Consider the following 288358-nt stretch of genomic DNA (forward strand, 5'->3'; position numbering starts at 1 on the left):
CTGTTGGGTGACAGGAGGTACCTTGAGCTCAGACAGCACAGGCCGCGGCGGGGAACCCCATCAACCGCCTCCTGCCGCAATCTCGCACCCCACCACCCTCCTCCCAGCCTGTGCCCCACCCCTCGCACCTCCTCTCTCTCACACACACGACCCATAACCCGCCCGTCATCCCTCACACCACTGCATGTACCCTACCCCCACGCCTCTACATCACAGCCCCATTCACCCCACCACCACAACCCATATCCCAACCCCCACCCCTGCCGTCTCACACACCATGATCTGTACCAAGGATTCCTCTACCTCACAACAAGGTGACCAGACAGCAAGTGTGAAAAATCAGGACGGGGGGAGGGGGAGATAGGAGCCTACATATGAAAAAGACCTAAAAATCAGGACTCTCCCTATAAAATCAGGACATCTGGTCACCCTACCTCACAACCTCCTTTCCCCCAACACACCCCACCACCACAACCCATATACCACTCCTGCCGTCCCTCACACCATGATCTGTACCATGTATTCCTCCACCTCACAAACTCCTTTCCCCCTACACACCCCGCCACCACAACCCCTGCCCTGGTCCCCAAACCCCAGCACAATCCCTCCCTGTCACAACCCACACCCTATCCCACCCCATGCTGTACCCTCCCCTTCTCCCACAACCCTCATCCTTCACACACACCCCACCCCAATCTGTATTCCCCCTTTCACACGCACACCCCACAATCTGTACCATACAGACCCGCTCCATCCCCCACCAAAATTTCTATCCTATCCTCTACTCACACACCTCATGCCCCCATGCACCCACCCCACCACGCTGCTCCCTCCTCAATATACCCATTATCACCCCAACCCATATCCTACCCTGAACAGAAACATCTTTTGTCTGATTCCATACCCTCCCCCCTACACACACTGACCTCTTGCTACATCCTGTATCCTTCTCTACACAAAAACACATCCCTACACACACTCACCACAACTCATCCTCTTCTATAGACACACACACACACACACACACATCTATGTACAAAAGCCAAACCCTACTCTTCCTACACCCAGACACCCATGACCTATATTTTTCCCTACAAACACACATACTCTTGCCACAACCCATGCCCATAGCCAATCCCTCATCACAACCTAAATCCCCTACAATCTCCACTGTGGTATCTTACTGATGAGCTGATCAGTTTCAAGATAAAGTCTATGTACAGAAGTGAGGTATCTAAACTTTCTGCTATTCTATTGAGCTGCAGATTGTGATAATCTTGTCCTGCTCTAGCATTGCGACACTGGAAACCAAGGACTGCATCTAGAGTGCACAGGAGGTGAGATGTGTATACACTTCCTGGAGGACTTATTTTGCATCCCATCTTCCTGTATTTAACTAAAACATTATTAAATTAAACAGACTATAAATGATAAATACAATACCTGACAACAATCCTTCAAGTTGCTTAAACACAACCATGTCTTGATCAGTCATTAGGGCATTTCAGCAGTCTTCCCGAGATGCTGTATTGCAAACCATCTTTAGAAAAGTCCTTGTTTGTAAGAAACTCTTCAACCTCATGAAATAATAGGGGCAGTTTGTGAAATATTTTCACCTTATGCATCTGCTCTCACTTCTCTTATCTTGGCTAAGGAGTCAGGTATCTCAAGCATATTCCTGTGTAAGATTTTGCTTTCATCTATGATCAGTGAGTATGAGTGAGGTGACTCCTCTTTGCTCTCTTTTGGGGGGAGAGATAGCTCAGTGGTTTGAGCATTGGCCTGCTAAACCCAGGGCTGTGAGCTCAATCCTTGAGGAGGCCACTTAGGGATCTGGGGCAAAAAACAGTACTTGGTCCTGCTAGTGAAGGCAGGCGGCTAGACTTGATGACCTTTCAAGGTCCCTTCCAGTTCTAGGAGATAAGGATATCTCCAATTTTTTTTTTCACTATAGCTTTGACTGGCAAGTACTCATCTTGCCAAATTCTCACAGAGACTTTCTTTTTTAACTGTGGAAGATGTCTTACTCTTTTATTGTAATATTTTATCTGATTGTACTTTTCCAGTCTTTTTCTCACTATCACAGTCTCCTTAGTCAGACTTTGTTTTTGTCCCATATCTGGTAATCAATATTTATACTTCTGTTGTAGAGGAGTTCCATATTGCCACAGTGTAGCTCTATAGTTGAGTAGTGCCACAAATGGATCTTCTTTACATCCATTGCTTTTTTGAGCAAGTTCCACCCTGGCACTGCAAATAGCAGTGTGGGGGCTGACTGTGCTGTAGTGGTTAGTGCCAAAGTAACTGGTGTTGAATGAGTCATTGGTACTGCAGACTTGGTACCAGAGGCAATAAGTTTTGCTCCATGAGACATGCCAAGAGTCTGGTACCATGCTTTCTTTGGGCTACAGCAGTACCCTAGTCGGGCTGTGAAATCCCCTTAGACTGTGAGTGAAGAAGCGATTTCATTCTCTGTATGCTTGGGTCAACTAATTGGGATATGCCCCAATGCTTTCTAAAGGAGTGATGCTCCTTTCTTACCTCTATCAGAAGTTTTAGCTGATGATTCCATAGCCCTGTGAGAGTCTATAGTCAGGGCCACTCTAGAGAATAAGGCTTAGCTAGTTATTGATCGGGAGTTTACTGGGGCACTTCTGGAATCAAACTGAGTTAGTTCAGGGGGGGTCTTGCTTGCCTGGGGCTGAGGAAGGTCAAAGCCTGGTCCAAGAGAAGAAGTTTGAAGTGAGCCTCTCTTACCTTCTGGATTCTTTGTGAAAGGAACCTAGAAATGGTTCATTTATCAAGGGTGTGTCTGTCCTTGAGGCAAAAAAGACATATTTTATGACCATCATTAAGCAGTACAGGAGGGACAGTTTTGGGACCTGAGAGACTTAGGTTCAGTCATGACTAAGTCCCAGTACCAGGAGAAATAACTTCTCTCCAAAAATATCAATTATGTTAATGGGCCAAAACTACACTGACTACACATTAAAAACTCCTAATCTTAGCACTATTTACAAATATCTACAATAAGCGGTTTAGAAAGTGTGCTGAGATGCAGACACTGTTGGGGTTCTCTCTCTTAGCCATGGCAGTAAGAAGGAACTGGGGGGCAGTTGGGCCCACTCCATCCTTTATTCCCTTGGCATGAGGACATTCAGGGTGCATCCATGTCTACAACAGAAACTGCTGGCCAAAAGATTCCAATCCTGAGCACACAGGATACATGTGCACCAGGTGTGGAATATATATGGACAGGCACTCAAAGAATCTTAACTTATAAGACATTTACAGTAAGTTCAAATTGTCTAATATTCTAATTCTCATTTTCTTTCAACTTACATATTAATTCCCCCTGCCCCGGCCACCCCCCAGGACCCCTTTAGTAGGTATATTCAGTCGGGGTTATAAATAGCACTAAGATGAAAACACCTTTAACAGCTGGTACCCTGCCTAAGTGCCATCAGACTCTTCATCCTTCCTATCAGGCAACATTTGTTATAACTGACACTGCCTGTTGGAAAGCAAGGTAACACTTGGGTGTGAGGTCATGAGATGGTTATAACTCTCAATTGTGACATCAGAGTTGTGTAATACCTCTTTTTAAACACTTCTTTTGCAAAGGACCCACAGAAATTTCTGCACAACTTAAGATTCATGCGTGATGAGGGTGGAAGTAGGTATGGCTGGAGCAGTGATGGAGAGGGATAATTTTTTTAATTAGATCTGTAAAAGTCCTTATTGAATTTATTTAAAATAGACCAGATTCTAGTTGTCAAAGACTTAATTCTGAAATTTGAAAGCACGCAATTAAAAATACCCTACATGGGTGTATTCAAATCATCCTTTATAAATGGGCCCTTTTAGTAACTTTAGGGCCTGATTCTGTAACCAGTGGAGTAAATGGCAATGGTCCCATTGATTTCAGTGATGCAAAATCAGACACTCACTAGACATCATGGTGCTTACCATTGTGAATAGCCTCATTTATTTCAATGGTATACACCATGATGACTTAGCACTGGGGTGGTGGGCAGAAATATCTACAAATATTTGAAGTGAACACTGAGAAGAAAACTATTTATACAACAGAGTGCAACTAGCAGTTTTATTAATAGTATATTAAAATAGTGAAATTAGTGTTATAATAGTGAGATATAATTAAGAAAGGAAATACTTAAGATTAACATTAGCAGAAACTTTCTGATCTATAAGGTTGTAAAATAGTCTCCCGTGAGAAGTGGTGGAGGTACATTATTCGGCATTAGACTTGACAAAAGACAAATGTACACAATGAACAAAAAATGGTTACTAACCCTCTATAACTGTTCTTCTTTGAGATGTGTTACAGGGGTCCATTCCAATATAGGCATGTGCACGTCCAGAGCACAGTGGATGGAAATTTTCCCCTCAGTGGTATCCGTTGGGTCAGCTCTGGCTCCCTCTGGTGCTGCACACTCATAGCACCAGTATAAAGGGCCCACCTGACCCGGTGCTCCCTCGGTTCCTTCTTTCCGGCCAACTCTGACAGAGGGGTAGAAGGGTTGGTCTGGAATAGAGATCTGCAACACATCTCAAATAACAACATTCTCCTCGTGGAATTCTGTGCCAAAAAATAAAAATTCTACACACAATAATTTTAATATTCTCCATATTTTAATTTGCCAAAATAACACAATATAATCACACCAGTTTCAATTATTTTTGGTAATTTATTTCAAAATATCTGTCAGCAAGTATGTCTAACAATAGAGATAACAAAAAAGATTCAGAACTTTTTTTTTTTGACAAATAGATTCCTTACTAGGCATATTAATACAGAGCTCTGAGTAATAATTCATTTATACTACAAACAGTATCGTATTTTCCGCATCCCTCAGAAGCATGCAAAGGCTTGGAGGGGTAACGGAGGAGCTCAGGTGAGGGAAGTAATTGCTGGGAAGGAGCCTGGGTGTGAACTTCGAGGGTTGTTGGGTATGGGTGGGAAAAATATGGAACAGGGTTGTTTTTTTGGGGGGCGGGGGAGGTTGTTAGGGAGCTTCCCCCATGCAGACCCTGGCTGATCCCTAGCCTCTCCCATTCAGTGAGGCACATCTGCCCCTGTCCCCATGTGTCTCTGTGCCCTCACTCAAGCACCTCCCTTTCCCTATGTGGCCCTGCAATCCCTTCCCCATCCCTTGTGTCTCCACTCCCATTCAGTCCCTGCGCCAGTCTGTCCTCTCCCACTTGCCCTTACGAGCTCCTGTTTGACTCCCCAACAGCCCCATGCTGTCTGTCTCCTCATATCCCCGGTCGCCTGACCTGGCCCGAATGGCACTGTGAAGAAGACATTATAGGCTCTTTCTCTTCCCTAGTGGGCCAGGAGTGTCTGCTCTGTTCTAGTGCCACAGCGCCCTCTAGTGGGCAAAAAGAGGAACTGCAGCAACTTTCTGGCGCAAGTTATTTTCTGCAAAAAAATTAAAAATATATGCAGCACATAAATTTTGTGCACACGCAGTGGCACAGAATTTACCCAGGGGTAACAACAGTTACTGAAGGCTAGTAACTGTTTTTTTCTTCTTCAAGTGCTTGCACAAGGTGACTCACAAGCAATTTCTAGGAGGTGGGCTCGGAGTCTATGGACATGCTGACTGCAAGACCACTCGGCCAAAGCTGGTGTTGTTCCTGGCCTGTTGGGTGATGGTGTAGTATGCTGAGAATGTGTGCAACAATGACCAAATTGCTACTTTGCAGATGTCCTGAATAGGGACATGCACTAGGAGCAGCCTTGGCAGCCTGTGATCTCATGGAATGAGTGGTCAGGTTAGCTAGAAGCATAACACCCGCCTGATCATAACACGTGCAAATGCATGATGTGATCCAGGATGAAATTTTCTGAGCAGAACTAGGAAGGCACTTTATCCTATCAACTACTGCTATAAATAGCTGGGTAGATCTACAAAACAGCTTGGTCCTTTCTTTGTAGAAGGGTAGGGACCATCTGACATCTAAAGAATGAAGACATTGCTCCTCTCTATTCACATGTGGTTTCAGGTAGATAACAAGTATGAAGGTTGCTTGACTGCAAAGGAACTGCGAAACCACCTTCAGGAGGAAAGCAGGGTGCGGATGCAACTGCACCTTATCCTTAAAAAAAGTCAAGGTACAGAGGCTCTGATGTGAGAGCACAGATCTCTGACATCCTTATGGCTGAAATGATGACCATTAAGAAGGCCACCTTCCAGGAAAGTTATGTTAATGAGCACATCATTAGCAGTTCAAATAGGAAACTCATAAGTTTTGATAAGATGAGCTTTATGTTCTAGGGAGTAATGGGTTCTTAACCTGGGGGTATAACTTCTAACCTCTAGGCTCTTCAGAAAACAGATAGCCATCTCATGGAAGAAGACCGGAGCTGTTGTTGACTGGGGAATGGAAGGCCAATATTGCTGCAAGGTGAACCCTGACAAAAGAGATAGCTAAGCCCTGCTGCCTCAGGTGCAAGAGGTACTCCAAAATATCTTGCAGTGAAGAATGCAACGGTGAAACTCGGCACTGAGAAGACCAGATGGAACATTGCTTCCATTTTGCAAGGTAAGTAGACCCGGTGGAGGGCTTTCTACTACCTAACAGGACCTGACAAACCTGTTCTGACCAAGCCTGATCTCCAGGATTCAGCAATGGAGCTTCCAGGCCATCAGATGAAGAGAGCTAAGATTCGGATGGGGCAACTGACTGTGAGCCTGGGGAGATCGGGTCTGGATGTAAAGGAAGCAGGGGCGAGGCCTGCCACCAAGAGAGCAGTGAATTAGTGTTGCCTTGGCTATGAAAATGACTCAGTCCCGGTCCCACTTGATCTTCATCAGAACCTTGTGCACTAGCGGGATAGGGGGGAAAGCATAATACAGATGATCTATCCATAGTAGCAGGAAAGTGTCCATGAGATACCCTGGGCTATGGCCTTGCAGGGAGCAGAACTGGTGGTACTTCCTGTTGATCCAGGCAGCAAAAATGTTGATTTGGGGAGTCCCCCACTGATGGGAAATGTCCCTTGTGATGTCTGGCTGAAGGGATCACTCATGGTGACTGGAGAAAGACCTGCTGAGGCAATCCACCAGCTGGTTCTGCACTCCCAGGAGATGCACTATGCAGAACTCCCACAGCTGAGTGGGGGAAGAGCATGCCTCTCTGTGCCTGTTGATGTAAAACATAGCTGTAGTGTTGTCCATGAGAACCAACACATCCTTGCCCATAATGTGAAGTAGGAATGCCTGATAGGTTAGGTGAACCGAACTGAGCTCTCTGACACTGATGTGGAGAGAGAGCTGTTCTGGAGGCCTTGAGTCCTGAGGAGCCCCACGTGGTCTCCCCAGCCCAGTACCAATGTGTCCAAGATAAGGGACATTGAAGGTCGGGGCTGCGAAAAGGAAACTCCCGCCCAAACTGTGTGCTGGTCTTGCCACCAATCCAGGGACACAAGGACTTAGGGAGGTATAGCGTGAACTGAGTCTAGATGGTGATGGCTTGGCAAGTACACTGTGGCCAGCCATGCCTGAAGTGGTCTGAGATGCAGTCTCACGTGTTGCACCATGTAAGTGCATGATGCCATGCGGCCCAGGAATCTCAGACAGCTCCACACTATTGTAATCAGGTGGACCTTCAGGGACCTTATCAAGACCATGATTGCCTGAAACCAGCCTTCCAGGAGGAAGGCTCTGGCCTGAGTGGAGTCAAGTACCACTCTGATGAACTCTATCCTCTGTACCAGGATGAGGGTAAAGATTTTTGCAAATTTATTAGTAGGCCTGTATGGGGAGATCTTTGCGGACCAACAAAATGACTGAATCACTACCAATAATTGGAATATTGGTTATCATGCTTATTGCCCAAAGCAGCCAAGTCAGTAGGCCTGTCATGGGCTTGTACAGCAGCCTTAGCAAGAAGCCAGGAAAGGAGGAGGGAGCAACCCTATGTCCTTCCTGATAAAATCTCTATTGAAATTGCTGAGGTATGCATTTTAGAAAAACTGGAAGTTTATCTATTACTGTCCTTTCGGATGTGTTTGTCAGGGCTCTCAAGAAATGTGGACTCTGCTGTAACACATCTGTCTAATTAATGGTTTGAGGAAACCTTGCTTAAACTGTGAAATTGTTTGCTTAACAAGTTCTTCATTGACATGTTATTGTTACATTAACCCAAATAAATAAGGAGAGAAAGTATGGGCTAGGTGCAGGGCTATCCCTAGAGGGGTGCGGGGCCTGGGGCAAATCAGCCTGTATGGGGCCCCTCCTTAAAATTTTTTGTACAGGTGAAATCTGGTTACAGTGAACTTCAAGGGCAGCTGCTGGTCACAGGTTAAATACTGATAGCACCTAGCTGTATAAGTGTAATGTTGTTATATTATATTGTAGGTATTTTATAATTATAATGAAGTTCATATAATTAAAAAAAATCTCACTGATCACAATCAGTGTCGTGCCGCTTACTTTCTGAAATCCACCTTCCTGGACTTCTTTGCAGCAAACTCATTTCCCAGGTGCATATGGTCTCGCTACCCTCAGTGGATTTTTAAAAATGTAATTACACATTCACAACATTGAGAGCCCATGTCTTGGGAACTGGGCGGTTCTTGGAGGGTCTATGTGTGCCCTGATGTTGGGAGACCCCAGGACCCTCAGCCTGGAGAAGGGGCTCTAAGATCTGTTTTCTCTGGGGGCTGGGATCGGGAGGGGCGGCGGAAAAGCAGATGGATGGAGGAATCCAGTCCTAGTAGGTGGTGGAGAGAGCAGAGTTGTGGGACGCCAGGTCCTGGTACTGCAGGGAGGGGGATCCCAAGGCTGGAGAGATGAAAGGCAAGGAGGACCCTGAGTCAGGAGGGTGATAAGAGCTGGCCCTGGCCTGGAGATGGCATTAGAGGGGACCCCACCTAGTGCTGGGAGAGGGGAGAAAGGGCAGTGGAAGGGGGAGGTGTGGGGCACTGGGGGAACACTAATGCTGAACAACGGATGAGAGACTATGGAGAATACTGGCTGGCACTCACCTGTGCTAGCAGCAAGGGGGCCCCCTGTGCTGATGGAGGGTCCCGCTGGAAAAGGAAATGGTCCGTCAGAGGCGGAAGGGCATGGTCAGGGTCAGCCTGCCCTGGCACTAGTGGTTGGGGAGTGCTAGGACCCTGCGGTAGCAGGCGACCCCGGGAGCTGGCAAAGCGGAGCGGAGCGGGCTGGGGCCGGGTCGCTGGCTGCTGCTGCCACAGAGACTGAGCCCAAGCCCGGGGGACTGCGGGCAAGAAAAAGAAATAAACGCCCGGGCCAGTGAGTGAAGGCCTGACCTCTGCTGCTAGTGCCAGGCCCCCTGCTAGGCCCCCCGGGCTGCCCCCCCATCTCCCTGAAGCACGGGGGCCCCCCAAAGCACAGGGTCCAGGGTGCTTGCTCCAATCTGCCCAATGGACAGGATGACTCTGGCTAGGTGGATTCTTCAGGAACATTTCGTGGACACATCTTAGGGTCCCGTATGGCAGATAAAAGACTGGCCAATTGGACAGCTATCGTACCATTCAGAAACCACTCCAGACTTAGATAATTATTGATTTTTGGAGTGTTTTCCTGACCAGTTGTGAAAGTGTTTGAGACTAAAATAAAGTGCAGCTTTAAATGAAAGGACTCATACTGTTTGTGTAGCCACCTGTTGGTTGGACAGCCCTGTCTCCACTGATTTATTTCCTGCCACTGCCTCAACAAGAATAATAGTTACCAAGAGCTTTCGGTTTTAAGAATCACGGTAACTGGTGTAGGCCTGGAAAGTCAACTGTATGAGGTGGATGCTGGACTCCACCCTGCCTTTGACTAGCCAGTTGTTGAAACATGGGAAGACCTCTACTCCTTGTCTCCTCAGGAGGGTCACCACTACCACCATGCATTTGGTGAAGACCTATGGAGCAGCTGATAGGCTGAACGGGAGTACCCTGAACTAGTAGTGTGTGTGGTTCACAACGAATCTGAGGAATCTTCTGTGGCCTCAGAAAATGTATATGTGGAAATAGATGTCCTTTAAATCAAGGGCTGCATATCAATCCCCAGGATCTAGAGAGGAAATGATGGAAGCCACAGAGACCATAAGGAATTTCAGGAGGGAACCTTGAGTTAGCTATTGAGGTGATACAGGTCTAGAATAGGCCTGAGACCGCCCTGGGTTTCAGAATTAGGAAATAATTGGAGTAGAACCCCTTTCCTCTCAGGTTTTGTGGAACCTCTTCCATTGGACCTCCAAGGACCAAAAATTGCTTGTGAAGAGGGATGGGGAGGAAGGGTGGGAAGGAGGAACAGAAATTTGTGCATGGGCATCCCACACATTAAAGTCATAGCGACCCAGCAGAGCCTACTGATTTGCTATCCTAAGCTGCAACCCTCCTCCTCGTCTCCCCCCAGGTATCTTTGCCAAGTCATAGCATGCCCCAATACAGGCTGTGGTCCAAGAAGAGATCCTTTGGGACAAGACTGGGTGCTCCTTCATATGCTTTGCAATTGTAATGAAGAGTTGTGTTGATTTTCAAAATGGCTTCCTTCGTTCAATCTAAAAGGCTAATGCTTGTCTGACAGCCAGGGAGTGAAGCATTCATTTCCTGTTGCTAGCATGCAGCTTAGGAAAGAACACAGGAATAAAAATATCCTGGTTTGCGTGGAATTGCGAAACTACCTTAGAGAGAAAGGCGAGGTGCGGTCGCTACTGTGCCTTATCCTTATAGAAGACCATGTGTGGCTCAGAGGTCAAGGTCTTAAGCTTAGACACCTTCCTGGCTGCAGTTAGAGCTACCAAGAATGCTACTTTCCAGGAAGGGTAGAGGCAGGAGCATGTTGCTAAGAGCTCAAAAGGAGGTCCCAGCAGTCTAGCGAGCACAAGGGTGAGATCTCAAGGGGGAATTGGCTGTTTTATTTGAGGCAGTGGCCCAGCATGGGTTTTGTGAAAACTCAGCAACCCACTGAACTGGCGCGGAAAGCTGAGATAGCGGCCAGGTGCACTGTGGCAGGGCCGGGGTAAAACCCCTTGAATGCCCTGCTAAAATGCTGGCTAAGCCCTGCTTTCGGGCAGAGAGGCCGGGGCACAGGCTCAAAGCAGCCAGCAGGGAGTCCAGCTGTGGGCCCTAGTGAGGGCTGGCTCACTGCAATAGACTGAGTTAAGCAGTGACAGCTGGGCTGAAGGCTGGGAGGGCTATAAAAGCCCTGAACCAAACTCAGTCAAGAGGCTAGCCTGGGAGGGGACAGGAGGCTACAGCTCTCTCCTCACCACAGGAAGGGAGCCTCAAGGGCCAAGAGACCCTGGAACAGGTTAGAAAGGGGATAAAGGGGACTACACGGTGGCACTGTAAAATAAAGCACAAGGGTGAAACACTGGAAGAAGGCATGAGAACTCTTATTTTATCAGCCTGGGCACAGGGTGAGGAGGAGGAAATCTGTGCGGACCCTGTGACATGCACTTTTATTGATGATACCAACAGACCTTACTGTTTTAGATGCAGCAAATAGTCCAGGATAAAGGGAATCAATGACTGTAAGGGCGGGAGTGTGTTTTTGTAATGCCCAAATGGAGAATCTTTTCCACTTGGCCAGATAGGTGGCCCTAGTGGATGGCTTCCTGTTGCTAAGGAGGACCTCTCTAATAGGGTCTGAGCACATGTGCTCTGAGGGGTTTAGCCACCGAGTTTCCCTGCCATGAGATGAAGAGACTGCAGATTGGGATGTTGGAGATGGCTGTGGTCCTGGATGATCAAGTCTGGGACCAGGGGCAGGGTTATTGGTGTGTCCACCAACAGGCCTAAAAGCATGGTGACCAGCATAACTAGTGCTATTAAGATCATTGATGCTTCCTCCCTTCTGACCTCCAGCAGGGCCTTGTATACAAGCAGCAAGGGCAGGAAAGCATATAGTACATGGTCCTTCCAAGGGAGGAGAAAAAGTGTCTGTGAGTGAGCCCAGGCTGTGATTCATGAAGGAGCAAAACTGGTCACACTTTCTGTTGTACTTTGTTGCAAACAAATCTATTTGAGGAAATACCCACCGTTGGAAGATGTTGATCACATCATCCGGGCAGAGGGACTACTTGTGATGGTGAAATGACCTGCTGAGATGATCAGCCAGTTTGTCCTGGAATCTGGAAGGTACAATGCCTCTAGATGTATTGCAATGCAGAACTCCCACATTTTGGGGGGCTTTCTAGCACAGGGGAGAGGGGTGAGCATCACCCTGTCTGTTTATGTAAAACATCACTGTCATGTTGTCAGTCAATACTATACTATCTGCCCCCCAGATAGGCCTGGAATGTCTGGCAAGCAAGGCACACCACTCTTATCTCCCTTACATTGATGTGCAGCGAAAGTTCTGCCTGGGACAAGAGGCCTTGAGTCCTGAGTCTGCCTAAGTGCTTCACCCAATCCCTCACTGAAGCATCTGTTACTAGAGACAGCGAGAATTGGGACCCTGTGAAAGGCACTCCCACACACACCACTTGCGGGTTGAGTCACCACCTGAAGATTGAAGGTTTTTCCTGGGTGGTGCCACTGCACCTGGCACCAGCTGGGAACTGAGAGACGACAGATCTCTTCTGCTGGACAGTAGGGGTGGTGCTGATCCCTACACTGCCAGGGATACAGGCACCAGCAATGAGAGCAGATCCCTGGCTGCAGTGAATGCCTCTGGAATTGATAGTACCATAAACACTGGTACTGCGTTGTCTGCCAAAGATGGCACCTCCAGTGCCAGAGACAGCAGGGCCGATGTAGGCACTGGGGTTGCTGGTAACAGCTGTTGTGGTGCCGAGGTAGAGGAATGGTCTGACCCAGGTCTCACTCTGTCCAAGTCTCAATGCCTGGCCATCTTTGGTGCCGGGGATCGACTGCTCTCAGCCGGCTGCCTTTTGTGCTTCTTCTAGGCACCGGGAATGCAAACAGTGCCGAGACTCTTGCACAGTGGAAGGGGCACTCTGCACCGATGCTGAGGTACTTGGTGCTGAGTCCAAGTGACTCAGTTCCAAATCAGGCTTCAATGCTGTCTTCCACGCACTTGAGACAACTGGAGTGCAGGTCATTCAAGGGCATCTACTGCAGGAGGCACAGGTCTTGAAGCCCAGTGGCTGAGGCATACTCCGGCACTGGGAAACAAACTCTGCTAACTGATGGAAAAAACTCCAAGCACTTACTAAATAAAACAGAATAACTATTTACAACTAAATCAGCTATGTACACTACACTACAAAGAACAGCGAAAACCACTGGGAATGTTTGCCAAAGCAAAGACAGCAATTCCAGCAAGCGTCACAGGTGGTAAGAAGGAACTGAGAGGGCACAGCATTGGCTGGGCCCTTTATAATGGTGTAACAAGCACGTGGCACCAGAGGGTGCCGGAGCTGACCTGATGGATACCACTGAGGGAAAAAATTCTGGTGACGTGCACACGCACACACACGGAATGGACATGAGCAATCACTCAAAAAAGGACTCGGTATTAGCAGAGAAATGGACTAGATGACCTAACAGGTCTTTTCCATCTGTAATGTTCTATGGCTCACCAGCTTTTACTAGCATATGGAAGGAATTTTGTGCCAGTGATGCTGCCTAATAGTTTTTTGCATGAGCAGTGAAGAATTATTTTTCCATATGAAACTATGTGGGAAATACGTTAATTAGGGAAAACATGGACTTAAAAAGCAGTCTGGGAAGAGAGCTGGAAAATAAAATCTTCTCGGTCCTTAGTCCATCAGCTGAAGTCAAGAAATAGAATGTTTTCTACATCTTTCTTCATCCCTTCTTAATCTGTATATTGTGAGGTAACTTTTTTTTCAGAAAAACATTTTCATTTTGGGCCTGTATAAGGCAAATCCGACTATCCATTTTGTGTGGATCTCCTTAATTGTATGTACTGTGTTCCTGACTGAGACTGATACAATAATGTGTCAAAGAGATATAGTTTAGATTTTGTTTAAGTGATGGAGTCACAGGTGTGGTCTGTTGAGGAAAATATTACAGAAATGCATTTTGCTTCACTTAAAGTATTAAATATCTGCTCCCCTCTCCCCCGATATACAATGTCAAACTTGTACTAACTGCTGAAATAAAAACAAGTAACTGATATGGTATGTGATTAAAGAATGTGGGGAGACTTTTCCCAGGAGACTCATAGACTTTAAGGAATATTGCAATCACCTATTCTGACCTCCTGACATGGCAGGCCACAGAACCTCACCTACCCACTACTTTAATAGACCCTTAACCTCTGGATGAGTTACTCAAGTCCTCAAATCATGATTTAAAGATTTAAGTTACAGAGAATCCACTATTTACTCTAGTTTAAGCCAGCAAGGGACTACTGCCCCATGCTGCAGAGGAAGGTAAAAAAATTCCAGGGTCTCTGCCAATCTGACCTGGGGGAAAATTCCTTCCTAACCCCAAATATGGTGATTAGTTGGACCCTGAACATGTGGATCTGGGAAAGAATTCTCTGTAGTAACTCAGACCTCCCCATCTAGTGCCCCATTTGTGTTTATTGGAGATATTTGCTACTAGCACTCATAGATAGGCCACATGCCATTTTAGCAGTCTCATCTTACCATCCCCTTCATAAACTTCTCAGACTCAATCTTGAAGCCATATAAGTTTTGCCCCCACTGCTCCCCTTGGAAGGCTGTTTCAGAACTTCACTCCTTTGATGGCTAGAAACCTTTGTCTAATTTCAAGCTTAAATTTGATGGCCAGCTTACATCCATTTGTTCAACATTGTCGCTTAACTTAAATAACTCCTCTCCCTCCCTGGTATTTATCCCTTTGGTTTATTCACAGAGAGCAATCATATCTCCCCTCAGCCTGATTTAGTTGAGCTAAACAAGCCAAGTCCCTTGCACCTCTCCTCATAAAGTAGGTTTTCCATTCATCTGATCATACTTGTAGCCCTTCTCTAAACCTGTTCCAGTTTGAATTCATCCTTCTTAAACACGGGAGACCAAAATCGCACAGAGTATTCCAAATGAGGTATCATTAGTGCCTTGTATCATGCCAAAATACTTCTGTCTTGCCTGATTCATCCTAGGATGGTGTTAGCCTTTTTCGTGGTTGTGTCACATTAGCAGCTCATAGTCACCCTGTGATCAGCCAATTCACCCAGGTTTTTCTCCCCATCACTTCCAACTGATAAGTCTTCAGCTTATATCAAAAATTATTTTGTGTCCCTAAGTACATGGATTTGTGCTATTAAATTTCATCCCATTTCTATTACTCCAGTTTTCAATGGTCCCCCCCCCATCTTATATGACATTCTGGTCCTCCTCCACATTGGCAATACCTCCCATCCACGAAAGAGGTTTCCAACTGGAGAGACTACAGGGACAGAGGTTTTCAAGATCCTTGCAGGTATCCTCTAGGAGCCAAGTTCACTATAAAGCTTTGATGCTCTACCACTGAAAGTTCTCTAGCACATTCTTAATGAAATTGCACCCACAAAACCTCATACAAGACCAAATGCTGTGACTATTAAGAGCTACATAGACCATAAGATTTTCTACAACACTATTTTCACCAGTGGTTTTTGTTCAAGACTAGCTTTCCTGTTTTCTCCATTTCCATTTAGTTCCTCACATTTTAACACAATAATGCAAATGAAGAATATTGGTTTATCACTTCAGCAAACTATAGGTGACTGCCCAGTGACTCCCACAAATTGAATGGTTCAACTTCTAATACTGATTTGCAGATGCCCATTGAAATAGCAGCATGCAACTCTTTAGTATTTATGCATCTACCCTGATAGTCTGGGTCTTTCAGATGAAACATAAAACTGAATCCTTGACTGCTTAGAGTTATTAAAGATTAAAAGAATAAAGGGCTGTTTGGTTTAAAGAGCTGGTAATGGGATCTGGATTCATTTCTAATTCACTGGTTTAAATCCAGCCCATTATCTTGTGGCAATGTCACAGCCAGTGTCAAGTGTACAGGTATACACATCACAATTGTATCCTTGTGCTAGCATTGATTTTCTTTAATGGCGGGTGTTACAGAAAAGATTGTATTTTTTGATAGGTGGTTGATCTCTGTATATGCAGGCTGTAAATTGCTCAGGGAATCTTCTGAGTGAAAGATTCTGTACATACAAATTTATTTTAAAATTAAGTAGACAATCATTGTAGCTAATCTGGACACCACCCTTTAGGAAAGATGTGGACAAATTGGAGAATCCAAAGGAGAGCTACAAAAATGATAAAGGGTTTAGAAAACCAGTCCTATGAGCAGGGCCGGCGCAATCCATTAGGCGACCTAGGCAGTCACCTAGGGCACTAACATTTGGGGGGCGGTGACTGCAGCAGCCGGACCTTTCACTGCCTCTGTTGAGGATGGGACCTTCCACCGCCTAGGGCGGCAAAAAAGCTGGCGGTGCTCCTGCCTATGAGGAAAGGTTAAAAACACTAGCCATCTTCATGAGAAAAGATGACTGAAAGGGGATCTGGTTAGTCTTCAAATACATTAAGAGCTGTTATAAAGAGGATGGTAAACAATTGTTCTCCAAGTCCATTGGAGGTACAACAAGAAGTAATGGGCTTAATCTGTGGCAAGGGAGATTTAGGTTAGATATTGGGAAAGACTTTCCAATTATAAGGATAATTATCCTAATTATAATAGGCTTCCACGAGAGGTTTTTAAGAACAGGTTAGACAAGCACCTGTCAGGGATGGTCTAGGCTCACTTGGTCCTCTCTCAGCATAGCGGGCTGGACTTGATGACATCCTTTCCCGCCCTACATTTCTATAACTCTCTGTTCAATTTTACATGAAAATAAAGTTTAGTTCTTTCCATATATTTACATTTTTACAGCACTAATGAATTCTTGAACAATACATCCATTAGGATTAGAAAGCCACTGGATGAGTACTACTATATGTATCAAGATACATGGCAAGTGTTTTAGAACACTTCATAGAGGACTGTCATGGAAATTAATGATATTACTGACATGTAAAGTTTCTAATGTGCATATGAGTTTGCAGCATTAGGGCCATAGTTAGTACTTGATTAATAGTGTTTCATATTTTAATGTAATTAAATCAAAGGCAAGTATACGTTAAATATGGCTGTAAACTATTTTACTTGATCCTCTAAGCTCTGCCAGGGTACAGTGCTTACTATCATTAATAATGTTATTTATTTGAATGGGACTACTCAAACAGTAAGTATTATACCTGGTTATGTCTGCAGGAATGTGCACCATGTGAGCACTTTAGCTCCTGTGATAAAGGTTTTTCCTTTTATGAACTGTTCATAACAACATCTATGTTATTCTGTTTACAAGTTAATTGATAGAAAATGACTAGCAATGTAATAAATTAGCCAAATTTAAAAGCAGGTTTATCCAAAATTGAACAAATCAAATTAGTGCTACTGCATGTTCTTCTTCCCCAAAAAAGAAAGGCACCAACTTTTATACACTGGCTAATGTTCTGTACACACAGTGTTCAATCAGAGGATATATGAAACAACTAACTTTCTGAAAACAGATGAGATGGTGAATGTGTAACGAATGTTTTGACTTCACCACAAAAGGGAGAGGACATTGTTCTCTCTTTCTGTAATCAAAAATGACTATTGAAGCTTTGTGGAGAGTCAGGTATGCCACATATCTTAAAGTTAGACAATTCAGTAAGTTCTACAAAAGTTCAGATATTTTATTCATATATTTAAGTACACAGCATATACTGCAGATGCAAAAAACAAGATGGGTATGAAACAAGTGGTATCTTTATTCTGTTAAAAAAAAATTACATTTTGAAGGTACTTAAGATATTGCCAGGTGATCTAAAAACAGAGAGAAGAGAAAAAAGTGAATGTAAAAACGGATTTTTAACGTCCAGCCTGAAGTTAAGTCCTTATTTTCTTTAGGAATAAGATTTGGTACCATCAGTCTACAAACAAAACTGTAAAAGAAAGAAGCATTTTAACATTGCAATATTAATTTTAGATTTACCCTTTTGATCATAGAAATATTTGACAGATGCAAGAGTAAGAGTACTGGTAATTGAGCCAAAATGGGTGAAGAGAAGAGAAGGAATAACAATCAGTATTTAAATATATATTTGATTTATTTCCTGTTTATTGCAAATAATTAAAGAATTAGTATATCACAGGTTTTTGATTGCTTAGATCCATGATCCTGCAAGCACTTACAGGGATGAGTAATTTGAATGTAATTGGGCTGTTCCCATGCATAAGTGTTTGTAGGATTGGACCTTCCTTTGCAGAATAGTTAATGAGGGAATTAATGTCCCAATGCTGTAATGAGCTCTGCATAGGTATAGGGTCTGACTGCACATTACTCCTGAGGGCATTCTGCGCCAAAAAATAAAAAATTCTGCACACAATATTTTAAAAATTCTGAAAATTTTACTTGCCAAATAAATGTGGAGGCTCCAGCATGCCATTGGGGAGCACAGGCCACATAGGTGGGAGATCACTGTGCAGCTCCCCCCCCCCCCCGGGACACGGACTCAGCAGTGAGGCTGCACTCAACACTGACACACCGCAAGGAGTGGGCCTGTCCCAGAAACACCTCAGGGCCCCACGCCCCCATGCCAGGTGCACCAGATGTGGGCAGGCAGGCCCAGCAAGGCAGGATCCAAGTGTGGAGAGGATCCAGGTGTAGGTTGAGAAGGTTCTGTGTGGGGCAATCTGGGTGCAGGCAACTCAGTGAGGAATCTGAGTGCAGGGGGGATCTGAATGCACAGATGTGGGAGCAGCTCCCTGCACAGTAATCCCTTCTCCCACAGCTGAGGAGCTATGGGGGGGGGAGTTTGCAGAGTCAGGGGAGAAATCTGGGGGTGGGTCTGACACAGATGCTGTGCAGGGGGAAGAGGAAGTCCCATCCTCTCCAGCCCAGTCAGGACTAGCAGTCAAGCACAGCGCAGGGTAGGAGCCACCAGCCAGGTCTTCCCCAGTCCCATCCCATCCCACAGTGATTTACCTCTCTGACAGCTGCCCTGGGCACCCAAAATATACTGCTGGGGAAGGTCGCATTACCGCTCTTATGCCTTCCCTTTGCTTCCCCCATCACAAAGTCGTTTTTCTGCAGGGAAGTAAAGAAATCTGTGGGGGTACACAAATTCTGCGCATGCACAGTGGCAGAGAATTCTCCCCAGAGTAGCACATAGAGCTCATTGCAATTTCAGGTTACACAATTCAGAAACCAGAGTTTAATACAACTGTAAACAATGGGGTTATAAATATGCACTATGATTTCATGTAGGAATCTCCAAAAATATATATCAAAATAAATGCTTTTATAAGTGGGATGTGCAGTAATTTCTTAACAAAACGAACAAAAACAAACAAAAACAACCAACCAATATTACTGCAGAAAATTTTGTATTACAAACATAATGGAATAAAAATATGAAGTTGCAATAATGGAAGAAACATTCTTAATTAGAATATATTATTGTATTTCTGTTCTATTATCAATACTTATATTTCCATTGACAATTTATATACAAGTCATCCCAAGTGTAAAAATACAGTTATAATTAGGCTCATTTACTGCATGTACAAAGTAAATTCTGCTTAGTTTTTGGGGTTTTTTCCAACAAAATATTGTGCAAAGAAAATAATTGCTCTTACAGGGACACCATCAATTAAAAATTACACTACTTTCTGAACATGGTCCTACCTACTATTGTTAACAACTGCCACCTAAAATTACTATAACTGAAAAAAAGTAGAGGGTTTTTTTGTTTGTTTACTTTGTCCACTTAACAGCACTTTCAGCTTCCCATTGTTTGTCTGAGTCTTTTACACAGCAACAGGGGAAATAAATTCTTTTTTTAAATATGTGGAAATGTCATTGCAAAACCACAACATAGACAGGGAGATTCAGATGCAGTAACAAACTACTTAACCACATCTTAAAAACTGTTTAGATTGCAACTTGATGTTGTCCCTTTTGTATAGATTTATAAAACTATGTGCAAACTTAGATATGGCAAGAAGCTTGTCTAGAAATCAACTACCAGCTGGTGAAAAATGTATTTCACAGCTACTGCCATATCAACAAAAAGCTGTTTCATGAGACGAAACCATGTTTACCGCACAACTGTGTGGTAAATTGTTAAATATCCAAACACCTGTTTTCTAATCTTTACATTTGCTGTAGGTCTCCTCCATCTGCCCTCCCCATCCTCTACACATCATTCCAGCTGGGAGTTCCTTTTCAGAAATAAGTTTTTATAGTTTCAAGAGCTTAGTTTCTGTTGTTAAAATCTTATTTGAGCAGTTAATTTTTTTCTCTCTAGTAGACATAGGCACATTAACCTCTTCAGCATTTAAAATGTCAATCTGTAGTATTATTTGAATATAAAGTCCATAGGAGAAGAGAATGGTGACAAAGATATACAAGACATCTCAAACTTCTGATGACTTTATAAACCATGGTTATACTTGCCAACATTTGAAATCCACAAACAGGGACATTTGGGAAGAAAAAATAGGTTTACTTTATTGAAAAAAAAAACAGGATTAAAAATTCTGGAGGTAGCCAGTGGTAACCAATTTTTGCAAAATATAGGGACTCTACCTTCTAAACAGGGATAGTGACCATGCACACACTATCACACCTGCCAACAGTCCCATTTTGGGCAGAACTTTTTGTCTGTCCCACATACTGGGAATCCTCCACACCATCAAGTTCCTGCAGCTGGCCAGCAGAGGAGTTGCTCAGCGGCCATTACTTGCTTCTCATCTTCTCAGGCCTTTCTGCAACCCATACTGCATTCCACAGAAAAGCAGTATGAGTAGCAGGTATGTAAGTTGAGCACCCTACCAAAGGCTCCAGTAGATCAGGAAATTTGGATGGTAGTGAGAAGAGATAAAAGAGGGGTGACTGACAGACAAATTCTAGAGGCTGGGAGAACAGCAAGGATAACAAAAAGTAGGGTAAGAGGTAAGGAAGGGAAACATTGGTGTCAAAGTGAGAGGAGGAGACATCACAAGGAGGGATGGGAAAGGGTAAGATGGGACTGATAGAAGAGGACTGTTCCCCTACAAAGATTGCAGAGGAATCCAGCCTGACAACTCCAGGTGCAGTAGGAGGCTATACTACCTCTTGTATCTGCAAGAATATAACAGTAAGGCATAGTTATGATCTATCCTTGAAAGTTTGGTTACATAGAGGACCATAGGCCCTGAAGGGAGACTCCATTATTTTGGAAAAGTACATAGGTGCTGGAAGTAGGGGTGCAGCACCCCTTGGCTTGAAGTAGTAATAACAACCCAAATACATGGTTTCTTCCTTCCTTACCTCTACCCCTACTTTTAGTTATCCCTACTATAAAAATTGTTCTAGCATCACTGGAAAAGCATCTCTATTTTAGGATGCTTAGCCAAATGCTGAATCTTTGGGGGCTTTGAAAATGCATCAGTTGCAACCTCATGATACAGCACAAAGGGTGGCGGTAGGTAGGAAAGGGCAGGAGCAGTTTTATACTAGTCTAACATGCAACAGAATGCACACAGAATCCTGAGGCAGCTGGAGGAATCTAGTAGCTTCCAGATTGTCCAGTTTATCCAAAAAATGTCCTTAGAAAAATGTTTCAAATCTTAGCAAGTATGGGATACTATGTCACTAGAACCTTTGGAAGTCTGTGTCATCTTCTCTCTCAATTCCTGATGCAGAATGTGTGGAGCTATTACCAGATTTTTGTTTGTTTGGAGTAAGAAAGAGTAAGGTTTACTGTGGGAAAACTATTGCCTTAAGTAGTTAAAAGTTATTGAAGGAGACATAAGGCTTGAAGTCTGTGGTTTCAGGCATCGCTGTCTCATTTTACCAAAATAATTCTCCATATAAAGCTATAAATCCATTGCAGAGGATGTATTTTGAAGTTTCAAATTAATTTTTGCTCCATATTTGCTGTAGCTTCCGCCACACACTGTTAGGTTTTTTTGTGTTTTAGCTCATGTCGCTTTTACTGCCAATACCAGAACTCCAGCAGAGAGAGTAATAAGCATCTTGGATAGATGTACTTCTTATAATATTAGGATTGGATTCTGTTTTCACATCATTTCACTTTACTTTTTTGCATCTTTCTTGCTGACAAGCCTATAAAGCAGCATAAAAGTAAGGAAATGTGTGCCTGAGCCCTAATGGACAAGTTGTCCCTTTTCTTCCACAGCTGCAGCAGGATCCCTGGCAGCAGAACCCAGGCATTTCTATTGCCTTGGGGGCAGAATTTAGACAGGCCACACAGTGAGTGCAAACATTGGAGAGGAGCAGAGGCCAGCTCTGTGAGGACTCTATTACCTCATGCAAAGTGCTATCCTTGGGGCTGACTGGGGCCAAGAAAATCTCTGCTGTTGGATCCTTCAGTCTTGCATCCCACTGAGTAGTGCTAGGCTGAACATCTGGCCAGTTAGAGATTTATGTATGTAAATTCAGTGGTTCTAATACAGGACCATTGATGTTCTGTAGAGTGGATTCTGTCACCATGGTGAAACTTCTCTGTCAGCTTTCCAGTGACTTGTTTTGTTTGCTGGGAGTCCCATCCACATTAATATTATGAGTTTCAACTAACTATGTAGAAACAGAAGAAGAAGGAAAAAAAAAAGGAGAGAGAGAGAAAAGAATACCTCTCTGCACCCTGTGTGGCTTTATCTAGATTAGAAAAAGAGGTCAAGGTAACTAATCTGTTAGTTAACTCCAATCTCCCCATGACCTTTTCCCTAGTGTAGACTAAGGTCAAGACTTTTTACCTCACTTAGGTGGTTGCGGTTGAACCTTAGGCTCCCACAAGGGTTGACCAAGACCAGCTAAACGGAGGTCAGAGACATTAATTTGAATTTATTCTGGGGGACATTCAAAGTAACGTGTCTGGGTTAGCCAACATATATTAGCTAACCCTGCTGTAACTTCAACTTCTTCTAAACAAAGGCATGACCAACTAGCTGCAACTAGCCCTTAGTTCCCCATATCTGCTATACAGCCCACAGTCTCTAAGACATTTATGCCAGTTTACCTCCTGCCCTCCCACATTGGAGTTTTGCCAGGTGGATCTACATGGCAGTGTGTGCTGCCATGGAACACTGTGCTGCAACATGTGGAATATGGAGTGCCCCTGTGCAGCCTCTGCTCCTTACCTCTGAGCTAGGTAACTATGGTAGCTCCTGCTGCTTTTCACACCTTGAATCCCTCGGGTGAGAGGTGGGATTTGGCTATCTGTAAGCTGCAGGCTGCTTTAATTGCAGCACTGGAAGTTTAGAGTTCTGCAGTAGAGAATGCTGTGGTGAGGAGGACTGGCACTTAATTTTCATCATTAAACTAAATATTTCTACTGTTGAAACAGTAAACAGAAACAAACACAAAGCTTTTTATTTACCAAATAAATCGGCAGTTGTGACAGATGGATTGCAAGCTAAACAGAAATTAGTTATGAGTTAACTAACTTCAATAAATTATCAGATTACCTACAAATTCAAATAACCAGTTTAATTATAAGGCCGAAGACTGACAGAAATGATTGTATTACATTTGGGACAGAAATAATGGGGCTGCCAAGAAACTAAAGTGCTGACATTATGGCAGACACAATACCCTGTGCAACTAGAGTATTAGGGACAAATTCTGCCAGTGGATCTCCTCACCTTCACTGACGTCAACGGTTATTGCTTGTACCTATTTGAGGGCAGAATTTGTCATCACTGTCCGACTCTCACACACTGCAAAAATAATTTGTCATTTATTACTTCTGTGAGAAAAGTAATCAGCAACAGACGAACAAATTTGTTTTTAGAACCCATAATTAGTAATAGAATTACCCAGTTGTGCTTGAATAACTCCTCTCTCTCTCTCTCTATATATATATAAACACACACGAGCTCACTATATACTGTACATGTGTAATCACAACCAATGTATAGCAGTTTGAGTTTTACTAAAATACAGAACTATTTGAATAAATACGATGGCTATATATTAAATCAGTGGACTTACAAATGACAGACATACAGCAAGATTATTCCACAGGTACGAAGAGGGTAGAAAATTCATATAATAATGCCATTTAGAGATGGCTCAGAGCAAGTGTATCAAACCTAATTGGGTTTTTGAGAGAATCCAAACCCTAAATATTTTATTTGCCATCAGGAAGCATGAACCGGTAGATGATACATTTTTAAGTTTTCCCAGTAATACATCAGGAAATTACACTGCAGCATTAGCCAATATTGTCCAATGTCATCATTCCATTCTGGAAGCACTGCTTTCCAGATAAGAAGTCTGGAAATATACCATGATGCAAATTTGTCTGTAGAAATCTTAAGACAAAATATCTAACCCAGCAATTTGTATGATCTGAACTAAATCCCACAGAAGATGAGTAATTTTGCATTATTACTGTCCGCTGGGATTCCAGGCACTTAACATTACCAATGTCATTTTCATTCTTAACTGGTTTAAAAATCATGGGTGAGATCCTGGCTCCACTGAATTCAATGGCAAAACTCCCATTGACTTCAACAGGGCCAGGATTTCATCCTGTGTTTCACTTTCTCTCTCTCGCTGATACAGGGAGTTCAGGAATTTTAATGTTTGGCAAAATGTACATTTTTAAACTAGTGTTGGGGTGTTGATAATCAGCTTGATTGAAGTTCAGAATCAAACTATGGTACGTTTTCTATTAAAGGGCAGATTAAGGCACAATATTTACAGGTACTGCAACCACTGCAGTATTTAAGAAAGATAGACCAAATAACCATTATCATTTTTCAAATTAAACTGGTACACTCTTACAATATTCTTTCATAAAACAGCAGATAAGCTTGTGAATTTAGTACTCTTGATTCTGGAACCATCTGTACATGGACATCACTAACATACACCCACTGTCCTGCTGATGCTCCCACAGCTTCCTTTAAACCTGAAATGCAAATGCAAAGAGTTACTATTCACTGGTTTATACCTTTACTATCAAATGACACACTGGTGCTTCACAGAAGAGGTGGGAAAATACTTTTGAACATATCAGTTATTCATGATTTAGAAACATATGTAATAATTTGTTTATATCTTAAGTTTACACTGAATAAGTTTGTTTTGTTTTGTTTTTTAAAATTTGTAGCCAAACAAATGTGTATTGGAAAAATGTCATAATGGGAGGAGCAGGTGAAAGGATATAGAATATGACCATTGTTTTATGCCAATCATAAAAATTGTATTTACACTGGATAACTGTCATATCTTGTTTTTGCCATGTCTTTTCTCAAAAAGCAGCTTGTCCTCCTTTGAGGTTTTTTGAATTACATTGATAATGTATAGTACACAGGATCAATTCTGAGACAGAAAAAGGAATATTTCAGCAGTTATTTAACAGCAATTTAAAAACACTACAAGGATCCACTTGGCTCCCATGAACTTTCAAAGAGAACCAAGTGATTAGTGGAGATAAGTTTTCTTTTAAGAAGTCAATACATCTCTAGTTCTTTTCCTTGTAGAGGGATGGGCTTCTAATATAAAATGATTGCTAGCAAGGACTGGCAGTTTTTTTTCTAAAATGAAAAAAAGTTGCAGACTGACCTCCGCCATCAGCCCAATTCTCCTGCCCAATAATCACCCAGCCATTATTTGGCAGAGCTCCTGGCATCTTCTCCTTTATTTCATAGGATGCCACTTCAAACTTCTGTGCCAGCAGAGTCACCAGGAGAAATTTTCAATCCTCCATGAAATAGTATTTCTTACTTCTCACACTAACCAGAATATTTGGTATTTTTTGCATACTGACACTGTGCCTAGCGTAGTATAAGACTCAAAATGGAACAGCTTCTGTTTCAAATAACTTTCAATCTAAGAGACACAGAAGAGATAAGATCCCCAGAGAAGGAAATAACTTGTTTTAAAAACTGTTACTGACTCACTTCTTGCAGGCACTGGGAAAGAAGTGAGCCTTTAAGAAGGACTTCAGTGAAGACAGGAAGATGACTTGGTACTCCACAGGTAGAGTGTAGGTGGCATAGAAATTAGTGTTTATATATTGGGTTTACTAAAACAAAAATTAACAACTTGTGTGGCACTGCAAATTATGAGACGATTCAAGGCCGAAGTGTTTACTCAATATAAGCACAGCGACTGGATGAGTTATACCAGTGATCAATTTTGTTTCCTTACAAAGGGAGAAGGGTTTGTTGGACATACCTGGAACATTTTTATTGCTAGCAATATGCTCCAATAATTTCTTGGAAGGTGTTCTGACTTTCACATATGCTGCATAGTGACCGCCTCGCATTGAGCCACTGTGCTCCACTATTCCATAAAGAGTGTACAGAACTCTTGCTCCATCTGTAACATTCTTATTCACAAAATCACAGAAAATAAAGATCAATTGTATCATTTCAGAGTGGATTTTTTCAACAATATATACATTAACACATTTCAAATATTACAACAATAAAGGGAGTAAATAGTTGGTAAGTACTGTAGTTTGTTAAGTATGTTTTGCAATGCTGAAGTAACTTGAGAAAGAAGTGAAGACTGTTATTCAGAGTTCAATAACTAAATTCAGTTTTGTTTGAAGCACTGATCAATAGCTGTAATGCTACTGTGTTCATTTTAAAACATTAAGTGGGACAGATTCTCCTCAACTGATTTCAGTGGAGCTATGCCAATTTACACTAGTTGAAGAACTGATTCTAGATTACTGCTTGAACACATTCATTTGTAATTTCTTTGGGGTGAAAAATCAGAGTTTAACTTGTATTCATAGCTACAAAAGTTACACTAGAATAAATTAATGCTTTAAAATAAAGACTCTAAAATGGATTCTTAATATACCATACCTTGCAGGCAGCGGAACAAAATGGTGCTAAGTCTAAAATCAGTGGGAAATCCACATGTCTATTTACTTTCCGTAGACTCAAACCAGCCTTCAAGAGAAAATAAGAGTATGAAAGAAAAATTTGTACATAGCTGTCTTTTAAATCTAAGTGTATTGCTTCAGTATTAAAATAACCCGATAAGACAAAACAGAATACAAAGTCTGTAACGAATGTGGATAAAACACATTTTCTATAATTTTGTTTTTCATCTCTTCAACATTATATACAAAAAAACCCCCACCTATGGTACAGAAACATTATTTTGGTTTCCTGTGCAACCTTAATTCTGCTCCTTTGTGTGATCATTCTGTGCAATGGAGACAGGGTGCCATGGAAAAAGTAGAATGTGAATAAAAGATGTTTAAGAATAAATATCATCATACTGCATATACACAAGGGGACAGAATTAAGGTTACACAGGCAACCATAAATCTGGAATTTCCCAACTTTTAACTGTTAATTTGGTTGCGGGTCTAACATTTCCGAAATAAAATTTTAAGGGATTTGCAAGAGATTTTGATAAAATTTGGGTTTGTTCCGATTTGTACTGAAACCAAATTCCAAAATATCGATACTTCTCAAGAACTGAGAATCCTGAATTTTGGCCAGCTCTGCCTCCCCTTAACCCAGTTTCCATCTTTCACACATGGGGCTCCCCCAACATCTCCAACCTGGCTCTTCCTGTGGTCTATTGAGGGAAGTGAGGCATCTCCCAAAACTGTGTCCCCCATTCATTGAATGAACCAACAATATACCCGAAGTGGGGTCTGAATTAATAGATGCAGTATTAGCACATTAGTATTGTGCTCAAACCCACAGCCCTATGCTGCAGACTGCTGTCTCTTTTCAGTAGTCATCTAGCATGGCCAGAATAACATGGCAGTAGCCAGGAGGTTGCTACCACTATACTTTCTTAGAAAAGAGGGGGAAAAAAGCAGTCCTATGAAAAACCCTTAGCACACCCTCATATGAAAGACACTTCTGTATATCTCTACTAGGTACAGACAGTCTGTTACAAGTTCTTTCAATGAGTGAATTTTAAAAGAACAGATTTTTTTACTTTTACCTGGTGGAATCTTTTCAGATGGAGAACAAGAATGGCAGGAACCGCAGAAATCAGCAGTTGCTTCCGGGCATTAGTGTATAAGCCTTCGGTTTTCTTTTCTGTGCAGCACATAGTATAAGAATTATAAAACAATCCAATAATTTATAAATATCGAAGCAATTGAAAGGCACAGAGAGAATGTTCTAATGTTCTTTTTTTAATCAGTTCAACATGTTTCACTGTTTACAGCCAGCAAAAATACTTTCTGTATGTGATACTCACTTGGTGAATTTAGGAACATAAAAGATGGTTACTCACCTTTGTAACTGTTGTTCTTCGAGATGTGTTGCTCATATCCATTCCAGTTAGGTTTGCGCGCACGTTCGTTTGAAGATTTTTACCCTAGCAACACTTGGTGGGTTGGCTGGGTGCCCCCTGGAGTGGTGCCGCCATGGCGCCGGATATATACCCCTACCAACCCAACCGCCCCTCAGTTCCTTCTTGCCGGCTACTCCGACAGTGGGGAAGGAGGGCAGGTTTGGAATGGATATAAGCAACACATCTCGAAGAACAACACTTACAAAGGTGAGTAACCGTCTTTTCCTCTTCGAGTGCTTGCTCATATCCATTCCAGTTAGGTGATTCCCAAGCCTCACCTAGGCGGTGGGGTCGGAGTGAGATGTGGCAGAATGCAAAACTGCTGAGCCAAAGGCTGCATCATCTCTTGACTGCTGAACCACAGCATAATGTGAAGCAATGGTGTGGACCGAGGACCAGGTAACTGCGCGACATATCTCCTGGATAGGTACACGAGCCAGGAAGGCGGCAGATGAAGCCTGAGCCCTGGTAGAATGCACGATGATGTGGCTTGGGGAAATATGAGCCAAAATCATAACGTGTGGATGCACATCGTCACCCAAGAGGAGATCCTCTGAGAGGAAACAGGTAGGCCTTTCATTTGGTCTCCTACCGCGACCAAGAGCTGGGGTGTTTTACAAAACGGTTTTGTCCGCTCAATATAAAATGCGAGCGCTCTACGGATGTCCAGGGAGTGCAATTGTTGCTCCTGTCACGTTAAGTGTGGCTTCGAGAAGAAGACCGGGAGAAAGATGTCCTGGTTAACATGAAAGGCTGAAACCACCTTAGGGAGGAAAGCCAGGTGTGGTCGCAACTGCACCTTATCCTTGTGGAACACAGTGTACGGCGGATCCACTGTAAGAGCCCTAAGCTCAGAGACTCATCTGGCCAATGTAATGGCTACGAGGAAAACTGTCTTCCAAGACAAGGTATAGTAGCAAGCAGGTTGCTAACGGCTCGAATGGGGAGGACATAAGTCTGGTTAAAACCAGGCTGAGGTCCCAGGTCGGGGCTGCGCGGCGTACTTGAGGGTATAAGTGCTCCAAGCCCTTGAGGAACCTCGAAACCATAGGGTGTGAGGACACGGAATGACCACCTTTCCCTGGGTGGAAGGTAGAGATGGCTGCCAAGTGTACCCTCAGTGATGATACTGCGAGGCCCTGCTGTTTGAGAGACCAGCGGTAGTCCAAAATAGAGGAGATCGAGACCTCAGTGGGAGTAAGATTAAGCGTTTTGCACCAGCAGGAGAAATGCTTCCACTTGGCCAGGTACGTTGACCGGGTGGAAGGCTTCCTGCTACCCAGGAGAACTTGTCGTATTGATTCAGAGCAACGTAACTGACTGGTTTAGCCACACACCAGCCACGCTGTGAGGTGAAGAGCCTGCAGGTCCGGGTGGCGAAGCCTGCCGTGGTCCTGAGTTATGAGGTCTGGGTGGATTGGCAGGGTAATTGGGTTGGCTATCAACAGGTCGAGCAACGTGGTGTACCAGTGCTGCCTGGGCCACGCTGGAGTGATCATGATGATGCACGCTCTGTCCCTGCGGAGTTTCAGCAGGACCTTGTGAACCAGCGGGAACGGTGGGAAGGCATAAAGGAGCTGGCTCTTCCACAGCATCAGGAAAGCGTTCAAGATCGATCCTGGGGAGAGACCTTGGAAGGAGCAGAACATCTGGCTTTTCCTGTTCTTGCAGGAAGCGAACAGGTCTATGTGGGGAAATCTCCACTTATGGAAAACAGAATGCATAATGTCTGGGCGGATCGACCACTCGTGAGACAGGAAAGACCTGCTGAGTCGATCCGCCAGGGTGTTCCGAAAGCCTGGGAGAAAGGACGCGACCAGATCTATCAAGTGGGCTATGCAAAAGTCCCAGAGTTGGATGGTCTCCTGACAAAGGGGGGAGGACTGTGTCCCTCCCTGTTTATGTAGTACATGGCTGTTGTGTTGTCTGTAAACACTGAGACACAACGGCCTCGCAACTGTTGCTGGAACGCCTGGCACGTCAGGCGGACTGCTCTCAGTTCTTGGACATTTATGTGTAATACCAGCTCCTGAGAAAACCAAAGACCTTGCATACGAAGGTGACCGAGGTGAGCACCCCAGCCGAGAGATGACGCGTCCGTCATCAGGGACATTGAGGGTTGGGGCGGATGGAACGGCATCCATGCACACACCGGGGAGGGAGTTAGCCACCATTCTAGGGAGCCTAGGGTGCTCGGGGGAATGGTGACTATCGTGTCTATTGGGTCCCTGCCTGGGCAGTATACCAAGTTGAGCCAAACTTGGAGAGGATGGAGGTGGAGCCTTGCGTGTTTGGTTACAAACGTGCAGGCAGCCATGTGACCCAGGAAACTGAGACAAGTGCGAGCCGAGGTTGTCGGGAAATTCTGTAGACCTCGGATGATTGTTGCCATTGCCTGAAACCGCAGCTGTGGTAAGCAGGCTCTGGCTAGATTGGAGTCCAGGATAGCTCCAATGAAGTCTAACCTCTGCGTGGGAACCAGAGTGGATTTTTCTATATTGATCATCAGGCCTAGACATGTCAATAGGTCCTTGACGATGCCCACATGCTGAGTGACTTGTGTCTCGGAGGCCCCTCGGATGAGCCAATTGTCCAATTTAACTGGAATGGATATGAGCAAGCACTCGAAGAACACCAAGAAACAACAAGTGGAATTTTTGGTGGGAATGGCAGTGAAAGGAAGAACATTTTCTGTTTTGTATTCTTTTAACACATGACCCTACCCACTCTTGGCCACTATTATGATCTCTCATCACACAAGTTAGCAAAGAAACACCATTCACCTCTGTTCTATAGATCAGCAATCAATGGCTCAGACAGTTGCTCAGAAGAGACACTGACATGTGAGTGGTAAAAGCTGAGCATTTTAATACTGGTCTTGAATTTAGTTCTTGTATTCATAAATACTGGTGTTGACAAGACTAAGGTTCTGATTCTACAGAGGGATCAAAATGGTTGGACTCTTATGCGCCTATTCAGCAGGATGCTGGGAGGGACAAAGGTCCACATGTGCAAGTCTAAGTTTATAATCTGAGATACTGCTGCACAGAACTGCAGATAAAAAAGAATTGAATCCTTTTTGCATCAATATCCATTTCTGTAAAGCTTGTTTACCATTACAAGGTATTATTACTGAAGATGTAATTACTGTAATAGTACAGTAAAATACATCAAGTTGTATCTGTATTTCACTGTATTGCAGTAAAAGATTGCATTATAATGGAGTAAATTGCTGTATTGTTCAGAAGTTTCCTGCTATGTACAGTAAACACAGGAGCAAGAATATTTGTTTGAGAGGTCACATCATCTAGCCCCCTGCACTGAGGCAGGAGTAAACCAACACCATTCCTGACAGGGGTTGGTCTAACCCATTCTTAAAAACTTTCCAACAATAGGGATGCCACAATTTCTCTTGGAAACCTATTCCACTGCCTACAAACCTTATAGGTAAAAAGTTCTTTCTAGTATCTAACCTAAATCTCCCTTGCTGCCAACTGAGCCCATTAATTCTTGTCCTACCTACAGCTGACATGGAGAACAATTGACCACAGTTCTCTTTATAACAGCCGTTAACATATTTGAAGACTTATCAGGTTCCTTCCCAGTCTTCTTTGCTCAAGACTAAATATGCCCAGTTCTGGGGGGGGGGTTTTTAATACTTTTCCCGATAGGTCAGTTTTTCTAAACCTTTTATCACTTTTGTTGTTCTCTGAACTCTCTCCAATTTGTTTACATCTTGAAGCACAGTGCCCAGACCTTGACACAGTATTCTAGTTGAGACCTCTCCAGTGCCAACCAGAACACGTCTTTGTAACACGCTGTTGGTTTCCTGCCTCCCTGCTCTGCCTCTAATTTTTGGTGCTCATGTTCTCTCTTGCTCTCTCTGTTTGGCTTCCAATTTTTGATGTTTCTATGCTGTTTTTCAGCCTCCTGTTTTAGGCCTTTTTGCTCTTTTTCAGCTCTAACTTTGTGGTTGCTTCATTGCTCCTCAATTTAAACTTCCTTTGTCCTATTTCCTCACCCAAAAACCAAACAAACAGAAAATAAACTGTAACCTTCCCTTGACTGATCCCAATCTTCTCACTTGAAAATTACTATTTTACCAGTTCTGAAAGTGTAAATCACACTTAAAATAACAAGCTGTGCGAAGATCCTGTTTGATTACACCAATATAAAATTCTGAGGTGCAATCCAAAAACAGTGAGAGGTTGTGTAACTGCCTGCCCAGTAACCCACAGTGCCTTAAATGTCCTGCAGCTGTGGTTCACTGCCCCACGGGGTGCTGGAACCATTTGTATAGTGGGTGCTGTGAGCCACTGAACCAAACTGTAAACCCTGTATATGATGGAAACTACTTCAAGCAAGAGGTGCAGCAAGATCCCTAGCAACTATGCTGCCCGGACAAAAAAAGCCAGTATACAAGTCAGCACTGAGTGTCTGTGCACTCTGCAGCTCTGGTTCAGTGCTCTGACCCCAGCAGCCTACATACAGCACAACAGTTTCACCCTGAGCTCCAACACAGCGAGCAGATAGTAACCAAGGCTGGTGGAGACCAGGTAAAACTGTTGTGCTGTAGGCAGGCTGCTGGGGTCAGAGCACTGAACCAGAACTCCATAGCACACAGACACAGGGCAGACTTGTACACTGGCTGTTGATATCTGGGCAGCGAACCACAGCAGCAGACCATTTAAGGCACTCAGGGTTACCAGGCAGGCTGTGACATAACTTCTCTCTGGTCTGGGTTGCACTTCGAAATGTCACAGTCTTACACAGAACAGTCCTGTTAACATACCCAGAATATTAGCCTTTTCCTTAACCCCTAGATCCTTTTCAGTAGCACTACTGCTGAGCCAGTTATTCCCCATTTGGTCATTGCACATTTGTTTTTTTCCCTTCCTAAGTGAAGCATTTTACACTTTTTATTGAATTTTATCTTGTTGATTTCAGACTTAATTCTACAATTTTCAAGGTTGTTTTGAATTCTAATCCTGACCAAAGTGCAAGCAACCCGTCCCAAATTCGTATCATCCACAATTTTATAAGCATATTCTCCACTCAGTTATGCAAGTAATTACTGAAATTATTGCATAGTACCGGACCCAGGGCAGACGCCCTGAGTGTGTTAAAGAGAGTTGTTAAATGAATAACACATTAGCACATTACCTGCGGTGTGAGTTTTCTTTTGATACTTCTGTTTCCTTTCTGTACAATTCTCACATAAAAGCTTGTTGTTCCCCATTAACAGCTCCACAGATGTAAACTGGTAGAGGCAGGACTGAACAGAACATTCTTTAGAGCTAGTTATATAACTTTGAGAAAGAGTCTGAAAAGCATTTTGAGGGCTTTGGGACAAAGGGGACTTTTCCACTGAAAACATGGAATTGTTTGACAAACTTAATGATGGATCCCGACTGATGGGTTCTTCACTTTCATTTATAATACTGTTGAAACTGAGCTTGGACATGGCACTGGTGATCATCTCATTATTACTGTCACTTGGTTTGTTGTGTGGCAGTCTAATGTTTACCAAGTGGTTAAGCCCGTCAATGTGCAAACCAGATCTACCAGTAACTGCTCGCTTAACAGCACTTTCACCTTCTGAGGCTTCGCTGTCTGCATCAACGCTACTTTCTGAATGGCTGACTTCTTTTTCACTGCCTTCAGTCTGACTTCCATTTGCTGTGGATACAGTAGCAGTATTTATGGTCTCAGAATACAAAACTCCAGAACCACCTTCTACTTCAAGCTTTCTTTTTTCATGCATGATAACTGGACTTCTCTCCTCCTCCCCAGAGGAGGATTTCCTGGCAAGACTTCTTTCATGATTTAACTGATTCTGGAAATTGCCACATTATTATTTCAAAGGGGCATGGGAGAGAAACAGAAAAAATATACTAGTGAATCTAAAGACAGTCAGATATCATTAAGTAGCAGTAAATATAAAACTTATGACACTTTCAAAACAAAATACAACCCAATATTTTAATTTATCTAGCTATACAATTATTAATTTATTTGTTTGTATTGTGTTAGCACCTAGGAGCCCCATTCATGGATCAGGACCCCCACTGTGCTAGGCACTGTACAAACACAAAACAACAGTCCCCTGCCTCGAAGAACTTATAATATATAGACTTGATCTCCTAAATTCTTTAGATCATCTGGTGCTTAAATGTAGATCCGTACACTGCGCAGAGATTTTACACAAATTAGTGAGATCAATGCTTCTTGAGACAAATCATATCAAATTTGTGACACTGTAGCTTCCACTGTGGATAGTAAAGATTCTACATTCTGCTTGTAAACTCAGACTGTTAGTTTAGTTGGACTGATTATACATTTTGCTGCTAACAAAGAAATAGCACTCCCAGATCTATAACAAAATTTCTAATCATTGCAATTTTCATGGGATCTAGGCTGCCTTGTTCATACAAGAATTCTGATTTAAGATTTTGAAATATATTGATTTTTTTATAACTGAGAAATACTATTATATTAAAAAATCCTTAATAAAAATGAACAAGAAGAAGGTATCAAAAAAGGTCTTTTCAACAAACTTTTTATTACTTCAGAATCAGTAAAAGGATTCACAAACTTTCTCCAGCCAGCACTACTGCGCGTGCTTCTTCCCTTACTATTGCAACCACACAGACAACTGTTTCCAGCCAAACAACAGAAGTGTGGACTATGCCCTCTGTCAGGCGCTTCATATTAATGTAGAGTGAATGGCAATGCCAAAGTTCTTCTATTATTTTTAATACTCTCTTGCCCTGGAACACCCAGTATAATAATAATAAATCATTGTGGTAGCTTAATTTGAATTATTGTCATTACTCTCACAGTCTTTTGTGGCTGCCAAGGAACGCATGATAGTGGTCACAGGAAGAAATCATGGCTGATTTTGGTTGAGAAGTTCCAGTGCTGGGTGTTGCTTGTGCAGGCCTGGGAACTGCTGGAAGTAAGCTGAACTATGTTTTCTAGATGGTGATTTAGGCAATTACAGGGATGGGTGCTGTGGATGGGAGTTCAAGGAGTGGCACTGCAATTCTTCCATTCCCACCTGCACCAGGCTCAGCATGTTTTGAGTACCGAAGGTTGAAAATTTTGCCATCCATTAGATTCACCTTTTCTGTACTGACTACTCTACTACTGCAGCACCATAAATGAATGTAAAGGATGGTCTATGTATCTTTATTACATATTTTTATACCAATTCTACTTTTATATTGATCTTGTATGTACAGTTATATTATCTGTAGTTGCATTATTTGAAATTTAAGAAGAGGAAACCTTGCAATCACAGAAAAATACCATCATAGATAATCTAATCAAAACTGGCATATAGTTTTTAAGAAATGTCTATTTACATTCTCATCTCTTTTTTTTCCATTCTGTCTACCTTCTTGTAGGTAAGTTTCAATGACAAATTCTAGTCCATCTATTTTTATCTTTATACTTAATTTCATTTTCCTTTATATATTCAGGGTGTGTCCAAAGTCCAGCTAAGTCAATGGAAATCCTTTCATAACTTCAATGGGTTATTGATCAGACTCTAATTTTCCCATTACTATGGCTGTCTGTGCTTTTATCTTTCTATCTTTTTGCCTTGTTTTCACTATACCTAGGGCCCTACCACATTCACGGTCCATTTTGGTCAATTTCACAGTCATAGGATTTTTTTAAATTGTAAATTTCATGACTTCAACTATTTAAATATGAAATGTCACTGTTGCAATTGTAGTGGTCCTGAGCTAAAAAGGAGTTGTGGGGGATTGCAAGGTTATTGCAGAAGGGGTTGCGGTACTGCTACCCTTATTTCTGCACTGCTCGGCATTGCCTTCAGAGCTTGGCAGCTGGAGAGCAGCAGCTGGTGGCTGGGAGCCCAGCTTTGAAGGCCAGGAGCAGCGCAGAAGTAAGGATAGCATGCTATGGTTTTGCCACCCTTACTTCTGAAGGCAGTGCCTTACTTCTGCACTGCTCCCTGCAGAGCTGGGCCCTCAGTCAGCAGCCACCACTCTCCAGCTACCCAGCTCTGAAGGCAGCACAGAAGTAAGTAAGGGTGGCAATGCCGCAACTCACTTTTGGGTCAGGTCCCTCAATTTGAGAAACACTGGTCTCCCCCGTGAAATCTGTATAGTATAGGGTAAATGCACACACAAGACCACATTTCATGTGGGCAGATCATATTGCATGGTCTATGATGCATTTTTTATGGCCGTGAGTTTGGTAGGGCCCTAACTATACCATCTTCTCACTAGTTTTGTCTCATGTGTCTTCTTTGGTCCTTCTCCACTGCTATTCTTTTTGTTTTAAAATGTTCATTTTCTGTGTTTATACCCTGATTTACCAGAACATTTTCGCATGTGCTGAAGGCTCCAATTCAGGAAAACATTCCTGCTCCAGAAGGGTGCTTGTGCACATGTTCAATTTTAAGCACATGCTTAAGTCCCATTGACGTCAATGAAACTCAAACATGTTCCTAAATGTTTTACTTCTTAGGGATGGACTTGCGTTTTCATAATTTAGGGCCTCAGACTCAAAAGTCATGGTGCAATTTGGCAAAGAAGAAAATTACAAAGACAAAACAACCACTAGTGAGAAAAGTGTCTTGCCCCACTGAGGTTTGTTTAATTTCTACAAGTTGTTAAAAGGAACTAATTCATTATTATTACTACTTCCTACTAGAATTCAGAATACAGTATTATGCAAACAGAGCTCATTAAGTCCTTAACATTAGGAAGTCTAGTTTGCTGAATAAAAGCATTAGGACTGGCAACTAGTGCTTAGATGTCTTCCTGCTGAAAGTGGATTTTTTCCAAGTGCCCTTGGAGCTCCAGATATAGGCTTCTCAAATCCTGAGCTAGAGAGACAGAATACAAACAGACTTGGAATTGGCAATTGCCTGTTTCAGATAGACAGATTCAGTGCGGAGAAAGGATATTTAAGATCTCTTAATCAAGTTATTCAGAAAGACAAAGTGTGGTCCAAAAGGAAAAAAGGCATAAAGATTTCTGAATCACAGAACCACACAAAAGTTAGAGATAGGACAGATTTATTCGGTTATTTTGTTACCTGGGAAAACAAAGTTGTTTCCTAAAATCTATGAGACGGTTTTGTCTGGCCTAGACTTGGAATATTAATTTGAAATGAATCCTGTATTTTAAAAAGGTTTTAAAAATCAGATTTATAGTTTGATTCATAATTCACTGACAAACTACCTGCAGAGATTTATGCTTCTGTCAATTGTGACAAAGTTCCTCCTCTACATTGGTGGGTCCTGCGCTTATTGGCAGATTTGCACACCTCAGTGATCTTCCACTCTGGTGGAACCCACAGTCTGGATCAACTCCTCCTGTATCTGATCAGGAGTTGGGAGGTTTGGGGGGAACCTGGGCCCGCCCTCTACTACGGGTTCCAGCCCAGGGCCCTGTGGATTGCAGCTGTCTATAGTGCCTCCTGTAACAGCTGCATGACAGCTACAACTCCCTGGGCTACTTCCCCATGGCCTCCTCCAAACACCTTCTTTATCCTCAACACAGGACCTTCCTCCTGGTGTCTGATAACGCTTGTACTCCTTAGTCCTCCAGCAGCACACATACTCACTCTCAGCTCTTTGCGCCTCTTGCTCCTAGCTCCTCACACGCCCCCAACAAACTGAAGTGAGCCCCTTTTTAAACCCAAGTGCCCTGATTAGCCTGCCTTGATTGGCTGCAGGTGTTCTAATCAGCCTGTGTGCTCAATTGGTTCTAGCAGGTTCCTGTTTACTCTAATGCAGCCCCTGCTCTGGTTACTCAGGAAACAGAAAACTACTCATCCAATGACCAGTATATTTGCCCTCTACCAGACTCCTGTACCCCATTGGTCTGGGTCTGTCACATAATATTATTAGTAGTTTCATATACATTCAGGAATTGTTTAAGTCATGTCAGCATTGGTATTCTGACATACTCTAATATTCCGCTGGATGCTACATACAATAAGGAGGCTTACAAAAAGGATATTCTAAATAGAGAAATGAATACCAAACCAAAGCCTCTGTCACAATAGCAATAATGCATATACACAACATGGATTACAGATTTCCTTTCCTCTACAGAGCTCTGAAATTTTTAAAAAGAAAATGTATTTCACAAGAAAGGTATAGAACAGAGCAGGGGTCGGCAACCTTTCAGAAGCGGTGTGCCGAGTCTTCATTTATTCACTCTCATTTAAGGTTTCATGTGCCAGTAATACATTTTAACGTTTTTAGAAGGTCTCTTTCTATACGTCTATAATATATAACTAAACTACTGTTGTATGTAAAGTAAATAAGTTTTTTAAAATGTTTAAGAAGCTTCATTTAAAATTAAATTAAAATGCAGAGCCCCCCAGGACCGGTGGCCAGAACCCAGGCAGTGTGAGTGCCACTGAAAATCAGCTCGTGTGCCGCCTTCGGCGCACGTGCCATAGGTTGCCTACCCCTGGAACAGAGCATGACACAGGAAGGAGCTTCAGTGTTAATGAACATTTTCGTTAGTTTGGCAGGTCTTCAGAACGTTGTGCCACCATCAAGAAGGACCATGTTAAGGGACTGAACTGTGATTCCCAAGCCTTTGGGCAACTGGAGGCTGAGTGCATCATGGAAGCCATATTCTCAGTCTCCAGGGGGACTGTGTTGGCTGTACTACTTTTGTAGCACATCCTGCCAACTGATCCACCAATCACTAATGCTGACTTGCCTGCTCTTTGCCAGCATTACCATGCCTGCGATTTCAGCCAGAAGCAAATCTGGAGGATAGCACAAGGCAGGAGGCCAACAAAACAAAGTCACATGAATTAAAAACTGATCTAGAAAAAAGATTTCACATTTACAAATGAAGCCATATTTTCAAACCACATGGCATCCCAGTCACTGATTTTTCATGCATATAATTATCTATATATTTTTATAAATCTGTAATTTAGCTATTTAAAAATATGAACTTTAAAAATTCCAACATCTATAAATCTAGAAGTAAATATGCAGCAGATCAATTTGAAGTTGATTTTTTTAAGCCTCCCATTCGCTGCATACTAGAATTCTATTTTGTTACCTGAAACATTCTAATAGGGTTTGAATATAAAGTTGGTCAGCAATGCTGTTACATTCTAACCTTATCTTTTGTTAAAGAGTGTCTCCTGGTGATTTTTGGTTGTTGATTATTTGGTACAGTAATAGAAGAGCAGTTGAACTGATCAAGATCTGCTTCTTGTATGTTTTTACATTTACTTGTCCTTCCCAAAGGCATGGGTTTTGAGACCTGAGAAATAAAATATTGTGATTTAGGAAAGAAATGATATAAAATCCCATTTTCCTTGTACCCATAAAATAACTAAATGCAAGTTTCTCAGTTGTTTGCAGTGTGTAGCCATGTTGGTCTCATGAAACTGAGAGAGCTCTCATATCTTATTTGCAGTACTAGTCTAACTAAAGCAACATTCTCTGGTTAACTGGCCTCTGACTTGTGATACACAACTGTTTTCTAAGTTTATAGAACATAACCCACTATACCTGAGAAAAATGCATTGACACCCAAGCATTTGGAGATATAAAAATGGGAACTTCCATTCCCAGGAAAACAATATGATCAAAGAGGCACCAATTCCACTCATTCTCAGTAAGCCTCAAACACAAGTTAAAACTGCCTTTCCCTAACAGAACCACTGGGGAAGAGTGGTGGTGAAAAAACTGCCTGTCTTCTCCGCAGAGAGAATTCTCTTGGAAGACCACTGACTCCACAGATGCAGAAGGGTGAAATTTGCAACAACAGGGATCAAATAAATAAATAATTGTGTTCTAGCCTCCACCCATCAGTTCCTTTTTTACTTAAGTTATTAAATGCTCTCCTCAGCATACATATGAATCTACAGTGGAGGAGCTTAGAAGGATACTTAAAACAAAAACAAAAACCCAAGACTTTCTTCCAATTAATGAAGAGAGTCTACAAAACTCTATGCTAATCATTACATTCAAAATAATGTTCTAAAATAAACTGGAACAATGATACTCACAGTGAACCAATTTTTACGTTACCTCATCACTTTGTTAGCCTTCAGTGAGAGTTGCAGGTAAATCTCTGAGTATTTAAAAACTACTTTAAGTCATTTCTTTAGATATAGAAAGCAACAGATTGGGAATTGACTTTTCAAAAGCTTCTAAGTACCCTATAATTGGTTTACATTTAGGCTAATTTAACAATAAATCTGTTTGAACGTGTGTGGGTATATGTACACAAAGTATTATAAAACTAAACATATGACTGACTATTAATTGTTCTACATTTAGGCTAATTTAATATACAGATACTGTACATTTTTTTCTATACACATATACAATTTACATAGTAGTATATTACATACATACACACTCTAAGGTTATAAAGCAAAACAATGTATCTATACACACATTTTTATACAGATGTGTAAAAACATACTCCAGCAGAAGCTGAGACTATTTATTAAAAATGTGATTTGTTTCTTACCCTCTCCTCTATTATAGGGAGTGAAAGATCAATGAAAGGTTCCTTTACTGTGGAAATCTTGGAGGAAAAGACAATTAAATACAAAGAACTGTATTAGAGTCTCCATGTTTCTATTATAGTAGAAAAACAACTATACAAAAGCTAATTGTCAGGTGCAAGATCTTTTTAATTAGAATGAAGAACTTTCTATAATCCTTGTACTAAATATTTACTTAAAGCTAACTGTGATTTTATTTTGGGTAAGTAAGTACTGGAGAATGTGATGTCAAATTTCAGTGGACAAGGTCACTGGACAAGGTCATATATATCCCTGTGATCCATACACAGAAGAGACCTTCCCTTCCCACTCAAAGAGTGTCATAAGAACGGCCCTACTGTGTCAGCCTAATGATTCATCCAACCCAAGCCACTACCTTCTGACAGTGGCTGGTGCCAGATGCTCCAGAGGGAATGAACAGAACAGGGCAATTATCAAGTGATCCATCTTGTCATCTGGTTCTATAGGCTTAGGGATACCCAGAGCATGGGGCTGCATCCTTGACCATCCTGGCTAATAGCCATTGATGGACCTATCCTCCATGTCAGTTGCCACTAAGTATTCCCTTACCTGCACAGGCTCTCTAAGGGTGTAGCAAAACATGAGTGGGCAGGAGGTAAGTGGGAGAGATGCATATTGTCCCTATCCCAGAACCTAGAGCAAACTGAAAAGACAGGGAAACCCTTTGAAAGGGAAGTCCCAGAGACAGATGCTGGATGGGAAGTCACTGGCAGCATGGCTTGAACAGCAACATGGCACAAGGGAACAGGCAGTGAGCCACAGGAATCACGTGATAGCTGGTGGATCTCAGATCTATGCAGATGTTGGAGGACATGTGGTGTTTGTGGTTGGATTACCAATTTCTTCTGCAGGCAGAAGGTGCAAACCCAATGGAAAACTGCAGAGTAAACTCTCTGAAGGGAAACTTGGAATCTTTTGACCCTATGCAGAAATGTTTGAGCTTTTGCATTGTTCATTAATGCAATTATTGATATAATTGTCATTTACTCAACAAGTGGGCAAAATGACAGGATTTTGCCTAGTCATATCTGAAGTGATGTACCCCAAAATGAGTTAAATCATGTAACTGGTTCATTTACTAAAGCTAAAAAGCTATTATATGAATTTCTTGGGTCAAACATCAACACTTAGAGTGGTACTAATAGTTAAATTAAAGCCAATCTATGGAAAAAAGTTTATAGGGTGTTTAAAAATACCCTCATTTATTCGAAAATTATGTTTTGCTTTCTGAAAACCATAATAAAAAAGTATGGTAGAATTGATAGAGTTGGACTTTATCTACATATGCAGTGTAGTTGTAGCTGTATCAGTCCCAGGATATTAGAGAGACAAGGTAGTTTAGGTAATATCTTTTACTGGACCAACTTCTGTTGGTGAGAGAGACAAGCCTTCAAGCTACACAGAGCTCTTATTCAGGCTCTGTGTAGTTCAAAAGCTTGTCTCTCTCACCAACAGAAGTTGATCCAATAAAAGATATTACGTCACCCACCTTTATCTACATTTTCTCTCACATTTTCTCTTCGTGCCCTCTTCCATGCTGACCTTACACCTGAAATATCCTGCCAAAACCTGTTTATACTAAGCTCCCTTTCTCACCACATTCAAATCCCTTCTAAAAATTTTTTTGCCACCTTGCTTATGAGAAGTTAGTGGAAGGTAAACAAACAAAAAATACCAAGATGTATATACAACCCAGTGACTAACCATGTTCTATTACTGTCATCCTTGTCATTCCTTTCCCCTTGTATGTTTATGACCCTCACTTGTGGGTGTTATGTTAAATTTAGCCAGGAAAACATTTTTACTTGTTTTGTGATGCACCCAACATATCATTGGATGCTAGAAAAATAATCAATCAGGATTAGAACTGTCCTAGCACTCCATGTATAAATTTAAGTGATGTTTGTTTATGTGTTTATTTTTTGGGGTCAGCAGGATTTCAGCAAGGCTTCTGTGGAGAGGGATTTTTCAAGAACCAGTGCTATACAAAACAAAGTCCCTACCAACGCTGATAAAGTAAACTGAGCTGGAACCTTGTTTTAATGTGGTTGTAGCCAGCAAATTCCTGATTCCTGTGCAGACTAAGCAACAGTAATATGGAATATATAACTTCTAACCTTCCTAAATTGTATGCAGATGAAGTTCTTCATTGATACCAGTGACATATTAAAATTATATTCTGCACTTTACACAAGGGGAAGATTACCAGGCACTGAAGAACTGTGATTAATTATTCAGACTGAAAGGGTTTATTATATGTCTATAATATGAAATATAATATTGTAAACCAAATATAAATGCAACATTCAATCATTCATGAAAATTTATCAGAATAATAAAATTTTCATGCTTTTGACTCTAAAGGAAATTCTAACCATTATGGAAATTACTTATTTTTGATAAAATGTTGATCAATACTAAGTTATTAAAGTTATATATTGTTTAATAAAAACATCAAGTTAACTATTGAAAGTATTTAAAGAAGAGACCATTTAGATCAATATCAATTCCATAATCTGATTACATATATTTTTCCCACTCCCATTAATCAAACCAAAATTTCCCAAGTGTGGTCCATGTCCCAAAGAACTACCCATGGGGGAAAGAAAAATGGATACATTAAGATGGGTAGGACTTTAACAATACATGACAGAGTTGCAGGGGGCAGGGAGGTGGACTGGTTTCATTCTCCTGAAGAGGGGCTCAGTTTTCAAAAATCTTGAAAATGCCGCCTTCAATACATGATCAGTAGTTCCCAAACTATTGTAGAATTTGGAACCTCCATCCCAAGATTAACTAGACACAAAGCATTTAAATCTTTTCCGAATCACATGACTCCTTTGTATGAGTGGAAAGGACAAATATTAATATTAATATTTTAAGGACAAAATAGTCCTTTTTAATAATCAGCCTTCAATAAAATCTTTTTACAAATAAATAGTATAAAATTGACAATACATTTCTATTCCACATCGAGCTGAATTCCAAAATACCTACATTTTCACATTCCTCACACATGACAGTGCTAGTCAATTCACCAACAAAGATCCTATCTATGAAGTTCATCTTCACACCCTCTCTTCCATATGCTGAAAAAACATTACCTTTTTTAATGTGAAAAAACAGATCCAATGCTACTGTATAAGTACAACGTAATTCTTTCTATGGTTTATTCTGAACACAGGTAGTACAATGTAGGAATATGTTCAAAATATTTCCTACCACTAAAGAAATTAATTCAATAAAATATATCATTTACTTTAATATTTGTCAATACTTAGTAATATAGAATTCAGTTTCTCCCTCCCCCTCCTCCTTCAGTAACAGAATAATGCTGCATCTCCTTTTAAGAAAGGTTTTTCATTTTAATACACAGTGCAAGCCATAAGTCCTATTGATATAATATTCTATTGCACTGTAGCAGGCATTTAGGCAGGAGACCCGCTGGTTGATTTTCTAAAGGACAAATAGCTTCTAAAAAACTCTACAACTCAAAACCAAAACCTGTTCAATAGATTTGTAATACATTACCACGATCAAATTACAACAGATTTGGCAAGGATTAACTTAATTTTTCAGAACAATTACAATACCATTGGAATTTTAATGAAGCTAATTGCTTGCTGTACACAGAAAGTTAAAGTATTATGTAAATAAAAGGCTGAGGTTTAGAAAATACTGCCCTGATTCAAATAATAAATTATCTCATTTTTGTGTTGTTATTAATGTGGTCTCTTTAAGGTCACAACAATTGCATCACTCATAATGAAAGATCTGAAGATGCAGCAGAATATCTAAGTAAAAGTAAAACTAGTTTTACATGCCTATATGACAGTGATTAACAAAAGAAATCTGTTTCCAGTATCTAGAATAAAGGCTTAGTACATAACACTTCGATACTTTACATGTGCACTAGATGGCACCAGAATAACATGTAATAAAAGCCTTATACAACCATCTACAATACTTTAGGGCAGTCAATTCTGAAAATTATATTTTAAAACTTGTACATTTATTTTTTTTTAAATAGTGATTTATTTGCTAAGAAGAACTTAAAAATAAATCACTATAAATAACAAGACAATATTGCATTAAAGAATAACATACCTTTAACTTTTCTTTTAGTTTCCTCATCTGCAGTTTTAGTTGTTGGATTGTTGAATGCTTTTAAGATACCAGCTTGTATACGCTATAATTATAAACACAAATATTTAATAAGTATTTTCAGTGAGTGACAGGCACTCTAAAAACACTGGCAGACTGTTAGAAACAACAATTATTGGTTATTTCCAGAAAACTACACAAGTTTATATAACTCTAGCTTTAACTACATCAAGCATTTTTCCCCTCACAAAAAAGGGCAAATTTCAGATAGGTAGTGAATTTATCAAGAAATTGCAGATTATGAAGTGAACATTGCTAGGAAAGAAAATAATGTGATAATGGATAAATTACTCTGTAGTGTGGTGATTGACTGGAATATAAAATGTGTAAAATTTGCTAAATATCTTTAACCATGCTTCAATTACTCCATTTAGAGAATACTAGGTTTAAATTTTATTTGCTAGTCAATACAACCTTTTAAAAACAATTATAATAACCAATCTAGTCACACATCAGTGTGTGTACAGAAAACTCTCATTAACCTATATAAGGATTATCTGAACGTACAGAAGAGAATGTAGAACTCTGAAAATATATTTTTGGAGGAGGCTAACTGCACCTAAATAGCATCCAACAGAATGATATTACCCGTACCTACAGCTTGCACATAAAAACAACAAGCTTTGCCCACTTCTCAACAAAAAATTAACAGCAGTTACCATAGCGAGGTCTCATATTATTAAGGCTTCAATATTTCTACAGAATATATAACTAACTTTTCCCCAGTATGCTGTGGAATAGCATAAATAATTAAACTAAACAATACTCTCAAATACAGGACCAGAGTAAATGTCTGCTTTTATTTTCCTCTCTTTTTAAAAGTACTGTACTTATTCACAGTCTTCAGTAATGTGTAATGGGTTTCCATTTCAGTAGTGAAAAGTAGCTAAATTCTACAGTATTACTATATTTGTTAAATTGCACATGGAAGTCACAAACAGAACAAAGTACAGTACCATTCCAGAAACAAGCTGTGATGCTACAAAAGTTTTGTATGTAGTCCATAGCAGACCTACTAACAAATAATCATCACTTTAACAACATAGTTCTAAAGTATAAAAATATATTAAAATTAGAGATGGTTATAAGTTATCATGTCATGTTATGTTCCACTCAAACCATTATGTCCTGGGAAATGCTATGATGAAGGATAGCTTTCGAGGTTCGATTTTCAGTTCATCTATCTACTCACAGACTAGTCATACTTCTACCTTATGAGTATGTGACCTGGCTTGTGAATTAAGTTCGGATGCCCCAAGCTCCGCTTTGTTCATCTTAAAGCCAACAATATACTAAAAGGTCTAATCAATACGTAATTCACCAAGTTGAATACCATAAATGGGTTTAGGGCCATAAGCAACCCCTTTTGTTGGGATTAGTGCGTTGAACCATTTATTTAGGTCAAAGAAAGACACAGTCTTTGAATGGTCAGGGTGCTACTAACAATGGCAGCAGACATTAATCAATTAGCAGCAGGGTTCAGCTACTTCAAACCCTGGTGTGAAACAATCTCCAGCACACATTGCTGGAAACAGCAGACAGTGTGTAATTTGGATTGTGGTATTGACAGACTTATTTTAAAGGTCCACTTTTACAGATTAATGTATTTTCAGAAGGATGCAGAAATAAATAAAAACAGTATTCCAAATGATGCAGTATTGTTTCAGAAAGCCCAGAAATTGGAGACAAAACCTCAAGCTGCTGTCAAAGAAATGTTTTATATGATATAAAAACAAATTAAAAGCATAGTGAAAAGGTAATTTATGTAGCACTATAAACGCATTTTGAGATTGCACTCACCTATGTGAATATAGTATATATATTTTAAAAGACCAAATAGCTTTCATTGAAAAAATTAATCAGAATTTGTAAGAGAAGCAATTAGACTGCTCAGCTAAACAGAGGGTCTATCACAGGTACACTGAAGTGGTTAGCTGCTATTTTATCAGGGCTGTTACTGAAACTTTACACTCAAAAGCAAACATTTAAAAGCAGCATGAAAAAGGAAGGTTAGTGGCTATAATCATTTCTAAAGGATTCTGGTGGCAGACATATTGCTGTAGGCTTTCTTCAATCAAAAAACACATGGTAGTGACACTCCATAACAATAGCACGATTAACAGCTGTGCAGTTCCCATGACAGACAATGCTGCTACTGCTTGTATCTGACTGGCACAACTGTCATTGCTCACAAGATTGAATAGATCCACAGATCTGACATTCTCAGTTTGTCAGACCATTTACAGACCCAAAAAAGAAAGAGGGAGGAAAAAAAAAAAAAAAAAAGAGCTTTTACTAGTAATGTCCCTTACTGCACAGCCTGAGGTGATAAAGTCACCATTAATAGTAATGCACCACTATGGCAAAACAGGGGTTTAATTGCTGTAAAAGGTGGGACCAACCTTCACTTTCCCAATGACAGAGATGGCAGAAATACTGTACAACCTAATGTATAAAGAAAATATTTCTCAACATGTTCTATAATGGTGATAACAGCAGCCACCATTAATAGGACAAATAAAAAATACACAAAGACCTAATGATGCTGCCACGTTCCCTGATGGCACTGGAGTTTATGCTGTCATTTTTGTTAGTCTGTTCATTACGGGGGAAGTGTCAGAATATTAGTTTAAGTAAGCATTCCCTTGCTTTTACTGTCAAACCTATATTCTTATAGTTTGTACATCAAATAGGATTTAAACCTCTCTATTCCATTAAAGTCAATAGGAACGGCACAGTAATGCCATCACAACAACATTCTGAAAACTCTTTTTTTCCCCCTTAAAGAAATAAAAAACAGCTGTCCTTATAGTTTTGCTCAGTGGGTTATATTATGACATTACAATGTCAGGACTGAGAAAAGCTTCTCCGTAGTTCACTATTTTATGATGCAGCCTATTGTTTACATGAACTAAGTTTTCAGGTTTGCAACAAGGAGCATGTTGATATTAAACTGGGTTTGAGTTGCACATTAGCAATGCATTTCCACAATTCATGCTAATCACTTGTGCAACTTATTTATAGCATACTGTCCCTGCATAATCTTCTTGTACATTATAAGCTATAATAGTAATGTCTATAGACTTTATTCAGTCAATGAAAATATGGACTGACTGATGACCAGATGTGCCATTTGTCAAAAAAAATAGTTCCATGAAGTCCAAAATACATAAAAATACTGCACCACAGAGTTGTTATGTGGCAATGGCTCAATGGCTCTATTGTGCCAGAGACCCGGGTACAGGAGTGGCTTCAGATCTCATGTCCATGATATTTCAGTATAGGTACATTACAGATACTAGATAAGTAAACTTTGCTCGGGATGGAAGAAGGGCTATATTGAATGATCACTACTATAGTAAAGTGCCTCCTTTGGGAAAAGGTTATTTTCTATTACACCTGAAGAAAGACCTTTTCCTCTGAGTCAGAAAGAGGCAAAACACTGATGAACCTGAGATGTCAAACAAATCAGATCAGATGTATTATGGTTCAAGACTGCACTTCTGGAAACAGGGAAGTAAGGGGAAGAAATGAAGAAAGTAAATACTAAATCTGTATAGATATCTTTTTTATATAAAAAGCTTTCTTCATGTGTATATATATGTGTATACACACACACACACACACACACACACACACACACACACACCCTCTACCCCGATATAACGCTGTCCTCGGGAGCCAAAAAATCTTACTGCGTTATAGGTGAAAATGTGTTATATCGAACTTGCTTTGATCCGCCAGAATACGCAGCCCCCCTGAGCACAGCTTTACCACGTTATAACCGAATTCATGTTATATCAGGGTATGTCTACTTCTGCAATTTTGCAGCGCTGGTTGTTACAACTGTGTTAGTACAGCTGTATAGGGCCAGCGCTGCAGAGTGGCCACACTTACAGCAACCAGCGCTGCAAGTGATGTTAGATGTGGCCACGCTGCAGTGCTGTTGGGAGTGGTGCATTGTGGGCGGCTATCCCACAGAGCACCTCGTCCCATATCGGCGCTGTGGCTTGTGGGAAGGGGAAGGAAGTGTGAGTGTCTTTCCGCTTCCTGTTCCTGTTCCAACGCCCAGCGGTGCTTTGTTACACATGCGGAGCAGTGTGGCAGCATTGTGACTGTACAGCGCTTTTTCTGCGAATTTTTTTAAAAATGGATCCTCAGCAACTGATGACCTTATTGATGAATGTTGCCAGCACATTGCGCTTGGCAGTGGAGCTATTCCTTCACCTGCAAAAAGTGAGTGATAGTGAGAGTGACAGTGAGTCAGACGATGATATTGAATTGCCTCACTATGAAGACAGTACATTGCTTGTGGCAGTAACAGACGTGCTCAGCTCCCTGGACCAGCGCGTTTGGGCTCAGGAAACCAGCACTCAGTGGTGGGATCAAATCGTCCTGCAATCCTGGGATGACGAGCAGTGGCTGCAGAACTTTCGGATGAGAAAAGCCACTTTCATGGCACTGTGTGCTGAGCTCGCCCCTACCCTGCGGCGCAGGGACACGAGATTTAGAGCTGCCCTGCCTGTGGAGAAATGGGTGGCTATTGCAATCTGGAAGCTGGCAACTCCAGACTGCTTCAGATCGGTGGCGAACCAGTTTGGAGTGGGGAAGTCTACCGTTGGAATGGTGCTGATGCAAGTTTGCAGGGCCATTAATCGCACCCTGCTAAGAAGAACCGTGTGTCTTGGGAACGTGCAGGACATTGTAGATGGCTTTGCGGAAATGGGGTTCCCTAACTGTGGAGGGGCAACAGATGGGACTCGTATTCCTATTCTGTCACCACCCCACCTGGCATCAGAGTATGTTAATCGCAAGGGGTATTTCTCCGTGGTTCTGCAAGCGCTTGTGGATCACCATGGGCGTTTCACTGACATTTACTCTGGATGGCCTGGAAAGGTGCACGATGCACGCATATTTTAGAACAGTGCCCTGTTCAGGAGGCTGAGGGCCGGGATTTTTTTCCCAGACCGCAAGATCACAGTAGGGGACGTGGAAATGCCCACTGTGATCCTTGGAGACCCCGCTTACCCCTTAATGCCATGGCTCATGAAACCATATACAGGGAAGCTTGACAGGAGCAAGGACCGGTTCAACTACAGGCTGAGCTGGTGCCGAATGACTGTGGAGTGTGCTTTTGGCCGTTTGAAAGCTCGCTGGAGGTGTCTTTATGGGAAGCTAGATTTGATGGAAAGCAGCATCACCGCTGTTATATCCGCGTGCTGCACCCTCCATAATATTTGTGAAGGGAAGGGTGAAAGATTCAGTGAGGAATGGACCTCCGAGGTTAGACGCCTGGAGAATGAGTTTGCTCAGCCAGAGAGCAGGGCTAATAGGGAGGCCCAGGAAAGGGCTTCAAGGATTAGGGATGCTTTAAGGGAGCAATTTGATGCTGAGAGCCAGCAGTAATGTTTGATGCATTTGATGTCCTTTGCTCTACCTCATTGTGTATTATTTACCACTTCCAGCAGCAATAAAACGTAGTGAAAGAAATAGAAAAAAAAAAAAACTTTATTCAACATACAGTACAAAACATGCAAGGGGGTAGGGGTGGTTGACAGTACATTTACAGGTTTTACTATGTCCTATTTTGATCAATATTCACTGTCTGTTGCACTTCAGCATTACTATGCTGCAGAATGATGGGGGTGGAGTGAACAGGGTAAGAATTATAGTTATCAGGGCTAGTAGGTGATCTTATAGGTGTTGGGGGCAGCTGGGGATAATAAGGAACTGGCTGCTGGAGAAAGTTGTTTTGTGAATATACAGGGTGACAAGGAAGAGGGCTTTGGGAGGGCTGTGGGTTAGCACGGTACATATTTGTCTGCATGGCTACAAGAGACTCGAAAGACTCAGTTTGGCGAGACAGGAGGCTTATCATCTGCTTTGTTGTTTTTTTGGCAGATAATTCCTTTCTCCTGCTTTCTGTTTGCCTCCATTCATGTACAGTCTTTCTCCACTCCTGTACACTGCTTCTCCATTCCTCTGTCTTCCTACTTTCCCTGTTGTAGTGGCTCAGAACAGACTTGATCAATTCCTCTTTTGATTTCCTAGGATTGCGTCTCAAGTTCTGCAACCTACGTGAGGGCGGTGATACAGCTGCAGTAGTCAAGGTCCCTAGAAAACAGAGAGATAGAAACATGTAATACACAGAGGCATCATTGTTTATTATCAAATTTTGAAGGACTTTTGAGACTTTAGGTAGCATCCTTCTCACATACCTCACATAACACAGAGAGGGCAAGCAAGCTAAGTCATGGCGAGCAATGGGGTGAGTGTTTTTAGCAAAAATTACCCCTTGGGAGTGGGAATTGACCACTGGGTCGCTGGGGTTTATCAGCAGTGGGTACAGGGGGTAGCTGGTGTCCTGAAGAAGGGACAGTAGTGAACAGGAAGGTGGTGAGCTAGGTGCTTGGGGGGTTGGGGTTTTTTTTGATCTGCTTTCAACCCGTCCTGATACTGAGAGGGGGTGGAAACGCGGTGCTGGATGCCTGCACACCGCGTGGCTGCCTCCGTGCTGGGAGGGTGGCTGGGGAACACGGCAGCACACCACGGGGCTGGATGCCTGCTTGGGGGTGGGGTGGGGAACACCAGAGCAAACCGCGGGGAAGGACACCTGCTTGGAGAGGGGGTTCGGGGAACACCGGAGCACACCGCGGGGAAGGATACCTGCTTGGAGGGCGGTTCGGGGGACACCAGAGCAAACCGCGGGGCTGGATGCCTGCCTGGAGGGTGGCTGGGGAACACGGCAGCACACCGCGGGGCTGGATGCCTGCTTGGGGGGGGGGGGAAACCAGAGCAAACCACGGGGAAGGATACCTGCTTGGAGAGGGTGTTCGGGGGACACCAGAGCAAACAGCGGGGAAGAATACCTGCTTGGAGGGGGGGTTGAGAACACGGCAGCACACCGCGGGGCTGGATGCCTGCTTGGAGGGGGGGTGGGGAACACGGCAGCACACCGCGGGGCTGGATGCCTGCTTGGAGGGGGGGTGGGGAACACCAGAGCAAACCGCAGGGAAGGATACCTGCTTGGAGAGAGGGTTCGGGGGACACCAGAGCAAACCGCGGGGAAGGATAGATCAAATCAATGGGCTATTTGACGTTTAGGCATGCATGCAGGCAGCCATAACCAAAATCCTCCTCTCCCAAAACACTGAAATCTACTTACCACGAGCACGATCCTCAGCTTCCTCCTCACCGTCAGCTTCCAGCTGCTGCGACTGGCTAGCCTCCTCCGGGCTGGAGAAGAGATCCTGGCTGCATGTGTCCTGGGACTCCGGGGTGTCTCCCTCCACGCCAGTAGCCTCACTGTCTCCGTCCTCTACACCATCCCCCACTTCTCCCTGCTCTGAACTCTCCATCGTGCTCCTAGGATTCGCGGTGGGGTCACACCCAAGTATGGCATCCAGCTCCTTGTAAAACCTGCAGGTTGTGGGGGCAGCTCCTGAGCGGTGATTTCCCTCATGGGCTTTGCAGTACGCACTCCTCAGCTCCTTAATTTTTACTCTGCACTGCAAGGCGTCCCGTTCATGGCCCCTTCTCATTAAGGACTGCGATATCTGACCATACGTATCATAATTTCTCCTTCTGGAGCGCAGCTGTGTTTGCACAGCCTCTTCTCCCCACACACTAATGAGGTCCTGCAGCTCTGCATTGGTCCATGCTGGGGCTCGTTTGGTGCGTGGAGGCATGGTTGCTGAGTGATTGATAGTTTAATTGCACTCCACACCTGGCTGAGCAAACAGGAAGGGGATTTTTAAATTTCCTGGGCCATTTAAAGGAGGGGTCAGGTGAGCACAGGGCAGTGGAGTTTGCTTGATTACCAGAGAGGCTTCCTCAGGTATGCTGGGATACCTGCTTATTCCACGGAGGTCAACAAAAACGCTGGTGAGTGTCTACACCTGATGACCAGTGCTGGTGATCCAGCGCTGGATCCTCTACACCCGAGGTTCGACCGGGTGTACGGCCAGCGCTGCAAACAGGGAGTTGCAGCGCTGGTAATGCCCTGCAGGTGTGTACACCTCCTAAGTTGCAGCGCTGTAACCCCCTCACCAGCGCTGCAACTTTGTGGTGTAGACAAGGCCTCAGGGTAGAGGGGTGTGTGTGTGTGTGTATTTTTATTTATTTATTTATTTTAGTACTGGATCTAGATTTGTTAAGTAATGGGAAGTATACTTTCATTTATAAAAACAAGCCATTTTTCTTCACTTAGAACACTGCTAAAAAGACATTAGAAACTTGGATAATATTTTTGCTTTTGTTTTTTTCCGATCAAATTTGTTTCAGTGAAGTTTTATAACATAAACTAATTGCTCCCTGGATGTGGGGCAGTATATGAAGTTTTATCCTGAAGTAGATTTTACCAAATGAGCTAGGGACATGACTTTTACCCTACCACTTAAAAAGTATATTTTTAAAAAAACTATAGATGAATCAGTCTCCTAAAATGGTGCTTCCAAAAAGTCACTGTAAAATTATAACCACCATTTATGATATCCCCTTCAACAAATCAACTGAAATCTGTATCCAGATCAACAAATTTAAACTATCAAAATGAAAATGTAGTAATCAAGTTGCTTTTTTGAAAAATAGTAGAAACAAGCCTTAGTAGTCATTTCATATGTAGATTTTAAACAGAGAAAACAAAGTGTGCGAAAAGGTGACATCTGACCTACAGTCAATTCAAGATAGTTCACTGAAAATATACAAAGATTTTACCTTTGTTTCTTCTATTCTCATTGCATCCAACAAATAGTGGAGAAGCTCTTGGCTATCCTGCTGTTGAAACCCTTTAAACCGAGGGGCCCTATAAAAGAAGCGAGAATGAAGTTCAAAATGACTCTGATGGCTTCCACTTAGGATCTCTGGGGAAGCATTTTCAAAACACTCTGCCCACTTCCCCTACCATGCCCCTCCTCTACCCTCCCAAAATAATAAATAATAAAAAATCATCATCATCATAAAAAAGACAAAAACCTCAGGCTGACGTATAGAATACAAAACTCAGTGTTATAATACGTACAATATTTGGAAAAAATGTATTTAGACACTGAAGGAACATCTTGAGTCTCGGACCAAATGGTAACTGACTCCAGGTCAGAAATTACACAAGTACAGTTACTTAGACAGTAACAGTAAGATAAGAGCTCATCCTCCTCATTTATATTTCAATAATCTACCTATGACAGCTTCAAACCTACTTGCTCAACCAACCTTTTGGTTAGTAACTTACTGAATGTAGTGAAAGGCACCTGAATGGGTAAGATGGTGAATATATTAAAAAAAAAAATGCCATGCACCTTATGAATTTTAGTTTGTACTGGGGTAGGGGTTCCCAAACTTTGTTCGCAGCTTGTTCAGGGTAAGCCCCCGGCGGGCTGCGAGATGCTTTGTTTACCTGAGTGTCTGCAGGTACGGCCGCTCAGATAAACAAATTGTCTCACAGCCCGCCAGGGGCATACCCTGAACAAGTCACGAACCAAGTTTGGGAACCCCTGCACTGGGGGTGGAGGGGGTGGAGAGAAACGAAGTCTCATGGTTTGCTGAGGTACATAATTTCTACTAAACCCCAGTAATCTTCTATTTATGCTAAATTTCTTTAAATGATGCTGTTACTAATAGAGATGGATGTTCTTAAATAAACATTCCCATTCTGGAAAACCAGGTAATCTTCTTAATCACTAATATGAGCCAAATAATTTTTGGTTATATAATCAGTTATTCAATGTTATATAATGAATAATGGTGGTTACTTGCAGTTAACTCATGAAATTAAATTTTAAAAAAATTGTAATTAAAAACATTAATCGCATAAATCACAGTTTTAGTCATGCTGTTAAACAACAGAATACCAATTGAAATTTTAAAAAATATTTTTGGATGTTTTTCTACATTTTCAAATATATTGATTTCAATTACAACACAGAATACAAAGTGTATAGTGCTCATTTTATATTTCTTTTGATTACAAATATTTGCATTGTAAAAATGACAAACGAAAGAAATAGTTCCCCTCCCCTGCAGCCACGCCGGCAGCACTCAGGGCGGCAGGGTTGTGTGCTCCCACTGAGCAGCGTGGCAGCGTGTCTGGCTCCGGCTAGGCAGCACAGTGGCTGGAAATGCTGCTCTGAGCAGCATGGTAAGCGGGCCACGGGGGTTGGATAAGGGGCGGAGGGTCCCGGGGGACAGTCAGGGAACAGGGAGCAGTTCGATGGGGCAGAGATTCTGGGGGGCAGTCAAGGGACGGTGGATGGGGTTGGATAAGCACGGGAGTCCCGGGGGGGAGGCCTGTCAGGCGTGTGGATAGGGGGTGGGGTTCCAGGTTATATTGTAAACAAGCAGGCAGCAGTATCTCCTGCAAATGTAAACAAACTTGTTTGTCTGAGCAACTGGCTAAACAAGAAGTAGGACTGAGTGGACTTGCAGGCTCTAAAGTTTTACACTGTTTTATTTTTCAATGCAGGTTTTTTTTTGTAAATAATTCTACATTTGTAAGTTCAACTTTCATGATAAAAATATTGCACTACAGTATTTGTATTAAGTGAACTGAAAAATACTATCTTTTGTTTATTGTGCAAATATTTGTAATCAAAAATAAATATGAAGTGAGCACTGTACACATTGAAATTAATATATTTGAAAATGTAGAAAACATCCAAAAATATTTTTAAATGGTGTTCTATTAACAGTGTTATTAATCGCGAATAATTTTTTAATTGCGCAATTAATCATGAGTAATTTTTTTTATCACTTGACAGCCCTAATAATCATACAATATTAACTCTTGTTATCACTTTAATAGGCAGCAGGTTTAAAAAAAAAAGTATATCTTCACACGGCCTGCAGTCAATCTGTGGAACCCAAGACTATAACAGTGTTCAAAAAAGAACTAGATAAGTTCATGAAGGATAAGCCCATCAATTGCTATTAGCCAGGATGGACAGGGATGCAAAACCATGCTCTGAAGTGTCCCTAGCCTTTGTTTCCCAGAAGCTGTGAATGGGACACAGGGGATGGATCACTTGATGATTATCTGTTCTGCTCATTCCCTCTGAAGCACCTGGCATTGGCCACTGCTGAAAGACAGGAAACTAGACCACTGGTCTGACCCAGCATGGCCGTTCTTACGTCCTCTTTGTATACAGTTCTACAAGGACATGTGCAGCACCATGAATCCTCAACTCACAGCACACCCATGTCTGACTTTGTTCTTAAATTTAGCAAACTATAATACCTTATTCCACTTCTGAAAAATATTAATGCTAGATTACTCCAACCCAAAAGGATACTTTTATTTCTAGAATACATAAAACGCCTCAGACTGACAACAAAATATTTTAAGCATCTTTTTGACCTAGCCAATCCAATTCATAAAGCTAGGTCTGGAACAGCAGGGTAATAAGTTGGTGTACATGACTGCTGACATTTTTCAAAGTGCCCATGGGGATTTGGATGCCCAAATGTAGTTTTGAAAAATCACAGCTGAAGGAGCCAGCTCATGTCTCACTGTAGTGTGACAAAGTTACTCTTCTACCTTGGTGGGTCCTGCGCTTATTGGTGGATTTGCTTGCCTCACAGATTCACCCTGTGGGGCGGGACACAGCCCAGAGACCTTCCCCTCTGGTAGAAGCCACAGTCCAGGTCAATTCCTCCTGTGTTTGATCAGGAGTTGGGAGGTCTGGAGGGAACCCGGGCCCACCCTCTACCCCGGGTTCCAGCCTAGGGCCCTGTGGACTGCAGCTGTCTAGAGTGGCTCCTGGTACAGTTGTGTGACAGCTACAACTCCCTGGGCTACTTCCCCATGGCCTCCTCCCAACACCTTCTTTGTCTTCACCACCAGAACTTCTGATGTCTGATAACGCTTGTACTTCTCAGTCCTCCAGCAGTATGCCTACTCACTCTCAGCTTCTTGCATGCTTCTTGCTCCCAGTTCCCCGCACACACTTCCTCTCCTCTGGCTCCCTTTGGCCTGACTGGAGTGAGCCCTTTTGTAGCATCAGAGGGGCCTTAATTAGAGTCAGGTGCTTAACAGCCTCACCTGACTCTTATCAGGTTAATTGGAGTTCTCATTAGCCTGGAGCAGCCCCTGCTCTGGTCACTCAGGGAACAGAAAACTGCTTATCCAGTGGCCAGTATATCTCCCTTTTACTACTCTCCTGTGCCCAACTGGCCTGGGTCTATCACAGTAGTAATTCAAGCAACTCCATCCTAAGTTATATAAAATATTATGATCCCACAGCATGGCTAAATACCAAAAGTTACACATTCCATCTTGTGTGCGATTACTGAATATAGCAATAAGTTATCTATATATGTCATCAAAACCCAAGGAAGATCACATAAAATTATTCATTCATAACAAAGGCGATTTTGATCTTGCTGTATTCTACAGCATGTTCGGCTCATCTGACTAAATCACCTAGGTTGTATCAAAAAGGGTCTTAATATAAATGGCATCTTTTCTAATTCTGATCATATTATCAATAAATTGGGGAGGGGGAAGGGAGGAGGGAGACTACGATGGGGACACAGAATTCCAAGAGTCAGACACTTCTATACCCAGAAAAGCATTAGTGTTAGTCCTATTAAGCATAGCTAATGCTGTGCTTAGTACAGCAGACCCAGTCTCTTCAGAAATTTTTACCCACTACATGGCCCAAGGTACACAAAGCATTGTATAAATACTTGGTAACATTCTTTGCTGTTACTTGCTAGCAAGAGACTACAAAGAAACCTCAGTAGTAATTGACAATTCTTGAAGATATAGTTTAACACTCAAAAGTTATTCACCACAGATTTTTATCTGCTATCATAACTTGCAAATCATTTTGGAAATCTTTCCCAATTCCACTAGTAACTCCTGACATGTAATAGTATTTGAAGAGTTCTCAAACAAAAACAAAAAAAAAGTCATCTAACTATTGGAGGAATGATTTTGCCAGTCCTCTGCTTCAACAACCATTCCAGAATGTATTGAATTGAAAAACAACAAACATGAAACTGCACAAGCTCTCGGTATACTCTGATCAAGAAAAATGTTGTCTTCCAAATATAGAAAGAGAATTTGTGTGTTTAAGCAACACGCAACATGCGGATTCTAGGTCAGTTTCTGCCATGAGTTGAGCTGTTATTGCAAGTCCTAATTATCTGTATCACTTGATCAAAAGCAGCATATAATACTGACCACAGCAAAGGGTCTATATAATCATTAACTGATTGTTGTATCCAGAAAGCAAACTATGTACAAGTCTAAAGTTGCCAAGAGCTTTCTTCAAGACCACTGCCAGAAGGAAAATCTGTATATGCCTGAATAGCATATTCTTAAATGGCTCTGCCATCCTTCCTCATGCTAATTCTTTTGACCACTCATTACACCCTCTAGCATTAAAACTATAACTACAGAATATGTCCGAAGCGTAGAGACTATCTAATTGTTTTTCAGAAAAAAATTGCAGCTGTGTATTTTGCTCCTTGCCTCCTGCACGCTCATGGCTACACAGGAAGTTACTCTGCCACACACAAACAACTGTTCTACTGCAAACATTTACCTCTATGGGCATTGTAACCATGATCTGAGAACAGTGTGTAGAAGGAGCAGGAGTTCAGTTCCAGGACGCTTTCCCCAAGCAAAGCTCCAACCAACATCTCTTTAGAATTATCTCCCACCCAAAAAAAACAAACAAACTATAAAACAAAAAACACAATGAGAAAAATCAGGCAGAAACTAAAGTAGTTAAATATAAGGAGAAAAAAGAAAAGTCATCAGTTAATTCCAGGATTTCACTGGACCTATTCTGCATGGCTCACTGTACCTCATGTCTGTGCCTAGAATCAGTCTCTAAAGCCCTCAGTTTGCCTGGTCACTCCATCTATCGAGAAACTTTCTGCAATGAATCCTGATACCTAAACCAACACAAATTTCTTTTTAGTGCCCTTTAGCCTGTTACCCAAAATTCTTCAAACTGGCAACCATCTTTGCTTTATTTTTATATTTTTTATATTTTTATATATGACTGACCCATACAAGACACAAAACTCCATCCCTAAGAATTTACAGTGTAAGGGCCAGATTCTAATATCCTTACCCAGGCTCAATGGTACGAGCATAAAGATATCAGAATCTGGTCCTTCTAGATTAAGACAGAATGACCTGAGAAGCCCTGAAAACAATTATAACTCAAAGTTAATCTTCTCTGTTCCCTTCTTGTATGTATACACCATATGCAAATGCTTTCCATGGGGGAGAAAGCTGCATTGTGCTTGTCATCCTAGTTCCCTTTAATAACCTTCCATCTCCACAACTGGCAAGGAGGAAGGAAGATTTGGTCTCATCAATGCAGACTTATGGTGTGTGGAAAGACCAATTTTTAATGGGCAGCTGGACTTCCCCTGCAGCCGCCCTGAGCTCGGCAAATGATAAGACAAAATGCAACTGGAAATTATGCCACCTCCAGTTAGAACTCAGATCAGGATTGGCTTCTACAGAAAAAGTAAGATCAAAATCTTCCTTTCTGTGAGAGAACCTCCTACTTATCTTGACACCTAGCAGGCTACCTATGGAGGAAAGCAAGGAATACGATCTAAGATACCGGCTCCCAGAATTCCAAAGACTGCACATGCAGACATTCTTACAGTCACTCTGTAATGATGAGTAAAGGGACGAATCAAGCTTAACACTGATACTGTGCTGATCTCCTCCACCGAAGCAGACTCCCTTTTCAGCCCAAGAGGAAGCCATCCTCTAAGAAGAGTGGGTCTTATTGCAAGTGGCTACAGCAAGCCTTATGCTAGTAATGGTCCCTTAATACACATTAATGACCATTTAACTATGATTTATGTAGAGTATTTTCATACTTTTGAGCCCTCTGCATCCATTTACAAAGCACTTTTGTTCTATAGAGACACACTGCCATAGCCCTGACAATATCCAGAGTCTGCCTAAAGGCCTCCCTTGGACAGACAGAAAAAAGGTTAATGATCTGATTCCTGTGAATTAGATGTGGGAACAAAACAGGGTACTGTAATGTTCTATACTTTATGATAAACTGAAAAAAAAAAAGGTATTTACAGGAAAAGGCAGCAATTTACCAATGTTTTCAGCAGACGTAAATACCTTTAAACAGGCTACTTCCATGGACAGTCAGAAGGGAGGGAAAAGACCGTGGCTGAAAGTTTACACAGAGGAAAGTGGCATCTGAGGAGTTCTAATCTGGAACTTGGTAGAGCTTTAATCACCCTTAATAAACCTTAACACTAGAGGATGAGAACCTATCAGGGACCCTTAAAAGGCTTCCTGATTGCTCCCAATAATGAAGCTTGATCATTTAGAGTGTGAAAGGCTTCTGTACTTGTACAATGGAATGGAATGATGTACCAAAAAAATATATGTAAACAATCTTACAAGACCTAGAAACAAAAAACAAACCACACAAAATGACAGTATGATTAACAGACAAACAGATCGATCCAGAATGGTCTTTGAATTCCTAAATGCTTCATGGAAGCGGTGTTATTTTTATCTAGAAAGACAGAAGTAGCCAAATAGTGTTTGAAAGGAGAAGTTAATAATAGTGGTGATTGGTACGATAACAGCCTCCTGTGAATGTAGTTGGCATTATGGTAAAAAAGAACGGTAGAGACCCAGGATTCTAAAAAAATATATAGATGCTGAATTAAAAATTGTTAGATTATCTACACTTTAAGATATGGAAGTACACAGTTAAGACACCCAAACAACCTTAACTCTGCCCTGTAATGATATCTTGAGAGGTGTGAAAAAAATTCATGAGTCCTTAAAAGCCAATCTATTCTGGGACCAAAAACAGTAAAATGCCTTCTTTATAATCATCCAGTTATTGCATGTTGCCACTGCAGAGCACAGTTAAAGTTGTTTGTGCATTCCATATCTTAACATGTTTGGATTTCTTTTAAGTTTAACCTTAACTCTGAATTTCCTAGGTTTGTAATTATATCAAAAGCAAGCATTACAATATTCCTGCAATCATTAATGTATTACTGATATGTATTATCTACCGTAACTCCATCTTAGTTTTTGTTTGCAAATTTTAAAAAAATCCCTAAAAATTTCATACATGAACACTAAAAAGAAGCCCAAAGAGAATGCTACCCTATGATATATTTATTGGTTGTACAGAAATGTTGATAAAATGATTTAAGATTGATATTACTTAACTTTTAAGGCCAGTTTCACCAGTCTTCTCTGGTAGCTTTATGACACACTGGAAGAGCGTTGCATCACCAGAGCAGCACAAAGAAGTCAGAGTGTATTATCCTATTTTTCCTTTCCTGCCTGTCCCCCACATTCCCTTATACATATAGGCCCCAAGTTCCCCATTTCTCTGGTCTTCTGTCCTTTGCATTTTACCATGCACACACAAAAGTTTCCCTTCCCTCCAGCCCTCCACCTCTACATCCTCCTACACCACTCCATTTAGTAGATCTGGTGCAAAGTACAGAAATGCATTTCTAAAAATAAATTTAGAGTTAATGGTAGGGATGGGGGTTTTACTTTTATTTTTCATAACTAGAAGTTTCTCCTTCTGCAGAGGCTGAAGAACAAAAAAAGCTTCCTCAGAGAAACTCACTGAGAATTGCCTTCTTTTGAAACTGTTACCACCTTCCTTGGTTCCCAATAGGAGTGAAGCCAAGCTGCCCTCAGAGAAAATAATAGCCCCCTATGGTGTCAGAAGATAGAGAGGAACACAACGAGGAGCAGGAGAATGGAAGCAGTGGTCAGATTAACTGAAGGAAGTTTGTGGTCTCAGTCCCAATGAGAACAATAAAAGATGGCAGCAATTTTGAATCAGTTCTTTAAGGAATTTGCTACAGCAACATTTTTCTTCAGCCTCTACAAAGCAAAGACAGAATTTCACTATCGAGAAAACAGGGGTTTTCTCAGTGCTCCAAATAACATCTACTCTTATTTACAGCTATTTTTGGTAGATTATTTCACTTACCTTCTTACTATCAAGTGATATGGAGTATGCATCCATGGATAGGCAAAAAGCCAAAAATGAGTAAGGAAGGAAAATGTTACTCAAACCATGTACATGGATTCCCCAAGTCAACAAAATAACTGTTACATGGTCTGTTGTATCCAATACCATCTTCTGCAATTAATATCAGCCAGGAGAACTCAGAATTACTGGAATATATGCACTCAGACAAACACATATCCTGTCACGCTGTCAGAGGGAAAGCTGGGGAATATGAATTCCAAATGTCTCAATGAATATAAATAACTGAATGCTATTTGGCGAGCACTGAATCTACAATTAAATTCTTTGAAAGCACCGCAAAAGGAAAGAGATTATCTAACTGCATGCTGAACATTTTCAAGTGTATGGGAGAGAAAACAGGAAGTTGTTGAAATAAATAAATGGGGGAGTTTTAATCAGCCAAAATTCACTATTCTTGCTCCTATGAGGCTCGTCGTCCACAGGGAAAGTTAATTTATTTTGTGCATCCATGATACTAGATACAAGAACGGGGCTAGGGGATTAACAAGAGGTAAATGAGTAAAAAAAAGAACAACCCTCAGTGTGTCACATTTTCAATGAGGTACACATACACATGCACATACACACACTCTCATTTTGTATGCTTCATTTGGCAACAAAAAACAGGAGACTATGCCAAAAAAATTCAGTATCTTTTAGATGCGCAATATCAAATGCTTGCTTACAATTCCTAGTATACACTTCCCTTCCTACCACTACCAGACTTAAATACTTCCCACCTTAAACAGTGATCTAAACTACCACAGGTTTCAGAAACACCACAATTATTGCAGTCTATTCCTACAAGTTTCTGGTTCCTATGAATTAGAAATCTGTCAAACAAGCAATCCAAACATACGTCTGGTGTTGTCCTTGTCCTGTCACAGTGCGTCCTTCGAGCTGTCCTCTTTTATGGTGTCTGGCATCAGCAGCAAAAGAAACGAGCCAGCTTGGGAGTCAGGGCAAGGACACAACAGGAACATTGGCAGTTGCTGATTTTACAGTTATTACCCAAGACAAATGAAAAAAAACTGAAACGACCACTAGCAAAATTATTATTTTAAGAGAGTCAGAGGCATCACCGTCCACCTCTCAAACCCAAAGGAAGCAAAATTATTGCAGGCTGGGCCAACAGTTTCTACAAATGACATGTTTGTAAGCTACATGGGTAGCTAGCTATTTATAAAACAAACACCGTATCACATGGTAGACAGATGATAGCCTAAATCATGGCTCCCATCAAAACCCTGCGAGTCCCCTTTATACTAACAGTCCAATATAACATATAATCCATACTTCAACAATATTCATCAAGCAAAAATTAATTTCTAATGCAAAGTTAAGTAAAGACCTCTAGGAATATTTTCATACATACTTTGGTGCCAGGACTGTAGAATCCTTGCTAGACAACTTTTCAAAGTACTACACAGATCTATAGTTTTGGTGTCTCCAAACTTCTTATAATCTAAATGAGACTATGTTTAGGTATTTATTCTTAACATAATTTTACTGCACATTAAAGCTGCGTATAGACAGATACCATCCCCTCTGTCACAATACTGCATGCCTTGTTTTCCAGAACAAGCTGCTGATCTGACTTCAATCAAAATCCCGGGCCAATGCATCTAACCTGAGATTTAGACGGAAGTCTCCTTGTAAATGTCACCAAATGGTAGGTATCACTCCTACTGCACTTTGGGATCAGCAGATGCATTGTTAGCCACCTGCACTCTCCCCAAAATGCAGTATGGGGCAAAACTGGTTGAGCAGAGCCCAAGCAGGAATTTCATCAAACTAGCAAACTTGTCAGAAAAAAAGATTATTTCTTCCACTGCTCAATTATATTTAAAATTAAATCAACGTAAGAGGGAGAGTTTTCATTTTTAGGCCTAGGTTGTACATTCTGGCTAGTCAGTGCATTTACTTTTAAATGCATGTCATCCCCTTGTCCAATACACAGTAATTCACTTGTCCACCTAAGGTATTGAGCTATAAGACAATATGATTTTTTCTAGTCTTGCAACAGAACTGGTCAGCTTTGCTTTGGAAATATCATACCAATAGCCTGTGAGAGGAACACTGAAGGGATGTGAAACACGGGGGTCCTAGATGCTAAAACAGAAATAACAACGAGCATTAATAATTACATAAATGCACAGTATATGTGCAGATCAAACACTCATATTTGTAAATATAGTACCTTATAATTTGCATTCTGTGCCTGTTTGTCATACACTACGAAGGTCTTCTAGGTTAACATAGGGCAAGAGAAGTGACATCTATAAAGTCATTCTTCACTCTGAAATTTATTTAAGTAACAAGCTGTAAAATCAACTCACTTTTGGAAAAACATGTTAGCCGGAGAACTGCTGGGTTTCGCTACATATATGTGACTTTCAGTATTACTGTATATACCTTGCTGTTGTTTTAAAACACTCAAAACTTGTCAATATATTCAACAGATATCTTCCCATATCTGTACACACATAACTCCCACACATGAGAGAGAAATGCGGGGAAAAACTGATGAAGACGAAATCTGACATTTTCCAGAGTCAAAACAATGAGCAAGGATAAAAAGTCCTTTTTCATATAGGATAAGTACAACTCACTTAAACCAGAGACAAATTAGTAATGCAATTCAAGGAAATTACATACATCTTTCATTATCATTAATGGATGTACAGTATAGTTTCCCATTAATTACCAACATATACTATTAATCAGAATTAATTTAGTAAACAATTACAAGGGAGAACATTTTCATTTGATATTCTACATATTAAATTTATTGTCTTAAATGGGAAAGGACATGTATGACCAACAAGATGTGGTAGTTCTGATGAAACAGAAATCATTAAGACACCTTTTGTTTTAGAGTTGTATTGTATTGTGAGGGGCATTTAACAGGGTTAGAAATGGTTGCTTTTAAAAAATTTTAGACTTTGCTGTATTTTTAAGACCTTCACTATACCTAAAATGGATTAACTGAAATAACTAACAAATATCACATGCTATTATATGGAACGAAATGACGATTGGAGTATAACAGTTAACATTTTAAAGGTGAAGTGACAGGAAAATGTTTTTTAAAAGATGGTAAGTAAGGTCTGGCTGGTTCACTCTGACTAACAAGTGATGTCATTGTTAACACGCTGATTAATAGATGAACAATTGGGCACCCACGCCTGTAACGTGCTATATAATGCCACAGTTAATTCTAAATCTCTACAATGCTGTGGAAAAATGCTCAGGATTAGTGGGTCTGCTTTTTGTTTATGTTGGGAGGATGTGGGGGGAGAAGAATATAAAAAAGTGAACCAGTACAATGCAGGGTATTTACAGGAAGATTCCTATCCTTATTAACAAAAATTTGGGAGTAAAAGAATTAATCAACACTGATTCATAGAAATCTGACAACTAAAAGATGTGCTCTGGTCTCCTTGAAAATATGCTTCAAGCAAGATCCTTGGCAAAAGTGGAGGACTCTAAGATGGTTGGTTGAGTTGACTGCTCACAGATGTGCCAACATATGGAAGCCAGTGCCAATGCGCTACAACCTGTTGTACAGTGTCAGCAGTATAACGACAGAACAGGTTGAACTCCTGTTAATGGTCATAAGAAGTGAAGGACAACTGTGACAGCCATGTACTTATTACTTAAGCCTATCATTTCATTGCTGATCTTGGGGTCAAACATTTATATCTTGTACATCAGCTAAAAAGATGTTTCTAATCATTATCTATCAGTTAGAATGTAGCTATTTTTTTACAATGAAAATTATGCAGTATTAGTTAAATATGCGCACCACAAATACATTTTTTGTTAAAGTAACCCAGTTCTTTTAAAGTATTATACTCTTCATATGTATTCAACATTTAGTCACCCTTTATTTTTCAGAATTAAGCCACACACTAAAAAAAAATCCACAATTGTAATAAAGTAGACCAATCACATTATACAAAGGCAATACATTATCTTGATTTGTAAAATAATTTAAAAAAGCTCTTCTCTTCTGTGCTTTCTTCACAAGTCATGGGAAAGTTAATGACAAAATACTTAAAGATCCTCTCCTCATATGGAAGTATGTCTGTGCCTCTAAATATTTGTTGTTGCCTCTCTCTGGATCCTCTTTTTTTTTTTTTTAAATGTATGCAGTGTTGTTGTGGCTCTGTCAGTCCCAGGATACTAGAGAGGCAAGTGGGTGAGGTAATCTCTCATATACAGAGTTCTTCTTCAGGTCTGGGAAATGTACTCTGAGTGTCACAGTTAAACACAAGGTGGAACAGATTAAATTACTGGTAATAACTTTGCTAGACGCTAAAAATCACTGACTGAATAAAGACACTGGATTTACAGTTTATTACAAAAATGGGTAACTCACTGATAAACCTCACCCAGGTGCCTTTCTCCCTCACCATCTGCTTCCTTTCCCCCCTATGACTGGAAGGGTGTTAACAGGCCACTTCACCTTGAATGGTTCCTTGAAATATGTATTAAATTACTTACACTAAACAATCTGTTCCACCTTTTATTTAGCTGTGACATTCTGAATAAGTTTCCCAGACCTGAAGAATATCTCCGTGCAGCTTCAAAGCTTGTCTCTCTCACCCACAGAAGTTGGTCCAATAAAAGACATTATCTCACCCATCTTGCCTCTCCAGTTCTGGACAGTCTGTCTCAAAAAAAAACCAACAAAGAGTCCTGTGGCACTTTTTAGACTAACAGACGTATTGGAGCATGAGCTTTCGTGGGTGAATACCCACTTCATCGGGTACATACATCCAGCAAAGTGGGTATTCACCCACGAAAGCTCATGCTTCAATACGTCTGTTAGTCTATAAGGTGCCACAGGACTCTTTGCTGCTTTTACAGAACCAGACTAACACGGCTACCCCTCCGATACTCAAAAAAGATACTAAACAGTATTCCAGGTTAGAGCATACCAAAGATTTATATTATGGCATTAAAATATTTTCAGTATTGTTTTCTATCCTGTTCTTTATACATCTGAATAAAAACATTTTGTTTGCTTTGTTTAACCACCTCTATAGACAAAGCAGATATTTTCACTGAGCTGTTCAAAATGATGTACAGGTCTTCTCCTGAGTGGTTATAGTTAATTTAGAATCCAGGAACATATATGAGCAGTACAAATTATTCCTGGCATCGTGCAACACCTTGCACTTGCCAGCAATTAATTTCATCCAAGTTTGTGCCACCCATTCATCTAGCTTTGTTAGGTTTTTCTGAAGTTCCTTACAGTGTTCTTTAGTCTAATTTAAAGAATGGTGTGTAACCTACTTATTTTTGCAGTGATGGAAGGGGGTCCACAACACCAACATATGTCATTTTATGTCAGCAGCACAAGAGGGAAAGGTCAGCCTGATAGGTCCCCTTTTCTCTGCTACAGAGCTACCGAAGTGGTGCAAGTACATTTATGCGGGTCAAAGAGACTCTCGTAAAAATTCTCTGTGGTTACTCAAAGAAGCATCCCTTATGGTCTGATGCTGGGGGAGGGGTTTTGTTTGTTTTAATGAAGTAAGGTGTGCAGTGAAACCTGGGAACTTTTTCAATTAAAAACAAAGAAAACTGTGGAAAATCCTCAATCGTCCTTCTAAAAAATAGTGTACTAAAACTGACAAAGAAAGAAAAATGGTTTCTCTTGCCTTCATTCCATGAATCACCTGTAGCATTATCTCAACTTTCCATAAACATTATTTCTCTCAGCAGCCATGATGATGGTGGAATGTTCCAAGCATTTTGTACGGTGTGTCTCCAGAAAACTCAGTACACATAAATGCTTGTAATCTCAATTCACCATGTCCCCGGGGATTCCCTCCCTATGCTTTACAATACATCAGGAGAGAGAGAGAGAGAGAGAGAGAGAGAGAGAGAGAGAGAGAGAGAGAGAGAGAGAGAGAGAGATCTCCTCTTCACCAGAAATAACTTGTTCCTTGTCATCCTGGAGACCAGCAATAAAATCTTATTTAGCAACATTCATGCAGCAAAACAATTAGTTGTATTATGGGGGAAGCACACAGAAGTTTTTCTGATACCTGAAAATACACTCATTGACACTAATCACTCAAGTCCTGCAATATTAACCTGGTGCACAAATCTAAATAAAGTAACTGAAGTTTCTTCCACTGATAAAATTATTCAGCCATAACAAACATAGGAAATACTTAGGTCCTCTTAATACATAAATGTGGTGTCAGTCACTAAGTCTCTAGATAAGTCAAAAGTCTGCAGCTCTAATATTCAGAATAGTGGAAAACAAACAGAAGGGCCCTGTAGCTATGCACACAATCTGTCCTAGCAAAACGTCTGACAGCTGCAACACTAACAAAATTAACAGTGGATGAATTAGTACCAGACGCTAAACAGTTGCTATGGAAAGAATCATTCATTTCTTTTTTTTCCCCCCTTCTTCAACTGATCGACCCACCACCACCATTCCCCCCAAATTAACACTATTGTTTTATATTGTTTTATTATAAATGATCACAAATGACCCCTTTATATACTTAATATACATAAAAGGGTAAAGGTGTTCAATTGCTCATCTAGAACTTTAAGACAGGGCTCACAATTTTGAAGGGGTCATGCCCCAATCATTTTTTTTTTAAACATTTATTTAATCAGCCAATTTGCACCTCCCCTTCAGGTTCCTTTCACTCCTGCTTCCTGGATGACATTTAGCTTTATTTTTACAGTCAGGGCTTTTTGTCATGGACTGGTAAATGGTACCAGCTCTTTGTCTCATCTCTCTACATGCCCTATTTCCATCCTCACCTTTGCATTGCTGACTCTTCTCCCCCTCAACTCCTCCCTTATTGTTTTTCTTTTCCCCTTAGCCTCTTGAATTCTCTTTCACTAAACACTTCTAGCCTTAGATGGCAGCAAGAGTTCTGAAGTGTTATTTTCAAACAGCGAAGGTATCTAGCTCTGTACTTGGGTAATTAAAGTGGCACTTGACATCTAAGCAAGTATTTGGGTGCCTCACATCCTACAGGAACATCAATAAAACAAAACTGAGCATTCACGTTTGAAAACTTAGTCTCTAGTACCAAACTCTAGAAGGACTGCTAGCATCAGATGTTTAATTATAGCAATGCCGCTCACATCTTACACTAATAGTGTTATTAATTCTCCCATATAAAAGAGTATCACAGTCTTCTACAGTACAAAAATTACATTAATGCCAATTTTATCCAGATCTACACTTCCCATATGACCTATATCAACACTAGGGAAGAATATGTATTTTTGAGGAACCAGCCTTAGATCACACATGAAAACAATATTATTAGAGTACAGCATGTTTTCTAGTCAAAAAAGTAGTAGACTTGTATTATTCCTGCCAAGCAAGTACTGTAGTTTGTAAACATGAAGAATAAGGAAAATGTATCATGAGTTGCGGAAAGCTTCAGTATTTCACCTACTTAGACTTAAAAATTGCCACTTCACTGTACATTCATAGATTCCAAGGCTAGCAGGGAGCAATGTGATCATCTAATCTGACCTCCTCTATAACACAGACCAAAATAATTCCTGGAGCACATCTTTTAGAAAAATATCCTGTCTTGTTTTAAAAAGTTACCAGTGATAAAGAATCCACTACAACCTTTGGTAAATTGTTCCAGTGATTTGTAAGTGACCATTATGTAAAGTATATTTACATTCTGGAGGGTCAGGACAAACAGATCACAACTCCCCACCTTCACAATCATCATGCAACTCAGAAGCAGCTAGTCAAGTGAAATCCAGTTAGTGTCAGTATACTTCTCTTGCTGAAGAAAAATCCCTTACTAGACCAACAAATTGTGGACTGAGATACTGACCTCCAGTGCAGGGAGACGGAGATCACATTTAAAAATCTTTGCTGAAGCACTCCAAGTCCTCATACTCCTATATATGGACCCATATAAGAACTAACAGGTAATCTCATCCCACACAGCTACAAGACTATACCTCCTGTGGCTGATAATTCTTCTCTCACTTCCTGAGTGGAGAATGTGCTGGGTTCACCAGACCACAAACCCAGAGTATTTTTTCAGTGTAGTGTTACTACTTCTTCTCCACCCCTGCCCTCCAGTAGAACTTATTTGGACTTTACCTTCTTGAAACCATTCACGTTTCAGCTACTTCAAATTCAACAAACTTTCTTTTCCCAAATTAAAAGATGAATAGATCTATTCTTCTTTCTAATTTGCAGTTACTGACCGGGGGTGGGGGGGAGGATTTCAAAATAATGCCGGGGTTGGGGGGGTGCGGGGAGGAAGAGAGACATGAAAATAATGCAGGATCGTTTACCTGAAATGGTCAATCCTGCTTCAGTTTAAAAGCTACGTGTGGCTGTACAGGATACTAGAAGTTTAGGGCAAAGTCACCATGGTCAACTGTATGTCACTACCCAAAAGAGTTTTTTTTTTTTTAGCTCACAACTATTTCATACCAGTGCTGGTTTCTGATCAAAATAAAAAGCTTTGGGGTATTGGAGGATTTCACAGAGTTCTTTTTTTGTGCACGGGTGCAAGCAAGAATTGTAGAGGGTTCATTACAACTTGTTACTATAATAATAGGTGTTCCCACACAAAGGCATTGAGTGGTGTACAGCAATTTCACACATTGTAACACTTCATACTTTTTTAAAACATGAATTGCAACTGTATTGCACTACATAGCTCTATCATAACCTACAGATTATTTTACTTACAGTGTAGTCCTTTAAACATTTAACTTTCAAATATTTGATCCAGTTATAGCACTTCTACAGCTGTTTTAAAAAATAAACTTGTATGTGCCACTATTAAACCCACCCATAAAGCAACACTGAGAACATTTTCCACCCTAAGAAACATGCATTTCTTCAGGGCTTGCAAGTTCTTCTCAATCTGGAGCCATATGCCATCTCAATAGTGCTTCAAGTCCTTCCTTGCTAGGCCCTTTTAGTTTTGGATCAAAGCCAAAGCAAAACATCATAGCACAGATTCACATTTAAAAGCTTAAACACTTTTAAAAAAACACATACATACATTTGACACAGAGTAGCCACTATCCATGTATTTTATTCCTATTATATTATCTTCCCAGAAGCCTGAAAATTAAATATTTTTAACGACTTTTTCCTTAGCTTCTACCCATCACCTGTTCTTTAAAAAGCCTGTTGCAGTTAATTGGAGTTCAAGTCAAAATACTGAATGTATAAGGATAAATGCCAACTAAATTTGTTTAAGTTATGCACAAATATTTTAAGTGTTTTCACATCCAGGAAGGAAAGTAGTTGTTTAGAGTGGTCAAAAGAGGTTTTACTAGACTGAATGGGATTAAATTTAACACAGACAAATTGTAATGAATACTAGAAAAATGTCCAAAGTGTGAAATCTATTAGATTGTAAGGGGCAAAGTCAGACAGACAGATGAAACTCCCACTGGCTTCAATATGAGTGATACACCTGAATAAGGGATACCACCATCCAAGTGTCTCCGAAGTAGCAACAGTTCCATCACTTGAGTTATTTAAAAATGAGTGTATAATATACTACTGCACTGAAAGCAAGGAGTAGTGACTTAATATATCTTGAGATATTATTAATAATGCCAGATTATGGGCTTATATTTTAGCCTGACTCACATTAATCAATACATTAATATTTTTTAACTAGAGATTGCACCCTTTGTAACTTTCTGTTAAAAACAAAACTACTGATTACACTTACTTTTGACAGAGCTGGCTGAACAAAACTTTGGGAGAAAGAGGGCCTTTGCCAGCTTCCCTCATACTGTGAAGGAACAAGAACATGGCTGAAGTCAATGGTCCAGGGCTTGAGAGGTTCACCACCAAAGGATCCTTTGGAACAAAAGTTGAATTATGTATCAGTAACATGGATGCCACTAGCCGATATAACTGATGCACAAGACTTGTTTTGTAATTAATACATTTACATTAAAGATCAATGTAACTGATAGTAAGGCTTAAAAAGTTTAACTCAATGGTTAGTAATTTATACATCAATTTCAGTTTAGTTTATCCTGACTGAATTAGTCAAAGAAAAATCCCATATACACCTTTGTTTCTTAAAAGAATAGCTTCAGAATCAAGCAACTTTTCATACTGACATATAAATTGTTGGTTAGTATTAATTCAGGTGGTGAGGGGGGGAAGTGGCTACTAACTGAAGATTGAAGTGAAGTTTAATATAACTTAGTGGAACATATAGTAATAAATTTATTAGCATTGTTTTCACATATAGATATATTCCTCATTAAATGGTCAGAAGGTCTAGATCTGTCCCATTTTATTTTTTCTCTTTTTTAAGTCAATTGCCATTTACAGCGTGGGTTTGTGATGTTGGAATAATCCTGTCAGGGTATGGCTACACTTACAGTTTTGCAGCGCTGGTAGTTACAGCTGTGTTAGTACAGCTGTGTAGGGCCAGCGCTGCAGAGTGGCCACACTTACAGCAACCAGCGCTGCAGTGTGGCCACATTTACAGCACTTGCAGCGCTGTTGGGAGTGGTGCATTGTGGGCAGCTATCCCACAGAGCACCTCGTCCCATTTTGGCGCTGTGGCTTGTGGGAAGGGGAAGGAAGTGTGTGGGTCTTTCCGCTTCCTGTTCCAGCGCCCCGTGGTGCTTTGCTACACATTCCGAGCAGTTTGGCGGCATTGTGATTCTGCAGCGCGATTTCTGCGGTTTTTGTTATAAATGGAGCCTGAGCTGCTGAGGACCTTGCTGATGAATGTTGCCAGCACATCACGCATGGCAGTGGAGCTATTCCTTCAGCTGCAAAGTGAGAGTGACAGTGACAGTGAGGAGTCAGACGATGATATTGAATCGCCTGACGGTGAAGACACTAAATTGCTTGTGGCAGCAACAGACGTGCTCAGCACCGTGGAACGGCGCCTTTTATAACAACCCCTAACCCAGGACCGAGTTATTGAAATCCTCAAAATTGGTTTGAAGACCTCAAGCTGCAGAGAATCCACCAGCAAGCGACCCATGCCCCACGCTGCAGGGGAAGGCGAAAAACCTCCAGGGCCCCTGCCAATCCGCCCTGGAGGAAAATTCCTTCCCGACCCCAAATATGGCAATCAGCTAAACCCTGAGCATGTGGGCAAGACTCACCAGCCAGCACCCAAGAAGGAATTCTCTGCAGTAACTCAGTTCCCATCCCATCCAACATCTCCCCACAGACCATTGAGCAGACCTATCTGGTGGTAATCCAAGATCAATTGCCCAAATTAACAATCCTATCATAACATCGCTCCATATACTTATCAAGCTTTGGGATGACGAGCAGTGGCTGCAGAACTTTCGGATGAGAAAAGCCACTTTCATGGCACTGTGTGCTGAGCTCGCCCCTACCCTGCGGCGCAGGGATACGAGATTGAGAGCTGCCCTGCCAGTGGAGAAGCGGGTGGCTATTGCAATCTGGAAACTGGCAACTCCAGACTGCTTCCGATCGGTGGCGAACCAGTTTGGAGTGGGAAAGTCTACCGTTGGAATGGTGCTGATGCAAGTTTGCAGGGCCATTAATCGCACCCTGCTAAGAAGAACTGTGACTCTTGGGAACATGCAGGACATTGTGGATGGCTTTGCAGAAATGGGTTTCCCTAACTGTGGAGGGGCAATAGATGGGACGCATATTCCTATTCTGTCACCACCCCACCTGCCATCAGAGTACGTTAATCGCAAGGGGTATTTCTCCGTGGTTCTGCAAGCGCTTGTGGATCACCGTGGGCGTTTCACTGACATTTACTCAGGATGGCCTGGAAAGGTGCACGATGCACGCATATTTCGGAACAGTGCCGTTCAGGAGGTTGAGGGCTGGGACTTTTTTCCCAGACCGCAAGATCACAGTAGGGGACATCGAAATGCCCACTGTGATCCTTGGAGACCCCGCTTACCCCTTAATGCCATGGCTCATGAAACCGTATACAGGGAAGCTTGACAGGAGCAAGGACCGGTTCAACTACAGGCTGAGCCGGTGCAGAATGATTGTGGAGTGTGCTTTTGGCCGTTTGAAAGCTCGCTGGAGGTGTCTTTATGGGAAGCTAGATTTGGGGGAAAGCAGCATCTCCGCTGTTACATCCGCGTGCTGTACCCTCCATAATATTTGTGAAGGGAAGGGTGAAAGATTCAGTGAGGAATGGACCTCCGAGGTTCGACGCCTAGAGGATGAGTTTGCTCAGCCAGAGAGCAGGGCTAATAGGGAGGCCCAGGAAAGGGCTTCAAGGATTAGGGATGCTTTAAGGGAGCAATTTGATGCTGAGAGCCAACAGTAATGTTTGGTGCATTTGATGTGCTTTGCTGTACCTTGGGGTACAATATTTACCACTTCCAGCAATAATATAACGTAGTGAAAAAGAAAAAAATCCTTTATTCAACATACAGTACATAAAAGGCAAGGGGGTTGGGGTGGTGGACTGTACATTCACAGGTTTGAATATGTCCTATTTTGATCACTATTCAATGTCTGCTGCACTTCAGGATTACTATGCTGCAGGGTAATGGGGGTGGAGTGAACAGGTAAGAATTATAGTTATCAGGGCTGGTAGGTGATCGTACAGGTGTTGGGGGCAGCTGGGTGTAATAAGAAACTGGCTGCTGGAGATAGTTGTTTTATGGAAATATTGGGGAACAAGAAAGAGGGCTTTGGGAGGGCTGTGGGTTACAACGGTACATATTTGTCTGCATGGCTACGAGAGACTCGAAAGACTCAGTTTGGCGAGCCAGGAGGCTTATCATCTGCTTTGTGGTTTTTTTGGCAGACAATGCCTTTCTCCTGCTTTCTGTTTGCCTCCATTCATGTACACTCTGTCTCCATTCATACATTTTCTCTCTCCATTCCTGTGTCTTCCTACTTTCTCTATTGTAGTGACTCATAACTGATTTGATCAATTCCTCTTTTGATTTTCTGGGATTTCGTCTCAAGTTCTGCAATCTACGTGAGGCTGGTGATCTGGCTGCATTAGTCAAGGTCACTAGAAAAAAAGAGAGATAGAACCATGTAATACACAGAGGCTACATTGTTTATTATCACACAGTGAAGGACTTTTTAGACTTTTGGTGGCATCCTTCTCACATACCTCACATAACACAGAGAGGGCAGGGAAGCTAAAGTCATGGCGAGCAATGGGGTGAGTGGTTTTCCCCCGAGTTCCCCTTGGGAGTGGGAATTGACCGATGGGTCACTGGGGTTTATCTGCAATGGCTACAGGAGGTAGCTGGTGTCCTGAACAGGAGACAGTAGTGAACAGGAAGGTGGTGGAGCTGCGGGGGGGGGGGTTGGGCTTTGGTACGCGTTCACGCCGTCCTGCTGGGGGGGGGGGTGGGGGGGAAACGCACCGCGGTGCTGGATGCCTGCTTGGAGGGGGGTGCATAACACCGGAGCACACCGCGTGGCTGGCTACGTGCTTGGAGGGGGGGTTAAACAACAGAGCACAATGGGCTGGGGAAACGCGAACCTGGCGCCCTGCACTCAAGTATCCCTAAATTCTCAACAGGGTTTCCTACTGCCAGACATATCACTGCTGCGTGTTACCTGGGAAGAGAGGGAGGGTCTTCTACAGCAATGTGGATACCGCCCCAGCCCCTATGCAGCTTGCCTGTGTGCAGCCATGGTCCCCCCACCCCTCGCTGCACAGTGGATCGGACGAGTTAGCCTGACCAGGACAAGGACCACGGTGGCTCTCCCGATCAACTTGAGAAAGCAAATTGCAAACGCTCTGGCTGCAACTTTTCAAGAGATTACCGAGGCAGATTACAGAGACGTGATAGAGCAAATCAATGGGCTATTCCACGTTTAGGCATGCATGCAGGCAGCCATAACCCAAACCCTCCTCTCCCAAAACATAAAAATCTGCTTACCCCGAGCACGATCCTGTTTCTTCCTCACCATCAACTTCCTCCTGCTGCGACTGGCTAGCCTCCTCCTGGCTTGAGAAGAGCTCCTGGCTGCATGTGTACTGGGACTCCGGGGTGTCTCCCTCCACGCCAGTACCCTCACTGTCGCCTTCCTCTACACCCTCCCCCACTTCTCCCTGCTCTGAACTCTCCATCGTGGTCCTCGGATTGGCAGTGAGGTCACACCCAAGTATGGCATCCAGCTCCTTGTAAAACCTGCAGGTTGTGGGGGCAGCTCCTGAGCGGCGATTTCCCTCACGAGTTTTGCAGTAAGCACTCCTCAGCTCTTTTAATTTTGACCCTGCACTGCAACGCGTCCCGTTCATGGCCCCTTCTCATCAAGAACTGCGATATCTGACCATAGGTATCATAATTTCTCCTTCTGGAGAGCAGCTGTGCTTGCACAGCCTCCTCTCCCCAAACACTTATGAAGTCCTGCAGCTCTGCATTGGTCCATGCTGGGGCTCGTTTGGTGCGTGGAGGCATGGTCGCTGATTGATTGATTGACTAATTGCACTCCACACCTGGCTGACCAAACAGGAAGGGGATTTTTAAAATTCCCGGGGCATTTAAAGGAGGGGTCAGGTGAGCCCAGGACAGTGGAGTTTGCATGATTACCAGAGAGGCTTCTAAGGTATGCTGGGATACCTACTTATGCCACGGAGGTCAATAAAAACGCTGGTGGGTGTCTACACTTGCTGACCAGAGCTGGATCACCAGCACTGGATCCTCTACACCCGAGGCTCGACCGGGTGTACAGCCAGCTCTGCAACCAGGGAGTTGCAGCGCTGGCCGTGCTGTGCAAGTGTGTACACATCCTAAGTTGCAGCGCTGTAACCCCCTCACCAGCGCTGCAACTCTGTAGTGTAGCCAAGGCCTCAGATACTTTAGAATCTCAAGTGTTGTCAGCACAGCATCTATGCGTATTTCTCACTTCTTTCATCTAAGACTGGCTTCCCAAATTCAAGGCTTGAGTAAGAAACCACACCAAGATGAAGTCAAAGGAACCAAACAATATAGCTCAGCTCTTACTTCTCTTCCCTGTGTTCTGTACATTCTTGTGCTATAGTATTTTAGTAGACATCAGATTTTGTAATTTGTAATTTTTCCTCACCTTCTATCTCCTATTTGCAAAGCAATAGCAATTAAGAAGGAAGGGAAGTAATCTAAAATTATATGACCACCCACCAAACACACTACTGTAACAGACAGATGAATTATTTGGTAGCAATACAATTAACTATATCTTTCCTATAAAATTAATGATTTCATTTTAGACTTCTGGGACATCGTAGTTGGCTATTACAGGCCCCTCTCCATTTTCACCAAAACTAGCTGTCAAGCATATACGAGTCTTCTTCTAGCCTTAGTCCCATCTTTATTGGGTCAGCTCTTGGAGTCCTCCTTCTTCATTCCAGTTTGTCTGGAAACAGTTCCTCAGAAACTCCACAGCTAATCAGATCCTTTTGTATGACATTCATCCATCTAGTTGGGGGTCTTCCAACCCTTCTTTGACCCTTCACTTAGAAGTTTAACACCCGGTTTCCAATGCATTCTTCCAGTCTTCTTTTCACATGAGAAGCCATCTAGGACTGGATTCCGTCCACTTTCCTATAATAGGTATCATTTTTATACTTTCCCTAATTTGTTTGTTCCAAGTATGGTTTATCCTTGTAACTCCAAGGATCCATCTTAACATTTTCATTTCCACTGTATTCAAGATATGTACCTGTCTCTTCCTCAGTGCCTAGCGGTCAGACCCATACAAAAAAGTACAGGCATGATTACCATCTTGTAGATCAGGGGTCAGCAAACTCTGGCACACGGATCACCAGGGTAAGCACCCTGATGGGCCGGGCCAGTTTGTTTACCGCTGTGTCAGCAAGTTCAGCCGACTGCAGCTCCCACTGGCCATGGTTCACTGTCCCAGGCCAATGGGGGCGGCGGGAAGCAGTGCAGGATGTGCTGGGACAGTGAACCACAACCAGTGGGAGCCACGAGACATAAAGGGTAACAAGAAAACATTCTACAATTACATTAGAAGCAAGAGAAAGACCAAGGTCAGGGTAGGCCCGTTACTTAATGAGGGGGAAAAAAACAACAACAGAAAATGTGGAAATCACAGAGGTACTTAATGAATTCTGTGTTTCGGTTTTCACCAAGAAGTTTGGTGGTGATTCGACGTCTAACATAGTGAATGCCAGTGAAAATGAGGTAGGATCAGAGGCTAACATAGGAAAAGAACAAGTTAAAAATTACTTAGACAAGTTATGTCTTCAAGGCACCAGTGCCTACTGAAATACATCCTAGAATACTCAAGGAGTTGACTGAGGAGATATATGAGCCATTAGCGATTATCTTTGAAAAGTCATGGAAGATGGGACAGAGTCCAGAAGACTGGAAAGGGGCAAATATAGTGACAATCTATAAATAAGGAAATGAGGACAACCCAGAGAATTATAGACCAGTGACCTTAATTTCTGTACCCAGAAAGACAATGGAGCAATTAATTAAGCAATCAATTTACAAACATCTAGACAATAATTAGGTGATAAGTAATAGCATGGATTTGTCAAGAGCAAATCATGTAAAACCAGACTGATGGCTTTCTTTGACAGGATAACAAGCCTTGTGAATAGGGTGGAAGTGGTAGATGTGGTATATCTTGACTTTAGCAAAGCTTTGAATACTGTCTCACATGACCTTCTCATTAAAAAATAAAACATAGGGAAACGCAACCTAGATGGAGCTACTATAAGGTGGGTGCATAATTGGTTGGAAAATCGTTACCAGAGAATAGTTATCAGTGGTTCACAGTCATGCTGGAAGGGCATAACGAATAGGGTCCCGCAGGGATCATTTTTGAGTCTGGTTCTGTTCAGTATCTTCATCAATGATTTAGATAATGGCATAGAAAGTACACATAAAATCTGTGGACAATACCAAACTGGGAGGGGTTGCAAATGCTTTGGAGGATAGGATAATAACTCAAAATGATCTGGACAAAACAGGAGAAATGGTCTGACATAAATAGGATGAAATTCAATAAAGACAAATGCAAAGTACTCCACTTAGAAAGGACCAATCAGTTGCACGCATACAAAATGGGAAATGTAAAAGCAGCAAAGAATCCTGTGGCACCTTACAGACTAACAGACATTTTGGAGCATGAGCTTTCGTGAGTGAATACCCACTTCGTCGGATGCATGTCCGACAAAGTGGGTATTCACCCATGAAAGCTCATGCTCCAAAACGTCTGTTAGTCTATAAGGCGCCACAGGATTCTTTGCTGTTTTTCACAGATCCAGACTAACACGGCTACCTCTCTGATACTTGAAAAATGGGAAATGACTGCCTAGGAAGGAGTATTGCGGAAAGAGATCTGGGGGTCACAGTGGACAACAAGCAAAATGAGAGTCAACAGTGTAACTCTGTTGCCACAAAAAAGCAAATATGTTCTGGGATGTATTAGCAGGAGTGTTGTAAGCAAGACACCAGAAGTAATTCTTCCTCTACACTCTGCACTGATTAGGCCTCAAGTGGAGTGTTCTGTCCAGTTTTGGGTGCCACATTTCAGGAAAGATGTGGACAAATTGTAGAAAGTCCAGAGAAGAGCAACAAAAATGATTAAAAGTCTAGAAAACATGACTTATGAGGGAAGATTGAAAAAACTGGCTTTGTTTAGTCTGAAAAACAGAAGACTGAGAGGGGATATGATAAAAGTTTTCAAGTACATAAGAAGTTGTTAAAAGAAGGTGGGAGAAAAAAATTCTTCTTAACCGCTGAAGATAGGACAAGAAGCAATTGGCATAAATTGCAGCAAGTCAGATTTAGGTTGGACTTTAGGACAAACTTCCTAACTGTCAGGGTGTTTAAGTAGTGGAACAAATTGCCTAGGGAGGCTGTGGAATCTCTATCATTGGATATTTTTAAGAGCAGGTTATACAAATACCTATCAGGGATGGTCTAGATAATACTTAATTCTGCCATGAGTGGAGGGGACTAGACGATCTCTCAAAGTCCCTTCCAGTTCTACAATTCTATGATTTTGTATTTACCGATTCTGATTCCATTTCCTCAAGGATGCACCTCCATCTTTCTAAATCTTCCACTCTGCTCTCCCCCAAGCGTACTACATCATCTGCAAAAAGCACGCACCAAGGTGCCACTCTCTTGATGCTTTCTGTAAGTGCACTGAGCACCAATGTCAACAAGGGGCTTAGTGAAAACACTTGATGATTCTGACTCTTATTAGAAACTATTCCATTTCTCTACATGGCCTCACAGCACCCTCATACATATCCTGAATGAGTCTGATATAGCCTTCAGATATCTGTTTCATTCTCATATACTACCTGATGAATTCTCTCAGAATGTGGTCATAAAAGTCTTCTCAAGATCGATAAATACCATCTGCAGGGTTTTCCTCTTCTTATTTTCCACAAGCAATCAATGCAATGATTGTATTGATGTCAAGCATATATGATAAAAGGCCTATTTCTTGCATCAACTACTTAGTATATGAAACTCAAGTGAAAGTTTACATCACACTCTTGTGCTCTTAGATCTGCTTTACTCTTATTCCCAAACTACCACCATCTGCACCTTAAATCAGTGGGTAGGAGAGATACATAGCTTCCTCTGCAGCCTGTTTCAAAACAGTACTAGCCAGCATTATGTTTCCTTAGCCCTTGGAGTTCATAGATGTTAAGGCTAAAAGGGACCATTACAGTCTGCAACATACAGACTGAAACCTCTCGAACTACTAGAGAGGACGTCTCTCTAAAAGATAAGCTTTATGATGCATAAATGCATATGGTATTCTTATTTTTATAACAATAACAAATAAATAATAATAAATAAATAATAACAATAAAGGGAACTTGAAATGCAAGTAGAAAGCCATCAGCTTCAATATTATTATTGTTTATACAACTGTAGTGCTCCAAGGCATAAACAGATCAGAAGACAGTCTCTGCTCCACAGATCTTGCAATCTTGAGAATATAAGCTTTCATTAAAAATAAGTTACATTTCTAACCCTTACGGTTGCATAGGTATCATGTGAAGCATGAACCGAGTTTAAATCAGTACAATGCTGTCTTCCTAAACCTGCTGGCAGAAAGCTTTAGAGACTCTGTTGGTGCTCAGAGCTAAGTTATCGATATTCACTGCTGCTGATCAGAATCCTGTGAGCAGCAGTGAAACTGACAAGAATCCTGTTAATGTCACACTGTATTTCAAAAAGCTATGAGGAGCAGCAGAGGCAGGCAATGGAGCAGAAGTGTTCCAAAGCAGAGAAACAATGTGTATGGTAGAACAGAGTCTCACCACCAATCCCACCCTTCTCCCACCAACCAGAAGGCTGCCAGGGTGGCATAGGGAACAGGAGAGAATGTTTCCACTTTGTTCCATGGCCAGATAATGCATGCAGTAGATGGATGGAGAGAAAGGGGTGTCAAGTTTATTAGATATTCACTAACCAGGGTCTACAAAAGAGAGGAGACCCTAAAAAAAGTCCAGGAATAGCAGCCCAATAAAAACCTAAGCAACTTGAGGAACAGGAGTTTGATTTCTGACTTGGGGGCTGCCCTGAGTAGTGGAGCCTCTTATACTGCTTTAGTACTCTGGCTATTCAGTGTTTGGTAAATTTCACAAATTTTACACAAAGGGCTGGGGATAAATTGGAATGAAATTTTTTAAAAAGTTAATGAAGCACAAACATACCATTTCTTGTATTGTGCATTTAATGAACTGAAAAAAATCTACTACATAACTCTCCTTTCTTTCACTACTACTTCAGGTCAGGCATTATTTGCATTCAGTTATGCTCCTGCTTTAGTTTAGCAGAATATCAAATGGTGATAATTCTTCCTCTTTTAATGTTGATTTTACAATATTAACTCTACAAAATAAGTGAGGTTGTATGTATTGTAGACTAACTGAGAACTAAAAGACAAAAGAAATTGTAGATCAAGGGTGTGATCATCATCAACTACTCTCAGCCTACTTTACCTTTTATAGACATTACTCTGATCTGGGTTTCTCCCATTGCACATTTCACACAAACTGGACCTCTTACTACACACCTACCAATTGCGCATCTTCAGCTTGACTGATTTTTAACTTTATTCCCTTTTCCTTCATCTCATACATTAGTTCATTTAACATGTGAGTCTGTGCCAGATTCTTAAAGAGAAAAACAAAAGAAAAAGTTAGACACATAACTAGAACATAACTTCTTCAGTCACAAATTCTAACTGCTGGCATGTACAAAATTATATTTAACGGAAAGACTTCAGAGGGTATTGAATCAGGCCCCAGGAAAAAAGTATCTCCTACAGGAAATAGGTCTCACTGTTATAAAAGGTGAAGTCATCGTTGGTAGGTCTCTAAACAAAAACAACAGAAGTAGTTGGAACAGCAATAACACTGTCTCTATACTGGTTTGTTTATTGTTTTCATTTATTATTTTTAACGATGAGTTTTCCTGTTTGGCTAAGGCCTGGTCTACACTTAAAAGTTAGGTCAACACAGAAAAATCAGTCAAGGGAGTGGAAAATCCATCCACTGACCAACATAACTATGCCAACCTAACCCCCAGCGTAGACACAGCTATGCTGATGGAAGAATGCTTCTGTTGATGTAGCTACTGTTGTTCAGAGGTGGTGTTCTTATATTGATGGGAAAACCCCTTCCATAGGTATAGCAACATAGCTATGCCAGTATAGTCTCTGTAGTGTTGACATATGCTTCAGAGGGCACTGTGACTTAGCGTAACAGCTTTTGGTCACATCCCTGAATATATAATATAAAACAAATGAGAAAAAGTCAATAATTCAACATACCTGACCTTTACTAAAAATACAGACAGAGAAACAATGTTGGCTTAATGTGACTTGGGCTATTCTACACATAGATTTCGTACTGGTATAACTATTTCCACTAGAGGTGTACTGTTTTTCAAAATGAATTAGGCCTGGTCTACATATAAATGTTAGGTAAACATAGCTATATCAGTGAGGGGTGTGGGGGAAAAACAAACACCACACCTTTGATCAACATAGCTATGCTGATTTAACACCCCATGGAGACACAGCTGTGTTGACAGAAGTATGTGTCTGTCAACATAGCTACCATCATTCAGGGAGGTGGTGTTCCCACACTGATGGAAAAACCCCTTCCACTGGTATAGGCTGCATTTATGCTATATTTATGTCACAATAGCTATGCCAGCATAATCTCCGTAGTGTAGCCAAACCCTTAGTTATTCCAGTACAACCCTAGTGTGGATGCAATTATATTGGTATAAAAGTGCTTATGCCAGTATAGCTCATGCAGTGTAGCTCTTCCCATTAGGGAAGAAACTATAAATACTTTTATACCGGAATACGTGTATTCATGCTGGGAAGGGGGAGCTTATAATAAAAGCAATACAATTCTTATGTGTAGACAATGCCTAGGTGCTCAACATCCTAACTCATGAGTAAAACACCCTTTTCACTCCTGCAGGTAGGACAAGTTCAGTGCATTACTCATGGCTACTTAATATGGAATTGCAAAGATCACACATTGAATTGTAACTGAATACAGCTACAACCCACACACAAACACGATGTGTAACACCTCACATTTTCTTCTGTCTCATTCATTTGTAAAGCACTGCTGACACAGTGTTTGTTATTGAAGAAAATATTTTTTGGGGAAAGGGGAGGCAAGGAAGAAGGAAAGGGTTGGGAAAAAGTTGTTAGAATGAAATGTCAAAAAGCAATAACTGAAGTGATAACATACAAATATCCTTTACAAAATTCACATTTGTAATGATTAAATGAAATATTTCTAAAATGCTAACAATAAGGAAAGCTGGTGTCATTTTTGCATCTTACCTGCATGACAGCATTAAAAAAACATGTATTTCCTAAATTATTTATTCCCTTAACTGGAATTGACACGCCATTTGCGGAACTTCTTCCTTTCAATGTTTCACTTCCTTCATTATTTTCTTCACGAAGTCGTATAATTTTTGATGATGAACCTATAAATAAAGCTATACATTAACATTAAGTGACCCAAAGATAAGCTATTTATGATTTGGATATTTAGCATGAAATATTGATTCCCATTACCTAAAAGTGACAAGTTTGCTTGATTGAACAGTTGGATTTAAAGTTATTAGGAAAAAAAAAAAGGAAAGGTTGCAAACAAGCTAGCTTTTATGTAAAAGCTATTTCCAGTACTCAATATGAGATTGTTAAATATGTCTGATATGGAATATTATATTCAATTGCTGAGATGTCTACTTACCAAAAATAATAGCTTAACACTGTATAGATTGTGAGCTCTTTAGGGCAGGATCTGTCTTTTTACTATACAAATGCACCATGACTACCACAATGAGGCCCTACACCCACCCAAAAAGTACTGATACAAGCCCTAATCCTGAAAACTTTTACAGACATGGTTTACTTAATGCAGAAGAAGTAATTCCATCGACTTTAGCGCTTAACTAAAGCTAGCATGTGCATTTAAGTGTTTCCAGAAATGGGATCTTACTTATACCCTGTTTCCTAGTTCACTCTTTCTACTGATTTATTTATTTATTGCAATGTATAACATACAACCTTTGCTACTGTGGGTACTTTTGACTTTCTTTAAAATAACAACACAACAAAAACAAAATCAGCAGTAAATCTCCCAGACAAACTCTACCACCAGCACAACCAATGGGTGATACTTTTCCCACCTAACTTCTATCCACCATAAAAAGACAAAGAAAAAAAAACACCCCATGCATCCGCAGCCTCCACCCTCTTTTACCAGCCACACAGAGAGATGGGTCTTGCAGCATGCCCTTTTAGTCACTGAGAACAGTAAAGACTTCAGATTTATGTGCATTATACACATACTAGAAAACCCAGGCAGTAGTTATTACTTTGCTTTTAGGTGCTGTTGAAGAGAGGAGTGCAAAAGCTCCCACCTGAGTACAGTGAATCTCTCTCAATTACTGTACTTTGTTCAATTTGGCTTGTATAACCCATTCAACAGCTGGATACGAACTGTCATCTGTTTTCCCAGATGACACATTTACTTCTCCTGCCCCTTGTCACTGGCACAGGATCTGTTAAGCTACACCCAGCTGCATAAGATGCTATTTGTTTAAAATTTAACAAAACAGATTTAATAAGCCATAATAGAACATGCTACCAGTAGTTTCCTTGTATTTTCCCATTTGCCTTATTACTTAAATAGACAAGGGGCAGTGAAGTTAGGCAGTCATTAACTTGTAGCCTAGAGGTAATGTAAAGGCTTGAGATACACTATTTAGCCTAGAATTCTACTAGCAACTTTCATATTGTCATGATTGCTCTACTACATATGAACATTACTGACATCTACAGCATTTTAAGTATTGATTAACAATGCATGTCAATGTAAACGAGTTATGGACTTAATGGATGCCAAGCACTGTGATGCTGCAATCTACATCATGACATATGAATTCATATATTTGTTCTAATGAGTTACACAGTGAAGTCTCATTAAAGTGTTCTTGAGAAATAACTAACAGATCTATTTACATTAATGAAATGCTCATGCCAGAAGGGTATTTTATGTATACTCCTAGGTACTTACTTCCTTAGAATGTGGAAAAATATAACTAAATGCAGAAAAAAGTAGATGAAATTTTAAAATATTTATTGTGGCTGACCATAAACCTTTGATGCAATTTGCATGCACTCCTTAAGGATAGCAAGGCATAATTATTTTTCAAGTTTGTCAAAATGCAGTTAGAGGCGCTTGCCATTTAATTTTTCTTTTTTAAATGCTCTCAATGACACAGTCTACGCAGCTTACAAATATCTATTCCACTGATGTGGAAACTGAAGACAGTATAAGGACACAGCAAGAGAATAAATTCTCTTTGAAAAAGTAGACAGAATACTTTTGAACACAACAAATGATACACAGCTTGGGAACCCTTCATAATTTAAATAGGCTCCCACAAACTAGGATACATGCAGTAATACCCTTTCACTGACATGCTTACAAGCTGCATGCTACAGTGTCTTGCAACAGCGCCATCACATAAAACTCCTAAGGCAAGAAAAGTGAAAGAGCTTGGGGGGGGGGGGGAAAGAAAAATCTCTAAATATCTGCCACCAGAAGGTAATGTTCAACACTGGAAAATAAATAAAAGTCACTCCCCTTCCCCCATCACACACACTAAAACAGTTCTGTACGTGGAGAAAATCGATGGTTAAACAAAAAAAGGCAAAATTGTGTAAATAATTTGTGTATTGGTATACCACAGTTGTTGCATTTATCCATCGGCATCCAAAAACATCTGGGACAGCATCTTAAAGTAAACAATGTTCACAAGGCCATCTGGACAAAACTGCGGGCAAAAATTAAAGCATAAGCATATGGAAAAGCAGATTTTTCTCTTCCCTTTAGCAGTACAGGATGACAAATGTCAAACCTAGATCTGTCTACGCTTCACTGTGCTATGCTTTGCAGCACCACCTGGCTCTCCTTGCACAGCCACCAAATATGGACAGCACTGCCATAGCAGACCATGTCTGCAGGGCAAACTCAATAAAAGCATTTCACTTCATGGTTAAATGGCAGCTTCACACAAGTAGCAAGGTTCCATTTGCTAAGTCTCACATGTAAATAATTTAAGAAAAAAACAAAATCAAAACAACGATGACGAATTTTGTTATTAGACCTGAATGCTTGTGTAATTACAAAATACAGTAAACCAGAATTATAGATCTGTCACGTTAGCTAGATAAAACTTATGAAGATAAAAAATAGAACTAACTAAACAAAAGCTGTATACATTTTATCAGTGATTCCTAGGAACTTTCTATCCTCCACAGAGATTATAAATATTGCTCCCGCCCCACCCCCCAATCTTTAATAGATTTTCCCAAATGACATTTTCTAAGAATAGGTATTTTTGTCTGGAAAAAGTCTAAACAGACACAGCTGTAAACTGGTCCCAGTTCAGACATTATTGCTTACCTAGCTCATTTGGTACAGTGACTTGTAAGCACATTTATACATCTACAGAATCTCTAATTCAAAAGGTACAGCATCTATTGATTCCATACAGGAAAGCCCTAAATTCAGTGATAAATGGCAGTTGGGGCTTGGGCTGGTAAGGCTGAATACGTTTGGTGGGCAGGTATTGAGCTGGTCAGCCAGCCTCCAGCCAACTTAATAAGTGATAGTGGTAATAACTGCAATTACTGATTGTTAACAGTTCTAAAGACTTAAATTTCAGGGCTCTACTCAAAAAAATAACCCAAGGCTAAAAGCATGCTAGAGCCTAACCTTTAAAAAAAAAAAAAGACAGTGCTTGTATACAAAAACATTTTTATAGACTCTTTTTGATCCAATGTGGTGCATATTCAAAATATTTAATCATTCCTCTTTTAGTAACAGAATGTGACTTTTCAAGCCAATACAGACACAACAAAGGCTCTATAAAAAAAAGTTGCACTCTTCTATCAAAGCAGCTGTATGCTACTACAAACACATACAAGTATAGATTCACAGGTTCAAGGATTAAAAGAAAAAAACATCTTCCTTCCATCAAACCAAACCAACTCCCAAGAAGCAAAATTACAAAGGAGTTATGATAAAGAGAAGCTGTATGTAAAACTATTCATACTGACTTTCAAACTACGGGAAACAGTCTAAAAATTAGTAATGGTGTAAATAGAGATTTTAAACAGAACAAAGTAATACATGTACATGTGACTCAAAACACTTCACAAAAATGTTTCTTACATAAAAAAATTGCAGTGGGCACCAAGTAACAATAATAGTTCGGCCAAAAGGTTTTTTTGTTTTTGTTTTTTTAAACTGACTGGGACTATCAAATACTACTGCAATACAAAAAAAGTTCCAATTCCCAGCTAACCAAATGAGAAATAATGCATTTCCCAGAGTGCAAAATAAATATAAATAGAATAGTTAAAATATATGTTCCTAATTCTGTTATGCAACACTTTATTTAGAATTAATTATCTTGTGAACCTACACATCCATTCTGTTAGATTTGTACGTGGGGGAAGATATTTCAAAAACTCACAAACGCACTGTAAACTAATCCTCCGCCTCTGTGAGCATAAACTGCTTACAAACAGAGATCTTTTTGAAGACAGGTATCTAGCAGAGTTATTCCCATCTTGCTTCCAGTTCCTTGGCTTTAGTCCCCATGATCAATAATAACGTGCTTCATACAGTGCAATCCATTTGAATAGAATGAGCTTAATTCGGAGATTGTCTATGGAACTGATTCAGGCAAACAATACTGAACTGTAATGACTGCTACTTAATCTGGGCAAAATTATTACCATATATATTTGGCATAATAGGAACACATTTAGCCAATGTCAATTAAACTGTATTTAGCCAGGTGCTAAAATATGTATGAAATTCTAAATTCAGATCTTTAAAGGCAAAAGTTACTAAGTACAAATTCATATTAAGAAAAAAAATTAAAATAAAAGTGAAGTACACTGAATTTTTTTTTCATTTATACAGAATATTATGTGCATCATATAAAGTATTTTCAGACCTTAAAAAAAAAAATCTCTTCTCTGAATTGGGACAATAGTCTTGTGCTATGTTACTTTGGCACTGGGAGAGTTACTTAAGGATGTAGTATGTTAAGAAAAATGTTTCAGCATTAAAGGTGATTTGCAAATGGGGATAAAAAGTGTTTGATGAACAAAGGAGAATGTAGAATGTGAGGTGGGTTTTCTTGTATTTTGTTTTTTATATCAGAAATATCAAGCCTCATCTACTGCAGGTCTGAGACCTGATTTTGCCACCTCTTTGTACAGGGTTCAATATTCCACACCCATTAGGGTTGCATTGTTTGTGGGAGTTCATAGAGTCTTAGAACTTTTGGCCCTGCAAGGGGCTGAGCACTGCTATCAGTGAGAGCTATGAGTGTGCAGCACCTTGAAGAAACTGACTCTTAGGAAGGGTAAGAGAAAAAAGTAGAGAAAGTTGTCTAGCTAATTTGGTAGTGCTTACAAATAAAGGGCCTGATCCTGAAATTCCTCCACTTGCAGAACACTCACTGAAGTCAATAGGAGTTGGGAAGGTGAAGGGCTTAAGGACTGAACCCGAAGTAACTAAAACCACATAATTCATAAAAACTGAAGATTTTTTGTTTCTCTTTACAATTCAGTGGTACATTTAACAGACATAATAAATCTTATTAGCAAAAACTCCTCAATTCAGATTATGCACTGGGTTAAAACTTACCAGTCCAAAGTTTAAACAATGCAACGCCGAACTATGTAACTCTGACTTGCACAAGAAACTCTAAAGACTTATTGTAGGTTTTGTATCAATTTATTTTGATAGTATTTCAAATATGTGCAGTGTGTGCATGCCTCAGAAATATTTTTGCTGAAACAGAAGTGTATCTGGGGATACAGATGGTATGCAAACAAAAACATAAATGACAATCAATTTTTCCTTCAATTGGGGGATTAAACATCTTTATTTTTTCAATGCAACTTTTTAAAAAAAATTTAAAAAATGAGAGTTCCAGGAATATGCACCCTTATTCCAAGGTCAAGCCTTTTCTATTGAGTGTATCTCTGGCACTTGAGCTGAAGGCCTTCATGGAAAAAGGAAGGTTAATAGATTTCCTTTCTTTTTAAGTAAATTCTCATCATGCTGCATTATGAAATGCTATTAAATCACCTAGCGCTCCTTTTTTATTTAAAAAAGGAACTAAAACTAGTTTTCTCAATATTGTACAATCATGAAAACCTAACCCTTAGAAAAAAGAAATATTCTCTTCTTAAATGGCTGCCAATTTTTTGTTTTAAAAGCCTAATTTTTTCTTTCAGTGCTAAAATAATGCCAGGATTAGAGAAAGCAAACTAGAGTTTTATTTCTATGCATCTGCCAGAATATAATAAACTGAAAATTATGTCTGGTTCTTTCATAATTGTGCAGCTATTCAATCACTAATTTTGAGTTTCTACTATCAGACTTATTTGTACTTTTGTTCACTACTAAATAGATGAAGGGGAAAGATTTGGGTGGGGGAGAGAGAGCGAGAGAATCAAAATAATTCTTCAGTGAGGCAAATTATTTTGTTATAGCAGCACTAAGAAAGAACAAATTTGTCACTGAGTTGTCATCTCACTTTTCCCCAAAAAGTAATCTGTTTTCTTAACTAACAGAATCTCCCAAAGAAAGGTCTGTATTTGTCAAACTGAATTTCAGGCCAACAACAGAGGAACTTTTTTTTTGGGAATTGTACCCTCTCTTATTTTGGTATGGGGCACATTTAGTATTATCATTTTGCTTGTTAATTTTGTTTCTAAACATAAGGGCTTGTCTATACAGCTTCAACAAAATACACTAGGAAGATGGGATTTGTAAAGCACTCTGACTGCCTGGTGTAGATCCTGCTGGCATTCTCTAAAGCATACCTGGTTTGTATTAGCTCTTAGATACCTTTTACAGTGTGCCAGCAAGATCTAAACAAGACAAATATAGGTTAGACAAGTTTACAAATCAGCCCTCTCTAGCATGCTCTGCCAGAGCAGTGTAGGTAACCCCTAAATCATGGGTGGCCAAACTTACTGACTCTCCGAGCTGCATACAATAATCTTCAGAAGTTCGAGAGCTACAAGACACTCACAACCTGGCCTGTGGGGCGGCGCCTGTCATGGCACGCACCTGGCTGAAGCCCCGAGGCCTGCCGTCCCCCCCGTGTGGGGTTAAAGCCCTGAGATTCCACTCCTTGCAGAGAAGAAGCCCCTAGCCCACCACCCTGCCGCAGGGCAGAAGCCCAAGCTCCCTCCCTCCGTCTGGTAGGCGGAGAATGGGGGGGGGAATGGGGGGGGCTTTGTGAACAGCACTTTAACTGTAAAAGAGCTGCATGTGGCTTGCAAGCCACAGTTTGGCCATGCCTGCCCTAAATCAATATAACTGGTTAATCTGGCTCCTTAAATTTTGAACTATCTGTACAACAAATTAGTTAAGAAAAAGCTACCATTTTTAATTCAGTGTAAAACACGGTCAACTCAAATATCCACCCACAAATGTGGAATAGGGATAATTATTCAGAATACTTATTTTTCCCTGATACGTTTCTAAGACTGGTAATTTGTGTGAAATTGTATTGCTTTTCTAGCTATTACAGAAACTGTAGTATATCAATTATATCTATGAAAATACAAATCAATTTCCCAGTTTTCACCTATTGTCAGCTTCTTCAGCAGAGCAGCACAGCACAGCAGAACTTAAAACAGCAAAAATCCATTCCACGACTTGGCCTCCCCAGCAGGGGTTGTGACTGCAAAGCCTAAGAGCTAATACTAGCTCTTCTCCTTTCTCTTCAAAAACCATACTGGGAACAATCATCTGTGACAGATTTAACAAACTTTTTTTAAACTCAGTCTTCAAACATATATATTTCTGCACTTCTATTGGAGCAAATATACATAATTTTCAAGACTGCAAAATAATTTCTTCTTCCCCAGAAAACAGTCAATCAGACACTCAAACAGTAGTATCTCAGCATGGTTCCGGTGTAGTACACGTGCATTATATTCCTGCGAAGTTCACAAGTGTGCCATCCTGACAATACTGCACCTGCCTTCCTGGGAAAACCATCATGGCCTGCTAACCTTTTCTACAAAACAAATTTCTGTGTGGTACTCCCTAGAAAAGAGTCTTGCTTTATTCTTCCATCTTGTGCCCAACATGACCCCTTAACCAAACAGACTTAAAAAAAATAAATAAAGACATTGCTGGGTACAGCAAACCATAGGATCAGATGCAAAAACCACACAGCTGCAAGCATTCTTTTGGGAACCCAGCATTGGAGTTCATCTCAATCGCTTAATGTAATTACAAAAATCAGTCATGTAGTAGTAATGTAATTTGCACATTTCTGCAGCTGAAGTGAAGTTCAATCTTTATGAGAGACTGAGTAAAAGGCAGGGGTCCTGCTGCCACACTATTCCACCACATTAGTACCAAATGACAAGCATTTTGCTTTTGTTTATCCTCCAAGATGCATTAATTAGGAAATCTATACAACCCACCCTCTCTTTCCAGTTTTAAAATGTTTTACTTTATCTTTATATGGATTCTTGATTATCAAGAACTTGACAAGTATAATAGCTAATATCTAATATTCATGTACATACTGTATTTGTATAGAGGCTTGTACATATTTGTATGCTATGAAGTGCCATGCTAATCAGTTGTCAGAGAACAAAACACAGATATTAGACTGTACATTTTATTATAGATGTCACAATTTCTGCAATGAAAAATAAGTAGCAATTTTCCCACTTCAGATGCTTATTCATAGATCAGAAGAAATTGGGGAGAAAGGGGAGAAAATATAACAAAGCCAAGATTTATTTTAAAATATTTAATAGCAGGTTGTTGGAAGCAAGAATTGCAAGTTGGTAGTCAATACTTTCAGATTTATCTATTTAAAAAAAAAAATCACATTTACTAGTATTTTTCTTAACCTCATTACCTGACCATTACAAAAATCAAAATCTTCTATATTGTATTAAAAAATCAGAAGGGAAAAATAAAATCAACTAAACTATGAAATAAGCATTTAAATGAAATTAAGAATTATGGTGAAAATTACAATTTAAACAAGAAATAAAGGCCTCAGATCTATCCACAAAAGGCTAGAAGATTCAAAACTCATATATTTAATTCAGACCATTATATTTTATCCCCTTTTCTGTTTGTACACTAATGTGAGTTAAGTTTGGGTCTCAGTCAAGATTTTCAGTATATTGTCTGTTTTTTCTACCCTCCAAGATCTAATAAGGGCCCAAGTTAAATTCTTTTAATGGAAAAACAATTTTTTTAAACTTTGAATTTAATAATCATTTAGCGAAGAGCAATCGCTGTAACTAAATTTATCGAATTGGAACAAGACAGTCAACCTTGTTCAGAAGTGTCCCCTCTCACCAGTGATTTATCAATAGATTAACAATTCCCAGATTCTTCTGGCAGCTGCATCAATTCACCAAACTAAGACCTCAGCTCTACCAGTCAGAATCCTCTTCTCTTCCTCTGTAGCCTGTGACCTCTTTTCCTTGCTTCTTTAGTGATAAAGATACAACCTTTGAGTTCAGTCTAAGTGTTGCAGGCACTGGCCCTGATCTGAACCACTTACGCATGGGATTGAATGCTTTGTTGAACAAGGGTCAGAAAGCTGGTCACTGTACAGGATCCAATCTTCTGCATTAAGCTTTCTGGTTCTTCAAGCTCCAAATCCTGCAAACACTTAAATACATTTGACTTTAAGCATGTGAATAATTGCACTGAAGTCAATGCAACTACTCACATACTCAAAAATTGTGCATAAGTGTTTGTGGGATTAGGTCTAATTTTGCACTCACAATTACATCGACATAGACAACTGGGGACTTCTGGGAGAAGGGGGGGAGGGAGCTTTAGCTCACAAGCCTCTCCCCAGAAAAATTTTAGGAACTCCGTTGATAAAGGAAACACGGAGTTTGGAACAGAAGCCAGTTTATCTCACTTTATTTATAGTGGGAAAATTTAGTTCTGGTACTAAACTACTCACTGAAGTGATAGTCAACTGCTATTATTTTATTATGTTTTAACTTCAGCCCGCACTCCAAAATAAAAAAAGTAAAAATCTATGGCCCTGAATTAAACTAGAGAAAGTCAAAAATCCAGCAACACATCAGATAGTGCAGAGATGTTATTAGTGCAGCACCAGTTGCACTGTACATAAGCTAGAATGAATGAGACGGCAGCAGCAACATACTGAAGCTCACCAAACAAGCTGAGCTTAGTACATCACTGATTTTAAATTTCATTCTCTATAATTCAATATTTTATGACATTACTCCTTCATTCAGAAAATGTCTTCACAAACATGTTCATCTGAGTAAAATCTTCAAGAATTTTCTGTCTTTTTGGTATCTCACTTTTAACACTTTCATTCTCAGGCAGTGTTAATAAAATTTGATTTTCTAACTCTTGGTTTAAATAAATAGGGCATACTCAATGTGCTTCTAACAAACAAAAAACACCCACATATAAAATGCTGTTCCTTTGCATGAGCATCGGGCCCAACATGACTTGACAATGATTAAGATTTAAGATTAATCTGGCTGGTAATTTTGGATGTCCCATTTTCAGAGAGTGATGAGCAAAAATCAAGACACCTTAAAAGCATCTCAAATTGACACCTAAAATTTGAGGCATCCAAAATCATTATGCACTTCTGAAAATCTTAGCTAGAATCTTTTTATTTTTTGTAAAAACAAGCTTTTATTAATCAAATTTAAATATTTTACATTCAATTATTTGAAACAATTACCACAGTATTTAAGTACTGTAGTTGCAAATGGAAATATCACAGCCTTTTACTTGTGCATGAGAACCAGACATTAAAAATAGGACTATAAAGGAAAATGAAATTGAATATTGTATTTTCATTGTCCAAAATGAGAGAAACACGTACAGTAAAAACAACATAATGAAGAAATATTTTTAAAACACAATATGCCATTATTTGTAACTGAAGTGAGAAAATCAGATTTTTTTAAATATTACAACTTGAAAGGGTCTCATTGTGAGATGATCACCTGGAAAACAATTTCCATTAAAACTAACAAGAGTTATGCACATGCACTGAGGAGCATATAAAGACCTACCCATAAGGCTATATAACTCTGATCCTATCCCTAACCAGCTGATGCAACTATTCTCTTCTGAGAATGTGCAATCAAAAGTCTTTTCCAAGTCCATCCCCCTTTCCCCCAGTTACGTCTAAATAACGTGAAATCTGCCCAGTCCCAGTAAAGCTTTAGGTCTGAAATGCTGCAGCAAGACTTATGTCAACGCTTATATCATCCATCTCAATCTTCAAAAGTGCAAAGGTGAGCAGAAAGTATACCTAATTATCTCCAATATATAGGTACAAGACGAAAGACACATTAGTTGATGCTTTACAAGCCTGATACCGCTAAAACATACTATTACACCTAGTATTAACTTGTGCAATTAATTTCATAAAGTGATTGAAAGCACTACGTCCAGCAATAAGCTTTAAAGAACTGCTGTGCAAACGTCATCAATAAAAAAGTAAGCATTGTGCAGTTTAAAGAGGTGACTGTTACAAAAACTCAACCAATTATTATTTTTTAAAATGCAGTTTGTATGTGTGAATATAAATGAAATAATGAATGCTTTATCATCAAGTACTTGCCTTTACCTCTTGGGACTTAAGGAAGGTTTTATCATCTACCATAAACTGATGTAATAAAATACAGATGCAGAAAGTGAAATTCTAGGAGAATTATGTTACAGTGCCCAATATAGCTAGTCAGTCAGGCATCTGTGAAAACCACACCCTCTTAGTGACAAGGTTGTGCTGACAACCCCTCACCCCATGTAGATGCAGCTTTGCCAATGGCGTAGCTAATGTTATTTGGGGAGGCTGTGTTCTGACACACACAAAAACTCTGTTAGCGTCTGCTGCATCAACACTAAGGGGCTATCCCAGCATAGATTCTGCAATGTAGACATTGCCTATATTAAATTGAATTTTTATTACAGATTTCATGCTACGATTTAACACATATACTTATGACTTATTTAAGCTTAGTACCAATGTGGACACAAGAACAAATAGATATAAACTGGACACTAGGAAGTTTAGACTTGAAATTAGACAAGGTTTCTAACCATTAGAGGAGTGAAGTTTTGCAACAGCCTTCCAAGGGGAGTAGTGGGGGCAAAAGACATATCTGGCTTCAAGACTAAGCTTGATAAGTTTATAGAGGGGATGGGATGATGGGATAGCCTAATTTTGGCAATTAATTGATCTTTGATTATTAGCAGGTAAATAGGCCCAATGATCTGTGATGGGATGTTAGATGAGATGGGATCTGAGTTACTACAGAGAATTCTTTCCTGGGGGCTGGCTGGTGAGTCTTGCCCACAAGCTCAGGGTTTAATTGATTGCCATATTTGAGGTCAGGAAGGAATTTTCCTCCAGGGAAGATTGGCAGGGGCCCTGGAGGTTTCTTGCCTTCCTCTGCTGCATGGGGCCTGGGTCACTTGCTGGAGGATTCTCTGCACTTTGGGGTCTTTAAACCAGGATTTGAGGACTTCAATAACTCAGACATCGGTTAGGGGTTTGTTACAGGAATGGGTGGGTGGGTGAGATTCTATGGTCTGTGTTATGCAGGAGGTCAGACTAGATGATCTTAATGGTCCCTTCTGACCTTAAGTATATGAATCTATATTTGTTCTAGCACCACAATAGAAGGCAGTGTTTCTGGAAACAACTGTGATAAACATTTGTATCAATACCATCCATAGTTTTTGGAAACAGAGAGATATGTAATTAGGTGCATTAAATAAAATTATTACTGTAACTTACTTGGTTCAGTCCTAGAAACATGTTTCTGAAGAAAGTCAACTATCTGAGCCAAAACCTTCTTGTTGCAGTGTGTTGACAGCTCTTCATCACATTCATAACACCTAAACAATACACAAAATTTAAACAAAAAGAGAAATAGACTGGAATTCAGGAGATCCAGGTTCACTTCCCAGATCTGACAGACTTCCTGTGTGCTTGGGAAAGTCAGTTAGGGCCACATCCACAAAGGGATGTAAGCACCTAATTTTCAGCTTTAGGAACCACTGATATCCACAAAACCCCTGTATGGCTGCCACCAAACCATGTAGGTGTCTAAACTCACTTGGTACCTAAATTTTCTCTGTAAAAAGTACCTTAGGTGCCTAAGTTTCTGCACCTGCGCATACTCAATGCCCTTTTGCTGTAGGCATCCACACGCCTAAGTTCCATCACTATCCATAAACCAGGAAAAGATAAGCATTCCTTTGCCTATCTTGTCTATGTGGAATGATCCATTAGGTGTCTCAGGCAAATGCCCTACCCACTGGACTATAGTTCTGATATGGCTCTCTCAAAATTTCTTCTATTTAATTCAAGTAGAACAGAATCAACAAATGAGTAATTAAATATTGATTGGGCATAAATAATTAAAATAAATCATGCAAATAAATACTAAGGGTTTTACATTTTTACATACAATACATACGTTACACATACAGTATACAAAAAAAGGTAGTTTTGCAAAAGAAGGATTAGCAAATCAAAAAAAACTCAGTCCAGACTGCCATTTACCTTGCTTTTCTATCCAAACATAAAAAATGAAGGAAAAAAAAATAATTTTGGGTTCGTTTACCTTCTTTAAATTCTACCACAGCGAACGGCTCATGCAAAACTCCGTTACTAGTAGCTTTATATTTAAACTTAAAAAAATCAAGAACACTTTTTTTCCTTAATTTGAAAAGGCTGTATCCATAAATCTTAGGTCAGAGGTTTTCATTTTTTCCATTATGTGAATCGCACTGTCGTGGCAAAATAGTCTAATGCACTATTTTCCTCTCCCTCTCATTTGTGACCACATAACATACATGGGACAGCCAAAGCAATTACTTATGTAGACAATTTATATTATGAAATTAATTTATTTTTGTTTCTTTTAATTTTATCTTTTTTTACAGTGCAAATATTTTAATCAAAAATTATAAAGTGATCATTCTACACTTTGTATTCTACATTGTAATTGAAATCAATATATTTGAAAATGTAGAAAATTATCCAAAATATTTATAATAAATTTAAATTGGTATTCGATTCTTGTTTAATAGTGCAATTAAAACTGCGATTAATCATGATTAACTCTTTTAATCGACTTAATTTGTTTTGAGTTAATTGCTTGAGTTAATTGTGATTCATTGACAGCCCCAGTAGAAACATTATTGGAACTAAGCTTGAGCCATTCTGTGCTGAAGATGTGAGCAGAGAACAGACAGAAAAGGGACACTAAGGCTTACTGCCTACTGGGAAGAGGTCCTTTTTTCAGTAGTTTGTGGGAAGCCATAGAGGAGACAAAGGAAGTGGGACAGGTCTCACTCATGTGAGCAGCGAGACTGGAGTGGACTTTATTGAGCTTTTGACAAAGACAGCACTTCATTTAAGTTAAATGTAGGGCTGTCAAGCGATTAAAAAAATTAATCGCACTGCTAAACAATACTAGAATACCATTTATTTAAATATTTTTGGGTCTTTTCTACATTTTTAAATATATTGATTTCAGTTACAACACAGAATACACAGTGGACAGTGCTCACTTTATATTTATTTTTGATTACAAGTATTTGCACTGTAAAAAAACAAAATAGTATTTTTCAATCCACCTAATACAAGTACTGTAGTGCAATCTCTTTATCATGAAAGTTGAACTTACAAATGTAGACTTACGCACAAAAAACCTGCCTTCAAGCATTAAAACAATGTAAAATTTTAGAGCCTGCAAGTCCACTCAGTCCTACTTCTTGTTCAGCCAATTGCTCAGACAAACAAGTTTGTTTACAGTTGCAAGAGATAATGCTGTCTGCCTCTTGTTTACAATGTCATTTGAAAGTGAGAACAGGTGTTCGCATGGCACTCTTGTAGCCAGCGTCATAAGATAATTTACATGCCAGATGCGCTAAAGATTCATTTGTCTCTTCATGCTTCAACCATTATTCTAGGGGACATTCATCCATGCTGAAGACGGGTTCTGCTCAATAACAATCCAAAGCAGTGTGGATTGACGCATGTTCATTTTCATCATCTGAGTCAGATGCCACCAGCAGAAGGTGGATTTTCTTTTTTGGTGCTTTGTGTTCTGCAGTTTCTGCATCGAAGTGTTGCTCTTTTAAGTCTTCTGAAAGTATCCTACACACCTCGTCCCTCTCAGATTTTTGGAAGGCACTTCAGATTCTTAAATCTTGGGCCGAGTGCTGTAAATATCTTTAGAAAACTCACATTGAGACCTTCTTTGTGTTTTGTGAAATCTGCAGTGAAAGTGTTCTTAAAATGAACAACGTGCTGGGTCATCATCCAAGACTGCTATAACATGAAATATATGGCAGAATGTGGGTAAAACAGACAGGGGACATACAATTCTCCCACAAGGAGTTCAGTCACAAATTTAATTAACACTTTTTTAACGAGCGTCATCAGCATGGAAGCATGTCCTCTGGAATGGTGGCCGAAGCATGAAGGGGCATATGAATATTCAGCGTATCTCGCACATCTGTTCTCACTTTCTGGTGACATTGTAAATAAGAAGAGGGCAGCATTATCTCCTGTAAAGGTAAACAAACTTGTTTGTTTTAGTGATTGCCTTAACAAAAAGTAGGACTGACTGGACTTGTAGGCTCTGAAGTTTTAAATTGTTTCATTTTTGAGTGTAGTTATGTAACAATAAAAATTTACATTTGCAAGTTGCACTTTCACGACAAAGAGATTGCACTGCAATACTTATATGAGGTGAACTGAAAAATACTATTTCTTGTGTTTATCATTTTCACAGTGCAAATGTGTAATAAAAAATATGCACTTTGATTTCAATTACAACACAGAATATAATATCTATGAAAATGTAGAAAAACATCCAAAATATTTAATATATTTAAATTGGTCTTCTATTATTTAACACTGCAATTAAAACTGTGATTAATTGCAATTAATTTTTTTAACTGCGATTGATTTTTTTTTGAGTTATCACATGGGTTAACTGCGATTAACTGACTGCCCTACTTTTAAAAAGTCTTTTTAATATTGTGTGTGAGTGTATATAATATGTGCGCTACACAAATACTCCTATACACAATCTTACCATATGATCCATGTGCTGAGATTGATTACAATGCAATGAGGTTCTGTGCGAGCAGTTTGGAAATGTTTCAGAGAATGCTGGCCTTCGGAGTTTTGACTACAACCCTGAAAATATGAGATCATTAAGAAAAGGTTATATATATTATGCATATATTTCAACAAATCACTACAATATTTTACTTTACAAAACAGAACTAAAGATCATTTTCTTGAAAAAGAGGTAAAATCATCTAGAACTCCAAAAAGCAGGATTTTTACTGATTTACTTTACTGGTGCTTGCACTGATTTTAAGGCCAGAAAGGATCTTAGTGGTCACATAGTCCCACCTCCAGTATAACACAAGCAACAGGACTTCCCTGAATTAATTCCAGTTTAAACCAGAGCATATCTTTCAGAAAAACATTCAATCTTGATTTAAACATTTTCATTGATGGAGAATCCACCACAGCCAATGGTGAGGTGTTCCAGTAGTTAATTGCCCTCACTGTTAAAAACATATGCCTTATTGCGAGTCTGAATTTATCTACTTTCCCTGCTTCAAGCTCTCTCTCTGAATCAGGTAAAGCAGGGACTTGACCTGGGATATGGGAGAGACAGGTTAAGTCCCCTAATTGCCAGGCTATTGGCTTTTCTGGTGTGGGTCTTGCTCTAGTTTTTCCACAATAAACGTCAAAAGGTCTCAGTTTCACCCCAATACAGAGTAGGAAAAAGTTGTGAAATCTTTAAAATTTACAAGGGACAAAACATTTTTTTTCTGCCCAACTGTATTCACTGTGACAAGCACTCCAAAGTTTAGTTCTCACTTTTCAGAAAGAAACATTACTCACCTATGGCTAGAATTCATTGAGTAGATTGTCAGTACAGAGCAACGCTCTTGGGAAGCCCCAGAGCAGTTCAGTAAAGGACAAAACTCTCTGGAAAGCTTTGATCATAGGGTGCCAAGTAGACTTCTCCTGTAGCCGTGGAATGCTCAATGAGAAGTTATACAAGGATGGATGGCCCCCAATATACCCTCAATTCCTTCCATTTCCCAAGAATTCAGCGTAGACTCTGGAAAGTGAGGATAAGATTGGGAGAACATGCATCTGTACTGACAAACTACTCCATTACAGTGGAATAACTTCTCCTTTAGTACAGTCATTCAGTACAGATCTCCACTTTTGGGAGAGTAATAAGCAGTAATAACCATCTAAAGTGTTAGGATTAAGGAGATTAAATCGAACAGTGACTGTTTTCTTTTCTGAACTGCGATATCAGATTTAGAGGCCAGATCAAGAGTAATGTTATATAAACATAGGGATTGGGCTTCTGATAACAGTTCTACATATTTTAACAATAGGAATGTTATGGATATAAGCCATGGAGCTCTCCTTAGACCTTGTCAATTGTATCTCAATATTTGCTAACTAATAGTATGTTTTATAACTAAGGATACAATTTAGTCAAGCAGGTTACTTTACCAGACCTCTAGGACTTCGGCTTCAGCTGTCAGAGGCAAGGACTAAGCCAGGACTGTGCGCCTCCCTGCCCTCCCATGGTTGCGGCAGGACCCAGGGCTGTGCGCTCCCCTGCCCTTTGCAGCTTCAGCTGGAGCTAGGGCCGGAGCCGCTGCTGTGAAAGACAGCCCCTGTGCCCCGAGCAACACAAGCTACAGTGACCTAAGTGCTATTCATAGTGTCGCTATGCTGGCAGGAGACGCTCTCCCGTCAGCATAGAGTGTCTTCACCAGATGCACTTCAGCTGCACCAGCGTAGTCTTCACCAGATGCACTTCAGCTGCACCTGCCCATAGTCTGCCTGGAAAACACTAATGGCTTCTTCCATAAGCAAGGATGAGGCGTGAGACAAACATTTGTTAAATCTAAGTTTTGGGTTAGATCTGTCATCCTTCAGGAAGGGCAGTTCCTGCCACTGAACAGTCAACACAAGAGGGAGCTAGGGGGGCCAAAAATATACACAGCAAGTTCATAAATTCCAAGGTCAGAAGGAACCACTGTGATCATCTAGTCTGACCGCCTGACTAACACAGGACATAGAATTTCGCCAAAATAATTGAGAGAGCATATATTTTAGAAAAACATCCAATCCTGATTTTAACATTCTCCATGATGGAGAATCCACAACAACCCTTGGTGAATGGTTCCAATGGTTAATAACTCTCACTGTTAAAAATTACTTCTAGTCTCAAAGTCAAGAGACCAGAAGGAGTTCTGAACTGCTGTTCCGATGTCTAGAAAGAACAGTGGGTGTACCATGGGTAGGGTAGCATGCACACCTCCTTGCACAGACTTGTATGGAAAGTTTGTATAGCTCGAAGAGAAATCAACACCGTCCCCAGGAGTCTGAAACCTCTGGAAAACTCTAACTCTAGTGCAGTGCAGAGGCTTATCCCAAAAGCAGGTATCTGTGGTGATAACACTTTCCCTTTGGGCAGAATCCAATTGCTCCTGCCCAGAGTTCCACTGAAGCCAGTGAGACTCCATGCAGAAATAAGAATCTCCACTTGCAACTCTTTTCAGAGGATCAGGGTCTATATTTGTCTGTAAATTTACAATGCAAGTTTCTTTACCTGAGAGCCACATTTGAGGCACAGCCATATATCAGAAGGAATCACTGGATCACCATCATTTATTCGCCTTTCTTTTAAACATTCTGAACATATTGACCAAACATTCTGAGCTACTGCCCTCTTCACATGATGCACATCCACTGCTTGGCTTACATGCTGGCAGGTTAAACCTACAGAATAAGAGATACTCAGTCATTAGCCACAAAACTAAATATGAAACAGGAAATGTTCACTTCTTTCACAAAAGCCAGATTCAAGTTCATTTACAAGGATTCAAGCCTTCTTTAAAAAAAAAAAAAAAAAGCGCTGTAATAACACACCACATTTCATTTTACGCTAATCAGGTGGCACTCATTACTGTAAAAATGTGTTTAATACTGTGGAGGTTTAGCAAGCTTGCACACCATGCTTATTCAAGTTACAACTTAAGGGCTTTCAGACACAGCACTTCCTTCCAGAACCCTGCTCCAGCACAAAAGCTGATTATAGAGATTACTTTGAAGGTAACTATCAAAACTGACAGATCTAAATTGTAGCCTACCCTCAAGTTAACAAAATTTTGTAACTGTAAAACGTATTAGTTGTCTACTATTTACATAAATTACACCTTACAAAGACACTATCTAGCCATATCTATATAGTTTTTAAAGGCAAGACATAGCTCCAAGGACACGATAGTGTCCATTTTCTGATGCATCTGAAGAATTTTATTTCCATCTTTTTTAAAAGTACTATTTTTCCTACCAAAGAAAACACCAAAAAGCTACAAGCTGGTGACATAACCCAACAAATCTAAGATAAACCAAAGGACAAAATTACTAAACATTCATTTTCCTAACTTTTGGCAACACTGTTAACATTACTGAAGTGTGTGTGTGTGTGTGTGTGTGTGTGTGTGTGTGTGTGTGTGTGTGTGTGTGTGTGTGTGTGTGTGTGTGAGAGAGAGAGAGAGAGAGAGAAAGAGAAAGAGAAAGAGAAAGAGAATACAGGTAGTTTGGACAAGGAAGGACTTCCCTGTGTTTCAACTACATCACTGCACCACTGTCCTTACACCTGCCTCCTTAAAATGTTAATATAGCCAAACTATCCTCCTGTTCATTATTTTTTGCACCAATTCCCTGAGTGCAATGTAATGACAATTCATCACGCCAAGGATGTTTGATTGTAAGCATCTCTGTTGCTGCATTCAACCAACACGCAGTTCACGGTTCCCACATGTGTCTTCTGCTTTGTTGACTAATGAAAACCATATGGACACTGTTTTCCCTCCCTCACTCTGATTGCCAAATGTCACATAATTTATTTACCTGCAATGTCATCTGAAGAGTCTTCATCCTGAGGCCTGTTAGGCCTTTTGTTTCTCTTGTTTTTTTCAGGGTTAGCCCTCGATGGATCTTTTACCCGCATCTGTTACTTACTGGGAAAGGAAGGGAAAAAACACACATTACTTCACCTTCTATATAAATCCTTAGATTTGATTAAATATATTCTCAAAGCATGCAAGTAGCAAATCAAGTACTGAGAAAAACCGCAGTCCACAAAATACATACTTTATATAATAGATAAGCTTTCATTCAACTTCAGCTATTTTGTAGTGAGGAATACACACCGAGCAGTGTTGTCAGATAAGCTATTGAAACATGCAGAAACAAGAGGTAGCTGATTTCACAAATTGGAAAATAGTGTTACATATTGTTAGTCATAAAAAGACAATACGCTATAGTGCATCCATCATAGTTTAAAATAGTCGTTTTGTTAAAACGAGAAATATCTCCTTTTTCAAACACCAAATTGTCCATTTTGCACTTTTCATAAAAATGGTACAATATTTATTATCCATCTCTTCTTCTGATTTTAAGATAAGCAATAATAAATGTATTGATATAGAAATTTATCACATAAATAGCCAGTTTTCACAGGCTGCCCTTTTAATATTGGTTACATTTTATATCAGACAGGATAAACTTCCCATGAAGCACAATGGTAGTACAAGCTAACTAAGAATATAAGAATAGCTATAATTCATCAGACCAATGGCCTATCTAGCACTGTATCCTGTCTCTGACACAGCCATTGACAGATGCTTCAGAAGAAATTAACAAAACAGTGAATGATCCATCCCTTGTAGCCCAGTCCCAGCTTCTGGCAGCTGGAGGTTTAGGGACACTCGGAGCATGAGGCTGCATCAATAGCCATTGATGGATCTATCCTCCATGAATTTATCTAGTTCTTTTTTAATCCAGTTATACTTTTGGCCATCACAATGTCCCATGGCAATGAATTCTACAGGTTAACTCAGAATTCCACAAGCATAAATTCTATTTAGAAAAAGATGACATACTGTGGCACCATACAGTATTTACTCACATCACCACAATAATTCGCTAATACAGAAGCAAGTTAAACGGTACCAAATACAGGTGTACAAACCTAAAAATCTGTTTAAAAACACATTTAAGTCTTGGCAATACGTACAGATATTTTCCTTTCTCTCTTTCATTACACCAGTATTTCTCAAACTCTTGAAAGCTGAACCCCCTTTAGGAAAATGAAACCAGTCACTCCTCCTTCCTCAGTCCCCATTTAAGAATGGTCCCCATCCTATCCCCCACATTTACAGAACAAGGGCATTGTTTTTTGATTGCTCACTTCACTTGTAAAATGTTGAAAAATAAAGTCAAAAAAATTAGTACAGCAGTCTGAATTACACAGTCTTTGGCCTGGTCTACACTTAAAAATTAGATCGACCTAACTATGTCACTCAGGGCTGATCATTACAATTAGTTCAACCTCAAACCCAACAAAGACTTGGCTATGTCAATGGAATAATTCTTCCATCGACCTAGCTACTGCCACTCTGAAAAGTGGATCAACTACATAGACAGAAAAAAACCCTTCCATCTATGTAGGAAGCATCTGCACTACAATGTTCCAGCAGCACAGCTGCATCACCGTAACTGTGCTGCTGCAGAGTAGACATGCTCTACAGCAGGAGTTCTCAAACTGGCGGTCAGGACCCCTCGGGGGTCGCGAGGTTATTACATGGGGGGTCATGAGCTGTCAACCTCCACCCCAAACCCTGCTTTGCCTCTAGCATTTATAAAGGTGTTAAATATATTAAAAAGTGTTTTCAATTTATAAGGGGGGGGCACACTCAGAGGCTTGCTATGTGAAAGGGGTCATCAGTAAAAAAGTTTGAGAACCACTACTCTACAGCAAGTCAGCATCATGCGCTTCAATAGAGCCAACATCGACATTTCCATTATTTGGTTTGTTCAGCTAGGCAGGGAAGACCACAATTCACCCCATGTGGGGCACTTGTTTAACTAAACAAGGATGTCCCTTTTATGCTCATGAGCAGTCTCAATGAAAATTTCATGGAGATACTCTGCAATCCCTTCCCGAATATTTCTGGGGATGGTGGCTTGTTTCTTCTCCCACACCACATTGCAATGAGTTCTGCTGGCATCATCACAATAAACAGGCTAGCAAAACACGGCCCAAGCAAGCAGCTTCAGATTCTCTGTGTAGCAGCTAGATTCTCCAGTAGCAGTTAGATTCTCTGTGCCTTTGTCACACTCAGGAGTGAGAGGTATCACCAAAATCATCACTACCTGAGAAAATATTGGCAATATTTTAACTACACTTACCCCTATACTCATAACTATCTATGGATGCCCAGTGTCTAAACCTTCCATGTAGTAAACTACCTCCCTCTCTGTTAGGCCTTGCTCACCATGGCTTGAGCTGCACAGCAGTCCTGTAATGTATACCTTCAAGTCAGCAGCACTGCTATAGGTACTCACATGGCCCCATAGTATGCCAACATTTTTATGGCTGACTTAGAACAATGCTTCTTCAGCTCTCGTCCCCTAACACTCCTACTCTACTTGTGCTACACTGATGACATCTTCATCATCTGGATCCATGGAAAAGAAGCCCTTGAGGAATTCCACCATGATTTCAACAATTTCCATCCCACCATCAACTTCAGCATGGACCAGTCCACACAAGAGATCCACTTTCTGGACACTACAGTGCTAATAAGCGATGGTCACATAAACACCATCCTATACCAGAAACCTATACTTACCTACATGCCTCCAGATTTCATCCAGACCACACTACACTCATAGACTCATAGACTCTAGGACTGGAAGGGACCTCGAGAGGTCATCGAGTCCAGTCCCCTGCCCTCATGGCAGGACCAAATACTGTCTAGACCATCCCTGATAGACATTTATCTAACCTACTCTTAAATATCTCCAGCGATGGAGATTCCACAACTTCCCTAGGCAATCTATTCCAGTGTTTAACTACCCTGACAGTTAGGAACTTTTTCCTAATGTCCAACCTAAATCTCCCTTGCTGCAGTTTAAGCCCATTGCTTCTTGTTCTATCATTGGAGGCTAAGGTGAACAAGTTTTCTCCCTCCTCCTGATGACACCCTTTTAGATACCTGAAAACTGATATCAGGTCCCCTCTCAGTCTTCTCTTTTCCAAACTAAACAAACCCAATTCCTTCAGCCTTCCTTCATAGGTCATGTTCTCAAGACCTTTAATCATTCTTGTTGCTCTTCTCTGGACCCTCTCCAATTTCTCCACATCTTTCTTGAAATGCGGTGCCCAGAACTGGACACAATACTCCAGTTGAGGCCTAACCAGCGCAGAGTAAAGCGGAAGAATGACTTCTCGTGTCTTGTTTACAACACACCTGTTTATGCATCCCAGAATCACGTTTGCTTTTTTTGCAACAGTATCACACTGTTGACTCATATTAAGCTTGTGGTCCACTATGACCCCTAGATCTCTTTCTGCCATACTTCTTCCTAGACAGTCTCTTCCCACGATCCATTGTCTACAGTCAAGATCTACACATGATCTGAGCCAGAGGCCCGAGAAGCGATCGCATTTGCTCCAACCCCTCAGATAGAGACAAACACCTACAAGATCTCTATCAAGCGTTCTTACAACTACAGTACCCACCTGCTGAAGTGAAGAAACAAACTAACAGAGCCAGAAGAGTACCCAGAAGTCACTTACTATAGGACAGGCCCAACAAAGAAAGTAACAGAACACCACTAGCCATCACCTTCAGCCCCCAACTAAAACCTCTCCAGTGCATCATCAAGGATCTACAACTTATCCTGAAGAACGATCCCTCACTCTCACAGATCTTGGGGGACAGGACAGGCCTCGCTTAAAGACAGCCCCCCAACCTGAAGGAAATACTCACCAGCAACCACACAACACAAACACTAACCCAGGAACCTAGCCTTGCAACAAAGCCCATTGCTAACTCCGTCCATACATCTATTCAGGGGATACAATCATAGGACCTAATCACATCAGCCACGCTATTAGAGGCTCGTTCACCTGCACATCTACCAATGTGATATATGACATCATGTGCCAGCAATGCCCCTCTGCCATGTACACTGGCAAGAACAGACAGTCTCTATGCACAAGAACAAATGGACACAAGCCAGATATCAAGTATTATAACATTCAAAAACTAGTTGGAAAACACTTCAACGTCCCTGGTCACTTGATTACAGACCTAAAAGTAGCAGTTACTCAACAACAAAAAAACTTCAAAAACAGACTCCAACGAGAAACTGCAGAACTAGAGTTAATTTGCAAACTGGACACCATTAAATTAGGCTTAAATAAAGACTGGGAATGGATGAGTCATTACACAAACTAAAAACTATATCCCCATGTTAATTTTCCCCCTAATGTTACTCACACCTTCTTGTCAACTGTTGGAATGGGCCATCCTGATTATCACTACAAAAAAGTTTTTTTTCTCCCTCCTGCTGATAATAGCCCACTTTAAACAAATTAGTCTAATTAGAGTTGGTAGGGTAACACTCATTTTTTCATGTTCTCTGTATATATATCCTCCTACTGTATTTTCCACTGCATGCATCTGATAAAGTGGGCTTTAGCCCACGAAAGCTTATGCCCAAATAAATTTGTTAGTCAGGTGCCACAAGTACTCCTCATACTTTTCACAAACCAATCACTCTATCTCTGACCTATCTGTCCTCATCCTCAAATGAACCTGCACAACACTTTCAAAGGATGAGCCCAGGATCTTAGATTCTTAACTGTGCTAGACACTAAAAATTATGGACTGACCACACACTCGATTTATGGATTATTACAACAATCCCTAACCCCTTCTTTTTGTCCTATGACTGCAGGTGTTAATTGGCCACTCTACCTTGAATGATACTACTAAACAATGGCAACTACTAAACAATCTCTTCCACCTTCAATTTAGCTGTGATGCTCAGAGTACCTTTCCCAGATCTGAAGAAGAGCTCTGTGTGGCTCGAAAGCCCTCATCAACAGAAGTAGGTCCAATAAAAGATATTACGTCATCCACCTTATCTCTTTAATATCCTTGGACTCACATGGCCACAATTACACTGCATATTTCACTACTGTGCATTTTAGATTGTGTGTTTATCCCAAATTGATTTCTCTCCCCCGCACAGGCACCACAAGCACTAACTGCTCCCTATCCAGCTGCCAAAAAGCTCAACAATTATGATGCAGTTTTATATTGCCAATACTGTAAAGAAATCATTGCAATACACTGAAAATGTGGAGACAGCATTGTGAAGAGAAATTGAATATAAAAACAAGTAACACAGGGCTACTGTACTGATTAAATGAAGCTGCTGCAGAACTTCCAGCACCAGGTTGCCACAGAAACCATAGGTCCTTGCACAGAATTTAGGTACAGCTTGGCTCAGAGCACATGGAGCCTTTATCATATAGCATCCAGAGACCAAAATGTTCTGTAGCTGTATTTGGAGGAAAGGTCCTAATGCATTTCCTCAAATCTGCCAAAGTACAAAAGGAATATATTCCTGTGGGCTGGTGGTGCCAAATCAACACATCTTCTGCAAGTATTGCAGAACTGTAGCACATTCTGATGTACGCAGCAAGTAGAAATGTTTGGGTGACTTTTCATAGCTACCTGTGGCATTTTGGCTGGTTCATTGCTGGATGAAATGTTATCCAATCAGAGCAAGAACGGCATTCATCATTGCTAGCAACTGGGCAAGTCATCAATCAGTAGTTTAGGACTTTCACTGCCGTGACAGCCATGAAAGCCTTTTGAGCAAACAAATACCCACTGCCTGCTAGAGCAATAAAAGGAACAGAACTACTGACTGGTAGTGGCAGGAACATTTCTTTCATTGGAGCCTGTCATTTGAAATTCTAGTAGTGTCAAATCCATGATCTTCTGGCCCAAAGACACATCACACACCATGACTGGAGCTCATAGTCCACTACTGACATTACATTACAGTCCTAGAAGGGTGACTGTATTTTGGACGAGACGTTAAACAGACATGGCTGCCTCTCTCTCACAGCTTTCCACATAACAGTTAAAGATTCGATAGCACTTTTGACTTTCATCTACCACTATTTACCCATTCTCATGGTTTAAAACCTATGTGATTCTCCTCAGATTCCTCATCCTGTTCTTTATTTTGTGATTTCTTATGTTTCACAGAAATCGGATTTGCCAGTGACAGTATTCATGAGCTATTTTTTGACTGAAATATACTATGCCAAAAGTTGCCAAAATCTTGTTACTGAGTGTAGATAAGTATTTTTAGACTAATGGCTAGGGTATTTTATGTCAGACTGACACCACTGTCAACATACAGTTTCATGAAGCCAAAGTAAATTAACCTACCTCCCACCCACCCACCCATAAAAAGAAAAGGAAAATGCTAAGATAACAGAGGGTGAAACTAGTTCACTGGATGTGTATTGTGGTCTAATTTGGATTTTGCTAGAATAGTCATAGAACATAAATACTCCTGAGATAACAGGGCAAGGGCATATCTTCACTAGCAATGGTAAAGCACTTAAACATGGCTGTGTAGTCACAGCTATTAAAAAAACAAACAAACAAAAAAAACAACAAACACTTCCACAAGGGAAATAGCTCTGGTGCACTGTCTACACTAGCACTTTACAGCGCTGAAACTTTCTCGCTCAAGGGTGTGAAAAACACACCCCTGAGCGCTGCAAGTTTCAGTGCTGTAAAGTGCCAGTGTAGACAAATCCTTAGAATTGTGGTTGTGGAATTACAATTCTGTGACTCACAAGAGGCTGCACATCAAGCTGAAGGACTGACAGCCAGAAAATCACGAATGCCAACATCTGCTATGACACTTGAACTCACTGTGTGGCCCTGAGCAAGTCATCTAACTAACCACTGTTTTCCTATTTGTAGAGAGAATATTTACCTACCTGACAAAAATCAGTTAATGACAGTAATGGAATCAGAAATGTCAAGTGCTATGAAAAGCATATGTATTAGTGCTATTTCTCAGAAAGTCAAAGACTAGTTGCCGAGAGCATAAGATTACATCCAATTTTCTGTTTTACATACCGGAATGCCTCAATTTGTTTTTATGACACATGTCAATCCCAGATCAAGGAAAACTTGTTCTGCTTTAGACATTACCAGCAAAACCCAAAAGACAGATGCCGTACAGATGCCACAGAACTCAAGGGGAAACAAATCTACAGAATACCAGTTTTACAGTATTTCCTGAAGAAATCTGACAAAAATATTTACAAATGGAGTAAATTACAGAGTAACTTCATAAGGCATATTGTGCAACTGGCCTAGCATATAGGTGCCTCCACTTCAAGAGCTAAAAAGAGCTTTTTTTGAAGGACTGCATTTCAGCACCTCATGTGAAATTATATGATACTTGTAGAAAAGCTGAGCAATGCAATAGATACAGTTTAAACTGCTCATCCTTGCTAGTCAAATTATTTTGCACAAAATTAATTTTAAGAAGTTGCTTATTTGTGTCTATAGGACACATGAATCATGTTCATCAATTTGATGTAGTTAACTGCAAGATAAAGTGGATGCTGCTCTAAAACCTGGAACCAAAATTAAAACAATTTTTGCTGAAATACAGCATTTAGAGCTGCACTGGTGATTCTAATGTACTAAATATCAAACTAATTAACAGTCTCTTCTTTGGATTTTCCTCCAATCACCACCATCAGCTCTCAAACTTCAAATAAGATAAAAAATTTATGTACTTCAGGAATTTGTGTTAAGGGGTTTTAACAGGTTACAAGAGGCATGCTGAACACTATTACTTAATCCTTCCCTCTCTCCCTCCCTCCCAGAAGAATGGCTCCAGAGCAATTCCATGGAGGCTGTGGGATCGGATCGCAAGCATGGCAAATGCTAGGATGTCAGAGAAGTATGTGAATCAGCTCTGACAGCAATGGGCATCATGAACCATGAAAGAAAATCAAATTTTAAATAAGTGCATTGACTTTCTGTTAACTTGACTAACATAAAGTGAATGTAATTTTCTTAATTAAATCTGTAGTCCACATTTTAATCCAACAAATCGTGACACTAATGTTCCATTATTATTAGACAATTAACTGAGAAATTACTTCAAAGTCAAGTGCATTTTCCCATTTTGCTATTTTTGTTGTACTCTATTTCTTAAATAACTAAACCTCAATTAAGTCATCTTAGGCAATTAGAAGAAAAAACCCACAAAACACAAAAGTTACACTCTTCCAAATATTATTACAAATAAAAAGTGTTAAGACAGGAAACTGAGTTTCATACGGCCTTTCTTAAAACACATCTACGGAATTTTTTTCTCCATAGGGGACTGCAAAGAGTCCAAAGTCTTACACTATGAAACCTACTTCTTCATCCTTCTCCCCACCCTAGCAGTGCCTGTGTGGCAATGAGACAATACACAACAGCAGAATGATCAGTTAAAAGTAACATGCACTTTGGTTTCCTGTAACTTCATTCCTGGGATTTGACGTTTTTGAAGATGGGACGCTCCTTGGGACACAAGACATGTGAAAAACCCACACCCTGAAAGACACATAGCTGTACTATCTAGAGAACAGAGCAGACAACGTCAGGTGGAGGGAAGCAGTCTCCCACCCACCTAGCTACCAGCTCTTGGCGAGGTGGATTAACTACACCCGAATGTCTGCGCCGCAGTGCAAATGTGCTGCTGTAGCGCTTCTAGAGCAGCCATGTCACTGGTACAAACCCAGCCCAGTTTGGTAGCCAGACAAGTCACCATCTGATGGCGGCTCAGGTGAAATACTATGAACTACGTCTGACGGGCCCCAAGCACCCAGTGTGGCCAAGTGCCCAGCCTGCAAAAGGCACTCCTGGGTCAGGCCCCAGCCCGGCCCCCAAGGGCTGAATAATCCGCCCTATTGCTCTAGCGCGGCAGGGTCGAGCGGGCCCCCGAAGCCAGCCAGCACCTGGGCCCCAGCCCACGTGTGTGGAGGGGCAGGAGCGGGTCATGGTGCCTGCGGGCCAGCAGGAGCAGCGGCCTGGCCGAGCCCCTGGCCCGGAGAGGGGCAGGCCGCTGCTGGCCCCAGGGAAAATGCAGCCCGAGAGCCGGGCCCCGAGGCGGCCACCTCCCCCTCGGGGCTTCCCCCGAGCAGGCGGGTCGCAGCTACCCCCGCCCGGCCCCCGCGTCGCTCGGCCGCGGCCCCTCACTCACGGGCTTCTCCCCGACACGCAGGCGGCGGCAGCAGAAAGCGGCGGAAGAAGCTGGGCCTTGGCCAGGGCCGCGCCTTCCCGTCCCGCCCCCGGCCGCGCCGCTCAGACCCACCTTCCGGATCCCCGGCCCCTGCGCCGCAGTGCGGGAGAGAAGGCGGGCGCTGCTGCTACCGGCCCAGGAGCAAGCCCAGTGCAGCTGCGGCACAGAGCCCTTGGGCTCTTCTGACCTGGGCACAAGTGAGTGCAGGGCCCCCTCCAGCCAGGCGGCAGCGAGGCCCAGCCACATATAAAGCTATCCCGGGTCACGGTAAAGTCCCCCCATACAATTAGACTTAGCCACCTATTAGTAACATATCATAAAATCCCTCTGTTCAATCAGACCAAGGCAGTTTCCTTCAGTCATGAAAAAATCCCCATGCAATGAGATTGATGAATATATAAACCTATTCCCGAATCAGGATACCCCCCCCCCACACACACACACACCTCAGGCTAGATATTAACCTATCCCTGAATCAAGATCTCCCCTGGCCCCCAGCAGTGAGACCAAGCCAGGTATTAACCCATCACTGAGCCACACCAAAGCCCCCATGCTGCAAGGGGAACTCCTGAACCACACAGCAAAGCAGCACTGCTGCTGCAAGAGCACTTTTTTAGGCATTTCTCTCTGCTCCCAAATCCCTAAAGAGCAGCTGCAGTTCCCTGTGAACTTCTCCTGGCCTGGGTCTCCACAAGGCACTGCTACTCCTCATGGTTCGCCTCCATTTAACCAGGCTTCAGTCCTTCGTGGCTGCGCAGAGGGGTATTGCAAGAACCCAAGACCAAGGCCTTGTCTACACTGGGGGGAGGGCGGAGTGTCGATGTAAGAGATGCAACTTCAGCTAGGAGAATAGCATAGCTGAAGTCAATGTATCTTATTCTGACTTACCTTCCATCCTCATGGTGCAGGATTGATGGCCGTGGTTCCCCCGTCAACTCCGCTTCCGCCTCTCACCCCGGTGGAGTTTCAGAATCCACAGGGAGCGCGTTTGGGGATTGATTTATCGTGTCTAGACAAGACACGATAAATCAATCCCCAATAGATCGAACGCTACCTGCCAATCTGGCGGGTAGTGTGGACACACCCCAACTCTTCTTAAAAACTCTTGAGTTCTCATCCTGCTTTTTACCACTGACTTGCTGGGGGGGGCTTGGGTAAACCCCCCTTATCACAAGTGCCAAGTCAACCCTGGCATAACTCTATTAATTAAAGTCAATGGCATTACAGCAGGGTTAGCCTCATGTCTTAGTTATGTCCGTCCTCTGGAAAATGGGGATAATACATAAGTAACTACTTCACATCAGTATTAAAAGGACCACGCTTTTGAAGTAGGGTGAAGTCTGCTTATGCCTGTGTTGAATTTGGCTGGGAAAGGACGATACTGTAAGGCCCTAATTTTGTAAGCCATTATGTTTGGCTAAGTCTACACTAAGGACCGTACAGCGGCACAGTTGGTCTCCTGTGTAGTCTAATTATGCCGGCCGGAGAGAGCTCTCCCACCGGCATAATTAAACTACCCCCAATGAATGGCAGTAGCTATGCCAGCAGGAGATGTTTTCCAGCAGACATAGTGCTGTTCACACGGGCACTTTTGTCAGTTAAACTTATCAGTCAGGAGTGTGTTTTTTCACACCTCTGACAAAAAAAAGTTTTGCCAACAAAAGTAATAGTGTAGACAAAGCCTTCGTGAAGACTCCTAAGTGGAACAAATTGCAGGATCTGGGGCTTAGAATGTAAGCTTTTGTCCTTGTATGTGTTTGTTCAGGGTTTACCACAACCTGGCTCAAATTCTGATTGGGGCCTTTAAGTGCTACTGTATCATAAATGTTAAATAATGGTAACTGTAAGTGCTATGGGCAGGAGGACTGCTCCCCTCTCCCACTGAGGAGACTAGCTGTGGCTTCATCTCCTCTGACTCTCTACCCTGAGCACTTTGGAAAAGCTGCTAGTTCCATCAGTCCTATTTCTGCCAGTATTTTGTTTATATATGGTCCTGTCGTTATCTGTAAAATGAAGACAATAAATGAATCAGTCAGAATATATCATACGCATATGCATTCCATATAATAAATACTCTCTCATATTTTATTATTTTAAAGTCTGAATTTTATCAGTATAGAATTGTACATTGTTTGGGTTGTTTTACTAAAGGTATTTTAAATGAGGAATTATAGAAGTATTTTATTCTTACTCATACCATGTTAAAGCCAAAAAACATCGAAAACTGCAACCGATCTTTATATTTTTAATCCTTGCCTCTAAAAGACAAATTTGCAAATGTCTGTCAAAAAGAACGCCATATGGAAAGGCTAGCAGAAGGGCAACTAGTGAACCAGCTATATGTGCCAGTTTCAATTTGTCATACTTTTCATTTCTGGAAAATGCTTTATCCTTGTTTTGAGCATAAAAACTCTCATAAAGGAACAAGTTAACAATAAATTTCTCAAAATACTTCCTTTGTGAACAGAAAAGAAACAATATGCCTCTATACGCGTAACTCCATGTATGGAGGGGAAAAGGCAAACACCCATAAAGTTATATTAAATTATTTTAAAGGATTGGTAATTTTAGCAATAATCCAACACTAAAGAATCCCCAATAACAACATCATTGGTTACAAAAAACATACTGAAATATCTTGAAGCTACAGATGCATCAAAATAATCTTTTCCTTAATACAAGTAATTATAGAAAATGTTGGTTATATAAGCCTCAGTCCTGAAAAGATTTACACACACACTTAACTTTACACACCAGGACTCACATGCATAAAGTTAAGCATATGCATACAGGCTTGCCATTAGAGAATTTGGGCCTTAGGTATGAAATACTGGTTTAAAACAGACATTGTGTAGATTGCCACTCCCTCCCTCACTCCAAATGGCAGCCTGATCTTTAAAGTGAATCCCTATAATACAAGGCAGATAATAGACTTAAAATACTAGAGCACAAGTGGTAGACACATAAATGACATTATTTCTACCTCAGGAACATACAATCAAATTAAAATGTACACAGTCTTCAGACATAAATAGTAATATAGATATTGACTGTGAAATAAACTCCAGAAGCCAGATACTGCCCTCAGTTACACCATACAATCCCACTTACATATATAGTTGTAAATTTTCAGGGATAGCTTTTCTGAGTGCTAGGTTTGGTCCCTAAGTTATGTTTACTTTTGTATTTATCAGATTTTTTAAAAATTACTATTTAAAGTCTTTGATGCTTTTGGAGTATTTGAGACATCTATGGAAGCTTCCTTTACTTAATTATGTAGCAAAAACTGTACAGTATATGCTGACTCGCTTGAGACTGAAGACTGGCTGAGTTCACAAATTTCATATATAAACTTGATGGTGCTACATATGCAGTGATAAATCTTTTGTGTAATTCATGTACCTCGGCTGCTGAACTCAGATATCTGGGGTGAAAAATGTCCATTGATATCCATGAGTCTAGGATTTCACCCCTGATTTTCATAAGATCCTGCTTTTTACCTAATTTTACAAATAGATTTCCTGGCAATAGGAGGTCAAGTGAAATTTGCCCAAGATCACACACAGAATGAGTAACTTAGACCTGTTATGCTTGTGTTTAACCACACGAGTAGTCTCATTAATGTTAATACACTACTCACATGTGTAAAGTTAAGCACATGTGCAAGTCTTTGTAGGATTAGTTTTAACAGATTTTGATCCTGAGAGCTTTGTAAAGATTTACCATGTTTAACTTTGCAGGATCAAGATCAAGGCCAGTCAGAAAATTCTGCAATTTGGAGCATAGCTGGTAATAAGGGACTTTGATAATATTCTGTGATGGTCATTTATCAGTATGACTATTTTGATTTTCCTTGTTAATTTTCAGGTCTTTTCACTCAAAATAAGAGCTTTATGGAACTTATCTGGGTTAGAAGATATTAGAACTCTCCATAACAGCAAACACTGTAGCAGTTTACAGCAAGGACCATACTTTTGTTGTATGTTTCTGCACAATGATGCTGCAGCTTCTGAGCACTACCACACTACAAATACATAATAATTCTTAACAATTATTCCATGTGAGCTATAAAGAGGGTGGTATAGCTCCCTCTAAAGAGAAAACTAGAAAGTTGACTGGGTACCTTACCGAAACATATATATGTCCCCTGCCCCAAAAACCTTACAATTGAATGCCCCAATCATATAAGTGGATCTGTGTTGGTGGACCCCTGTGTCCACGCAGAGCCCTATTTAAATCAGTGGGACTTCCTGCAGGCACAAGACTTCTGTGCAGAGCCAATCATAGGATCAGGTACTAAGTTCAAATATGATACAAGTGGGAATCCTAGATAGCTGAAAGGGAGATTGGTAGAAGAAAGACAAAGGTATGATAACATTGTTATTTAGCCATAAGTAATAATCACTATTAAGAAAAAATAGATGTAAAATATATATTAAATGTAGGAGGTAGAGTGCTTTGTTAACCCAGTCTCTAATAAGTAGCATGTGACAGAATTACATCAATGAGAAAGGAAAAAAAAACCAGATGGTTCTAAACTTTTTAGATATGACTTTCTGGAACCATCCTAAATTGTGCCTGGCATTACTGGTAGTAATGGTAATTACTGTGATAGAAGTGAAACTGCTTTGTAATAATTTATGAACATTGTATATTGACCAGATTATAGGGATGTTTACTGTATGAATACATTGGTTTAATTTAATGGGGGGTTATCAGGAAAAACAAGCAGGAAGGAAAACAGTGGCTCAGGATAAGCCACTTCTCAGCAAACACTTGAGGGTGGATGGGAGACTGGAAAAGAGTGGATGAGAACTGGAAAAGGCCTGGAAACCAGAGGAACAAAAACAAAACAAAACCTGTGGCAGGGTAGATCCTGTCAAAGAAGGGGTATATGTTGGGGAGTTGTTTGGGGTAACTATACAGATACACAGAACCATCAGGGGTGTCTGGAGAAACTAGGCTCACGCATCCGACGAAGTGGGTATTCACCCATGAAAGCTCATGTTCCAATACGTCAGTTAGTCTATAAGGTGTCACAGGACTCTTTGCTGCTTTTACAGATCCAGACTAACACAGCTACCCCTCTGATTCTAGACTTGCCTAGGTCACCAGTACTAGATGGTAGGACTTTAGATAAAATAGAAGTGTGTAGACTGTCCTAAAATCCTTTTTCTCTAAGTGCTTTGTTCCCACTATTAAACAATACTCTGGTTTTAAGACGGCTGTCTGGCCTCAGAATCCTGAACAGAACTACAGGTTCCAAACCCAACTGGAACTGCTTGGTAAACATAATTGACTGCAGTGTACTGTAGCTCAAAGTCTGGTCCAAGAGTGGAATTCTACCTCAGGAGAAGTAAGACACAAGACCTGACACTGGAGGAGGTGCACTCTGTGAGACCGGAAAAGGGACAGAGATACAGTTACGCTGTATTCATGAAAAACCTATTCACCTAATTGTAGATTGCTTAAAAATGTAATGATGTAGTATACTTCTGGTTTCAAGCAAATTCAATTACATTTTGATTTATTTTTTCTTTAGTGTGATTAGAAATCATACTGTTTATGTAAATTACATGTTTAAAATTATACAAGACTTTAGTCACAGAACTACAATGCAACCCTGCTTTTTCAACAGCTGCTGCTGATGGGCCAGATTCCGATCTCAGTTGCAGCAGTGCAAATCTGGAGTAATCCCACTGAACTAAAAAACTAATTGGGATTTACACAGGTGTAAATGAAATCAGAATATGGCCATTTTTTGTACTCATGCTAAATGCAGAACTTAAAATCTCCATGGAGATGGTGGTGGCTTTGTTTTCAGACATGGCACTAGGTTTAAGCCATTTTAACACTGAAAAGAAGAAACTGAATATAGAGTTACTATTAGCAAGCAAAACAATGTTGAGTCACAGTTAAGGTTACTGCAGGACACATCCCATCCCACCCAAAACCTTAAATGTATGGAAATAAGAAATTAGGGGGGAAAATTTGTGCCTTCTCTTCCACTTTTATATTAACACACTCCAGTGCTCCATAATGCTTTGACTTCCATCTCCAACAGATACCCAAAAACAATACATCCCCCAACTTCATCAGATTTACACTGTAAGGCAAAACCTTAACAGTTATTTCATATGCTCAGCGCTTTTATATCAAGAGATCAGCACATCTGCCTGTCGCATTCCATCCATCCGGGAAATTTATTTGCCTTAATTTTGCCAAGGTTGCTGTTGCTGGTGTTGATACGTGGGCAGAGTTGGCATCGAGGTTTGTTGCATAGATTGGTTCCTGAGTTAGAGTTGTTATGGTGTGATGTGTGGTGACTGGTGAGAATATGCTTAAGGTTGGTGGGTTTTCACAATATATTCTCACCAGCAACCACACACCACACCATAACAATTCTAACTCTAACTCAGGAACCAATCCATGCAACAAACCTCAATGCCAACTCTGCCCACATATCAACACCAGCAACACCATCACAGGACCAAACCAGATCAGCTACAAGATCACTGGTTCATTCACCTGCACGTCCACCAATGCTATGTATATTGGCCAAACTGGACAGTCACTATGTAAAAGGATAAATGGACACAAGTCAGATATCAGGAATGGCAATATACAAAAACCTGTAGGAGAACACTTCAACCTTCCTGGACACACAATAGCAGATGTAAAGGTAGCCATCTTACAGCAAAAAAACTTCAGGACCAGACTCCAAAGAGAAACTGCTGAGCTTCAGTTCATTTGCAAATTTGACACCATCTGATCAGGATTAAACAAAGACTGTGAATGGCTTGCCAACTACAAAAGCAGTTTCTCCTCCCTTGGTGTTCACACCTCAGCTGATAGCAGAGAACCTCACCCTCCCTGACTGAACTAACCTCCTTATCTCTAGACTGATTCTTGCCTGAATATTTATACCTGTCTCTGGAAATTTCCATTGCATGCGTCTGATGAAGTGGGTATTCACCCAGGAAAGCTCATGCTCTAATACATCTGTTAGTCTTAAAGGTGCCACAGGACTCTCTGTTGCTTTTTACAGATCCAGGCTAACACGGCTACCCCTCTGATAGTGAGAGTCTGTCTACCTAGGCCACGTCCAGACTAGGAATTAAAATTGATTTTAGATACGCAACTTCAGCTACGAGAATAATGTAGCTGAAGTCGAATTTCTAAAATCGAGGTACTCACCAGTCTGGACGGCGCTGCATCGATGTCCGCGGCTCTCCGTGTCGATTCCGGAACTCCGTTCGGATTGATGGAGTTCCGGAATCGATGTAAGCGCGCTCGGGGATCGATACACCGCGTCCAGACTAGACGCAATATATCGATCCCCGAGCAATCGATTTTAACCCGCCGATGCCGCGGGTTAGTCTGGACGAGGGCCTAGGCTGGAAATTGGGAGGTACTCTCCCAGCTGCAGTGTAGACATACCCAAAATGGATGACCTGCATGCTCAAGGAAATTGCTCTTTTTCCCCTCAGTCTTGGAATCAGATTTGTGCAGATTTGATTGTAGTACTGGTGACTTAAATTTGAGTTGTCTTAAATAAGTTGTTTTATTCTTTTGGGGAGGGGAGCTGTGTACATTTTCCTTGAGAAAACTGATGTACTTCTGAATTAGCATACAGGCATCCAGATAAAATGATAATGAGATTTTTAGAAATACTGTTATGTTATTATTTTGGTACATGTATTTATAAGGCCTGTAGTCAAGGGGAAGGCTTGCATTTTTGTGTGGACATTTAAAGTTGAATTTTGACCCTGTGAGGATTACACACAAACTGATTGTGAGCAGCTTCCCAAAAAGTGTAAAAAATAATAAGGCAGGTGGAAAAATATTATTTTAAAAAGCTTCACTATTTTAAGCCAATTTCATGAATGGGGGCAGGGGGAGGGTCTGACTAGGGTGACTAGATGTCCCGATTTTATAGGGACAGTCCTGATATTTGGGGCTTTTTCTTATATAGATGTCTGTTACCCTCCACCCCCATCCTGATTTTTCATGCTTGCTGTCTGGTCACTCTAGGTCTGACTCATGGCTTTTGAACCTTTTGAGATCCCTTGGGTCAATGCATTGATCACTGTAGGGTCGAGGGCCTAGTTTTTTGACTCCTAGTCCCTACTTGCACCTCTAAACTATGCTACCTCCTTTTTCAGGCTGAAGGTTGGAAAACAGTTTATTATATGACATGACTGGTTTGCACCAGTGACAGGTCTTGCATGTGGAAATGTACAGCCACCATATGCCACTAGGCTGGCTGCTAGAGTCTTTTCAGAAGCATTATGAAATACTCATCTTTTCAGTAACCCGCATTATCTTATATATGTATAGAAAGCCACTTTTTAAGATCATACACTCGATTGCTTGCCAGAAAAACCACCCCTGATCAATGTCTAATGTGAGTTTCTCAACCTGTACACCAAACCCTTTTCTTTTCTTTTTTTGAAGAGACATGGTTGTAAGATTGCTAGATGGGAGCTATGCCCATAATGCTAGGGGCTGAATCACCAGCCTGTAGCCTCAGCTGGTAGCACTACCCTGCCATGTGGGAGTCCCAAGTTTGGAGCAATCTTTGCTCCCCGGGCTAGCTGAAGGGTAAACACAAAAGCTTGCACTTGTTAGCTTAAGTCTGTTAAATTCCACATTAATTTTCAAACGTTGGGACTCCACAACAAAGATTTTTTTCCTAAGTACAAAAATCAAATACTTCCGCGAGCCTCCACTTGTCCATTTCACGGGACACCCCGGCTACGAGCTCTCACCTTTCAGGCTCCACCACCCCGCCTCACGCCCTGAATGGGAGGCAGCCTAGCCCGGCTGTCACGCGCGCACGCCCTTGAAAAGGCCGGGCAAGAGCGAGCCCCGCCTGCCGTGCGCTGCCTAGCGGGGCGGCCCCGAGGTCAAGCAGAGACGCACGCAGCCGCCGCCGCTGCTTGGGGTCCGGTCATGTGGGGCTGCCGCGGGCTGAGCTGCGCAGCCCGGGTTCTGCTTGGTGTCCCGCGGGCGGCCGGGGGCTGGACCAGCGGCCGCCGCCCGCTGCAGCCCGGTGAGTGGCGCCGTGCAGCCGGCTGTCCCGCTGGGAAGCGAGCCGGGCTTGGGTCGGAGAATGTGCCTAGCCCTGTTTGGAGGCGCGCCGGCAGGAGGCCGAGGCCATGGTGTGCGGCAGGGGAAGCTCTATACTTAGCGCGCAAGGCTTGGCGCACTGCTGCGCGTGAAAGTGGCAGTGCTGGGGGGCTTGCGTCTGGAAGCTGCGGTGTGATATTAAAAAACAAAAAAAAATGACATGGCTGGGACTGAGCAGGCTCATGCGAAGTGAGGCTACTCCGTAGCATCTGCTGAAGCTGCTGCCCTGCCCCTTACTCTGGTCTGGTATTACAAGTTCATAGATTTTGTTTGCACTGCAGTTGTAGTCCTAGGTCCCAGGATATTAGCGAGCCATGGTAGGTGCGGTGATACCGTGGAAGTTATGCACTGACTGATCAACCAGGCACCTCATTTGGAACCGAAAGTATGTGATCAGGCTGCAACAGAGACACAAAAGGCAAATGCAGTACTATGTTAAATGTAAACTACTTAAAATTTCACAGATTATCAGGGTTGAAAGGATCCTCAGGAGATCATCTAGTCCAACCCCCTGCTCAAAGCAGGATCAATCCCCAAATGGCCCCCTCAAGGATTGAACTCACAATCCTGGGTTTAGCAGGCTAATGCTCAAACCACTGAGCTATCCCTCCCCAAGTTTATTTTTATTAGGTAAGGAAGCTGCTTCTGTCCTTGTTTCATTTAAATTAAGATGGTTTAAAAGCAGCATTTTTCTTCTGCATAAAATTCTAAAGCTGTACTAACTCAAGGTTCAGTTGTAAACTTTTGAAAGAACAACCATAATGTTTGCTCAGAATTATGGACATTCCCTTATCTGTAATCACTAAGGAAGGTCTGAGAAATGTGTGTATATCTGTATAATCAGATACACAAGGCCTGAAGACTCTAGGACAGAGGTAGTGAATAGGCAGACCATGAGCCAAATCTAGACCAGCAGATGATTTTGAGTGGACTCTGAAATGTTTTTATTTAACATTATTATTAATTATTTTATTTATTATTAGCATCATTATTGTTGGGTGTGTGTGTTTTTGTTTTTTCCTCTCTCTTTCTGGAGTCTGGACCTTGACTATACCAGGTTCAAGAAACTTGGACCTTGACCAAAAAAAATTGACTACCCTGGCTCTAGGATGACTGTAAAGGTAGACAAGTGGTATCTGGAAAGTCAAGAGAATTTTAGCAATTAAAAAGGAAAGTGACTCTTAATCACTGTTAAATTTTATGTGAATACCTCTCTAATTTAAAATGACTATTGCCCAGATTTTTAAAGGTGTTTAGGTGTTGCTGAACTCAGTCCAATTGAGTGTCAATGGGATTTTGGCTCCTAAGTGATTAGCCTGCTTTTGAAATGACAGGCTCTTAAATCAGTTAGGTGTTGGACTGCTGAGCACAGCAATGCCAAAATACTTAGACTCAGATTTTTAAGGTATCAGTCCTTTATCCAAAGTGTTAATTTCAGAAAATTTGTTCCTTCAGTTATTAACGCTCCCAGTCAATATGCATCATACCTTCAAGATGTCTTCCAGCAAAAACAAACACACACAACCAAAATAAGTGTCTTTTCAGGCCTTTTTCTTATCAAATTGCTTTTTAAAAAAGATTTGTTTTTATTAACCTGATGGTAGCAATAAAAATAACTATGTAAGCGGAATGGGTCTATGACCAGCCAGTAGGAAACCAAGGATTTAAAATACATTGTAAATAAAAATCCATTTTATAGTGCTGAAAAGTGTATTTTACCCTTTCCTGCTAGGACTTTTATTAAAGTGCAAATGAACCTGAGGGACAAGCACAATCCTTAACATAAATATTAGCAGAAAATACAGCCTACATTTTTGTGATTAAGGCCTGCACCTATGTTGAGAATTAAGAGGGAAACCTACTATCAAGTTGCAAAAAGAAACAATTTCATCGTCAGTATTGATCAAAGATAGGAAGCAAATCCCACTTCTTTGAGCCATCTCACAATACCTTTTAAAATCCACTTTAGAACCTCATAGAGCAGTGGTCCCCAAGCTTTTCGTCTGGCAGGCACCAGATGAAGGACTGTGGCGGCAGTGGAGCACCCGCCGAAATGCTGCCGAATTTCTGCGGCAATGCCTCTCGCTGACATCACTTGGCGACAAGCGGCGTCATCGAGGTGTCGCCGCCGGCCAGGATGTGGGCGCATTTAGATGCGGGCACTGCGTTGGGGACCCCTGTCATAGAGAATAAACAGACCACTCCTTCCTGACTCTTGGGAAAAGAGAGAAATGTGTATATACTTTATTTCTAATTTTGGGAGGCACTAGGATAACCATGGTGAAAGATAGTGGAATAACTCTGGCTCACCTTCACGTCTGTAAATTTGCCATTTAGTGAATTTTCAGTGGGAAATTCCCTCAGATTGGAGCATCTTAATTTTTTAGCATGATTACTGGTAACCACCTTTTCCAAGATTGCTTTTTTCCCCCCCGACCTCTGCTTCTTGTGGGATAACAGTCCTTTTTCTTTTCTTAGTAAATGTGATCTTTCGAAATCTTGACACTGCTGTTGATTGTAGTCTTTCGTATAAAGAACTCAAAGGCTTGCTAAAATCCCAAACAACTCTTATTGATGTTCGAGAGAAGTGGGAAATTGGACAGTTTGGAAAAATTCCTGGATCCGTCAACATACCATGTAAGTTATATGTATCACTGCATAGCAACAAGATCAGAAACCTTTAAGCCTAAACTTGCAAGCAAACTCTGGTGACTTGACAAAAACAAGTTGCAATACATATGGCAACCTCTTCTGGGAAACTAACTAGTGTAAATCTTCACCAACAAAACTCCTTCATTAATTACACATAAGAGGCTTTGCATCTATTCTTGCAGTGGGTGAGGTTGTGGAAGCTCTGCAGATGAACCCAAAAGACTTTAAAGAACGGTACAATCAAGATATGCCTGCTAAATCTGACCATCTAGTCTTTTCCTGCATGGCAGGAGTGCGAAGCAAGAAGGCATTGGATATTGCTATGTCTTTGGGCTTCAGCAGGTAAGCAATTGAGGTGCTGGCTGGGTAAGCTCTCGTATGGAGAACAGGATGAATGGGAAAAGTCACTTTCTGAAAAGTAGACTCCTTCCCTGGTGGGCTCAGATTAGAGAGGCTGCAAAGACAGATCCCCCATTATTATTGACTGGATACATATCCCCTCAGGAAGGAATGCAAATAAAACTTCTAGAACCCATAAATGATGGCTTTTTGGAGCAACTTGTCCTGGCACCCACAAGGGAAGAGACAATTTTTTTTTTTTTTTTTTTTTTTTTATTTCAGGGGTGGGCAAACGTTTTGGCCCAAGAGCCACATCGGGGTTGCACAACTGTATGGAGGGCGACGGTTGTGCCTCCCCAAACAGCCTGGCCTCTGCCCCCTATCTGTCCCGTCCCACTTCCTGGCCCCTGACTGCCCCCCTCAGAACTCCCCCCCACTCCTTGTCCCCTGACCACTCCCTCCTGGGACCCCTGCCCCCTCTCCACACCCCTACCCCAATAGCCCCCCTGGAACTCCCATCCCCTATCCAAGGGCCCTCTGCTCCTTGTCCCCTGACCACCCCCTCCTAGGACCCTGTCCCTAACTCTCCCCTGGGATTGCACCCCCTTAGCCAACCCTCCCTTTCCCCGACTGCCCTCCTGACCCCTAGCCACATCCGTGCCCCCGACAGGCCCCCTCGGGACTCCCACTCCCAACTATCCTTGTTCCTCATCACCTGACTGTCTTCCAGGACCCTTCACTCCCTTACCAACAGCAGGAGCTTGCAGCCATGACACCCAGCCAGAGCCAGCTGCACTCCCCACGCTACCCAGCAGGAGTGGCGGGCAAGAGCGTGCCGCTGTGGGGGAGGGGAAACAGCAGGGGAGGGCCTGGGCACTACACTCCCCAGCTGGGCAGAACGGTCCTGTGGGCCGTAGTTTCCCTACATCTGTTTTATTTAGTCCTAAGTGGAGCACAGGCTCTGGTCCAGGAGGGAAATATAGCTGAACCATTTGGTAATAGCGAGCATAAGTTTAATTACATTAACATCCTTGTAGGAGGGCAAATACCAAAGAAATGCTACTGGGGTAGGTTTAACTTCAAAAGGGGGAATTACACAAAAATGAGGAATCTAGTTAAACAGAAGTTACAAGGAACAGTCACAAGGGTGAAATTTAAAAACACCATAATATAGGTGCAAACTAAATGTATACCCCAAATCAAAAACAAACAGTAAAGGAACAAACATAAGCTAAACAGCAGTGTAAAAGGAAATTACAGGCAAAAAGTCATCTTCTGAAAATTGGAAGTCAGAGCCTAGTGAGGAAAATAGAAAGGAGCATAAACTCCGGCACATCAAGTGTAAAAGTATAATTAGACAGGCCAAGAAGAAAACTGGATGATCAACTTGCAAAAGACACAAAAACTAACACTAAGAAAAATTAAGTACATCAGAAGAAGGATGTGCCAAAGGATGATCAAGGTGCTAAAGGATCATCCAAGGCAGACCGCTGTTGCAGAGAAGCTAAATTAATTCTTGTCATCAATTTTCACTGCAGAGAATGTAATGTGATGCAGCCCCATATGCAAGGTGTCCCCTACTCCTCCAACTGCCAGAAGAATTTGGCAGTAGCCACTGTTAGAGACCAGATATTGGGCTAGATGGACCATAGGTCTGGCCTAGTCTGGCCATTATCTTAAGGGTACAGGTGAAAACAAATACAACTTAGGTACTAGTTATTTTCATTTTTTTTTTGTCTTAAAGATGGGCTATATGAAAATGGTACTTTGCAGATATGCTCCCAGAATCTATTCAGAGACATCTCTGGTCAATCAGTAACAAGACTTTTTTTCCCCCCACTGCTGTCAGCTCTGCAAAACCAGAACAGCTCTGGGAGACTGAACTGAATTCTCTTGTTGCATATCAACAAAACTGTTGGCTCACTTGGCAATTGCAGTGCCATCTGTGCAATGCTATTGTCTTCAAATAAAGCCCTCAATTATATAATCCTTTGCTAGATTGCTCAGGTATATGGTAATTAAGGGCATAACATGATTGCACAGGTGTAAGATGAAAGCAGCACTTAACTGCAGAATTCTTATTACTCAGGTTCCTCTTATCTAGCCATCAATCTGACTTTCAGGCCGCAGGCTGAGTTTGGACTGTTGGCAGTCTTTGTTCTTGTAAACTGAGCAAATATTGAAGTGGAAATAGTTCAAACCAAAATGGAATCTCTCAATTCCAATCTTGTACTCTACTCTTCTGAGAAGAACCAGACTAAACCATCTATGACCCCACATTTGTTGTGTGTGTGGTTTTTTTTTTTCACCCCTCCCCCCTGCGTGGAGTTTCAACATTTGTTTTCATATTGCTTCATAGAGAAGGCTATTGTGTTATTTCCTCTTTTAAATTTGGTTACTTTGTAGATTGGAAAAACCTCCTTAATTAATGTCAGCACACAGTTTTTTAAACTGTCATTCTGGCCCTAAATGCTCCACTACCCACCTACCTGCCTCTTTATGGTATTTTCTAGATCAGTGGTTCTCAAAGCCGGTCCGCCACTTGTTCAGGGTAAGCCCCTGGCGGGCTGGGCCGGTTTTGTTTACCTGCCGCGTCTGCAGGTTCGGCTGCTCGCGGCTCTCACTGGCCGCGGTTTGCTGCTTCAGGCCAATAGAAACTGTGGGAAGGGCGGCCAGCACATCCCTCAGCCCGCGCGCTTCCTGCAGCCCCCATTGACCTGGAGCGGCGAACCACAGCCAGTGGGATCTGTGATTGGCCAAACCTGTGGATGCGGCAGGTAAACAAACCGGCCCCGGGCTGCCAGGGGCTTTCCCTGAACAACCAGCGGACCAGCTTTGAGAACCACTGTTCTAGATACTATAGCATCTGGGAAGGTGTCGGGTATCAGTCAGATATTGAACCTTCTCTCCCTCACCTACATCAATACAGAGAATCTCAACAGTCTGAAATTCATATTGCAAACATAACAGGTTTTTCATTAGTTAACTTATCTAACAGCTATGCACAGAAAATGTGAGTGGTGGATTTAAAACAAATTCCAACTCTCTTAAACTAGTGCAAACGTGAGGCCAAAATGGTCTTCACTGTAGTGGTTTGAAATGTTTCCACTCTATTACCAATACATTCAAGATGTTTATACACATCTCCTTAGAGAATGTATAGCTCAGATATGAATCTAGGATAGCTCAGTGGTTTGAGCATTGGCCCCCTAAACCTAGGGTTGTCAGCTCAATCCTTGAGGGGGGCCATTTAGGGATCTGGGGCACAAATCTGGGGATTAGCCTCACTTTGAGCAGCGGGTTGGCCTAGATGACCTCCTGAGAGCCCTTCCAACCCTGGTATTCTATGAATCTGGTTTCTGAAAGTGAGGTTTGAACAGATGAAATATTAAGTACTAAATTGATACCACTTAAATCTCCCAAAGTAAAGTGAATGTACTATTGTTTCACAGCTACTTGTTCAAACTTCATTTAAACATGGCCATTGCTTTCATTTTTTTTCCCCTCTGAATGCAATATGCATTGACAGATGCCACCACTTGCTTGATATTTAATCAGTTATTCCTTTTCTCTAATTGAAATAAGATCACTAAGTGAAAGTAGGCCATAAAGACTACTGCCAAATACTTGCATTTTGCTCTGTGAAACCAGGAGCAATTACATTGTTTGCAATAGTGAACACTGCCACTATTATGCAATGTCTCAAACTAATCTTTTTAATATAAAAGCAACTAGGCTTTAATCTTTTTTTCACAAGATTACCAGCAGTAGTATATCCATAACACTGACAATCTTCTGTATACTTTCAGAGTTCAGCACTATGCTGGTGGCTTGGAGGAGTGGGCAAAATATGAATCGCCAGAGAAAACACAATGAAGATAAATTTTGGAATATAAGCCTTGTTATATAGTACTAGCCTTGTGTAAATTTCAGGACACTATCTTGTATGAAATAAGATTGAGAATGTAGTCTGAAGGAGAATGATTGTTTATATGTGTAAAGTTAATACACTGTTAAATATACTGGTTATCTTGAATTTAAATTGATTGAGAGTCGAAGATTACATGAGTAGACTGTTCATTCTCCTTTGGTCATATGTTAAAATTACTGTGGAATTACTCCATGAAGAAAACTTAACGTAAAGCTAAGGACTTCAATGTAAAAACTGAACATGCTGTACTAATATATATACATCACAGTAATGTGTATAACAGGGGATCATGATTAAACTTACAGTGATGAGTAAGACTTTATACAAGTCATTTTGTTATATATTCCTCTTGGCACAGTTATCTAGAAACATGTCAGATTGCAGTTATGTTAATTGGGTTAGAATGATACTTTGCAGATAAGTACCAATTTATTCTGAGTATAGCAGCTGTTCTTAACCTGTCTGTCTTGTCAGGAGGGTAAAGAGGAAGGGAGGAACAGATCCTGCAAACACAAGAGGTGACACTCTCAAATTTGACTGAAAAATGTAATGAGTCTGGCTATAGGGAGCTATGCCTGGGTACTTCAAGAAAGGTTAGTAACGTTTGTTTAAAAGCAAATGTAGAGTTTTGGACAGAAAACGACAGACAATACATATACCTCCCTTATGAGCCTAATGTGAAATAAGAATTTAGGCACAGATGTGATGTGATTGATTTTTAGGTTAGGATTCTTCAGAGCCCAAGGGAGTTAGACACTGACTAGGTCTACAGTGAGAACTACAAATCAGTTAGCAACCCTGCTCAAATAAAGTACACTTGCTATTGTATTACAGTAGAATCCCCATTTTATAAACTAATTTGGCATTGAGTTCATAAAATTGAACATTATAAAGTTATAGTACGATGCATTGCATCATTTTCTTGTCCTTCATACTACTGCAAAGTGACTTCCAATGCACTGAAGGAATCAGAATATGAAGAGATGTCTACTTGCTGCTCTCACATTTTTATTGTGTAACACTTTTCCCATCAGGAAAAATAGTTTGTATAAGTTGTGGCTTATAAAACTTAAGTTCTATTGTGCTTAGACTTGCAATTTGTTGCAGATTAGATCACAGGCTACTCTGAACAGCTTTGCCCCATAACTTTCCATCTGCATATGGGAAGAAATGTGGATTTTTCTTTTAGATATGGGTCTTACTGGTTACTTGTGCCTGACTAGACAACTGTAATGCTCTCTAATGGGGCAACAACTATTGAGCAGTGGGTTCAGTATGGGGTATAAACCTGTTCGTTGTATATTGCTAAATGAGGGAGGGGAGAACTACCAGGACAGATTCTTGCCAAATAGGAATAGGGGGGGTGTCATAACCTAGTCCAGATTTGGACCTTAGCGTCCAAAATATAGGGGTTAACATGAAAACCTCCAAGCTTAGTTACCAGCTTGGACCTGGTAAAGCTGCCACCACCCAAAAAATTAGTGTTTTGGGGCACTCTGGTCCCCCCAAACCTTCCCTGGGGACCCCAAGACCCAAATCCCTTGAGTCTCACAACAAAGGGAAATAAACCTTTTCCCTTTCCCCCCTCCAGGTGTTCCTGGAGAGATACACAGAAACAAGCTCTGTGAATCTAAACAGAGGGATTCCACCCTCCCCGTTTCCAGCCTTGGAAAACAGAAGTACCGAGAGCTAATCTCTCTTCCCCCCTCACCCAGAGGGAATGCAAAGTCAGGCTAGTAAATCTAACACACACAGATTTCCCCCTGACTTCTTCCTTCCACCAATTCCCTGGTGAGCACAGACTCAATTCCCTGGAGTTCCCCACTAAAGAAAACTCCAACAGGTCTTAAAAAGAAAGAAAAATACATAAAAAATGGTCTCTCTGTATTAAGGTGACAAATACAGGGTCAATTGCTTAAAAGAAATATGAATAAACAGCCTTATTCAAAAGAATACAATTTAACACATTCCAGCAACTATACCATGTAAATACAAAAAAACCAAACAATAACCCTTATTGTTTTATGATCTCTGTACTCACAACTTGGAAACAGAAGATTAGGACAGGTGAGCAAAGCCCACAGGTAAGTGGGGAACAAGACCTGGGAGATGGGTTGGAAACAAGAGGGAGCACGGGCTATAATGGCAGAGAGGAAGGAGGGTCAGGGCAAAGCTGGGAGGCAAGATCAAACCAGTATCTTAGATGCCTATATACAAATGCAAGAAGTATGGGTAATAAGCAGGAGGAACTGGAAGTGCTAATAAATAAATACAACTATGACATTATTGGCATTACTGAAACTTGGTGGGATAATACACACGACTGGAATGTTGGTGTGGATGGGTATAGTTTGCTCAGGAAGGATAGACAGGGGAAAAAGGGAGGAGGTGTTGCCTTTATATATTAAAAATGTACACACTTGGACTGAGGTGGAGATGGACATAGGAGACAGAAGGGTGGAGAGTCTCTGGGTTAGGCTAAAAGGGGTAAAAAACACAGGTGATGTCGTGCTGGGAGTCTACTACAGGCCACCTAATCAGGTGGAAGAGGTGGATGAGGCTTTTTTCAAACAACTAACAAAATCATCCAAAGCCCAAGATTTGGTGGTGATGGGGGACTTCAACTATCCAGATATATGTTGGGAAAATAACACCGCGGGGCACAGACTATCCAATAAGTTCCTGGACTGCATATCAGACAACTTTTTATTTCAGAAAGTTGAAAAAGCTACTAGGGGGGGAAGCTGTTCTAGACTTGATTTTAACAAATAGGGAGGAACTTGTTGAGAATTTGAAAGTAGATGGAAGCTTGGGTGAAAGTGATCATGAAATCATAGAATTTGCAATTCTAAGGAAGGGTAGAAGGGAGTACAGCAGAATAGAGACAATGGATTTCAGGAAGGCGGATTTTGGTAAGCTCAGAGAGCTGATAGGTAAGGTCCCATGGGAATTAAGACTGAGGGGAAAAACAACTGAGGAAAGTTGGCAGTTTTTCAAAGGGACACTATTAAGGGCCCAAAAGCAAGTTATTCCGATGGTTAGGAAAGATAGAAAATGTGGCAAAAGACCACCTTGGCTTACCCTTGAGATCTTGCGTGACCTTCAAAATAAAAAGGCGTCATATAAAAAATGGAAACTAGGTCAGATCACGAAGGATGAATATAGGCAAATAACACAGGAATGCAGAGGCAAGATTAGAAAAGCAAAGGCACAGAATGAGCTCAAACTAGCTATGGGAATAAAGGGAAACAAGAAGACTTTATCAACACATTAGAAGCAAGAGGAAGACTAAGGACAGGGTAGGCCCACTGCTCAATGAGGAGGGGGAAACAGTAACGGGAGACTTGGAAATGGCAGAGATGCTTAATGACTTCTTTGTTTCGGTCTTCACTGAGAAGTCTGAAGGAATGTCTAGTATAGTGAATGCTTACGGGAGGAGAGTAGGTTTAGAAGATAAAATAAAAAAAGAGCAAGTAAAAAATCACTTAGAAAAGTTAGATGCCTGCAAGTCACCAGGGCCTGATGAAATGCATCCTAGAATACTCAAGGAGTTAATAGAAGAGGTATCTGAGCCTCTAGCTATTATCTTTGGGAAATCCTGGGAGATGGGGGAGATTCCAGAAGACTGGAAGGGGGCAAATATAGTGCCCATCTATAAAAAGGGAAATAAAAACAACCCAGGAAACTACAGACCAGTTAGTTTAACTTCTGTGCCAGGGAAGATAATGGAGCAGGTAATCAAAGAAATCATCTGCAAACACTTGGAAGGTGGTAAGGTGATAGGGAATAGCCAGCATGGATTTGTAAAGAACAAATCGTGTCAAACTAATCTGATAGCGTTCTTTGATAGGATAACGAGCCTTGTGGATAAGGGAGAAGCGGGAGATGTGATATACCTAGACTTTAGTAAGGCATTTGATACGGTCTCACATGATATTCTTATAGATAAACTAGGAAAGTACAATTTAGATGGGGCTACTATAAGGTGGGTGCATAACTGGCTGGATAACCGTACTCAGAGAGTAGTTGTTAATGGCTCCCAATCCTGCTGGAAAGGTATAACAAGTGGGGTTCCGCAGGGGTCTGTTTTGGGACCGGTTCTGTTCAATATCTTCATCAACGATTTAGATGTTGGCATAGAAAGTACGCTTATTAAGTCTGCGGACGATACCAAACTGGGAGGGATTGCTTTGGAGGACAGGGTCAAAATTCAAAATGATCTGGACAAATTGGAGAAATGGTCTGAGGTAAACAGGATGAAGTTCAATAAAGATAAATGCAAAGTGCTCCACCTAGGAAGGAACATTCAGTTTCACACATACAGAATGGGAAGAGACTGTCTAGGAAGGAGTATGGCAGAAAGAGATCTAGGGGTCATAGTGGACCACAAGCTTAATATGAGTGAACAGTGTGATACTGTTGCAAAAAAAGCAAACATGATTCTGGGATGCATTAACAGGTGTGTTGTAAACAAGACACGAGAAGTCATTCTTCCGCTTTACTCTGCGCTGGTTAGGCCTCAACTGGAGTATTGTGTCCAGTTCTGGGCACCGGATTTCAAGAAAGATGTGGAGAAATTGGAGAGGGTCCAGAGAAGAGCAACAAGAATGATTAAAGGTCTAGAGAACATGACCTATGAAGGAAGGCTGAAGGAATTGGGTTTGTTTAGTTTGGAAAAGAGAAGACTGAGAGGGGACATGATAGCAGTTTTCAGGTATCTAAAAGGGTGTCATCAGGAGGAGGGAGAAAACTTATTCACCTTAGCCTCCAATGATAGAACAAGAAGCAATGGGCTTAAACTGCAGCAAGGGAGATTTAGGTTGGACATTAAGAAAAAGTTCCTAACTGTCAGGTTGGTTAAACACTGGAATAGATTGCCTAGGGAAGTTGTGGAATCTCCATCTCTGGAGATATTTAAGAGTAGGTTAGATAAATGTCTATTAGGGGTGGTCTAGACAGTATTTGGTCCTGCCATGAGGGCAGGGGACTGGACTCTATGATCTCTCAAGGTCCCTTCCAGTCCTTGAGTCTATGAGAAAGCAGGAAACAGAAATCCTCTCATAGCCGAGAGAGAGACAGGCAGAAACCCAAAGAACCAAGGACTCAGACACAAACTTCCCTCCACCCAGATTTGAAAAGTCTTGTTTCCTGATTGGTCCTCTGGTCCGGTGTTTCAGGTTTCTTCGTTCCAGGTGTAAGAGACATTAACCCTTAGCTAACTGTTTATGACAGGGGGTTACTGTGTAGGGAAATGTTGTGAACCATTGATTAAGTCCATTTGCAAGTTATTGGAACATGATTTAGCAGTGCTTCATATGATAAGTGAATTGCACATGTCCTCTAATCTGCACAAATAGCTTCCCTGTGGGGTTGGAGTTTTGACTTAGCCCTGGTCTACACTGGGAGGGGTGGGGGGAAATCAATCTGTTATGCAACTTCAGCTACGTAAATAACATAGCTGAAGTCGATGTACTTAGATCGACTCACTGTGGTGTCTTCCCTGTGGTGAGTCAACTCTGCTTGCGCCTTTCATGGCGCTGAAGTACAGGAGTCTATGAGAATGCGCTCAGGAGTCGACGTATTGCGTCTAGAGTAGACGCAATAAATTGATCTCTGCTGGATTGATCGCTACCCGCCAATCTGGTAGGTAGTGAAGACATACCCTTAGCCAAGTAGTATGCCAAATAAGGCTGACAGACCACCTCTTTATATGCAACCCCAAAAGGTGGGATTTACAGAAGCACTAAGCGAGCTATCCCCTCCTCTTAAAGGAAGAGGGTGCTTTGGAAGGGCACTTTCCAACAATAGAACTCTACCTCTCCACCCAAGTTGTTTTGACAGAATCTTTATTTGTTGGTGAAAAGGGTACACTTAAAGGTTCTCTCTCTTGCAGGCTTTTATTAAGGGTGTTAACACAGATTTGCCTTAGAGGGACAGTTGGGGTGTTTTGTGTGTATCTTAGGCCATGTCTACATCTAAAATTTTGCAGCGCTGGTTGTTACAGCTGTATTAGTACAGCTGTATAGGGCCAGCGCTGCAGAGTGGCCACACTTACAGCAACCAGCGCTGCAAGTGGTGTTAGATGTGGCCACACTGCAGCGCTGTTGGGCGGCTTCAAGGGGGGTTCCGGGAACGCGAGAGCAAACCGGGAAAGGAGACCAGCTTTGCCGCGGTTTGCTCTCGCGTTCCCGGAGCCACCCAGCAAACCGCAGGGAAGGAGACCTGCTTGCTCGGGGTTCCGGGAACTAGAGAGCAAACCGGGAAAGGAGACCAGCTTCGCCGCGGTTTGCTCTCGCGTTCCCGGAGCCACCCAGCAAACCGCAGGGAAGGAGACCTGCTTGCTCGGGGCTCCGGGAACTAGAGAGCAAACCGGGAAAGGAGACCCGCTTCGCCGCGGTTTGCTCTCGCGTTCCCGGAGCCACCCTGCAAACCGCAGGGAAGGAGACCTGCTTGCTCGGGGCTCCAGGAACTGGAGAGCAAACCGGGAAAGGAGACCCGCTTCGCCGCGGTTTGCTCTCGCGTTCCCGGAGCCACCCAGCAAACCGCAGGGAAGGAGACCAGCTTGATTACCAGAGGCTTCCTCCTTCCACGGAGGTCAAGAAAAGCGCTGGTAAGTGTTTACATTGGATTACCAGCGCTGGATCACCAGCGCTGGATCCTCTACACCCGAGACAAAACGGGAGTACGGCCAGCGCTGCAAACAGGGAGTTGCAGCGCTGGTGATGCCCTGCAGATGTGTACACCTTCAAAGTTGCAGCGCTGTAACTCCCTCACCAGCGCTGCAACTTTCTGATGTAGACAAGCCCTTAAATGTTTGTACACATGAGGGGAGACAAGTACTTAAAAAAAAAAAAAAATCTAATTAAAAGGTGTAGACATCCTACTAAAAGGTACCAGAAACCAGCTCATCTATTTGCCTTTAGCAAGGCTTTCAGTTTATGCTGTTTACTTCATGTAGTGTGTGTGTAGACACAGTTCTTTTTGGAGGTCAGTCTACGGTATCTTAACAGTCAGAGCTATTTTAGGTCTATAACCTGTTTCTCCTCCTGCCCCCCCGCCTCCCCTGCATTATCACCTTCAGGTGGGGATTCTCTGGTCACCATTTTCTTGTATCTGCTGCAACAGTGTAATGACATTTTAGCTCTGAGGACTAGCAGAGAAGTGATACTTGTCTAATGCAATCAATGAACTCTTTAGAACTACATTTGAAAAAATACTTTCACCACTATAATCATGAAAACAATTTACATGCAGAAGCAAGAAGTTTTGAAAACAAATGGTTAACTTTCTAGTCTAAAACCTTGTATTAAAACTGTAGATTGCAAAATACTTATTTTGCTAGTATAGCTACTACTGAGGAATACTGCTTCAATAAAGCTTTAGTTCAGGAATAATCAGTGTTAAGAACTACACGCAATCATTGTTAGTTTACATTGATTTATTCCTACTCATTGTATCCATGTTATAAACAATACACTGTTTAAGTTTCAAGGGATAAAACCAACAAGCCAGTTTTCAAGAGTAGAAGGACCAAGTGTCTTTACCAACAAAAGTAATGAAATATAAGGCTAAAATACCTGTTGTCTTACTATAAAGCAGGTTTTAATTTGCATCAGATTTTTATAAAAATAACTAGAATAAGTGCAAGTAGCCTCACTGATTGCATACAAAACCACATTGTGATTGCACTTCATTGAATGAGGAGTCCAGTAGAGGACTACAAAAAATAAGGGGGGGGTTTAAATGGTCAAGTTTTAGAATTAACAAGGTCTATCAGGCCAGGTTTTTCAAGCACTTATTGTCTATATTTTAGACCTGTGTAATGTGTTAGTATGCTTTAGAAAAAAATTAGATTGGATAAAAAAGCTATTGGACTTCAGTTTTTATCATTTGGCTTTTATTTGTGGGCAAATCAGCATTTTCTGTTGAGAATTAAATAGTATAGAAGTTGTTGGGCAAGAGGGACAAAACATTAACATTTTTAGGGCCTAATCGTGCCTTATGTGGGAGGTTCTGCATGACTCAGGAATGTAGGCTACAAACTGTGGTTTGAAGGAAACTCATTTTGTCCAGCAAGTAGGTAACAAAAGAATCCCATTGCAGTAATTCTTAAGAGCTACTCTTAGTCACATTTTAAAACAGCCATGATGAAGCTTGTTCCTTTCAATAAACTTCTACAAAATCTCAAATTCATGACATGAAGGCAGACTAACAGTGTACACCTTTTTGTACCAAAAAAACCCACAATAAAAAAAATCATCTGGATAATATTGCTAGGTGCTTCTAGAACACTTGAGTATTGCACAGTATAATACTTGCAAATAATTTATAAACTTTAAAATTCCTAATATTTGAAATAGTGAAGAAAACTGAGGTTCATTTCAAATGTCCACTATACATATTGCACTTTTCTGGTAGGCTGGGCTACTAAGTTTTGTGGAAAAATATCCAAGCTAGATGTACTGAGTAAAACAGTATCACTTCAGTCCAGAAGAGGAACTTACTTTCCTGCACTGTTTTCAGGTTTTTGTAGCTTTTGTTGCTGAAAGATTAGTTTTTGTTTTTTTTATAATATGCTAGGTAAATGACAAGATTTATACACTGTCCTCCTTCAGTAACAAACTGAATGATAAAAGACACAGGATCATTAATATGGTTACAATCAACAGGCTTCATTACTGTAGTTTAAAAAATAATCTTCACTTTAATGGCAATCTACATTTTTCTGAAAGCAAACAAACAAAACAGTATTCAGCTATTAATACTGAAGTGGATGTGTGAATCGTTTGAAGCTCTGTTCAAAACTTTTGAATGCCTTACATTGAGAAATCTTGCTAATATGTTGTTCCAGTGTTAAAGGGGTTCATTGCAGTTTTAAAGAAAAAGCTTTCAACATGCTTGATAGAAACAAGCCATTTATTCTTCAAGTTCTTTGTCAAAGATATTATTAAAACCTTCTGTCCATTTCATGAACACAATTAAGATCCTAGTATGTCTTGATCCAAAGTGGTCCATAATAAAGTTCTTTGGAATGTCTTAAGACTGGTTATAGCTGGAGTTCTGACTTCCATTTGGACCCTGTTCTCCTTCACTGTTTGGAGGGAGGAATACATATTTCAGATACAAAATGTATATTCATTACATTGCTAGCCTTTAAGAAAGGAAGAACTATTGTTGTGCAATAGCACACGAAGCACTAAAAGCCTCTTGAAATGAAGAATCTTTAGACACAAAATTCAGAGCATTTTTTTTTGCTTCTCCCAACTCTATGCAATTAAAAACTCACTGTTTTGATAACTAGGTCTACATAAATTAATTCCACTAGAAAACATGCAAAACAACCAGCACTTGAAGGACCTGATTTTCCAAACTGCACATGCAAAAACATTATGTCCAATTGCGAACCGAATTTACCTCTGCAGTTACCATAATTAAGCTCACGTATTTGCATGTGCAGATTGTCAATTTACACAACAGCCAATCACCATACCTACACAAGCAAATTTTGCATAAAACTGTACATGCATAGTTCTGAGCAGTCAGACCTTCCTAGTTATGGTGAACTCATGTAAATGAAGTTCCTTATGTTTGCTGAACTGAATCGAAGATGTTCTCATTAAATGAATTTAATCAGAAAAGCTAACATTAAAAAAAATGTTTAAAACTACTCTCCTATCAACAAGAAGCAACTCTTCTTCATGGCTCCCAAACTAGTAAATAGGAGTAAGTCTATCATGGAAAGATCTGCACTGTAAACATATTTACTATGCCCCAATGAAATATTCACTTGTGTTTTAATAAGAGGAAGTGTCTAATTTAAGACATTTGTACAATATTATGAAGTGGTATGAAAAAAGAAAATTAAAGACATTATTGTACCTGTTTGGAGGTGGTTTCGGTTTAGGCATCTTATTAAGAATAGTAGCCATTTCTTTCCTCTCATCAAAGTTCTTCCACTGTTCATACAGTTTTAGAATGACCCTGATTATTTCTAAAATCTAATTAGAAAGATATTTGAGATCAGATACTGTAATGGTTCTGTGTTCATCACTACCCATACAAATGTGTAGCCACTAACCAACCAAAATGTAAGTATGATGCTTTCTCTATATCAGAGTGGCTTTCACATCAGTCTCAACAATTTAGCAATCTTAACTATTTCCACAGATAGCTGAGAGCATCTTTTCATCCAGAAAGATTTGCTGTGTGTAAAGCACTGTGGAAACTACAGAACAGTTATATTAAAAATAAGAATGGCAAATAAGCAACCAGTACTGCAGGAAGAATTAGGCAGAGTTGTCCACACTGGAGTTTGGCCAGAATGCTTGGGCTAACACCTTTATTTTGTGAAAAATGCCATAGACTATTTAATGACCACAACTAAACAAGAGCTCAATTTTATGTTTCAACTGAAAGATGACAACTCCAGAAGCACTCTGTGTTTGAGCATTGGCTCAGAGGACAGAGTGCTTTGCACTGAATCACCAAGTCCTCTTCCTGAAATACCTGGGTTTTTCGAGATGTCTCCCATCCACTCCTGCCTAGCTTTAACAGTTCATAGTATGCATCATTTAACGAGAGTATAAATCTAAATCAGGGATTGGCAACCTTTGGCACCTAGCCTACCAGGATAAGCCCCCTGGCGGGCTGGGCCAGTTTGTTTACCTGCCGTGTCCACAGGTTCGGCCAATCGTGGCTCCCACTGGCCACGGTTCGCCGCTCCAGGCCAATGGGGGCTGCGGAAAGCGGCATGGGCAGAGGGATGTGCTGGCCGCCGCTTCCCGTGGCCAATGGGAGCCACGATCGGCTGAACCTGCGGACGCAACAGGTAAACAAACCAGTCCAGCCCGCCAGGAGGCTTACCCCGGCAGGCTGCATGCCAAAGGTTGCCGATCCCTGCTCTAAAATGATACAGATGCAAAATATCAATTCATAACATTAATGACATATCTTTCTGGTCAGTATGTATCAAGTAAGAAAAAAAAATACCTTCTCCATATCAACAGACAACTCAGCAAACCACTGCCTTGCATCCTTCTGCTGGACAACACAGGCCACATGTAGGCAAGCTGCAAAGCAAAATGTGTGTGGGGACATGTCTACTGAACAAAGATTAGTTTGTTTATTGTAACAAGAACAGATGTTTGTAAATGAAAATAATTTTCAGAATACATTTTCTACTATTATTTACTACTTTATAATTCTGAGGGTTTCTGCCTCCCTTTACCACTGTCTATTCTACAACACTTCCAAGTTATAGTTTTCAAGGATTAAGCTCAGAATCAAGCTTTCCCGTTTCTTGCTACAGTTTCAAGCCATATGATTGCATGGTCAATAACATCTGATGTGCTAATTGAAGGAGATGGTGGGGATAACAAATCAACATTTTTTAATACAGTGGATTTGCTAAGAAATGCCCATTCATGGAACACTATGCAAGATGAAACCATTCAGATACAGAGAAGTAGTTTAACTTGTTACCTACCTAGGGCTATCATGAAGGGAGGGTACAGTAGACAAAGATCAGTTCTATATGTATCATTCACTATCCTCCTGTGCAAACAAAAGTGGTAGATAAAATGAGAATAAAGGTGAACAACAGGGTGTTTACTTTAGAAGTTACCATCCATTTTTATTTTAAAAGTTAGGAGCAATTTTTTTTATTTTTTTTTACATTAAGGCAGTCAGAAATAAAGGTGGGGAAAATCATGAATATCTGTATCCAGGTACACACACTTCTCATCCTGAATCTTTTGACTCATTCCCAAGTGACCATAGTAATGGTTTGCTTCTAAGCACTCTACTTAGAAGTATATTGTGCTTCCTAATAAAATGTTGCTTTGCAAAGTATTTTGAAGATTCATCATAAAATTGTCAACATCAAGAATCCTCACAGCTCTCCTGTGAAGTATTATAATCATTTTATGGAGGAGGAAACAAGGGCAAAAAGAGTAAGTAGCTTGTTCAAAGCTACAGAGGGAGTCATGTCTGAGTTTAAGTTATAATTCAAGAGCTCTTGGCTTCTACTAGACAGTCCAGAGTGGCATAGGCTAAATTTTTATTGCATTTTTTTTATTTTAAAAACAAAGCTTTGTTAATCTAAACAGTGGTTTTCAAACTAGAGTACGCATATCTCTAGGGGTACACAAGCTCTCATCGGGGGTACGTGAGAAAAATCCTGTAATGGTGGACAATGCATTTTATTTAGTACGGAAGTTTTCAAACTATGGGGATCGTACCCCTGATGGGGGGCACTGAGGAAAGTTCTCACGGAGGGCGAGTGGCAACACCAGGCGACTTGGGCCAGCGCCTCATGGATGGTCTTGAGGAGGGAGTGCCACCTCCACTGGCCACCCAGCCTGTCTGGGTCAGGGCCAGGGGAGGTTGCAAGGCATTGAGCCCCGCCTTTGACTTACCATTTTTAGTTGCACCTCCCTGCCAACCCAGACAGGTGGGTGGCCTGCTGAGGTGAGTCAGGGGTGGAGGTGGCATTCCCTCCCCAAGCTCCACTGCGCAGGGCAGGTCCAAGCCACCTGGAATCCTTACTCACCCCCTTGAATGTTCCTCCAGGCCTCCGCTGAAAATCCTCAGTTTGAAATCCTCAGTTGAAAATCCTCTAGAAGCTATTGCTAAATGGAGTGCCATTCCAGATTTCTGCCCGTGACCCACCCGCCCACACATAGAATCTGCCTATCTCAGATGGGGGCACTTTGTGTAGATGACATTATTTGGAAAGTGGTACACAGCCTAAAAAGTTTGAAAATCACTGATCTAAAAGAACAGATCAACTGTATACTACTTCTGACATTCTACTATGACAAGGTACAACAAAAAGCTCTCACATTAGCAGGGAAAGAGCATCTCTATTCAATGTTCATTATTTAGCAGGGCAGGCACTATGCTACTAGTTCTGGTCTACACACAAGTTTAAAATCAGTTTAAAAACAGAATAGTTACCCCACTGTGAATCTCTGTGTAGACACATTTACATCAATAAATTGCTGCCACTTTGTGTTTAGACCTGGCCAAACCAACTTGTAATTGACCATCTCTGAATTTTTTTATTTTTTCAAGTTAGCTTTCCTACTGAAAGGATGCACTAGTATTAACCTTTGTCTTCATTACCATGCGAGGGGTAGCAGCATGTCTTCTTGGCCCATATCCTGCACATATTGGAGCAAAGGTCTATAAGGATGATACACTATCAAACAGCAATCCTAGAAATAAGTTTAAAAAAATCAAATTATAACTATAATAGAAAATAACTGTCATCAGTTTGCATTACAAATGTTGATTTAACAAATCAGTTTTTTTTCTTTATTTTCCCTTTCAGTTTCATACATTTTAGCATCATGACACCCTAAGTCTCGGATAATGAGGGAAGCACTCTCCTAAAATACCATTAAATAGACTGATTGCCAGTCTGTCCATGTCCTTTTCTTTTCCCTTAGAAAGGCAAAGTGCCACATCTGCAGCACACTGAAACCTTATTTGCCTACAAACCCATAATTCTCAACTGAAAATTCAAAACGCTGCCAGAAAACAGTCTGTCACTAAATAATACTATACATGAGAAACTTGCCAGAATCACTGACACTGGTCTACACAGCTCTGAATTTTCTTCCTTACTCTTACGGTTGGAGTGTACAGTAACTCCTCACTTAAAGTCGTCCCGCTTAATGCTGTTTTGTTGTTATGCTGCTGATCAATTAGGGAGCATACTCAGGCTACGTCTACACTACAGCATAAAATCGAAATTACTAAAACCAGTTTTATAAAACCAATATTATAAAATCGATTTTATGTGTCCACACTAGGGCACATTAATTTGGTGGTGTGCGTCCAGGGTCCTAGGCTACCATCGATTTCCGGAGCGGTGCACGCTGGGTAGCTACATTAAAGGAATGAGACCAATAACTTCGATTTCCATCCACACTAACTCTAAATCGATATAGTAATATCGATTTTAGGGTTACTCCTCTCGTTGGGGAGGAGTACAGAAATCGATTTTAAGAGCCCTTAAAATCGATTTAAAGTGCCTTGTAGTGTGGACGGGTACAGAGTTAAATCGATTTAACTGTGTAGTGTGGACCAGGCCTCATTTGAAGTTGTGCAATGCTCCACTCTTACGCTGTTTGGCTGCCTGCTTTCTCCACAGCTCGCAGCCTCCCTACGGCCCCCTCCCCCCTCAGTGCCTCCCACCCACTGGCAGACCCTGCTGATCACCGCCTTGCCCTTCTCCCCCCGCCTCCTGCCAGCGGCAATCAGCTGGCTTGCGGCATTTTGGAGGCAGGAGGGAGGAGCGAGGACTTGGCAGGCAGGCTCCCACCCGCCTCCCGAGCATGGCAAGCCAGCTGATTGCCCCAGGCAGAAGGGGGGGGAGCGAGGACTCGGGGTGCCTCCCCCCTCCCTCCCCTACTCGGCAATCAGCTGGCTTGTGGCATTTAGAAGGGAGGGGTGGGAGCAGGGAGGAGCCAGGACGCAGCAAGTGAAGTAAAAGTGGGGAGAAGAGGCGGGTCAAGGGTGGGGGCTTGGGGGAAGGAGTGGAGTGGATGGGCTAAAGGTTGGTGCTTGCAGAGTAGGGGAAGCTGCCTTGGAAACTAACCCACCATTTACATTAATTCTTATGGGGAAATTGGATTCACTTAACATCGTTTCACTTAAAGTCGCATTTTTCAGGAACATAACTACAACATTAAGTAAGGAGTTACTGTACAAGGAAGAACAAAGACCCGCCCCCCTCGCCTCCCAACAATAGCTAGTTATAGGTATGCAACACTGGAGGGCTGTCTCAGTGAATATATGCTACATATAATGCTGAAATTAAATATTACCTGTACATTGTTTCAGGGGGGAAATGTTAATTGTCACAAAAAGTAACTTTCTGTAAATAAAGTCAGTTACAATTGATGTCTGATTAATTATCAAGATCAGAGACTGTTCCTAAGCACAGCATAGGATGCCGATATTCAAAACACCTCTTTCTCAACAAAAGAAATATTACTCTTTTTACAAAAACATCTAAAGTCAAATACAGGGAATTTGGGACATTTCATTGCTGCAGTACCTTCAACTATTTGTTCTTCCATATTTACAAAAATTAACCTATGTATTATATCCTTATCATGCATTTAAAAAGGCTTTTCTTTCTGGTACTAGTTATGTGAAGTGTAGTCTAGTTATCTGAGCTGACTCCCTCTGCAGCCTGGGACAAGTCGCTTAATCTCCCTGCCTTTGCTTCACTTCCTCCACTATAAAAATTAAAATAATCCCAACAACAACCCTAACAAAGAGTCAAGTTAGCTAAATACTGGTGTGATGCTCTGAAGATGTAGACACTAAATAAATTATTTAGTATTTGGGCAATTCCAAGAACTGCACACCTGTATTTGGTACATTTAAGTGCTTTATAGTACTGGATACAGGTAGTGGCGAAATTACAAATGTATACAATTACATATTTAAAAACCTATGTTAAAATAACGTTATTTAGGTTGTAGAATTAGGCATTCAAATTTAGTAAATGTCAGATTTTAGGTGCCCTCTAAAACCTTAATTCGGCCACCTGCACTGCATCATACTACAGTCTCTAGTTACATGATCACATACTATTTGATCAAAAATATTTAACTACGATTGTACTGTTCCACAGGACCTCTGCCTCATTCAGTGCACAAGATGGACAATGTTCAGGGAATGAGGCAGATGTTCAATATTTATTTTTATCTTAATTATCAATGTGTGACTCTGTCTTAACAGGACACATCCAACCCCTGCAATGAATTCAGAATTATTAATTTCCTTGTGGTATTTTCTAGAGCACTAATCATTCTAATATCTGAATGCTTCACAAATATTAATGAATTTATCCTCAGATTTGCACTGTAAGAATTTGAATGTTCACATTCGGTTATTATTTTGGCATGCTGCCAAAGTTTAGCTGAAAGGAAAATAGTGACTTTCAAAAGTTTCTCTCTGCCAAACCTGAACAGAATTTCTTGGTACAAAAGAAACATCCCTATCTCTGATCCTATGGTCTTCAGCCTGTTAAATTTCAGAGTCCTTCTGCACATACTGGAAGTACTGTATTAAAGTTTTTCAAAAATCTTTACAGTGCAAAATGGCAGGCAACCTAAATACAGGAGGTCGCTGACCTCCACATATTCGAAAACACAAGTTAATTGAGAAAAGGGGACAATAAGAACCTCAACAATGAAACTCAGGTTGAAAAAACAAATGGCAGCTCCATACATATTATTTCGTATGTGCAGAATCCAGGACATTCTTACTAGGTAAAAATAAACTAATGTGGTAGTAAGAGAAAGAAAGACACCTACCATTAATTCTAAAAGATAGAATTCACATTCTAATATCTGCAAAGAATTAAAAATATAATTAAGCAACAATTTTCTCTTAACAGGAAAGAGAGTAAAAGGTTAATCAGTAACCAGACCAATACATTTTTCTACATATAAGCATTCCCATATACTACGAATTGCACAAAAAACCTCAGTCATTCCCAAGAGCTTTCACCAATTTCAAAATTTCTTTTATAGAAATACTACAAACCAATTAAGAAATATCTGAACAGAAAACATCTTTAGCGAGTCAACTGTCTCATCATTTTAATAACCACACCATTTCTAAGAACGGGTTTTTTTTCCTGTCACTGCTATGTACTTAATTAAGTATTTTCATGTAATTGTTATATAAATATGTTCTGTAGACTATTTCATTTACAGAACTTAACGCTGCTTTGTTCACCTGGGGCTGGATCTTTCAAGGGGTTGAGTGCCCCCAACTTCATTGGAGGTTAAAAACAGTTGAGGGCACTTGCGCCTTTGTACGTTTAGTTTCTCTACTGTTACAGCAAAGATAAATGAAATGGAAGGGATATCGGGCATATTGACAGATGCATAGGATATTAGAGTATAAAATGTTACTAAAGTATTCTGTAAAATTATAGACATCAAGACAAGATATTTCATATTCAAGACTCAGGATAATTGTTTAGCACCACAAGAAAGGGACTAGACTGCGTTTGTTCAGTTAAAGCAAGCAATATTTTCCTGCATATTAAAAAAGGCTATGAACTATAATGATGGCACTAACTGTGTTACACTAAACTAGAAGACATTTAACATTTCTAATACAATTATGTGGCACGTAGGAATGTCAGTTACCAGCCTCCAATCACATATTTCATTACCAATAAGTAATTTCAGAGGTATCTACTAAGAGATTGGGTATGCTGAAGTTTCCTGTGGTATCGGTTCCATGTAACCACACCTTGATGTATCACACAGTTCTATAAAACTGAATGCTGACTTAACAAGAACCAGAATAGCAGTGTTGTTCAATATTATACTTTTACGTGATTTTGAGTTTGACCCTAAAATAGCAGCACAGCATTGCCCCAGAGATCTATATCAAGATTTAAAGAAGAATTAATATATAGAATTGGGCTGGCCGGCTCTTTTGGAGAGCTGTACAAATGAAAATGAAAAAAATATACTGAGATTAGAATTTAGTAGTATCTTATTATATATCACAGTTACCAAGAGTGTATGGAGACATGCTTTGCCTATGGGAATATAATAGTAAAAGCTAAAAAGAAGTAAATTTGAAAAAAATATATTACCGTTAATAAAATCTGCACCAATCCCCTCATTATTGTGAGGCTGCATTACCAAAGATCTTGCCTTCAAAACACTTGGAAATTTCTTAACTCTAACTAAGAGTTGTAGAAAAATGGACAGATTTTTACTACAGATTAAATATTGGGGACAAAAATAAAAAACCCTTAAGATGAGCCAACTGTTCCCATGTGTAGGCCTGGTGAGTATCCCCGGAACTGGAATTACTTTGATCTACCCTGGAGCAGCGTACTTGGTAACCAACTGCTGTATAATTACTGATATTTTATTCAGTCCCACTGTATGTCCCTATTCCCTTTATAATATTTCTTTCTACTAATTTAAGGAAAGTAGATGATACAACAAATAACTCTTTCATAAAGAAACTGCAAGTATGCACGTGGGTTACCCCCAAAAAATTTGCCTACAAACAATCCGAAGTTAATTGTGAATAACCTTGAGATAACAGTGACACTATATTGCTTAGAAATTGTTTAGCAAAGAATAGGACTTTCTTTTCCATGGAAGACCTGAAAAAAAAAACCTTGTTTCCAAAGGATTGCCTGGTGCAATTTTTGCTCAGTTGGGCCCCAAATTGAGATTTAATTGCCTCTTGTTACAAAATAGTACAATGTATTAAATTTATAAAACAGTCACAGTGTTGTAGCCATATGAATTAAATAAAAAGGCGAAGGAGCTAAATATTCTTGCAGAGCCAGAATGGCATAAGTCAGATCACTAAATTAATGGCTAGGGTCCTGCCAAATTCATGGTCCATTTTGGTCAATTTCATGGTCATAGGATTTAAAAAATGTTAAATTTCATGATTTCAGCTACTGAAATCTGAAATTTCACAGTGTCGCAATTGTTGGGGTCCTGACCCAAAAAGGAGTTGTGGGAAGGGTAGGGGATGGCAAGGTTAGTGTGTGGGGGTGTGTGTGTGTGTGGGGTGGCAGTACCACTACCTCTACTTCTGCATTGCTGCTGGCGGCAGCACAGCCCTCAGAGCTGAGCAGCTAGAGAGCAGTGGCTCTTCGGTGAGACCCCAGCTCTGAAGGCAGAGCCACCACCAGCAGCAGCGCAGAAGTTGTGATATGGTATTGCCATCCTTACTTCTGCACTGCTACCTGCAGAGCTGCGCTCACAGTAAGCAGCCGCCACACTCTGGCTGCCCAGCTCGGAAGGCAGCAGTGCAGAAGTCAGGTATGGTATTGCCACTCTGACTTCACTGCTGCTGCGGTGGGGGCACCGCCTTCAGAGCTGGGCACCTAGTCAACAGCTGCCGCTCTCTGGCCACCCACTTCTGAAGGCAGCGCAAAAGTAAGGGTGGCAATACCACAACTTCCCTAAAATAACCTTGTGACCCCCCCCCGCAACTCCCCTTAGGATCAGGACCCCCAATTTGAGAAATGCTGATCTTTCCCATGAAATCTGATAGTAGAGGGTAAAAGCACACAAAAGACCAAATTTCACAGTCCGTGACGCATTTTTCATGGCCTTGAATTTGGTAGGACCCTATTAATGATACAGAGCTGTTCCACCTGTAAGAAAAGAGAGTTACCTTTTCCGTAACTGATGTTCTTCAAGATGTGTTGCTCATGCCCATTCAACTTAGGTGCGTGTGCTCGCCACATGCACTGGTGCCGGAAGTTTTTCCCTCAGCAGTAACCGGATAGTGTTGAGGGAAAAACTTCCAGCACCGGAGTTTGTGGCAAGCACACACACTTAAGTTGAAGGGACATGAGCAAGCACTCGAAGAAGAACATACAATTTATTCCTGCTCACACATGCTTGTCTATGTATTTTTTTGTTTGAGTTAAATCATACTTACATGATTCATCCTATAAGGAAACTCCTTCGGAAAGGCATAAGAAAACCTAGTTTTCACTGTAGTAAAAAGAGACAGATGTATTAAAAATAATGACAAAATTAAATCAAATATTCTTCTTTACTTATTTCTATTAGTTCATCAGTATGTAGACCCTCAAACCCTCTTATTTGACTGCTAACCATCCACTGCTATACATAAAGAACAATCCTACTTGGAAGAGGAGAATTAACTCAATTGTATAACTCAGTTGTTTAATTCCTGAAAGGTGAAGTATTATTTGAATAAAGACTGTCGATTCTGTCAGATCATGCATTTTTAAAGCTATTTTAGAAGCTCCCCCTCTGGATACAATGGACAACATTTAACATTTTCTGAGTAGACAGTGTTCCCTGTAATACTGAGAGACAGTAATTTAGGGCTTGATTCTGGCTGAAGTTACTACACTATTGACATCAGTGGCGGGAGGATCTAGCCTCTTAACAACTAAAGGATTGAACCTGAAGTCCTTAGGTATGTATGCATATTCCGTATGCTTCCATATGAATTTTGTCTGCAGGATCACACCATTAGATGGAAATTTTAGTTATTTCAAATTGAGAGAGTAATTTTAATTTTGAGTTGTTTGATAGATTAAAAACAATGAACTGCTCAATATTTATGTGGACTATTTATTCAGAAAACTACTGCAGCTTCATTTACTTGTTTTTAATTTACACCAGAAACAACATACAATGAAAAGAAGCCAAAAACTAATGTAAACAATATAATTCTATAATAATTTTAAAAAGAGAACCTTGTGTATACCACTGCCTCAAAGAAAAACAGCATTAGACATGGAGGAGACTATAGCTTGACCAAGCCAAGTTTTAGGAATAGACTCAGTTGCAGGTCAATTTTACAGCTCTGTGTCAAACAGAAACAAGACTACAGTTCACCATCAGTGGACAGTCCTTTCATCAAGGCTCTTTAATTGACTCTGAAGTTGAGCAGAAAAGGTCTCCTCACCACACTTTTTCAAGCAAGTTGGGGTAAAAAAATCCCAATTTTTTGGAACAGTTGTGGGGAAAAGATATGATTTTCAAAGCATGCTGGAGCCACCTCTCCATTGAGCTCTTCCTGCACTCAACTGCAGGGGTAGAGTGAAGAGGTTGCTAGAGATCAATTTAAGGTGCCTTCTCCCCAAGGAGAAGTGTACAGTGCCTCCTCGGTGCTTCTAGCCACTGCACAAGGTGCAAAGGACCAAACTGCCTCAATTAACTGGCAGGTCTTCCTTTTTGTTAGTTTCCTTTTATGCATCTACCATTTCTTCCACTCATTCTTTTTTTCCCTCCTCTCCAAAATCCTCTACCAACCAACTGAACCTGTGCTGCTGAAGAAACTCTGCTAACAGAGGCACAGGCAGAACACAGACATACAAAAGTGATGCTAAAGAAAAAGCCACCTGTGCATTGTCCTCACACTTAATGTGTGCTCCCAAGTGCAGTGGAGTATTCTGTTTTTAAAGCACTACAGAGGACATTTCTCTTTGGGATTCTGATGCACGGGAATTTCTAAAAAAAGAAAGATTCCTGGAAACTAACATCAAATTTAGACTTCTGTATCTTTTCCAATACGTCTGCTTTCCTCATTGATGCACAAAGTTATCACACAAATCTGCACTCTTGATAAGATTTTAATGTAAAACGGCAAACCTACTACTAACTGCAGTACTGATGTATTTTTAGTCTCAGAATTCTATATAAATATTTTTCTCATTAAGTCAGTCCTTACAAGATCTTACATATACAACCTTAGTCTTTTTCCAAATGTCGAAATATAGGATTCTACGAACTTTAAGATTTTAATCTGAAGATCTTTTATTTTTAAAATGAAAATAAAATCTCAAACAGAGCAGTAGTTCTACGAAAGCCAATCATGATAAAAAGGACAAATAAAGCCCAACACTTCTGATTTACACTGCTGCTTGAATTGAAATCTAGAGCTGATTTTCAGGATTTATTTATTTAGGATAATCATCATGGCACCTTATTTTCAGTTGTGATTTGACTGATATGTTCCCACCAGAATTGATACCAGTGTAGAATGGTACACAGAAAGGACCTTTTCTTCCACATACACACTTAAAACAGGTGTATTTTCCCCTAAAAGCACAGATGATGTAAATGAATTGCCTTTATGGAGAAAGGTTAAAAATCCCTCATGATTTGATAAGAAATGACATGAGATTTGATATTTCTTGACAAAGTAAACATCTCCTCTCCCCTGAAAACAGTCTCCTTAATACAGTATAACAAATACATCATTTACACTTACATACAGAAGTAGCAGCAGAAATCAATCTTGTGTTTGAGACTACACCAAATTCCTGAGCAAAGAAGAGCAGTAAATGAGGTGACTCAGTGTTGAACTAGCTGAAATATCATTTGATCACACTATTTATCAGTTTAAAAGCACTGGGCTTTCCTTCTACAGTTTTTTTTTTTTTTACACATTGTATTTTAACTAAATATTTTCTTCCCTATTAAATTTCTGTTTAGGTGATCAGAATAAGTTAGTTATTTAAGTAAAGCTACACCGTGACAGAGGTTACTTTTTCATTTAATAATTACTCCACTGTTCTCATTAAAAAATGAATAGAAACAAACATTTAACACTCAGAAATGTCAGATTCACAATACTGAATTTATTTATAGTACCCATACAGAATAGGCAGTCATACTGCAAGCTCCAACATCCCACTACCAATACATCTCAATCTTATTCGAGAGGAAACCCTGTTCTAGAAAGCCACTGCTAATGTTTCAAGGGTAGCTCAGTTTCCATGCATTATTGTTGGCAGTATTAGCCAAGACCACCAGGCCTTATTTACATCAGGTAATTTTACAGAAAAATTCCCACCAGTGCTAACACCAGTTCAGCTGCCTTCTTAACACCAGTGGGAGTCCAAGTATAGACAAGGCTTTGGTGGCACCCAGTGTTTTCAATACTGTGTAAATTAAAACTGTGTATCTATTATTTCTGTCTGCCATTTTCAGCAGATTAAATTAACACGATGATAAAAAGAAACTGCACACACACAGGATGCTGCCAAAGCTTCATCTACATCAAGACTTCCACTAGTGCTAACAAGGCTTCAGCTGAACCAGGAGTAACATCAGCAGATTTTGCATGTGTGTAAAATTCCCTTGTATGGAAACAGTACAAGTCTGTCAGTTGCAGGTATGTTTTCTGGTGGTGCAGACACCTATCGAAGAATGACCTGAGACCATTTTATTTTACAAAGGGCCATGAACAGCCTCCAGATTATAACAAATCTCAGGCACTGCTGACCCTAGCCATACTCAGGGAGCTTCCGCTGGAAAGATTGGTTCCTCCTTACCAATATCCTTTGCCATCCAACTACACACATTTTTCTCAAAATAAACATCTGAGCTACAGCATTTGCTACTGAAATTAAAAAAAGCCAGTGTGGTAAATTCTGGAGATCCCTTCCCATATACAGTGAAAAACACAGTAGAATATCAGTTATATTTGAAAATTGGAGTAAACATTTAACCAGTTTCTATACATAAAAGACAAAACTGAACCACATAAAAATGGAGATTTTACAGAACAGCAGCACAATTTAAGATATAAAAAATAACTACATTAAAATATAATCTAAACGCTCTGTCAATGTCTCCAAGATCCTTAAGGGTTGAGAAAACAGGTCAGTAACTCAGGCAACATTGTGAAAGATGAAGTACTACTTAATAGCAGCTATTGGGTCTTTTCTCTCTGATGCTAAAGCAATATGGAAATCCATAAAAAAAGAGGTCTGAACCCCTAAATCATGGAAACAACAAAAAATACCTTAAGAACCCTCAATGTTTCATCTTCCCTATATATCATATACTTTTACATTAGAAAATTATAATACATCATACCTCTACTTTGGATGCCAAAAACACACACGTAGGAGCCATTAATACTGGATCTATACTTTTTAGGGAATATCTGAAATGTTATAACAAAATTATGTCGTTTTACACACGTAGAAAGATTAATCTATCAAGAGCACCACACTTCCTTTGGAAAAGTAAAAACTTCTTAAGCTAACATTATCAACATAAAAGCTTTACACCATTCACAAATAAAAATGATATTTTTATTTTATTATTGCACTTTTAAAGGGCTATCAAAATCTGCCTAACAAATGCTTTATTCTTGTACCATCATAGTAAACAGTCCTACCTGGCATAGAATCTCTTGAAGTACACTGTAGCAGTGGCAATAACTTGTTGTCTTAATTTAAGATGTTCACCTAAAGCCTGGATGACTTAAAAAAAAAACGAACAAAATATTTAAGTTGCATTTTAATATGATTTGGTACCATTTATTGGGCACTCTACGTGTGGCCCATAGGAGAAACTGAACTGAAAGGGTTCTAAAGTGTGGTCAGACAGCCATCATTTTTAATTCAGAGGTTTGGCCCCACAAAGACCATGTTTCAGCAGGCCATTTTGATAGCAGTGGATGCATGCTGCAACCAGTGGTGTATGTGGACTGGACCTTTTCTTAAAGATGAGGATGAGAATTTGCTCCATTATGTACAAATTACACATGTCCCTTGGGAAGGTGACCACATACTATACAGCCCTCCACTGGGTAAAATGTGGATGTCTACTTTACAGTCTAAAATATTTTAAATTCAAATGTTTTAAATTAAAACCTATGACTTTTAAATGCATTGTAAATTGAATAAAGCTGCCAACATAAACATGGTCACTGGATTTGGCAGAGGCAGCAGGTGTTGGAGAAGTGACATGTTTAGTCTAGGGAAAGGAGGTGGGAGACCAGAGGAAGTAGTCAGCTGCTCCATCACAAGTGTTCTCTGCCAGTTGGCCAAGAAGCAGCCCTGGTGTCAGCTGTGCAGGTAGCTCATTTGGCCTCCCAGGCAAAGGAACAGTGCCAAGCACATTAGATGCATCAGTCTGGGATACAGAGCAGAGGTGGGATTAGAGAATGATGGAATGAAACATTACATTTTGTTACATGCCATTTTTCCTGTATTTCTCGCTCTGCTGTTAGTCTGAGCATGGCAATCCCATATCAGTATCATGCCTTTTATACAGAGGTCTCAAGTTCTGTCATTTAGTTTACACATAATATATTTTAAGTATGTACAACAAAAACCAAACAGTGGCATATTAGATGGGGAAAGCAAGCAGTTTAAATTATTAAAAAATGCCAGAATCTTACACTGTATTAGAAGCATATAAGCACTTGTAATTGTCTAGTTTGCTCATGTACCATTGTCCACTGTCTCCCACAGACAACAGAAGCTCTCTCCCCACATTCAAGTACACAAATGTCATGTGAAGGTACTGGGGGCATGGCTGGCTGGAGGTGGGATGAACTTGAGAGAAAGTCACTCTTAATAGCCATATTCCTTGGCCACCCAGCAGATTTTCCAGAGAAAAAAATGTCATGTGTTAACTTTACTCGAAGCAAGACTAAGTCCTTATCTCTGACATGTGACCTCCTCACCCCCTCAGGGAGAGAGCCCACATGCTGCACAGCTACGGTCAGGCTGCCAATGGCATCAAGGCACATAAATAAGCAATGCTGCCAGGGAAGGGGCTAAGCTGCAACATGAAACTTCGCTGCACAAATGCCTCAATATCCACAAGCTTCCCAATGAATCTTGGGACATTTGCACAATTACAGTATTGTGTCCTCTGATCCGACTACATGCTGCTGTCCTCACATCGGGGATGATGCATCAGAAAAATCCACACAGTAAGCCACAAATAATTTTATAAATTCATTTTCCCTTCCCATGGAGTTTTTCTGCAGGAAAGAATGGTTGGGCCATGTGACCAGAAAGAGAAATCAAGTGAGATTTAGAAAAGGAAAAAAAAAGTTAACTGATAAGTGCCTAAAGAGACCTTATAAATGGAAGCTTTCAAATGAAGCATTTTAAAGAAAATTATTAGGTTGTTTAGCTCCAATGTTTCACAAAAATCTAATACTAACAAGTGTTTTCACAACCATTTCAAAAACTTGATTTAAAAATGAAAACATTTCTGTTTAAAGTTGAAATATTTTTCTTAATAGCTTATAACACAAACATAGCTTTTGTGCTAGTGCATGAAAACCAAAAGGAAACTAGTCTACTCCAAGGGGAGCATAAATTCAAGTAAACATCCACAATCTTACAGATGAGAGTGGTCACAAACATCCTTCTTTGGATAATGGTAAGAGCTGATTAAAAAAATCTAACTTAAAAAATATGTAACAAAACAAGTGACTGTGTCATTCATTTAATCAGCTAGTAATCTTCACCAGAAAATGAAACTAACTAGTCTGTTGTTTTCTTTGTCCAAGAGGAGTGAAGAACTAAAAGCAACATCAATGGAAAAAGTTAGATTTTTAAAATATTTCAGTGTTCATAAATCTAAAGTAATCTAAGTAACATAAACAAGGAAATATGTGATTGTTAACTTATCAGTAGCCTTTTAAATCTTGTTGGATTACAAAATTAGAGTATTATTTTATTTTGTCCTCAAGGAACTTTAGGATAGTTAAACACGAGTACTCATTCAGTTATTTTGTACTATATGAGTGTTAATACAGCCTAATTATTTGTGACCAGATTTTACAGAGTACTTTAATCTTGGTAATTGTAAATAAGAATAGCTATGCCAAAGAGAAATGCACCTGAGCATACAAATGGGGGATGGCAAACTAGAGTGAACTCTGTAAGTGACCTCAAAAAAGTCACTAACCTTTCTGCCTCGGTTTCTCCTCCCAGACAACTGAGAAACTACTACATTACCTACTTTACAGGATGGTTCAGAGAGCGTATTTAAATCGCACTTTGCACAAAGTGCTAGTTTAAGAGTCTCTTCTCCCTTAGGGCTTTGTCCTGCAAGATACTTAAATGCAGGGCCGGCTTTAGGAAGCACGGGGCCCAATTCGAACATTTTCGATGGGACCCCAGCAGGGATGACTAAAAAAAAACAAAAAACCACCACCACACACATGTAAAAAAACACATGGGGCTTGTACTCACCTGGCGGTGCTCTGAGTCTTCGGTGGCAGGTCCTTCACTCACTCAGGTCTTCGGCAGCACTGAAGGACCCGCTGCCAAAGTGCCGCTGAAGACCCAGAGCAAGCGAAGGACCCACCGCCAAAGTGCCGCTGAAGACCCGAAGCACCGCCAGGTAGGTAAAAATTAAAATGGCGCCTCTAGCCAGAGAAGGGATTCTCACTGGGCGCGAGGCCCTCTTAGGCGCGGGGCCCAATTCGGGGGAATTGGTGGACTAGGCCTAAAGCCAGCCCTGCTTAAGTGTTTTGATCCTTATGACACGAAGCACTTAAGCCCGGATTTTTAAAGATATTTAGGCATTGCTGTGCTAAGCATTGCAATGCCTAACTGATTTAGAAGCCTAGTTTCATTTTCAAAAAAGTGATTTTGGGTACATTAACGCTGGGGAAAAAAACACAACCCTGCAGCAGTGAGTCTCAGAGCCTGGATCAACTGACTTGGTGACAGGGGTGGATCTCAGAGCCCAGGCTCCAATCTGAGCAGGAACATCAACACTGCTATTGTCAGCCCCCTAGCACAAGCCCAAATCGGTTGACTCGGGTCTGAGACTCACTGCTACACTTTTTGCTTTTTTTCCTGCAGTGTGAATGTGCCCTAAATCACTTCTAAAAATGAAACTTAGGCATTGCAATGCTGAGTACAGCAACACCTACATTTCTCTGATTTTTAAAGGTATCTCATTGCTCCAACAGGACTATTCTGGTGCTTAAATGTCAGGGTCGGAGTGTTCAGCACCTTGCAGGATTAAGTCCTAAATAACTCCACATTCTAACCTTTAAACTTCTACATATAAATTTACTTCTTTTTTTGCCCTCTTCCTTTTGTCTTTACAGAAACTTCCTGAAAATACGGAGGAAGCCTACTGAAATGTCATAACATAACTGAGAAATACATATGCCGCTAGTTTATCTATAAAACCCCTCGTATAACTAAGAATACAGCTAATCTGAATAATATATAAAAGATTACTTAAAGTTACATGTTAAATAGGTTGAGAGAATGTATATAAGATGTTAATGAGATATTTTAAGCAACTGAAACATGAATTCAGACATGAAAATACAGTATGGGTTAAACAGCTAAGCTAAAAATAAAACCATTTTACCATTAGTAAAGAATATCTGCAGTTTCCAATATTCTTCTTCTGTCAGAAATTTCAAGTCCTTTTGGCGTTCCTTCAACAAATCTTGTTTATCCAAAATCCATTGTAAACTAGGCGGGGGGGGGAAAGCAATTTTTAAAAACTATGCACAAACATTATGTAGTGTCTCTAGCACAAGTAGATTGCAGATTACATTTGGGGACCAAAAAGGCTGACAGTTCCCTTTAATCAAGTCTTCCAATACTAGAGGCACGCTTGTGAAATTAATACTCATTAGGGTGATTAAAGTCAGGCTCTTAGAAAAATAGTCACAAAAAGTAAGAGGATTTCTTTTAATACTATTGCTGAACATGTTTATAAAATTGATAAATTGTCAGTTATTCATCTGTTTTATTCTATATTTTTATCAAATATGCTTTTTAAAATTATGTAAACTCAAATCTGGACTGATCTGCATTCTTCATTCTTGTATAATAATGAGATACTCTATCAGTTCTTCTTGGCTACCTTAAATATTTAGTTCAAGGGGCCTTTCCTTCCAGGAAAGGCTTTTCAATTCCTCTCTCTCTCGCTCTCCTTGGTACAGAATATTATTAGACATGAAGGGAGTATTTACACAGTCATTCCTGGAGCATTTGTGACTTTTCTTCTGCAACCCCAATATACACCTGCTTTAAAAAATGTTTAAAACGCTGGCCTTCCACTGACTGATGCTACAATTACCTTTTTTAATTAGTTGCCAACATTTTTAATCTGACTGCTTCAATTGGGATTACTCAAATGCCTCATACAAATATTTGCACATGTGCTTAACCTGTGTGAATCTAACTGAACCACTTTCACTTCCGACATATTATCATACTTCTTGAACTTGTCCAGTCATGAGTTTTGCATGCTTAGCCTGTGTAAAAATATGGAAAGTTCACCTATGTATACATACACTGGAGTGGGATGGAAAGTTGGGGATTTACTGGTAAATAGTTTGTGTGTACATGAAAATTCCCCATTATTATAATCAGGGCAGCCAAGTGAGCAAGGAACAAAACAGAGGAGAAAGGAAATGGCTAAACTGCAGGTGTCATGAAAATTGCTACTAGGCCAGAGAAACTGATCAGCTGTTTTAAATATTTAGATACCAATATGCTCTAGCTACTAAAACATGTTTATTTTTGTTTATAAATATTTCCATTTGAGTCATTTTAATTAGCAATGATTCATCTATCATAAGTCCCTTATGAACCCTATTTTATATGGTCATGTCCCTGACTTTGCTAAAAGATATTTTCCTCCCATCACACTATTCTTCCTTCTGTCACCAGTTTTAATTTCATGCTCTAGATTTCCCTCTCAACTGCTTGGAAAATGTTATTTTTTAATTTTGTTTTGTCTGTTAAAAAATAATATTCCAGAACACATTCTCCGGCCCACAATTTGGATGTGTCAAAAACCGAGGGGGGGGGGACGGGACGACGAACAGGTATTTTAATTATTATTCATAAATTATTGGCATTGTCCAAATCAAGTAAAGCGCTCCCCCACCCCCACCTTACATCTTCCCACACAAGTTTAATAAGTTTTCTATGGCCTTCACTTTAAAAAAAATAATGCGGTGGAAACAAGGGGGGGCGGGGTGGAAAGAGGCAGGAGCAGACTGAAGTGAATGGGCAAAGGACCGGGTTAAGGAGCGTCTGGATGGATTTAAAAGCCCCGGGGTCACACTGTTGCGTCTCCCCCTAGCCCAAGCCCAACTCTCCCAGATGCACCCGGCCACACGGACAGCTGCGCCCAGCCTTGCCCAAGCCCCTGCACACAGCACCCCCCAGCCCAGAGCCCCAGCGCCACGCCTCCCCCCCAGGCAGCCCCGGGCCGGGCCGGGGCCACTCACTAGTGCGAGCTCTGCCAGAAGTTCCCTGCCATGAAGAGGAGACCGGAGCCGACCGCTTCGCCTCACGCTGCCGACGACCCCGCCGCTCAGCCCGGCAGCAGGAGGAGGAAGGAGGCGGCGGCAGGAGCCCGGTGGTGTCCTGGCTCCGCCGACCGGCGGCGCACACTGCCGAGCGCGCCAGTTCCCGCGCGGGCGGGTTCCGCCTGGAAACCACCCGGCCGCCGGGCGGGGGAAGCGAGAGCTGGGCTGGGGCGGCTGGCGGAGGCCAGGCAGGGTCACGGCAGGGCGGCTGAGCTGGGGAGGCGGGAGCGGAAATGTACCACCAGGAGCCCTTGTGCACACAGCTGGCCGGGCTGGGCTGCCTGTGGGGCGCTGCGTGCTGGGGCAGCACCTTGCACCGGGGACAGCGGCATTTCCATGCTCTCTGCTACACCTTGTAGCCCACTGATGTCTGAGAGCAGACACAGGTGGGCTAAGGAAAATATTCCCTCTAGCCATCCGAATGGCATCGTAGGGCTGGACGGGACCTCCAGATAGGGTGACCAGATCGCAAGAGTGAACTATCAGGATGGGGGGAGAGAGAGAGCCACAGCTGCCCAGCACCCCACACAGAACCCCCTCCCCACTCAGATTTCTCATCCCTCCTTCCCCACAGCCCCACCACAACTAAACAATGCCCCACACAGACCCCAGTGCCCTGACACACACAGATCTCCCCCACTGCCCAGCACCCCAAAACACACAAACCTCCCCCACTGCCCAGCCCCCTCCACACCCTCACAGTCCAGTACCCCCCCAGACACTCACTCCATCACACTGCCCCCTTCCCTGGCTGCACTCACCAGCTGTGCTGGGAGGTCTCTGGCTCCTAGGGTCAGAGCCGTGCAAAGGGGTTTCCAGACTCTCCACGAGCTGTGCCCACGACAGGCGGGAGCTTCGTCACTCCCCTTGGCCAGGAAAAGCGTCAATGGGAGCTGCTGGAGCCACGGCGCAGAGCTTGCAGGTGGAAGCAGCCTGCAGACCCCGTATCCACCCCCTGACCCTAAAAGCCAGAGGGACTTGCCGGGGGTGGGAGGGGTCCCGACAGTGCCTACCTGGGCGGCTGCTCCCAGGAAGGATCTGATCATGGGCGGTTGAGGGGTCTCCACGTGCTAAACCCACCACAAGCACGAGCTCCGTGGCTCCCTGTCATAAACAGATAGTTAAGGGTTAATAGAACAGGAATACTTCATGTCTCTTTTGCCTGTAAAGGGTTAACAAGTTCAGTGAGCCTGGCTGTCACCTGACCAGAGGACCAATCAGGGGACAAGATACTTTCAAATCTTGAGGGAGGGAAGTTTTTGTGTGTGCTGTTAGTTTTTGGTGGTTGTTCTCTCTGGGTTCTGAGAGTGACTAGACCTGCAACCAGGTTTCTCTCCAAACTCCCTGATACAGGTTCTTATAGATTCAAAATAGTAAGTACTAGGTGATAAGGTGAGTTAGGCTTATGTTTGTTTTCTTTATTTGCAAATGTGTATTTGGCTGGGAGGAGTTCAAATGTGTATTTGGCTGGAAGGATTTTAATTTGTACTTGTATACTTAGGCTGGGAGGGTATTCCCAGTGTCTATAACTGAAAGACCCTGTAACATATTCCATCTTAAATTACAAAGATAATTTTTACTGTTTTTTCTTTCTTTATTTAAAAGCTTTTCTTGTTTAAGAACCTGATTGTTTTTTTATTCTGGTGAGACCCCAGGGGACTGGGTCTGGATTCACCAGGGAATTGGTGGGGAGAAAGGAGGGAAGGGGGAGAGAAAGGTTAATTTTCTCTCTGTGTTAGGATTACTTTCTCTCTTAGGGAGAGTCTGGGAGGGGGAGAGAGAAGGAGGGGGAAAGGTGGATTTTCCTCTCTGTTTTAAGATTCAAGGAGTTTGAATCACAGTGATCTTCCAGGGTAACCCAGGGAGGGGAAGTCTGAGAGAGGCAACAGTGAGGGAAAGGGTTTACTTTCCTTGTGTTAAGATCCAGAGGGTCTGGGTCTTGGGGGTCCCCGGGCAAGGTTTTTGGGGGGACCGGAGTGTACCAGGCACTGGAATTCCTGGTTGGTGGCAGCGCTACAAGTACTAAGCTGGTAATTGAGCTTAGAGGAATTCATGCTGATACCCCATCTTTTGGACGCTAAGGTTCAGAGTGGGGAATTATACCATGACACTCCCATTGATTGGGAAAAGCATCAATGGATGCTGCCGGAGCCGCAAAGCAGGGCTTGCAGGTGAAGGCAGCATGCAGAGAGCCCCCTGCCGCCCCGATCCTAAGATCCAGAGGTACCCGCTGGGGGGCAAGGTGGGGAGTCCCGGCGGTACTTACCTTGGGTGGCTCCCGGGAAGCATCCGGCAGGTTCCTCTTGCTCCTAGGGTTGCGGGGGGGTTGCGGAGGGCTCTCTGCCTGTTACTGGTGCTTGCAAGTCCTGCTCCCACAGCTCTGATTGGGCAGGAGGGAGCCAGTGCAGCACGCAGAGACCCCCTCTGCCTCTGTGTCTAGGGGCCGCACTGCAGGCTCCTGCCGGTGGGCAGGCGCCAGGAGCTGCCCCACCAGGAAGTGCTGTCAGCCCCGGGTCTTCAGGTGCGTGTGGTGAGCGGTTCCTGATATCGGGACACGGGACAAATATCTTAAAATCGGGACTGTCCCAATAATATCGGGACATCTAGTCCAGTCCTCTGCACTCATGGCAGGACTAACGATCATCTAGAGCAGTGGTTCTCAAAGTGTGGTTCGCAAAACCTTTCAGGGGGGTTGCCAGAAAAATTTCACTAATGGTTGCCAGAGGACCCTGTGCATTGGAGGCAGGTGGGACCCGGTTGCAGGGCAGACAGCCTGAGCCCTGCCTCCATCAGCAGGGGAGCCAGCAGCCCGAACCCCAGGGAGAGTGGGGCCAGATGCTGAATCAGACCTGAGATTTTATCTTTCTCCAGTGGTTCTGGACTTCCAAGAGCTATGCAGAGCAAAGCAAGTGCATCCATCACACTGAGGAAATTTAAACTTAAATCCCTGGAAAATTTCATGTTTAGGAGAGGGTTCATGAGATTTTGAAATTTAGTAAAAGGGGTTCCCTGGCTGTTAAAGTTTGGGAACCACTGATCTAGAGCATCCTTGACAGGTGTTTGTCCAACCTGCTCTTAAAAATCCCCAATGATGGAGATTCCACAACCTCCCTGAGCAATTTATTCCGGTGCTTAACCACCCTGACAACAGTTAGGAAGTTTTTCCTAATGTCCAGTCTAAACTTCCCTTGCTGCAATTTCAGCCCATTGCTTCTTGTCCTATCCTCAGAGGTTAAGAAGAACCATTTTTCTCCTTCCTCCTTATAACAACCTTTTATGTACCTGAATGCAGACATTCGCTTTCTTGTTGCAATTGGTTATCTATCTATCTACCACAGATGGCAAGCAAGGACTTGTATTTTGCTGCAAGTTCTGTTCATTTTCTTACCTCATCATGCCTTCCTGCCTCCTCCCACCCCAGTTGTCACTTTAGCCCACCTATTACAACCATCTGACACCTAGTGTCTGACAGGACAGGGGTTATGCAGTGTTACTGTAGCCCTGTGGGGTCCCAGGATATCAGAGAGACAAGGTGGATGAGATAATGTCTTTAATAGATCAACTTCTGTTGGTAAGAGATACAAGCTGTTGAGCCACATAGAGCTCTGCTTCAGGATGGGAATTGCCTTTTTTATTTGCCTGCTTAGTGCCTTGCTTAATGGGACCCTGTTCTTTACTGAGGTTCCCAGGAGTGACAACAATAATAATAATTAATACTAATTTCTATTATATAAAGTATTCAGAGTAGACACCATGTTTACTTCTGTGATTGTGGTGCATATAGCCCATTGTGAATGCTATTAAAAACAAATATGAATGATAATTAGCATCCAATATCAAGATATCTGGACAGTGATCTATAGATGTGAGAAGTGGCTTTCTTCTTTCAAATTAACTGACTGGCACAACTCACAGACCATGCAAAATACTGACTGAAAGAATAGTTTGTTTTCTTCACAAGGAATTCACATGAGCTTAATTTTCCTTAGCATGCCCCAGATATCGTGAAACTGCTCTATAGCAGTTGGAGCTTCCTTTTTATGCCTAGATTCAATTTTCTTCTTTTGCAGGCAAATAATTTGATTTTATCACGGTTACTGTGAACTAAGAACAATAAGTCTTAAATCAGCACTAAGGAGGTGTAAAAGGGCAATACGAAAAACATATGGACACTAACAGTCAAACACTAACCTGCAGAAACATAGCAACATGCGGAATAATCACAGCAGGCACATGGAGCTTATTGATTACACTGTGTTATGCTTGCCATCAGGTAGTGTAAAATATCTAATTTGTGTTTGCTGTAGCTATAACAATAACTGTTATTTTTCTCAAACTGATCAGAGAAACAATTAACTAATCCTGACACAGGCCAAGATTCTGCTATGCGGTTTTACCTGAGTGGGAGTGTCCAGCCACATGGGTCAATTTCAGGGTCAGGGCCATAAAATTTCCAGATTACATCAAAGAAATCAGTGTTGATTAATTCTGGTGTAAGCAAATTTGATCTAAGTAAATTGTGGGGGTTGGGAGGTTTTGTCTGTTTGTTGTTTGTTTGTGAGTTTATTTGTTTGTTTTAGGGGGATTGAAGTGTTGTAGATTGTGGACCTAAGAGAACACTGTAGTAGTTATTACAAGTAGTTTCATAATATACTGCTTTAAATTTTGGTTATATGAGAAAAGTATTCATTTGCCTACAAAGTGACTGACTGATATTTTTGTAGTGTTTGTTAACACCAGAATAAACCAATTATGTTCAAATATACCTAAAACAACAATATTAACATTAGAGTTTATGGTACATCAACTACATATACAATAAAACCAATTCACTTCAGCATGTAATTTTCTGGAAGGTGATTTTCACTATATTATTATTTTCACTTATTTTTTGTATTATCTTAGCATCTAGAAGCTCTGGTCATGGATCAGGACTCCATTGTGCTAGGGCTGTACAAACACAGAACAGAAAGACACTCCCTGCCCTCAAAAGTTTACAATCTATCTATAAGACAAAACTCAATATGCTGGGACATGTTATGGTACCTCATCGAGTTAAAAACATAGAATGCTACATGGTAGATGTTATACTCAGAAGAAAAATGAAGTAAATAAAATAAAAAATCTCACCAGGAACTATATATGTAGACGCATGCGTCTGACAAAGTGGGCATTCACCCATGAAAGCTTTTGTTCCAATATATCTGTTAGTCTTTAAGGTGCCACAGGACTCTTTGTTGATTTTTATAGAGAGAGGGGGGGTTTATATATGAAATCAAATGTGTTATATGCAGATATTAAGCAGGAAAACTTTTGCAAGGTACTAACAAAATTAAGGGGCCTTATTTTGACCCAAGCTATGTCTCTTTACATCAATTGAGTGGCAGAACATGGCCACAAAGCTACCTTCAGCAGGCACCTGAGGATTCCCCCAGCATAACTGGCTATACCCCATGTCCTCTTAGTGGGTGTGGACATGCTAGATCCTTTCTAGAGAGTGCTGCTCTCCAGAGATCTGAGACCTGCGAAACCTTGGGAGCCATTAAAAGCCAGTGGCAATTACAACAATCTTGGCAGCCCTGGGGATTAAGGGAGAACAAAAGTAAACCTTTTGTGCTCTCTTTCTCCTCAGCTGCTTTGAACAGAGCTTGGCACAGCTGACTGTCCACTCACTATATACAATTATGTGGCAGCATTGGAAGACAGCATTATAAGTTACTGCAAAAAAAACCCCGTAAAGCAAATGGCATTATGCTGTGTCAGTAACTTGAGCCTCTCAAGAAGGCAGTAAATAATAATAGAGAATGCAGAAAAATAACGGCTGCGGTAAAGAAAAATAAGTGTCTATCCTATAGAAAACAGCACTTTATGAAGAAACGTGAGGCTATTACACATGCCATGTTGATTTGCTTATTCTTGTTTCATAGGTCGTGGCATAATTCTAGTTAAGAAATTGGGTGATACTCAAAGTCAAATGAGAGAATGTTCCCTCATATCTGTATTATTTTCTGGTTGTGTAGGACTTAATCCTTTGCCCTTCCATGGCCAAACTTCCATTATGTTTTAAGTAGATCAGACCCTATTCCCATTTCTCCAGGTTAGTACTCTGGTGTCTGATTGTCCATTACACAATACTGCACAGGTAATGTTTCCATTATAACTGGTTCACAGTCATCAGTGCTTGTGTTAACACATGGTTCTGCTCTGAAAAGGGATTCTGTAAAAATGGCATTGTAGTCGTCTATATTTATTGTCTTTCAATAACTCCCAGATCCTGGAACTGTTCTCAGTTATGCTAAGGCTCTTGAATGCTGCCTTAGCAGTTAAAAAGGGTGCTTTAAAAGGGTGGAAACAGCCCCTTGAGAATAGCCTCTGCAAAGGGCCCTTTGTGATGTTATCTGATTAAAATAGGACCATATATATCATTGTTGCTACCGCTGTTAAACAATTGCAACAAATCTTGTACAAAGTATATCATGTAAGGTGTCAATGGAAAAGTTATGATTTGTTGAACATGATTATCCTGTTTGTATGCATGGGTCATTTTAGTATCTGAAGCTATGAATATTGACTATGTACCTGTATTTCAAATGTGTTTCCTCCTGTGGTAACATCCACAAGGTAGTTTACATCCAGTCTAGCCAGCATGTTGTGAATGAACTATTCAGATTGAAAGCCCATCAACGAACTCTATTGGCCATGGAAGAAGCTTATCCCCACCTGATGAACTTGCTTGTGGATGTTCTAGCTAGAATATGGGTAATGGCCCTATTTGTGACTCATCAGGCCATGTCTACATCTAAAATTTTGCAGCGCTGGTTGTTACAGCTGTATTAGTACAGCTGTATAGGGCCAGCGCTGCAGAGTGGCCACACTTACAGCAACCAGCGCTGCAAGTGGTGTTAGATGTGGCCACACTGCAGCGCTGTTGGGCGGCTTCAAGGGGGGTTCGGGGAACGCGAGAGCAAACCGGGAAAGGAGACCAGCTTCGCCGGGGTTTGCTCTCGCGTTCCCCGAACCACCCTGCAAACCGCAGGGAAGGAGACCTGCTTGCTCGGGGGTTCGGGGAACGAGAGAGCAAACCGGGAAAGGAGACCAGCTTCGCCGCGGTTTGCTCTCGCGTTCCCCGAACCACCCTGCAAACCGCAGGGAAGGAGAGCTGCTTGCTCGGGGGTTCGGGGAACGAGAGAGCAAACCGGGAAAGGAGACCAGCTTCGCCGCGGTTTGCTCTCGCGTTCCCCGAACCACCCTGCAAACCGCAGGGAAGGAGAGCTGCTTGCTCGGGGGTTCGGGGAACGAGAGAGCAAACCGGGAAAGGAGACCAGCTTCGCCGCGGTTTGCTCTCGCGTTCCCCGAACCACCCTGCAAACTGCAGGGAAGGAGACCTGCTTGTTCGGGGAACGCGACAGCAAACCGGGGAAGGAGACCAGCTTCGCCGCGGTTTGCTCTCGCGTTCCCTGAACCACCCTGCAAACCGCAGGGAAGGAGACCTGCTTGTTCGGGGAACGCGATAGCAAACCGGGGAAGGAGACCAGCTTCGCCGCGGTTTGCTCTCGCGTTCCCGGAACCACCCAGCAAACCTCAGGGAAGGAGACCTGCTTGTTCGGGGTTCGGGGAACGCGAGAGCAAGCTGGGGAAGGAGACCAGCTTGATTACCAGAGGCTTCCTCAGGTATGCTGGGATACCTGCTTATTCCACGGAGGTCAAGAAAAGCGCTGGTAAGTGTCTATACTTGATTACCAGCGCTGGATCACCAGCGCTGGATCCTCTACACCCGAGACAAAACGGGAGTACGGCCAGCGCTGCAAACAGGGAGTTGCAGCGCTGGTGGTGCCCTGCAGATGTATACACCTCCTAAGTTGCAGCGCTGTAACTCCCTCACCAGCGCTGCAACTTTCTGATGTAGACAAGCCCACATGTCATTGAAGCATGTGAGGGCATGTGACCAGCTCGTGTGACACTAGGCTACTCCATCAAGTGCCTGTACTTTTTCACAAACTGTGCTGACTGTTGAGGGCTTTGCTTGGAACAATAATTTTCCCTCCACATGGCAGAAGCTATAAGAGGCCCTGCAAATATCTCCATTTTGCCTCTTTCCTGCTCTGATTTCTGGACTATGGACTTATAATAATAGGAGCATTCTAACCAAAGGACTGAGGACCTTCCAATCATTTGGAAGCAACCAGCGACTTAACAAGCCAGCAGTTTATACCATCACTCCTTCAAACCTGATTCAAGAATGCTGCAATTATTGTATTTGATTCTTTTAACCAATTTTAACTCTTACCTCTTTCTTTTTTCTTATAAATAAACCTGTAAATATTAGATACTAAAGGATTGGCAACAGTGTGATTATTCATTAAGATCTGAGTTATATTAACCTGGCTATGTGGCTGGTCTTTTGGGATCAGAAAAACCCTTTCATTGATTAAATTGGTTTTAAATAACCACTCTTCGTTAAGTCAAGTGTCTGGGTGTTGAAACAAGGACTGGAATACCTAAGAAGGCTGCATTTCTGAAATTTACTTTTGTTGCTGGTTTGGTATATCATAGAAGAATAACCACCAGTTTGGGAGGGGGAGTGTCTGTCCTATTTCCCACTAGTTTGTCCTGAATTTGGTATTCTTGGTTGTGACCCACTGAGGCACGTTGACACCCTTCCTGGCTGATGTAAAGCTGGTGTAAAAATTCTATATTGGCCCTGTGTCCAGCCCCTCACATAGTAGGTGGGGCTTGGAACATATCAAGAGTGTGGCTGAACTATATTATTACTTCAGGTTTTCTCTGCTTTCAGGGACCCATAAGGGCCTTGTTGATGCAACATCATGACAAAAATAATCTCATCACAATATCTGGACATTTCTCTGTGATTATTTCAGAAGTCAAACATACAGTTATGTTCATAAATATAAATAAATAGGATATTTACTAGGTAATTTATCCCTCATGCATGGAAAGTCAATTAGGGAAACTAAAAAGGGGAATGTTACAAAAGTCAAGACAGGAGATGATGAGAGTCTAAGTGAGAGATTTCATGGTGTGGGTGGGAAAAGAACAGATCTTAGAGAAGTGGAGGAAGAAGAAACATCAGGATTAGCTCACCTCTTAAACATGAGGGGCAAGGGGGAAAGAGGAGACAAATATGATCCCCAGGTTTCAGGGTTGAGTGCAGAGAACAAATAGCTTCCTATTGTCACTAAACAAAGGATGGAGACTTTTTTCTGCTTTGGTCATCATCATCACTATTTATTATTTGTTTTGCGGCAGTGCCTAGAAACCCCAATCACGGAAGAAGGCCCCTTGTGCTAGGTGCTATACAAACATATAAGAAGGCATGTTCCCACCTTGAAGCATTTGCAGTCTAAACAGATGGATAACTAACAAAGGATGGGGAAAAGGGATACAACATCCAAGCACAATAATCAGGTTGATGATAGGCACAAATCATGTTAGTACCCTTTCCCCCCCCATTTTAACTGTTGCACCTAACCCTAATTTCTAGGTAACTTTTATTAAAAAATTGAATTTATTCTGTCAACAATTATGCATCTTGCTACTGGTTAACTATTTAAAAAGAAAAGTACAAAATTCCTCCTCCCACATAAAGCCCTACCAAGATGCTGAAGTAAAACCTGCTCAATAGTAATATCTTCTCAATCTCTTTTTTAGGGTCAGTCTTCTAGCCACCTACTTTTCAATGATCAAACAGAAATTAGCACCATACTCATGACATCACTGGGGTATGCTCCCAGTTTGAAGTTGCAGCAGTTCTCTGAGTGTTTTTGACCTGCTGGGGTTTCCTGCCTTACATGGTTGCTCCTAGAAGGGGGATGGAGTAGCTAGTGGGGTGTAGTCCTACCTCCAGGTTTTAGGCCAAGATGAGAGAATACTCAATCTGAATCACTCCTTCCCACAGCGCTGTTGCTTCTAGCTCCCCTTGTTCTTAATTTAATTAACTCATTGCATGACCATTTCTGACCTAGATTAAAGCAAAAGATCACATTATTTTAATATTATATTGGAATACATTAATATTTTCTTCAGGTGTGTTTTTGTTGTTTCTGTGGGTTTTTATTATATTAGTGGTAGGTTGGACTGACTTTTTGGCCTCTGGGTGTGTAATAGAGTCCTTGGACCGTATTCATCACTGTGTTTTGCCAAATATATGTTGCCATGGCACCACTGAAATTTATGGCATTACACCAATGTAAAACTGGAGCAATGCAGTGACCAATCTGACTCTTTATCGGAGGTTCAAAGCTGTATCTAATCCAGCTGGGAATGCAGACCCCATCTCCTCTATTTATACCTACTGTATGAAGCCACAATCATTGCTGGCATAACTTCATTGATGTCAGAGGAATTATAGCATGGATGGATCTGGCATAGTCTGTCAGAATGACAATGGCTGATATAGGGGGAGGTGTGATTAACCACGCTTGCCTGATAATGAAGATCCTGGTCTGATTCTCCTCTTTCTTACAACAGTTTGTACAGCTGTAACTCAATTAACCTCCATGGAATAACTTCTCATTCACACTGGTATAAATCAAAAGAAACTCAAGCTCCAGTCTCTATTGAATACTAGCAAAGGAGGCAATACATAATAATTTTACTGAAACTTTGGCTTAGTATGACCCAATGTTCTTTCACAATGTCTATAGTTTAATTGTTAAGGATACTTGCTACTCTCCCAATGACTATGGCTTCTGGAGAGCATTCTTTTTTTCTCTTTTGTAGTACATTACTACTTTTGCAGGTATGCAATTCCTGAGCAACATTTTAATCTTCATAAAGAGCTGACAGAAGACATAAGTAGACTAATAGAAAACACAGCTGACCACTTTCTAAAACAGTCAAAATCTTGGAAAAATTTGCTTTTTAGAAATCAGCCATTTCACTGTTGTTTATAAATATGCAGCTTATTTACATTCAGGTCCCATTCATCCACACCCTATAGTGAAATTCTGTAAACATGACTGTGAGTAAATATCTAAGGCAGTGATTACCCGCCGTGGCATGTCCCATCAGCATTTTCACAAATTTCTTCGGAGCTGGCATAGTATTTGTTCAATTCTGCAATGACATTTGTTTTTTCTATTAATTTAGGGTGGTTTTGCCACCATTTTAGAGCTGATCATCTTCAGTGCTAGATGTAGTCTTGTGGTAGACAGAAATGTTCACGTCATTCTAGCCATTCACTTCTAAATGGATAACTGAATTATAGGTGTAATGCAATGACCTTATACAGAGGCATAATGCAGTAAACCATCAGTAAAACATTTGAATCAAGAACATGTAGTTTTTCCTTGTTAGAAGATTCCGTGATGTGTGAAGAGAACCCTCAGTTACCTCATTTGTTTGTGATTGTATGAACTTGATGAAACATATTTAAACAGATGCTTTCTGGACAATTGGTGAACTGATATATTGTAGTCCGCAATCAGTTATTAACCCATCAGGAATTATTACATGGCATGCAGGTTATTATATGCAATAGGTTAGAACATGCATATATATATATATATACACATGTATCACAGTACTCATAGAATTCAAAAGAATAAGAGTAGTAGAGATAATACTTTGTTAGGCTTAAACAGATATGTTTCCATTTGGACTGTGATTACTACAGAATTTCTCGCGACTTGTGTGTTTATTCCATATTATGGTAAGTTTTGTTTTTTTTATTTTAATATAGACTATAACCTGATTGCTCATTTACATCAGTGTAAATCTTTTGTTGTTATACTGTCTTGTTCGTACAACTAATGTGAGATCACAATTGGATCCTATATATTGTTATTCCTAAATCTTCTGAGAATTGATTCTCCTCACTACACCAAACCCTGAGTAGAAGGCTGATCCAAATTGGGTTCTTGAATTCCCTACACCCTTTTCTGGAGTTCAAACTTTTTCTGTTTACCCCAATACATTCCCACCCTTTGCAAAATGTGACATTGTGGACACTTTTTGGGTCAAAAATGATAAGTAAGCAACTATTTTATATGAGAGACGCACAGTAATGTTAATGTGTGAATTGGTTGATGTCAAACATCACTCTTCCTTCCCCTCAGAAATCGGGTAGGTCACCTCCACAAAGCACCAAACTCCAGTGAATATTGAGAATACTTCGGTTATTTCTGCTCCAATCTCCCCATATGATATGATGACATGCTGTTCAGTACACCCAAAACTGTAAGCCAGCTCTCTGCCTCAGCAAAAGTGAGCTTTGCTGCAGATAAGGCTATGTGTCAGCTCTCTGCCACACCAGCCTGTCTGTCTTATGAGCAAATTCCTCAAGACTTAACCTTGTTTGCAGGTAACTTACAGCACACTCCAGTTTACGAGTTCCCCAGAGACAACTCTTTGCAGTGTCCAGCCCTCTCCTGAAACACTCACAGACATTATTAAGTTCATTGCTTCTTTAATATACTGCAGACAATACATTGCAACTCATTAATTTATCTGCAGTTTGACAAACACTTATTTCAATCACAGCACTATCTTGGTTTATATTAAAAGTAAAACCCATTTATTAAACAAAAGCCATAGGTTTAAGTGATACCAAGTATAAGAAATAAAGATAGAAATGATTACACACAAACAAAAGTAAAAATATGCCTCTAAGACTAAAATCTTAAATTTAAATCTCTTGTTCAGAGAAGTTTCTCACCAAGTCTCTTCCAGCATGGCTGCCCAAACTGGCTGGCCAGGACCCTTCACAGAACATAAAGTGCTCGGTTGCTTTGTCTCCTCAGGTGAAGAATAACTTAGGGGTTTGTTCTCCCTCTCTTTGTAGTCCAGTAAACCTGTGAAATGTATCTTCTGAAATGTGTCCCCAGATAGAATTCCTTTTCTCTGGTGGATGCGGATGCCATGCTGCCCGGTGTAGACTCTGTGCTGTCTTCTCCCACACTGGTGACTTTTACAATGCAAATGATCTCTTCCTGTAACCTCCAGTACAAATGAATAGCCACCTGATTTGAGATGTTGGCCTCTTTCCTTTATCTGGAGTAAACTTGTCTGAAGTGAACTCTCCCTGACATGCCTGGTTTAAACACCTTTTAGTCTCATATTTCCAGCTCATCTGTGAAGTTCTGTGTGGGTTGATCATACATACATCATGCAAGAATGTTAATGATAAGTAAGTTATTGGTTTTCCAATGATATATTACATTCCATCTTTTGGATAAATATCATGACAACAGTTTTCCTTCTGGCCTTGAGATGCTCTAAGGGTCACAGATAGTTCTTCCAGCTTGTAACCAAGGCAATGATGTTTCAGTGGGCTGCTATCCTGTGAGCACCCAGACACCTTAAACATTTGTGTAAATAATAACTAATAAATAGAGTCAAATCATGACTTTAATTATCTTCCTCTCAGTCCTTACTTAAGCAAAATTCCCTTTGACTTAACTGAGAGTTTTGTCTGAGTAAAGACTGAATACGTGCATAAAAACTGAATAAGGGCGTCAAGCTTTGGTCCATAATATGTAAGTCAGTTTATATGAAATCTATATGTTTTATACACCAGTATTCATGCTTTCTCAACTTTTAACACCTTGTGATAGCTATTTATATATTTGGCAGCTAAGGTGCTGCTGGTTCAGTAAAACACAACTATTCAAGATGGCACTAAAGCACTTACACTAGTGCTTTCCTCAATCAGGCCCTAAATGAACATTGCATTTCTGTGAGCTCCCACAACTCTATTGAAGGTTTACAGGAATGGAAAAAGAAAATGAATAGTGTAGTTGTGTCTAGAAAAATTAGCAAGTCTAGTGGGAGAGGTAGACACAACAGAGCACATAAACCATGTTGACACATAGTAAGTATGCCTAAAGCATGCTTAATCAAGCTGGGGGAAAGTACCAAACATAAGAAGTTGATAAAAGTCACTTTGTATAGTGAAGATGTTGAAGTACTATCTAATCTGAATTGGGAGAGAACAATTCATAGTAGGTGGCTTTTATTTTTCCATTTCTGTTGATTCTTTTTGAAGTTGACTACATAAAAAGCAATGTATAGATTTTTGTGTTGATTATTGACACCTCTTTACAGTCACTCTTTATATTTTGTTTTAATAGGATGACAGATAACAAGAGCAATAGACCACCTGATAGCTTGCTGAGAGATATTTAAAGAGAGGAAGTGTGGGGATAATATTCTAACTGGATACTTGGCTTATCTGCACTGGATAAAATATGGCATCTGAAGAATAACAGTTATTAAGAAACTTTCAAAGCAGAGAACTGTGCTGGGTGGTACTGCCCAGGCTGGGTCGAGCAACACTTTCAAGTTGCCACCCTGATAGGCCTCTGGACTCAGCAGGCTGGGTCAAGCAGCACTTCCAAGCTGCCACCCTCCTATGCCACAGGTTCAGCACATCCCTATCCCCACTTTCATATTACAATTGTTCCAGTAGTAACCTACTGGATGAGTAAACCCCACAGGAATTTTCGGTGCTACAGGGATCTTTATCTTAGGTAAGAGGAAAGTTGCTGCAGAGCAAATGGGGAAGCCAACAACATGAGAGAGAGAGAGAGAGAGAGAGAGAGAGAGAGAGAGACACACACACACACACACACACACACACACACACACACACACACACACACACACACACAAGCAACTAGCTAAACCATAAAAGTTATTTATTGCCCCGTAAAAACCATAGAAGGCGAGCCAAACAAACAAAACAGTTACAATATTAAATCTAGCTTAAATTTGATTACAAAAGTCAGGCTTAGAAAACTGTATCTGATCACACAAGCCAGGGTTACAAAGCTGTACTTAGAAAACCAGAGTGAGCGTGAGGGAGAGAGATTTAGGTTCTCACCACTCTGTGAAGCTTGAACCGGTCAGGGTTCCCATATGGCAGTAATAGCTGAGGGTCTGGGGTGCTGGAGACAGGCAGAGCCCCCAGCACAATCAATCAGGAGAAGATGAAGTCCCAGTGGAACTGATGCAGATGTTGGATCCAGGCATCAGAACACTTATTTGAGCATGGGTAGGGGGGTTTTGTAGGGGAACAACAATGGTTCAAGGGAGAACATTAGATTTGTTTGGGTAAACTGATGGCTCAAGGGAGTATACCAACGTTGTTTTGTTCAGGCTAGACAACAGGAACTGATCATTCCTGGCTGTGGGCGGTGTTCCTTCCAGGGAGCTCACAATGCAATTAGGCAGCTTCAGTATTTTGGATATCAACAAAGGATTTATTGCTAGATTTGGTCTGATAACTATTGAGCTGGGGGTGTGCAGGTGTGGGTTCATTAACATCTGGAGTAGAGATCCCCATCATGCAGTGCTTCCCTCCTTTTCTGGTCCCAGAGTTCAGTGTGGTTCTTGCCTTGGAATCTCTGTTCTCCATTCTGTATGCTAACAGAGATGCCTCCCTGTCCCATCTTCAATGCAAATGAGGCTAGGGGAGTTGCCTTAATCTGGTCACCCTTGTCCAGAGGGGTTTAGGTGTGTCTCCCACTGCCTTTTCATTGCTTTTTGTAAGTCTTTCTTCTGATCAGTTTTGGTTCAAGTAGAGGCTGGTGGGGGGGTGTCCTTCATGAGTCAGGCTGGATGCAGCACCCTGGTTCCCCAAGAACACAGATCTGACAGGTAACACTCTTCCCTAGATGGACTTTTGCTCTGTTCCAGTACTGCATTTCCTATATTCATAAAATAACAATTATCTAGCCATAATATCTTTGTTTTATACTAATAAGACTTTAGATTATTAAAACATACCTTTTAGAACAAAGAATTCGACCAACCCAAGACTGAAGGTTAATCAGTTGTTTCAGTTTTGAATATATCTCCTAATAAGCTTGAAGGGAGCAAGTAACAGCACCATTTTATTTCTCTTAACTCTTTTTTGCACGTTCAGTCTAGTGATCGTAGGAAAAGCAAAGCACGTTTCATGTGTGTCCTATGTCATGTAATAAAAGCTATTTTTGTATTAAATTATATCTAATAAAACGTGAAGATCTATGCAGCCCCTGCAAATGAACGTATGAGTGCCTGTGTAAATTCTTGGAACATTTTTTTCTTGTCTCCTTTTCTTGGAAGGGTGAAATTGGTGATACAAATAACTCCGGGGGGAGGGGACTTAAAATCCATATGCTAAAGTAGTAGTAGCCATGCTGTGATCCCGCTGCTTCAAGTTAGCTATTAGGAAAGCTTTCCGTGCTTCTTTTTTTGTTTCTTTCTCCTCTGTGAATCAGCCTTGCACACCTTCACCTTGGCATTATAATTTGCTCCGCTGCAGCGCTGGAGATGCTCCCTATATAGCCGATGTTTTTAAAAGCACCCCACCCCTTTCTCACATAGCCCGCTGTGTCTCGCACAGCGCAGACTGAAGTTAAGAGACACATTGGCACTGTACATTTGACGTATAGTCAGACTCTTGCTCGCACGCTTTGTTCTCCAGCTCTCATGCTGGACCTGGCACGTCTGACTGAGGCATTAGGTCAGCAGCAGGAGGGAAGGTTGCTGCCTAACCCTTCCCTTCTCCTTTGGGGATCTGGCTTCTGAGGGGGGTTTTGATAGGGAGGAGGGAAGGGTGAGTCCGCCTGCTGCTGGGACCCGGCTAGGACATTCCTGAGCTGCTGGCGCTGCAACAAGGGAATGTCGCTCGCAGGCTGCCAGCGTCGCCACTGACTACACACCCAGCTAGCTCCAGCCAGCTTTCCATTGCTCTGGCACTCGCCCCTCCAGCCAGCCATTCCTAGACACCCAGCCTGGTGACCATCCACCCCTCTCCATCTGTCCCGGCCGGGATCCATCCCTCCTTGTCTGTACCCTCCTTTCCATTCACCCCAGTATCACTCCTCTAGCCACCCACCCCTCGCCCTCCAAGCAGCCCTCCGCAGAGCCGCAGCCCAGCCAGGATCTCCTCCTACCTCCGGCTGGCGCTTCCAGGACAGCGGCCGCAGCAGCTCGGAGGCGGTGCAGCGGCTGGTGTCCAGCCCCCACGCCAGCGCTGCTCGACCAGCAACAGCAGCCGCACGCAAACCCAGAGCCTTTCGGCTGCGGAGCGCCTGGTCCAGCAGAACTACCAGCTCGGCCACCCGCAGGCCGAGCCTGGCCAGGTAAAGGGGAAGGCGGGAGTGGTGGGGAGAGGCGTGGCTACAGCTGGCCTGCCAGCTGCTGCGACCGGCCGCCGAGCTCTCCGGCAGCAGAAGGCACCAGCTGCAGCTGACAAAGGGGGCTTGCGCTCCACTTCGTGGGAGGCTTGGGAGGGCTTCCGCTCAAAGGGGACTTCACCGCGCTCAGTCTCGGGCCCCAGTGAATATTAGGAAGTTCTCCCGCGCGTTACAGCGGATTGCTGGGGGAAGGAATCAGGCCTGCCCCTTTAAACTGAGAGAGTTCTCCTGAAGCTTCAGATACGGAGCTCTAGATGCCGGTGCTGCGTATAAAAAGGGGCAAATTATCGGAGTAGTTACTTGTAGACAATTAAAGGTTAGATAAGGATTGTTTGGCACCCGCGGCGTGCCCAGAGAGACACCCCGGGTCCGATACACTTTTTACATCGAGGTTTGCTACGCAGGTTGTGCGCGTAGAACTTAAAAATCTTGCTTCTTCCCTCATCTCCCGATCAAAGATCTGTAGAGATTGTGAAAAGCATCCTAGCGAAATCGAAGTGCGTTGTTCCCCGGGCTAAGTCCCATGAGTGAACGTTAAAGGGTGAAAAGGATAATGATTTAATTAGAAAGATTCTTTCTAATTCTTTTGTTGACTAATTATGTGTTTTTAGGGGGAGGTGAAACAAAATTAGCAGCTTGGGCTATTCCTGATGAACTCCTTGGGATTTCTTCATTTCCCTGAGGTCCGAAATAGATTTATCAATATTTACCCTGCCCTTTTATGTTTTAAATATTTTAAATCTACTTTCGAGAGACATAAAGTGAACTATTTTACATAACAGTAGCTTAAGATAAAGAAAGGGGTTAAAGGAGCTATTGCGACAATGTTTAGGTCGCATTCACACGGACATCTATATAATTACACAAATAAAACAGGAATTGCTTCACTATCCCATTAGGATTTCAAACACCCACAAGACAGGAGCATGAAGCCCCTAACTCTCCCCTTGACAGAGCTAATGAGAAGCGTACAGAATGAAAAAAACAGCAGCAGGGTGCTTGCAGGATTTCCCTGACAGTCTGCAGAGTATATTTATAACAAGTAAAGAAAATGAAGGGCTGTTCTGTGAATCTTTGATACAGAAGGCAAGTAAACTGCCCTAACGCAGTATCACAGTTTGTTATTGTTGACCGCTTGATTTAAACACTCCTCATTGGCGTATATATTTGAGATTTATTTTACACGTGTTACTATATGGACATTGATTTATGTTCCAGAAGTGCCTTAGTTTTGGAATGTATTACAGGCAACCGTGAAGCTCGTGTACAGCGTGCCACTGTATATGGAATAAAAGTGACCTCTTTAGTAGCCTTTAAAAATAAATACATTACATTACAGTGGGTTATCGTGTTGGCTCTCATTTCTGATTTACAATTAACAAGCTTTTATTATTATTTACTATTATGTATTAAGATTCTATACACGTGTTGGTTCGGTATGTATTAAGACATTAATCCAATCGATTTTGTATGAGCACAATGAGCTCGTTTCAATGCATTTTCTGTTTCTAATTTTTTTTAAAGCGGTGTGGGTGCGCACGTGTTTAGTTTGGAGAAGTAATTAAATACATGACGTCGTTTGGACAGGCGCTAACGGTGCCCCATCTTGCTGACGCTGTGGGCCCAATCTTGAAGTAATTAGCCCCGATCCTGCACTCACGGAAGTCAATGGCAAAACTCCCATTGTCTTTAATGGGAACAGAGTTGTGCAAAGGGGAGAAGGGAGGGTAAATGCATGTAAAAACATCTGAGCCAACTCCACATCCTTCATACTAAAAAGGTAACACACAAACCTGGTCTGAAAGGGATGTGCAACCGGGGCATTCCATCACCAGCCCTAGATGTGAGGATGGGGGTAAGGTGTCCAGAGATGTTTGCGAAAAAAAATACGTGTAGAAAGGCGTGTTGAGGTTTAGCTAGTAAGAGAGGCTTCTTTTTCAATATCAAGTAAAAAAGGAATGTTCCCAGATAGTTATGTACCTTTCCCACTTACCAAATCTATTGCTTCAGGAACTCCTGGAGTTTGGGGGTGAGGGGGTAGTTCCTTCCCACCCACTGTTAATAAAGTTAATGAGGGCCACCAGAGCCAGTAACCGCAGTTTCATGGCCCCCTACTAAGGCTGGTAGATTAATGGGGTGCCTTCCACATCCAAGACCCCCTTCTGGGAAGTTGACAGCTAGGTTCAATTGGCGCTAAAAGTAGCTCTAAACTGATGGAGTGTAAATCCACTATTTGGGAGACTATCCTGCAGACCTTCATCAGAAGTAGCTGTTGAGGCTTACCCCCGCGCCCATTGACGTCAGTAGAAGTTTTGTCATTGACTTGGGAGCAGGATGGATTTCCATTAGGGAGCTCCCTAGTTAAGTGAAGTAATGGCTGGATTCTCAAACGGGGCAGGTGGGGGGTGCAGTACGCCTGTCATGCAGAATTTCTTCGCGTGGCCCCAGATACATCTCCGTCCCGAACAGCCCCGGTTTCCTGCTCCCAGGTGTGTGTGACCTGAGTACGTTCTGCCACGTGAAGCAGGCATGAGTACTTGCTCACTGGGAGTGCCGCGTGAAGTCTGCCCTCCATATCAAACTCTAACAGCAGCTTCGAGGCAGCAGCAGCTTCCTGGGGCCTTCAGCGTGCTGGGATGAGAGACTGTTTGCAGAGCCACGTGGAAAGGTCCCGGCTGATGCTGTCACGGCTGGTCATCAAAGAAAGGACTTAGCAGAGCTAACGGTGCAACTGTGACCACGTTTCATGAGCAAATCGTTGCGAATAGGGATAGCTGACAAATGCCACCTTTCTCTGGGGGGTCTCTGAGGCTCTCCGCATGCTGGGCGCTATGCTGTAAAGTGGAAAGCCATCTCACAGGCTTTCGGGAGAGAGATGGGGGCAGGCCTTGAGTGTTTCACTGTTGCTCCTGCTGTACAGATGCGCTCCCTGAGTTGCTCTCTGTGTCCCAGCATCATACAGCGGGGTCCTAGTTTGGGACTGCCATGGGGCCGGAGCAATGCGTGGGCATCTGAAGGCGGCCACGGCAGTAAGCCAAGAATTCCTGAGCACAAGGAACAGCGATAAACGCCAGCTGATCATGCTCAGTGGCTGCGTGGCCAAGTACAGCGCAAAGGCGCAGGGACCCCGCTCCGCTCCGGGCTACTGCAGGCTCGCAGCATAGCTGGAGTCACAGGGAGCATGGGAAAGCTTGGCCCTGCCTTTGACACGTTGCAGGATAGAGAAATAAATGTTCCGTCTATAGCCAGGATCACCAGCCCGCCTCCCCGCGGATGTCACAGGAAAGGAGAAGGGGGCAAGCGAAAAGCCTGGTTGTATGGGGAGCTGTCATGAGAGGCGGGCAGGGGTGTGTGAGGGGGAAGGAGTGGCGGTGGTGTTGGAAACTCTGGGTTTGGGAGCTCGGTGCGCGAGGGCGGATGGGAGCTCCATTGGGTGTATTGTGGCGGGGGAGGGGGGTTGAGGATCCCCAACGTGTGTGGGGAGCCAGTCAGGGGGTGGATGCCCTGGTTGATTGATTCTTCTTTTGCTTCTAGGTAAGAGACTTGGAGCAAGGAAGCAAACTGCAGGAGACCAAGCTCAAAGCCCTGCGGTGGCCTGAGAGATCTGGATCGAGGGCCGCTGCTGGAGCTCTGCGGAGCCGCGGACCTTAGGAAAAGGCAAAAGGCAATAACCCTACTCTACCGCCTGGCCTGCTGTAGCAGAACACACTAGCTTGCCACAGCCACTGGGGAGCACCACAGCAAGCCACATCGTCCTACTCCATTTGTCTGTCTGTATCCACCTGTTGTCCTTCTTATACTGTACATAGATTGTGAGCCATTTGGAACAGGGCGTGTTTGTTTGTTGTGTTTGTTCAGCACCTAGAGTAACCCACACACCTCCTGGGTGTGGTGTTCTGTGGTGGTGGTGGGGGGTTTCTGCTCTACAGCCTTAGCTAACAGGCAGCTGGCTTTTAGCTCAGGCGGTAGGGGCTCATGAGACAGCCCCCTCTCAAGGTTCGATCCCGCCCCTGGGGTCTGTCAGTGTTACACTAGTACAATGAGGTCAGTGGTCTTGGTCCATGACTCTGGCTCCTGTGCACTACAGTAATACATACAAGGGTGCACCACACCCAGGCAGGACAGCAACAAAGTGCTCCACCCAGGACCATAGTATACCATGCCTGTGTGTCCCACCCACACAAAAACATGTCACAATGGTGCCACACCCACAGCAATATGCCACAGTGTAAAATGCCCAGGAAAATATACCCTGTCACCACACAACAGTGCTTCTTCACACAGTACTATAGGGTGCAACCCCACACTAGAACATGCCACAGGACAGTTGATACACCGCAGCTACAACACACACAGGACCACACAGAAAGCCACCCCTCCCATATACAAAGGACAGTACAGTGCTTTGCACCATCCTAACTGCACCATCACCACTGGAGAGAAAGGGCCCACCCATCCCTCAGTATGTCACAGGCCACATACTGCACTACTGCTTTTCCCGTGCCTTGGGTATCAAAAGATTCATCAGTCCTTGAAAAGTCTATTAGCAGTGGCTGCCAAGGAAGCTGTGTCCAACCAGCTGCAGTCCATAAAGAAGCCCTATGATGGTGCCTTTGGGGGAGGAAGAAAGCCGAGAGAGACATGGAAGCTTTTAGCCCTATAGAACTGAGTTTATAATTAAGAAAAGCAGTTGCAGTTGCATGAAATGCAAACTATACTCTGCATTGATCCTATCATGCACTGAAACAATACCCCGATTTGGGATCATTTTCATCCTGATATTAGTGGGACCCGAAGCCAGCCGTCCTGGCAACACAAAATGGCAGAGGAGAGAAAGGGAGTGGAGGGAGAGAGAGAAAATTGTTTATGAAGATTATTTCATCTGTTCAGCCATTCTGTCACATACGTTTTATTTCACAGCGTGCTGTGCAATCAGAGGAAACCATTCTATACCTACAGAGTGGAGTTCGAAAAGCTAGTATTGGTGTTAAATGTGAAATCCGTTGCTAGATCTTTATTTTATATGTATGCCTATTTATGTATTTAGTTAATTGAAGGATGTGGAGGCTGCCACTTCAGCTCTCATCTCCCTGGAGAAACAGATGGATAATCTGGAGGCTGAAATTGCATTCCTGCAAAGAGTGCACAGTGAGGTTAGATTTAGAGTTTGCTTTAAACATCACTTTTCAATTTTTCTGTTCTGGAAGCTTTGCAGAAGAATCGTATTATTTACCATGTACTGTGTGTGTGTTTCTGTCAGAACAGGAAAACGAAGATTTGATGAAACAGAGCTACAGTGCTTCAGCGTGTGTGGATGTCTCCTGCTCAATCCCAGACCTGGCTCCTGCTCTGAGGGACATTCAGATGGAGTCTGAAGGAATTGCGGCCGAGAACCTGCAGGTAAAATTATACTTCAGTGGATCTGCAAAATGAAATTATCTGTCAGCCTCTGCTGATAAAAAATCCTTGTTCATGACAAACATGTTTAATATGTTTACTATACCATCTCTAGAAACAAACATCCATAATATAGACACAGATCTTCATAAGAGAAATATTTCTCCTACTACACATTCCACAAAAGGCATAGAAAGGCATGGAGGGAGAGTCTACTTTCAATGGCTGTACAAGATTAATTTTAAAATTACAAGCAATTTTTGCTTATTTACTTACACTTATCTATAGCCCTCCATAAAATAGTTGGCAGTATTCCCATTACTTTATATATATTTATGTATTAACAAAATAACTGAAACATTTTTTCTTTCATAGCTGACTTTAAACATTCATGTTTGCCATATTCTGTTTAATTTCCCCTCACGAAATAGACGAGTGGTACAAAACCAGATTTCTTGACTTTAATCAACCTTCCACAAAACATGCCGAGAATGTGAGACGTTTCAGGGAAGAAACAGGGAACTGCAAAAGTGTAAGTGGATTTGAAAACCCCTTCCAGCTTATGTTATGTCACTTCTAATGCAACCCTTTGTTCTGATTTCACTAAGTTAGGTAATGTGACAGTTGTCTGATACATTTTCCAGTAATGGTGGTCTTTTAGGCTATATGCAGGGAGGGAGGTGGACTGGAGTAGTGGTGTCTCTATATATGACCCCATGCCAAACCGATAGAATGCATACACGAATAATATTTTATATAACTTCGGCTACTTATTAATTCCCACATCTGAAATCAATATGTTGGTCTGTTCAGATCATCTGAAAAAATGGCTGACGGGGTTAGAGGACAATTAGTTTGCAACAGATCATGTCTTGTTTGGAAGAAAGTGACACTTCTAAAGACAGACAGCTCCTTGGTGTGGAGTCTAGGTGCCATTCGGGGTAGATTTATTAAGCTGTGAGAAACACAGTGAAGTAGCAGTTGCTAGTGAAGTCCACACTTTAATTTCCAGCATAAGGACAAATACTAAGGTACGTGTCAGAGACTGGGGTGTTATTAAAAGTCATTGTCTTACATATTGATAGATCCCTTTGACAGGTCGGGTCAGGATCCAAAGTCCAAACTTCCTCCCTAACTCACATTTAAAATGAATCAAGCTGCAAACCTCCAACACAATAATTTATTATTTCAAAGGATTTTCATTTCTGGGTCCCAGAGACTCTTGCACTTTGTTTACCCCACATCCTCCCAGTAAAACTTTTGCAACAGACAAAAATGCAATACCAAATTTCAGGTCAATGCATTTTCTTTTGATTTCCACATATTTTGGCCAGATAGGAACATGTTCAATTTCCCCGAGGCTTAGGTACATATATATTAAGTGTATGTTTGATACAAAGAGGGTGTGCCCAGTTCTAGCATAGAGTATGGGGGATGCAGACATGCAGGATTCAGTGCAGCACAAACTATTCATACTGAGCAGTTATTTACATTGGCCTCAATCTCTTCGTTGCAGGTGAGATTCATTTTGCAGAGGATTTTTTTTCAGTATGATGCAGCTTTATTAAATTTGAAATCTGTGGTGGTAATGGAAATTTTTCTCATTTCTGTCCCAAATCATTTCAGTTCTTGAGATACTTGTGGAGGTAAAAGACAAGATTCCAAGGCTCAAAGCCTGGCCCCATTAAGTCTATGGGAATTTTGCCTGTGACTTCAGTGAAGCCTGGATTTTATGGCAGGAGTGAACAGATCGGTGATTTCGGATTGCACTCCTCTGGTGCTACAGATTAAGGCCCTTAATACAGAAATGCAGCATTAGGGATTCAGATCAAGGAAATCCAAGAGAAATATACCGAAGTGACTGAAGGATTACAGGCAAACTACAATTCGTAGGTTTTAATTTAATTTAATTTTTCCCTCTTTGCAAATATTGAATTAAGCCAATAGGTAAATCAGGCCAATCTAAAATTATCCTGAATTTTAATTATTAGAAGCCACCTTTTGGAGTAGGCAGTCACTAGACTTAAATACAAGTCCTCTGGCTGCCTTGTAGATCTTTGAAAAGCAGGAAACCTGGCACACCTTTTTCTGTCCTGACTTATCTTTGCTAGGCCTTTCTGCAGTTAAGAATTCTTTACACAGAAACCTTTGCAGAGCTCATTCCTGCATATTAACACCCTAGACGGGCTTTTGATTATTTGCTCTTTCTGGATACGATCGGACCAAAGATGTGTGTTGATCTTTTCAGGAGAAAACACAAACGCTGCAAGAGGAACTGAAAGCAATGAAGGAGAAAATCGCCCTCCATCTGTGTGACTAGCAAAATCTCCTGCACGTGAAAAAATGGCTTTGGACGTTGAGATCGCCACATATAAGTTATGATGCTGTTGAAGAAGCAGATTTATGCCAGATTCACACGCGATCCTCAGTCTCTCTTTTGTGCTTTCTTTAGCTTCCGGGGTCTCCTTCGTTCCATAGTCACTCTCAACGCTAGGGTGCTTTTTGTTTTTTTTAAGGAAGCTGATTGAAAGTGAGGACAGAAGAACTGGTGACCTCTTTGAGTGGGATACATCTCACAGGCAGGATGACAGGCCACGGGCAGGGCAGTACCATTGAAAGCATTGCCGAAGGTCAGGCTGTAGATACCACCCTCAGCAAACCTGTGCTTATCAGGCAAAGGAGTCATTTGCACCGGGATAGGGACTGATAGGAAAACATATGACAAAAATGCTAGGGAATAAAAAAGCCCTTAAAATTCACAGGGATGGAGGAAATTGTGTGTAATTACTGGGACTCAAACTATTTCAGTATAATATTTTATCTCACAAGCCTAAGGAAGGTCTGGCCGAGGTACTAATGTAACCATGCCGCGAGAATAATCCATTGAGGTTTGCGCTGTTTGTATTTAAAAGTATTTCTAACCCTGTATCTTCAGTTAACTTTGCACCACTACTAAGCGTTAGCACAGTCTAGGAGGTCGTGTCTGTGATTTGCACAAGGGTTATTGCTGCTTCATTAGTACCTTTGAATATTCATTATTTTTGCCCCACCGTTTTTCATTCATTACCAGTATTTTCCCCTTAAAACAGTTGAGACAGACAAAGCCTAAATCCAGGAAGGCACCCGAAAGAGGATTTTAAGGATTACTGGTGCTACTGCTGCTGAGAGCTAAAGAAGAATAGATCACGATGGTAATTTGCTTGGGATCAAAGAAATGAGAGTCACATGCCACACGCTTCAATCTGTCTAACTTTAGCGCCTTTAGTCAAACCGCATTTCCAAACGACGCCTGGTTTTTAAACCTGATTTGTCGCTTTTATTAAATTAAATAAAATTATGAGCATGTGTTTTTTGCCTGAGTTGGTCCCCTTTTCTTCTGCTCTGTTTAATGATTATCTAAAGCGAGGCATTGTGCATTACTTTACAAAGGTATTTGTTAACCTTTAAAGGACCTGACAGTTGTTATAACATTTTGCATCTCTGAAACATTTACTAGTAACCTTTTTTCCAAGTAGTGTCATGTGGTAAAGTCTAACCTAATGAGAAGTTTCCATCCCGAAAAATCTCTAACGTGACTGAAGATAAATGAATAGAAAACAGAGGAACATTTTAATTAATTAGATCTTACATAGATCACGCTTGAAGAAAATGTTTTACAAAAGAAGACCTGACTTTGCGGGAATAATTTTCATTCCCATCTATTAAAAATTATTCGGCTCTAAACTAGAAGCCCGCATTAGCTTTCTGAGCAGGGTCCTATTTTTTTTGTTGTATGTTTTCTGATCTGTATCGCTACACAGACACACTCACACGTGTTACTTAAGAGAGAGAGAATGATTTTGACTCAGCTTTTGGCGATTTCATGGAGAGAATTGTTAAGAAACTCTCGACTTAACATCACACCGAACTTGAAACAAGTCTCTCAAATACAAAGCAGCCCCTAAATCAAAAGCTTCTTTTCAGCTCAATTTCTGAAAGGTTCACTCAGGGTGAATTACAGTTTATTCCAGAGAAAATAAACTGATCTAGTTTAAAAAATGCCTCCACACTTGCAGAAAGCCAGGGAGAATTATAAGGGGTTACCACATCACACCAGCACTGTAGGTACCGTATAGTTATAATAATACACTTTCCACACAGACATACTTATTTGCGCCAAATCCCGGCAATTCGACAACAATTTCGAAGTTACATCTCAAGACTAGTCAGAGTACTGTATCCCTTTCTTATAAAGACTATGTTCTGCGCAACACAAACTTGAATGTTGTACAGCAGTAAAGCCTATTTCCGTTTTGGCAGGCTATTTGTTTAGTGCTAACAGATCCAGTGATGAAAATGTACCTTTGTTTCTTTCTGAACATTGGACCTATGCATGCTCCCTTCTAATGATGGAAACAACTGCTGCTTTCCCCCGTCATCAGAACTAAGAAGATGTTATTGAATGACGGGGTGATTTTTTAATTTAACACCAGTAGTTATCATCAGAAGTTTTATAATGCGCTTGATTCTGGATTCCTCAACTGTCCAGACAACTTCCCTCCTCTTCTGCCTTTTGGATACTGAGGTCCATGAGGAGCTCAAAGATGTATCGTTTTGTCTTAACTCAGAAGTTTTGCGTACTGACGTTCAAAGGAAGCACGTGAGATAAAGAGGGACACTGTGCTGGTCCATTGTAGTGAATTTTTGGTTTGAAGAGCGTGCAGAGTTGCCCAAAATTCCACAGGTCCGCTGAAGGATAGTTCCATCAATGGCTATTAGTCAACAACCTCAGGCGCTAGGTATCCCTAAACCAGCAACTGCCAGAAGATGGGCCTGGAAGACAGGGGATGGATCACTCAGACTGTTCTGTTCAATCCGTCAAGCATCTGGCACTGGCCATTGCCAGAGACAGGATACTGGGCTAGATGGACCATTGGTCTGACCCAGAATGGGGGTTCTTATGGTTCTTATTCACACTAAGAGTATAACCTCTTACAGTGTTTATACGGTAAACCCTCATAAATTGCCAAGGCAGCCTGGACAGTCTGAATCAAAGCAATCGGAATAGTTTGCATTAAGAGCCGCATGACACAAAGGAGTTTTGCTTGCTTCAGTTGTGTGTTGGGGCTATTCATAAGTGAGTGTCTGTAATTTTGATACTTATGTGAAATGAGGGCCACGAAGAGCGAAACTTGATATGACCACTGGCACAATAGTCCATAATGACAGCTTCAGGTGTTTTGTGATGAAAATGCAGATATTCTTCTGTTGGGAAGTCATCTCATGAGACAGATTTTTGTTATAATTTCCAGAACATGGTAAATATTTGGCCTTCTATACAAGGCCAAAAAACAAAACAACCCACCAGTGGAAAATCCAGACACAGACACCTCCACCCGAGGTGCGAAGTTAAAACCCTGATTATCCTTTGAGAATAAGAGCATTAAAGACCTGTATGGCGTCATATGTGCATGCTTTTATGAACCAAGAGCATCAATGCAAGCAACACGACATGGCCCGCAAACGGCAGGTCAATTCTTTAAAAGTGTTGGCTGAATATTAACAGCTTTCTGAAGAAGTGTGTGTGTGTGTGTGTGTGTGTGTGTGTGTGTGTGTGTGTGTGTGTGTGTGTGTGTGTGTGTGTGTGTGTGTGTGTGTGTGTGTGTTGAATGTGTGTCACATTTCTTTTGAAAGCGCGGTTTGAGCATTCAGTAATACTGTATATTCCATTTTGAAGGCAATAAAATGTTTTAGTGGACCCAGTCCTGCAAATCTATGTTAATGTGAATAGCTTCTACACACACATATGAGCAGTCCACCGAAACCCAGGGTCCTGCTGCAGTGAGTAAAGGCTATTGGCGATCTTCGATTGTGTCAAGCTAAGTGCTTTACACATCCAACTTGATTTTCCCTTCCCTTCTACTGGCAAGACTTGGGGGAAACGCAGCTTTTAAATATGCTAGTATTTCTTCATGGGATTAAGCAACAAGGGACAGGAAGAGCAGCCTGGACTCTAAACCTGAGAATTATCAAGAGTCGCCTTAACACAAGAGTTGGCTGGCATCAAGTCGTTTTGAATGCAGGTTATTTCAAGCCTGGCTGGCAAAGATTTTAAGGTGAGAGATTTGTTTAAATTAAGATTCCATGGCAGAAGCATCCAAGTAGCAAAGGGATCTTTCTTTCTAGTTAGGCTATTCCCAGAGAGAGAGAGAGAGAGAGAGAGAGAGAGAGAGAGAGAGTGTCAGAGAGACAGAGAGACCGAAACTTTTGAGTTAAAGACTCTGCTCTGTACCACACACATTTTAATACCACGATTCAGAAATGACATTGGATGGGAAGAGGACAGGGCCTCAGCAGCAATTTTTAAGTATTTGTATTTAGGGATTTTAAAAAAGTAGCACAACAATGAAAAAGAGGCAGCGACATTCATATTAAAACTAATTCAATTACAAGGAAAATGACTCCTGACAGATGATACCCATGAACTGCTTTAGCTTCCTTACCACAAAACCGTCATCATCAATAGATTTTTTTTGTTTGAAAAATATGACAAGAATGAAGGAAGAAGGCATTACACTTCCGCCTAGTGTACTTTAAAACGAGATCTGAAAACAGACTTAGCCACAGAGCCTATACATTAGGAGTAACGTGGGTTTAAGCCTTGGTTGCTCTATATATCCATTTAGTTTCCTATTTCAGATGTTTCTACTTATTAAAAAGAAGTCAAGTCACTTTAAGCAGGAACCAGAGGAGAAAGCTTCAGTTTGTCATATTCATTAATTAGAGAGCTGCATATACTAGAAAAATACTCGGCTTCTTCCCTGCCTCCCGACTATTTCACCATGAGGAAATGTTTACCAGAGTGTAATGAACAGTTTCTGATAGCTGGGTTTTTGCAAAACTTCCATTTGTCCTTGCTGATAGTCATGTCTTGCAAAGCAGAAAATGATGAAACCCTTTACAGCATTATACGTTTTCATTAAAAATCCAGCTCTCACAGCCATTTCTTCGTCTTACTGGCAAAACCTATCACTTTCCCCATTTAGGTCATTACCAGCCAGCCAGCCTGCCCTGTCTTGCTCTCTGGTGCCGCTACAGAAAGAAATCTTCCTTGCAGCAGCTACCATTCTCTTTCTCTCTCTCTCTCTCTCTCTTCCCCGCCCCGCTCGTACTGTTGATTTCCCTGGCTCTTCTCAGATGAACTGCTGAATTCAATAGGAGTCTAAGGGTGAAATCATACTCAATCTGTCTGTTCCCAGCACAGCATTTAAATGCACATTTCTTTATAGTAAGGAAATCAATGGAATAGGACCCAGAAAATTTGGGTTACATGCCCCAGGCTCTGCCACTGGCCAATAGGGCAAGTTATGGTGCATCCTCGTGCCTCAGTTTCCCCATTTGTAAAATTGGGATTATTCTGATTGCTTTGACTGAATGAAAGCACTATATAAGAGCTAGGTAGATTATCATAGAACGTCCGGTTTGGAAGGGAGCTCAGGAGGTCATCTAGTCCAACCCCCTGCTCAAAGCACGGCCAATCCCCAGACAATTTTTTGCCCCAGGTCCCTAAATGGTCCCCTTAAGGATTGAACTCACAACTCTGGATTTAGCAGGCTAATGCTCAAACCACTGAGATATCAATAATTTAATAATAGCATTATTATTGAATATTCAGTAATAATATTTTGTATTATGCTGCTGTTCAGAACGAAGGTTATCAGAAAATTAAGTGTTTCATATTATAGCTACAATTACTCAGAAAATAGAACATTTATTCTACAAGATATGACAATTCCGGTAAACTCTTAAGGAAGAAGGTACACTGTGTATAAAGAATGAAGCGAAACATTGCAGAGGGATTATGTGAGTTGGGAAGATTGACAGAATGCACTCTCTTTGGTTATATATTTTAGCTTCGTGTGTCCTTCTACAATTTTATTATCCCTGAATAAGATTCAATAACAAATTTGAAAATATCAAGCTCTCCACTATTTTCGGAGAAATAGTCTGAACAGAGAGAATCCGTGAAAATATTCAAATCAGAAGAGTTCCAGCATGCCGTCCTCATATAGGAAAAATCATGTTGATATGAACGATCGTTTTGTCTGTCTCAAAGCTGCAGGATCAGACCATTTAGGTAATACAACATATTAAAATGCCATAACAATGATCTAAAGGAGTTAAAATAGAGACTATACCTCTATAAAATGTTTTTCAAGGGATTAGGGAGGCATAAAACAAATGTATCAACGGACACAAAAAGTTTCACAAATATTTCCTGGCACATTTGTGAAACATCTACGTTAATCTAATCACCAGTTTGCCTTTAAGTTATGTTTTTGAATAATACACGTAAAAGCTTCAGTTAAGCGTGTGCTAGCTATGTCAAAAATAGGCGGCTTCTTTCACTCTGTGCGTTTCAACTGGCCTCACACTGGGGTTGATCCACACTCTTATGAAAGCCAGTGGAAAGTTTCCTATTAGCTTCAATGAGCTTTGGATCAACCCACTGCCTGCATTTGCTATTCTTTGCCAGTCATAAACAAATTTGTAAAATCTAACAGAAGGAAGATTTTACATTTTACAAAAGAAGATCAAAGTCCTTTACTCATCAATCCACACTTAGATATACCCCTGATGAAGTCAATAGAAATTTCTGTTGAGTGAGGAATGCTAAATAGAACCATTAATATATATTTTTTAATATAACCTTACTAATGAGGATGTAATTTCTGAAGGGAAAAGAACTCTTTCTTGTGCTGTTTACCCACTCGTGCTGTGTACTTCCCTGGAATGCATCCGTAGCAATGCATCCAACCTGTAATTTTATACCGGTGATCAGTTATATAGAGGAAAGGTGTTTCTATGAATAGGTTCTCTTATTTGTGTCAATCGCTCATGACTGCATAAAGCTCTAAGAGGACAGTACTAAAGAGACAAAATGAAAATAACCAATCTGTAATATGAGTACAGATCCTTGGTTAATCCTAAAATTTTGTATCTGTGCTGTTTATTTCTTCTCCCCAGATACAGGGCCTGACATTTATCAGTACCGAATCTCCCCTATTTATCGGCACTTTCCATTGTTCCAACCTCCAGGTCATTTCGCGGTTTGGCTCGGTCATTTTGTGCCATTGCTCTTTCTCCTATTGTGGGGTCATTCACAGATTTGATCATAGAATAATCTAAAGATCATGAAAGGAGGAGGTTGCCTAGGGACAGAGTGTAGAAGGAGAATAGGAGAGAACAGAGGAGAAATCCCTTGGAGGTAGCAATAATGTGGTGGAGGGAGATGCAGTCAGAGAGGAGAACCAGGAAAGGTAGGAAGCAGCTTCCGGGACAGAGTAATATTAAAGGTAGTGGATAAATCAAGGATAAGGGTGGAGAAGAAGCCTTGAGGTATGGCCTAGAAAAGGTCACTGGTAACTGATGAGGAAAATACCATGGGAAGGGAAGGAGCAAAAACCAGATGTTAGGAGCAAAGCTTGGGGAGAGGTATTCAGGGCAATGTGAGTAGCAAGTATATTCCAAATAAGAGGCACAGGAGAGGAACAGGTGTTAGAAAGAAGAATGGGGGCAGATGGGGTCAAGAGAGGGCCTTTTGAGGACAGGGCATGCAGACAGTGGCGGCTCTAGCCATTTCGCCGCCCCAAGCACTGCGGCATGCCGCGGGAGGCGCTCTGCCAGTCGCCGGTCCCGCGGCTTCGGTGGACCCTCCGCAGGCGTGCGGCCCTGAAGCCGCCCCTGCATGCAGAGAAGATAGCAGACTGAGAGGAATGAGGTACGGTGGGGCAAGGAAGGTTAGCAATCAGGAGGGCGAAGGACAAGTAAAAGATACTTGGATCAAATAGCATCAATCTTCTCTTTCAAAGCCTCATCAAGAAGCCGGGCACAGAGGAAGGATTATAAAGTGGAAGGCAGCTGCAGGAAGAGGGAGAAGAGGCCACGAGAGAATTAAGGAAGGACGGAGAAGTAAAGTAGTTTGACAAGGGAGTAACCGTGCTGAATGGAGAACTCCCAGGTTCTAGCCCTGGCAGTTTATGAGCCATCTTGACATCAGATGTGCTAGCTGAGAGAAAATGTAAGCAGCTCATGGAAGGTAAACAGTTTAAAAAAGCCCCAGTACCAATGTCTCTCTCATCTGCAAACTAACAAACCAAAAAATTCAGTCAGATAAATACAGTCCTTGCTGTTAGCCACAATCAATGTTAGTCCCAGGGTCTTTAAAGTTGCGTATAGAACAGCGCGGATTCTGTTTGTTTGATTGGCTGGAAGACTGCCAGGTATCTGCATATTGTTACACTCCGCTGCTGAAAATTTCTCAGCTGTGTGTACAAGTGTCGTTTGTTTTAAATAAGGCAAATATAATGATAGTTTTCACCAGGTTTCTCATGTGATAACATGTTCTTTACTAGCTAGTGGGGTCCTGGGGTTTCAGCAGAGTGTCGAATGGTCTTCTCAGGAGGCTATGCAGAGATGGGGCCGCGAGTTTGAGCTAAAGCTTATTGTAATCAATTGAAGGATTCCCATTGACTCCAATGGGCTTGATTTAAAGCTTGCCATTGATAAGGTATTGTAGATAAATATTTGCCTTGTTCTTTATCATTCATTCATACATTTTTTGATGTAATTATGTCTTAGACTTCTTTTTGGTTGAATTTCAAGGAATCACATGTCTAAACATGATTATAATATTACACCTGAAGAAATGAAAGGTATGTGGTTTTGACTTTAAGCGTTCATTGCAGGCATTCAAAGGCGGGAATCGGACATTTATTGCCACGTTTCAGCTAAACCCTTTCCATCCTGCTACGTCTGGTCACACTTTGTACTACAGAAAATTAAATTAAAATAAATGATATAGGATCAACAACACATAGTTGAAAGGAGAAAATACATTTGGGGCATACTTTGCCTTTGATTGACTTGCTTAACTCCAATGATGTGTACAGCAGTTGTGCACAATATGGCCCAACATGTTTGCCTGGAACAATGTTAGCCATTCCTGAACTCAAGGATTGCCAATTTTTCCAGGGAATATTATAATTATATTTCAAGGGACAAATTCATCCTATGGTGTTGCACTAGGTATGAATTTGGCTCGTTAGATCCTGGATTTTGCATTTGAATCTAGTTTACCCTGAAAATACCAAAATATGTGAATGGCCAGACAGATTTCTATCGCTCATACGTCAGAGGAGACTCGAGCTCACATACTGTGTAATCAAAGTTCAACTGTAGTTTACATTCCCCAAATTTGAGTCAGCCCGGGAAAGGGAGCAGGATACAAAGGAAACTGTGTGGGGTATGGAATTCTGTCTATTTTTATTCCAAAACGGCCCCTCCCCACAAACTCTGTCGTATCCGATCTGGCGGAGGACCTCAGAATATTTCCCTATGGGTTATTTATTAGTTATAGTGTGCATTCTTGTCCGGTTGGTTTCAGGTTTTTAGATAGGTCCCATCCCAGAAATGTTGGCCAATAACGCTGAGACAAACCCTACCTTGTGTAAACAGTATCATGGGATCTTTAATGTCCACTACACAGAAAAGCCAAGGACTGTGTTTTAAGGTCTTATCTCAAACAGTAAACTTCACGGTAGTTAGTCCATTCTCCGCTGAAAGGAAGGGCTTGGAGGACTTTGTTTAAATTTGACCTTGTGATTCCAGGACTCAGGGTGTTTCCCAACATTAGGCTGCATGGATACCTAGGTATGACCCTTAGGGGCAGTATATGGTGCTTAACCAAATGACAAAAAGAGATATGTGGTGTAGATCTGGATTTCACGTTGTTCTCTACGTAAATGAACACATTTTCTGACTGCAGAAAATACAAGGGGGTATTGGAAAGCACTACTGGACATTCTGTGTTTTCAGACGATTAACTAGTTGCAGCTGTTTAGATGCTATTTCTCATTAGTGTTCGCTAGGGATAGAAAACGGAGCCATTTATTCGGAGTAGAGTTCATAATATGTAACAAAAACAACCCGGATACATTGTCAGAAGAGTGCATGTCGTACGGCTCATTTAGAAACTGGCCATTGTTAGGTTTACAATGCTAATCAAGATGTCCATTCAACAAGTGCGAACCATCATCGCACAAAAGATCATACTAATGAGCCATGGCATAAATATATGCATATTTATCATGCTCAATATATATGCTTTTGGATCAATAAACAATCCATATAACTTGTAGCCGAGCTGTCAGAAAAATTTAAAAGGAAATCACACCGAAGAGAGATTATTACATAGACAAACATCGAGCTCTCAAAAGATTCCAAAAATCACCAAATCCCAGTGAAATCACTGTGCGGGGAAAGGGAAAAAACACTTCCCTCTTTTGGGACGACTGGCTTTGGTGTGAATGCGCCTTTATGGTATTTCTTCATCATGAGAACGCTTCTTGGGCCTAATGATACAGCGCCAGGAACTCCTGTAAAACTCACACTCAAGTCAATGAGAGTTCTGTCTGAGTGAAGACTGAAGAAAGGACTGTAGGAACTGGCCGTAGGTTTGTATCTTGTTCTCAATTAGGACTCATAAAAATGCTAATCTTTTAGCTGGAGAATTCTTTGCGCTTATAAAATAACCTATTAACAGCCTATTTGGTGACATAGGTAGCTAGCTAGATGCCATATGATTTTTGTTTGTAATATTTGTCTGTGATAGTTAGCACATGGTTTCCATGCTCGAGAACCTAACTACGGATATATGGATCTGATTGATTTGATTGAACAATTATTAAGTACTGTTAGTATATGACCGTAAATCGCTGTATAAATTACTCTACACAATCTAGTTTGGGTGTGGTACAAAAAGTAATAAGAGGCCTGATGGCTACTCCTTCACCTCCCTGATTAAGCCGTGAGATCCACCCGCGTATTTTCCTCTGTAGCAGACCCATCTCTGCAATCGCGCAGGGTCTGAGTGGGAACAGCGTGTTAGTTACTCCGCGAGTGGGAGAGAGTGATGCAGAGAATGAGGAATAAGGGACAGGCTTGAAGTTTTAGGGCTAAACTGTAGGACTCCGCTCCCCTCATTCCCATGGAGTTTTGTTCGTTTACAGTGAACTTGGCCCTTTTTGTAGGCAGCATTCAGAAAACTTCTTTCTTTCTTGGTCTGTTTTTTTTTCTGTATTCATATCATGCACATCTCACAAAAGAATAGGGTGTATTGGTTCTCAAGGGCTCCATACTATCTGGAACAAACAGCACAATATACACTGTTCACGCTTCTCCTAAGGCCAAGAACTGCAGATGCATCAAGAGCCAAGTCCTAAGGGAGCAAATAAATTATCGTGAAGCCGTCTCCCACCGAACAGCAAATTTCCCAGTTATTTCAATGAGAGCAGAACCGGGTCTATAAGAACATAAAATAAGCCTGGCCATACTGGGTTAGACCAAAGGTCCATCTAGCCCGGTATCCTGTCTGCCGACAGTGGCCAGTGTCAGGTGCCAGAGGGAATGAACGGAACAGGTTAATCATCAAGTGATCCATCCCCTGTCGCCCATTCCCAGCTTCTGACAAACAGAGGCTAGGGACAACATCCCTGCCCATTCTGACTAATAGTCATTGATGGACCTATCCTCCATGAATTTATCTAGTTCTTTTTTGAACCCTGTCATAGTCTTGGCCTTCACATCCTCTGGCAGAATTCCACAGGTTGTCTGTGCCTTGTGTGAAGAAATACTTCCTTTTGTTTGTTTTAAACCTGCTGCCTATTAATTTCTTTGGTGACTCCTAATTCTTGTGTTATGAGAAGGAGTAAATTGCTATAATCTCTTACCCCACACCACGTGAAGTGAAATTAAAGGGGTGGTGAGGTTGGGAACCCACTAGGGAGAAAATTAGACCATTCACACAATCACTTTTGCATACGTTGCCTCTGTCGCTGGAGTGAGATATACAGTATCGATTCCGAGCTTCTGAAATAGCAAGATTCCATTTTCCAAACATTCTGTTCGGAATCCCTCCCTCCAGTCAGCCTGTAACCACATTACGGGTTCGTGGCTGTCCCTGAACTGAAAGACGTGAAATGACCGGGAAAATCCGTACACAAATATAACATGGCCTTTCTCATTTCTTCCTCTCTTTGATCAACATGGGCAATCCCCTTTGGTCGGTATTGGGGTCTGTTGACACGAGCGGTGTTGAGTGTTGCTGCGAGTGCCTGGCGGAAGGTCACCGTCAGTGAAGGAAGAAGTAAATAGTCCGACATCTGTGTTTATAGGCGAAAGTAACAAATCGACAGCGTCTCATAGCGGGAGAGCTCGCTCTCTATTCTGCCCTCCCTTTTCAATTGTCAGGTCAACGGGAGAGTAACTCGTACCGCTTCCAGGAGGCCGACAGTAGGATCTCAAAACTCACTTGTCAATCTTTATCAGAGGGGTAGCCATGTTAGTCTGGATCTGTAAAAGCAGCAAAGAATCCTGTGGCACCTTATAGACTACGTCCGTTAGTCTATAAGGTGCCACAGGATTCTTTGATGCTTTTGTCAATCTTTCATAGGGCTTTATCAGCCAATACGAGCTTTATGTCCTATAGGTCCTGATGCAAAGCCCACTGAAATCAATGGAAGTCTCCCATTTTATTGGCTTTTATAGGCATCGGATCAGGCCCGTGATGCTTGCTGTGTATATTTCTAAGGCATTTCTAATTATATTTTAAAATAACTCCTCTTTGCATTCCTTTCTGTGTTAATTTTAACCCTTTACTGTATAATTGCATCTCATGAAGATTCCCCTCAGTGTATCTTCCTCGTTGATTTCCTGCTACTATAAAAAGCATTAGCTACGCGGGTTGTTGTGGAAGATGTTTATATTATTGGTAGGGCTGAAAAAACAAGCGTCATTGGACGTTGGGTGACAGAGATCAGAGTTTCGTTTTTGTTTTTGTTTTCCCTGAACACGAATTAATCCCTATGTCTTTCCGAGCAGGATTCCCATTAAATTGCTCCGCTGGCCACCCCATCAGAGTGCAATTATGTCATTGCAGCTTTCCTTCTAATCATCTTTTCTCAGGGGCTGTCATGAACATTTGCTGTGCTGGCAGTCCCACCGAGAGACATTAGCCCGGTCATTTTCTATCTCTCTTTTATTTCCTTAGTTTCGCTCCGAAATCTTTATAAATCTCCTTTCTAGGAGGAGTGTCCAAGCGGGTGGAAGTCTGAATACAATGAAACCTGAGAATTTCTGTCACTCTCTGCATATGGTCCTAAGTGCTTTAATCCCAATTAGGGGCGGCTGACACACGGTCCTATTCATCCCAATCAGCTCTTGAATACATTTGCCTAGAAATGAACTTCACAAATAGAGTCTCTCCTAAATGTGCCCAACAGCAAGGAAAATCGAATTGAGACAGGGGCTCATTCTAAGGCGATGGAGGGAGAAAAGGTATGAATTTATAAGGTACACCGAAACATTGCAATTCAGCAACAAGTTTACTGACTTTTATTTGTACCATGTCAACCGAAAGAACCAAGAGATAAGTTGGGGGCTCGGGGGGAGGATCCGGTTAAAAGGCAACTTTAGACGGACTTTGAATACCTTATGTGGCAAGCATCGCTTCCAGCTGAAACTGGGTTTAAAAAACAACCACCCTACTCTGGAATTTTTAGCTAGCATCAAACGTTTTTTAACCCGATCTCGAATGAAGCTTGCTTGCCCCTAAGAATAAGAATCCCAAATTGAGATCATGTCATCTGCTGGGGTTCCCATAGAACCTTAATGACTATTCAAAAGCTGCTTTAATGTCCCACCCGCATCTTGTCTGCACAGCACAGCTTGTTAGGAACCTTGAGCGCTTACCCCCGTCCGCTCGCTCTGCCAAGCCGCCTCACATAGGTAATAATTAATATTAGCAACTCATTCTGATTACGATTATTATTATAAATGTAAAACAAGACAGAAAAATACGCTTAAAACTGTGCTTGGATACTCCAGAGCCAAGGAAATTTTAAACTAGAAGTGACGATTTATGAAAAAACTCCGGGTCTGTATTAAATGCGCATTTTGCCTTATGATGTGGAAAATAGCTCGCATGTAATAAGGAGTGTTGTGATCTATGTACTGCATACTCTGTGTGTGTGTGTGTGTGTGTGTGTGTGTGTGTGTGTGTGTGTGTGTGTGTGTGTGTGTGTGTGTGTGTGGCCGAAGACTGTGGCACTGTATCAAAGCATGTGCAATCTGAAATGTTACAGTTGAACATTTCCAATCTGCAAGGCTCATCGCTTGCAGAGCGGTTGTTTTCCTTTCTGAAATGGATAAATCACTAAAACGGGCCAATGGGGGAGTTGGCTGCTTAATTTTACTGCGAGAATATTGACTACTGAATGAAGGGGCAGTATTTTGTTAAAGAATCCACTGTGTTTCTCCGCAACATAATGAAGCTGGCCCTGTATACAGGCATTCATGCTGGTTTGAATGTAATGTTGAACCTTCTCTGTGCTGGAGCAGTTTGATGATTTGAATGGAGCTCCCTGGTGGGACATTGCTCTCTGCAACTGTGCCTCTTTCGATGACTGTTGTTCCTTAACATTCATGCTTCATTATGGGGCAACCTGTTAAATCAAAAAGAACACTGTGCCAAAGTGTTCCGCAGGGGCACTGGCAGTTCAGCGATGGGCATAAATAAGGGCTGACTGCTAAAATATCTTTCATGAAATCTCTGGGCAAAATTTATTTAACTTTAATGGTGTTTCGAGCAGCCTAGCTTAAGTATATAAAAAACGAGAGTGGAACGTTTTGATTGAGTCTAAACATTGTCTTTGAATAAAGCTGAAACCATGTAATTAATGTGTCTTTTTAATAAGGGACAATACAGTCGTTCAAGCTATTTAATTTCATTTAATTTTCCATCCCATTTGCTCCAAAGGCTGCTTTTACTTTTAACACCCGGCCTTTCATGCTGCATCTTGCTCCAGTGGGCACATTAGATCGGTTTCACCCTTCCTTTTTAGGGAAGGAAAAATAAAAGAAAATGTGGTTCCTTTCCTCTTTTGTAGACAATTTATTTCACTTGGGGAACTTCGACTTTGAGCCACAGGACAGAATAAAAATTGGAGAACTGGTGTGAATGCTTCCAGAGCGGGGCTTTTATTTTCTGGGTGGATGGGAACCAGTCACAATTGGCTATATTAATAAATAACTTTCCTCACAGTCGGCCTTTACATGGTCCTATTGATAAAATTGTTCGCGTGTCGTTCACGCTTTGTGACTCATTAAGGAGGGGATGGAGCAGCTCCCCAAATGGAGCGGTAGGGTACCTTGGTTTCCTTAAAAGCCCTCTCTCTATCTCTGCAGCTCTTGCAATTTAAACTGGGTGTCATCCTAAAGTCGCCAGGCCAGAGGTTATAGGGACATGTTCATGGCTTAAATTTATTGCCCTCAACTTCTTGTTTATCCTTTCCCCCCCATTCATGCTGCTGATCAAAGGGGTCATCTCAGTTTTTTTCCACCCCCGCTGCAGTCCACACCAAACACTATTCTCAGAATGTTCCCTACAATTACACCATGTGGAGGAATGATCGATAATCATTAATGTTTCCAGAGACGTAGTTTACATTTGTTTCTGCTTGGCTAGTGCGCGCGCAAATGTATCATTATTGAAACTGTATCCATGACCTACATTGATTTAGTGCAGGGGAACAATTTGGGACTAGAGAAGGCATTTTGCCACAGCCAGTTTCCCCGTCTTTCACTTAGGTCGGGTTTCTTCATTAGTTATTTAAATAGGGGCAGATTCTGCTCTTATTCCAATCAGCCTCAAAAATCCCGTGCTGCCACAATCTATGGTTTGTATCTCTGTGGACGTAGCCATATAACAAAATAGAACAAGCAAAAAAGGATTTAACGCCATGTCCTAGAGGTAAGATACTGGACTTCAGCCATTTAGTCACTGCAATGTTTAAACCGAAGAAATATTTAAAGTTTATGAATTTACGTGAATATACAAATACATTTCAATGTCTGACATGTGGCAGCTTCCTAATATTAAATTAAATACCAATTTGTTGTTGCACTGAACAGAAGATGGGTTTGATGAAATTAACTAGCTTCATAATCAACTGCCCTGTTAAGATCTGCATTAACTTGAAAGACATGGCCTGCCTTAACTGGTATCATAGCGCCGCGTGTTGCGATATCTGTCTTCATATATACTTAGGTCATGCTAACACAGATCATGCACATTTAAGAATTATAAGGCTCATTTAAAATCACCTTATTTCTAAAGAGCTTTTCCGCTTATCCCATTACATGCCATACTTTTAGAGAAAAATGCGCCATCTCACCTTTAGTATTTATTATAATAACGAGTGCTGCTGTAAACAAAAAAATATGATTAAAAACCTTATGATGACATATTGAGAGCGATCTGCTATAAGATATAATGCCTAGATAATTGCCTGCAGTGCACAGCATTTACTCAGTTTCATATAACCTATCATGAGCTGTAGCTAAAAGACTAACTTTTTAATAGTTTGTTTTTGAACTGATTAGGATTGGATTATTTATCAAACTACAGGAAAAAACGAGGGCAGTTGCTATTGGAAATAATGTCTAAAATGTGCATATGCAACTATTCTTCAAAGAAAGAAACATTCAGATGTAGCCTGTTTAGGTCAACTTCACGTATATTATTACAGTGAGCTTCCTATTGAGAAATGGGGAAAATCATAAAAGCGCAAACAGAAGTTTCAGTTATTGATTCTTTAGTCTTTTGTGCACATCTGGATTGTGTGTATGTGTGTGTGTGTGTGTGTGTGTGTGTGTGTGTGTGTGTGTGTGTGTGTGTGTCCAATTAAAGGATCAGGATAAATTCCCGTTCCAAAATCTTGCTCTTCCGCCCCGCCCCCCCCACTCTCAAGTGTTTTTATGCGCTACAAATGGACTTGCAAGCTACTCTTAGACCAGTGTTTCATGTTTGTGTAATTAAAACACGATCACCCTTTACAAAAAGTGCAGATCATTTGGAATCTAGGCTAAGTTACATTTTTTTTCTTTTTAAAAAAGTATTCTCAGTGGAAGCAATTTTGCATATGGAAAAATAACCTGGAGAGGTATTAATTTAGAAGGGGTACAAAAACATACATTATCCTCTTTAGAATTCTGTGATGTCTGTTTGTGTTTGAATCTATTTCTTGAATTCTCTAACACGAATTAAAAAATTCCCACGGTGTTCACAACTGCAACACTTCGCGATTTAAAAGGGCAACAATGCTTCATATTTCGTGCCATTCATCCCAGAAGAAAATAAAAGTTAAGGAGCAGAGCTGTTATAAATAGGTTACTGGCTTGAAACAAATCCACTGAAATGGTAATATGGTCTTTTTTTTTTTTAAGTGTAGGTATTTTCTGGTGTTTTCCCATCAAGTACCTGCCCAATTTCTGTATGGCACACGCCAGGAATCAATAGAAGTTAACAAGTCCTCAAAACATTCCCCATCTCTTTGTTTAATCTTCTTTACAATAAAGCCAAGGGAAGAGAATTAAAAATCTTTGAAGTATATTAAACCTCAAAAGAATCAGCCAAGTAGACTTAAAATAGTCACTTATTTTCCAAAACTGGTTTGTCTAGGAACAATAAAAGGAAGTAAAATTTATGGAGAAATTATACAGTGGATTTGTCACTTAAAATATCGTAACTGTCTCGGGGACAATACCCCATGCTGAGGATTAATGGTCCCTCCAGACCTTTGATTCACCAGCGCCTTTTCTTTGCCCTTGACAAATTGGATTTTTAGGAATGGGAAGGTCGCCTGGACCATTGTTTGCTAGCCATTCAAAGTACTTGATTATGCAGGAGGGTTAGGGAAAGGCTCCACGTGACCCACTTGGATGGAACTCTGCAGCTGCTGTGAAAGCTAAACTCTCTCACCAAACTCTGCGCCCTAGAGCATCAAAGTGCCAAGGGGTACCCCTCCTGTTCCAATTGAAAAGCCGGCGTGCACACACCACCGCGTCACTCTGCAGGCGGAGATACGCCTGTGTTCATCCTGCTCGCTGGCTGTCTCTGTCACTCCATCCCCGTTAAGTGCTTTGGGTTCCTGATTCCTTATACCCAGAGGCAGCAATGCAAACAAGCAGGGCTCTGGCCATCAGCGTCAACGCAGAAAGTTGCATCCCAGCCGGACTGCGTCTGGGTCCTGTGCCGGGCATCTTCAAACTGGGCAAGTACCTGTCAGACCGCAGGGAGCCAGGACCTAAAAAAAAGGTATTTTCTGCACTGCTGGACCTTGTTTAATCAGACAGTGACTCAGGGGGGTCTGTACTTAGGAGAAGAGGCTGCCTTCTCCTCGGTTCATCTTGCCTTTTAGAACAAGCCAGAATACCAGGAAAGAAAGGGAAGCGCTTGATAAAGTGTCCCAAGATTCCTTGTTACGGCTTTGAAATTGAATGTATAGAAAACCTATCCAGCCTTCCTGCCCACTCCCTGCATTGCTGGATAGTGTTACGGCAGGCTGGTTTTGGTAGCGGGAAGGTGAAGGGGCTGTGGCGGTGTTTTCAGACAAGAGGATATGTCCCTGCCCTCGAGATCTTCATTAAGCCAAAGAGAAGAGGGATGATAGAGAGGCACATTGCACAGCCGGTGATTGCAGAGAGTCTGTTTCCATGTAACCTGGACAAGAGGTGCTTGCCCCTGGTTTTAGGTGTGAGGAAGTTTCGCTAGTTTGCAGCTTTGTGGAGCTGGCTATGCTCTCAGATGCTGTTGCTTTGATAACTTGTTGGTGATTTGTTCCTTCCTTTCTCCCTTTTAGTCTTTCTGAAACGTAATTACCTACCTGTTCAGAGAAATCATATTCTCCGTCCAAGTGTCCCTGGATTTGTCACGGTTTCGTTGATATATTTATTTATTTGGTGTTTATTCAATGGGGCACAGCGACAAGGTCAGCCAAAGCCATACTGGATACCACCGCTGTTGCTTTTTATTTGTATTTTTAAAAATCGTCTTCTCTTCGGCCGGTATCGAAATCTGACCTCCAGTAATAATTTGTACATTTTCGAGCTGGACGCGGGTGGATGGGAGAATGAGATTGGTTTATAAATATTCCAGGGGCTAGGTTATTTCCAGATACAGCACAAGCCCCAGATGCTTGTGCTGAGCCAAGGCTCAGAGTTAAGGGCGGTTTCTCCAGCTTTTTCCAGCTATTGAAAACAAATCCGTGGTTTAGAGCTCAAATTCATGTACAATAGAGACGTCCTGAAATCAACACAGTCGCGTGTAATTGATGGACCTGACTGATGTTAATTCCATGAGTCTGGAATGCGGAAAATATCTCAGGCTTCCAGTAGCAGACACCTCAAAGTTTCAAAATCTTCCCTTACAAACAAAAGAGGGGCAATGGAGAGGAACTAGTAACCCTCAGCAAATTCTGCTAGAGAGTGTTTTCAACTGGCCTGTGTTGTAAATGGATCTATGGATGCGATGGCCACAAGGCAAACACTCCCTCTTCTCCCACACTTCCCCAGTGCACAGGTTGGTCATAAATTCCGCTTGGATTTTTAATGCCCTTTAATTGTTTTTAAACGCTCTGCCAGCCCCCTCAAATTTATTTCTCATCTGGCTCCATTGGTTTCTCTCTTTAGACGGCTTTGCTCAATTGACTTTTATTACATGGTCATTCAGCGAGCTGGCACTTCATTTTCTCTTTGTATGGGCCAGCAGATCAGAGACTTTGTAGCTAAACTGAATACTCTCCTCTCTCCCTCCTTTCTTTTGACAAGTCGCGTATTTTACAACTGCTCCACTACAGGCGTAAGGCACGAAACCACACTCATTAAGAAACGTGAATATTATATATTACCTATACATTTTAAAATGAGCTTAAAAATTAAAACTAAAGGCAGCTGCAGAAGTTGAACAAGATACAATTTAGCAAATGCTGTCCAGTGGAGAAATTACTTACACAGAATTGTTCTTACAATAACGCAAAGAGTTACAGCTTTTGGAGCCAGACTATGTTGCTATCCTTACTCACAACGAGTAGCAACCTACTACATAGGCAACCTCATTTATCTCAATGCATAGTACTTTCAATATGAGTAAGGGTGGCAAAATCTAGCTCTTATAAATTAGCTGCTTCTTTCTCTTTCACCACTATCAAACAGTTTGCTGTTAATCCCAAATACTTGTTCGGCCTTTATATATTTACTGTTTAAACCAACGATTCCCTGGATGGGAAGATGATGCAAAGGTTGCCAGTAAGAAGCACGTTTAGGCTTTATTTATATAAGGGATTTGTGTTTGTGTTTTGTCTTGCTTGGATCCTTGTGGAAATGACAGTGGCTGATTCCTGTGTTCTAGGTACGGATGGTGAGAGGGGAATTAGTGGATGAAGCCGGGGGCTCAGCTCTGGAGTGGATAGGGTTAATCCGGGCTGCCAGAAGCACACAAGAACAGACACTGGAAGCTATTGCAGATCTACCAGGAGGACAGGTATCTCTCTCTCTCGATTGCATGCAACGTTCTGTCTTTACCAGCGCTGGGTTGCATTACAGGGGCATTGATTAGGTTTTCTCTCTTTTGAATAGATTTTCTACAGAGCGCTTAGAGATGTCCAGCCAGGGGAGGAGCTGACCGTGTGGTATTCAAACTCTTTGGCTCAGTGGTTTGACATCCCAATCACTGCTACTCCGACACACGATGAGAAAGGTACAACAACTTGGACTTTATTATTCTGTTCAGTAGGTACTGCGTAGAAATCAGTACAATTCACAGGTGCCTTTTCGAATGGAGAACTTCATGCCGTTTTCCCAATTGCAATTTTTTCCCCCTAAGGACAACGTTATAATTAGCATCCACGTTGCGATATAAAACTGCAGTTAGAAAACCTAAGCAAATAAAATATGTGTTTGCAGACAGACCCTTTAAAATAACACCCGCAGTTACGATTGTTCATCAACCACCGTTTTTATTGTAAACCAGTCGTCTGTTCCTTCTGCTTGTTTTATAAAAGTTGTTTTGAAATAAGTGGAACCAGCAATTTGACAATACATTGGAGGATTCAGATAACGAGATTGTTTTCAATATCGACTATATATTATAATTTTCTTAGGAAAAGTGGGATTTTATGATCGTTTATTAACAATAATTCTCTATTTTTACAATAATTTATCTTACTGCCCTATTAAAACACCATTTTAATCTTTTCCCTTTGGTTACATTCTCAGGTTAAATATGGGACAATATGAGATTCCATTCTCAGGTTAAATATGGGACAATTTCCAGCGACTCCTCAGATTCATTTAGTCGTTTTAAAAGGGTAATGGTCAGTTTACGCATATTAGGATGTACTAAGTAAAAATAATGGGGAGTTAAATTCAGTTTATATATGTGCACTAGCAAATTAGCACTTGGCATGCATCAGTCTTGGATAAATTATTTTTATCTGCAATTTGCTGTTAGGTGAAGTTGTAGTGTAAACATAAACGATGTTTCAAAATTATTAACCTGGTAGTTTCTGAAAGGGGGAAAATGTATGTTTCGAAATATGACATAGGAAGAATATTTCAGTTATCTGTCTAAATGGTTTCCTATGAATCTGATAGCTAGCATAGCATATTTCCATGTGCTGTTTTCCACGTGCAGGCATTTTGTAGCTGACGTGGAGTTTCAATGCATGTAGAATTGTATTCTAAGAGCAGTTACATTGAGTATTTCATACAAATCTCTGCAAAACCGTAATACACTCTTCCTAGTGAAAACGAAGGCAACAGATTGAAGCTCGTTTTGAAAATTGCTTTTGGTGATGGTCTACTTAGTCACTCTGCTTGGAGCGTGAATACATTCATTGCTGCTCTGAAATTTCCCTGCACAGATTAGGTTGAATAAAGAGCCTGATAATAGAACAGACTTGTTCAAAGGCGAAATGAGCAGCGCACAGGGATTACATGATTCCTACAGATCAGAAGCCCGATCCCGCACAGTCTACACACTTCTTGCTCAGAAGGTTTTCCACATAAATCAGTGCCCTACGTAAGGAGGAAGGGCTTGATCGTCTCCTGTAGCTTATTCAGGCCCTGGAGCACTCAAAAAAATATCAGTATAGAGCCTGTTATTTAATATATTGAGAGGCACTATTACAATAGTACCTAACATTGATAGTTTATGTCACGCTACGGAGAGTGAAATCATTTCTATTACAATACTGCAACATGGGAAACAAACTCTGGGTCAAATTCTTAAAGCCAGGGGGTTACTGCCCCGATTAGGGTCTGCAGAATTTGACCCGTTGCAACAAAATCAATAAACGGGAGAAGACTGCTATACTGATCTCCATTAAAAGTGAAATGCCGCTAAGTACTCTGTCTGCCGCCTACACTCACCTTGAATATTACCTTACTCCACAAGTAATCTCATTAATTCCAGTTGGATTACACTACCACAGCACTGCTCTTTCAGAATAAGGACAGCAGAATCTGCTGCACTGTAAAAATACATATGTTTATTTCATATCCTTTCTAATCCACTGTTAAATATAGCACATATGATGCAATCTTTATTCTGAAAATCAGTTGTTTCCCAACGTCCAGACTAAAGTTTCAGACTAATCAATACAGTATGAGGGCATAATAAATGGAACAAGATGTAAGTGTAGTTATAAGTAATTTTGCAGGGGTGCTGGAACAATTTGTATGGTGGGGGTGCTGAGAGCAGTTGAACCAAACTATAAACACGGTATCTGATGGAAACCACTTCAAGCCAGGGGTGCAATAGCACCCCTAGTTCCAGCACCTATGCACTTTTATGGATAGCATTTTGAAAAAATGCAAGAAGAAACTTCTAGACAGCCGATTTTGTTGAACAAAGTTTTTAACTAGATCAATTTAGTTTTAAATTGATGTAACATTATAAACAAGGCTCTTTTTAATAGCCCATTGCTTGGAAAGAGTTGGTTGTTATTCAGGATACGTTTGCGTTTGGAACAAAGCTTAGTTGGTACTGCAACTACTTTGTTAAGAACATAAACACCATACAACTTCTTTGAAAAGAGACAAAAAGTAGAAGTTTCTAAATCAACACAATGGGCTTATTAGGCTGTGGAGGTTCTTTCTAACTGCAAGCCTTTTCGTTTTTAAAGCTAGTTTACCTGTATCTCAATGCACGGTAATAGGATTACTGAAATGGATCAGAGTTAGACACACTGCAAGTGAGCAATTAAGGCCTCAGCAGACACACTCCTCTTCTTCCCTCCCACCCAGCTCAGCCCAGCAGTACGAAAAAACACACAACGTCCGATTTAAGATTCCAGCATAGATCCATAAAGACCATTCACTTCAAGGCAAGCTAGTGAGAGCTATGCATGACAGAAACTACATAATACTTACCAGAAGAGAAAATACGCAACCCATGTTTTGTTCTGTGCTTTCATTATTCAGTGTGCATGAAAGTGTTCCAAAAGGGAATGGGGGGTTGGGGTGGAAAGACTTTTATTTTATCCTGAATGATACTGAATGAATGCACTGACACTGGTTGATTCCTGAATTAAAAGTCATTTTTAAAAGGCTGTTTAGTGTGCTAATTCCATGTGAACTTATTCATTAACAACCCAACCATTTTACACGCTTCTCTTGCACTCTTCCCTGCTTTGCGTCAAGTTAATGTATCATTTTAACACACATTGGAACTATGTTTCTATGACATTTCTTAAAAGGCCAAAGGAGAAATTTCTGGTGTTTGTTTACCCACCTTCTAAGGTTGCCTGTAAAGATACTTCATCAATATTTTAACAGGATTCCGGCAATCTTGAAACATATCCTATTTTACTTTCTCAGTTCCACAACTTTGCCTTTTTAGTGGATTCTTTATAAAGTTAGGGATGGTCAGTAATGCAGAGCCTGCACTACTACTATTATGATTTTTTAATTGTTTGAAATGTCTAATTTGTAAGTTATTGATGCTGGTAAGTAGGAGAGATTATCGTATATTTTTTTAAAAATCTCCTGCAGATATATTTCAATGTCAGGGTTGATAAAACAGGCCAGGCTTTATTTTACTCCTCAGAAGGAAGAGAAAGAAAAGTCTAAGTTTAAAGTAACATGAAGTCATAACACAAACATGGCCATTTCGGTTTGTTCCGCTTCAGGGAAGCCTAAATGTTTAGGGATGGGACACAAAGGGCATTGTCCTTTGAAAAGAAATGATTACATATGGCCTATACATAGAGGAGATTGTCTGGCCGGGTAATGAGGAGCTCACGATCATTAGATTGGCCTTTGTTCATTTTAGTCAACTCCTCGACATAAGCTATCTATTCTGCGAACGTCAACAGATGGGCCTGGCGACAGACGATTTAAGGCCACAGCTGCTCTCGTTTCCCCAAGCCCATTTTAGCCCAGTCCAAATTCAGTTTAGTCCACCTCCGGCCAGCCAGCTCTGCTCAGCCCAGGCCAGCCCAGCTCAGTTCCTGGCTCAAGAGGCTTTTGTGACCCAGCTTGAAAGGGCAAACCAGATAGTTGTGGCAGCACTCCAGTCCCTAAAGGAGGCGCTGGGCGGGCGGGTGCAGAAGTGGGAAGACCCCGTTTGCAGCTAGGACCTGATCCAAACCATTGCAGTTAACCAAAGCCCCCCCCCATTGATTTCAATGGCGTTTGGATCGGACCTTTACTATGCAACTTGGGGGAAAGAAGCAAAAGTAGTGGGCAGCGAGTGAGAGCAGCATTACTTTCCGTTGCGCCCCTCCTAGCAATGCTTTAAAGGCCCTGCCTGGCCTGTCTAATGCAGGAGTCCCGGGGCCATCGTGGGCCATTTTGCTGCGGTACCAGGGTTTGCACAGGCCTCTCCCTGGCTGGCTCCGACGGGTGGGACGCCACTGTTTGTCTAACGGCGGGCTCCGCTTCTCTTCCTAGGGGAGGAGCGCTACATCTGCTGGTATTGCTGGAGGACGTTCAAATACCCCAACAGCCTCAAAGCCCACGTCCACTTCCACTGCGTCTTGAACAACGGCCGCGGCTTCCTGCACCACCCCGACCATGCCCGCGCCCCGGAGCTCTTCAGCCTGTCCCCGAAGGCGGCGGCGGGCGAAGTCCCCGGCGCGGCGGCTCCCCTGAGGCCCCACAGCCTGCAGCAGGCGGCCCGGGAGAGCATCAAGCGGGAATCCGCCGCCTCGCCGCCCTTGAGGCCGCTCCGCAGGCCCGCGGGGAAGGAGGAGCAGGAGCGAGCCCTGGACATGAGCGTGGGCTCGGGGCGGAGCCACGGGCCCTTCCTCAGCCTGGTGGGGAGCTCGGCGGGGAGCAACGGCCTGAGCTTCTACCCGGGGGGCAGGTCGGCGTTCAGGCCGGCCGGCCTCTCCAAAGGGGACGAGGGCAAGGCCGGGGGGCTGGGCTTCGGCAAGGCCCTGGGGAGCAGCAGGGCCGGGCGGGGCGGGCCCGAGGCGCTGGCGGGCGGCCCCCACCCCAAGTGCGGCGGGCACCCGGCCGAGGGCCCCTCCCCCGTGCTGGCCTGCGCCGGCGGCCTGCGGGCCTTCCCCTTGCTCTCGCACTTCGAGGAGACGTCGGCCTTCAAGCACGTGGAGCGGGGGCTGCCCCACGCCGGCCTGCCGCCCAGCCGCTACGCGCCGCTGCCCGCCGGGGCCGGCCTGCACCTGGAGCGCTTCTCGCTGCCGCCCCTGGAGGGGCTGAAGGCCTATCCCGGGGAGTGCAACCTGCCGCTCGTGCCCTTCACCCTCTACAACGGCGAGCTGCTCTACAGCGCCCCCTGCTACCCGCTCAAGCTGCACCTCGGCAACCTCCTCAAGTACCCGGACTCCGTGGCCTACTTCAACGGGCCGGCGGCGGGGCTCCACGCGGCCGAGCTGGGCTCCCTGGCCGGCATAGACCGCGAGATCGCCATGCACACCCAGCAGCTCTCCGAGATCGCGGCCGAGAAGAGCCGCGGCCGCCTCGAGAGCCTGCAGCCCGCCGCCGCCGGCCCAGCCGGCGGCAAGCCCAAGAGCGGCCACCTCTGCCTCTACTGCGGCAAGCTCTACTCGCGCAAGTACGGCCTCAAGATCCACATGCGGACTCACACCGGCTACAAGCCGCTCAAGTGCAAGGTCTGCCTGCGGCCCTTCGGCGACCCCAGCAACCTCAACAAGCACATCCGCCTGCACGCCGAGGGCAACACCCCCTACCGCTGCGAGTTCTGCGGCAAGGTGCTGGTCCGGCGCAGGGACCTGGAGCGCCACGTCAAATCCAGGCACCCGGGCCAAAGCCTCCACAAGGCGGCCGAGGACAAAAGCGAGCCCGGCTACCAGCCCCCGGAGCCGGAGCAAAAGACTGACAACGAGAGCGACGTGGACGTTTGCTTCACGGATGACCCGAGCGACCAGGAAACCAGCGGCAAAAGCAACGATCAGTAATCCGGTTACCGGGGTGGGGGTTGTCGCAGCGCAGATCCGCTTCTGATTACACGGGCTTTGAAACACTTCGGCGGGCTTTGCCCTCCTAGGTAAATTACAGGGGGGGACCGTATTGAAGGGGGCTCGGAAACAAACCCTTGCGGATGGGGAAAGAAAGGGGTGCTTGTTTTTAACCATCCACTCTCACTCCGTTCAATGCTCTGAACTGCCAAAGCATCAGCCCGCAAGGGGTTTAATCCTAGTCAGCACGAGTCCACACGCAACAAGCACCGCTCTCCTGGGCGCCAGTGTTTTAGCCGCCACCTGTTTTGTATTGTACCTTCGTGTCGAGGAAATTGTGCCTTTTGGAACAATTCTTTTCTATGTATTTTCCTGCCACTTGATCTAGCATTCCAAGTTCTAGGTACGGACAGTAGTCACCATTCTGCAGACATGTCTGGCCTCTGTACACTTCACTTACACTTCAGATGTGCTTACTCGTGTCTAAAAAGAAAAAAACAACCAATAAAACCCCATTGCAGCACTGAATAGGATCGTATAGGATGATAACAGGTACACAATTTGATCAAGTTGCAATTATTTATAACACAAAAATATTTGAATAGAAAATGTAAAATAAATATTGAAAGCATGAATCTAAAAGCACGCACTATATAATTTTAAAGACAATACACTCTTTGTTTGGTAGACTACAAATGTGGTGTATGTTTGTTTTATAATGAATGATGTACAGTGGACACAGTATTTTGGTCTTGGTTCCAGTTTGTCATGCGATTTTTTTTTAAATAAAGTTGCTGACAAACTACTGTTTGTCTAGTTGTTCACTTAAATGACTTCAATAAGTTTTGGTTCTTGGAAATACCAGTTTTAACTATCTAATAGTAATCAGAGGCCTGATTCAAAGTTCATTGAAGTCAGAAGGAGCCTGTCAATTATCTTCAAAAGGACTTTAGATGATGCCCTAAACGAATTCAACTCTGAATATTTTGCCACTAGGGAGTATTTTGAACTCTAAAGAGTTATTTTAATGATCAAACAGTGACAAAAATAACCAACTGCATTTTTCCCTATAGCCAAGATTTTCTTTAAAGCACAAGAACAAGGCCAAGCGCAGAAATATATATTATGTTATATATATGTTTATATATATATATATAACAAAGTATTTACTTTAATTGGCTTTCAGATGTTCTGTAAAAATGACCTATATTTGCAAGCATTCACATTTTATAGTCATTGTTGATTTGTATTTTACATAGGCTATAATAGAAAGTGCCTTTTTTCTATTATTTTGCACCGAGAAACAAAATACACAAAAATTAAAATCTCTGCAGAACAATGGTGAACATTCCTACTTCCCCAAGAAACACACTCATATGGGGCCAGACTGTTTGCCTTCTATTCCCACTGGTGCAAAGTCAGTCTCACGAGCAGTTCTACTGAAATCAATAGGACACCTTGTGTGAGCAACTGCTCACCAGTTCAGTTTAATGGGTTAACAATGTGGCCCATAATGCAAAATGTCACTCTATCCTCCTTGTACTTCTCCCTTCCTCCCTTATCTTTGGAGAATGCAGAAATAGGACCCAGTCCTACATTTTTTTTGCATCTCAAACTTTCCATTGATTTTAATGTGATTTTTGCAGTCACGTAGGCAGGAAGGATGGGCTTTATAGTACACTTGGGGTCTGATTCTACAGCACTTACACAGGTGAGTAATCTTATCGATCTCATTAGGCAGGAGTGTGTATTACATTCCGAGTAAGGGTTGCAGGATCAGGCCCTATTTCTGTACAAGGAGAATACAGTGTAATTTAAGATTCCAAAGTAATTGCATAAAACATTTACTTAGTAACTAAGACTACCCCAAATAAGATAACCCTGTCATCAGTCTATGCAATATATACATGTTAGTTACAAAGCTGACCATCTTTTTTACTTAGTTAAAATTTAATCTCTGTGACAGGAATAGGAAAAGGAAACAAAATATGTAATTGATTTAAAGGATTGGATTTAAAATCAAAATTGCCAATAAATAAAGAAATCAACCAATCCATCAGGAGCTAGGGCATTTCGCAGAACTAGGATTGTTTCACACTTAGTGTCTGCTATCTAATCACTGAAGCCCTGGTTCAATCCTGGTCCCATTAAAGTAAAGGACAAAGATCTGCCTCATGGACTCTAGGGAATCAGGACCCTGCTATTGCCTTCAGTTGAACCAATGGGCCTTGCCATTAACCTCAGAGGGAGCAGAGTCTGGATTTAAACCAGGCACTTATTTTAGCAGGTGTTTGTGTTTGATTTATTTCCTTTTCAAAAGAACGAAATCTGTCATTGAGATCCTGCAGGCGAGCAATACGATCATGGCAACTCCTTACTGCCCTTTCACTGAGGTCATAACTCCCGCATCGGAGCTGGTATGATCTCAACAGCAGTGTACGAGGCACTCACACTGCCTAAGGCATTTGGAAGTGCATTGTGTTGCTGGACTCCTCTTAGCACATATTGAAAAGAATGATTCTTAAAATCTCCCAGCAACCTTGTATGTGGGTACTTGACATCATCGAAAGGAGCTCTTATGGTCTAGCATGGTGAAGGGCGGAATAAGGGAACCCAAATCTGTGGATTATTTAACATGATTATATCAGTAGAGTGTGCATAAAAACAAACAAACCCAACCAACTAAAACAAAACACCAGACTGTAATGCTTTGGTTACATTTCCTTTAAATCTTTACAGGTGAGTCAACACTGTAGATTAATGAGCTGTACAGTATTATATTTTAAATCAGAGTAATCTTTGAATCGAGTAGGCACCCCCCAAACAACTAAAGAGAAGGTGGGAGGCGTAACCCTTCAGTTCTCAAATCAATATTTATTTTTTTTTGTTCTCCCACAATCATAAGATAGCTAAATTGAATTATATAAAACTCAGGTGAAACAGAATAACTTCTGTGCTGAGATCCTTATGTCATATTTCATTTGGTAATGTTTTCTGGATTGCTCTATTATCTGAAAAAAGGTTTCTAGTGGGAATGTAGATCACGTTAGGACACATTTTTTAACTCTTGGGACAGAATTTGCAATATCAACAAAGCCACAAGTGTCTCTAACTGGTCTGTGATTAGCACAAGGGCAGAAAAGAGAAGCATTAATTGTAAATTGTCACTTAGTTAAACAAACCGGACGGTTTACAGATTTCTCCTGAATGGGTTCAAAACACTATCTTTTCCAGACATGATGCTTTGTTTCATTTGCTGTCACCTGAGTACACTTTCTCACCACCTCACTGTGGAAAGCTTTATCTGGTTATTTTTGGCTTCCCACACCAATCCAAGACAGTTTATCTAAGTACGAATGCGTATGTCATGGGTGTTTTTGAGATTCCCATATAACTAGGTTGCAGAAGAAAGGTGAGCTCCCAGACAAGGGTGGCCACTGGAAGGAGTGAAAGATTCTAATGTGGTTCAGACATTTCATTTGTGTATGTTTTGCTTGTCATCATAATATTTGCACTACCTGACTCAGTAGCTTCCTCAGCTATAATTTCGAAGACAGTTATATCTGAAAGAAAAGGGCTGAACCCAATGTGTCTTTCATGCATGCCTATCCTCCGGCAGTGCAGCTCCTGTACAAAACTATTTTTCCTGAAATGCAATTTTTGATAAGTCAACTTTGGAATGTGATGCAAACTACAAATAATAATCAGACATGGCTATGAAAGCCAGAAGCAGGGATGCTGATTTGTTCACAAGCCTTCTTATGAGAAAGTGTTTGTGTATGTGTGTATTAGGGTGACCAGATGTCCCGATTTTATAGGGACAGTCCCAATATTTGGGGCTTTTTCTTATATAGACTCTTATTACTCCCACTCCCTGTCCTGATTTGTCATTCTTCTGTCTGGTCACCCGTGTGTGTGTGTGTGTGTGTGTGTGTGTGTGTGTAGCAATCTGGGATGAGGGGAATATTCTCCCTCCAACTCTCAGGGAAAGGCAGGATTGGACCTTTGGACTGCGATGTGTTTTGCAAGCAAGTACAAAGGCAAAGGAGGCAGATCCATACTTAAAGGAAGCATCTTTAGGCTGGGATTCACGCATGCGCTTAGCCCTCTCTCAGCCAGGTACAGATAGACAGAGCTCTGAGCCTGAGGCTCCCTTATGTCTCTGCACCTGGTTTGCAAACATCTAATTGGTTGGGAAAGTCCCTGGAATGGCTGGGCGAATGGGTGGCCTGTGATGTCTGCGGTTATGGGGTGTGTGTGTGACTGATTGTGTTCACACACTATTTTTCCCACAAGAGGCCCTGCCTCATTCAGTGCAGAGCATGTAAAGCACAAGGGCCCCAGTTAAGGTTGCAGGGGCAACTGTAATTTTGGCTACTTCTACCATTTGAGTGCTTGACTCAGCAACCTTAATAATGTTCATTAAATGTCAAAAACATAGAGAAATGTCCAGCCCCTTCCACTGGGAGATCTCAAAGTGCTTTACAAGGCACTAGTACCATCACCACAGGGCAGATGGAACAGCAGGTGCAGGGACCTACCCCAGCCACAAACAGAACCTTGGAGTTATAGAGCCTGCCTCCATGGTCACTGGACCATGCTGTCGCCAGCAGCCTAGCTGTGCTGCCTGCAGAGCTCTGGTAGCTCTTGGGGCTGCTCCCCTGTATGAAGGGTGCTGATGGGACCTGCTGACTTCCCCTGGGGCTGGACCCAGGGAGGATGAGGAAGTGAGCCCCCAATGGGCTCTATGCAGGAGCCAGGTCCTGCAGCACAGAGGCACCCGCTCCAGTACCCCTTGTTGCAGTGCAAGGTCATTGCTGTATTGTGAGCACACTTGGGAGTCTGCCCCCAGAGCATGCCAGCCCAGAAGAAGCACATCCTGTTAAGAGCCCCAGAGGCACCTTCTGGGACCTGAGTCGGCTAGTGTACCCCACGGGGTGGCTGGGACTGGCACAGGCAGCATGTACCTGGTCAGTGGAGCATCTTTAGTGCTGTGCAGCTCCAGGACCTGGTGCAGGCTCAGCAAATAGTACAGCTAAGCAGGAAGTACCTTGAGAAGTAAGCCCTGCCCCCAATCCTCAGTAATTGGAGCCCTGAGTGTGACAAGTTGTGGCGTGTAAAATTCTATTGGTTGTGTCACCACAGCTGAGGTCGCCGTTGGGTGGTCATCAAATCCCCTGCTGGGGAGGTGGGAGGAAAGGGGCATGAAAGCACTGGCACTCTGTCCCTCCCCACTTTGAAGAAACTGCAATCCTGAGTCAGGCCACAGTCCAGCGAGGGCTTTATGGTCTGGGAAGGGCAAAGATCTTTGCTCAGGCCTTGTCTACAAAATTGTCAATTTAAGTAGAGTAATTACTGCGTTTTTTCATGTTCACACTCCCCTCCTTCTGCTGGTGGTGTGCGACCTCAACAGGAAGGCTTACACTAATTGAAGTGGGGCAGTGTGGATGGCTGACAGTCTGAGCTGTTAGCCCCTTGCAGGGCTCCCAGCTGGAGCCTTCCCATCCTGGGGCTGACAGGTTGGGATGCGGATGGGACTCCAGCTGTGAGCCCTGTGGGCAATGTAAGTAACCCAGCGTCTACATGGCCACTGCTTCACCCTGACTACATCAACCTAAGCACTACGTCTCTCACGGAGGTGGAATTATTAGATTGGTATAGTGGGCAACTTACATTGGTGAGAACAACGTTGTAGTGTAGACCCTTGTAGAGTTAGGTTGACTTAAGCTGCCTCATATTGACCTAAGTCTGTAGTTTAGACCAGTCTTCATAGCCACAGCACAGAGGTGCAAGCACCTTAGGAAACAAAGTATCAGTGATCTAGATTTGAAATGCTCAAAGTCTGTGGCTACTCTAACATGGACATGAAGGACTTGGGGCCTGGGGTCCTTTGTCCTCTAAGTGGTTGTGCATGGTGGATTTCAACTCAGTTATTTGTTAGGCATCATTGGTACCTGTTCTTGCTCCCATTGAAGTCACTTCCAGATCTCTTATTGATTTCACAGGGAGCAAACCTGGGCTGCAAATGAGACAAGAGTCAGTTCAGACTCATGATATACTGCCTGGGCAGTTGCTAATGGTCCAGACACAAAACTGTCCCTTTCAAATCTGTCCCCATGTTTGTTCATCTTCCATTCATGCAGTGGAAAAGCAGAAGAATGGGCTAGTGGTTACAGTGGGTGACTAGAAATCAGGAGAGTTGGTTCTATTTCCAAATTTTTCACTTATTTTCTTTGGTTTACAGTAAATAATTGGCAAAGTTTCCCCATCTATAATATGGTGAAAATAATGTTTAATCACACTTACAAAGAGCTTTGAGATCTTTGGATGAAAGGCACTGTATAAATGGTAAGTACTGTTGTTTTCCTTGTACATAGGGATAATAGAGGCAGTAAGACTTGTGTTATAACTGAGAGCAGACTTATTCCTTTTAAATGTGGTTTAGAGGGAGGTTTGTCTGCTCACAGACTAGGTTGTATAGATGCCCAGGTTTTCACATATCTTTATCCGTGGAGAGGACTAAATATGTTTTTTGGGGGGAAGGGTGGGGGGAATGAAGAGAGAATAGTGAAGAGTGAAACTGGAGTGGTAGCCTTATTGGCTTATAACCAAAGTGTTCCCTACTTACTGGCTTATTAGAAATCAATGGCAGAAACTGAAACTATTTCCCCCTGGAAATTTTTGAGTTTTCTGTGGAAAACATTGGATTTTTAGCCTCAAACACTTTCCATGAAAAATTGTGTTTCATCAAAAGCCCCATTTTCCGTTGAACAACAGTTCTGATGATTTTTTTTGACCAGCTGTGATATTGACTTTATTTCAGAAACAGCTCCAAAAGTCTGTGTGTGCTATTTGGTACATTGTAGGAGACAATTAGTCAGGGCTGGAAAAATATGTCCCATGGATCAGATTCAGTCCCATACAATTCTGTCATGAGATCTATGGCCACTCTTATCTTTAGTATGGAGCTATGCTCCCCAGATCCCATTATGTAATGTTGCAGCTTGTTCTATAGTGTCTATAGGCTACACTTACATATGGGGAAGCAGCAAGATCCAATGGCTAGGTTACAGGACCAGGCATCAGGGAGGTTGGACCTACTTCCAGCTCCGCTATAGACTTGCTGCATGATGTTGAGCAAGTTACTTAGATTCCTAACTTTAGGCATCTGATTTTCAAACCTGCTGAACACAAGCTAATTGACACCAATGATGCTTATCCAACAAGCATATTGAAATCTGCAGATGAAACAGTAAGATTATTATTGGATAAGAGCAATTTTTTTCTATCTAATGCTATTAATGTGTGGCTTTGGGGCTAGTTGCTACAACAGTGCTCAGCTATGCAAAATTTGATCATCTCTGGGACAGGGATTTGGCTCCACTGACCTATGTAAAGGATAGAGAGACATATATTTGTGTTAAAGGCCTTTTTGTTCTAAATTTGTATTTTAAAATCCCTTCCTTGTGAAAAAATAGCACAAAGATTATTAGTAAAAAGCTCAGTAGAGTCTTGAAAACTGTTACAAGAATGAAAATGTGTGGGTATCTTTAAACATCTATTTGTAAGACCACAGTACTGTGATGTGGCAAAGTAACTCAGTTTGCATTCTAGATTCACAAAGGTCTCTGCACTGATGTGGAAACATCATACTGAAAATATTTGAATGTTGATACACTCTCAGTAGAAGTCAGTTTTCTTGTAAGGATGATTTAAAATAAAGTCACTTTATTGGCAAACTTTATTTTAAGCAAAACATAAAAAAATAAAAATCTGATGCATTGGGTAGAAAGCCTCGGGTTGAAACTTCTTATGTGACAGAAGATATGGACAAGAAAGAATCCAATAGCAGTTAGCTTTAGGTCAGGAAATGGTGACGGTCAAAGATTCTTTTTGATCTTTTTGTTTTTCCCCTTAAAACCGGCAGAAAGAATTATTTTAAACTTGATGATGAGCAGTTGCTTCCTGAATTATCACCTTAAGGTAAACAGGAACATGTCAAGGTCAGGTTCAGGCTTGCTTGAGTTCACTGGACCATATCAGATAAAATCTAGGAGCAACAAGATGCTTTCAGGTATGTTCAAAGTCAATCCAGAAAGAAATGGTTCCCAATAGCATGTCGGGTTTTATAAATTTGTGTTGTACAAGAAACAGGAGAAAGAAAACCCTTAGCAACCGACATAGCAAAGGAAATACAGTAGTGGGTTTAGGAGGTATATATTTTTCTATGTTTAAAGCTAGCATTTTGAAATATGTAGGACTTAATGGAATATTTTGAATAATCTTTATGCCAGTTTTGATTTGTTGTAACATTTCACTGGTAAGTTTTGGAACATCATATCCTGACCCAAAGTTACTTCTCCCTAAAAGGTTACTAAAAAGGCTTATATTTATTCTTGTGTGTTCCTTTAGACTAGTTGCCTCTGGGTAGTGTCATGTGATACTGATTAATTTGAAGCCCACTTAGTTCTATGGAAATAAAGCAGTAGTGATTTGTAAAAAAGCAAAGCCGATGAACTTGAGTGGCTTGGAGTATGTTAACAAGTAATTAATTATCTTTTAGGTAATGGCATTGCTGTCACCCTAGTGCAAATGACTAAACAAGTATCTTAGAAAAATATAAAATTTAGTGGGGCTATTCTGAAAAAGGTTTATATTTTGCACTTTTAATACATTTCTGCAGATTGTGAAACCTGCTTATGATTCAGATGGTCTCCTCACAACATACAGCTCTGGATCAGAGAATTGGCATCACAGCTTTGCCTTTAGGACGCTTGGGGTAATGCCCCACCCACAAATTATAGTAGATTCAAAACAAATCTTTTATCTCAGCTCTGTATGTCATTTACCTGCATAGAGCTTCCATCTTACTGGTTTCCAGTGCTGCAAACTAAGTAGCATCCCAATAAAAGGCTTGAAGGAAAAATCAGAGCAGGTGTTCAGAGACAGTACTTGCACAGCACTGTGCATCCTGGTAGCCACAGCAAAGGACTAAAGAGCACTTTCAGAAATGTCCTTAATGAGCACACGTGCAGCTTATAAGCAGCTAGAGAGAATTATAAAGCCCCATGTAAAATCTCGACCTACTGCCACCTTTGGTGCTTAGCTCACAATTGGAAATTATGCCTCTTTCAGCCTCTCACTCTCTGTTGAGAGGCTTCATCAATGTATAAACACTGAGAAAAAGGAGCATACTTAGAAAGAATAGGCAATGTTGATCTATCCAGAGGACTCTTAGGGCCGTATGCAGTCTTTGATGTGACATCAGTTGGAGTTGGGTTCTGGACTGAGGGCAGTATATGGCCCATAATGGTAACTTCCTTCCAGCTCAGAGCTCTTAAGGAAAACTGTATCAGTCTTGCTCCACCCAGAAATCACAAGGTGAATACATTTAAATTAAATAAAGAATAAAATTGAAATTGGCATTTCTTAGCATGGTGCGGGAGGCAGCCATCTTGCTGGAAATCAAAGCCTGTTGGACACAGGGAGGGTGAGAATCCAACCATAACTAATTTATGGCTTGTATTAACACTGATCTGACTGTCAGAAGAAACAATGACAAAGTTAAATGTATTAAATACTTTTTCATAGCTGTTCAGTCATTACTGTCACACTGTCTGGAGTGGCTCATGACTGTGAGTGCCAACCTCAGGGCAGACTGTCAAGAAGCAGGGAAGAGACCCCAAACTAGTTGTATGTTCTGTAATTAGATTTCACCAACCCAGTAACAAATGTGAACTCGTGACGCACTATAATAGTCTTACCACGGAGTCACAGATAGGCCCCTTGGGCATTCCAGATCTTGCCACCCAGGCTAGCTGGATTTAGTGATAATTGGTTGCTATACACCAAAGATCACAAAATATTCAGGTGTCTCCCAGTCTCAAGAGACCAGTCACTTTCCCTGGTCAGTTTGTACCCTCGATTTCATACCAAAGACAATTCATGTAGCCAATCCTATAGTAAATCATCTAAGGATTTATTAACTAATAAAAGAAATAAGGGAGTTATTACAAGGTTAAAACAGGCAAGCACGTACACAAATGAGTTACAGTCTCTGGTTTTAAAAGGTAACCTAATTGTAGTAATCTGTCAGTTTTGAATGTCTTTTAGGGCTCACCCAGGTTGACCCTGGGGATCTCTGGACCTGCTTTGTAGCTCTGGCCCTGTGAGAGTCCAAACAGCAAAAGAGATGAAAAATTTTCATGTCAGCTATCTTTATTTCCTTCTTCCAGAATTCAGCCTGATGGGATGAGCCCTTTTGCACTTAGCCTCTTCTTGGTGTGAGGGGATAATTAACAATGTGTTTGTATTGTGATGTTTCATAATGGCCCATTTGGTATGATGGGCAGGAGATGATACCTTCTGCCTAAGTTCACAGTTTTAGGGCAAACATTTTTTACAGTTAGAAAGCAAAAACTTAAATATTACCTTTTAACATGTGATTAAGATATTATAAGTGAGATTAATGCATGCAGCAACTTACAAGCGTTTCATAAAGCCTAAACACTAAACACCTTGTTATACGTTCAATGCCCATCTTAACCATACTAAGACACAGGTGAAACAAACTGGTTTCCAGCAATGAATTTGTCAGTGCTCAGCTGAGGCCGGAAGCTTTGGCAAGATCAGGCATCTGGTTTGCCAGTGTCACAATTACTAAAGCAGGTCTGAACCTGCTTAGGATCTGGTTTGAATCATAGTCTTTTCCTTAGGCCTCGCATAATGCTAGAGTTAAAAAGCAACAACTTTTCAGCAAGATGGACACTTCCAGTAGCAGGCCCCAAAATGCCAATTGTATTTACATTTCAAAAAAAGTGACATTTCCCAGTTTATTCATTATGACAAGTGCTTTCTACTTTGTGATCTCTTAAACTGCGTAGCTGAACAATATAGTTGCAGTTTGTCTTTAAAAAACATTTCTTGCTTATTTTTCTAATAAGCATTCCCAGACTGTGGAGTATGGATTGCAAAGTTTGCCAGTATTGATATTTGTATCAACTGGTTAATTGTGAGTATGAGGCTCTTCAGGGCTTTCAGCTTCATTTCACAGTCAGACTAGTTCTTATGAAGAAAGAACAGTTCGTAAAATTCTTCTTCCTCTTCTTTTTTTTTTGTTAAATAGCCACCAGGTCTCTCTATTTAATAGGGTGTTTCCATATTATAGAGTGAGCATCATTACAATACCTGTAACACGTCATTTCTAGTGATTTGGTTAAACTGAGTGAAATCTCTGATTACATATTTAACAGACTATGCCTGTCTATCAAATGCTAATATTAAAAAAATTGGACTGAGGGACTGGTGCAGGTGAAAATACTTTTAGTATTGAATAAAAGTCCACCAAATATTTAAGTATCTTTTTGTCCTCTATCTATTTTGCTAGATACATTATTGGTGTGTTGGTTTGCTAAAATTCTTTTTATTTCTGCCCAAAATAAAAGGGTACCAAATAATGTATAAATAGTCAATACTTTTTGACACACCACATGACTTTATTGATATTTTAGGTACTGCCTGAAATTCCTCCATAAAGGATGGTGCTTTCACTTTTATTCAGGAAGCTTGTTTAAATGCCAAAAAGGAACTGAGCAATTTGTTAATGGACACAATGTTATTTGAACACATAGGGATGACTTTATATTTCCAGAAGCTGGTTATGAGCCAATATCTTTGCTATGTTCAAGAGATGCATCTGGAACAATGTCTGTTGCAGCCTAGGCCTCACTCCTTTTGTCTCAAGCTACTCTGCCAGGAAAATCTTAGGGGAGGGGAGTTAGTTGTCCAATTCCCACTGAATTTCAATGAAAATTGTGTATCTAACTCCCTTAGACCCCTTTGCAAGTTCAAGCCTTTATTAATTTTAAAACGTATTTCTCATTTTTTTGGGGATGATCTTCCAGTAAAAGTTTATACTGGGAGGAGATCTGGCATTTGGAATTTCAGGAGTGTTGGTTTTACCTCGGGAAGGGCTAAAACTGTATTTATAACAGGATACTAAATACAATCCTAATTACCACCACATAGGCTACACCTGCCAGTAGTTCTAAATTTAAACTGCCAGTAATTTTAAATTTCCAAGGCACAGCTGATGTTTAGAAAAACAAAACAAACCAGGTTACTTAGTTTTAACAGCTGTAGGATTTTACAAATTGAAGAGACATGTACAAACCTTCATTTGCTGAGTAACAAATGTTGGAAATAAAATTAATAATCCTTCACATTTCTGTCCAAGTTTATGGAAAAATGGACCTTCTTCTGCGAGGCCATGTGCCTTCTTCTGGGAGGCCTGTAGGTTGAAAGATGTCATTTGCAAAATAAAATTCCTGCACAAATACAGAATGGATCAGCTAACCATGTATTTTGAATAGTAGATTAAACATCTGTATTAGCAGAATTAATAAATATTAAGCATTATCTTTCTCTCTCAAAATATGTAGCTCTTTCATAAATAAATGTTTGATTTATCACAATTTCTGGTGGTTTAGTTTGGCCCATCCCTTGGTCTTGTAATTTGGTATCTTGGAAATAAGTGAATTTTGATGAAGTGCAGAAAATAAATGAGGGTCCTTAATTAGCAGGATTTCATGGAACAGTGGTTGCTTTTTAAAGTAGTTCAGTTAATGGCAATGTTTTTAAATTAAAGTTATTTGAAAGTCAAGAAAATTTTGAGTTTTTAAAATAGAAATGTGTCTTGCTGATTAAGAGTCACAATATGTGAAAAGGAATGAGCAGAGCCTTTTTTACCTTTAAAATGCCTTCGAGTTTTATGCAGCAGATGGTGCTAGATTGTGAATACATGTCAATTTTGTTTTATTTATATTCTGAAAATGTGTGATGTGAGACAAGATGTAAAATATACACACTATATAGCGAAGTAATCTTTAAGAAATCATCTGTTTTGATATATTTTTACATTGTATGAATCTTTTTCTTGACGTTTTATCTGCATTCTAGATTGAGCCCTTCCAAGGAATTCAGAAGTCTAACCATGTATGATTGTCTGGCATTGCCTAGGCCATTTAATGCATGGTGTCACAGATCTAGTTGAGCACCCCTCTTGGCTGCTCACCAGTCTCCTGTGAGGAGCCCACTTCACTGGGTCCAATGTGCTTTAAGCCTCCTGAAGCTGAACTGAATCCAGGAACTGCCCCAATATGGGATCCCAAAGCACACTCCTGGGGTGCAGACCCTTGCCTAGCACCCAGTCCTAAGAGCTGAAACCTGCAGTCCAACTGCCTAGCCTGAGTTATCACTGGTGACACCTCAGACTTCCACGTAGTTTAAACAACCCCCGTCTCTGAACTACAGCTGTCTGGTGTTCTGGGTCTACACATTAGCTCTTCAAGGGAATGTGATAGGTGTAACATACCATTGGCAGACAGACTTTGCACAGATTCCTAAACCACCATTGCTCTTTACTTAATCACACAAAGAAATACACATATTGTATACAAAAGTAATAAACCTTGCCTTTGTTTCCTCACCACTCCAGAACAGTCTTTGGGCTAGGGTTAAAGTCCTCTAGGGCCATCTAGGGTCCTTCTGCTGCAGCACATGGTTTGTCTTTTGAGTCATGGAGCCTCCTCCTTCTCAGGTCAGCTTGTTTTGACTTTAGTTGGTCTTGCAGCTAAACTCCTGTCAAGGTTTTTTTCCCCACTTTGAACTTCAGAGTACAAGAAGTGGGGTCCTACGTGAACACTTCTATGCTTAATTACTAGCTTAGGTCTGGTACGCTGCCACCAGCCAGAATTTAGTGTCTGGCACACTTTCTGTTCCCCCAAAACCTTCCCTGGGGAACCCAGACCCAAACCCCTTGGGTCTTAAAACAAAAAGAAATTAACCATTCCCCCTTCTTTTCCCCCTGGACTTTCCCCTCCCTGGATTGCCTTGAGAGGCTTCACACCGATCCAAACTCCCTGGATCTTAAAACAAGGAAAAATCAATCAGGTTCTTAAAAAGAAAGCTTTTAATTAAAGAAAGAAAAGGTAAAAATTATCTCTGTAAAATCAGGATGGAAAATGCTTTACAGGGTATTCAGATTCATATAGACTAGAGGGACCCCCCCCAGCCTTAGATTCAAAGTTACAGCAAACAGAGGTAAAAATCCTTCCAGCAAAATAAACCTTTACAAGTTGAGAAAACAAACATAAGACTAATCCGCCTTGCCTGGTTATTACTTACAATTTTGAAACATGAAAGACTGATTCAGAAAGATTGGGAAAACCTGGAATGATGTCCCGTCCCTCAGCGAACAACGAACAAAAAAACCCCCCACAAACAAAGACTTCCCTCCACCAAGATTTGAAAGTATCTTGTCCCCCTATTGGTCCTCTGGTCAGGTGTCAGCCAGGTTTACTGAGCTTCTTAACCCTTTACAGGTAAAAGAGACATTAACCCTTAACCATCTGTTTATGACAACTCCACTTGCCCATCTCTTCCCCTCTCTCCTGCCTAAAGCTTTTGGTGTGGGTCTGTGAGTCCTTTGAATTTAAATGTCACATCACCATCTGGTTTCTTGGTCCTGCTACAGATTAGTTTATCTTTTTCAAACCCCAGCCCCTGACAGATGAAATGGAGGAAGCAGCTTCTTCTAGCTTCACCAACATACCAATTGATCAGTCAGAGTACAGTTGTTAAAGTTAACTGTTCTCCATTTTATAGAGTCTGGGAGAGAGATGGTGGAAGGGGATTTACTCATACTGGGCGCCTCCTTGTGGCCACATTTGAGGATTAGCTCTTGTCAGGTCAAATACCCCCCTTCTAAGGTTGCTTAAACTATGTCCCTTCTCGCTCTCCAGGACACGCAGAGCCCCTTCTTTGTGACTCAGGGTACTGTCTCTTTGTGGCTTGGCTTTCCAGACCAGTGACTTCAGTTTTCCCCTTCCAAGATATCAAAGGCCCACTGGATCAGCTGTCTGCATGCCATTCCAGACAGTCTTCTGCTCTGATGCTAGATCTTATGCCACTTTCCCAGCAGCTGGTAGGGGAACCTGGGCCTGCTCACTATTCTGGATGTAGACACCGACTCTGTGGGTGCTTAGGGGCTGGAGCACCCATGGGGAAAAAATGGTGGGTGCTGAGCACCCACTGGCAGCCCCCCATCAGCTCCCCCACAGTGCCTGCTGCCCGCTGCCAGGCACCACATATCAGCACCTTCCCCCTCCCTCCCTGTGCCTCCTGCCTATCACAATCAGCTGTTTTGCGGTGTGCCGGAGTCTGGGAGGGAGGGGGGAAGACTAAGGACGTGGCACACTCAGGGCAGGGTGCCGAACTGGGTGGGAAGAGGCTGGGTGGGGTTGGAGTGGGGGTGGGAAGAGGTGGGAGGTAGGGCCTTGAGGGAAGGAGTGGAGTAGGGGCGGAGCCGGGGATCGAGCACTCCCCGGCACTTTGGAAATCGGTGCCTGTGACTCTGGGTTTCAGTCCAGGTACCCTATGTCTAAAACTGCAGTCTGCTTGCTCCCAGACTCTGTTGCTATTTCACTGCACTTCGTCCTACTTCCCTCTTTGACTTCTTGCCAGACTCTAGCCCCAGACACACCTCCCTTCTCCCAGGGAGTGACTGCAGACTATTTCCCCTACAGCCCCTTTTCTTTTCTTTTCTTTTCTTTTCTTTTCTTTTCTTTTCTTTTCTTTTCTTTTCTTTTCTTACAACAGCCTCAGCATGTGAGGCTATAACCACCAGCAATGGCAGTTTTTGCATAAGCAAAATTCTATATCCTCTCATTCAGTCCTGCATCTTTAAAAAAGCAAAGTACAGTAATGCTTTTTTCTGCTATTCCACTTTCCTGGTACTCTGGCTCACTAATCCTCTCAGACTGCATTCTGTCACCTTAAGGCATCTCAATTCATCATAAAGAATCTTTCTTTCTATGTAATTCTTCCTGCATTGCCACAGCAGATGCTCAACTGTTTCTTGGACTTTGCATGTGTTCTATAACCCGTCTTTGTGCTTGTTTCATAAATATAAATTACTGTTCAGGTCACAGCGACCTGTTAGCACTCTAAATATAGATATTTCACTTTTTCTGTCTTAACTATTAGGTTAACCATTATCGTCAAGTTTAGGACTTATTTCATAGAACCTTCGTCCTTTTTTTCTGTTTGGTCCACAGTTCTTGCCATTCCTTCTTAAGTTCTCTCTGAACCAAACATCTGAAGCCCTGTTTACTCAGAGTAATCTTTATATCCACCTCCTCATTTTCTAAGACATATTTCACTCCTTTATGTGCCATTTCATTGCCTGGTATCCCAACATACGCCAGAATTCACACTATTACTGTATGTGTATCTAACTGTACTATCTCTGTAGTTTAAGAACAATATTTCATTGATGAAGTCATTCCTGCTTTCCGAGGCTCCCTTTCTAATTGCCATTATACCTAATGAAGAGTCAGACAGGATAGCAGTCATAATTAGGCATACATCTTTTATCCAGGTCAGTGCCAACAGTATGCCCATCAATGGGGCTGTCATCATGGCCACAAAATTGGATAGTTTCATAGATCTCTTCATTCAAAATTGAGGGATACAAAAAGGATACGATCTTTGTTGTCATCTCTATAGCCATTGACATAGATTTGTCTATGCAGACACCATTTGCCTTGTATAACTCAAAAATTTTAGTCATCATATTTGATGACCTTGCTTTTCTCTTTGTTTTATTGTTGAATTCTAAATCCACAACTGGAGAGACAACTGTCCGGATATAGTTTGGTTTCCCATGACAGAAGATTTTAGCTACTTCTAGATCTTCCTTTTTACCCAAGTTTTTTACTCACTTTTCACCCTGTTAGCATGTGGGAATTTGTGGCAACCCAGTTACTTCTTATCTACTTAATTCTTAGCAGTCCTCATATATTGGTTTGATACTCTTATTTTCCCTATTTCCATTGACCTTAGTCCAAAGGTTAAATCTAACAATGTCATCCTTAAATTCATGGGTGTAGTTTGAGGAGATGCAGAGGGGCTGTAGTTTGCCCCCCAAAACAGAGGTGAGGTGTGTGTGGGGGTTACACGAGGTCATGTGCCACTTCCTCCCCTCCCCCTATTTCTGTGAGCACTGAGCTGCCCTGCAGGGCTTGCTTTGCTCAACCTATGGGGGGAGAGTAGGGGTGCTCTGTCCTTCCTATGCTGCGTCTCCCCCTGGCATGTTTTGGCTCATGGGGAGGGGATGAGATGGAGTAGCTGTTCTCCTGTGCTCCAGGCCACAGCATTGGCAGCTGCAGGCTGCCCCTGGGTTCTAGTGCCCGCCTGTTTCCTATACAATGATGTGTGCCAGCGGGGGGGGGGGGGCAGGGCAAGGGATGGGGTTGGGCAAGGGATGGAAAAGAAGGGGATGGGACAGGGGACAGTGGAGAGAGGAAGGGAGAGGGGATGTGGAAGAGAAGGGGATATGGGAATTGGGTGGTGGGAAGCAGCAGCCCTGCATGCGGTATCCACTTGGCAGCAATAGCAGCCCTAGCAGGGAGGTGGCTGCAGCAGCACCAGAGCAGCCACATCACTGCCACAGTTGGTGCCAGAATGGCCACTAGCAGGAACTAGGGTTCCTCTCTTAAGCCAGCCTGTCCCCCCCAGCACCAGCAGCCCAGGTACCACTCCAAGTGGGAGGAGAAAGCCCGTGAGCCAAGGGAACTGGCTTCAGTGTGCACATGCATGGTGTGCTCCTGCTCCCCCACAAATGTATCAGTGAAATTACACCTAGGTTTAAATTTGTAGGCATTTCTTTGGTTACTACCTGCTGCACACACAACAGAGTTGTAATACTCGCATCACATACGATTCACAGAGCTTGGGCTTGGATCAGCTCTAATTTATTTAGGGTGGATTTAGAAGCTGAGTTAAAGGCTTGGCATCCATAATCTATAACTGGTTTTAAAGCCATATACAGCACTAATGTATTCTTGTCTGCACCCCAATAGTTCCCAGTAATACTTTTAAATTGATTCATTCTATCTTTACATTTAGTCTTGATGTTATCTATATGACTCTTCCAAGTTAGTTGGTTATCAAATACAACTCCTAATAATATAAAATTATGAACTAACTGTATTTTTTCTCTATAGAGATATAGGATCCATTCTTCCCCAGTCTTCATTTTTGTGAATATCATTCCCTTTGTTTTAGCAAGTGAGAACTTAAATCCCCAAGGATCTCCCCATTCTGAAATCCTCCTAAGCGTCTCATTGGTTCTCTCCACAGCTATCTTAAGTCTTCTGTGTTTGGCCCATATAGCAGAGTCATCCATAAATATAATAATACCTATTCCTGCCCCTATACTCTCCAGGAGATCATTAATTAAAATGCTAAACAGGGTTGGGCTGATAACACGTCCCTGTGGAGTGCCACTAGTAAGTTTATAAATATTCAACAAAGCAGCCCCACCCTGACTTGTATGGTTCTATCACTTAAGAATTCTCCTATCCACCAAACCATTCTTCCTCTTACTCCAGTTGCTGCTAGTTTCTACAGCAAGCCTTCCCTCCATAGCACATCGTCTGCTTTTGCAATATCCAATGAGAAAGCTGTCAAACCCAGTTCCTCATAAGTTTTTTGTATTTCTGTTTCTAATCTTATTATATGATCAGCTGTGCATCTTCCTTTCCTTTGTACACAGTTTTTAATTTCTTTTTTCCAGGTATGCTACTAATCTCTCATTTTATCATTCATTCCACAATTTTGCTCACATGATGTGAGGGCAGTAGTTCTATATGCATCAGGTCTTGTGTTTTCCTATTAGTATAATGACTGCTTCCTTCCATTCTGCCAGTAGAATCCCTTTTCCCTATATATTATATTATTTCAATAAAACTCTTAAACTCCCTTCTGGTAGGTGCTTAAACATTGCATTACATATGCTATCTTTACTGGAGCTGTATTTTTTACTTTTGTTTATAGTGTTTTTGACTTCTTGTATGTTGAAATTGTCATTCAGTATGTCATCTTTACATTCTACCAAGCCAGGCAAAGACTCACAATTTTCTTCATCAAACATTCTTTTTTGTTAACAAAACTCTTTACTTTGATTGGCATCACTTGTTGTCATCAGCTTTCCCTTAATATGAGGATGATGTCTGCCGGGGGAAAAATGTCATTGGTGAGACTTAAGATGGCTGAGGAGTGCAATCCGTGCTCTGCAGGTTTTCCAACACATATAACAGGTGGTTGCTTGGAGAGATCACAACTGCTGGCCAGGATGCTGTACCCTTTCCTTCCTCCTCTGCCATTTCTCAGCCTAGTCTCGAGCAAGGTGATTCTCTTCAAAATGGGCTGAGGCTTGATGTATAATGCAATGTGACTGCAGTCTATTGCCAGCCAGCTCTTCCCAATTCATGGGCTCAATGCCTCCCTTCTTAAGATATACTTTAAGAGAGTCCTTGTAGTGTTTCCTCTTGTATCACTGCTAACTTTTTGGAACTCCTTTGCTAAAATGTCCACTTTTCCAAAGTTAAATTTTCAACTTTATCATTTATTAGAAGACCAGGTATAAATTTCTTTTTACTTTGTATCCCATTCATTCTTTTAACTTGTTTATATATCTCTGTGTAACCTTGGAATCTTTGTTCATTTCCCCATGATACTGTTTCCAACTCTCTTTCTTTGCATTTTAAATAATTCTTTGTGCCACTGCTTTACATCTTTTATTCCTTGTTATTGTTATTCATTGTAGTTTTTGCTTGTTTGTACGCCCTCTCTCTCTTTAGTTGTTGCTTTACAATCTTCATTATGAAGATTTCTGAGTGTGGCAGTTCAATGTTTTATGTATCTCTGGGTTGACTGCAGTTACAACTCCTGTTATTATATTATCATGAAATTCTACTAGAACAGTGGGTCTCAAACTTTTTTACTGGTACACCTTTCACATCGCAAGTCTCTGAGTGTGACCCCCCCCCAATAAATTAAAGACATTTTAAAATATATTTAACAGCATTATAAATGCTGGAGGCAAGCGGGGTTTGGGGTGGAGTTGGCAGCTTGCGACCCCCTATGTAATGACCTCGCAACCCCCTGAAGGCTCCCGACCCCCAGTTTGAGAACCCCTGCGCTAGATTAACACTACAATTTGATACTTAGATATCAGCACGTGTACTCTTAAAGAGTCCCCAGGTTGCTTTTCTAAGACTCCATATTGTGCTGTGAATATCTTTTGGTAGCTTCTACACAGGATATTGTATGGATAATTTTAATTTTCTGTATCTCTCTCTAGCTCATTTCTCTGCCACACATCCTTTGTATGCTGCCCTGTGCTTATCCTTACAATTGCTGCATTTTAGTTCTGTTCCTCACATACAGTGCTCATACGAGTGTTCTCCTTCACATTCAGGACACCTCATTTTCCCCTTGCAGACAGCTACCATATGCCCAAACCTTTGACATTTAGAACATCTTAAAGGGGCTGGAGATATGGTTTAACCCAGAAGAGATGATATCCCATATTAACCCTCTTGGGTAGCATTGCACCTTTAAATGTTACTTGGATGGCTTTGGATGGTTGGTGTTTTCCCCCTCTCCTGCTAATCAGTCATTTAACAAACAACACTTGATCCTCACCTATACCCCTTTTCATTTCATCCTCAGTCATGCCAAGTGGGACCCCACACATTATCCCTCTTGCTTCTGTTATGAATTTAGGTAGCTTGCAAATTACTTTTATTTTCCCTAAAACTGTAGTTTTAAGAAGTTTATCTGTCTTATGAGTACATTCTACTAATAGATCTCCACCCTGCAGCCTTTTAGCTCTTAATATATTGCTGATATTTCACCTAATCCATTCCACTGTTTTAAAGGGATTAACATCTCCTGTCTTTGGCTAGCGATTTAATAATTAGAAGATGTCGATCCTTTTCCTTTTTTTTTCCATCCATGTCTGCTCCCTCTTCTTCAGATACAGGTATTTCTTTTCTGTTTTTCTTCTTCCTAATACTCATCCCTTGCTTCTTCTCCCTTATTTTCCAAAATCACTTCCAGCCTATCCCTCTGAGCCTGTATTTGCCACTCTGTTCAGCCAACCAACCACCAGCCCAAGCCACTCCTGAGTTCCAAGCCCCAGCTGCCAACCTACACAACCAGTCCGCAGCCTGGTCAGCAGCCACTGCTGCCAGCACAGTCCAGCCTACTGCAGCCCAGTCAGCCAGCCAGCCGCATTCTGTTCTCAGCTTGCTGACTTTATGCAAGCCCAGCCTGCCTCTGCCCAGTTGGGCTTCATCATCAATCAGTGCTTGTCCTTCAAACCTAAGTCTTCTCTGAGGTGCAGCTGACCAGCTTTATTGATATAATTTAATCTATTTTGCCTTGTGTTGGGTGGACACCCCATCACATACCCTCTCTCATCAGACTATTCCATGGAGGTACAGGTGCTGCCTACCTTGCATTTGTTGTAACTGGTCCCACAGGTTATCTCTTTGCCATCTCCATGTCCTGCACGAAGAGAAGCAGTGTGCCTTGTTCCTGCATAGTGCCACAATACTTCTCCCATTGGAACTCTAGGTCCTGCAAAGCCACTTGCAAGGCTTGCTCCTCAGCTATCAACTTCTCAGATAGCCTCTGCCATTGCTTCACAGGCTACCCAAGAACCCTGTCCTTCAGGGTCTGAGCTCCCACCGTATTCCAGATAGTCTCCATATTTATCTCTGTATCCTTCAGCCTTATCTTTGTGGGAGTGTTTCTTCCTTCCAATTCCTCTCCATCTTCCATCATTATAGCCCCTTTGGCTTTCTCTACTAGCTTTTGTGCCCAAGTAGTGGGCCATTGGTACTCCCTTCTGTTCCTTTCTCTCAGACTTGCCCTTTTCCTGGGTAATTTTACCCTTCTTGTTAGGACAACCCCTCACCACATGCCCTAATTCCTCACAGTAAAAGCAGGTATCCCCCTTTCCTGTTCTCACGACAGGTGAGTCTCTTCTTGGCTGTTCTGCTTTCCTCCCTTCCAGACAAACTTTTTTATTACAAGATAGGGAGGGGCATTCCTTTTTCAGGTGCCCCCTCCTTCCACAGACATGACACTTGCTTGGCAGGGCCTCTGGCTTCTTAGCCACAGAACCTCTTTTCCATTCTTAATTGGTAGTTTCCTCTCAGAGAATCTTAAGCAAACATTGTTGCAGTTCGACCAACTTTACCAAATAACTCTGTAGAAATAACTGTGTTTCTCATTGTCTCTGTTGGTTCTCTAGGATCTGCATAAATAGTGCTTGGATCCCTTTTTGTTGTTTATTGGCCTCTGTTTATTGGCGGCAACTGTGCGGTCCAACTCAAGAAAGTATACCTGCCTTCAGCAATAAAAGGCGTCCCTACACTGTAGTTCTATTGTTGCTTTCCCTTTTCTTTTTCTACTGGAGACACTCATCCTCCCCTTGTATCGGGGGTAACCGTCATGCCCACATTCTTGAACCAGTTGTCATGGGTTTACACATCATTGGCTGTCTCCTCGTGGCCATATCTGGGGATTAGCTCTCTTTAGGTCAGATGCCCCCATTCCAACGGTTGCTGACACTGTGTCCTTCCTTGCTCTCCAGGACTTGCCAAGCTCCTTCTTCATGACTCAGGCCCTCCAGCAAAGTCAATGTCAATGTAGTTTTCCCCTTCCAGGGTATCACTCTCCTGCTGGACTGGCTGTCCACATGCCATTCGAGATGGTCTTCTGCTCTGAGGCCAGGTCTTGTGCCATGTCCCCAGTGGCTGGTAGGAGAACCTAGGCCCACCCACTGCTCTGGGTTCCAGTCCAGGGACCTTATGTCTAGTAACTCTTGTCTGTTTCTTCCCAGATCTTGTTGCTATTTCCCTGGACTCCTTCCTACTTCCCTCTTTGACTTCTTGCCAGACTCTAGTCCCAGACATACCTCCCTTCTCCTAGGGAGTGACTGCTGACTATTTCCACTGCAGCCCTCTCCTGTCCTCAGCTTGTTGGCTTGATACAAGCTCAGCCTGCCCCTGGCTAGCTGGGCTTCATCATCAATCAGTGCTTGTCACTCAAGCCTAAATCTCTTCCCAGGTGCAGCCTACTAGGCTAATTGACCTAATTTAACCAGCTCCGCCTTGTGTGGGGTGGACACTCCATCACATATGCTTACAGGCTTGTCAGCAATGGTGGATACATGTAGACATAGAGGCATTCCGTGATATGGTAATTTTCATAAGAACAACTTCACAACACCAACCAGATTTTGTAATTTGTGCAGACAGATTCCCCAAATTGTCACACCTGGTTCCCTAACATGGTCCTATCATTGTCTTATCACTGTCACACTAGAATAAAAAAAGTTAAACTATAGTTATTTCTAGTTATTGCATACATTTGTGCTCTGACACTATTAGTGTTGTAGGCTCTGATACCCAAAGGGGCCAGGTGCCCAGCACCTATTGATATACAATGGGAGCTGGGTGCCTCACTCTCACCTTGCCTGTGCTACACAATAGTTTACTTTCCTGAGGGCTAATATCCTTTGATTTAACTGAAATTGTTGGCTCAGCGATGGGGTCTTTGAGTGAAGTCTGATTGCCTGTATTATACAGGAGGTAAGACTAGTGATCTAATGGTCCTTTCTGGCCTTAAACTCAATGAAACTATGGAATTCCCTTGGGCTTCTTTGAAAATCCCAGCTGCAGTGGTTTGCAAAATAGGCTCATCTGCTGCTTGATTTCAGATCTTGACTCTGATTCTTCATTAGGATCAACCAAGTTGGATTCTGTAGAGAGACCTCTGTGGGGTTGGGAGGGTATGTATCAGGAAGAGGTCTGAAGGGATGCAATTCATCCTCCCATGGAAAAAGTGGCACTGTTAATGCAGTCTTTTCCATGGCTTCTTCTGTGCTGAGGAAACATTTCTTAATGGTTCTGAGACCAGCTGCTGGCTAGAAATTCCACAGGGGAAAAAGTCTAGGAAATTTTGACCAGGGTATTCTCAGAGTTTTCAACCCAGCAGTCATTTTCTGGGAAGAAGGTTGATCAAGGCTACTGGTAGGTATGAGTTTTGTTTCTGTGTGAGAGAAAAGTACTGTGTTTGTGGCTTAGTATAGTCAAAATTAGTGAGGTTCTACTGTAGAGAGACATTTTTCCAGTTGTAAAGCAAATGTCTTAAGAGAGGAACATTTTCTAAAGCAGCTGAAGAATAGTTAATCACTAAAGCACAGTCAATATCAGTCTTTCCAGGTGTTTCTTGATTGAATTGCTCAGAAGTGAAGCCTCAGTCACAGTAATGACATAACTGTTCAATGGCTCCATATATTAGAAAACAATATGAAAATATTCCTGTGGTTTAGACTACCTGAATCATCCTCTCAACAAGACAATGTAAATGTCACCCAAATTCACTTTATATTAAGGCTGTTATGTATTATTCCATCAAAACCAAAGTTTACAGAGAAACTTGTGCTATTTTAGCATTCCACATAACATTCAAGCTCCTTGTTTTCTCTTTCAAGGCTGGGGACAAATTGTCCTATCTCTTTTAACATCTTCTACTCCATTCCTTGCCCATTTTACTCTGGCCAAGCTGCCCTGCTCACTATTCCCCTTTTCCTACTCCATCTTCTATTCTATTCTATTCAGGTTCTTAAACCGCGTTTGTCACCATAGTATCTGAGTGCCTTCCAGCAGTGCAATAAACAATGTGCCTAACATCTATTATGTGTTGTTTGTTCTCTCATCCTCTGCTCAAGGGCAGAAACATATTCAGTGGCGCGTTTTATTTTGGTAGGGTTTTTCTGCTGAGTGGATCCTTTTTTATTTTGTAGGATGCAAATTATTGGTTAAAAAGACTCAAGGGGCCTGATTCTCCTCTTGCACTGAGGAGTTCTACCTTTGAAGTCAATGGAATTATTCTGCTGTAAAACCAGATGTGAGAGGAGCAGCAGGCCAGTAATGCGTGCATAGTTCATGTGGTGGGCATGAAGTTGTATTGAATTATTTAAGTGTTGATATTGTAATGAACTAGCTAATATGGGTAAAGTTGTCCTTTACTGGGTGGAATCAGAAATACTGAACTGTAGAGCAAGCTCAGACATATATTGTTGAGTATGCCCCATGCTGCTAATATGTAACAGAGATTCTTCCAGTTCAACTGCTAGGGGTTTGGGTTTGTGGTGCAGGAGCATCTGAATTCTGTCACTGTGAAATCACAAATGGATAGTGGCTATGGATTTGTTACAGATGTAACAGAATACTGGATAACAGGGTTTAGCATACATGGATCAGCGTTCATGTCACACTCCCCATCGGTATCCAGGCCGGGGAAGCTAATGATCCAACCAGCGGACCAAATTCAGTGATGAATCCAGGTCATTTGTCACCTGAGGCTCATTGTGCATATGCTAAGAAGACCAGTGGCAGCAGGTTTGTATAATTTTTGGTGGTGCCCAGAATGGGTCCAAGTCCCATCCCCGCCCCGCCTTGTAAGCTGATATATATGTTTTAAAATAATGTAAAAATGGACTGGAAATGGTAAGTGTTTAACAGTTTCCTTATATTGCACAATATCACTATTGTAAGAAAAAATTATTTAACTAAGAATATCAACTTTATTAATACTCTTTTGAATATGGAAACAACCAAGCACTCTTGGATCAATAACCCTTAATAGCAAAAAGGTCTTTGTAATTCGCTATTGTACTCCAACCACATTAATCTTGATAGCCAAGACTGATGAAAACTCCTTTTCTTATCTTTTAGATTTGCCACATCTTTCTTTTGTATAACTTCAGTTTGCAAGCTGGGTGTCGAACTTAGGCTGTCACTTGATTAATTACCCTTTTGTTCTTTTTCTCTGGGTAACTTTATTAAGAATTTATCCACTGTTGATTATTATTACACAAAATTAATGGGGTGGGTCCAAGGGGTTTGGAGTGTGGGAGGAGGCTCAGGGAAGGGTAGAGGGTTGCGGTGTGGGGGTGGGGGGTGAGAGCTATGGGGTGGGGCCAGGGATGAGGGGTTCACAGTGCAGGAGGGAGGTCAGGGCTGGGGCAGAGGATTGGGGTGTGGGGGGATGAGGGCACTGTCTAGGGGTGAAGGCCCCTGAGGATGAGGGATTGGGAGGGGCTTGAGCAGAGGGTTAGGGTGTGGGGTGGGGCTGGGGATGAGGGGTTCATGGTACAGGAGGGGGCTCATTGCTGGGGCAGAGGGTTGGGGTTGGGGGGTGAGGAGTCTGGCTAGGGGTGCTCTCATGCCTCCACCTCTTCTTCTCTGGTCTCCCCATATTTCAACTTCAATCTCTCTACTCCCAAAGTTTGAACTCCCAGCCTCTATGTAATTTTCATAAGAACAATTTCACAACATCAACCAGATTTTGTAATTTGTGCAGACAGATTCCCCAAATTGTCACATCTGGTTCCCTAATATGGTCCTATCATTGTCTTATCACTGTCACACTAGAATAAAAAACTCACACTATAGATATCTCTAGTTATTACATACATTTGTGCTCTGGGGTGGGGCTAGGGAGAAGGGGTTGGGTGTGGGAGGGGCTTAGGCAGAGAGTTGAGGTGTGGGGATGAGGGATGTGGGGGTGCGTGGGGATGAGGGGTTCATGGTGCAGCAGGGGGCTCAGAGCTGGGGCAGAGGATTGGGGTCGAGGGGTGAGGAGTCTGGCTGAGGGTTAGGGCTCTGGGGTGGGGCGGGTGATGAGGGGTAAGAAATTCCTTTCCTCTCCCAGGCTGGAGAGCAGGCAGAACTGGATTATCGACATGGCTGTGCAGAGCATTACTATGGGGATGTACACTGATTTAACTAGATTTGTTGTTTTAACCATTATACAAATATTTCAGCCTAGTAACCAAGATAAAAGGAATCTAAAAGGGTAAATCTTCATTAATGTGCACAGGGAGGTAAATGCTAAACTCTATTATTGGAGACATGGCCTGAAAGCCATATACTGTAAACAAATATTTCTTTACCTATTTATGACTCTCTCAGTCTGTGCATCTCTTACCTTGGACAATGAAAATCAATTAACGTGCTTCCAAGCTCTCCGTGCTGTAACATTTGGGTTGCAAACACTTGATGGAAATTTGTCCTTGCTGTAAAACCAGCGTTTTCAATGGAATTTAAAAGAATATCGGGGGGAACATTTTCTGTGGGTCTTAAGGGTTTGTTTTTATAAAACTAATTTCTTAGATAAAGTGGAGTTGTCACCTTACTAAGGGCTTGTCCACACTGGGATTTAACACTGAGATAAAACGTGCCAGCACAAGTCATGGATTGTCTACACCAGGGGCTTGCACAAATGCAGCTGTGTTGGTGTAAAATAACCCAGTGCAGACAAGGCCTACAAGTCAGACAGTCTAGCACCCACAGCAATGTACCCCTAAGAACCACTTATAAAGAACAAAGGAAAGAAATGACAACTCCTAAGCAAAGAATGGGGCCAGGGATGATAGATTCACAGTGTAGGAGGGGGCTCAGGGCTGGGGCAGAGGGTTGGGGTGCAGGGCGGGGGTGAGGGATCTGGCTGAGGGTGCGGGCTCTGGGGCGGGGCTGGGGATGAGAAGTTTGGAGTGTGGGAGCGGACTCAGGGCTAGGGTAGAGGGTTGGGGTGCAGGGATGAGGGCTGCGGGGTGGGGCCAGGGATGAGGGGTTCACAATGCAGAAGGGGGCTCCGGGCTGGGGCAGAGAGTTGGGGTGAGGAGTCTGGCTGGGGGTGTGGGCTCTGGGGTGGGGCTGGGCCAGGGGTGAGGAGTTCAAACTTTGGGGTGCAGCAGGCAAGCTGCCTTGGGGCTGTGGCCAGAGAGGAAGGCTCCTGCCAGCCTTCTCCCCAATTGCAGCAGCGAGCTCTGGGGGAGAGGGCCTCTGTTATAAACAAATAGCTAAGGGTTAACGTCTCTTTCACCTGGAAAGAAGTAATCTGAACCACCTAACCAAAGGACCAATCAGGAAACAGAATTTTTTTTCAACTCTGGGTGAAGGGAATTTTGTGTCTAAGTTCTTTGTCTTCTGCCTGTATGCTCGCTCGGATGAGAAGTTTTTCTATTTCCTGCTTTCTAATCTTCTGTTTCCCAGTTGTAAGTACCAAAGATCAGATAAGGGTTTATATGTTCTTTTGTATTTACATGTCTATAATTGCTAAAGTGCTTTAAATTGTATTCTTTTTAAATAAGGCTGTTTATTTATATTTCTTTTAAGCAATTGACCCTGTATTTGTCACCTTAATACAGAGAAACCATTTGTATGTATTTTTCTTTCTTTTTCTATAAAGCTTTATTTTAAGACCTGTTGAAGTTTTTCTTTAGTGGGGAACTTCAGGGAATTGGGTCTGCAGCTCACCAGGGAATTGGTGGGAGGAAGAAGTCAGGGGGAGGTCTCTGTGTGTTAAATTTACTAGCCTAATTTTGCATTCCCTCTGGGTGAAGAGGAAAGTGCTTTTGTTTCCTGGACTGGAATTACAGAGGGTGAACTCCCTCTGCTTAGATTCACAGAGGTTGCGTCTGTGTATCTCTCTAGGAGCACCTGGAGGGGGGAAGGGAAAAGATTTATTTCCCTTTGTTGTGAAACTCAAGGGTTTGGGTTTTGGGGTCCCCAGGGAAGGGTTTCGGGGGGACCAGAGTGCCCCAAAACACTCTAATTTTTTGGGTGTTGGCAGCAGTACGAGGTCCAAGCTGGTAACTAAGCTTGGAGGTTTTCATGCTAACCCCCATATTTTGGACGCTAAGGTCCAAATCTGGGACTAGGTTATGACATGGTGGCAGCCGTGGGATAGACAGAATCCAGAAGCCAGTAGGAATATTATATTTTTCTTTTCTCTGCTAGGGGCTTTTTAGCAGCGAGGGTTTGGTTTTCAAAAGGAACCAGAGAGAATTGTTTTTTCTGCTCTCTCTGGCAGCTGTGGCTAGCATATTAAGCAAGCAACCATTAAAGAGACTATTTTGGGTCTTTTGTCAGACAATAGCCCTCCCATTAGGAGGCAAGTACCAGCACTATATACATGCAAATAAAGTGGTTTTTCAGGTTTACTTTACATTAAAAAAAATTCTGTTTCCTGATTGGTCCTTTGGTTAGGTGGTTCAGATTACTTCTTTTCAGGTGAAAGAGACGTTAACCCTTAGCTATTTGTTTATGACAGCCTCCTCTCCTCCCTCTCACTCCAGCACAACACTCACTCAAGTCCCAGGCTGCTGCTCAGGAGGTGCAGACAAGATAAGTCCCCTGGGAGTCACCTGCCAGGGTTAGGGGGGTTCAATGCAGATGTGCCTCCTCCTCTCCTCCCTCCACAGGCACAGGAGTCAGCCAGCTGCCAGAGCCATTCCCTTAGCCGGCAGCAGCTGGCGAGGAAGTGCAGCGCACAGCTGCAAGGGGCAGCTGCTCACTGCCCAGGGCACAGGTGAGGCAGGGACGCTTGGGGGAGGCATGGGAGGGTGGCAGGTGGGGCTGCGGAACACTCCGGGGGAGGTGCGCAGGGGTGGCAGGTAGGGCTGGGGGAGAGACCCGGCCCTGAACACTGGTAGAGCCAGGCCCCCGGGGCCCTGAATTTGGTGGACCACGGGCACCAGAGGCCCATACAGCTCACTGCCCCTGAAGAAGACTGGAGAATAAAAGGTAATGTGTTACTCTCTCCAGTTAAATGTTGACGAGAAAAGACCTGCAGGGGGATCTGCAATTCTGAGTTTGGAGCATTGCCATTGACAACAAGCATGCACTTGGGAAGACAGTGGACCAATAAACTGTTCTCTAACTGTGGTTAGAATTAAAGAAGATATGCTTTCTTGGGATGTTCTTCTTTTTAGTATTGTTATGAGCTGGACGAAACCTTGCTATGGGTGGAGTTAAAACCTAGTTCAAACTGACACGTGAACAACTCCCCCATTTAGTAAGAAACAGTTAAAACTTAAGATAAGAGTGTGCCCAGAAACTAGTACCCAGTGGGCTGAGGGTTCAACTGGGTATTTTTATCAGGTGTGAGTGTGTGTGTGAGAGAGAACACACAGAAACTGGTGACAGACAAGAACAGAGGGAGAGGCAGAGGCAAAAGGCAGCAAAGTCTAGTAATAGCCTGTGAGCACAATGTGCTCCTGGGAAAAGCTAGAGAGAGGGAAAACTTTTGGGTGTGTTGGCTAAAGAGGCTTGGGGCTGTAAACTGAGAAACTTCTCCTTTTGTTTGTGGTTCCTTCTGCATTCAGAGACAGAAGCGTATATGTTCTTTGTAAATAAACAAAATTGCATCAAAGAAATACCTGGCTATCACTAATTTCTGCTCCCAACTAGAATAAACTATTAGACCTCAATTTTGTCTAGCCACACAGGCCAAAAGGAGTAACAATATTTTGTGGCTTGGGGGTGCCCCTTTTTTGAAAAAAAAATGTGAATCTATCAGAGAGAGCCTTATACATGGATTGATCTTTTCTGACTGTGCAGCCCAAGAAAAAAAACAGTGTTTATTAATTGATTTATGATGGTACCCAATACCATGGTATTGGGGTGCTTTATTCTGATTACATATTTAAAAATCCCTGGGTGTGCCTGTTTGACCTTAAGTACATCTTCACCCTGAAAGTTATAAAGTTCCAAATGTTTAAGTACTTCATCCCCTTTCGTAGCGAGGACAATATCAGTAGTCAGCACCATGTAATATCACCATCTGTTTTCTGTCATGTTACTTTACTTTTTCCAGTGTTGGAGGCAGTAAGTCTTGAACTTAAAATGAATCTTAAATAAATAAAATCTGCAACAGATAGACCATCAAACTCAACTCTTTGGTGACGTTTTCTATGAAGCTTACAGGTTTAAAATGGCAGCTGTGAGCCCCTAATTCTTAAAGCGGACATTTAAAATAGAAGCATAGACATGCAGGGCTAGAAAGGACCGTGAGAGGTCATATAGTCCATCCTGTGCTGAGACAGGACCAAGAATACCTACACCGTCCCTGACATGTTCTTAAGAATGCCAATAATGGCAATTCCAGAACCTCCTTTGGAAACCTATTTCAGTACTTAATCATTTTTATAGTTAGAAAGTTTTTCTTAATATCTAACCTAAATCTTCCTTGCCGCTGTTTAAACTGATTACTTCTTGTTCTACCGTCAGTGGACAGGCAGTTGTTAGTAGATACCTCCACATAAATTAGGCCCAACATTTCTTAAGCCAGAGAGTAGGTCTACAAATCTATAAAACTTGGTGATGTCCATTTTTTGGAGAGTTTGTTCTTTGTGGCATTCTCTTCTTTCAAATAGTTTTCTGTCCATTTTTACAAACATGCAGACATACCATCTTGTGTTCATCTTGACTTTGAAGGTGAGGGAGAGAAATTTGAATCTGGTAGAGGGAAGGCACAGGGTAGCCAGTTAAGGGATTCAAAAAAAGGAACAATGAGAGCACTGAGAGGAAGACTGTTATAATGCCATAGCATTATAGTTGGGAGTAGAGGGATTAAAGTTGAAATATGGGGAGACCAGAGAAGAAGAGGTGGAGGCATGAGAGCATCAACTAGAATTTTAGTACTAGTGCGGAAGAGGAAAGAACAGTTTCTGGAGATGGAACCAGCAGGATTTAATTATAGTCTGGTTTTCATGAGCACAGGAGGAAGATTTGCTAAAATGAAACACTGTGGCCTTGTCTTCCCTAGGACAAGAAAAGGGTGTTTTTAACTCACATTAACTAGCTTCAGGTAAAATCCTGCTGAAAACGAAGCAGGTTGTAGTTTCACCATATTTTAACAAGTCAAGTTATAGAGGAGCCTAGTCAAAGGATGACTATGAGCCACCAATATCGTGTGGCTGTGAAAAAGGCAAACGCAATCCTAGGATGTATCAGGAGGGGCATTTGCCAGCACAGCTACTGAAGTGTTAACATCATTGTACAAGGCACTGGTAAGACCACATCAGGAATACTGTATAGAGTTCTGGTCATCCAGATTTATAAAAGATGAATTGAAACTGCAACAAGTACAGAGAAGAGTTACTAGGATATCAGGTGAATGGAAGGCCTATCTGACAAGAGGAAACTAAAATAACTTGTCTTATTTAGCCAGCAAAATGGAGGCTGAGAGGGGATATGATTGTTCTCTATAAATACATCTGGGGGTAAACACCATGGAGGGAGAAGAACTATTTAAGCTAAAAGACAATGTTGGCACAGGAATAAATGGGTATAAACTGGCCAGGAAATAATTAAGTTGGAAATTAGATTTCTTACTGTCAGACAGATGAGGCTCTGGAACACCTTCCCAATAGGAATTATGGGGGCAAACAAAGTAATTAGTGTTAAGATTGTGCTTGACAAACTTATGTATGGGTGTGTATGTGGCAGCGGGCAGCTGGGCGGTGCCATCCTTACCCGTATGCAAAGTACACAGCTGCCTAGGGCACTAGGAAATATGAGGCACCAGCATCGGTGCCAACTTTTCCTGGCACCGGTGGGTGCTCAATCGCTCCCACCCCGCTCCAACTCCACCCCGCCCCCTTCTGCCCCTGCCCCACTCCCATTCCGACCCCTTCCCCAAAGTCCCCACCCCAACTCCGCTCCCTCCCTTCCCCTATTGGACTCCTTCCCAAAATCCTGGCCCTGGACCCTCCTCTTCCCTGAGCACGCCGTCTTCCCCCTCCTCCCCCTCCCTCCCAATGCTTGCTGCTGTGAAACAGCCCCGGGGCACCCATGGAGTCAGCGCCCTGCCCCTGCCCTGCCTCTTCCCCATGGCCTCCGCCCCTGCTCCACCCCGGCTCTATCCCCACCCCCACTCCATCCCTTCCCCAAAGATCCTGTCCTGCTCTTCCCCACCCCTCCCCTTCCTGTCCCTGCTTTGCCTCAGCCCCGCCTCTTACCAGTCCTGCTCCACCCCTGCCCGCCCCTACTGCCCTGATGAGTGCAGCAGGGCCAGGCCTGCACCCACCGGTGGCAGGAAGTGCAGCAACCAGGCCCCAGCCGTGCTGCCGCTGAGTGCTGGGGGGTGGTTAGAGTTAGGGTTCCCCCTGACCCCCAAGCCAGCCCCATCCCCCCGCAGAGGCTTGGCCCCTCCCCCCACAGAGAGGGCTGTGTAGGACCTCAGAATAGCGAGGGACGGCCCTGGGGCTGGACTGAACAGCTCTGAGGGTCCCTGCTGATTCATGTCTGGTATTCCTAAAACCTCCAGGCTTCAGTTGTTCACCTGCCAGGGTTAAAAGGATTCCCACTCCCACAATATGTTCTGTTTTCCCCCCTACCTCTAAAGCATCACAGATGGCCTCAGCTGGAGATGGGACACTGGGTGGGTAGGCCATTGGCCCAAGGTGGTACTAAGAATTCTCTTTCTCAGTACTTGGCTGGTGGGTCTGTCACATGGTCAGGATCTAACTGATCACCATATTCAGGGTTAGGAAGGAATTTTCCCGTAGATTAGATTAGCAGGGACCTTGGGTTTTTCCCCTTCCTCTGCACTGTGGAGTGCAGGTCACTTGCTTAGGATTATCTGGTATATGTCACTTCAGTCCCTGCCATTGTGAGGGCCTTGAGCACTGATGCACCTCAGCCCCTTCTGTTCTCCTGCCTGGAGTAGACAGGAGATACTGGATCTCCCGGACATGTGGGGAGAAGAGGCTGTCCAGGCACAGCTGTGGACCAGCCATAGAAACATGGACATCTACAAGCAGGGGAAGAGCTATGACAGGGATTAGCAGCAGTGCTGCATGAAAGTGAAGGAACAGCAGTAGGCACACCAATAGGTTAGGGATGCCAACAGTTGATCCAGTGATGAGCCACAGACCTGCTGCTTTTACAATGAGCTGCATGCCATACTCGGTGGGGACTCCAGCAACCCCACAGAGCACCATGGATACTTCCGAGGAGCCCATGATGCAGCCCCCTACTGCTAACAGCAAGGAAGTGGAGGAGGAGGAGAAAGATGACAAGAAGGATGGGAGATATGACTGAGGGCTCCAGCTATGCTGTGAGCCAGGACCTGTGTGAGACTCCACCACAGTCTAGCGCTCCTGGCAGCCAAGAATGGTTGAGCCCAATGCAGAGGAAGGAACCTTGGGTAAATGTGTGAATACCTTTTCCATTACAATGTATAGATATACTGATGGCATCCAAACCCAAGCTAAGCAGGTCTTATGTATCGACTTCCCATTAATTTACTCATATTAGAAGAGGTAGAGGTACAACAAAGAGAGGTGGAGTTGGTATCTGTTTTTCATTCCTCTGTAGGGTTAGATGGCAGGAGAGGTGGGAAGGGAGCCATGTGGAGCAGTTTGTTTAAGTTTACCGGGGTGTCTCTTGAATCCTCCTGAGAGATCTCAATGAAACTTTCATGGAGGTGTAAGCAGAGTCAGGATAAGCTCTACACTGACATCTGGTGGAAAGAAGTTCAGAGAGTGTATTTGCATAGGTACGCCCACCCTATCCCAGACTCCCAAGCTGTGGGATTGCTTGGTGACAAATTGCTCACCCTCAGTTGGGTGGTACTGGCTAGACATGGGACATGGGTTCCAAAACCCAGAGAATTGAGAGAGGTTGGGGACAGGTATTTGTGCTTGGTGGTGCAGTCCCCTTGTGGAGCCAGAAGCACCAGTTGCACCCCCTCCTCTCTCCACTGTGGAATGTCAGAGATGATTTTTTTTATTCCCTCAAGAATTTAAATACAGGTTACTGAGCTGAAATCACTTTGGGCTAATGGTGCACTAGCACTGGGGCTCCCCTACTATGAGCTGGAATCACTAAGAGCTGAAAATCACTAAAAGCTAAAATCACTGAGCTGAGAGCACTGAGTACAGTGCTAACTAGTGGGGAGCCCAAAGCTATACTGTGGAACAGAGCCACTGGCGGAGTGGAGCAGTTTGTGGGGATGGCTGGAGCGGATCACGGGACAGCTGGTGGCAGCAGAGTGGCTGACAGAGCGGAGTAGCTGTGGGACAGGTGGAGCGGCCCACAGAGCGAGCGGAGCTGAGCAGTTTGCAGAGAGAACCGGAGCAGCTCATGGAGCAGAGCAGCTGGTGGAGCGGAGCAGTTTCTGAGGACGGCTGGAGGAGCAGCGTACAGCGGCTGGTAAAGCGGAGCAGTTCGTGGAGAAGGCGGAAGCAGAACCCACGGAGAGGCAGGGCAGTTGGCCCAGGACCACGTAAGGTGCCCCTTTCTATCCAGGCTGGGGGGAGGGACCTCTACAGATAAACTCTCGAACTCTGGGGTGGCACTGACCAGAGACTTTTGGGTTGTTGGACTTTGGGGTGATTGGACTTAAAACCCTAAGAGGATAAAGGACAGTGCCAAAAGTACTTGGAGGTGGGTTTTTTGTTTATGGTTTGTGTTATAACCCTGTTTGTGGTGTTTCTCCAATGGGATGCCGCATTAATTCCTTCCTTTATTAAAAAGATTTTGCTACACTCAGACTCTGTGCTTGCGAGAGGGGAAGTATTGCCTCCTAGAGGTGCCCAGGGGGGTGTGGTATGTGAGTGTCCCAGGTCACTGGGTGGGGGCTCGAGCCGGTTATGCATTGTGTTACTGAAATAGAACCCCTGGATACTGAACCCGGCCCTTGTTGCTGCCAACTCAGAGGGGCAGAAGGGTTACATTTTACAGAGGTATCTGCAACCCTTTCCCAAAGTGTAACAAGGGACACATACAGTAGGGCACCTCCTCCTGGCTGCTCTGGGAATTAGCTCCTTCCAGGTCCTTTACCCCCTTCTGTCATTTATTTGTGGGCCCCATCATCTCTCTCTTTCTCTCTTTCTCTTTTTCACATGGGGTATTCACTCTTTGTGGTTTGGCCCTCCGGACAGGTCACTATATGTTTTCCCCCTTCTGAGGTATCAAAGGCTCGCAAGATGCACCATACCAGGCAGTCTTCAAATCCATTACCCTGACTGTGCCACTTCCCCAGTGGCCAGTAGGGGAACCCAGGGTCACCTTCTATTCCGGGACCCTTTAATCAGTTGCAACATCCCACCTTGCTGCCACTTCCCTGAGCCTTTTCATACTCTGCCTCTCTCAGGCTTCTGTTCCACCAGCCTAAACCCTTCCTACAGGGCCTGGATCTTCTGGGCTTCTGCTCTTCCCCTGGGTTTCCTCCTTTCCTTCTGTAATGCGTAGTGAATGACTGCAGTCTTCCCTGCTGCAGCCTTTTTCTCCTTCAAATTTCTTGGCTTTATACCAGCCCTGCCTGTTCCTTATCAGCTGGGTTCCACCATTAATTCAGGGTTACGTAGGCCTCCAGATTTCCCTCAGGTGTGGCCTATCTAGTTAATTGGCCTCTTCTCAGCCTCATTAACGCTTTCCAGGTTACTGTGAGGCTGAACACTCCATCACACAACGTTCTTTAGGAAATGACAGCCTTGTTTGTCTCTCCACGGTAGGACACTTTCCTATGCTGGTCCTCGATGACTTCAGCAGGCACCATTGCAATAAACAGGCTAGAGACATATGGGCCCCAATGGCTCCAGGATGCCAGCAGCAGCTGTATTCTCTGTATCTTGGTTACCCTCAGGAGTGATATATCATCTTAAATCACCACCACCTGTCAGAGGCAGATTAAGATTTATTGGTGCCCTAGGCACAAAGAACATTTTGGTACTCCCCATGCCTTGGGGGCCCAGGGGCACCAGAACTGGGGGAGGGCAGGGGAGCCTTGGTTCCTCCTCCACTTTTAAGAGTGGGAGGGCCATGCTTCCTCCCTTTTAATATGGGCATAGTAGCCTTGGACAGGTGCGGATTGGCGGTAGCATGGGCGTAGCTTGGGGGAATGAGGGAACATTCTCCCCCCCCCAAACTACACCCCTCGGGCCAGAGGCGACAGGATGAGTGGTACTGCACATGGTTGCTACCTTGGGCACAAAGCCCAGTGGCAGCCTGTCACCGGGAGCAGGAGGGACCAGACTGGGGCAGCTTGGCAGCAGGAGCCAGGTACACGCACTAAGCAAGCTCGGGTGGAGTGTGGTGGCTGCTGAGGCTGGGCCAGTAGCAGCAGGAGCGACGCCGGAGGAGCCATCCCTGCCTAGCAACTCTCCACAGGTGTTGACTTTACAATGTGCCGGGAGATGCTCGACCGCTGGCTCTGCCCCAGGCCCCGTCCCTACTCCACATCATCCCCCAAGGCCCCACCCCCACCCACTTCTGCCCTGCCCCACCTCTTCCTGCCCCCACTACACCTCCGCTCTGCCTCTTCCCACCCTCTCCCCCAAGTGTGCTGTGTCCTTGCTCTTCCCTGCTACTCTCCAGCCTTCTGCATGCCTCAAAACAGCTAATTGTGGTGGGCAGGAAGCTCGGAGAGGGAGGGGGAGGTGCTGATCAGCTGGGCTGGCCAGCAGGCAGGAGGTGCTGGGAGGATGTGGGGATGCTGATGAGGGGCTGCTGGTGGGTGCTCAGCACCCACCAATTTTTCCCCCGTGTATGCAGGGAAGGGTTACCAGCCGTTAAAAATCTGGTCAGCAATGCAGAGGGCTAACGCAGGCTCTCTGCCTGCCATGGCTCCATGCGGCTCCTGGAAGCAGTGGCATGTCTCTGCTCCAGCTCCTAGGCATAGGAGCAGCTGGGGGCTCCACAGGCTGCCCTCGCCCCAAGCGTCAGCTCAATAGCTCCCATTGGCCAGGAACTGTGACCAATGGGAGCTGCGGGGGCAGTACCTGCAGACAGGGCAACATGTGGACCCACCTTGTCGCATTTCTGCATGGTAGGAGCTGCAAGGGGGACATGCTGCTGCCTCCGGGAGCCACCTGAGGTAAGAGCTGTCTGGAACTTGCACCCCTCACCCCTTTCTGCACCTCAACCCCCTGCCTCAGCCCTGGTCTCCCCTCCCGCCCTCCAAACCTTTTGATCCCAGCCCCAACTCAAAGACTCCCACCCCCATCTGGAGCCCTCTCCCTGGCACCCAAAGTCCTGCCCTAGCCTGGAGCCCCCTCCCGCACTCGAGACTCCTCAGCCCCAGCTTGGAGCCCCCTCCTCCACCCCAAATCCCTCATCCCCAGCCACACACCAGAGCTCTCATCCCAACCTATAGCTCTCACCTCCCTATACCTCAACCCTCTGCTCCAGCCCAGGGTCCCCTCCTCACCCTGAAACCTTCATTTATGGCCAACACTGGAACCCACACCCCCAGCCCAGACCCTGTACCCCCTTCCACATCCCAATCCCCTGCCTCAGCCTGGACCCCCCTCCAAATACTTTGAACCCCTCCACTCCACCCCCCCCACCCTGAAGCACCCTCCTGCACCCCAAACTCTTCATCCCTGGTCCCACCCCAGAGCCCGCACCCCCAGCCGGAGCCCTCATCCCCTCCTGCATCACAACCCCCTGCCTCAGCACAGAGCCTCCTCCTGCACCCTGAACTCCTCATTTCTGGCCCCACCTCAGAGCTCTCACCACCAGGCAGACCCCTCACCTTCTCCTGCACCCCAACCCCCTGAGCCAGGCTGGCAAAAATGAGTGAGGGTGGGGGAGAGTGAGTGACAGAAGGAAGGAGGGATGGAGTGAGTGGGGGTAGGGCTTCATAGAAGGGGCATGACAGGAGCAGGGCCTTGGAGGAGAGGCAGGGCAGGGGGCAGGGCAAGGTTGTTCAGTATTGTGTGAGTTGAAAGTTGGCAACCCTAGTGCAGGACCTGAGGTGGGAGTGGAGTGCCCTGGGTGGCAGGGACGCAGGCTGGGGGCTGCTCTCAGGCATCCTGGACCCTGCCCAGGGCAGGTGAAGCATCCGAGGCTCCCCACAGCAGCTGAAGCTCCTTGGGCAGCTCTTACCACTGCCCAACTCCGGCTTCTGGCCTGGCCAGGAGGTAGGGCCCTGGGAGAAGAGGAGGAGCAGGGGGAATGGCCACAGTTCCAGTACTGGTGGCTTTCCCACTTCTATGCTGGTTTTGGTGCTCCTGCAGGGCCCCAAATTGGCCAAGGCCCATGCTTTAATCCACCTCTGCCACCTGTAGAAAACAGTGCCAGTGCTTGCACTCATGTTAATAGGAGCTGAAATTTTATTGTTTTATGCACCTGAACAATTCCCTCTTCCTTCCCCCAGCACTGGTCCCTATGACCCTGCTTGCCCAAATTCACCATGGCTGGGACTGCTGTGCAGAGCTGCTCCAAAGTTGAAGTGTCAGTAAAAGTATGTGTTGCTTAAAACTTCAGGGGAGGAAAGAGTGGGAGTTCTGAAATATAACTTTCACTTTTCTATGTGACCATGAATACAATGAAACATCTGTGTGTTTTATCTCTAGTTGTTGCTGTTGTGGCCTTGAGGGCTCCCCCCTCAACACCTGACCAAGACAAGAAGGGGAAAGAAAAGACTCAGGAGGACTTGTTCTCAGAGATCCTGCAAGTCAGTGCTGCATCTGACTATGGACAGAGGGTGTGGAGCATGAATATTTCAGACACTGTGGAGAAAGAAGGAGCAGATAGGAGAAAGGCCCAAGAGTCCCAGCAGGAAAAGGAGCGGTGGTTAAAGTGATCTTTCAAGGCTTCCTTCAGCACCATAGCTCCTTGTTGAGTTCTTCTAACAGTCCATGTGTCTGGCTGTTCAAAGTCAGCAGACAGCCACTCCCACCTCCAAGCCAGTGGTAACTTCCCCCCACCCCTTTGCCTCACAGATATTAAGCAGACACAACAAGCAGCTGTTACCATTGGGATATTTTTCTCACAGAGATTTAATCTCATGAATAAACAATGCCAGAGTCCTTTCAATCTACCAAAAGAACTTTCATTAGCTATTCTGTACCTGCTGAGATGGTAGATCTTTCCTTGGTGTTGTTGGGTGGGCCAGTATGGCTTTATGAGCCAAGGCAGCAAGCTGGGTCCCTCAGGATCACTGCTGTCATTTCATCATCACCAATGGTAATCCACTGGTTGGGAAAAAATGTTCCTGCTTGCATCTTTCTGAATGCAGCTCATTCTGCTGTCCCTGCACTGGAGGGCTGGGGCTAACTCAGCACAGGGATCCAGGAATGTGGCCTTTTGCATCCAAACATTCTGTAGCCACTGCTTGTCATCCCCAACCTGCATTACAATGTGATCCCACCAGTCAGTGCTTGTTTCTTGGGCCCAGAAGTGATTCTTCACCATCTGCAGCTGCTCTGTGAATGCCACCAACAACCTTAATCTGGTTTTTTGCTACATCCCATAGCAATCTGTCCTCCACAAAATCGTCATGTGCCCAGGTACTGTGGGTCGTCTTGTGGCTCTGCAAATATTAGGAGGATCATTCATCCTGTGTTTGCAATTCTCCTGACTGTAGTGCAGAGCTGTGCGGGCACCGTGCTTCTGTCAGAGATGATGGACCATGAAAAATGCTATGTAGGTTTGTGGGATTTTAAAAAAAATATGGGATATGGATGGATTATGGGATGGTGGAAGTTGCATGATGAGAACTTGGCCACTCAACCACTCGAGTGTTACTCATTTCTTGACAATGCACCAGATGATGGTGAGTTGCACACTGGGATACCTACCTATAATGCATGGACGCAAGCACTTCTGGTGAGTATGTGCTACACCAATGCAAGGAGCCAAATATGCATGTGTACAAGAGATATACTAACTGTGGCAAGTTTATGCTGATGTATCTTGTGTCGATCCAGTCTACTGTACTGTGGACATGGCCTGTGATTGTGACTCTATACTGAATTGTGAAAATTACACACTGCTTTGTTTTCATTAGGATTTTATCTCAAGTTAGCTAATTTGAGTTAAGAAAGTGTTTTTTTTTTTTTTTTAGTGAAGACAAGGCCTGTGAGATGGGAAAGTGCCATTTTGCTGGCAATGCATGAAGACTGAAAGGGGAATGTTTGGGGCACAAATGGCCCTGAACTGCAAACTTTGGGTCTGAATTCTGTCAAGTTTTGGAGGGTGGGCATTGAACTCATCACAGAGATATGAGCCAGCGGCAACTGGAGTGGGATCTGGGCTTTCTCAGAGTCCAGCTGGGCAGTTTGGACCTGTAGGTAGGTGGGTCTCAGCACAAGGCAGCTATACTGGAGCCACAGTACTAGAGGCTCCACTGGAAAGTTAACAGAGGACTTTTCCTCCTTGGTCTACACTGAGTGTTGATATGGCATGATGAGCACCCTCCAGCTTCATCCTGGCCTGCCAACTCTTTGTCCCCACCCTGCCCTGGATAACCATTGTAGGGCCAGGGGAGGCAGGAAATGGTGTCTGATCACGCCGCCTTCTATATGAGGAAAGGGGAAATACATACAGGGGGACCACTTCAAACATAGACATGATCATAAGGACACGAATCTAGCCTTTGTTCTGCTGAGAAACAGATGGCTCCTAATTTTTAACCTGACGATAAGCCTATACCTCACATTAATAGAAGTGTATTTTTGTTTTAAATGAATTATTTCTTATCATTCCTTCCTTCAGCTTTCAAGTAGTATTTTTCCTGTGAATTTCATTTATCTAAATACTACTTATGCAAAACTGTCTCTGGGAATCTGGTTCAAGGAGAAACGAGTTGAATCAAGTGTCTTATGGCAAATAGCAGGTACTGAGTATAGCCCCTACCAGCTGTAGAAGACTGGTAAGCACTCCAGCAGGAAAACAAAGACATGCAAATAAGGTGGGCTCTGCAATCAAACCAAGAGGAAATGATATTCACTTGTAAATGAATTTTGTGTTTGATGTGAACACAAAGAAAAGTGTCTTACTGAAAGACCTCTGAGACTCAGAAGAGTTTATAAATACATCTTTTGGATCAGTAAATGTTTATAACATTCAGCATGTGTCACTGGCTTTGGTCATTCCAGGATTTTTTGTGTATTGATTTTTTTTGATTCACACTAACAGTTTGAAAGTCCACAGGGAAAGAATCACTTCTCACCACAGACAAACAATGGGAAATATTAAAAAAGACAACAATACTTCCATTTAATTTGAACAAATTAAGGGGTTTAGTCATTTAAACAGTTTTCAGCAGTTTCCATGATCATAAAGCAATAGGATTTGAATATTCCTGAAGTGCTGTAGGCAGCTGAAATGCACTCAATTTATATCCTGAACCTGATGGAGCAGATGCAAGTAAACTACAGCCTCATAAAAGATATAACTTAGATAAATTTTTCACATCTCCTCTAATCACTACATCTAATTACAATGAAGAATAAGTTAATAAAAATACAACCAAAACCCATGATTAACAAGCAGCCAAGGAGCAGCCCCTTTAACAGGCTGATGTAGTTAGGATATAGGAAATAAATTGAGTGAATGAGAGATCAGTGGTCGTCAAGCTGTCAGGTATATTCTATGTTTTAAAAATGTTTTAACCATAACTAAATAATTGTTTAAAAATAATGCAAAACAGAATTTGCTTTGATAATCTGATTTTCCATTCACTCCAGTGATGATGATTACATTTCATCTCACTCTGCTTCCCTGCTGCAAATCCAATCTGTAGCTTACTCTTCCACTGAAAGAATCATAGAATATCAGGGTTGGAAAGGGTCTTAGCAGATCATCTAGTCCTACCTCCTCCCTGCTCAAAGCAGGACAAATCCCCAAAGTTTTTTTTTTAACTGCAATTCCCTAAATGGCCCCCTCAAGGATTGAGCTCATAACCTTGGGTTTAGCAGGCCAATGTGCAAACCTCTGAGCTTTCCCTTAAAACCTCACCATTCAACTGGTGGGATTGTTTCCTTTCCCCCTAATCCACATACTTGAAGGGGACCCTCTGTGTGCAGAAATGGGGAAAAAAGGGATGGGTTAAAGTGCCTTTACCAAAATTCTTCCTTCTTCTGGATCCCATTGAGGCCATTTTGTGGGGCTAAAATCTGTGCTGGAGGGACAGGGGGCAGAGTCTGAGAATGGGTAGGCTGGGAGACAAAACATAGGATGCACTTTCATCTTCTTTCTTAATTTGCTGAAGTTTATGTGGGGCTGTGTTATCTTTCACATGGAGCTTTTTGTGGTTACTGACACCAGGAGTAGTCCCTGGTAGCCAGGCTCCAGTAGAGCCATAATGTCAGACATTGAGGGTTCTTGCTGGGGGCTAGAACAACAGTGAAGGGCTCAGGCATCCTGTAGCCACCTAGAATCCTACATGTTTGGTTCTATTCAGTGGGAGAGAAGCGAGGGGAATAAATCTTTACGTATATATTTCTGTAACTCGCTTGAAAATGCTACACTGGGGACAGAGTCTTGTATGCACTAGTTCCATGTGCCCCTTCCCAAACCCACCTCTAGCTCTTGAGCAGCTGGCTAAAACTGAGCCACGTTGCCAGGCTGTCTCCTGTTCAGGAAACCCTCCTGCAAGGAGAAGTTTCCCCAAGGCAGGGAAAAAGCTTATGCATCCTGAGGCAGCACTCAGTTTTTAGCAGATTTAACAGTGGTGGCTGGGTGTGGGCATATGCATCCCCCAGTCCTCCTACTTCCTTTACATGTGCAACAAAATTCTCTCCCCTCCACATCCTGTCTATCCTCAGTATTTGGCAGCATTTTCAGCCTCTTCAAACAACACAAGGTGGCCCTTGCCCCAAATAAGAACCTAAAGGGCAAGATGTATAAGCCATCTGAAACAGAAGGGCCAAATCCTCTGCTCACCTTCAAGAAAAATCCCTTCTATGACAGTGGCTCCTCCCACCCCTCTCTGAAGCTGATAGAACACTCATCTACACAGGTATCCTGGGCTATGATGTGGTGAAAGGGCGAGGCCGTGAGAAGAGGCGGTGGGGAAGCAGGAGTGGGCAGAGGTGCTAGCATGAGTGAAGGTTCTGGTTTAAACACATTTGGATGTTTTCATGAAGGGACAGGATGAAAATCTGAGTGAGTGGGGGCTGTGTTTTGTTGATTTCAAAGGCAGGGGTTGGGGTGTGTCTACAATCATCTTCTAGAGGTAAGGGCTCTTAATCAGTGAAGAGGCTTATTAGATGAATGGGTAATAAGGAATAGGGTAGATTGATATGACCTTTGTGTGGAGAGGAGAGCTGTACGGAGACTGGTTATTAAAGCTTCTCTCTGATTATACTTGCTTACGATCCTGGCCCGGGCGGCTGTGATGGAGTAGCAACATTCCGCATTAATTGGAGCTGAGTAGAGTAGGAGAAGTGTGATTTGCCACTAATGGTGAGAGGTCCACAGGTAATTAATACCATCAGGGCTCACCAATAGTGAGGAAACTCTGCCGTCCCATGGGGAAGCATAAAGACAATGGACCAGATTCACTGAAGATGCAACTCAGAGGAGCAGCCTCCCTGAACTAGCAAGGTCCCTTTGTCCTAAGGATGAATCCTGTTCAAACACATGGAAGGAGGGCTGGTAGTGAAGGTCCCTCTAGTTCTACATTCTAGATGTTTGTTTAGCTGGGAATCCACATTCAACGTTTTAAAGAAAAGGCTTTCATCTCCTCCCATCTTCCCCTGTAAGTGTTGTATATAGTGTCTTATCTATCAACACCTACACATTTGAATTCAGACTTTACTAGCTGTCATGAATAACATGACATTTCTCTTATTGATGTGCTGATGATGTCAAGTTCTGGGGAAGAGCAACAGCAGCAGCTGTTCCTGTTATTTCAGGATTTCCCCCCCCGATGTTTGGGTTCTTTATTCTTGTGCATGTTGCACACTGCTAGAGGTCAGTCAACACTGGAAGTTTTCTGTAGCAATGGGAGGGAACCTGAAGAAAATGGAGAGCTTGAAATAATGTGTCGAAAAGAATAGGACTAATTTCTTTTTTTTAGAAGTAAAAAGACAGAGATTGATCCTTTTTTGCCATTGAAGAAAGTTCAGTTTTCAAGAAATAATGAATTCCCTGCTCTTGTTTCACACTGAACAACTAGTTCTAATAAGGAATTTTCAGTATTTTCATCTTTATGATAATTTCAGAAGCAGTAGCGCATTTGTTCTTAATAATGTTACTGAAAAATACCAGTAATTATATAATGGCTGCAGAAATCACATTTTAAGCAAATGAAGAAAGAAATGATTTTTTTGATTGTAACTCTCCAATTTATATGTAATTACTAACTATAAAAGAACCTTCCTGGTATGCATAATGACCACCTTTTGTCCTTGCATGAAAAGTCAAGGTGTTTTCATTCAAGGTTTTGTTCTCTTCAGCTTATTTCTGGCTGGTTTGGGAGATAGAGGCAGCTGTTTTTATGACATGTCGCATAGCCCTTCTCCAGACTATTGAACATGGTAGTTTGAAAACCAGCTGGGTATATTCTTAGTTTGTCAAACCTAGTCCACAGAAGCAAGTATTCTGGATAAGCCAGTGGAAACCGGCAAGTATTAAGAAAAAGTGGTCCTTGATAGTTTAAAAAAAAAGTCTTTTAAGAATAAATGGCAATTTTTAATTATCTGTAACTTCTGTGAGAAGTATTAAAAATAATACAAACAGGCAAGAATAAACAAGAATATAAACAAGAATCCATTTCCCCTCCATTACATTTGGCTTTACTGGCAATTTCCTGCTTCACGGACTGTCCTTTTTATAACTATACAATGATTCTAAAAGAAATAAATATATACATTCTCCTGTCTTGTGGGCTCAGGTGGCTTATATGATTGTCTCAATGCTACAAGGTTAAGTATAATCAGAATGTTTTTTTTGGTCTTTTGAATGGAAAAAAATAAAGTTTACACCATCTATCTGAGTTCTATAGCTTGATATAGTCTTCTTTCTGAGGGAAATGTGTCAGATAATTGGTAGGCGATGAAGAGAGGGAGCTTTGCTAGGAATAAGGAGGCAATAGAGGAGATGATTACTGTAAATTAGATGCAAGGTGACAAAAGCATCTATGGTGGGGTGCTCCACCCACCATTAGGATGGCATCTCCTCCTGGTCGTTCTCGGGAATAGCTCATGAGGTCAACACCCCTTCCTACAGCTGCACTTAATCTTTCACCTGTCTGTCTCTAGGCCTGTGGCCCCTCTCTCACTGCATGAGCTGCTGCTGCCTCTTCATGACTCAGCCCTCCAACCAGATCACTATATGCATTTCCCAATTCCCAGGTATCAAGTCTTTCTTTGCCAGCAGTCCTAGGCAATGTTCCCATTCACTGCCCTGTAGTGTCACTTCCTCAGTGGCTGGCCAGGGAATCTGGCCCCACCCCTTACACTGGGTTCTGGCTCTGTGACCCTCCAGCCAACCAGTAAAGGTTAGTTCCCAATTCCTATCTAGACCTTACTGCCTTTCTCTGAGCCTTGTCTTGGCTTCCCCCCTTTCTGTGTCTGTCAGCCCAAATTCACCTCTCTTCTCCCTGGGAGTGACTGCAGACTTTTCCAGCAGCCCCCTTCTTCTGCCAATTTCGTGCCTTTATAGACCTAACCCAGCTCATTCCTCCTCAGCTGCACCCCCTCACTCAATCAGGAGATTGCTTAGCCACCTGATTCCCCTCAGCTGTGGCTTGTAGGGTCAATTAGGCCCCTTCTGTCTCTGCATTAACCCTTTCCAGGCAAGTGTGGGGTAAACACCCCATACAGCATGCATAAGGGTTTAGACACTGGGGGAGAAAGGAAAGGTTTGATTTTTTATATGTTGTGGAGGAAGAAGTAGCAACACTTGATAATAGTCTGGCTAGAGAGATGGTGCACGAGTCTCAAAGGATTTGTCTACACTGCTATAAAATTGTAGTAGCACCATCTCAGAGCCTGGGTTAATTGACTAGGGTTTGCAGTACTTGGACTCACAGGACTTGGGCTGTGAGACTAAAAATTGGATACTGATCCATGGATACTGATCTCCTCATGTGATAGGAGTTTTTTAAACTTGATCCATATTATATGACAGAGCCAAAGTAATAAGAAGCTGTCTCTTACACGTTGTGTGTTGCAGCTTTATGATGTAGTGTCAGAAGAGAAATAAATCAGTCATGCAAAAAAGCCACCCAAATCCCTCAGTATGTAAAGGAATCTGGCAGAGAATTAGAAGAAGTGGCTGCAGAACTTCTTTATTAATGATTATTTTTACTATTATTATTATTAGAGGCAATGTTAAAAGTGACGTTGTAGCTAAGGTTGCCTAACACTTTCTATCATTGCCCTGGATTCAGTTGTTTATCATATTGTTAAAACTTAATCTTTTGGGCTGAAATTTCCAGACTTGGGACTTTACCTCAGAGTGAATTATTTTTTTAAGCTTTTGCAAAAACAGCTTACTCATTTCCAAGAATGATAGTAGAGGAAAAGAGGTAATTTTAATTTTTGTACGATCACTTTTTAGAATAATTTTACCACTTCGTGCTTTGGATCAGGAACTAGAAATTTGTCATGGAGGTAGCCTTGGGGTTTGGTTAGTCCCTTTTACTGTTCCCATGAAAATCTTAGATTTGGTCTTAGAAAAGCTAGGAAAATCCCCATTTGAACATACACAGTAGGATTGCATAGAGACATGCTACTAAAGTCTCTGAACATTGCATCTGCAGTGAGCATGCTCCAGAAGCCACAGAACTTCAAACCCAGATAGGGCACACTAGCAAGCACCCCTTTGGCCAAGAAGAGTGCTGATCTAGAAGCCACAAGGGGGTTACGATTTCTAGCCTTAGCTCTTCCTATGTAAACTTAATTCAGCCCCTCCCTGTGTACATGCATTATGATAACCTTTAAATATCTGTAAAAGCAGCAAAGCGTCCTGTGGCACCTTATAGACTAACAGACATATTGGAGCATGAGCTTTCGTGGGTGAATACCCACTTCGTCGGACACAGGATGCTCCAATACGTCTGTTAGTCTATAAGGTGCCACAGGATTCTTTGCTGCTTTTACAGATCCAGACTAACACGGCTACCCCTCTGATACTTTAAATATCTGACTATTCTTTATTGTATACAATATCTCTGCTTCATTGACTACATAGGGTGGTTTGTGAATGAGGCAGAGATGATGAAGTATAATCTCCTGTGGTTAAGTCACTACACCTGGGTCCAGGAGAGAGAGCTATAGACTTCAGCTGTTGTAGCAGTCAAGGCTATTACGAGTTGCTACAAGGGGGGGCAATTAAAGTTATATGGATAAGCTTAATTCTGGTATTTTGAGTGCATGGCTTTGCAACCTTAACATTTTTAATGTAGTCCTTTGCACATGTTTATTTATTTGTATGTTTTATGTATGTATGTATTTATTAATTTGCCCAAAGTGTTTTAGGTACTTTCCAAACAGATAAGATGATTTAGACCCTGTCCTGGAGGAAAAGTGATAAATTAATACACTGGACAAGCAGAAAGGTAAGGATGATGACTGGTACTTATATAGGTACTTTCACATTTTTAGTTCTCCTTTGTTGTGCAAGTTATCTCCAATTAATTTCTTATCTATGAATTATTATTTGAACAATTTCTTGTAAGTCTGAAGTGGATCTCGGAAGGAAATGTAGACAATGGGAGTGTAGTGATCTGACATATTAACTTAAAGAGGGCATTCCTTGTATTAGGTGGTATATGGAGTTCAGAAATGCACCAGTTGCTGGCAGTGGATCACCTGCTCAACCACTAAGGGACTGTTGTTTTCATTAAACGTTACCTCTCACAAACCAACATTTAAACCAAAAATCATTATTCCAAGTACGGTTCAGGAAAAATTTAAGAGTAAACTGTCCTGACAAAGCAGCTACTGCAATAGGAAACAATAAATCCTTACCAGTTATACTTTAGCTCTTGTTAAGAACCTCTGTTGGCTTTAGATTGATAGCATATTTTATTCAGTTACTGAATTATGAGAAAATGAACCATTACATGATCAACCACTTTTACAGGACTGGCAATTTATTTCACAGAATTTTCTAGTAAATGTTAGACTTCTGTTAAATAGGATTTTGTCCCCTTCCAAAATAACCATATTTATCGAACGCACTCCCCGTCGACTCCGGAACTCCACCGGAGTGAGCTGCTGTAGCAGAGTCAGCGGGGGAGCCGCGGATGTCGATCCCGCGCAGTGAGGATGGGAGGTAAGTCAGAATTGATAAATGCTATAAAATAAACTATTTGAGGTAACTGTGGTTTGGTGCCACTGATCCTGTAACAGCAAAATTGCCAATGTACTTAAAAAATGCATTGACTTTAATCCAAAATTCAGTGTAAACCAATTGTCTCTAGCTCATTGTTGTTAAGAAATTGCAATGCTTTAGAAGACTGGGTTGCAGCAAACACATTGTACTGGATTCAGACTCAGAGGGTATTTATGCCAACATGCATTACATATCTGAGGCTCTTTCAAGAGAAGCTGCCAACCGTTTTCACTAAGTAGTGCCAGATGTGTTGTGCCATTGTGATATTTTAACTCTATGAATTGATCAAAGAACTTCATTCATTTCATGGAGAGCTTTTTATAGCTTCTAATCTCAATCTTTTTTTTAATTACTTTGGATGAGACTAATATAGATTCCAGGGGTGGAGGGATAGTACTGTAGCCCACGGGAGCATGCATTTCTTTTCTACACTAGAAAGACTTTAGCTGATTTATAAGCACATCATGGAAATCATGGAAAGTTGTGTCTGATACGATCTTCATGTTTTGGTAAGAATACACCATGTGTTCTGCTTAGAGAAATCAGATGAGTGAGAACAAGGGCAAAAAAAGAGAAAATAATTCAAGCACCTCTGCATAGATTATATGCATCTCTGTTTACTCTAACCTATTGAATAAGACTCCCATCACTATAAGAATTGTTCAGCAACCAAATATTTAAAAAGAGAAATGACAAGATCAATCTCTTTCTCTTTTTCTTCCTTCTCAACCTATCAGAGAAATACCTTGAAATACCTTGATTAGCTTAGGGTTTCTCAAGTTTTTTGTTTGTATGGCCTGGTCTACACTGGGGGGGGGGTGTCGATGTAAGATACGCAACTTCAGCTACGGAAATACCGTAGCTGAAGTCACAGTATCTTATTCTGACTTACCTCCCATCCTCACTGCGCGGGATCGACATCCACGGCTCCCCCGCTGACTCTGCTACCGCAGCTCACTCCGGTGGAGTTCCAGAGTCTACGGGGAGTGCATTCGGTGATTGATATATCGCGTCTAGATGAGATGTGATATATCGATCCCCGATAAATCGATCGCTACCCGCCAATAAGGCGGGTAGTCTAGACGTACCCTATGTGTGAGTGGGTGTGTAAATGGGATGGTGTGTGTATGTGAAAAATTTACTGAGAGAAAACTAAGTCTAATAGATACATTTTGCACTTCTGAACAAGGTGAGGTCAGTGATCATCTTTATCTTTTCTAGTAGTGGGTTCATGGTGTAGGTCCCATTTTGTAGATTCTAAGGTCAGACAGGACCTAGTGATCATCTAGTCGAATGTCCTGTATAATATAATATATAGAGATATACCTATCTCATAGAACTAGAAAGGACCCTGAAAGGTCAGTGAGTCCAGCCCCCTGCCTTCACTACCAGGACCAAGTACTGATTTTGCCCCAGATCCCCCTAAGTGCTGTGACCCTCTCAAGGATTGAATTCACAACCCTAGGTTTTATAGGCCAATGCTCAAACCACCGAGCTATCCCCCACCCACAATACAGGCCATAAACTTCCTAAAATAATTCCTAGAGGATATCTTTTAGAAACCATCCAAACTTGATTTAAAAAATTGTCAGTGATGAAGAATCCGCTATGACCCTTGGTATATTGTTCCAATGATTACTTGCTCTCACTGTTAAACATGTATGCCTTATTTCCAGTCTGAATTTGTCTAGCTTCAACTTCCAGACCTTGGATCCTGTTATGCCTTTCTCTGCTAGACTGAAGAGACCATTATTAAATATTTGTTCCCCATGTAAATACTTACAGACTGTAATCAAGTCAACCTGTAACCTTTGTTAAGCCAAATAGCTTGAACCTTTTGAGACTATCATTATAAAGCGTGTTTTCTAATCATTCTCATGGCTCTTCTGCAAACGCTTTTCAATTTATCAATATCCTTCTTGAATTGTGGGGACCAGAACGGGACACAGTATTCTAGCAGTGATTGCATCAGTACCAAAAACAGAGGTAAAATAACCTCCCTACTCCTACTTGAGATTTCTCTGTTTATGTATCCCAGGATAACATTAACCCTGATGCTATAGTGTTGCACTTGGAGCTCCTGTTCACCATGACCCCCCAAGTCTTATTATCTCCTAGTGCATTTCCTTTTTCTCGCCCTGCTGGGACTCTTGGGCCTTTTTCCTGCCTCTCTGTCTTTCTCTATGCTCTTGGTCATGGCCCTCCAAACTCTTTGTTCACAGTCCATGCAACAACGGCTTGAAGGATCTTGTAGAACATGCCTTCTTAGTCCTCTTTTTGCTCCTTCTCATGCATTCTGTGGGCATGGAGGGAGCACCCCTCAAAGCTGCTATGCCAGAAGCTGCTGATACAAAACAGATGAATGTACCACAGGATTTACTATAGAAAGGGAAAGAACAATTTCAAAACTCCTTTCCCTTATCCTTATAAACATTTTTAATAAGAAATATGTATTGACTCTTCAGCTTTGGGGTGCCTCAGCACAGCACTACTCTCCAGCCCCAGCCATGATGAATGTGGCCCACCAAAGATTGGGTGGGGTACAGGGATGGGAAAGGATTTCCTGTCGCTTGAAGCCATAATCTTTTGATCCCTTTTCTTGGGTATGAATACAGGACAATGGCATTGAATATTGACACTATTTTCCATGGACAGTGGTGATTTTAGTTGATGTCTCACTCCTGAGGGTCGCAAAGGCAAAGAGAACACAGCTGCCGCTGGAGTCTGAAAGCTGCCTGGACCTGTATACCACTAGCCTGTTTACTGCAATGATGCCAGCTGAATTCATCACAGAGTGGCATGGGAAAGTGTCCTACTGCAGAGGAAAAAATAAGGCAGCCAACCCTAGAAGCTTTTTGGAGAGGATTGTAGAGTATCTCCATGAAAGTTTAATTGAGATGTCTTGAACTCCTCTGAGTTATCCACTGTGGTCTCCCTGGTGGTGATGAGATCTTTGCTGGGCAGTGGAGTTTAAAACTGTGAGCAGAGCCATCACTCTTACAGGGACTGGAGCATTGTGGACAGCTGCTGGATGTCTGTTAGGATCAACAAAGGTCATGCAGTGCGTAAACTCCCATTGTGCTAACCTCAATAGGTCAGCCATGGCTCTATGCTCTTCATGGAGAGGGTTTTACTGCATTGTTGTAACAGGGTGCTTACATTGACCAGAGACAAATTTGAGTCTAGACACATAGACTGACACAAGGTGATTTACATCAGCCTAACTTTGTAGTATTGACCAGGCTCAAGACTCTCTATTCAGCGGAAAGCCTTCACAGAAGGTGGAGCATTGGGTGATGTGTTCATGGTGATTTGTGTTTTTAAGCATATTGGCTGCTGTGCTTTGTACAAATGGGATCTTTCTCAGAGTGAGTGTCTAAATTTATGTTGCAATTATGAAGCTGGGAGGTCATGAGTGAATGGATCATGGTGTCTAGATCTGTGACTGGTAGGAGGGAGATGGGTAGTCAGTTGTAGGTGGAGATGGGTGGGTTTTTTTACTGCTAGAGCTATTTGGGCTTTCACTAGATCTGAGGAATCCAAAAGTATCCCAAAGGCCGATGTAACAATCTGAGAGCAGATGACTGCAATGGAGGACTATGTCCTAGAACAGGAAAGTTCTTCATAGTGCGTCCATGTTCCTTATAGCATCAGCTCCATTTTGTCTGTGTTTACCTTTAGCCCTTTGGGCTGGTGTTTCTCTGCTAGGCGTTGGGAAAGTTTGAGATCAATTTCTGCTTGATATCAAGGCAATGCAGAGCAAGGTATTGTCTGCATATTGTTGGTGCCTGTGCTGTTTCACCATCTCTCCCCAAGGCTCTGAATGGATGCTGATGAATATGAGAGAGAGAACTTTGCCTTGTGGAACTCTGCAGCTGAGAGTTTTTGAGGTGGTGGAACAGCTACCCAAAAATGACCCTTTGAGTTCAATCTGAGAGGAAAGACCTGAGCCATTTTAGGGCTTTTCTGTTCGTCTTTGACATCCCTTGGAGATGGGGCAGGAGTATTTGGTGTTCACTGTATCAAACATACCAGAACATTACACATCTGAATAGAGTTCAAATGATGCTTCTTTTTTATCCTATAGAAATGTTCAGGTTATTGACTGTGAATAGAAAGTGAATGGTGAATATAATACATAGTAACTCATGCTAAAGCCTACAGGTAAAAATCTCTCTCATTTGTTAAAGATGATTTTCCATTTAATATGCTGGAGTTGTTCCAAGGACATCTTTTCAAAAGAGCAGCAGGTGTAGATGAAGTTTTGTGGAACTTAGGCTGTATTTTTTTGATAAAACATTTAATTAACAAGCATGAACACAGTGAGGCACTTGAAATGGAATTAAAACAATTGTTTGATATTAAACAGCACACATTCAATTTTTGAATGCAGTTGCATTGAAAAGCTTGAAAATATCAACAAATTGCTGTGTGTTTAAAAAAGATATTTTAATTTTCTTTCAAGGTTTTTCTTTACACAAGTTCTAAAGCTAAAAAATTGTTCAAATGAATGTAAGAAATAAAAGAAAGAAAGAAAAGATTTTTTTTCCTCAGTGTTAGAAGCTTATCATGCTTGCTTAGCAGAGCAGGAAAAGAATTCAGATCTATGTTCTGAAATGCAGTACTTAACAGCTATGTTATAGTTGTTACAACTTTGCATGGACTAGGATTTTGCTACATCACATTGCAAAAAATCCAAATAAAACATACAACAGAAAAAAGGCCAAACAATATTCAGGATGAGAGCTTGATGAAAAGAACAAGGACATTCTCAATTAAAGCTGACGTAGGGCTCAGTTGTACAAGTTGCTGAGCACTCTGGGTGAAATTCTAGCAAAACACTTCAGAACATGCTTAGTTTAACTTTAAGCACGTGCCCTGTGATTTAATCAAGTCCCTGTGATTTCAGTAAAACTACTCACATGATTAAAGCTAAGCACATCCTTAAGTGCTTTGCTGGATCAGGGCCAGCATGCCCAGCACCATGCAGTATCCAGCTCATAATGTCCATAACACAGCATTCTCAAGTGAAATCCTAGCTCTGTTGAAGTCAATGGCAAAACATTTATGAACTTCAATAGAGCCAGGATTTCACCCCATTGTGCCTATCCCTTTCTGCACATGTGGTACCATATTGGAAGTTGCCATAACACTAGGTACTGTAACTTATCCTGCCTTGTTCTTTACAAGTATTATAGATAGCAATAAGATTTCATAATGCAAGTGGACAAAGTGAAAAAAGTTAAGATCTAGGCAAATACTTAGACCATGTTTGTGAAATACATAGTTACATTATAAAGAATTATGTTACAAACAGTAATTGGCCATCTGGAGCCAGAATCCTGGTAGAAATAGACAAATATTCTATAGAATTCCTTTTAAGGGTAATAAAGAAGCATGTTAATATTGTCATGGAATACATCCGTGTATTCACACCCTACACATTATTGTAATAATCTTTGTACAAAGTATGCCTTGTAAAGTATCATTTGAAAAGTCAATTTGTTGGTCAGTATTGTCCTTGTAAAATGTGTGTGGCAACATTGTATGTGGAGTGATAAAATTCCCCACAGCTCTGCCCAAACAGACGTTGGCAAACAGGTCTGTCCTAAACAAAGGGATGTGTGCTTTGCTTAATTTGTATTTGCAGTAAACAGAGTCATCAAGTAGGAAGGGAAGACAAAGGAAGTTCAAACAGGTGAAAAAAATCAACAGGGTATATTCTTCTGCATAGACTCTTTGGCTTCTGGTTCTCAGCTGAGGGGCGACTGAAACTATAAAAAGGAGGGTCAAACACCCCAAGACACACACCCTCCCGCCTATCACATTCACTGCACCTGAAGAGACAAAGGAAGCAGGCATTGGAATCACGGGGAGGTATTCTGACCTGAGAATTTGGCCAGTAATCTGCTGGAAAATGTGCTGAGAAACTTTGCTTGACTCTAGTACAGTTTGTTAAGTTAGGCACTGGTAAACATTTTATCTTTATTTCTCTTGTAACCATTTCTGACTGTTATGCTTCATTGCTTGCACTCACTTAAAATCTCTCTTTTTGTAGTTAATAAACTTGTTTTGTTGTTTTATCTAATCCAGTGTGTTCAAATTTAAGTGTCTGGGTAAGTCCATTTGGGATAACAAGTTGTGTGCCTATTATTCTCTTAAAGGAATAATGGACTTAATACACTCATACTGTCCAGGAGAGGGCTGGGTAATACAGGGCATATGTTTCTGGGGGGAAAATCCAAAATTGGGATGTGTTGGGATCACCCTGCAGAGTAGCTAAGACTACTAAGAGGCAAGGTGTGGCTGGCTGGCTGCAGCACTCACAGGGATATAGCTGGGAGTGACTTACATGTTGGAGACTCTTTGTGAGCAGTCCAGGCTGGAGGCTACAGCAGCAAAGCAGTGTAAAGGACACCCCAGATTAGAGAGAAGAGGTGATGCAGGTGTTTATTAGTCTGGATTGTACCTTGGCATGTCACAAATATGTCCTGGAATAACACCCCATACTGTTCTTTCAGTGACGGCTCAGTTCAGTGATTGTCAAAGTAAAGTAGGATGACTGTTTTGATACATGGGAATTGGGAGAACTGATTCAAGGCTTTTCTCTAGTTTAGGGATTTTTTTTCTCTCCTGCTGGTAATAGCTCACCTTAACTGATCACTCTTGTTAGAGTGTGTATGGTAACACCCATTGTTTCATGTTCTCTGTGTATATATATATATCTTCCTACCGTGTTTTCCACTGCATGCATCCGATGAAGTGGGCTGTAGTCCACGAAAGCTTATGCTCAAATAGATTTGTTAGTCTCTAAGGTGCCACAGGTACTCCTGTTCTTTCTAATTTAGGGAGTACAGCATATTGTCAGAGACCAAGATACACCTAAAATAATAGAATAACTTTTTGGTGAATAGGAGCTTAATGACAAACATGGTGCTACTGATAAAATAGTACATGGTCAATAGTGTGTGACCGTTAGTAAAAATTATACTTTATATCATGTAGTATGTGTAATGTTCCATGCAAAACACTGCTAATGCAATCAGGGCCTGTGGAGGGTTTTGTACCTCGTCAACTCCTTGAGTCAGGGGGGTGAGTGGTAACCCCATCTCTCTATGCCTATGTCTGTTTTTACCCCCCACCCCTGGTAGTCAGCACAGTGTGATCCAATGTCCAGGGTCTGTATTCTTTCTCTCCCTGAGTGGGGTAATGCAGCCTGGTGGCCAGAGTCCATGCAATATGCCCCTAGGGCAGTGTGGCCTAATGGCCAGAGCCCATCTAATTTCTCTTCCCCTAGTGGGATAGCACAGTCTAGTGGCTGGAAGTCATGCAATATGCCCCTAGAGCAGTGTGTCCCAATGGCCAGAGTCCATCTAATTTCCTTTCTCCTAGTGGGATAGCGCAACCTAGTGGCTGGAATCCATGATACCCCCTTTGGAGGCAAAACAGGGGTCAGGTAACCGGGGCCATCGCAAGGGGGCGGTGACCCCTGGTAGGGGGGCCCAGGCCCGCCTGACTCCACCTGGCCCTGACCCAGGGCCCTGCCAGTGGCAGAGCGGTCCACCACAGGGTCAGCAGGGAATCCTACCAAAACACGCTGACCTCATAATAGTGGGAGGTACCACTCCCTTACCTTCCCTGGGTCACTTCCTACCAGTTCTCTGGCAGCAGTATGGCATATGGCATCGGGGTCTCCAGGTTCTCCAGCACCAGGCACTCCCTGGGGTTCTGATAGCTGCAAGCCTCTGGTCCAGGTTTATGGCTCTTCAGCTCTGGGGTCTCTAGGCTCCTCAGCACCTAACAGTCCCTGGGCTTCTAATCGTGTCAGGCCTCTGGTCCAAATTCCTGGCTCTTAAGCTCTTCTAGGTAAGTGCTGTAGCAGCTCCTGGGCTGGAGCCTCTGCCGAGCATCCTTCCTCCTCGGCAGCCAGCCCTGACTGAGCAACTCTGCAGTCTTTTATAGATTCATAGATTCATAGACTCTAGGACTGGAAGGGACCTCGAGAGGTCATCGAGTCCAGTCCCTTGCCCTCACAGCAGGACCAAATACTGTCTACACCATCCCTGATAGACATTTATCTAACCTACTCTTAAATAGCTCCAGAGATGGAGATTCCACAACCTCCCTAGGCAATTTATTCCAGTGTTTAACTACCCTGACAGTTAGGAACTTTTTCCTAATGTCCAACCTAAATCTCCCTTGCTGCAGTTTAAGCCCATTGCTTCTTGTTTTATCATTAGAGTCTAAGGTAAACAAGTTTTCTCCCTCCTCCAGAAGACACCCTTTTAGATACCTGAAAACTGCTATCATGTCCCCTCTCAGTCTTCTCTTTTCCAAACTAAATAAACCCAATTCTTTCACCCTTCCTTCATAGGTCATGTTCTCAAGACCTTTAGTCATTCTTGTTGCTCTTCTCTGGACCCTCTCCAATTTCTCCACATCTTTCTTGAAGTGCAGTGCCCAGAACTGGACACAATACTCCAGTTGAGGCCTAACCAGTGCAGAGTAGAGCGGAAGAATGACTTCTCGTGTCTTGTTTACAACACACCTTTTAATGCATCCCAGAATCACGTTTGCTTTTTTTGCAACAGCATAATACTGTTGACTCATATTTAGCTTGTGGTCCACTATGACCCCTAGATCTCTTTCTGCCATACTCCTTCCTAGACAGTCTCTTCTCATTCTGTATGTGTGAAACTGACTTCCTGACTTCTGGTTGGAGCATGCCCAGCAGACACTCAAGGGTGGGGCTTCCTCTGCTAGGAGGGAAGGGTTAACCCTCTCGATACCAGTGATGGGCCAATCCACCCTGCCACAGGGCCATATATTGGTCCTTTGGGAGTGTTGCTGTTGACTTCAATAGGACCAGAATTCATGGTTTTGTTACTGCTGTGACTTTAAACCCACAAAATTCTGTAAATTCCAGGTGAAAGTTCACAAAGCAACATTTTGCACATGTGCATTACGATAGGGTCTTTAAACACATGGCCACACAACAATGGGCAATAAGACACATATGTGATATTGCACCTCATAAGGCTTTATGGAAACATGCTTATTAATGTATATATGACATAACTGGAATATGTTTTATGCTACATATGCCACGTAACATATCTATGTAAAGGTTATGATCTACTGAATCTATTCATCCTGTTTGGATGCATGTGTCGTTGTATTCAAAGTTATGAATATTGGCTCTGTACTTGTTTGATTTCTAAGCAGCCTTAGTAAAGCATTTGGTCAGCTTCTTGAGAAGGGAATGTGCAAATTAAGTGCCCAATCAAGAAACACTTAAAGGATAATGAATCTTTGAAGGCTCCAATCCACATAAGAAGTCTACCTGAAGACGTTCAGGATAGCATGTAAACAATGGCTGCTGCCTGTAAAAACTGAGTCTAGTATGGACATGTGACTTGCCCATGTGACTCCAAAACTCCATCTTGGAGCTGAACTTTGCATAGGAGGAGGGGGATCTCCACTCACAAGAGAAAGTCTATTTACATGCCTGGGAGACCCTTCCATTTTGTCTTCAGCTGGCTAAAGTTATAGCCTGTCTATCTCCAAAGATACCTGAAAAAAACTAGAACAAAGGACAGTAACTACAGGGGGTGTGAGTGATTGCTGAACCCAGACTATATTCAGTTTTCTCATTGTATTAGACATAGACTTGTGTGTTCTATTTTATTTTGTTTGGTAATCCACTTTGTTCTGTCTGCTATTACTTGGAGCCACTTAAATCCTACTTTCTGTATTTAATAAAATCACTTGTTACTTATTAATTAATCAAGAGTATGTATTAATACCGAGGGTGGTGGGAACAGCTGTGCATACCTCTCTATTAGTGTTACAGAGGGCAAACAATTTATGAGTTTTATAAGTTTTATACAGGGTAAAACAGATTCATTTGGGAGTTGAGCATCTGAGTGTTAAAGACAGGAACACTTCTTAAGCTGCTTTCGGGTTAGGCCTACAGCTGTTGAGGGATGTTGAGTGATGTGGTTCAGACCTGGGTCTGGGTTTGCACAGGCCAGTGGGTGTGGGTCAAACCAGGCAGGGCACTGAAGTCCCAAGCTGCCAGGGCAAGAAAGCAGGGGCAGAAGTAGTTTTGGCACATCAATTGACAGTTCCCAAGGGGGTTTCTGTGATCCAACTTGTCACAACATATTTGGAAAAAAAGGGTCACCGTGGGTTAGGTCAGTGTTTCTGAACCTTTTTGATGTCAGGGACTGGCTTGCTGCCTTCCTAAACTGTGTCAGTGAGATCTCAGGGGCTGGCACTGGTCCACGGACCCGTCGTTGAGAAACACTGGGCTAGACTGTGGAACTTTTACTTATGTGAGGAATGAATGAACTGAAGTCAATGGGATTACTTGCTCGTGCTCACCAACACAAGGAAGACATTCACAATCTGGCCACATATGCATGTGTACAAAGAGGAGGTCCTTTTGTGATGATAGAGTTGTAAGGCTTCTGATTAACTGATATAGAAAAATTTAGTAATAATCGTCAAATATGAACTATGTAAGACTACTATTTAAATAAAATAAAAACTAAATTAGATGACTTTTTATTGCTTTTTGCATGACTTTACTATTTACTGTATGCACAAAAATTAACGAAAACAAGAAGATTGGATCCTCAGCTGGTGAATGTTAGCATTGTCCCTGGAAGTCAGTTGAACTACCTTCATCCACACCAGCTGATGATCTGGACCACAAAAAGAAAATTCCAAATTAAAAGTTCATTCCTGTAATATTTAAAAGGGGTTCTAAAATCGGATGTGGTAAAGCAGTGAGATTAAAGAGTACCATACCGGGGCAAACAGAAGGTGTCTGAGAAAAGAAACATGGAATGGGGATGATTAAGCAAGCTGTAAAACTCCTTGGAAGGAAATACAAAGGAAAATAGAAAAGCAAAAAGAAATAGCAATCAATACATTGATTTCCTCTCCACCCCCTCCGAAAAGACCAAGAAGGGTGTTTCAAGTAGATACAACATAAACAAATGATGAAAGAAAACAAACAAAATCCTCCTCAACCCACAGATCCTACTAGTAAATGGAGTTTTAAAGCAAGTGAGCGCAGTAATTAATAACTTATTCATCAAAATTTAAAAAGGTTCTGACAAGACACTTTTAAAATACAGTGTATGAAGTATTCCATACAAAAAACAGCTGGCATTTAATTAAAAAGTTCAGTAGATTAAGGAATATTTTTTTATTAGAAAGAGGCAAATGTAACTGCATTATTTTTTAAAAAGGATGAAGAAACAAAATAAGGTGAAGGTCACTTTTGCCATTTTGACTGCTGCTTCTGCGAGTGCTGTTTCTTTAAGAGCCTGAATGTATGCCAAGTAAAGCTGGTCAAAAAGGTTTTAATTTTTTGAATTTTTGACCTCCAGATTTGCTTTTTTCCAGATGGCTTATAGAGTAGTTGCATTTCTTCAAAAATTAAATGAAAATTTTAAAGAAAAAATTCATTTTTAAAAGATTTTTTTTCCTTACCTTTTCAATCAGCACCAGTGTCATGTAACTCCAGGCACAGGACAAATTTAGGAAGCCTATACTTCTTGGTTGATAACTGGGTACACCATACAAACATGTAAGACAGACTATAAAGCAGTTGGGCTAACTCCTTCTCATTGGTTACACCTCTATGAGTCCAGAGAAATTCCATTAAAGTGAACTGAGGTACTCCAGATTTACACCTGTGCAGATGAGATCAGGATTTGACTTGCTGTTTCTGAAAGGCTCTTATGTTAGAAGAGGCTCTTGTGTCAGAGAGTACAGGAAAGCAGGCTTACAGCCCAAACATGGGAAGGATAGTATGTAGAAGAAAGAGAAAAACTAGGCATTTAATCCCAACGGCAGGGCTTTTAGAAGCAGACACTAAACTCTGCTTCCCACTTTTCCACTCCTTACTTGTATAACATATGCACATTGAGCTGTAATGGCTGTTGTGGCCATTCAATAAAGGGGCAGTGAAAGACACCAGTGTTGGATTATGTTGGGTAATGGAGAGTGCAGAAGGCCTGTGTTAAGTCACAGAGCATGTTGTGTGCCCAATTAGTAGTTACATTTTCAAAAAAATAGCACTTACTTGGCTAAGGATTTAGGACCCAATAAATAATGAACAATTTGCATATGTAGCACTATGAGTTCCACATCCAACCTGTGATTTTTTTAAACAACCAGTTGACACACAGTGGGTGTGTGAGAGTCTGTTGCTCTCTGGTTGCCAGCATCTGCTTTATGTGGTGGTTTTGAGATAGCTGGCTTGTCAGACAGTCCAGATGAGATCACATGACTGACCCAAACCATCTATGACTTCCTCTTTGAAATCCTGTCTGATGATGTGGTGACTCCCCATAGGGCAAGACTATGGATGGAGGTGAATTTTGTGACAGGCCACTGGAATGATCTGGATGGCACCAAGAAGTGAGGCGAAGAAGGCATTCACTGAGTATGCTGAAGCTGGAGAAGGAAGCTCCAGCTATAGGAGGGGCCATGGGATCTCTTCCTTGAGGAGACTCTCATGCTCCAGTGCATCTAACAGATGGCCATCCATGGAATACAGGGGCTGGTCACTGTCCCATGAGCCAGCATTCCTCAGGTGAGCATGAAGGAGTTGTTATGTGCCATACAATACAGTGTGTTGACATTGCTCAGAACATATAGGCTGCATAATCTTTCACCCTGCTGATTCCTACTGCTCCAGTGACCGGTAGCAGAGTGTTTATCAAAAGTGTCCCTCCTTGTATGTACAGATTTTAACCTCCACAGTGTCTGAACTCTGAAGAAAGCATTCCCAGCTCTGTTAAAACTCCCATTTACCTACACTGTCAGGCAAAAGCCACATGCCCTACAATGTTAACTGGGTGCAGCAAATATCTTGTCCTGTCAATTGTGTCTTTACAGCATGTAGCTGGAAACTCTGTGTCTCTGAGTTCCCTTCACACAGGAGCATATAGGCTCCAGCAATAGATGGCTGCCACTAGCTAGGACCAACAAGCACAAACATCACTTCATCCTGGAGGAGTCATGGGTGTCTGCATCTGGTGAAGGGAAGAAACCTTGCATTGACTAACAGGGGATTGGTCACGAAGCTCCAAACAATACACTCATAAATAAATAAAAGAAAGCACCTCTCTAACAAGTTGACACCCACACCATTTCTTCCTGCCCCCACTTTTTTTGTTTCTATACCATCACCGTACACTTGTAGGAGTATTCCATACATTGGCTGTTTTCATGAATTATCCTTTCCACTCTCAGCAGGTATTTTTGGCATGTGTTCAGAGGCAGCCTCTACAGCAGTGACCTAGCACCAAGGAGCAATGTAGTACCATGCCTAACCATTTACCTTGGGACTACATTGCTCCTTGGTGCTAGGTCACTTACCTTGGGATTGCCTAGCTTTTTAACACTTAGTTCCTGTAATGCTGCCCTTGGAGGAGAAAAACTACAAGTTCCATTTTGTTTAGGCACTTCACCATTTTGTTTGTAAGGAGTTGTTGTTTGTCCACCACGTTGGTGACCTTCTTCTTGAGACAATTGGCACCTTTTTCTCTCTAAGGTGGGAAAAAGCAAGGGTCACATGGCCTGTGTTCTGCTTAGTAACAGGAGAGCATAAAATACTGCTGCACCCGAGAAGAGAGGCTGTTCTTTCTGGTGGCATCACAGTACATGTTCTAGCCAAGACTTTGAGGGATCTACAGACCACAAAAGAAGATTCAAACTCCATAGTTCCAGCTACCAGTTCCTTATTGATTCCTATCTTACCTGTATTCTGAACTCTTGTGTCCTCACCTTGCTGTCCTGCTGTGTTCCATCAGTGATGTCCTCTATTGTGGGTCCATTCCTCTGAACCTGGTGTAGTATGCTGTGTACCTTTGTACCTTACCTGTAGTAAATTCCCCTTTGTCCTTATGGGTTTGAGACCTTGACTTTATGTCAGTTAATTGTGCCAACCCGTAACTGAATGTCCTTTGTGTATTGTTTTGCTGTGGGTCGTATAAGTTACTGTTTCCTGTTTGAGTCACTGTTTAATAAACCTGTTTGCTTTACAGTTAATCCTGTCCTTAGTTTTCTCTCTGTTGATAGATGTGGTCTGGGGAAATGAGTCTGCTGGGTGGGGACTCTGAGGTGTGGAACCTAGAGCACATCCAGTTAACCATAGGCAAGATCTGAGTTCCTGGTTAATACCCTTTTATTGAAATTCCCTGCAGATCCTGTAGGGTGCCTAATCCTATGGCCTCACTCACAATGGCCAAAAGGTGTTCACCACCTTCCCAATAGTGCATAGCCACTAGGTGTTCAGACCAGGGATTTTGAAAAATCCCAGCAAGTGCATGAATTTCATTATGTACTGGATTAGGTACATGTCTTCCTCTATAAGTGCCTGTGTGGCTCTGAAAATTCTGACATTTATATTATAGTTTTTAGTTATAATTACTTGGATGACAACATATGTACGGAGGCATTTCAAACAATCTCAGCTCCATTAACCACTTTTGTCAGCAACTACATTTTTATTTTAAATTAATCCTATAGGACAGAGGTTCTCACCCTGGGAGTCATGATTCCCCAAGGAGGGCTGTGAACAGATGTCAGGGAGGTCACAGCTGCCTTATCCTTCCTGTATTGCTAAAGGGGAGGGTCCCTACTAGATCCTGGCTAGGTGGGATAAGGGTCATGTTATGGAAAAGAGAATCCCAGTATATAAAGGGTTAAGATCCACTTATATACAGCTTTGTAACTTGAAACTAACTAGCTAAACATTCTAGTTCAGGAGTAGGCAACCTTTCAGAAGTGGTGTGCCGAATCTTCATTTATTCACTCTAATTTAAGGTTTCGTGGTGCCAGTAATACATTTTAATGTTTTTAGAAGGTCTCTTTCTGTAAGTCTATAATATATAACTAAACTATAGTTGTATGTAAAGTAAATAAGGTTTTTAAAATGTTTAAGAAACTTCATTTAAAATTAAATTAAAATGCAGAGCCCCCTGGACCGGTGGCCAGGACCTGGGCAGTGTGAGTGCCACTGAAAATCAGCTTGCGTGCCATCTTCGGCATGCATGCCATAGGTTGCCTACCTCTGTTCTAAAATGTGCAAGGTATATTTATTAGTTTTCCAGTACATGAAAATTCAGTAATTATATTGGATACCTTACACATATTGTTACTAAACTTTGAAGATTGTGCTGTTCCAAGGTTGGCCTCCTATTTAATCCCCTCCACTAGCTAATTTTGCTTTATTATATGGGAGGTCAATAACCCACTGTTGCACAGAAAAGTTGATTTGTTAATTAGTTTAATTGCCTCTTCTAATAATGGCAGAATAAGATTGGCAGAGCAAGCTTGTTATCAATCTGTGGTACTGGTAATCAGTAATTATGTGTAATGAGGCTTTTTTCTTGTGGTATTCTGAAGATTGTCTTGAACTCCTCCTCACCTGATTTAGCAAATAGATGTTGAATTTTCCTCTTACCTTCCCCCAAAGAAGAGAAATTAGAGTATGTTAGGTGGAAGCTCTATTTGAAGCCTCAATTTTCTTGAGTATCCTGCTCTTATTGGGAGTACCAGATGTGCTTAGTGACTGCAGCCTTCAGCTTCAGGTTCAAACTCAACTCGACTTCTGTAAGTCTTTGATTTCCCTTTTGCTGAAGAGGCAGTGGTTGTCTTGACAGCAGGAACAAAGCTTCATTCTTGCACTTTGATATGCACCAAGGTTTAAAAAAAAAAGGAATCAAAGAAGGCTTTGGAGAAATTAGGTGTTTACATTTTTGTTGGCCAAGGTTAGAGTAAATGCCTTCTGTAATTTACAAGATGAATGCAAAATTAAGAATTCTACTCAGGATGTTTTACCATCCTCATCACTGTAGTATCTGAAGACATTGCCCCTAAAAGTAAATGCTCTGAAAACATGGTCCTGTAAGGTGCTACACACCCAGAAATCTCAGAATCAATCTAATGACAAGACAAGCGTATGTTACAAATCAATTTTGCTGGAGAGGAATAGAGACTGAAAAATACCATAGATCATGTTAAAATAAAACTGAAGAAGAGACTTGGAATAAGAAGAGACTTCTCCCCTGCTTTTAGTGGAGAAGGAGGAAGTACTTTACATTGCTCTTTACCAGTTCTTACATCCAATCCTTTCTACAGTATTGACCTGCTTTGGACAGATTGATGTTTAGCTATTCTGCACTGGAAAAGAGGTCATCACAGCATCGTAGGAAGAATCAAAAAGAATTTCATATGAAAAGATTAAATTTGTAACACCAGGATTTTAAGTATTGTTATGAAATCCTATCACAAGCTGCACTGTCTGCTCAAATCAAAGCCCATTTAAGATAGAAATGTATTTATGTGCAACATAATTTGTGGTAAGGGTAGAAAATAGGGGATCATCATATGAACTTCTTGCACTTTGGATCTCCTGTAACCAAAGTACCTATAAATCTTTACTTACTCCTGATCTTTAGAAAGCTAGACACTGGGGGCCAAATTCTGGCCAGATATAGGTAGATGCTTATTGAATGTACATATGGATTAAGACACTTATATAAAACATCTATGCTTTTTTTTTTTGGTTAATGATCCTGCCATTGTAGGCCTTTAAGAAAGACAAAGATAGTCTCTTTGAAAAGGGGATAGATACTTGCAGGACTGTGTGGGAAAAAGGGAGAAAAGCCAATGTAGGCAGACACACCATTTTGAATTTGATATTAGGATCCATTGGGGAAGACTCTTTTGACAGAAGAATTCATGGTGAACAGAATTGTCCATGAAATTGATGAACCGGTTAAGCAAACTGATATGAGACTAAAATAGAGAAACGGTTGGGTCCATCTACGAGAGCTCCATATTCAAATTCAGCACGGTGTAAGCAGAGTCACTCTGAATACTCACTGACAACTCTTTTTCAGTATTTACTTGGCTCTACTAAACATATAGGACACGTGCATGGATATAACCAAAAATATACAGAAGCTCAACTTCATTTGCAGTCGCAATTGTCACAGGGTAGGGTGTAAGGCAGTGGTGGACAACCTGTGGGCCACATGTGGCCCATCAGGATAATCCGCTGGCAGGCCGCCAGACAGTTTGTTTTCATTTGCATGGCCGCCCACAGTTCTCAGTGGCCATGGTTCGCTGTTCCCAGCCAATGGGAGCTTTGGGCGGCTGTGCAAATGTAAACAAACTGTCTGACGGCCCACTAGTGAATTACCCTGACAGGCCACAGGTTGTCCACCACTGATGTAAGGAGTGGAAAAATAAATAAGTCTTACAAGAAAAGAGGCAAAATAACACTACGTTGGAGTGCTCTAGACATGCATTTCATATTTTACCAGTATTGCAAAGGCAGAAAACTCAGTCATTATGTACACATGGTGATACTTGCTAAAGAATGAGCATAGGTTAGCACAGTAGTTATCTGTTATAGAAAACTACTGTTTGTGTGAGATTCTGACAGAGAAAAAAAATTAGAAAATATGGAACCACTATTTCAAGCTGAGAAGACTAAAATACCTTGAAGACCAAAGGTTGTAGCACCATCAACATAACATACCTCCTAATGATTTAGAAGAAAACAACTGTCATTAGTGTTCCTTGATTTTCTAACCTTCCTGATGACTCGAGTGACAAAGAATGTTTCTTCAGCACTAATTGCTGTTAAGAAAGATTTGAATAAATTGAAAAATATTATATCACTGTGTGGGGTTCTTGTGTATCTTTTGGGATTTTATCGTCCATAAGAGGAGAAAATATACAATTAAATAGGCAAAAACAAAACAAAACACCCAGGAGATTGCTACTAAATCTTTCAAAGTAGACTTACTATAGCAAAATGTAGGCAAGACTTTTACAAAATATGGCCTCAATGCGGAAATAGAAACTGGAAGACAAAAGGCCTGCCAGAACTCAAAGGAAGCCAGATTTTATGGTCATTGCTGCAAAAGTGAAACTGAGAGACTTTGTACTTGAGTGTACAAAATTCAAAGGAGCATGAGATACTTCCTCAGTTTCTGTGTAGGGATTTAGAATATGTTTCATTTGAGGAGGTAATAAGACTTGCACACTCTAAATCACATATGATATCTGTGGTGCATATTTAGCTTTTTAAAGACACAAAGGCCAAATTCATCCCTGTTGCAACATCAGTGATTGCAAGGGAGTTATACCAGGAACGAATTTGGCCCTATATCCATGTAGAACATGATCTTCTCTAAAGTCATGTGACAAAAGCACTAAAGAATGCTATTACTAAAGAGCACATGCCTCAAATCCATGTTTCTTGGAAAGTGTTAGCTATAGAATATCAGTGTTGCTGATTCTCTCTTCCAGTGGCAGGATTCTGTAGCTTTCCACTGTTCTGGTACAATGAGAAATGAAGTCAAAAGATGATACTAAGGACTGTAGTTAGTTCTTGCCAGCTCTTCATGCAGCTCTTTGAAAGCTCAAGGAGGTTTATAGTCTGTGGCATCACTGTACTCATTTGGAAGTCACTTGAAGAAGCTGTTGTTTGGTTCTATGAACCTTCCATTTGGGGGACTCAAGAGATGGATCTAGCACAGCAACATCACTGATATGGTTGGACACATCTTCCTTTTAGGTTCTTTGAAAGGCCTGTGTCATGCTTCCAAATGAATAGCAAATGCACATGTAGATAAAATACATAGATAAAATACAGTAGATAAAATGGAGAGACATTTGGCATTTGCTGCTTGAGCCAGATGTAGTGCAGATCAATGTCAGGCAAAGTCCCTATCATTGGATCTCACACCTTAGCTGCACTTTAACAAATGCCATAGTGAATGGACAAATGAGTACCATGACCGCACAGATCCCCAATTGCATTTTTACTTATGCCCAAAATGAGTGCCCAGGAAAATATACCCTTTCATCTTTATTTGAGAATTTGATTACTAGAACATTGGACTTTAGAATTTCACATGTGTTTATCACCCGGAAAAACACATTTAACTGCTTAGCAGAAGCTAAATTATTTCCTATTAAGTGGAATTTAAGTTAATACTGTCCTGATTAAGCAGCGGTTATTACCATTTACTTTCATTAGGCTCAATCAGTTTCCTGGGAGACAAGGACTTGAGGAGACTCAGCAGTTTATAGGATCAGGCCTTAAATCAATGTTTTTTTTTGTCTGAGCTGTATTTTTAGACTCGTAATTTACATCATTTGAACCACTTTCCCTCTTTATGTTCTCTCCCTGCATCTGCTTATAATAATTTTCTTCAGGAACTATTAAAAATGAATATAAGACTAGTTTTTCTTTGCACACAGATTACGTGAGTCTTGTGCACATCCCAGATGGAATTAGCTCACTATCAGATGGCATAAAGTTTGTTACTGCAGAGGCCACAATATTTTAGGTATAAATATATGAACAAGCCATAACATTAATTCAGTGTACAGTAATGTAACATCATCTATAATTGACCTATGGAACTCTCTGCTGCAAAATCAAAATAACGTAGTTATATGTTAGGAAAAGAAACAACAGACTTTGATCTGATTAAGAATAGATTCAGCAGTTACTTTAGCTAAAAATTATGAGAGTTATCAGCCCTCTTGATTTAGGTGTAAGCTGATGAACAGCTAGGATGAGGGAGAAATTTTTCAAACACTTCCTCTCTATAGTAGAATATTACACATATAGATACAGTCTGTCCTGCCCTGCAGAAAAAATATTGACTTCTTGGTTCCAGAAAAGGCATTACAGTACTTACATTTTGTTGTGTTAAGATGATTTTTGAAGGGGAGGGAGATCTTGGATCCTCTCATTTCCCCCTGTAATTTAACAAATGTTAAAAAAAAATTATTGTGCTTTCTCCCATGCTGCCCTTCATTATATAAACATCATAGAAATGCAGGACTGGAAAGAACCTTTAGAAGTCAAAACTGTCACTGGCTGGGTGGGTAAGATTCAAAGGACTACTGCTTATCTCCTTGAGCTGTCCGTCCACAAAGCTACCTCATTGTCCTCCTTCAAATCCCTTCTTTACACTCTCCTTTGTCATGACGTCTACAAAAACCTTGACATAGATTAGGTGTTTGGCATGATGAGATCCCTGCGTGTCATGTTGCCCAAAATTACCTCATTGTTTCTTTGTGCTCCCCCATCTTTGCTTGAACCCACCTATAGTCTGTCTTATACTTGTAAGCTTTTTGGCGACAGGAGCGTCTTTTTTTCTGTGTTTGTATAGCACCCAGCACAATGTGGCCCTGGCCCATGACTGGGACTCCTAGGTGCTACTACATTACAAATAACAAGAAGTAATAATATATAATAATAATTTCCTTCTTTACAGGCTTTGTGAGAGGCTGACCCATTCCTCCAGCAAAGGAGTGCTGGAAAATGGATCTGTCTGTAGCTCATGAGTACATGGGTTATCCAATGATGCTGCTTCCAGTATCTGGGGCTGAACACAGTGCTACTGCATCACGCCCACTACAGGTTGGCTTTAGTTACTTCAAATGCCAATACTGCAAAAACATTACCAGTTTGGGATATATCTTGACTTTAACTTTCTTCCTGAGTCCTCTTACTAGAAGCCAGCTATCAAACTGTCATCTGTACTAATCAGTAAGTTGCTACTGGTAAACAAATTCTTTTACTAGAAGGTAGTCATTTTCATCAGTCATCAGAGAAAAATAATGGGCCTGAGTCTGCTCTCTCTTGCACTGGTATAAATAAAGAGTACTCCAAATAAATACAGTTACTCTGTTTGAAAGCTTATGTAAGTGAAAGGAGATGCAGGCTCATAATCAGTGCATCATGCAAGTCACAGGTACTGTTGTACTGGACATGCAAGAAGAACGACAAGATGTGAGGGTTGTGGTTTCACTAGGCCTCAACTATGTTAACTTAATTCATCTGGGAACTCCATGTTTCAACTCGTCCAGTGCAGGTTATAATACCTTCTGTTTCAGTCACAAAGTCAGGGCTGCCTGGGGAGGGGGAGGGCAAATGGGGCAATTTGCCCCAGGCTCTGGGCCCCACAGGGGCCCCCACGAGAGTATAGTATTCTATAATAATGCAACTTTTTTTTTTATGGAAGGGTCCCCCGAAATTGCTTTGCCCCAGGCCCCCTGAATCCTCTGGGCGGCCCTGCATAAAGTGTGGAGCTGAATGCACTTTAAGTTGAACAAGTGAAGCTTTGTTAAGCCCTGCGTATTGCTCTCTCCATGCGACTACTCTGTCCATGCAACTGAGTCCTCAAAATGTGACTCCATCCTGGGCACTTGGCTTTTGTCTTCTAGCCATCCTGCTAGTACCTTGATGGGTTGTAGCTGGATATCCTTTCTGTAGCCTCTTTGAGTCGCTTCTCTATTGAAACTGGGAGATAGTGCAGAAGGTTAGTGGATTCAATGTCCTGATCCTCTTCCTCCAAACTCACTGATGACGGGTATATATCCTGTGGCACTTCTTGGTGTTACACAGGGTTGTGAGGCACCTTGCTACCATCTGCCCTCAATGTGAAGAAACCTTGTCTGCTGTGGGCCAGCTCCCCAACTTCATTGGCCACAGGCAACACAAGCACTACTCTCTAGGTCTCACAGGCACCGCTGTCACATTTTTTCTGGATTGAATTTTATTTTCTTGTCCCTGCATCACTGTAGAAAAACGTGTAGTTTTCTGTCATGGCCTTGTTCAGGTTCTGTATCATTAGTCCCTTCCCCTACAATGAGGGTATCATCTGCAATATATTTTCACCCCATGCAGTCTTTCCAGTATTTGGTTAAGTCTCCTCTGGAACACGTATAGTGCTGGGCTTATGCCCATTGGCATGCACAGCCATTGGTAGTGACTAAATGGGGTTGCAAAGGTTGTCAGCATGCTAGACTCTTTATCCAGGCTTATGTGCCAAAACCCATTCCTCATATTAGAGACTATAAAGTTTCTGGCCTTGGAAAGTTCTGGCAAGATGTCATTAATGATGGGCAGTGGATAGTGGCATCTTTTCAGGGCTTTGTTCAATCGCTTTGGACCTGTGCAGATGTGTAATTTGTCTCATGGCTTCTTTACCACCACCATGCTGCTAACCCAAGTTTATTGGCCTCTATAGCTGCTACAATACTCTTGTTGGTAGACCTCTGAGTTCCTTCATACTGGGGTATGAAATGCCACTGGAATTTTCCTTCATTGTAAGCACATAGATTCTATCTACATGGGTCTACATCCCATCACATTTTTCCTTTGAGGCATCTGTCCCTTTTGAAAAATCCTCAAATGCTTTTAAAATTGTCTCCATTGTCCATGGGACTCCATCTTTTCTTCTTACAATGCACCAATAAAATTCTGATGCTGCTCCACGATCAGATCCATGGTTGTATTCCCCAAGAGGAGTCTGTGGTGCTTACTATTCATCACCAAAAACTTTGGTTGGTACCGTCTGTTATCTTTTGGGATGATGACCATGGGGCCACATTTTCCTATGGTCTGCATTATGCTCTCATTATACATTGTTAAATTGAACCTGCTATTTGAAATGAGAGTGTTTGAGTCCAATTTGTCCTGAGGAATCACACAGGAATTTCCATATTAACATTGTTGCAGGCACAGAGATTGTATTGTCCCTTGTTGCTTTCCTGTCTTGACAGCCTGAAGCTGATATGCTCCTGGACTCAAGGAGAGAGTCAAGATGTCAGTATCGTTGTTTGATATGCCATCCTCTTGCACAAGTCTGAATCCTTCTGGGATCTTCCTCTGTTCTTGTGCACACTGCTAAAATGATTCAACTTTCCACATCCTTGCAATGCTGCCCTAGTATTGGTATATATTTGATTGCATATTGTCTTCCACAGTAAATGAATCTTACAATGGGTATGGAACCCTGGCCACCTGCTCTTTGTTACTCTTGTTTCATTGCATGTGCTACTCCTGAGGGCATTCTGTACCAGAAAAATAAATAAAATTCTGCAAGTTTTATTTGTTAATAAATAAATGCAGAGCCTCCAGCATGGCAGTGGGTCACAGGCCACACTGGCTGCACGAAGGTGGAAGATCACCCTGCAGCCTCCCCACCCCAGGGACAGTGACTCAGTGGTGAGGCTGCACCTGACCCTGACACAGCACAAGGTCAGGTGCACCAGATATGGGGCAGGCAGGCTCAACCTGACAGGATCCAAGTATGGAGGGGCTCAGTGTGGGGGGATCCAGGTGTGGGGTGAGAGGATTTTGTGAGGGACATTCTCGGGGGAGGCAGCTCACAGTGGGGATCTGGGTGCACAGAGGCTCATTGGGAGGAATCTAGGTTCAGGGGCAATGGGACTATGCAGGGGCTTCTAGGTGAAAGTGCTTGGGGCTCAGCAGAGGGAGGATGGGTGCTGAGGGAATGGGGTTTGGGGGGTGGAGGTCTGGGTGCAGCTAATTGGGGGTCAGTGATGTTGGGGTCTGGATGTGGGGGCTCAGGGTGGTGCAGTGGGGTGGGGCTCATCAGAGTGGGAGTTTGAGTGCAGGGAGATCAGTGGGGGCTGGTATGGGTGCAGGGGTGGGGGTACTGAGGCAGGGGTTGAGGGTCAATGGGGTGGGGTTTGGGTATGGACAGTTAGGGGAGTTCTGAGTGTGTGGGGTGAGGCTTGGCAGGGGTGTCTGGGTGTGGGAGGTCCAGATGCAAGGGGGTTGGGCAGATGGGGGAGCAGCTCCCTGTACATCAGGGTTTCTCAAACAGGGATCACTACTTGTGTAGGGAAAGCCCCTGGCAGGCTGGGCTGGTGGGAGCCGTGATCGGCTGGACCTGCAGATGGAGCAGGTAAACATACTAGCCTGGCCCACCAGGGGCTTTCTCTACACAAGTGGCGACCCCTGTTTGAGAAACCCTGATGTACAGTGACCCCTTCCCCCGCAGCTGAGGAGTGATGGGGGCAGGAAGCAGGGGAGGATGCTGAGCTGGAGGAGGTTTCTTGGGGTGGGTCTGACACAGCTCTAGCCACTCCTTGCAAGGGAAAAGGAAGCCTGTCCTCTTCTGCCTCTAGCCCAATTAGGACTAGCAGCTGATCCTGGCTCAGAGTAAGAGCCACTGGCTAGGGTGTCCCCAGCCCTGCTGTGATTTACCTCTCTGCCGGCTGCTCTGGGTATCTGAAACAATGTACCTGAGCTGCTAGGGAGTGGTATGTGACTGTTCTTGCAGCTTCCCTTTGTTTCCCTGTCAGAAAGTCATTTTTCTGCAGGGAAGCAAAGAAATCTGCTGGGGGACATGAATTCTTTGCCTGTGCAGAGGTGCAGAATTCCCCAGGAGGAATGTGCTTCTGAGGGTGTTGTGCCTTCTGGGGCTTTTATCCTTTCTCTTGAATCTCTTCAGTTGCATGCCCCATTTCTAAGCTTCTATCTATTATGTGATTGCTTTCCCAGAGCAGCCTCTCCTGCAGGTGGTGTGTCATAAACACATAGTTAAGGGTTAAAGTCTCTTTTACCTGTAAAGGGTTAAGAAACTCAGTGAACCTGGCTGACGCCAAAGGACCAATCGGGGGACAAGATACTTTCAAATCTTGGTGGAGGGAAGTCTTTGTTTGTGCTGTTTGTGTTGTTCGTTGTTCGCTCTTGGAGCTAAGAGGGACCAGACGTGCACCCAGGTTTTCTCCAATCTTTCTGAATCAGTCCCTCATGTTTCAAAATAGTAAGTACTAGCTAGAAAAGGCAGATTAATCTTATGTTTGTTTTCTTAACTTGTAAATGTGTATTTTGCTGGAAGGATTTTACCTCTGTGTTACTGAAAAAAAAAATCAGTCAGGTTCTTAAAAAAGAAACCTTTTAATAAAAGAAAGAAAAAGCAAAAATTATTTTTGTAAAATCAGGGTGTAAAATGCTTACAAGGTATTCAGATTCATATAGACTAGAGGGACTTCCGCCCACCCAGCCTGAGATTCAGTTACACGAAACAGAGGTAAAATCCTTCCAGCAAAATACACATTTACAAGTTAAGAAAACAAACATAAGATTAATCCGCCTTTTCTAGCTAGTACTTACTATTTTGAAACATGAGAGACTGATTCAGAAAGACTGGAGAAAACCTGGGTGCACGTCTGGTCCCTCTTAGCTCCAAGAGCGAACAACGAACAACACAAACAGCACAAACAAAGACTTCCCTCCACCAAGATTTGAAAGTATCTTGTCCCCCGATTGGTCCTCTGGTCAGGTGTCAGCCAGGTTCACTGAGCTTCTTAACCCTTTACAGGTAAAAGAGACATTAACCCTTAACTATCTGTTTATGACATGGTGATTCCAAGAGCTGCAGCCTATCCTATCCTGAGTCAGAGGATCTGTGAAGTTCCACAAATTATACATAGCAATCAGTGTGCATAAGGCAGTAACAATGGAGTCTCTCTTCTCCCCTTTGGATTGGTTTCTAGTGAAAAATCTGTGTTGCTGTATAGTTTCATTCTTCTTTGGGGAGTGATAGGTCCCAGGGCTCCTAGGACTGATGTGAGGTTTAAAGCAGTGATGAGGTTCAGAGTACAGTACTGCAGACCTTCCTGTCTTGCATCCTGATAAGGAAAAGTAACACTTTTACCTTCCTCCTGTTGCTGTTCTCCTGCATGGTCTGAGCTGTATACATACAGCTCGAACTCACCCTTCCACGGATCCCCTGCTGGCGTAGGTTTGTGCCTGCAAAATCCAGGCCTCTAGGGGACTTCAGACTGAGTTCCAAGTGAGTTACTACACTGCGGAGAACTTACAGCTCAGATGCTGCCACCATGTTTCATTAGCAAAGAGTGAAGCTGAATGCAGGTTAAATTGAACAAGTGAAACTTTATTGAATCTGTGCACTGCTCTGTCTTAGTGGAGTTGCTTCCAGACTAATGTCTTGCATTCCCCATTCTATTGGTGTCCCCTCAATAACAATCTCTCCAAGGAACATTTGCCCTCTGACTCCAGTTCCACTGGGTATGATACATCTTCCTTAATTGTTTCTACCTGGTGGACAGCTGCTGTCAGCTCCCATTCCTCCATACTTGGTCCCAGTTTGTTGGAGGGATCCTACCCTCATAGAAGTATTCAGTGGCTGGGGAAAAGGATTGTCTCCCCATACCACCGGACATTAGGTGCCCCAAACCCTGTTCCCCAGCTTCATCTGGGGGATGCCTTTCTCCAAGTCCATTTCCAATTCTGATTGATCAGGAAACTGGACCCCCTGTGGAATTAGTACCTGCACTGGACACCTGCCACTGGCTAAGTTGTGAAAATTTGAACCTAGCTTTCCTGACCTACCTCCCTGCTGTGGAGAAGGCAAAAAACACCATCCCATCTCAGCCAATTTGGTAGTGAGGGAAAAATTCCTTCCCACTCCCAAAAAGGTGACAATGTCCACAGCAGACCAAAAAGTTGGTCCTGTATTAACACCAGGAGTGGGAGCGATTAGTCTAGCATGAGAGGGGACTCAGGATGGAGGGAAAGAACACCTTCCTCTTGAATGTGAAGGGAGAACGAGCTTGCCTGAGCCTCACTGACCCACCAATCATCTCAGGTGGAGCTCTCACATGAGTGGTGGGGGTGGGAAGAGCCTTAAAGGAATCACAGCCCCTTATTCTCCTGCCAGTTTCCTGCCTTTGAGGTCATGGGTGGAAGGGGGCAGAGGGGAGTACATTTAACTAGTCTAATTTTCCTCCCTGTGAAAGGGTAATGCTGCTGCACATGGAATGCAAGCTGTGATTGGTGAAAATGAATTCACTGACATAAAGCAAATTGAATGTGCATATTTTTAATCATGTTCTCTATTAAATAAAATAATTAGCAGTGGATAGCTCCACAATTAAGTAGATACAGTATTTTCTTCCTAAGAGTTTTCTCTTTAAACTTTATTAATATCTTAGCTGTATATTCATAAGAAACAGACTTGATCAGAAGACCTTTAGCTCAAGCCTATTATGTATTATTCCATCTGTTTGTGATGAACCAGAAAGAGCTATGTGTTAGGTCTTGCCTTATGGCAAATCCTGATCTGCAGTTGCTGTTTTCCCACACTTACTTAAGCTTCTTTGCACATCTATGCACACAAAGCAGATGCCGGTGCCACAACAGGCCTGAGAGCCTCCTTCTGAGTGTGAGACACTTTTATACAGCCAGATCCTTAGGACTAGCCTCTGGCAAAACCAACCAACCAAACAAAAAGGCTGCATACAGTTGACATCAGACAATCTGAAACTGGTTTATTGATTGAAAAGGCAAATAACATATGAGATCATCAATTATATGCCATAAATCTTGTGGGCTACCTCCCTATTGTGTGAAAGTTTTTGTGTTACAAAATTAATTTGAGGAAAGAGCATGGTGCTTTGAAATTCAAACTAAGAGGATTGCAAAAGAAAAATGATGTTTAGGGAACTCAAGACATTACAGTGATTATTCACTAAATAGCATTTTCTTTTAGAAACAAAACAAAAAAGTAACAGTGAATGAAAACACAACATATGTTTTTCTACATTTTTGGTGATTGTTTCTTTTCCACTAGTGTGAAATCCTGACCTATTGAAATTAATGGAATTTTTACCATCTCAGATAGCTAAATGTGGAATCTCTCTTTCGGCACCTATCCCATCTTAAAGACTGCTCTAGGAGTTCTCTATGCATTCTATCCCACTCCTCATAAAGCACTGTGAAAATGTTTATTAGAACTGAATGGACTCCTCACAGCAGTTTATTTGATACATTTAGCCCCGTCTGTTCAATTAGCTTCAGACTTTTTTTTTTAAAACTGAGTTCATTAGTCTAAACTATTTAATGAGTGATTCATGAAAACATGGTTTCATACTGTTGATTGCTTTTGAACCAAAGGTGGTCAATTGTTTTTTTTGCACAAAAAGTTTTTTTCTGAAGAAAAATGACCTTTTTTAGAAAGTGGAACCTTTATTGAAAAATTTATTGACATTTCAAACTTTCCCATATTTCATTAACATGATGGTGAGATTTTAATCAAGATTTTCTAACTGACATTTTTTATTGAAATCATGGTCAAAATTGATACTGAACATTTTTGTTTAACAAAAGCACATTTTCAATAAATGTCAGTGTTCAGTAATGATTTTGATTAAAAATAGTGATAAAAATGTCATGGAAACTTTCACAGATATGAGTCCATTTCAAGCCCTGCAAAATGGAAATAATTTTGAAATTGTGGAATTTCCTGCAAAATTGTTTTTCCATTTTTTGACCAGCCCTGTTGTGAACAATTCACTATCACCATTGCTTCTAGGATTCATGCTGTCACCTAAGACATGATATTGTTTGTGCCTCCTGATCAAATGATTTCTAAAACAACAATGTTGGCTGTGCTAATACTTCTGGTGTATACAGTCATATAAAATCTCTGTTGTTTAGTTTTGTATATTGAATTATCCTGGCCATATTCAGAATCAGAGATCTATTGATTTCTGCCATTTTAATCCTTTCTGTCAATTTTGATCAGCCTACTCTTAAGACCAGAAATTTATTGAACCAAACATATATAGGACCAGAGTTATCGCTTATATATCCATAGACTGGAATATTTTAATTTTTTTTTCAGATTTGTCAATTGCTTTGGGATGGCCTTTGTGAAACAGTATAAATCCTTTTAGTCGTGTGCTTTAAAATATAGAGATGAGAAGGAAACCATCACAAATATCTTGCTTTTGTGATGAGGACATTATTAAAAGACTAGCAGGATTCTGGAACTATAGCTGTGAGAGTTTATTCAATACCTAAAGCTTTTTCACTACATAATGAACACTCACAAATAAGAATCTATTCAGACAGCATGCTATTGAGTCAAGTTCATCGAAGTTAAAGTAGTGCACATTTTCTGAAAGCTGTGGATGATTATACATTGATCAGAATTGATTGACTTTTCTTACAATAATAACTTCCTTGAAATATAGCTAATTAAATTATTTTCTGACTTGGGTTTGCCTTCCTTGTATGGTTGTGATTTTACAATAATTTCTAATGTTACCTGTCTTTGTATTGGATTCTATTTTTTAACATATTTGTAAGATACAAATAAACAATTTTTATTATGTGTCGACTGATTCTTTTCATGTGCTTGTTCCAGATTGTACCTGCCAGAAATAATTACCAACAGATGTATGCTGAACTAAAACACACTGGGGCAGATTGTGATTGACAGGCGCATAGAAGGTCAGTGTGCTGCATACCCCACCTTGGGCAGAACTTCTTAAGAGATGCCATTCATCAGGAGCTCCTCAGCATGCTGGGGTTGTATGTGTAACCCACATTCAGTGTGTTTTATGCTCTGCCCTGGTTCCACAGAGGAGTCTGTTACAGTTGTCACTGAAGTCAATGGGACTACTCACATCCGTAATATTAAGCATTTGCTTCAGTGCTTTGCTGGATATGATCTGAGTGCTCTGACCTGAGAGTGTAGTCCTTTAGCTCAAGCTATAGAGGTTCAGTGCTGGTGAGCCTGGGTTCAGTCCTCAGTGATGACCAAGATAACAGTAATTACATTTGCACACTGCGACGTCTCTTAGAGTGGTGCAGCATGTTTAGTGTGACAGGATCTATTTTCCATAAACCCATGTTGATTTGTATTAATTACATTATTCTCCTTTAATTATTTATTAATTGAGTCCCATATCAGCCACTCCATTATCTTGCTCAGGATTGACGTCAGCCTCACAGGCCTATAGTATCCGGTCATCCAGTTTACCTTTTTAAAATATTAGCATAACATTAGCTTTCTTCCATTTTTTTGGGACTTCCCCAATGTTGCAAAATTTTTTGAAAATCAGCATTAATGGTCCAGTGAGTTCCTCAGCCAGTTTTCTTAAAACTCTGGATGCAAAAAACCCACAGGGTCTCTGCCATTCTGACCCAGGAGAAAATTTCTTCCTGACCCCAAATGTGTCATCAGTTGGAGCCTGAGCATGTGGGCAAGATCCACCATCAAGATCCCCTGGGAAAGAATCCTCTGTAGCAGTTCAAGGCCTACTTGTCTACTGTCCTATCTCTGGCTGTTAGGGATATTTTCTATTAGCAGCTGCAGATGAGCCACATGCCATTGTAGGCAGTCCCATCATACCATCCCCTCCATAAACTTATGAAGCTCAGTCTTGTAGCCAGTTAGGTTGTTTTTGCCCCCACTGCTCTTTCTGGAAGGCTGTTCCAGAACTTCACTCCTCTGATGGTT

General features: G+C 42.0%; 5 protein-coding genes across 14 annotated transcripts; 3 read left to right on the forward strand and 2 right to left on the reverse strand.

The window, feature by feature from the left end:
• Positions 1 to 20282: 20282 nt before the first annotated feature.
• USP45 (ubiquitin specific peptidase 45) lies at positions 20283 to 113859 on the reverse strand. Of its 8 annotated transcripts, none has more exons than XM_030555997.1 (18): positions 113756 to 113859; positions 103577 to 103686; positions 102270 to 102439; positions 99702 to 99805; positions 96383 to 96483; positions 83814 to 83962; positions 82021 to 82116; positions 71740 to 71870; positions 53715 to 53802; positions 44943 to 45024; positions 43833 to 43924; positions 40778 to 40834; positions 39410 to 39556; positions 33441 to 34113; positions 27921 to 28018; positions 26816 to 26902; positions 26175 to 26328; positions 20283 to 24903 (listed from the first exon to the last, which is right to left on the reverse strand). In XM_030555997.1, exons 2-18 carry the CDS (start codon positions 103674 to 103676, stop codon positions 24773 to 24775), a joined length of 2460 nt encoding a protein of 819 aa, XP_030411857.1. In that variant the 5' UTR covers positions 103677 to 103686; positions 113756 to 113859; the 3' UTR covers positions 20283 to 24772. The 8 variants fall into 8 exon arrangements, 7 of the variants coding, with proteins under 7 accessions (XP_030411857.1, XP_030411859.1, XP_030411856.1 ...); XM_030555999.1 differs by lacking the exon at positions 113756 to 113859 and adding an exon at positions 112940 to 113043; XM_030555996.1 differs by lacking the exon at positions 113756 to 113859 and adding an exon at positions 112829 to 112900.
• Positions 113860 to 121776: 7917 nt separating this feature from the next.
• TSTD3 (thiosulfate sulfurtransferase like domain containing 3) lies at positions 121777 to 129236 on the forward strand. 2 transcript variants are annotated; one of them, XM_030556006.1, is made up of 4 exons: positions 121777 to 121922; positions 124478 to 124636; positions 124834 to 124993; positions 128800 to 129236. In XM_030556006.1, the coding sequence occupies exons 1-4, from the start codon at positions 121823 to 121825 to the stop codon at positions 128864 to 128866; spliced, it is 486 nt and encodes a 161-aa protein (XP_030411866.1). In that variant the 5' UTR covers positions 121777 to 121822; the 3' UTR covers positions 128867 to 129236. The 2 variants fall into 2 exon arrangements, with proteins under 2 accessions (XP_030411866.1, XP_030411867.1); XM_030556007.1 differs by lacking the exon at positions 121777 to 121922 and adding an exon at positions 121946 to 122031.
• An 8583-nt stretch (positions 129237 to 137819) lies between these two features.
• On the reverse strand, positions 137820 to 158615 carry CCNC (cyclin C). Of its 2 annotated transcripts, none has more exons than XM_030556005.1 (12): positions 158469 to 158615; positions 156587 to 156693; positions 152622 to 152706; positions 152315 to 152384; positions 150702 to 150753; positions 148389 to 148444; positions 145259 to 145294; positions 142047 to 142138; positions 140407 to 140474; positions 139911 to 139990; positions 138801 to 138919; positions 137820 to 138012 (listed from the first exon to the last, which is right to left on the reverse strand). In XM_030556005.1, exons 1-12 carry the CDS (start codon positions 158498 to 158500, stop codon positions 137958 to 137960), a joined length of 852 nt encoding a protein of 283 aa, XP_030411865.1. In that variant the 5' UTR covers positions 158501 to 158615; the 3' UTR covers positions 137820 to 137957. The 2 variants fall into 2 exon arrangements, with proteins under 2 accessions (XP_030411865.1, XP_030411864.1); XM_030556004.1 differs by having other exon boundaries at positions 139911 to 140020.
• Positions 158616 to 178692: 20077 nt separating this feature from the next.
• Positions 178693 to 183410, forward strand: LOC115649386 (desmin-like). The gene is given in 7 exon segments (XM_030558330.1): positions 178693 to 178809; positions 180213 to 180306; positions 180309 to 180351; positions 180750 to 180846; positions 180959 to 181093; positions 181515 to 181622; positions 183339 to 183410. Coding segments are annotated over 7 exon segments (666 nt in total).
• Positions 183411 to 201143: 17733 nt separating this feature from the next.
• PRDM13 (PR/SET domain 13) lies at positions 201144 to 209409 on the forward strand. Its single transcript, XM_030554224.1, has 4 exons — positions 201144 to 201284; positions 203376 to 203507; positions 203603 to 203723; positions 207920 to 209409. Exons 1-4 carry the CDS (start codon positions 201144 to 201146, stop codon positions 209407 to 209409), a joined length of 1884 nt encoding a protein of 627 aa, XP_030410084.1.
• The last annotated feature ends 78949 nt before the right edge of the window (positions 209410 to 288358 follow it).

This window comes from Gopherus evgoodei, chromosome 3 (assembly GCF_007399415.2).
Source record: "Gopherus evgoodei ecotype Sinaloan lineage chromosome 3, rGopEvg1_v1.p, whole genome shotgun sequence".
In the NCBI taxonomy this organism is placed as follows: domain Eukaryota; kingdom Metazoa; phylum Chordata; order Testudines; family Testudinidae; genus Gopherus; species Gopherus evgoodei.

What these genes read in the sequence shown, in the direction of transcription:
- USP45 (XM_030555997.1), bottom strand. Translation starts at nt 103,676, where the DNA reads ATGCGGGTAAAAGATCCATCGAGGGCTAACCCTGAAAAAAACAAGAGA. An exon ending in GCCTCAAATGTGGCTCTCAG is followed by an intron (nt 99,806 to 102,269) that starts GTAAAGAAACTT and finishes TCATATTTTCAG; the next exon opens with GGTTGTAGTCAAAACTCCGA. An exon ending in AACTAAAAGAAAAGTTAAAG is followed by an intron (nt 43,925 to 44,942) that starts GTATGTTATTCT and finishes ATGTTTTTTCAG; the next exon opens with CATATGGAAGAGAGGGTGTG.
- TSTD3 (XM_030556006.1), top strand. Translation starts at nt 121,823, where the DNA reads ATGTGGGGCTGCCGCGGGCTGAGCTGCGCAGCCCGGGTTCTGCTTGGT. An exon ending in CCGCCGCCCGCTGCAGCCCG is followed by an intron (nt 121,923 to 124,477) that starts GTGAGTGGCGCC and finishes TTCTTTTCTTAG; the next exon opens with TAAATGTGATCTTTCGAAAT. An exon ending in TGGATCCGTCAACATACCAT is followed by an intron (nt 124,637 to 124,833) that starts GTAAGTTATATG and finishes CTATTCTTGCAG; the next exon opens with TGGGTGAGGTTGTGGAAGCT.
- CCNC (XM_030556004.1), bottom strand. Translation starts at nt 158,500, where the DNA reads ATGGCAGGGAACTTCTGGCAGAGCTCGCACTA. An exon ending in TTTTGGCATCCAAAGTAGAG is followed by an intron (nt 150,754 to 152,314) that starts GTATGATGTATT and finishes TTCTTTGCTCAG; the next exon opens with GAATTTGGTGTAGTCTCAAA. An exon ending in TCCCTTCATGATAGCCCTAG is followed by an intron (nt 140,021 to 140,406) that starts GTAGGTAACAAG and finishes TTTGTTCAGTAG; the next exon opens with ACATGTCCCCACACACATTT.
- PRDM13 (XM_030554224.1), top strand. Translation starts at nt 201,144, where the DNA reads ATGCAAACAAGCAGGGCTCTGGCCATCAGCGTCAACGCAGAAAGTTGC. An exon ending in CAGATCTACCAGGAGGACAG is followed by an intron (nt 203,508 to 203,602) that starts GTATCTCTCTCT and finishes TCTTTTGAATAG; the next exon opens with ATTTTCTACAGAGCGCTTAG. An exon ending in TCCGACACACGATGAGAAAG is followed by an intron (nt 203,724 to 207,919) that starts GTACAACAACTT and finishes TTCTCTTCCTAG; the next exon opens with GGGAGGAGCGCTACATCTGC.